Source organism: Astyanax mexicanus, unplaced genomic scaffold (genome assembly GCF_023375975.1).
Source record: "Astyanax mexicanus isolate ESR-SI-001 unplaced genomic scaffold, AstMex3_surface scaffold_40, whole genome shotgun sequence".
Taxonomy (NCBI): domain Eukaryota; kingdom Metazoa; phylum Chordata; class Actinopteri; order Characiformes; family Acestrorhamphidae; genus Astyanax; species Astyanax mexicanus.
Genome location: NW_026040050.1, coordinates 474368 through 749751, shown reverse-complemented (window position 1 = coordinate 749751; position 275384 = coordinate 474368). Strand labels below are relative to the sequence as shown.

General features: G+C 39.3%; 5 protein-coding genes across 16 annotated transcripts in view; 4 read left to right on the top strand and 1 right to left on the bottom strand.

Annotated features, from left to right (window-relative positions):
- Positions 1-12479: 12479 nt before the first annotated feature.
- LOC103045417 (trans-1,2-dihydrobenzene-1,2-diol dehydrogenase) lies at positions 12480-21885 on the top strand. Its single transcript, XM_007239647.4, has 7 exons — positions 12480-12621; positions 12703-12814; positions 15091-15254; positions 18155-18407; positions 18876-19000; positions 19633-19783; positions 21519-21885. Exons 1-7 carry the CDS (start codon positions 12532-12534, stop codon positions 21626-21628), a joined length of 1005 nt encoding a protein of 334 aa, XP_007239709.3. The 5' UTR covers positions 12480-12531; the 3' UTR covers positions 21629-21885.
- Positions 21886-22634: 749 nt separating this feature from the next.
- On the top strand, positions 22635-29621 carry dhdh.2 (dihydrodiol dehydrogenase, tandem duplicate 2). The gene is made up of 7 exons (XM_022679914.2): positions 22635-23720; positions 25310-25421; positions 25672-25835; positions 26381-26633; positions 27881-28005; positions 28199-28349; positions 29463-29621. The coding sequence occupies exons 1-7, from the start codon at positions 23631-23633 to the stop codon at positions 29570-29572; spliced, it is 1005 nt and encodes a 334-aa protein (XP_022535635.2). The 5' UTR covers positions 22635-23630; the 3' UTR covers positions 29573-29621.
- Positions 29622-32033: 2412 nt separating this feature from the next.
- On the bottom strand, positions 32034-63822 carry pkma (pyruvate kinase M1/2a). 4 transcript variants are annotated; one of them, XM_007239644.4, is made up of 11 exons: positions 63767-63822; positions 46684-46868; positions 44951-45042; positions 42725-42856; positions 42020-42206; positions 41649-41919; positions 41313-41463; positions 40234-40386; positions 36708-36874; positions 34013-34194; positions 32034-33274 (listed from the first exon to the last, which is right to left on the bottom strand). In XM_007239644.4, the coding sequence occupies exons 1-11, from the start codon at positions 63805-63807 to the stop codon at positions 33168-33170; spliced, it is 1668 nt and encodes a 555-aa protein (XP_007239706.2). In that variant the 5' UTR covers positions 63808-63822; the 3' UTR covers positions 32034-33167. The 4 variants fall into 4 exon arrangements, with proteins under 4 accessions (XP_007239706.2, XP_007239707.1, XP_007239705.3 ...); XM_007239645.4 differs by lacking the exon at positions 63767-63822 and adding an exon at positions 55099-55176; XM_007239643.4 differs by lacking the exons at positions 36708-36874; positions 63767-63822 and adding exons at positions 37574-37740; positions 52056-52336.
- A 17174-nt stretch (positions 63823-80996) lies between these two features.
- Positions 80997-138403, top strand: LOC103045710 (protein mono-ADP-ribosyltransferase PARP6). 8 transcript variants are annotated; one of them, XM_049473601.1, is made up of 24 exons: positions 80998-81312; positions 81515-81580; positions 91546-91682; positions 92015-92171; positions 93672-93766; positions 94160-94220; positions 94327-94417; positions 96005-96071; positions 96264-96413; positions 98432-98582; positions 108479-108610; positions 109667-109762; positions 111796-111888; positions 114179-114304; positions 114500-114565; positions 125652-125719; positions 125828-125876; positions 126028-126140; positions 127673-127745; positions 130283-130352; positions 131537-131616; positions 134819-134882; positions 135341-135425; positions 136453-138403. In XM_049473601.1, exons 4-24 carry the CDS (start codon positions 92073-92075, stop codon positions 136553-136555), a joined length of 1932 nt encoding a protein of 643 aa, XP_049329558.1. In that variant the 5' UTR covers positions 80998-81312; positions 81515-81580; positions 91546-91682; positions 92015-92072; the 3' UTR covers positions 136556-138403. The 8 variants fall into 8 exon arrangements, with proteins under 8 accessions (XP_049329559.1, XP_049329562.1, XP_049329558.1 ...); XM_049473602.1 differs by lacking the exon at positions 81515-81580 and having other exon boundaries at positions 80997-81312; positions 114503-114565; XM_049473603.1 differs by lacking the exon at positions 81515-81580 and having other exon boundaries at positions 92094-92171.
- Positions 138404-208400: 69997 nt separating this feature from the next.
- celf6 (CUGBP Elav-like family member 6) overlaps positions 208401-275384 on the top strand; it is a 260186-nt gene continuing 193202 nt past the window's right edge. The window contains exons 1-2 of one of the 2 annotated variants that reach the window (XM_049473607.1): positions 208401-208700; positions 224418-224500. In XM_049473607.1, coding sequence (XP_049329564.1) covers positions 208448-208700; positions 224418-224500 — 336 coding nt within the window. In that variant the 5' untranslated portion in view covers positions 208401-208447. The remainder of the gene's footprint in view (positions 208701-224417; positions 224501-275384) is intronic. The other variant, XM_049473606.1, reaches the window with a different exon arrangement.

Here is a 275384-nt window from a genome sequence, read left to right as displayed (position 1 = left end):
AAAAACAGCGTCTCACCTTCCTCACGTGCCTCAGAGAGCTCCAGACCAGCTCTGATAGCACACACACTCCAGCTTCAGTACGGGCCTGTGCCCTCTTCAGACACAAACAAATGATTGACAAGATAATCAACAACCCAGTTCTGGAAGTATTCAATGGTTATTAAGTTTTTTATTTGTCTGTTTTTATACAAAAAATAATATGCATCAGTGCGTTCTACAATCACTTTTTCTTCTTTGGAACTAATAATGCAGTTACTGCGCCTTTATGACTGATACAAATGATTAATTGACTAACTATATTATAAATCATTAATGAAACTTTTAGTAAGTAATCTTAGATAAGGCTGCAGATTCAGGGGGTCCAAGGGAATTGTGGGTAAACTGAGATGCTGGTGCTGTTGTTCGCCCTCTGCACGCAGTCACTCAGGTTTGTGGACAGTGGAGTGGGTGGAGGCCAGTGTTTCAAGTCTATGTTACCTTCTGCCCCTCTTTTGCTTCAGTTAGTTAGTCTTTAGTTAGGCTCCCTTTATGTGGCAATTGACCTGAATATATTAGGCCATGTGGATTTATAGTGATTTTTTAATCATTAATGTATGAGTAGACTGGTGAGAGGACAATAGGTCCTGGTTTCTCCGTGTTTCTTCCTCTTCCAGCTCTGAGGGATTTTTTCTGAGAAATTCTGTGTTCTGTGTTTAATGTTTTGTCTGATTCTCTGTTTTGCGACCATATTTCTGAAAAGGTAAGGAATCGGCATACGCTGGCCGGTTTGGGGTTTGCAGCTTAAATAAAGCAAGCATGCTTGTCTGCCCCGAACAAGTGTGTGTAGGGTTGTAGTCAAATAATATTATTATCTGTCAATAATATTAGCTACTGCTTTACACCAATGGTTTTTTAAATATATTTAAGTAAAGGGTCCGTCAGTAACATTCAGTAGCCTGAGCTAGCTTAGATTTAGCAGCGTCATCATTTTCTCAGACTTGAGCTTATGGTTTGTGTGGTGAAGAAGTGCTTTTCGCATGGTGCTGATTGGCTACTGCCCAGAGAAAACTTGATTCTCATTCGCTGCCAGCCTGTACAAAACAGTGAGAAGCAGAGGGAAAATTGCTTAAATGAATCATGAAATAATGGAAAAGTTGATAAATTAATAGATGTTAGATAAGTATTAGTAAAGCTGATGATCAAGATCAATGGTATCCCGTCATGGTTAGTTTCTATATAAAAACTATGTAGGAAACAAATGATAAAATTACCAAGAATATGTCAAAAACTGTGATGATATTGATCAGAAAGTGCTGTTTTCTAAGAACTTACAGAGCATTCATGGGGTTAACATTTTTTTTAAATTTTCAGTCAAACCAGAAAAAGCTCATATAGCTGACTGTGACTGTCCCAGTGACATTTCACAAAGTTAGATTTTGAATAAAAAACAAGCAAATAAACTAATTTCCTGTTTAATTAATCATATATTAATAACCAAGCTGTCTACTTGTGAGTATACTTAGCTAAAAGGTCGGGCATACTATTTTGAAGCCACTCTTCTAAAACTAAAACATTTTGTCCCAAAAATAAATGTCATATGGTGTGACGCCATACTCCTTTTTTAAACGGGCTTTTGTTTGGACACATTTGGGTTAGAACTTTCTCAGGAGGAAGAACAACACCTCAGAAGGACAATGAAAGTTGCCGCTCTTTATTCTTTCAGAAAAATCAAGTATATCTAGCACATAATTTATTATAATTTATTATATATATATATATATATAATAAATTACCATAAACGATAAAATAAATTATATATATATAATGAATTACCATAAACGATAAAATAAACTCTGTTAAATGACTTTTTTAGCAGTCTTACATAAGAATCTCATTACCAGCTCAGTGGTTCTCATTATCGTTATGGCCCTCACAATGCATGGTAATGAGAATATTGAGTAACGGTCAGTGGCGGACTTAACAATTTGGGGGCTCAAGGCGAATTTAGCTAGGGGGCCCATCGACATTAATATGCAAGAAATAGGATTGTGCCGATGGATGATATCATAGTCCATCCTCATTTATGACCCAACATTGTGATGGATGGTAACCATCGCGATGCCACGCCCACTGTTTTGTTTTTCCAGAAACATGCACTGACCTTCTTTAGGTCTCCTTCACCTAAAACTTAGCAGGGATTGTAGGAAAAAGATCAAATCAGGTATATAACTTAAATGAATTAGAGTCAGGGATGAAAAAATACCCTACTGCTACAAATATGCCTAATTGGCATAGTATTCTATTATTTATTATTATTATTCTATTATTATTCTATTATTATTCTATTATTATTTATATCTAGGTTACAGCTTGTCTTCGTTTTTCTACATGTCTGTATTAATTTTAAACATTTCATGTCATTCATGCTGGTTTGTGCCAGGAAACTTGCTCATTGTCAGCCAGTGTTGGGCACGGTACTTTGAAAATAAATTATGTAAATTCTATTATTATTAGAAAAATAACAAACGAAAATAAACCCAAAATGTTGACAAAAATATAATCTAACAAATTTCAAAACATAGAAACGAAAAACTTTAAAATGGTATTAATATAATATAATATAACAACTGGATCAAACAGTTTAGCGTCAGTCAAAAGGAAAGCGTGCGCGGCATTGTGATAAAAAAAAAAAAAACTTTTCAATAAATAAGGTCCTATCAAGTGAATTAAAATATATCGTATTAAAAGGTATTAAATTCACATGTTTATTGAAATTTAATCAAGAGAAATCAGGCAAAATGCGCCGCGCTGCTGCTGCGCTTTCTCTCTCCCCCTCCCTCCCTCCCTCCCTCCCGCAGCACGGAGCTAAATTCAGCGCGAGGCTAAAAATAATATAACAACTAAAATTAAGATGGGTGAGGACCTGTAAAGTAATAAAATATTGTCAAATATAAAGGATGGGTAGAGGTTTTGGTGAGCTGTTTCAATTATTTGAAACTGAAACTAACTAAAACTGATATTATTCTGTGCACTATTATATAGCTTTTGATTGTGTTTTAAATGAGTTTTTATTTTATATTAATTACTTATTATTCATTTTTAAAAATTTTAGTATTTTATTGATAAATAAAGCTTATCAGTTTTGGAAGAGGATCTGTTTTTAGTTTAGCCTCTTCCTTCTTTTTTTCTTTTTGTAGCAAGTGGCGCTTCATGGCTTCGCTCACAACCCACTTGTACACTTAATTTCACCTTAATTCCTCGTGTAGCGGTTCACGGCATGGCCACATGGCGTGGATGGAATATTCCATTTTAACGGGAAAGAGAGGGGGTGTGGACTGAACTGTATTTCTTTGTAATTTATTGTGTTGTCTTTGTTTCCATTTTAAACATACAAGAATCACCATTTCTGTGAATTACTGCCCAAAGGGCCCCAATTACAGCTGTAGGCCTATGGGAAGTTTGCAGCTAGTCAGGGGGCCCCTACAGTGGGCTGCAGTGGGAGGGGCCCAAGGCAGTTGCCTAGCAATGCCTCTATGCAAAGACCGCCTCTGGTAACGGTAATGAGATGCTCTTGGCTAATTTCACAAATAACTTAAAATGCTAACATACTAACAACCTACAACTTTGCCAGATGTCAAAGCCTTATATTGTGATAATATTAATGAAATAATTTATTTTTATATTTTTAAAAGTAATGAGTATTAAACCATAACGGTAATGATAATAGCCAGTGTAACTGAGGACAGTTTTATCAATATTAACACAGATTTCTCAAAGGGAGAGAAGAGTGACCAACTGACTCCATTTTGAAGCTTGTCTCTGAAGTGATGCATCATGGGATAGCTGATCAATTTAAAGGTACCATGGACTTTTTATAGGGGGGGTGAAATCATGAAACGGTAATGAGAAAAAATTTGTTCGGACAGTTATTTTGTTTAAAATCAAGTAAATTTATATTATGCATAAATATAGATATTTTAAATGACTTATTACCCTATTTTATTTATTTTATATGCTTAGTAATTTTTATATGGTTTAACTTAAAATTAGAAAGAAGGGATACGGACACATAACGGTAATGAGAATTTCCATATATTTTTTATTTAATTTATATAAAAATCATTTTATATGATGATGAAAACAATTGATCCATACAGTACTCCCTATTTGCTTTACACACAATATCAGAGTTTTTATGAATTAAGTATTGATTAAAAAAAAATTGTCCTGGACATGTTCCCTGCAGCTTCATGAGAATCAACCTTAAACACTTTGTAACAAAAAAGGGGGAGCAGACGTGGAAAGCAGAGCAGACGGGAGGCGGACTTATAAGCGGGTAAGACAGACTTTAATAAATAACAGATAAACAAATAAACAAATAAGGGAATAACGAATATATATATATATATATACATACATAAACAAACAGGGAAAACCAACAAAGAGCTAAGCTAAACAGAAAGTGACTAAACAGGGCTAGGGAATATATACAAGGGATAAATACGTAAGTATATACAGGTAATAAACAAGGAAACAGACAGGAACTAAACGTGACAGGAAATAAACGTGAAAACAACAAACTAGAAATAAACAAGAGCGTATAAATGCAAATAACCAAGAAATGAGGGATAACTATAACGTGGCGAGACAGACAACACGGGAAGGTATTTTACAGTAAATACAGTCCCTATATTGATGCTCCCTTTTTTCTGAGTACCATAAAATTAATATAAAAAAAAGATCACAACAAAGAATACTGAATCTCTCTCTGTCTCGCTCTGTTTCTTTCTTTCTCTCCCTCTTTCTCTCTCTCTCTCTCTCTCTCTGTCTGTGAGTGACTAGCCACCTTCACACTCACGGTCACAACAGCATTATAGAAAGCCCAGTGACAGGTCATGTAGTGCCACAAACGCTTCTGCTCATCTCTCTGTGACAAAGGAACACAGATAGTGACGGTGCATGCAGTTTTAATAAAGTAGCCCTGGAACAGAGACAGAGAGAGAGACAGAGAGAGGACTGCCAGAAAGCAATAGAGTCCCCCCGGCCTGTTCCCGGCCTTCCTTCACCCACCTTTACCTGTACACCACAGCAAGCCTGAGCCAGGACTAATGGAGAAATATATACACTTTTAATCAATATATGTTTATTTTTAGAACTGACTGTTTTTATGCTAAATGCTTAAAGAGACATAGTACCATAGTCATTGGACACATTGGTATGTGAGTTTAATTTAAGCCTTATCTCTGGGTGCAGCTTAAATGATGTCACTGTGCCAACTGTGCTCATGGCAAGAAGAGTGTAAGTGAGATCTGACAGTGGGTGCAGATGGATAGGACTGTCCTTTTCCAAAATTGTGTTTGGAAAACATTTTACAGTCCTCGATCCACAATGTAACGTTTGTAATAAGAATATGATATAGAAGTCATTAATACTCAGTGTGCAGCACAGTGTCTGGGTACTGAATGCAAATGGCGGCATCTGACTAGAATGATCTGTGTAATCTTAGAAGGATCACGTCCACACGTAATGAAGGGGTTCCCACAAGCAGACCGTTAAGGGGAACTTGGCTTGTAACAATCAGCTGCTGTGAGAAAATTGTGAGTATATTCAATTTTTGAAACTACCTGACCTGCTGTCAGATGGGCTTGGCAAGACAGAGACATGTGCAGATGTGGTGCTAAAGGGAGTTTTTTAACACTATTTACAGTTATATCCTCAAACAATCTAGACCAGAAAAAAAGGGGCAAAAACAGATATAGTGCAAGGAATAACACACTGTACATACGAAAAACAATACGCGAAGGGGAACAAATGGAGCTACATGCAGCATGTGATCAGTGATGTCACCACATCCTTACTCCAAATTGTTTTGCATTGCTATTGCTCTGTAAACTCATTAAAGGCAGTCTGAGAGACATCTGGGAGAAGGGGGCAGGTCTAAAAAAAAAAAAAGGGTATGCATGTTTTAAACTGTAGCAGTTTCTCCATATCTATGTTACCTTCTGGCTCTCTGCCTTTAGTTAGGCTGTTTTATTCAGTTCTGCCAGAGTCATTAGCCACACTCTGATAATGTTTTATATTCTCAGTTTTGCATAAATCCAGTAAAACTAATTCCATCTCTCTGCTTTCCTCCGAGTTACTGACTGCCCACCTGTCTGACCCGATATTGATGTTGGACCCTCAGGCTCTCGCGTCTCCTGTCCGGCCAGACTGATGGAAGTTTCTGAAGTCAGCTCTTCTCCACCACCCACCACAGATCAGCTGCTCCATCCATCTTACTCTCCACTGCTGATTACACCCAAGCCATTAGTGGCGCTATTATAGTCCTGAATATATAAAACCTATGTGGATGTATAAAAGACTTTTTAAATTTTTATTTAAAAGCTGTTTGACCAGTGGTAGGATGGCCCCCCTTACATGTGAGTCTTGGTCCTCCCAAGGTTTCTTCCTCCTCCTGCAGCTCTGAGGGAGTTTTTCCTTGCCTCCGCGCTCACTGGGGGTTCTGTATTCTGTATTTTCTATGTTTAATGTTTTGCCTGATTCTTTGTCCTGTAATCATGTTTCTGTAAAGCTGCTTTTTGCCAACACCAGTTGTAAAAAGTGCTATACAAATAAATTTGATTTGATTTGATAAAGTAAGTTTCACTACAATTCAGCTGTTTAAAATTGGGCTGTTTTGTCGTTGTAATATATATATATAGTCAAGGGTGGGCTACGCATCATCCTGCAGTCAGCCAGGAGAGGTGCTTCAGTTTTTTAGAGACGTGGTGCTGTCCATGTTATCCACATTCATTGGTTGTTTGTAATGAGATTCTATGAGTTCATAAGGCACTTCTTAATTGGTTTCCATTGTTAGCCACAGCTGTGCAGTAAAACATACATTTTCTTAACTTTTATGGCTAGACGACCATTTGAACAAGGCATCCAACCTCTAATTGCTCCCTGTGCGCTGATGTGTAAATATTACTCACATGTATTGTATTACTGTTGCCCTCTAAAGCATTTATTGTATTAATGAGTTTACTCTGAACTCTGAACTGTAGCTATAGCTTGCAGTTTCACATTTACATGTTTGTGTTAATATGTTCTCCCTATGAGCCAAAATCAGAAATATTTACAGTGGTAAGATACGGCTTCATGAACATCTAATAAAAATATATGTTTATTGCCAAAATGTTTATTCCTTAGCAACCACGATTTCACACATGTCCTGTGGCTCTGAAGGACGGTGCTGGTTTGATGGGCCAGAGAGATGTAGCACAGGCTGCTCTGCCTCATTGTGCTCAGGACACTGATCTTCACTGCACTTGCTACACAATACCTCATCACGTTCAGCACAGTCAGCCTCCTACTGAACCTTTATCAGTACACTCAGCCTCATTATGATCAGAACAGTGAGCATTCTACTGAACTTTTATCAGTACACTCAGCCTCATCACGTTCAGCACAGTCAGCCTCCTATTTAAACTCTCTCAGTACACTCAGCCTCATCACATTCAGAACAATCAACCTCCTACTGAACCTTTATTAGTACACTCAGCCTTCTACTGAACCTCTCTTAGTACACTCAGCCTCATCACATTCAACACAGTCAGTCTTCTACTGATCCTCTCTCAGTACACTCAGCCTCATTATGATGAGAACAGTCAGCATCCTACTGAACCTCTCTCAGTACACTCAGCCTCATTACATTCAGTACACTCCGCCTCCTACTGAACCTCTCTCAGTACACTCAGCCTCATCACATTCAGCACAGTCAGCCTCCTACTAAACCTCTCTCAGTACACTCAGCCTCATTACAGTCAGCACAGTCAGCCTCCTTCTGAACCTATATTAGTACACTCAGCCTCATTACATTCAGCAGTCGACCTCTTACTGAACCTCTCTCAGTACATTCAGCCTTATTACAATCAGCACAGTCAGTCTCTCTCAGTACACTCAAGGCCTCAGCATACTTCCAGTGAAATGAATTTTGTGAGCATTGCACGAAGTCAAGCGAGCTTTCGAGCTGGCATACTTTCTGCGGCTTCGCTTTGCCTGTCTCGCATGCTCCACAACTGCAGGTGGTGCTGTTACGTTAGTAACGCTTAGTTTCATGACTACCGGAAAACCATCGCGCTCTGTCTAAACAAGCTTCTGTATGGCAACGTGTGAAATACTCGAGGTGTATAAACATACCCTAGAAGATTTCTTCAAAATCGTCCATGTTTGTTTTCTTGGCACGCCTCTTTTTTAACGACCAATCACAGCCTTTGTCGCGTTGTGTCTTCGGCCGTGGAGTTCGCCCAGCTTCCATGTGCACGGCACAGCGAACGAAGCCCCTGTGCGACGTCCGCGCCTGTTCGTTTTCTCCGCAATTACGTCACATTGTTCGCTAGAGCCACGCGAACGTCGTCTCCGCATGAAGTATGCCGAGGCCTTTAGTCTCATTACATTCAGCACAGTCAACCTCCTACTGAACCTCTCTCCGTACAATCAGCCTCATTACAATCAGCACAGTCAACCTCCTAATAACCCTCTCAGAGGATTATATAGTTCAATGCTATAGACTTATCTAGTAGTTTAGAATAGTATTATCTCATAAACATGGACAACATGTTGGTACACATTAAGACTGTTTCTGCAAAGTCTAGGATGTTCTTCACTGAAATCAGTTTAATTAAAAGATTTTAATCTCAAATAAGTAATATCAGTTATTCAATTAATTATTAATCTCATTAATGTGAAAAAAACAAGGTTTTGTTCTGACAATCTCATGTTGGTCCCTTTTGTTCCAACAAATGGTCTCTGAATAATCAAGGAATAGACTGCACGAGATCTCTGAATATGTTGCATGGTGATACTCACCAGGACATTAGCAGCAGCAGACCCTAAGAGTTATGAGGAGGGGACTCCATAAATTGGTTCACTGACTTTCCTTCCTTTGAGCACTTTGAGGTAATCATCAGGGAGAGACTGGGCATAAAGAGTGCCAGGATAATTCCCGGTGAGCTGCTCTTTGCAGAACAGAACCTGATTAATGGAGTTGTGCATTGGTCCACATAACCCACAGCCCACAGTGTGTGACACACCGGCACACACTGACATGCCGCCTCACACATTAGTTAGGTAAAGAACACAAAATGGAGAAAGCATCTAAAAGGCAGTACTGAGAAGGTGCTCAATAACAACAACACAGAAAAAAACATGAAACTGATATGTTTGGCGCTAAAAAAGAGGAACCACGTGCAAATAAAAAAAAGTAATCCAGCATTCAGAAAACATTTGCTTTGTTACTAAGCTTACTTAGTTCGCAAGGTCGTGCCATTAGTTGAGACTGTTGAATGTGTTTGTCAAATAACGTGCATTTCCTACTTAATGTTTTGCTTTTACATGGAGATTCTGACATTTTATGTCCAACTGCTTTTTGTAACAAAAGGAAATGCAGTTTATTATTCAGGAATTTGTTCAGTCTCTTCACAGGTGCACAGAAACAATTTCAGAAACAACTTCTTTACTTCACTGACCACAACTTCTGACCTTCTGACCTACAGGTGAGTCCAGCCCATCTGTGAGGGAGGGGAGGGGTTTGGGGTGGGCTGAAAGAAAAAGGATATTTCTGCTCACTTACCAGTTACACCAGTAAAACCACTCATATACACCCAGAGGCTTCCCATCAACATCTCATCATCAATCCCCCACCTGTGTCATCACCCCCACTCGCTTTCACACACACACACACACACACACAAATGTTGCGTTTGGAGAAGCGGGCATTCCCATGGAAACCAGGTGGTGCTGCTGGCCTGAGCCCCCAGCTCATTTGCATGCAAATTGCCCAGCTGCTACCTTGTCACTATGACAACGACACACAGATCCCAGAATGCATCAGGGGTAGAGACAGAGGGGAGGAAGAGGAGGGCCATCAGACTGAGAATATCAGTACACAATTACACACCCTGACACACAATAACACACACACTAGGATACAAACTGTCACTCACCAACACATACAGTACTTACACGCATTAAGACCCACACTAACACACCCTAACACACACTGACACACACTAACACACCCTAACACACACTGACACACAATAACACACCCTAACACACACTGACACACTAGTACTCCTGTGGTCCTGTGGTTCTCCAGTAAGAAAGGGATTATGGGGGCTACAGGTGGGCGTTCAGGACACATGCAGGTGTTTGGGTTCAACAGTTCATTATGTCTGTAGAGGGAAAACATGGAAGAAAGAACAGAAAAGTAAAGGATTTCCATCCTGTCTGTTGTTAGTATAAGATAATAATGGCAGGCAGTGGGGAATCTATCTCCTGAATAGCTGACCTATTTCTCTTCCCGACAGAACATCCCATTTCTATTGGTTTATAACAGACTAGTGTCTGAAATGAGCCCAGTCTTTTTTACTGAAAACCAACTACAGTGCAGCTCTTTCTACAGCTCTACTGTGACTGCACACTGTCACCTAGTGGCCCACGTCTGCAAAATACCACTGCATGCTCAGGAGGGGTTTATTGCACTTATAACTATATCAATTATGGGAAAATAGTAAAAAAAAAAATGATAAGACTAAAAAACAACATACAACAACTAATTGATTAAAAACGGACTATAATTAATTAATAAAAGATGTACAGAGCTATAGCTTGTCCTTGCCTATATAACAAATGAATTATCTTCATTTTGGATCAAATAAATTATTGATTGTATTTATATAAAGATAACACAATAATCTTATATCTCCAAAATAGCAACTATACAAGAAGATGAAACTCATCACTAACAGCTGAACATGTTGGTTATATCTCTTCTATTCTCTTCTCTATCTATTATTCTCCTCAGTCATATGCCAAAATACATCAGTCTTGTCATTATTATAAATAATAATAAACATCAGAAGTGCTCTTATGGTTGGATCAGCTCCCAGGTAACAAGTTTTTTATATGCTGGGAAAAAAATCTCAGTATATAGAGTCACTTAAAAATGTAAACTTTTAATTTCTTCAGACAGACCAACTGAAGGTCTCTATTTGACTTTTTTTCTTTTAATCTTTTTATATATTTTTTATGGATTGTTTTTGTTTATGTTGAATGATTTATGTTTTGAATAGTACTGTTATAATTGTTTATATTTTGTAATATGTAATAGTTTTTTTTTGTCTTTTGTCTTCTGTTACCTTCTTATTTTATATTTTTCTTTATTTTAATCTCATGTTAATTAACTCTTAATTTTAATAATTGTATATAATTTAAACTTAATTTTACTTTCATTGTTAGCTGCCTATTCCCCTCTGTTATTATCTAAGATGACTGAATAGTGTTTTTTATTTTTATTTCTTTAAATCTGTTATTGTAGTTGCTCGGCTGCATGTAATTCAGAATAAAGTCAGAATAAAGGTTGACTGAAATCCTGTTATGATCAAATATTAAATCTTAAACTCAGGTCCTCTCTTGTTTTGGTTTCTAACTCTCAGAGCAGCAGGTTGTCCTGTAGAACTGCAGAGATTAATCATACATGATTTGATCCCTCTGTTTTCTGCCTAGTCATTATGAAAAAGCAGGTTATTCACTACGTCCTGCACACAATGCTCCCAATGTTCATGCTTCCTCTGCAGATCTGTACTACAGCCTGTTAACCCATGTGTGTGAAAGATGACCTGATCTCCTTCGAATCAAAGTTCACAAGCAAACCAGGAGGACAGGAAGAAAAGGGAAGGAAAGGGACAAGTTTCAAGGATCTTCCTTATACTTATGAGTATTTAAAGTTATGGATCAGTCTGATTCCGGTTAGAGAAGCAAGAGAGAGAGAGAGAGAGAGAGAGAGAGAGAGAGAGAGAGAGAGAGAGAGAGAGAGAGAGAGAGAGAGAGACACTAAACAATTTATTGTGCAGGAGAAAGTTGCTGTTGACACTTGTTCAATGTGTGTGTGTGTATATAACTAACAGCTGAATTACAGAACATAACTCACATACATGTGTTGCAGAGTTAAATAACCTAATCACACATTAGAAACATTATCTGGGTCTCTCTAATCTAAGAAATGCAATTAACAATAAATTCTACACACACAAATATCCAGGAGTCATTAATTACTTACTTTTAGATAAGTTACTCAAACCAACTCAAACACAGCAAGTCTAACTCCCTGGAAAATATGGTGGTCAGTCTCTAATTGCTGCTGCACTCTGTTGTGCTTGAACAAACATAATCCAGTACTACAACTTCACAGCGCCCCCAGCTGCTGTGGTGCAGTGTGACGGTCAAACATTGGCCAAAAAAAAAGGCTTTCTCACTCTGACAATGTAAATGTTGATATTGTACAATTTGTAGCCTCCCTGTAGCTATCTGAACATGCTTTAGCCTATTCTCCAGCAAAGCTAGTTTTGTGGGACCTGGATTGTTTGGTAAAAAAAACAGATTTGGTGAACATTTGCAGGATGTGAGAGGACTTTGCACAGCTCTCTGTGTATAAATGAGAAACTCAGTGAGAAACACAGACTAGTTTCTGATTCTAATCTTAAAGAAGGCCGGTCAGACTGCTGCTCTGCTATGGCCACACGATGGGGCATCTGTGGCGCAGGAAAGATCAGCCATGACTTCAGCGTGGCTCTGAAAACCCTGCCAGCCAGAGAGCATCAGGTAACTCTGTGTACCCAGTGGCTACAGACACTAATACCTAGCACAGCTGATTACTGGACTGAATATGTCTGTTTGTTCTAGATAACAGCGGTGGCTGCAAGGAACCTGGAGAGAGCACAAACATTCGCTAAGACTCATGGCATCCCCAAGGCTTACGGGAGCTACCAGGAGCTTGCTGATGACCCAAATATCGGTGAATAGACTTCAATGGGCAGTAGGGGCTTAATAATGTGCATGTTTTTGATATATGTTACAGGCTCATTGATCGTACAGATCAATAAACCTACATAGGTTTTGCTAAAATATAGAATTTACATTTTAAAAGGAAAAATGCTGCAACTAAACCTTCTTTAAAATAGTGAACCTATGGTTCACTTTCAGTCTGATATGAGTCATTCTGACCTTGAAAAAAGCTAGCAAGTTATTAGTACTTGTGCACACTATAGGGGAAATGATGTGGTTCTCCTGCAATTAATATAGTACCATGGATGGGATTTCTCCTCTAGATGTGATATCAAAGTTTGAATTAAATTTATTCATTTACAACGTTATATATATGAGATTTCTGATGATGGGAGTCACGTATCTTGTTGCACAGACTATTCCAGCAATATAATGACATTCATGGTCATTACCACACACTGCACTGTCCACTTCTATGGTGTATTTCTGGTGCACATGTGACACTGATGATGGAGGAATGTTAAATACCTGCACAACTACAGAAATGGAACGTCCCACCATCCATCTGCATCCATTAATAATTCATAATTGTCTTGCCATGAACATACTCTCCAGTGTTCAGCCACTCAGGTGCTGCACAAGATGCTGCAATGACCTTTGTGCAGAGTATTTAACAATGCAACCGACACAGGGTTCCCGTGGGTCTCTAAAAAGTCTTAAAATGTATTAAATTAAAATCTTGATAATAATGTCCTAAATTGTCTTGAATTTAATGTAAATTTGCTGTAGGTATTACATTTTTAGATGGTGTGTTAAATGGCAGTGGGAAAGCACATACAAACATTAGCGGTGAGTTACTGGGAAAATAACTAAGGTTAGCATAGAGCTAGCTAAGATTAGCAGTGAGCTAGCTAACATACTAACATGTTCTGCATCACAATGGAACAAAATTGATAAAGAAAATTGATTACAGACAGGAAACGTTAAGTTTTATTTTCAATTCAATAAATTATTTTCTACTTAGTAAATTAGAACTACATTTTTGGGCCTAAAGTTATATTTTTAGAGGTCTTAGAAAGGTCTTAAAGAATTAAATTTTACTTTTAAAATGGAGTAAGAACTCTGCAACAGCACCACTATTGTTAATAGTAACTAATTACTAATTAACTAGTAACTAATTAGTTGCCTGGACGTTTCACTAAAAATCAAATACACCATGTAATCGAGACAGTCTGCTTCAGCTAAGGCTTCTGTCAGTAAAGGTCCATCAGAGTTTAAAAACTGATTTCTGGTATAAAATAAAAAACAATTTGGGGACAATTAACTATTGAAATTAAATTCGGAAAATGGTTTGTTTTGTCATTAAAACAAGTAGCGATGGGCAGAGCTACACATTATACTGCAACCAGCCAGCAGAGGCAGTAGACCTGTGCTAACTTCACTTTTTAGATACATTTCAGTGTCCATGTTTCTACAGCAGAGCCAATTCAGACTTTCTAGGTTCAGACTGGCTCTGTGGTCCAGCTAATATGGAAATTAAAATGTAGTTAAATGATACAGGAGGTGTGTAATCACCATGACATCCTCTACAGACTAATCCTTACAGAGTTACTGCTTTAACCTGCCAGAGTTCAAGATTCAGACAAATTTACACAAACATGAACACATTTAACCACGCAGGAGAAGAATTTAAGGTGGAATAACTATAATATGAGAAACTAGGTTGTAGCACTTGAATTTAACTTCTTCATTATTTAAGGTGGAACTGAAGAATTGAATAATTCTGCGTACAAGGCCAATTACTAAAACCACTTATTAGGACTACCCGTATTACTAGTGATGCCCCAACTCCAGGAGGGTGAAGACTAACACATGCCACCTCCGATGTGAAGTCAGACTCCGCCTCTTTTTGAACTGTTGCTGATGCAGCATTGCCGAGTAGCATCACAGCGCTAATGCTCGGAGGAAAGCTAAGCGACTCGGTTCTGATACATCAGCTCACAGACGCCCTGGGCTGATCCACATCACCCTAGGATTGATTTGGGGAGAGAGCACCATCTACCCACTCAGAGAAAGCAAGACCAGTTGTGCTGATAGCAAGCTGCATAAACAGTTCTTCTGCTTTATATATAGTTTAATATCTTCATCTTCTCTTTGATCTGAGACATCAGTGTGCGGGGCAGTTTAGTAAGCAAATAGATGGTCAGGCTCTGTTCTACAGTCATTGGTCTGTACAGTAAGGAATGCGTGTGTGTGTGTGTGTGTGTGTGTGTATTACTGCTACAGACATCATATACCTGGGTGTTCTCCACACTGAGCACCTGAAGCTGGGTCTGCTGTTCCTGAATGCTGGGAGGAACGTGCTCTGTGAGAAGCCGTTTGCCATGAACCTCAGGGAGGTCAACCAGCTCATCACAGCATCCAGGAGGAGCAATGTCTTTCTCATGGAGGTACAGGTTTCACTCATCTGTAAGATTAAATCCTGTGACCTCATTCATTTAACCGAAAGTCCTGCAGTAATGAGGCCTCATTAATAGAATTAAAACGAATGTCGGATGGAGTCGTAGATGAAATAATTATGAATTTATTCTGAGTAAATGGAACTTAAACAAACAATAAATTATATGTCATCTGGTTTAAATTTTATGAATCCTTAAGTAAAAAAAATATCCATACAGTCCATAAACACAAACTACACCAACAACAAAAGTCTGTTTTAAATTCAGTGATTTTGTAACTACACCAAAGTTTTAGAATATTAGTCCATGATGTACTGTTAGATTAAAAACCCAAGTGTAGATGGGCTCCAAGTGGTCCAGCGGTCTTAAGCCACTATGATCAGGAGATCGCTGGTTCGAATCCCAGTCATGCAGCTTTCCCTCAGCTGCCGGAGCCCTGAGGGAGCACAATTGGCCTTGCTATCCCTGGGTGGGTCTTTCCCCTCATCACTTCTAGGGTGATGTCAATCAGCAAGGCATCTGTGAGCTGATGTATCAGAACTGAGTCGCTGTGCTTTCCTCCGAGTGCGCCACATCAGCATTAGTTTATAAAGAGGTGGTTTCTGACTTGTATCAGAGGAGTCATGTGCTAGTCTTCCCCCTCCTGGTATTATGACATCACTAGTGATAGAGGGGGATATACAGCTGAGCAGGGGTGCAACTACATACTTTTTGGGGTGTATGCAAACGTAGTATCTGCGCCCCTGGGGGGGAGAGATACGTTTTTAAAGTCATCAGCTGGGGGTGGGGAGAAAATCGCCAGCGTCCTGTAATTACTTTCCCACCGCGCTCCACAAACCAGCAAGCTGATTGGCTGTTTGTCCGGAGGGGAAATTTATTTGGGGCTTTGATTTGGCGCCCCCTCTAGTAGCAGCTGAATGGGTGGTACAATCGGCCTAGCTACATTGGGAGAAAATGGGAGACAATTAGGAAAAAATGTACATAATAATAAAAAATGTAATAATAAAAAAAGGCAGAACTGTTCTAAATACATAATTCACTTTCTCTCTGTGTTTTACCATTCATTTATGAATTATAAACTGCAAAAAAGTTAAGATATGTACAAGAGCTTCTATAGTATAAAATGAAGACTTAGAGCTTCTTATAAAGATCTCTGCTTAACCACAACAGGTTCTAACAACAAACAACATAAACACACACATAGAGATTACAATAAATATAACATTAATGGACTTGAAGATGCACTAAGTCATGACGCACATCCATGACTTTTAGGAGGTTAAAGACAAATGATTATCACAGAGAGTACACCATTACCACAGAATTGAACAAAACAGCAGACATTAACCGGATGGACAGACATTGGCCTTAATTGGTGGTGACTGATTGGCCTGTTTTTCCTCTAAACTAATGGATTACTATAATTACTGTCCACAAACACTAAAACCTGAAGAGAGCAACGTCCACGTTACCTTTCTTCACTGATTGATTTATTGGTAGGGATATTTAGATGCATTAACATTTCATTGTTTAATAAGTTATATCAGTGTCTGTTATAATGGATAACAGTGTTTCATACAATATGATAAACCACATTAAAGATCTTTTTGAAATTATTAATAATGGGTTGTATTATATATAACATTCTTCTGCTTTAAACTTGTTTATAAATCGACTGCAATACACAGTGTTACAAATTATTTTGCAAGTGATATTTTTCTCAGATTTTCATAAATGGTGAATGCAAATGACAGTCAGTATAATTTTGAAGTCATGACCCGTATAAATCCAATTTTATTGAACAAACCTCCCAATGATACTCAAAATGCACTGTTACACATTATTAAGAGGCCACAGGCAACATGGGAAAGACAAAAGATCTCTCTGCTGGTGAAAATTGTAAAATAGTGCAGGTATAAAAACATTAGAAATTTCAGGAAAACTTAAGCGTAATCATCGTACTGTGAAGAGATCTGTGGCTGATTTAGAGCACAGATGGGTTTGTGAGGATAAAAGCTGTTGGTGTCTCTGGAGATCCTTCAAAAGCTTGCTGTGGTGCATAAAGCTACAATTAGGCCTCCCCTAACCAGAGCTCACAAGCAGAAACGGCGGCAGTGGATCCAGACATACATTAAGAGACTCATTTATAAACAGTCCTGTTTACTGATGAGTGCTGTGTTTTAACCCTGGATGGTCCAGATGGATGGAGTAGTGGATGGATGGTGGATGGCCACCACATCTCAACAAAGCTGTGACATCAGCAAGGAGGGGATGGAGTCTGGCAGGCCCATCAGCAGTTCTTTACAACTTATAAAATGTTTTGAAACTCTGTTGTGCACAATTTAGAACAGTGCATTTTGAGTAATTTATTTATTTTTTATAACTGTTATCATTGGGAGTATTATACAATAAAATTGGATGACTTGGAAATTAACTGACCGTCATTTGCATTGACCGTTTAGGAAAATCTGAGAATAATATCACGTGTATAGGGTTGGTTCACCTGTAGCAGTAAGAGTTAAACAATAGTGTGAGCTTAGCAGACCTGGGTACTAAACCCCAACACAATATCCCAGCATTCGAACCTCTAAGCCACTATTACATCACATTAATGTTGCTGTATATTATACTGTTTGTTTTACAGAGCCCCAGTGTAAACAAGGGACTGGTGAATTTCTTATTTGTATAAATGGACAAAATATGGGCAACATTTATATTATAATGTGCTATACAGTTAAACAAACCATTAATTTATATAAACTTTCGTTATTTATATAATTACCCTCCTAAAGCAAATACACAACATTAACAAAAACAACCCCTTAACGTGTCCTAACTGATGGAATATGTTTTGGGTAAGAGGTAAATCTGTCTGTGTGTGTTTTTATCAGGCTGTGTGGTCGAGGTGTTTCCCGGTGTACAGTGAGGTAGGCAGGCTGCTGGGTGAGGATGCTGTTGGAGAGGTGAAGCTGGTGAAAGCTTATTTCGGATCCCCGCAGCTGCACGTCCCCCGCTCGGTGGAGAAGGAGCTGGGAGGAGGAGCTCTGCTGGACATTGGAATGTACTGTCTTCAGTTGGTGCTGATGGTGTTTAAGGGGGAGAGACCGAGGTCTGTCCACGCCACAGGAGTGCTGCTGGACTCGGGTAGGGTGTGAGAAACGTCTAGAATAGTTCAATCACAGCATTATTTTAAAATAAAATAACAGGTAGTCAAAGCTAATTTTAGATCCCAATCACAGAGGAATTAAGGAATGGACAGTAATAATTAATCAGGTGCTTAAATGGTTGTCCCAATTCTTAGGGTAAGGATTTCACCCTTAACTCTGTTCCAAGGGAAGGGGTTACACTAAAAGAAGGGGTAGGGGTAAGTGGTAGGGCCAAGGGGTGAAATGGGATTGGGCCTAATTCTCCTGTTATTATATAAGCTAGTGTTTTACAAGCAAAAAAAGAATGTTTTAAATAATATGTTAAATTGTTTTAAACCTAGTGTCAATATAACAAAATTACTAAGTACTGGTCATGACTGTTTTCTGACTTCGAATGCTTGATAATATATCAGCAATTTGGGACTACAGTACTAATTATTATAATTTAATTAATGAACTTATTCAGGTGTGGACGAGTCAATGGTGGTGGTTCTGAAATTTTCAGGGAACCGGTTGGCCTGGTGTGCTTTCTCTATTGCTGTGGCTCTTTCCAATGATGCCATCATCACTGGCACCAAGGGCTCCATCAGGGTAGGTTTCCTTTAATCCCATAACTGTCAGTCTTATGGTTCAGTTATTAATCTAATATCAAATTATTTAAGCAATAATACACTCAAGGTTCGTGCTATAACATGTAATATTGGCACTGCTGCGCTGTAGATCAGTATTACACGTTATAGCACAAACATTTAGTGTATTATTGTGATTATACCACAGTTCCATGATCACTGTTTATTGAAAGATTGAGTTAAAAAAGGGTGTTTGGTTATAAAAAACTCTGCGAGTTAAAATAGCTATATTGCTGCTCTGCTTGTAGCCTCACTTTTTGGTTTGTAAGCGCTGCAGCGTTGCTAGGTTACCTGTATGTGGTGGTGTAATACATAGAGAGCTTCGGTTACAGTGCATTACCGGCTGATAATGGCACTCATAGAACACCTCTTAGCCAATCATATTGCAGGGTCGGAACTAATTGTGCTGTAATATATAGTAAGTACAATTATGTACGGAACTAATAAGTTAGTTAAATATGAATTCAAGTTTGGATTTCCATAAAAGCTGAACTTAATTCCATTGATGAATGTATTGTACATACACTCCTCAATTCTATGCCTGCATATATATATATATATATATATATGTGTGTGTGTGTGTGTGGGTGCTAGGTTGCTTTGCCCATGCATTGTCCAACCACTCTGGAGGTGAACGGAAGGCAGACTGAGTTTCCTCTTCCGGAACCTTCTCTGCCTCTCCACTTCACCAACAGCACAGGGCTGCGATACGAGGCTGAGGAGGTCAGACACTGCTTACTCAAAGGTAACTTACTGCTTATTTAATTAATGCATAATTCAATAGTATATATTTTTCTGAATATCACAACTTTTACACTTTAATCCTTATAATACAGAAAGCTTATCAAACTGCTTTCTTATTTCCTCAATACATGGGACTTCATAGACACATATCTCATGATCTAATATATTAGGCATCAAAATGTTATTTTGTGATCTCATTACATTATCTTATGACTGTAATATATTATCATCTGGCCCTAATAAATTACTAAATAGACTCAATACAAAATTTTATGATATAATGTATTATCTTTCAGTGGATTTAGTTGTAGATTTTTGGAAGATTGAAAATGTACAATGATACCATATGTCACTTTAGACACTGGATACTTTATCCATTAATATCCACTTCTCAGACACTGCCTACAGCACTTATTCACTAATACATATTATACATGAGCCTCACTGAATGTTTACAGTGCACACACACTTTACCTGCTACACTGTTTGCACTGAACTGTAACAAAATATACATAATATTTGTCTGTTTTTTGTTCTTATCATACTCTTATATTAGTATATTAAGTTATTTACTTACACTGCCTGGTCAGGAAAAAGTCTCCAGCTGGATGTAAGTAAGTAAATGATGTGGGGTTGATGCTGCAGTTGGTCTGCAAGTTTAGGACTACCTGAATATTCTGAATATAGACCACGTTATTCCATCCCTGGTTTTTTTATTCCTTGATGACACAAGCATATTCCAAGATGATAATGCCAGGATTTATCGGGGTGAAATTGTGAAAGAGTGATTCAGGGAGCATGAGATCATCATGTCCAGATCTTAACCTCATTGAGAATCTTTGGGATGTGCTGGATGGAGAAGAGAGGCTTTGTGCAGTGGTCAGACTCTACCATCATTCATGCAAGATCTGCAAGATCTTGGTGAAAAATTAATTCAGCAACACTGAATTGAAATAAATCTTGGGACATTGCAGAAACTTATTAAAGCAGTGCCACAGTGGATGTGTGCTTGCAGTCTAAGCTAAAGACGGTCCAACCAAGTATTATAGTGTGTGACCTTTTTTTTTTGGTGGCGATTTCTTTTTTTGGCCAGTCAGTGTATGTATACAATTACCTATTTATCTATATTATATTACTAATTGTACTGATCTAAAGTCATAATTAGCTAGACCGTATTCTAGTGATTTACAAAATATAGAAAAATAGCTAAAAAAATTGCCACAAGCTGCATTATTTTTAATATATTAAAATGACATCCATAGACCAATCTGTTGTCAACAGAGTGCACATTACCGTACACTCACCTCGGTAAAGGAATCGGGGGCTGATCCCTCAGATCAACATTTCAGCTTTTATTTCCAGGTATTTACATCAGGAGATTTTACATTCAGACGATTCAGTGCCTGTGGCTGTGCTGTATTGTAATTATGACTGTCAGGTGTGTTTTGTTGGTTGATTAATTGATTATTTAAACAGTAAGCAGCGCTGAACCTCTGTACTCAGTTTTAGATTTGGGTTTTGTCTGTACAGACTGTGCATTTAGAGTTAGAGGAGTGACCAACATGAACACACAGAGCAAATGAGACATGAGACATGATACTAGTTCCTGTCCCATGACTTTAGGCATGTATTAGAATGGCATCAGTGGGTTATGGTTTTTTTTATTACACATCCAATATCACTTGACCTTTTAATGGAAATGAGCTGCATCATATGAACCCGTCCGATCTCTGCAGGGCTGAAGGAGAGCAGCAGGATGAGTCTGGCAGATTCTCAGCTGCTCACTGAGATCATGGATGAAGCTCGGAAACAAGTGGGAGTAGTTTTTGATCAGGACAGCCGGTGAATGTCCTGTGTTCTTTTTCACCACTTCAATTCACACAGAGTTATCACTAAGAGCATCACTAGCTAACAGACCCTGTCTACCATTAACTGAAGAGCTGAAGTCCACACATGATTGTAGTTCCACTGTGAAGAGTGATTATTTGTGTGTTTTCTGGAAACAGAAACCTGCTGCACTGCCAGATTATTATATTATAATCATTCATTTTGTCTTTACCTGACTGTTGAATTAATTCTTGTTAAAGAGATTTCTAAATTAAATTAATTGTCTGTTTTGCTTGTTTCACACAGAAACTGCCTAACCCTCTTCATATCCTCAGGGTCTGACAGCAGATCAACTGTAATAAACTGTTTTTACCGATGAGCCAAAAATCTTTTGTTTATAAAAATGATTCAGTGCAATTAAATATTCTGCCACTAATCTGGTAACAATAGCAGACCAAGTCATAATTCATTCGAGGAAATAAAAAAAATAAAAAACAGAAATATTCAGTATAATTATTATAACTGAATAATATACTGTCTGCAGATCCTTTAATATTGAGTATGGAAACTGCAGTCTGTAACTGCTTTCCAAACACCGGTTAAACTGTAATCCAGCACAGAGTGTTAATGGGAAGCTGAGTGACATCATGATGAACAACTGCCAAAATAACAAGCAAAACGTCTGCACAGTCCTGCGCATGTCATCTGATGGTTAATTATGAAATCTCAATCATTATTACTATTTATTTATCACTGCGTTCAGAACCGTCACAGACAGCGTGACCCCTGTGATTATGATTTAAAATAACATTCAAGTCATCTTTGTAAAACTTTCTATAAATGGCATGTGTATTAGACTGTTTAAACATACTCATAACACGTTCTAATGCATTCCTAAAGCATAATAAACATGGTTATAAGGGTTTCTAAAAAATTAGAACATATTACACGTTTATTATGCATTATGAATTGTGATCATAATTCACACTTAGCTGTGTACATAAGACCTCAACAAAGCATACTTTTAACCACTCGTTAATTATCCTTATATTAATTATTATTCTAGTTTATATATAAGAATAACTATAATGTATCTTTGAACACTCTAAGTAAAATGTTCCTGCTGGGAATAAATTATTAATAACTGATATATGTGTAAGCACAGCTGATGATGATTCACCATTACAATTCATAATGCATAATAACAACAGCTATAATGTGTTACACATTTTATTAACATTTATAGCCATCCTTATAATGCCTTATGAATGCTTGTGAATTGATGAGACTCTACCATCATCAATGAAAGATCTTGGTGAAAAAATAATGCACCCCTGGATTGAAATAAGTCTTGTGACATTGCAGCTTATTGCAGTCTCTCCCAGTCTCCTGGAAGTTACGGGAGTCTACCGCATATCAATAGCGGATCCCTGATGCCCACATGTCAGATTAAATCTCCCGGAATCTAGAGCGAGTGGCCCAAGAGTGAACACAAACACAAACACAGGCAAAACAGACTTTTTTACCCCAAAATGTGTGTGAACGAGAGGGAGAGAGAGAGAAAGGCGTTCTCCTCGTGTGCATTTTTATAAAGCACATGCAGTACAGAGTGGGTTCTGATTGGCCTGTTTTCTGCAAAGAGTCTGTAAGTCAGTGGCTACTTTTTTTGGCCAGGCATTGTATTATTATCATATGCCTGGCTATATAGGAAACAAAAGTCATAATATGAGATTACTTATTATTTGTTATACAGTTATTTGTAAACTGGGAAAATAGTGATGTAAGGAGAGATGATGATATTATAATAAAGTCACTAAACTGATTACAGGTCTGGTCTGTGTGAGAAGGGTAAATCTTTATAAATAAACTCTGTATAAAACTTTGAATTGAATGTGTTTAAAACCTGCACAGGAGGCTGATGTGTGAATCTGAATATAAGTATAAGCTGTGGTGCCTGGCGCCCCCTGCCGGTCTCAGTCTGTACTCAGTTCAGAGCAGTGTGTGTTTATAAAGGCGGCATCATGGCGGTGAGGTGGGGGATCTGCAGCGCCGGGAAAATCAGCCACGACTTTACTGTAGCTCTGAAGACCCTCCCTGAGGAAGACCACCAGGTACTGATCGGGACTCATCCCCCCACACCCCCAACACAGTCCTACTCCCTCATTTACACCTGATCCACACACCTGTCGGCTTCAGTCTGCAGATCAAAGCGCTACAGCTCTCAGATAATAATCAGATAAACACACAGACAGTGAGCTGATCACAGAGCAGTTCAGCTGAGGGAGCTGAACACGTGTACAACTCTGCTGGATCTTCTCCCTAAAACTTCTGATACTGCAGTCTCTGCGCTCCCTGTGGATTAAAATAGTTCCAGTCAGCACTATTTCACCTCGACGTGGGTATCACAGGCATCATGGGTAATGTAGTTTTTTTTTGACGTCCGCTCATCGCTATCTACAGTGATGTGGTTCAGCATTAAAAACTACAATCTAAAACAGAAAACGCGTTCTTGCTGTTTTTGCTCTTCATAATTCTTATTTTTTCCCCTAAATTACTAGCATTGTTATTACAATATAATAGGACGTAATAAAAAGAAATATAAATAACAATTTAAATTACTTTTTTATGGGAACAATTTTAAATAATCATAATTATTAATATTGTTAAATAATTAAATATTATAATACAGAGCTCCACAGTGTAGTGTATGCAGACAGACGTGTCGCTCAGGTGATCTGTGTGGTTTTGAGTTGTATGAGCTACCTGTACCTGTAGTTCTGGGAGAATACCCAGCTGAGAATATGTTCCGAGTCGTTTGACCGGCTGAGGGCGCTCCCGGGTGAGCCCATATGAATGGGTTCATGTGGATCAGAGGATCATGAGCAGAATCAGAGTTTCTAGATGTTTAACTCACCCACCAGTCAGCTCACAGCTGCAGTAATACTAATACTAGCGAATCTATTAAAAAAACGTTTAATGTAGATAATTGTAAATATACAAGTAGGTGTAGGTTTTTATTATTTTTGAGTTCGTAGCCGTTTAGCTGCATTCACCTCTATTCATTGAGGTCTCACTCGCGGGCTCCCCCTAGCGGCGCTGCAATAATTCTCTTATGTAACAGTGAGGGGAAACAGGGAGTGGGCAGTCTCTCCATTAAACCAGCGCTGGTGTAGTAACTGTGGGTGGCTGTTATTTCCCGCCCGTTGCATCATGGGTAGTGTAGTTTGTGTGACGTCTGCTCAGTACTAACTGCGCTGAAATGGTTCAGTTTTGAAACTACAACGTTAAAATGCGTGCTTGCTGTTTCTGTGATATTTTAAACGTATTATTACTTATTTTAACATCCACTGAAGAAACAATATTACATATATCATATTGTATTATATTAAATTAACATATATTATTAACATCTGATGTTCTTATTATATTTTTATTTTATAATCTATATAGCTTTTTATTTACGTACATTGTGTTGTATTTATTATTATATTTATTTTCTATACCTTGGGCTGCTGCAATATTGAATAAATAATATCTATCTATCTTGAGTGCTATTGTTGGAATTTCCAGTTCTAACATTTCATAATCATTACAACCTTAACAACTATGTAGAATGTGTAAGATTTAAAACCTGCAGGAACATTCTGTAGGTCTCCAGGAGAAGGACTGGAGACCGGTGGTTTAATGTGTTGAACTGTAGGTGGTGGCTGTGGCGGCACGAAATCTCCAGCGTGCTCAAGAATTCGCACAGAAACACAACATCCCCACGGTGTATGGCAGCTATGAGGAACTGGCCAGAGATCCCAACATCGGTACAGTTATTTTTCCCTTTTAGAGCATGCTTTACTCTGTCACTCCTTCTACTACAACTGCCTGTATGTCCAGACACTTGTAGACACCACTTCTTATGAGCTGCTTCACTGACATAAATATTTCATTTCTAGGGCTGATTAATTAATCACAAAAAAAATAACAATAATTAATCGCCTTTCTTGGTGTCCTCTGACCTGGTGCTTTTTTGTTCATTTAGTCAATCAGTAAAACCCTCATTCTCATTTTTAGATGTGGTTTACGTGGGAACCATCCATCCACAACATCTTCTGGTGGGTGTCCTCTTTATGAACTCCAAGAAGAACATTCTGTGCGAAAAACCTCTAGCAATGAACGAAAGAGAAGTGCAGGAACTGGTGGCCACAGCAAAGAAGAACAATGTTTTTTTGATGGAGGTTAGTAGAGATATTTGATATGTAATACATTATAATCACAGTTAAGCAACTTTTATCATACTATATTTTACACATTTATACAGTGCACAGATCTGCTGATCAAATATTCCAGCTTGGAAAGGCGGGGTCAGAGAACAGGATCGAAAAGACCTGGCTATAGAACCCACAACCCTGTGCTTCAGTTCCAATGCACAGTTCAGATACTGAGGGTAAATGGATTGTAAGACAGTTATATCTAAAGCTGTAATCTGTAAAATGGTCTGAAAACAGTTCTAATAATGTTTTAAGCTTTTTTTGTTTGTATTTGATTATTTTAAATAGTGACCCAGATAAAATAAGCCTGTAAAAAACAGTGTTTTATAAGGACTTATGTGGATTTCGTTCTTAAGCTCTGCAGATGTTTTCCCGTATTGCTCAATATTCTAATTAACATGCTTTATTTTACTTCCTTTGTCTTTATTATTAGTATTATTATTGCAGATTTTACATGTTTAGTGATATCAGCAGTGCTTCAGATGGTGTTCTGTCTCTCCTGTTCTCTTCAGGCCGTGTGGACGAGGTTCTTCCCCGCCTCGCTGGAGATCTCCAGGCTGCTGTCTCAGGACGCCATAGGGGAGGTGAAGGTGGTGAAAGCGGATTTTGGCGTGCCCCTGCTGAACACCCCTCGCTCTGTGGAGAAGGAGCTGGGTGGGGGTGCGCTGCTGGATATCGGTATCTACTGTCTCCAGTTTGTCCTCATGGTGTACGACGGGGAGAAGCCTGAGAGCATCCAGGCCACTGGAGTCTGTCTTAACACAGGTACCTGCTGCAGAAGATCCAGCAGACGTGTGAATGACTGCACTTTAACTTCTGGCTTCTAAATAAACTGAATGTGATTTGCTACATTAATATACAATAAATCGAGAATATACATTTGCGTCTTTTAGTAAATTTACCAATTTAATTGAGCTATTATGGTACATTTGGTACAGACAGCAACACAGAAACACTAGTGATCTATAGTAGTGATGTGAAGAGCTTTCAGAAAATTGCATATGTAGTAAATGGTGAATTGAAGAGCATATCGTCTGTGTGCAGATGGTGTTGATAGAACACACACTGTGTTTATTAGATCATGATTTTTGTATACAATTCAGTACCTTATTGCTCCTGAATATGGCTAAAGTTTGGATCTTATGGAGCTGTTTAGGCAATTAAAGTCATAGAACAGCCCTGACCAGTGTGACCAGTGTGATACCTAAGGCAAGATTTTGGTTAGTGCCCTTTGAAATCTGTTTTAGGGCAGATTTATCTCAAGGTTTTCTTGTGGATAGTGGCTTAACTTCATCAGCAGTTGTTATTGAATCAAGAGGAATTTGTAATTTATGTACATACATTTACACCCCTAATCAGAAAACATTGGGACGGTACAGAAAATGCAAATAAAGTAAAAATGCAGTGTTTTTACTTGACTTTGACTTTTATTTCTGAGCTATAATTTTGTTTAGAAATTGTAATTATACTCTAAGTTTAATTACAGTGGGATTTGTTCATTAGGAAATGGTACTCTAATCATAAAAAAAATCTTCTCCATCGTTCCTGGATCTAATCGACCACTTGCCCTTGACTCCCCAGTAAATTATGACCTTCCCATTCCCTACATTAGCATATCTTGGACTGTAATCATTATTTATAGCTTATAAATTGTAGATTAAAAGTGCTATTAGTAAAATTACCTTTTGTACACCCATATAAATGAACATAACTTATGAAAACAATGGGACTGGAAATTTTGATATTTTGTTTTAGTCATTGTGATTTGGTTTGCTTAGGATTTCTTAAGATTTTAATTAAATGATAACCGAATGAATTCTTGCCTTTTCTGCCTTAAAGTACAAAGTGAGAACATTAAATGAGAACTCTCGCTGGCTCTTTCTTGCTCACAGTTTTTTATGGAAGGAATCAGAAATCTGATGTGAAATGGACTCTAATGATAACAAGCCCTAACTGCTCATCGTGTAGCTTGATTTAGGACACAGTGTTGTGTGTGTGTGTGTGTGTTTCAGGAGTGGATGAAAGCATGGTGATTACGATGAAGTTCTCGCGGGGCAGACTGGCAGTGTGCTCATGCACAGTATCTGCAGAACTTCCAAATGATGCCATTATCAGTGGGACTAAAGGAACCATCAAGGTATCGAGACTTTTTCCACTGAGGATCTTAATCATTGTCCTTATAGTTTTTATAAAGACTCTGATGTTCCTGCTGTTTACAATATCATGTTTACAGTGTGAACAGTCATTTCAGTTGAAGTGATATGATCTCTGAAATGAGTATTTATGTTGAATTATAAACCCTATGTGAGATTCACTTTTCTGTTTAACAGATCCCGGCTCATATGTGGTGTCCCACGTCACTGATAGTGAACGGTAAAGAGACGCAGTATCCAGTGCCTGAGCCTTATCTACCGCTGAACTTCATCAACAGCACGGGTATGAGATACGAGGCTGAGGAGGTGCGGCAGTGTCTGCTTAAAGGTAAAAAACACTAGGGGTAGAGTCTTGTGACAGACACGGTTTTCACGACATGCAGACAAAATAATGTAATTATGGAAGTGCTGAGGCATGTTTCATATTATGCTCAGTGGACAGCATGCAGTCACGCTCTCCTCAGTCTACAGATGTTTACTGTGTGCATTTCTCATTATCCAACACATTCCACTGCTCCCTAAACCAGACTGAGATGACGTCTGGGTAAATTGTGACTGGCTTTGCTTATTTTAGTGTTTTACCATTTGACTCAACTCATCAGATAATTCATTCATTAGCTCTTTATGAGCTGCAAATTAACAACCTCTACCCCTCTGCAGCAATTAGTCAGCATAATCGACAACAATGACTATACTCACGCCTAGTTGGCCAATGGGGTTTCAGTGTGGGTGGGACTTGCAGCACGTAAGAGAGTGAGACAGAGAGAGAGAGAGCGGCAGAGACACATACAGTGTAATAGCAGCGCTGTGTCCATTAAACACAACTATTAATCACATTTAACTCCACTATACTCTACAGTCAGTCTAAACTAGTTCTGTACAGTTTAAACACTGATTTCTATATTACCCGCGGATAGTTAAATTACTGCAGAGAGCTGCTGAGGAGAGTTTAAACAGGATTTACATCACTAACATTAGTTAAACTAACGTTAGCTGGCCAAGGAGATACTGTACTCTGTCCACTCTATTAAAATTAGGATATACAGTTGCAAGAAAAGTATGTGAACCCTTTGGTATTACTTGGATTTCTGCATAAATTGGTCATTAAATGTGTTCTGATCATCTAAGTCAATAGACAAACACAGTCTGTAGCTTGGGTTTGATGTGCAGAAATGTGCAGTTCTGTGAGAATCCGCTTCACACAGAGCTGATCAGGTAGTTGATTGTTTCCTGTGGAATGTTGGTTACAGAAAATTAAAGAACTGTAAGTATAGCACCATCTAGTGTATTTTTTTTTTGTATTTTCCACATTTCAGACTTAGTTTAAAGCCCTGTGGACCAGAATATTATCTAAAACAGCTCCGACCAGACACTCCTTAACCAGGATAGAGTACCTGTAACACTGCTACTCTCTCTCTCTCTCTCTCTCTCTCTCTCTCAGGTCTGAAGGAAAGCTCCAGGATGTCCCACGCTGACTCAGCTCTGCTGGCGGAGATCATGGATGAAGCTAGAAGACAAGTTGGGGTGGTCTACAGCCAGGACCACCTGTGACCCTGTACATCACCTGTTTAGCTGTTTAACAATAAACAGAATTTGGTCATTTGCTCATTTATTCTCTTCTAATTTACAGCCGTGGCTGTAGCATTACTGCAGAACAGCAGCTCGAAGGTTCAGCAGTCTTAAAGAGGAAGCAGTTATTTCACAGGTTACACAGGGTTTCTGAGGCCTCGTATTGTTTTAGACACGTTACTATTACTGTTTGTTTAGTGTAGGATTATACTATACTATACTGTACTATTGTACTATACTACAGCCTGCTGTACTTTGATTTACTCAGCATTACCCTAAAAGATTTAAACACCACAGTTACAGCCAGTTTGAGTGCTGCACAGATTTAAGTAGCAACTGGTTACATTTGGTAAATAATATGTAATTAAACCTTTAAAATTTTATTGATTTGTTGGCTCCTTACATTTTTTAAACTGTGACATTGAAGACCAGGGCCCTTAAACCTGTATGGGCCCCTTCATATAGATACTGACATGATTATTAGAATTGAGAAAAATGTGTAAATTCTTTTTAACAGGCATCAGATCTGTGTGGGTAGTGTTAATGAAAGTTAACAGTTCCTTTAGCACTACCCACACAGATGTAGCACCTGTTTATCTCATTCTTATTAATATACTGCTTTTTTCGCACTTAAAATTCTTTAATTTTCCCAAAAATTGTATGAGAAATTTTATCAGTCAGGTTTTAAGGAGCAGTAAAGCCTCTCCACTGAAGTACAGTGTTTATACAGGAGTTTCAGTTTAGTTCTCCAGCACCGAGACTCGAGCACTGTTAGCATAAGCTGCTAATCACAGCACTAGCTCTTTTACCATCCAAGGCTATAGATATTGATCTATAGCCTGCTGCTAATGCCAACTAGCACTGCTGGAGCAGCGTTAGCTTTGGCTAGCTCCTTCGCCGCTCAGAGATCAGTATATCAGGCTGACTTGTGCATTTACAGTGTTAAAACAAGCTATGCAAGACAAACCACCAGCTCATATCACCCTGCCTTACTGGAACACTGAGGGTTAGCAGTAAGCTGCTAATCATGCTGCTGCTGCACCCAGCCTTATTGGAAATCAGGAAATCTAAGCTTACTATAAATAAATGGATTTACTCACCAAAATAAACCATTTCCAGGATAGAAATATGTGTGGCTTAATATTCAGCGCTGGTTTGACTTTTTTTGTATTTTTTTTAAATAACAGTTTTGTTTACTTAGCTTAGGTTTAGCTGAATTAGAAGGAAAACTAATTACTATGATTACTAGTGTCGCATAATGCACCTTATGTATTAAAATAGACGTTTATTGATAGTGTGCATAATCCGGTGCGCCTTATATTCCGAAAAATACAGTAATGCTTCTTATCCACAGTAAGTTTTTCTTTACAACCTTTTTTGAGTTTTTTAAAAAAGATGAATTGGCCAATTTATGATTGGCCAGAGTGTCAGATCTCAAAATATACTGCATAATTCATGCAGGCCAAAAACATAGCCAACAAAATATTATGCTAGAGGTCAGTGGGTAGAATCATTTACAGCCAGTTGCATTTTCCTGCTGAAAAATCCAGCTCAAGACCAGTCTTTGCTTGTAGTCAGAAACAGAAGGTAAGGGTTAAAGACTCTTGCTCCTGCGCAGTATGTGAATATTGTGTTTGATTTTGGTCCTGTTTAGTGATGCTGGTTGGCCAGCATGGTCAAGCTTTGATCAGCACAGGGTGGGATTTGGTTAGAAATTTGACGGTTTAGCTGATCTACAAGAAGGATCAGCCTAAACCACTTAAACTACCTAAATGTTTGGATTTAATTCAATAAGGTTCAATCTGTTACAAAAGCAACGACATCTGACTTTCCCTAAAAGTAGGGAAAACATATGAGGTTCTTTAATGGTTCTTTGGCAAAGGCATTTTTTAAAGGACCATGACAACTCTTAACCTTTTGCACAATCTTAAATACTGTGTTCATTTACCTGGCTATCAGGTGTTTTGTGCATTGGTGGAAAACGTCTGTAGAGCAGCAATAGGGAATTTCTTTTATTTTATAATAAATAAATAATAATAAAAAAAACCTGTGCAGCATTCTGGACATCCTGGATTAGTTATTATACTTAAGAACCCTGATAAAACTCGACTATTAATTGCCATATTTTTAAGGTTGGTAGAGCAGGGAAAACAGAATCCAGACACTGGGTTTCCCCACATACAGAAGAGAACTCAGTACAGAATCTCTTAAAGAATAAATATTTAACATTTAAACTATTTTTTATCTACTGGAGTCATTATTGAAAACTTTTACTTGAGTATGGATTTTAATTACTCTGCATTCTTTGTTCTTCAAAACAAAAAACAAACTAGACGTTCAAGTGAACATTTTATAGCATTTTTATAAAATTCACTTTAAAATTTACTGTTCAATCATATTTCTGAATGTTATTCACTGGAATGATGAGACACAGAAGCAGGTGTGATAAGTGCTCTTCTCTTTAATAGATCGATCCAGTCTTGGAAAGTACAACACCACAAGGCTGATACACTTTATCTCAACACCTCTTTAAACCCTAATCCCTAAGCGTCACAATCAGAGAAGTAGGTGGATATAAGGCTGCACACACACAACTTACATAGGAGCCGACAGACGAGCGAGAGAGTGAGCACGAGAGGACAGGAACAGGAAGGGGAGAGGGTAAAGGGAGGAAGTGTGGTGGACTGTGCCCGACCGCTGGCCAACTTTAATCTCTCTTTCTCTCCGTTTCTCTCAAACTAAACCAGCTCTTTCTTTTACCAACTGTGTCCGTCTTCTCTTTATTGCATCTCTTAATTAGCAGATTTGACCCAAGTGCTAAACAGAACCTAGATCTTAAATCACTCTGTTAAAACACAAAAGAATTAGCGGTATTCATAAAATGGGCATCCTACATTTCTCTTCAGTTAGGAAAAAATATTTATGTATATCTATATATATATTCTGGCATTGATTGCCCAAAACCCAAACGTTTCACAAACTCAAATGTCAAGTATAATACAGGATGTAACATTGTCTACAGTAGATGTAGGAGTGCAAACACTAGCACAGTGCAGAGAGCACACTTATACACACACACAGAGTAATAAAAGCACACAGAGACACAGCTATGGTCGCAAATGGGTCCCTCTGTATTCAGTCATGAAGCAAGAGCTGTAAGAGGAGCCACTCTGAAGAAGCCAGTTTGTTCTGTGGCCGTTGGAGTGTTCTAGAAGGAGAATCTGCAGACGCGGCTCTGTCGTACAGCTCTTTAACCCTGCGTACTAAAGCAGGCGTGCAGAAAGGCCGCCCAGACTTAAAGCTCTTGTGTAAGGAGTGACATGTATGGCCAATTCTGAACAAAACATTTTAGTGAAAGGTCTAAGACTGGAGAAGCAACCAAGTAAGAACTGACCATCTGTGAGAGAACTATCGTGTTGAAGGAAACTATTGCCAAAACTGGCCTCTAGCAGGAGAAACCTCCTCGCTGACGCTGGAGTGCCAGTCTGCTCGACCTGCCTGCATGGGGGAAGGGGAATGAAAGGTCACAGGGAAGGGAAGATGGATGGATTGGAGTGGAAGGTCAATCCTGATGAGTCTAGGGCACTGGGACCACACGCATGGTGTTGGTGAATCCGGAGCCTGGACGCCAGCCGGTCAGCACGATCACAACGTCACCAGTCTTGAAGAAGCCTCGAGCCTTGCCTAAAAAATAATACAAAAAAAAAGTTACGTTTAAAGAGGAGCACACTGCAGCTCAGAGATACACACACACCAACACACACACACCCACCCACCCACACACACACACCCACACCAACACACACACACCAACACACACACACCAACACACACACACACCCACACACCCACACCCACCCACACCCACACCCACCCACCAACACACACACACACCAACACACACACACCAACACACACACACCCACACACCCACACCCACACACCCACACCCACACCCACACCCACACCCACACACCCACACCCACACACACCCACACACACACACCCACACCCACACACCCACACACACACACCCACACACACACACCCACACACACACCCACCCACACACACACCCACCCACACACACACCCACCCACACTTACTGTTCAGAGTTTCCCCACTGAGAGCATTTCACAATTGAGGATCCAAAATAGCTGGATAACTCAACTTGCTGATTGACTGATTATATTTGGGGTCAATCAGCAAGCTCCTGACCTACTGCAGTGCTTCTCTTCACAGAACCCCCTCCCCCAGGACAATTCAGATTTTTTCCATAAACCCCATGCAGAGGGAGTAAAAATGTGGACCCACCCTGTTTTACAGCCTGAATTTTGGGCTTAATTCAGCCAGTTACCTTCTTTAGTAAACCTCTGATCAGTGCAGATCTGGTGGGGAAACTGCTGAGACTCTCAGTCTTACCGACATCCATGGCGAAGTTCACGCGGAGGTCCACATCCTCTGCCCAAACATCATGAGCGGGTTTGTTGTAGAACACAGGGAAGATGCCGCGGTACAGGTGGGCCTGGCGAGCAGTCTGCCCGTTACGGGTTACTGCAATAATGGGGGCACGGGGGCGGTACCTGGAGATCAAGTGTGCAGATCTAGGGAAAGAAACAAAAAAAGGAAAAAAAGTGAGAATGGAAAAGATTTTACCCTCTATTTTGTTAAATACTTGGGTTAAACATACAGTACCAGTCAAATGTCTGGACACACCCCTCCTCATTTAATGTTTACTTTATTTTTTTATTATTTTCTACATTGTAGATTAATATTAAATCCATTAAAACTATGAAGGAACACATATCCCATTATGATTCAAAGATTCTTCTAAGTAGCACATTTTGCTTTGATGTCAACTTTGCCGACTCCTGGCTGATTCTCTCAGTGGGTTTAATTAGGTAGAACCTGAAATGGTTCTCCAGCTGTATTAAAGCAGTTCTAGAGGTGTTGAGCTCTTATAAACTGCTTTCCCTTCACTCTGAGCTCCAACTCCTCCTAACCCACCTGGGCTGGGTTTATCTCAGGTGTTTGTGAGGGCTGAACACTTTTTTTTGTCTACCACCTGTGGTTCTTCACAGATTTAAATCTTTAATATTAATAATCTAAAATGTAGTAAATAATACACATAAAGAACAAATATTAATGAGAATGTGCCAAACTTTTAGGTAGTACTGTATCTGCAACACAGAATATTACAAAGAATATCACAACTATTTTACATAAGTCTCAAGGTTCTCAACAGTATGCAATAATAATAATAATAATAATAATAATAATAATAATAAATAAAAATGTTGCACCCAGAAGGATAAAAACATAAAACCTGGTGGGGAGTTATTCCTGATGGTCATGGAAGTTACTCTAACCACTTTGGTCTTGGTGATATGGTTTGTTGTCCAGAAGGTCTGGTGTCATTACGTAGGGTGTAATTTGGTACAATGCCAGATTAAGACCTTTGGTCTTCATTACAGGCATCTTAACAGCCAAACATAATGTTAATGAGGTCCTGCAGCCAGAGGTCCTACCTTTACTTAACCAACAGTCCAATGCACTATTACTGCAGGACAATGCATGTCCACACACTGCTGCAATCTCAAGAGCTCGCACTGAAGAGACAGATACTATACCCTGTCCAGCTGCATCTCCAGACCTATCCCTGACTTAAAATGTGTGGGACACACTGTCAACACTCCTATACCTCTACCGCACAATCTGCAGGAACTATGGGAGAATACTGATGCTGCATGGAATGGATTATCTTATATTACTCGATTAGGAACCTCTACAACATGTTAGATTACAATGCTTTCTTCATGCCTGACGCGTCACTTCCATCTGGGTGCAACTATTTCTTAAATGATACGTGTTTATATAAACTCTAAGCATTTATGCAGTCAACCCACACATTACCCACACAGTACAGCAATCAATATAAACACATTTACAAGAGTAAAAACAAGAGGCCAACCACTACCATGTACTGTCCTCTTAACTAGCCACACGAGTATTTACTCAAACATTCAGGGAGAGCAGAGGGAGGGAGACAGAATTAACACTGTGTACTGAGTTCTAACCCTTAGAAGTCTATTACAACAGAGTAACTTAATAAAGTAAATCAAAGTTAAAAAAATAAAATTACTATTACTTACTAGCTACTATACTGGATGTTAATCTACACAGATTTCTATCCTGAAAACACTTCCATTTATTTACAGTAAGCTTAGATTTTCAGATTTCCAAAAAGGCTGGATGAGGCTAGTGCTAGTAAATGCCACTTGACAGAGCTGGACTGAAGATGGTAAACCAGGGCATTTTTAGCTAGTGGTTCATTCCACGTATCAGGCCGATAATACCTCTGAACGATTAAAGAGCTAGTGCAGTTAGCAGCTAATGCCAATACTGCTCCAAAAGTGCTAGATGGGGTTAGCGGCAGACTACAGTGCGATAATATTCACCTCTGAACAGTGAAAGACTTAGCCCTTAGCATGATTAGCAGCTAATCCTCATATTGCTCCAGTCTCGATTCTCTGTACTGGAGAACTAAACTGAAACTCCTTTATTATGCTGCAGAGTGGCTTTACTGCTCCTTAATACCCGACTGCTGATTTTTCGAAAAATTAAAGGAATCTTAAGCGCTCCTCATTGTGAGAAAAATAAGTCTCACCCTCCATTGGGCCTGAAGTGAGCTTTTTGCAGCCTTAATTTTATTTAAAGGCTAAATAAAAAATAAAAAAATCCTCAAAATGCCATTAAAAATAACTTAATTGGACGGCTGAATCTCCCAGTGACCAGGCCCACACATAGACGGCAGACAACACGTCATTCTTACCATTTGATACAGGGTGAAAATATGCAAATATGTACATTTGTACATTACTTACAAAAAGCTAATGATTAAGTAAATCAGTGTGCTTCTATGTATTACTGCTCTATTCTACCTTTAAAGGCCCTATGAATTAAAAATAAAATTGTGCATTTCTAAATGGCTTCTAAGGGTTAGAACAGTGAATAAATCTCCCTAACGTCCGGACCTGACCCGATCCGTACTGGACGTTCACCTCACCTGTTTCTCCCTGCCCTGTCCCACCAGTATGGCTGGCCTGTCTGCTCTTACCTGCCCGACTTGGTGAGAACGATTATAGCACTGGCACAGCACTTGAAGGAGGACTCGACAGCGCCGATGGCCACAGCCTCCGAGGGGTCGTGGGTCATTTTATTGGCGCGCCTCAGCTCCTCAAACAGCTGCCGATGGAACATGGCTGCCTCTGCCTCTCTGGCAATCTAAGTGCATGTAAGGGGAGACAGGGCCACCCAGTGGAGAGGAGGTAGAATTGGGGAAGGGAGGGGTTATACTCAGTCACACCTTCAATGTCACACACACTGCGTGCGAGTGAGAGAGAGAAAGCTAAATATTCCACCAGTCCTTTAAAATGATTAATATTGACCAAACCATGTCCTGCATGCAGAGGAATCTGTTAGCACAGGATTAGCTCTGGTGCAGGTTATCAAAAGGGAGAAAACCTGGTATAAACTCACATCACCAGGATCTCAGGAAACTGTACGTATATAAAAGCTCCAAATCCATGCTGAACACACACCAATCACACATGCTGTACAACTAGGGACTGTGACAATTTCTCACAATAATAAAATAGTTAAAACAGTGTCATATCAAAAGCACACACCGACATACAAGTGTATGTACTATTTACTAATACTTTAAAGAGGTTGGGGAGATTATCAAGAGCAGTGAACCTGCATAGCTATTAAATATGAAGCATCACTGTTCAGGACAGTGTTTGTCTGTTCTTTACCATGGATAGATCATTTCCTTTAGCTTCGGACATGGTTTCATATTTACTCCATCTCTCTCTCTCTCTCTCGCTCGCTCGCTGCTCATCTGTCTGTCCCTGCTCTGTGCTCCCTGTCTGCTGATGTCACTCTTGACCCCTGACCTTTATATCCTAGAGCCCCGCCTACCTGCCGGAGCCAGTGAGCACTATGAATGCGGGGGCGAGGAGTTTAAAGGAGGCTTCCACAGCCCCGATGGCGATAGCCTCAGCAGGGTCGGTGGAGTGAGGGGTGCATCGACGCAGGTCCTCAAACACCTGCCGGTGAAACATGGCCGCTTCCGCCTCCCGAGCGATCTGATTCCACCACACAGATGCAGCACACAAGGCAGCAAACAAACAGAGCAGAGCAGACGGGAGGAACAACAGAGAAACAGAAATACAGCAGGTATGAGAAGAGTAAAAAGAGGCGGAGTGAGAGGAAAAAGGTTAGAAAGAGACAGAGAATGACAAAAGGTATAGAGAATGAAAAAATATGAAAAGGTATAGAGAAAAAGAAAAAAACAGATGGGTATAGAGTTTGTATAGAGAAGTAAGTACAGGAAATAGAGAAAGAATGGGAACAGTGTAAAGACAGAAAAAGTACAGAGAGGAGGAGATAAATAAAGAGGAGATTGATTAAGAGAATTGTGAGAGAAAAACATTGCAGAACAGAGAGGCCGGAGTCAGGAAAGGAAGGCAGGTGTTAGATCAGAGTAACAGAATTACAAGCAAAACAAAAACAATGCACATGTTAATCATCTAGGATTCACAATCAGCCATGCAAGATTTTCTATAAATATCTGAGCCAAACACCAGCAATTATAAGCAGACTTTAGAATAATGACTCCCCACCACAAACCAAACCTGAGCACATTTTACATTCAGAGGCTCGTGTGCCTGAGAGCTGTAACATGCACATCTCAGAGAAAGACAGGAAACAGTTAAAGCCCCAGTAAACTCTTTAGTACTACAGAAAACTACACCATGGTTTACAGTGAGAGCTTGTTATGCACTATTAGTAAATCAGAAATAGTATCAGGTTATAAGTGAGGTGAGTAACCTGCCTGTCCCTGAATGGGCTTTAAAAAAAAAAAGAAATCTCCTCAGCCTACCATTCTATTTGTGGGATAGATGAACAGCTTTTTGGTGTGTCTACACAGATAACTCCCAACTACTTTAAAAGGCGAAATCCAGTGTGAAATGTGTGTTTATACACACACTACCTTCAGGCAGTTCTCCGGGCACCGGTGTCTTTAAATGATTAGTCATGATAAGTCGAGTGGTGAGCATGAACGAATAGGTAAGATAGGGGAACAGAGTGCAAAATTAATTCTGTGAAAAGGCATGAACATTATAGACAGATTTTTTTCAGCAACAACTGGAATTTCCACAGAATACATTTTAAGATCTGTTTTTAAAAATCTCTGTGCACGTTTAAAGTTCTCAGTGCCTCTTTTTAAATATCAGGGCTCTCAATTCTACCAGTGAAGTGTGGAGCTACTTTTACTTTTCAATGATGTACAAATAGAGATTTCTTTGCACGGGTAAATCTATGCCCCTATCACTAGCATTATAAGCTTGTTGGGTGCATCAGATAAAAGCTCTGTATTTGGGGGTGCTGGGGGTAAATAGAGATAGCTTTTTTACTAAAGCTTGTACTCAATATCATGATTCACTACAACCCAAGTCCATTTCACACCGGAGTTCTCCTTTAACAAGAGTGAGCAGGAATAAGCTAGTGAGCAATATGAAGCCAGAGCGAGTGAGTGAGCGAGAGAGACAGAGAGAACGAGAGGAAAGCAGAAGACAAAAGCAAATGCAGAAGAGAGGATTCATGCTGCAGTCAGTCATCTGAGCTAACAATAAACTAGTGTTTAAGAGATAAGAGATTAAAGCTGATTGTTTTTGCCAGACGTCACAGGACGTTCAAGGTCACGGGAGCATTCGGCGTGCACAGTCCTGACACTTCCCCCTTTGGACTGCGTTGGTGGTTGAGCAGTCTGAGGGAGTGTGGTTGGGAGGAGGAGTAGGGAAACGGAGGAGAAAACGCTGAACAAGCTATTAAAGAAGGCTCTGGCAGGAAGAACGCATGTTATGGGCAGAATGTTATAAAGTAAAAAAGAGAAAAGTCTTTCTGCTGCTCTGTTTACCTGTGGCTAATTCTGCACTAAAGATATTTACCTATATTCAGGTATCAGATATGTATGCTACTTTGTATTTAGGTATTAGCACTGATAGATTTCTTGGTTTAAGAGTAATTTAAGATTTTTTAAGCACTTTTGTAGGCCACTCTGATTCCACGAATATAAGGGTAAAATATAGATTTAAACCTAGCATGCAGTTCTGAAGCTGGCCCTGCTGTGTTGAAAAATGAACAACAAATCACATGCACAACACAAACAAGCAACAAGCAAAGTAGAATATAAAAAGTAAACACTGAACTTATTCAGTGCTTTAAAGAAGGTACCCCTGCATTTTTAAAGCTAATCTCTATTGCTGGCTGCAGTCTCTCAAATAAGACAAAAAACTTATTTACTTTTAATTGATAATGTAAAATTCAATAATTTTTCTACTGGTCCATTTTAATGTTAAATACTTGAAAATTAAAATACTACATAATTAACTATTAACAAATCACATTAGGTACCAATGTAATAATAATGCTTCTTCCTAAGTCATTTTAATAGAAGGACTGGGCTCCTGTTAAAACAGTCACTACAGATGCAGCACAGACAGAGATTAGTCTGGAAAACACTGAAGTACTCCTTTAAATATTTTAGGACGTGTGCCTGTAGAGGGCGCTCTCACCATGTGTTGTGTGCGCACTGCCTCAAGAGGGTAATCCCCCTTGGCTGTTTCTCCGCTCAGCATGATGCAGTCGGCCCCATCCAGAACAGCATTGGCCACATCGCTGCCCTCTGCACGCGTGGGCCGGGGCTTCTTAATCATGCTCTCCAACATCTACAAACACATCACATCATACAAAGAGCGTCACAAACCAGCTCTACTGAACACTCTTTCACCTGTGTTATAGTTCACATCTTCAGAGAACAACACTTCAGCATAGATGGATCAGTATTAGCTGAAGAGATTATCATATTGCTCCAATGCAGAATTATAAACTGTTATTTACATGACATCAACACTGAGAACCCCCTGCACTAAACACTGGCGTTGACCTCACACCCAGCACACCTGATGTCCAGCTAAACAGCTGAAAAGCCCTTTTTAGGAAGGTGTGTGTAATACAGGCCCGTCACGATAACATTTTCAGGACGATATATTGTCTCAGAAATTATTGCGATAAATGTACTTGTGTCATTTTAAAGCGCACAGTCAATGATGAGCTCTGCGTGCACTACACTCATTTCCTAACCGATAGACGTCGCTGTCTGACAGATTCGTTAAGAGCCTGTGAGAGAGCAGCACAGCTCTGAAACTCGTTCTCATGTAAACAATCTCACGCAGAAACCCAATAGCTGTTATCAACGTCGGCAAAAATGATGGCGATTAAATAAAAATGATTGTACGATAAGTCGATATAGTAGTTATTGCGACAGGCCTAGTGTGATATAAAGGAACTTAAAGGCTCATTCTCCTTTGTCTGTACCTTCAGTCCGTACTCAGCTTTAATTTAATCCCTATTTGTACACATTCTTTGACTCTTGATTCTTTAACTGCCTTCCAATGTAAAAGAGACACAAGTATGTGGAAAGCGATGTTCACACAAAAATTAAAAGTAGAGAACTTTTTAGGACTTAAGAGTCCTCTCATTTTAACATACCGGTCAAAAGTTTGTACACACATTATCATACAAAGCTCATGTCTAAAAGCATACTGAAAGAAATGAGAGGGATGAATGTGGGCAACGGGTCTGTAGGTCTTACCTGTGTTGCACAGGTAATTGGCTTGCCAGCCCTATTGCAGCGTCCAATCATCATCTTCTGGGCAAGGAACACCTTTTCTGTAGGGATCTCTATACCCAGGTCGCCACGGGCAACCATGATGCCGTCACTAGCCTCCATAATCTCATCAAACCTGTAGGACAAAAAAAAACACAAACATGATAAAATACTTCTCTAAGCTGTTTGTTAGCAGTGTGCGTTTCCTGCAGTGAACTGTATATCAGAATTAATGCATTAATGGAGATTTGTAAGGCCATGACTACTAATACAAATATACACAATGCATGTGTGGTTCAGTGGTAGTGCTGTGTCTCCTACCTGCGGACTCCCTCGTGGTTCTCCAGCTTGCTAATGATTTTGATGTTCTTGCCCTTCTCTCCCAGCACCTGCCTGACTTCATTAACATCCTGTGCTTTGCGGATGAACGAAGCAAAGACCATGTCCACGCCCATCTCCACTCCAAACTGCAGGTCCTTGATGTCCTTCTCAGACACAGCAGGAAGATCCACCGCTGCTCCTGGCAGGTTTACGCCCTTCTTACTGCCCAGAGTTCCTCCATTCTCAATCTCACACAGGATATAGTCAGAACCTAGGAGGAGATAAAGACCTTAATATTCGCACTACTTCTGTCAGTTCCTCATTTGTAATGACCCTGTCTGAAAGAACAGTGAAAGCCCCCTTAAATGTACCAATCTCTTGGACTTGGAGAGAGATGAGGCCATCGTCGATGTAGACCTTGCTGCCAATTTCCACCACCTTGGTGATGTTCTTGTAGTCCAGCCACAGGACGTCCTCATCACAGTTCTCCATGTAGGCATCGTCCAGGGTCACCTTGATCGTATTGCCTTTCTTCAGCTCCACCTCAGCTGTTCCACTCTGACATGAAAAAAACAAACAGATATTAGTGCTCAAACTTTATTTTATGTAATATTTAAATGTTGCACCCTACACGGCCAAAAGTTTATAGACACTCATCCAGTATGTCTTTTTTTTAAAGTCAAGGGCATTAAAAGTAAAAGTCTCACAGTTCCACAGGCCAAAGCTGGGGTGCTTCTTAAGTCACCTTAGGCTTTTGAATTGCTGCTTCAAAGAATCCCATTCTATCAGGCAATGCTTTTCTAGAGAACATACAAGCTGTGTGTGCACTTAACCCTTTGAACTCTAGGCTGTTTTGGTGTGTTTTTTCTTTGTTTTTGTCAGTTCCCCCTACAGGTCTTATAACAGTAATTATATCAGACAGACACATGCCCTGATCTCTTTTACTCCAGAAGACATACGGCTGCTCAAAAATATAATCATTTAAAATGTAAAAGGAAGCAGAGTTATTATATTGTTTGCCTTGGATTGGCAGATTTTATCTAACCTGCTGTCACAGACAACTTTAATAGTCCTACCCCCTTGATGAGTCCGGTTCTGATCTCAGGGCCCTTGGTGTCCAGAGCGATGCCAATGGGGCGATAGTGGATGCTTCCTGGCTCAAAGCTCTCAGTCGCCTCACGGATGTTCTTTATGGTTTCGCCATGGTACTGTTACACACAAACACACAGACAGTTTGGTCAACACCAGTCAGAGATGTAAAGACAGACAAAAAGAAAGAGTAAGAGAGTTTAAATGAAAATGGAAGTTTTTTTGTTGTTGTGAAACAGAAAATAATTAAGTGGGCAAAATTCCACTAAAGAAAACTCAATAAAAAGACTGTGAGCCAACTGTCTACATTCCCTCTAAATATCCAGCCTGTTCTACATTACTTAAACTGCACAACTCCAGCTTTCCATTTTCACTATGCTCTGTTACTGTAAACTCTCTGTGCCAGTGCACTTCACCTGGAGGACAAAAGTCAGTGTGGTGCAGATCAGCCCTGTAAGGTCTGGGCTAAGTCATAAGCACATGGACATGGTTCAGAACGTCATACTCTATCAGGTCATTTACAGACAACACAGTGTCAGACTGATTATCATGATAACTCAGCCAAGGCTCTAATCTAGACAAGCACAACTAGGTCAAATATCTCCATATACAGTAATCACTGCTGGAGAAGTTAAAGGACTTGAGGACACAAGATAACATTCAATTATTATTAAAAGCATTACTTTAGCACATAGCAGTCTAAAAGCTAGCCGTCTACTAGATTTAATTTACATACAGATTAGTAACCAGTGAACCAGTTAGGAGAACAAACACTACTTGTGTGCATGGACAAATCTTCTGATCTCCATCACCATCCAGAGGTAGCCTAGTATTAGGTCCATTAATGACTTGGCAGGCATTTCTGACTGTTATTTTATTTAACCTTGAGAAATGGTCCACAAGGTGACCTTGCTGTTTAGATTTAGGAACAGAGACAGAAGACTCTGCTGCAATCAAGCCAAACCTTTCATTAACCAGACAGTTAATCCAGAAGCAGACTGATTTCTGGACTGAGGGAATGTTTGGCAGGACAGGAGAAGCAGGCTTGTATTTCAGGGAGTGGAAATGAAACATCAGCAGGTCCTGAATTAAGTTACAGATGATCCATACTCTTAGGATCACTCAGTAAAAGACAAATGAAAATGCATCCAAAGATTGAAAGATGGGATTTAGGATTTGTACTGGAGGGAAGACAGTTGGAAGAAAAAACAACAAAGATAATGCTGCCTTTCAAGTTATAATGGAGAAACTGTCACTGTACCTAAACATTCAGGCCTATCCATCCATCCATTAGATTGGCCTGAACAGCTAACATTACTATTATACTATATGTTAGCTAGCTCTCCACAAGCCTTACTTCTCTCCCTGATAAAGCAGGTTAGCCAACTCACTGCTAATCTTAGTATGTTAGCTAGCCCGCCGCTAATATTAGCTAACCCTTCGCTAATGGTAACTATCAGCTAACCTTCTCCCCCTGGTAACATTAGCTAGCTCGCAGTAAAAGTTTGTATGTGCTTTCCCACCAGCATTACACGCACTGTCTGAAAACGTAATACCTACAGCAAATTTAAGACAATAAGACTTTTTTAAGGACGGGAACCCTGATATAAGAATGATGTTACTGTGCTGGTTAGGTAGAGTAAATTCTGCTGGTTGACACGACGTCTATGATATTCAGTCAGACCAGCAGAGCTGTTTCATTCGCCTCCATCATGATATCATAGTGACTGGAACTGTGGTGCTGGGTCAGAGAGCACCACGCAAGCTGATCACTCTGCATTATTTTATTTTTTACTTGACAGGCTTACTAAAAACTATGAAGAACTACAAACAAATTGTGCTGGATAAATATTCTGACCTTCATCAACCCTTTTAAGCATCATCAAGCCAATATTTACTGTATGTGGAATTTTAAGACGCTCAGCACCTCGCTATTCAGTATTTTATACAGGTGTCTGAGGTATAAAGGCAAATACAGGGGTTACTGACCGGTTCAAAGAGATATGGCAGAATCCACTTCACACACAGACTGAACAGAGGTCACCCTGGTCTGCCCTTTACTGCTGAACTTTACAGATAAAGCCTTGGCCGGAAGATAAAGTATTTATAGTGCAGCACTCTGTAGATTAGCTGAGCCTAAAGGAAGCAGCACAGAAGCTGGTCTGCTCGTCACAGTAACTTAAAAATAGCGGGAAAAAGACAAAAGGCCAAACCTCATGAGAACCGTGGGAGAAGTTCAAACGAGCGATGTTCATTCCAGACTTGATCATCTCTTTCAGCATGTCAACAGAGCGGGAGGCCGGCCCTGTGTCAGGAAAAAACACACACAGAATCTGAGCTACAGACCAGCGGGATTCACAGGACTGAGCAGATGTTTCAGACAGATCATACTGGAACAGATGCAGCAAAGAAACACCTTAAAAACTAACAAGACTTTCATCATTGTGAACAGAAATCTTGTTAGTGATTCTGAAGAACAAAGTTTGATTCCAGATTTCTCCTGATGGTCACAGTGAACAAAAAAAAAAAAAAAAAAAAAAAAAAAAAGAAGACTTATTTGGGTGAGTAAAGTGCTTCAGTTTATTTACAGTAACCTTAGATTTCCAATATTGTCATCAGCGCGGTTAGCAGCAGTGCTACACTGAGGAATCCTGAGTGTTCTGGTAAGCCATGGTGCTATTAGCTAGCGGTTCATACCGGATAGCTTGTTTTATCACGGTTAGCGGCTAATGCTAATACTGCTCCAGTCTCTAGGCTGGAGAACCATTAATGAAACTCCTGTAAAATGCTGTACTTCAGTGGAGCGGATTTACTGTTCCTTAACACCCGACTGGTAGAATTCCATAAGGCACCATAAGGCACACTGTCGATTTTTTGGGAAAATTAAAGTGTGCGTTATAGTGCAAAAAAATACAGTAAAAATAGTTTAGAACATGTTTTTAAGCAATTGTACTGCACGTAAAAAGTACACAGCATGTTTTTAAATGCTGTTGTCTTTTTAACCTCAAGTGACATCTTGTTGCAGTCCGCTGAGTTTTTGTAGGAACTGTAATTGATGCACTGGTCGTTGTGCACACTGAACTTTATTCCTACATGATAGATGGTGTTAGTGCTCAAGACTCATCCTCATCTCGGACAGTGGTTAAAAGAATAGAACAACCTGTTATTAGTGAGGTTAGCAAAAATTATTAAAAGGCCTCGTCCATACACTGTACAATATTATTAACTTAATAATAATGACAGACCTAACCCATTACATTTGTATGAATGTAATTTGTATTCTAATATTCGTTTTGCTTAACTGACCAAATTAACACTTTTAGCAGTACTGTACATCCATATAAATCATTAACTTGATCACTAATAGCAGTAGTGATTGTGTTATTACTAGTACCAACATTAACACAATCACAGAATTACATAGAGGTTCTCTAAACATAAAGCTCCAGTCAAAAGTCTGAACACCTTCTCACCTTCTAAAAACATTCTCAATGTTTTTATTTCTTTCCTACATTGTAAATGTAAAGTCATCCAGACTATGAAGGAACACATGAAACAGGCAGTAACTTAAGTGTTAAACAATTCAAAATACTCTGTGAAGCATTTAGATGCTCTTATCTGGGGAGCTGTTAACTTGCAGTTTCTGAATTTGGTAACTTCAGATGAACTTATCCTGTACAACACAGGAAACTCTTGCTCTTCCTTTCCTGGGTTGGTCCTGATGAGTGCCAGTTTCATCTTAACGTTTTTAACAGGCTTTGCAAATGCACTTGAGGATAGTTTCAAAGTTTTAGAAATGTTTCAGATTGAAGTATTTATTTCTTTACTTAGCTAAGTAGTTCTTGCCATAATATGGATAGTATTAATCTACAATGTTGACATTTAAATAATGAAAAAACCCTGAATTTAAGGAGTTGTACTGTATCTAAAGCGGATTAGTACATACCGATGGTGCAGATGATGCCAGTGTTGCGGGCAGTTGTGGGTTCAGAGTCGATGTCCAGCAGGCACATGTGCTCCAGGAAGGTGTCAGCCATGGCAGCATTGAGCTGCTGGGTCTGGATGAAGGCAGAGCCCATGTCCTGAGGCTTGGAGTGAGGCATGGTCAAAGAAGAGCTGTCGGGTAGGGTCCTAAAGAGAGGAGAAGAGAAATCAGAGAGTATATAACAAGAAAACGTCGGGAGTCTGGCACATGCCCACACAACAAGCTCACAGCCACAGTCACAGCAGTGTAGTAGCACAGAATGGACGTCCACCACTTTAACTGCCTGGTAATAATTAACATCCAAGTCAGGTTTTTCTAATCATCATGGTCAAATGTGAGGAACCCGGATTGTACTGAAAGACCCTGGTTGTAACTTAAGTACCCCCCTCACCTGCTATGCTAACTGCAGGAGCACTTTGGGCTGAATCTTGCAATCTCCTTCTCTGTGCAATAAAAAAGATTGCAGTTTGAGGGGGAGGGAAAAGAGGAACTGCTTACACACGTCCTCACGCATCAGAGCTGACAGCCCATAATTATTTCCCCAAATCAACAAAAACTCAAAAGTTACAGGGTCCTTTTCCCAAACAATAATTAAATCTAGTCTTGGACTAAACCTTTTTTCAATTTAAAATCTCCAGTCAAAATGCTGTGTAGTCTCGGACTAGACTTCTCTGATGGAGAACAGACTTTTACACTGTTCCATTATTCCCACTATTATTATCCATTATTATAAACATGTGTCTACTTTTTCCTGTATACTTCTACCCCTAATATAACATCACTCATCAACAGAGCAAGATTATCTCATTCAGAAATCATCATAGGTTCATTAACTGCACGTACATGAAAATGTGCCAAATCCATTGAATGTTCTCAAATGTGGTCTATATCTGACCTCAGTCTGAGCAGATCCACAGGGACTGTTTTTGGCTGTGCTAAATATACTAAACATGCATTTTAAAACGCCAATATTTAATAAGGTTCTTCACACTCATCGCTTTTATAACAAGGGTTGTAAATGGTTATGGAACCAACAATGGTTCTTATGTCATTACTGAAATTGTTTTAAGACTGACAATAACTTCACTATCAAGTCATCATACAAAACTATGCACATGACTATCATTTTTGCTGACCTCGATACTGCCCATTATGCTTTTCTTAAGCAAGGAAAGCTCATTAACATTAATGAGCAGGTATGTTGGCTTTGTTTAAAAATTGTTAACCACTTTGAATATTAAAATATTCATAATTAAAAGCCCCTAACTTTTAAAAAATGTTTATCTTCTGAAAGTAGTTACTTGTAGGTATAATATCAATAAGACAACTAAAAGGTTTTGTCATTACATGTCTCCTACTCAACCCAAGCTAATATTAGCACCAGTCAGGTGTGATTGGGTCAGGGATCATACCTATTATATGGGCTTAGGCTTCAATTCCAGCTCCTGACTCCTTTATTCAGGACTGACTGATGAAGGAGGACATATAAGACAGAAACGCAGACAAAGCATTTCTGATCCTATCTTTATAGCATCAGATCCACCATAAACAGTATTCAGCACCTGAGCATGGAGCACACCTGTGAACCATTCTGCAGTGTTCAGTGACATCACACACACACACACACACACACACGCGCACGCACACACACACGCACTTCTGTAAACTCCTCACAGCATCGTATCAGGAGGCTCAGTGTTACACAAGGCAGGAATGAGCCATGGCAACGAGGCTCAGCACGGCAGGTGGAGAAGCTGGCAGGGCTGCAGTGCATGACCTGCTGCAGGTTTAACTTTCACCTGTTACATTATACAGACCACACAGACACTTTCACTAAATAAAAAATATACAGATCAGTTTTATATCAACAGTTTTATATCAACAGAGGTATAAATTAATTCTAATGCTAAGTAATTCTTATCATTACTTTCAATACCACACATGCTCTTACTGAGGTTCCCAAAGCCAGGTGGCTGCTAAACTATGTTGTTGCCATGGTATGCAAGCTGGTTTCAATGGGGTTTCTAAAAGGTCCTTATTGTGTTGCTAGGTGATAGAAATGGCCTCCCAGGTGGCTGCAAGAGTGTTGCTAGGCATAAGTGGTTGCTATGGTGAGCTTAGACTTACGGACTGATGTGTTTTTGGGGCAGCAGATATCAATCTATTAATCCATCAATCACTGATACCAATCGAGTGCTGAAAAGAGATTGCACATGTGGTTATACATGAACAGACTTGCTGTTTCACCCACATAATTACCTTTACTTCAGTGTTAGAAATGAGTTGTCAATTAGTGCCAATATTATTTTCTTTCACATTTCTGACTCACTTTAGACCAATTTATACTTCTGTCCAAACCAGAATGTAGCCTAGTGTTCTCTCTCTCACACACACACACACTTATTTGAGCTTGTGTGATCTGGACTCATCTTCTTAAAGGACAATCTAACAGCAAGACAGGAGATTAGTCCCAGCACGCACATACACGGCCTGTGCTCTCACACACACACACACACACCTTGCTGCATGTGAAGCAACATGCAAGTCAAAACCTGACCCAGAATCCTTTGCAGGTATGTAGATTAATGAACTCCGGTACCTTAAAGAGCTGCTCAATCAGATTCAGATAAAAGGCACAGGCTGCTGATTCTAATAGCGGTCCTCGACAGACCTCATTAACACGCTGAAGATAAATAATTAAACTGACTGATCGAGTAGCAATCACCGGCAAACTTCACTGGCTCCCCTAGCTCTGACTCTGAAGTAGGGATGTGCAATATATCATACACAATACATCATAGCACAGTAATAAATGTATATACATTGTGATAATGCAGCCCAATATTCACTGTGAATTTTTTCATATAGACAAAATAATAGTTCTCAAAAAAAGTTATCAGAAGTATTGTGATATTATTCCACGGCCACATGGTCCACTCCACTACTCTAAAGAGGTTCTGACTAATCTTAACCGGAAGGTTATGCTAATTATGGGCTTAAATGAGTTGCTAACACAGGGGAAAGCACCACAGCAGTAGAACTCACTGGCTTCACTCAGAGGTTCCACTGGAACCTGTGGTCACCAGCAGCAACCGCAGCTCATTACAGCATGGCTCAGATGGCGATGGGGTGAGAGGGCTGAGTCAGTGAGTCAGTGAGTCGCAGTACGTGAGGAATCTCACATCAGAGCGAACACACACAGCCTGACTCGTTTCTGACTCAGTGAGTGTGCATGCATTTGTGTACATTCATATGCAAAATGAGGAAATGCCTATTCATAAAGGAAACCCATAGTAATAAATACCTGCTTTACTAATCTCTCCCTCTCTCTCTTAGTATAAATGACAGAGATGGGAGCGACTACTTGATTGACACACTGCAGTCACCCCCACACACAATATCTGAATGGCTCCTTAAGCAACAACTCATTTTCCAGACCATGACGTAATTATTACCCACAGGCTAATTTACAATCTATAAAAACGACTAGCAAAACAGACAGAACTAATCTTACTGAGAAACTACAGTAAAAATTACACCATATTATCTCCCCACGTGACTCTAACCCCATCCAAATTGGGCTTAACTCTCCAACAAACAATGACTTTAAAACAACTTCTGAAACCTTCCTCATGCATCAGTGGATGGTGCAAGGAATATTAACCAATAATACTGCACACACTAGATCAGCAACATGGACATGTTGCTTTGCTCTTTTCATATTGAGCCTTAAATTTAGGTGAAAAATTTAGTAAACTTTTTTAAACTAAGAAATTCTTCAATCTCTAAATACCCCTAAAATTATAAAATATTAGAGGGTCATTTCATGACTACAATTTTTGGTGATATGCCACGACACTGACATTATACAACAAAAGAATTATAAAAGAAATACATTCAGTAGAAACAAAAACTCTGAATACCTGTCTATTTTGTGAATAAACCTGTGGTTTTGTATAAAATAAAACAGAAATGAGACAAATAAAGTTACGTAACAAAACATACTACAAAACTGTAGTGCAGCATATTCAGTGCAAACTGCAAACAAACAATTCAGAATAAATGTACATAAAAATAATGCGATATGATATAATTTTTTGCGATGCTATTGTGTACAATAAGACACGTCACACCCCTTCCCTTTGCTGAGTCACTGAGAGCGGACTGAAGCTCTTCTGTATCGGTGGCTAGGCCGTCTGGATCTGCTCCAGCTTCATTATGGAGTCACAGCAGTTTGGAGGAACGCAGCGTTTCAGAAACAGCCGGACTGCAGACTCACTGCAGCTCTATAACAATATCTGCTTAATTGATTCACCAGACAACAACGGCTGGACTGAACTCTCGACCCCGAAACACGCAGGCTGATTCCCGCATGTCCAGAGAGTGATACTGCTGGCTGGATATCAAGGCTAAGAATGATATGACTGGCACAAGAATGGCATATGACTTTTTATGAGTGCCCAGTTTCTCATATGACTCAGGTGCATTAATCTGTGAGCTTTATTTTAGAAAAATAAAACGATCAAAGATCCGAATAATCTTTATTGACACAACATGGGAGGACGATGACAACGAGCCAAACTTTGCAGTGATAAACTGTGTTCAAGGACCTTCAAGGTCGTGTCAGTACTTCTAAAACAAAGACATTCCTGAAAGGTTATTGAACATTATTAACACTAATCGGAATACTCTTCTGTACTTTTTTGTTATGATGGCAAAAAACAAAAGCATATTCTTAATTTAAAAAAAGTGTTTATAGATTAATTTCTAAGTATATAGTGTTAACTATGTTGTAAGCTGCTAATAGCACCTAACACATATTCCTTGTGATCCATAAATAGATTTATTAAGCAGAGCTTGGTTGTTTATATAAACTTTACATTAGACTATCTATATAGATTACCTAGCGGTAGAAGGATCAGTCAGCTCTGTATCAGTCAGCCTAAATATCTAGAATCATACAAAAGCATGTGATCCATATTTTAAGAGCTGCTAATGGTCTGTATCAAAAGCATCAGTCATGGAAGCAGTAGAGTAAAGACTTATCACTAACCAAATACCCCTCTCAAGAGCACCACTCAGCCAGTATCAGAACACAGCACAGATTTAAACCAGCAGAAACAGTTCAGCTTAAATCCATCATAATTGTGGACCTTGCCAATGTCACAGCATGTCCATTAATCCCTACACATATCAGCCCTCAGTTTGTCCTTCACCCAGCCCTACCCCAGTAACCTTGGGTGCTCTCCTGGGTGAAGTCCTTCCTATAACCTGAATGAATCATAATTCCTACCAGTAACAGTTACAAGAGTACAAACCCTCTACACACATACCTGTAAATCGTCCTGCCTCTCTGAAACCCATAAAGGAACCTGGTGACTAGCAGAGACCTCCACAGCAGCCCCAGCGTGAGAAACGCCCTTCCTCCACCCTCACCGCTGTGGCCGGGGAGTCCTGCTGAATCTAACCTGCCTCGTCCATTCCACAGGAAGGCCCGAGCGCTAAATCCTCTCCTCTTAAGAGAGGATAAACTACGCAAGCTGCACACACACCAACTGCTTTCGATGAGCAGGCCTTTCCTAATTCTCTGGACTAGCATGAGTCAGCCAAGAGGTTAACTGGTTTGGTGCTGACCACTGCAGCTAAGCGGGGAAGACCACCACGACTAGATCACATTACAGCTGCTAATATTAGAAACAGGCTTCTGATAATAGTTCAGGCTTGAGAAAAAAAAGACAGAGCCAGAGATACGGTTGGTGACTGTGATGCTATTTTACACTGGGCACCTACTGGACAACAAAGGTGTATATTTTTTGTTTTACCTCAGTAATCACAAATGAATCATTTTAATGAATGATGGACTGAATTTTCTTTGGTAAAAGATGCTCAAGCTGCTCAGTTGGCTCAGTGTATAAGTCCTTAATGTCAAAGGCTGGATGGAGCAAAGTCACATGACTACACATGCAGGAAGACATTTTTAAAGGGACAGCACCCCTAACCACACAGTGCGTAGAGTATTAACAGAAAAAATAATACTCATTTATATTTAAATAAAATAAAATAAAATACAAAATTTCTTCAACAGGATGTGGCATAGAAAAAGATATCAGTTTCTGTCACACGACATCCGGCATCCAAGCAGAAATACAAGGGTTTGCTTGCGGCATCACTGCAGCACTTAATACAGTAAAACATCAGAGGCCTTGGTCTCAAGGTCATAAGAGTGCTGCAATGAGAGAACCCATAATCAATATGATGTCATCAGATGAGCATCAGTACAAGAACGACTAAAAACAGGTTCTAAAGTAGAACAAACATTTCTAGATAGAGCCAAATGGTACAAAAAAACCTTTGAATGCACAGATGATTCCCCAGCGCAAACCCATCATTTTACTCTTTACTACCACCTCCCTTCTCAGTCATGAGGACGACTAACACCTACCCACCTGCACTCCCCAGCCTGGGTTAAACTGAGTCGCATTGACTGTTCTGAGTCACTGCAGAAGTACATGTGCCCCATTTTCAACCAAGACAGTGACTCACATATCCTGTTCCTTTATCAAGGGAGATTCTGCAACACCTCACTAAAAGAACAGGAATTTACCCTCAGTGATCACCACAAACCCACTGAACTGCTTCTGCAGTTCAGCCAGCGTCCTTACAAAAACACAGTTTACACGAATCTTCTCTTCACAAGATAAACGCACAGAGAAACCGGAAGCCTAATCCTAAATACCACACAGAATACTAATCAAATCTGGCTGACCGAGTGCCTGTTTGTACAGCTGTGTGTAGTAAGTAGTGTGTATGCGCAACACACACCAAATTCCACTTCCTCCCTCGTGCTGTGGTGAGTTAATTACATAACACACCTTCCTCACCCACACAGACAAAAAGGCAGCAGTGCTTAACTCTGATCTACTGTAAGGGCTGTAATTTAGTCCTGAGGGCCCAGATTCCAGCATTTAAATAATCAGCAATGAGGGCAGTAATAAAAATGAGTTCTTTGATTCGTCAAAGACAACAAATCCATGACTTACCAATGAAAAATCCCCCTCCTTATAAAGGGTAAATGTATTGAATTTCAATACCCAGCCCAAGCAATTGTGAAGAGTCAGTTTAGTGAAGTGAACATCATCATACACGCTGTATTTTACCACCATTTTCCACTGAAGCTAAAGAACAGTGCACTGCACTGAACCTGTGTGTGTGTGTGTGTGTGTGCGATGACTACTGAATTAAACTAGTTCTCAGTCTCTATAGTTAGATAGTTAGATAATACTAGTTTTAGTTGATGAAAACGTGTTTTAAATAATAGAATAGCAGAATCTGCCAATGCTGATGATGCTGTATTTTGTATGCGTGTCAAAATATGATAATATTTATTACTATTAAATAGCTTTAAATATTGTAATCTTTTTCTACCATATCGCTTAGCTGTAGGCGGCAGCTTTTGCACAGCTCATATCAATATCAGAATTTTATCGTATCAACCGAAACATTTTGTGATAGTGATTTTGCCCATATCGTCCAGCCCTACTGCACTAATATAACCCATGATAAGAGCAACAGGTTTCAGATATTCTGTAAATATGAGTGATTAAGATTAGTTATATTGATTAAACGGTTAATTACAGACTATATTAACTCTTTAGGAGATTGACCCGTTCTTTAACGGGGTGATGATGCTCCAGTTCAGCGCAGGTCAGGATGCGGTGCGGTGCGGTGCGGCGGATGCGCTTGAAGTCACGTCTCCCCTGCGCCGCATCACACCAGCACCCTCCCTCCCTCCCTCCTGCGCCGCATCACCCGCAGCGGAGAGCAGGGGAACTATGAGACGCATAACGAGACAGACAGGCTGGTGGAAAGCAGCCAAAAAGACAGGAATGTAAAGTTTAATGAGGCAGACACTCCTCAGAAACAGAGCTTTAAACTACAGCACAGTGCAGATACAGTGCGGGGACTATATTCCTCCGCGGAAGGGCCGCAGTACAGGGCCGGGCAGGGTAACGTTAGACAGTAAGCGGCAGCACCAGGCCAGGAAACAGCGAGCCTGATGCAGGCTGCTGCTCTCCGCTCTTCAACCGGTCAGGAATATGAACCCTGCGGAGTTTACAGCCTGTAAAACACCATTATTATCATATTTTTCATAAATAACCCCCTGACTCCTGACTTCACTCCCATCAAACCTGAAAGTCATAAAGCCAGGGGTCAAACCCGCCCTTCGCTCTACAGCCCTCAGTTTTAGCTAATCCCGGACCTAAACCCAGACCCGGCCCGTCTACACAGCGGCACACGCCGCGCTGCAACACCATAAACCCGGATAAACCGGGCTGTAAAAGCGGCTAACGCTGATCAGCGTGGTCTTTCTCTTACCTTCTCCAAACAACCGCGCCGAGCAGAGTGATGTGCTGCTGACGCGCATGCGCCTCAACCCCTTTCAACCAACCTGCCGGCACTACTTGCGGAAGGTGTTCATGCGCATACAAAAGGTAGATCCATATATTTACTGTAATATTTACTAATATATTTACTGTAATGTTCAAGATGTGTGTGATAGAACAAAACTTCCGATCAAACACGATGTTATCACAGTATAATGTATGCCTAAAAAATAAGCACAATAAGCACAGCTCTGTGGTGAAAAAAAAGAAGTGCTGCGGCCCTTCAGCTGACCAATCAGCAAGCGAGAACAAAGTGATGCTCCAAAGCCTTTAAATGACCGCCAGCATGTGTTAAAATATACAGCACCAGTCAAAAGTCTGGACACACCAAGTTTTTTCTTTCTTTTTAATATTTTTAACATTGTAAATTTATTATTGAAGACTTTATTATAGCTATACAGGAACGCATGGAGAAATATTTACTAAATAAAAGTGTTAAACAATCCAGAATATGTTTTATACTTTAGATTCTTTTATAAGTAGCACATTATCTTTGAGGACAGATCTGCAGACTCTTGGTTTTTTATCTGTGTCTTCATGAGGAAGAGTCACCTGTAATAGTTTTCTCAGCATCTTGAAGGAGTTCATATAGGTGCTGAGCAATAGTTGCTGCTTTCTTCTTCACGTTGGGTTTAGATCAGCAGATTGTGGAGGACACTTTTTTACTGTTTACTACATGTTTTTTTTATCACGTCTTTAATATTAATCTACAATGTAGAAAATAAATTAAATAAGGAAATTGTCCAAATGTTTGACTGGTACTGTATCTCTTTCACTGCATGGAGAACAGCTGCAATATTGTTTATTTATTAATATAGTTGTGTTTTCTTTACATACTGCTTTACGTCATGAGAATGCAGTCAGAAGCACCGTGCTGAGGAAAGAGCTAAAAAATAAAAGAATGATTAGGGTCAAATAATGATGTGACAAATATACAGTATAAAAAAAAAGAGAAAAGAATCAATTAGTGTAAAAAACTCATTCACCCCTGACCTTTTTAGGGGTTTTTCATTGTTTCAGTTACCCTAGAACTTACAGGAAGATCCTATAATATTAGGATACAATGCTAAATAACTATCAAGAACCAGTTTAGACCCTATAAATCAAGTACCAACTTACGAAGGGTGTTTCAACAGGCAGTGAAGAAGAATTTCAATGTGAGGCATATCTTTTCTAATATAAGCAGCTCTTTAGTTACTATAGAAGCCAATTTCCTGCACCTAAAGTTAACAAATCCAGAATGTTTAATTTATCAATAGTATGTAAGTTGTTATCTCATTATTTTGAAATACAGTAACTTACAAAGTAAGTATACCAACATATTGTTGTATAGGTGGGAGACAACAAATATAACAGGCCTGCTCCCAATTGTAACACTAACGAGTCACATGTCCCTGGGGAGGGACAATGTTTAATTGGACACAATTTGGCCATTTTCACTTAGGCGTGAACTCACTTTTGTTCCAGGCAGTTTAGACATTTTTTAAATGTGAGGGGTGAACTCACTTTGTGTGATACTGTTCTAACTCATTATTTTAAGATCAGGTAAATTAAATACTAAATACTACTAAATCAGCAAAAACAGCATCTTTAAATAACCACTCAGAATATTTAAAAAATGAGATAGTAGTTTCTATAATAGTGATAAGAAGTGGTTGTGAATAAAGCTCTGTTGAGTTGAGCTGATGATGATGCTGTAAGAGTGTGAGTAAATCCCCCTGAGCGCGCGAGACGCAGCAGCATGCACGTACGCTCTCACGCGCTAAAGCTCTCTATTGTAGGTTGATTATCATTCCAGCACCCAGTCTTCTCTTGAACTCTTCCACTCCAGCTCACAGTCAATACCTACACACGGCAAGCTCCTACTCAGGCATGCGAGGCATGTGTTACTCCACCATCTCTCCTCCACCATCCCTCCACTATTCCTCCTTCTCTGTCCCATTTTATCCCCCTGTTCTTCTAAACAGAGCAGATTCTCCAGCACTGTCCAAACACCCCGCACTCAGAACTTACCAATATATATTTACATATATACATACATATAAACAGAGCAGCTATAGATCCTCGAGCACTGTTTAAACACACAGTCTATGATCTATAAATCCCAAACAACCCCCCCCCCACACACACACACCACACACATACACACACTCAGCCCCTGCCAGTGAGTCTCCAGCTTATATAACTGCCCGTTTCCCTGATCTATGTGGGTCTGTGGTATTAAAACACTATATAAATATTCCTGTATTAGTTTAAAGTTTGTAATATTATCAGTATCTATCAGGATTATTGGTCCAGCTGTATCTGTGTAACAGAATACTGTCTGTTTTCTCTTTGTTTCCGCACTAAATATGGATGTTCTGTTTTTCTCCTTTCCACGACCTTCAAGTGATTTTTGATTATAGAGCTCCATCTAGTGAGAGACTGCAGCAGTGTGACTGTGTGCAAATCAGCCATTTTAGTTATTCTCTCATTCAGGATAACATAAACACTAAAAAAACCCCACGAAACTCAGACAAATAAACCGAGCCATCTGTTTAGTCCTGAAGGTGAAAGATGTGTGACAATAAGCTTTTATATATATAATGTTAAATATTACAGCAAATTAACAGTATCCATGCCTGGAAGAATGTCTCAATACACTTTAAACACCCCTGAAGTGAATCATTCCTTAATATAAGTAAAGGCTGACGTAGCTTTATAAAGGGAAATGAATGCGTTAGCAGCTCATATGTGCAGCATCTTAGTGATTTCCACCTGTAATTGTAATAGAGCCAGGTCATAAATGACGAGGATGGACAGCAGCAGGACCTACTGGCTAATTTACACCCTGAAGAAAAACCGCCACTGCGTGTGATTGTATAACTCGTACCCTATGTGATTGAAATACACGAAATAAAACCAACAAATGAGATATTTTAAAAAATGTGTGTGAATATACCTTTTAGTCACAACATTTAAGTGTACACTATTGCATACCTGTCAAGTTTTAGATTTAAAAATAAGGGATATTTTCCTCAGTCCGCTTAAAGCCGTCCCACCAGCCCAACGAAGGTTCAGTATACCTTACATTTTAAGACAGGTTTACAAAAAATCTAAAATAACCACATGTGAACCATTTACACACTACAATTAGATTATCAGGATCTGAAATGGTGTGGACATTCCTACATATGTCTTTAATACAGCCAAATTAAAAACCCTTTTCTAGATATTTAAAAAAAGGTAAGATTTCATGTATTTTTTGGCATAAATGCACTCTTTTATATAATATATTTTTTATTTATATAATAGATTTAAAATTGAACAAGGGGTGCACAAATTCTGCAAAATGACCTAAAAATAGGATCATGAGCTTTTACTAAAATTAGTCCTAAGGGGCCTACACAATTAATCATTTTTAATTAATACTTTCTTTTGATCACTCCACCCCTGATCAGTTCAGTTAATGTCGGTCCTCTCCACATTTCTGCTTAAACTGAGTCACAAGCTGTAATTTATTTATTTTAAAAGGTTTAATCTGTGTGTTTTATTTCGGAGACGAGTATTTTTAAGCAGCTATCAGAAAAATATCATCACAGTTTACATGATTAGCCAACCGTTACCTTTCTTTTAGAAAAATCGCTGTATATCCAGATCTGTTTTAACATCAGCTGCTCCGACTAGCTGCCTGAACTCACAGCGACGGGGGGCTTCCCCACGCTGACCCTCCTTTGCAAGCTGATTGGCTGTTTCTCCTGAAAGGCGGGACTTTCTCCTTGAACCGGCTCCACGATTGGTTAAGAGACACAGAGCGGTCAGTGCCCTGTCTCCTCAATAATATATATATTTTTATTGTAATATAATACGGGAAATTTACGGGAAAATACTAATACGGGAGGACGGCGGGAAAGAGGAGTAAAATACGGTAGGTTCCCGGCCAAAACGGGAGACTTGACAGGTATGCACTATTGTTAAAAATAACATAGATTATTTCATATAACTTATGAGATTTCACAGTGTTTTGAATGTGTATTTGTGGGTGTAGAATTTCATTTTAAAAATCTAAAACCTTTTTTGGCTTACTGGTTTTTATTTTTATTTTATAATAGTGAACATTTGGTAGAATCAATCAATCAATTCAGACTTTAAATATTTGCAATAATTATGGTATGTTAAGCTAAACAAATATGTACAATTATATTTTAAAGATGGAATTTCTATTTAAAGGGGGAGACTGTCCCAAGATTTTACCTGTAACACTGGCTCCCCCTCCTGCTCTCAGCAGGTACTGCATATGGGCAGACCCTGTGCTTTAGGTCCAGGCCTGTATACACTTGATGTCCATCACTAAGGCTAAGAGTTTTTATGTTGAAATATCACAAAAACTTCATTCCACAAATCAATAAACAGTGAACTCATATTTCCTACCTGCTGAGTAAAGTATGAAAGTGAAGGGATCTACAGTTTATTCAATACATTCATTCAGATCATCTAACATTCATGAGCTCACTGAAAAGCTCAACACCAGCTTTTACAAACCAAAACATACCATATGCTGGTCAACCAGCTCAACCAGTCAGACCAGGAGGATGCGGTCAGGCTGTTTATTTTCAGCAGGGATCGAAGTTTCCAGCTTACTGAATGCAGACATCCCAAGTTGCAAAAGTTGATTTCAGGGAGGTGACCCCCCGCCAAAAAAAAATAAAAAAAAATTGCACACACACCAAAGGATAACGAAAATTTACTTTATATTAATTCATTTTACTTTTTTTTTAAATTAAATTTAGAGTATTCAGAGGTGAAATGAGTTTTATCTTTTTTCTTTTTGGAAGGCCCTGCCTCTGATTTCCTTTTTTGGGGGGGTGGGGGGGGGGGGGATGAAGCCTTTATTTGACAAAAATTGACAGTTACAATATCACAAAAAACTGCACAACATCAAAAACATTTCATATCATATTACAATAATTATTAATATTGCCTCTGCCATGATCTGCTTTCTCTCACTCACTGAACAAATCCCAACACTGCCCGCCCACACTAAAAACTGATTGGCTGTCTCACAGACTCTTTGCAGAGAACAGGCCAATCAGAACCCTCTCTGTTTTCTCTCTCTCCTTCCCACACGTGGTTATAGAATTAAAGTCTGTGTGCGCGTTTGGGGCGCTCGTTCTGAATTACGGGAGATTATATGTGACTCGCGGGCATCCGGGAGCCGCTACCGAAATGCAGGAGACTCCCGGAGCTTCAGGGAGACTTGGTTTGTCTGTGAATGCAGGTCTAATAATCTGTAAACTTTTAAACATTTTAATGATTTATTATGTGCACAGCAGTTCAGATCTGTGTTTGTAGCCATCACTGTTAACTCAAGAGGGTATACATGCACTGAAGTGTTTATTAAAGTGTCCAACTGGCTGCCATAAATTACAATGATGTGCCGCTAGATCAAGAAAATGTTAATACCCTATGGGTGCTCTTCTGACTTTTAAACAGAAAAGGCTATCGTTATGAAGTGCCTTCTATGCCACCCCTACAACACAGTGTCGATCCCTTTCCAGTAGAGACAATGCGGTGAGATACGGTCCTGCATAGGGATCAGCTACAGGTGAGAAAACTTCATAAAGTGCAGGGTTGGGTGGCCGCAGGTCCGGAGTGGCTAATCGGGAGATTCGGGAGGATTCCCAATGGGCCGGCTCATGTAAATCTCGAGTTTGGGCCGGTTGGACGTAAATTTTGACACTTATTTGTCCCTTATCTAATCTTATTCTTGCATTCATTTCCATTCAACTACGTCTGCATTCTCTATTCATCTGATCTGACAGCACGGCCCCTACTTCGCAGTAGATTAGATGGGTTCAACCATCTGAGGGATTTCTCCTCTCCCAAATGTTTGAGTTGGTTGCGCCCACGAGTGTTTTTTCTGGAGCGATAAAATTAAATACAGCAACAGAATAGCACGAAGCGTCAGTCGGCTGTGATGGAGGGTAAAAAGAGGCCAAAAAAAATTAAAAAAAAAAAAAAAAGAAAGAAGACGGAAGAAGAAGCTGTCGGATGTTTAAAATTAACAAGCTTTTTTTTTCCAGAGGAGAGACTTCAGCTGCAGCCGGTAAACAGAGATATGGAAATAATCTTGAATTGTCAGCTATTGCGCAACGTTTGCAATTAGCGTAGTTTATTTTGTAGAGCCCAATACACATCATTAATATGAAATATGTCATAATGTATATCTGGCTGTGTTTATGAACAATTATAGACGCCCAAAATGCTATGAATGTCTTGTTTATTAGAATTATCATTCATAATTTCCATATTTGGGTTTTTTGTATGTATTATATTTGATCCAATGCTGACAAGTTATACATCATTCGAACCGCCTAAACCTCCGGATTATGGAAGGTTTTTATGGTTCCTGAATTAGAGTCGAAAGTGTGCAAACAAACACCGCTCCACAAACCAGCAGGTCCAACAAACCAGTCTCCAGTAATCCTCATTTATCTCCCAACAGTGCTTGAAGAAATTTGAGCCATAAAAAATTTATATCTCTTTGAATCAGCAGTAACATAGCCAATCAGGTAGTGAGTTCTGCAGGGGGAGAGGGGAGGTGGGGGCTTGTTACCCGACACTCAAATGAAGGGAGTTCTGTTAACGTACCAACATATACTTGAACTTATATAAAATAAAAAGGCATTTTAAGAGCTAGCTGCTGTTTCATTTATTCAAATTCCTCCTCCATGAAAAAAGTGGGCCGGATTTGGGCATGAAACTCCCGGTCTGAAAAAGGGGCCCACTCCGGCAGCAGTGTGTGAGGAGCTAATACAGCTTCATTCTTTGTATCTGTAAAGATTAAGTTAAGCCTTATAAACTTAATGTTACTTGTAGTGTTAATAACGTTAATAATTATGGTTAATGGTAACATTAAGTTTATTAGGCTTAATTTAATCTTTACAGCTACAAAGAAAGAAGCTGTATTACCTCCTCACACATCATCATACATGACTAATCATAGGTGAGACAGCATTACAGCATGCTTGGAGGAAAGTGCCGGATCCCCAGCTCTGATACATTTGCTAACAGACCCCTATTCCCACACAACATCACACCATAGCAGCATTCCAAAGTCTACAGGCTGCAGCTGAGACAGGCTGCTTTTCTTCATCTCTGTGTCACAAAAGTTTGTTCCAAAGTGTAGGACCTTCACACACAGCGAGAAATGCAGCTGACATTTGGAGCGATTTGAAGAACACAACTGATGTGTTATCCACAATTTACGCAGCTTAGGAGATATGTACAACCAGCCACAAGGCCAACTGTGCTCTCTCAGACTCCAGCTGCTGAGGGCCTGCATGATCTGAAATTTAAACAAGCCATCCCTGAGTCATGACAGAGCCTTTTTCCACAGGAGCGCTTGAAGCCTCATCATAAAATTATCACTGAATATAAAAAACAACTGCCAGATTTATATTATGTAAAAAACAACAAACCAAAAAAATATATTTTTTTGCAGTAGGGTGACAATCTATGCATGGCCAAGCTGTGACTGTTTCTATTCTGTTTTGTTTGTCTTTTGAGTCTAATGCCTATACTACTGATCATCTATCCTTTTAACTGTTTATAATTCTTCGCTACAATAAAAACTGAATGAATACGATTACTACTACTACTTTTAATAATAATAATAATAATAATAATAATAATAATAATGAATAAACTATTTTTTTTTATATGGGTATTAATGTTTTGCACCTAAACCAATTATATACTATTGCTTATTGTCAGACAGCAAATTACTTTATACAATAGTTTTACAAAAGTATTGGATGGACCTCCATCATTTCAGAAAATACAGTTCCGCTGCTCCACGGCTCATTGATAAGGCCTTGATACCCTTTTATATCCCAGACCTGGCATAAGATATGATGCCATTAGGTTCATGTACAGGGGCTAGACAAGCTGTGTGTGTGAATCTGCACATCTGTTTCAGCAAAGGTTGCAACCTGAATAAATATGTACACTTATAAAATCACTGTTATTTAACAATAGAGGGGACGGGCATATCTTTATTTGATCATCTCTCTGTAACGGTTTACAGCTGTTTGGAATAGCATACGAATATTCCAGTTGTTTTAGTGTGGGCCTACATACTGTCCATTTTGTAGGCTGTATCGCCCCCTACTGGCTACACTACAGCAATGCAAGGATACTTGTAATTAAACTGTGGGAACTACTGGAGGTCAGTCGAGTTGTTCTATTGAGAGTGAATCAGCAGTGTAGTTCAGTGCTCGACAGTCACTTTTGTATTTTACTGATTTTAGAGGAGACCGAAACTCACTTGTCTCAACATTTCAAGCTGTTTAGCTCTCATGCCACCGGCTTAGTTATAATCAGATAAAGAATTGCCACATGCAGCCACCTGCTGCTACAGTTAATATCACACCAACGTCCATGTACATATTTCTGCCTTTTGCTGAATTTTATTGCTAGACCACGGTGTTGTTTTGGGCCACAGGTCATTTTTGTCATAGACATCACCTAGCAGCAGCAGAGCGTCCTTTTTGTTAGTTTTCTTAGTTAGTCTGTGTGTTTTTATGTGTTATCAGTTTATGGTGTATGGTCTTACTCACCCGGCCTGTACGACACTGGCGCTACTGCTCCCACTACCCATGTTGGCCTTTCCTTAGCTGTGGTCAGCTCAAAGTGTGCTTCTCACCCACTACACGTCTTCTCTCTCTCTCTCTCTCTCTCTCTGTTTTACTCCCACCCCTAAAGGTGAGGGACATATATGCAATCCAATCAGCCCATACACTCAGAGCAAACCCCTGCCTGTCACTCTGCATTATAATCTAGCAGCCAATCCCAAAGCAAATCCTTCAGGTATAGAAACTCCACATTGGTTGAAGGATCAAACTGACCTGTGTGGGGAAGGTCCGTTTAAAAACTCTAGATACTCAGTTATCCTCCTTTTACCCTGTTCTTCAGAGGTCAGGACCCCACAGGAGAACGGCAAAAGCTACGTTTTTTTTAAAGTGAAACCATGCTCTCAATCCCACTAACCCCTGGTACCTCTGGTACATGGCACTTAACCCTCATTGTAAAATTATTGAGTGCAGCTTTAGTTTCACGTTCAAATGATGAAAAACAACACACTAAAACCTCAACCTATCCTTTATATTCAACAATATTTAAAGAATGTTGCAAATATTTACTCATCTTAAGTTTATTTAAATTAACTGAGTTTTATACAGTTTTATTTGTCGCCATGCTCCGCCTGAATGACAAGGTGCAGTGCAGAGGCATTATGCCTCAATATTGGTTAATTAAACTCATGTAGCATTTCAGTAAAGATGGTGCTTATAGTGCGTTGCATTGCATTGCCAGCAGAGTGAACAACCAACCTTAATGTTGATCATATTTAAGTGTGTGTGTGTGTGTGTGTTTAGTCCAAACGCTAGTTTTAGTCTGTTAGCTTGTTAGCTTGCTACCCTGTTATTATTTTGCTGTGGTTGTGGCTGTTGCAACTATTGTAAGTTCCAGCAATAAAATGATGACTGTGTTCCCTTATCCTGATAAATGCCTCTCAACATGGTCACAAAGCTCAGGGGAGCAAGTTTCCACCACAGATCTATGGGCCAGAGTGAGCTTAAATTTCTCTTTCACCCGTTCTTGGGTAATAATACCCAAACTTTAAAATGAAGTACTGGACATATATTGTAGCCTGCTCAGTCATAACATGAAAATAAAACGAGTGGACGTGCTAAAACAACAAAAATGAGCGAGAGAGGGAACTTAACGTGCTGCTGCAGCATTCAGGCGACTGCACACCCACACTATAATTCCCAGAATACAGTACGTTTTAACATGTCAAGCTGGATGCTTCAATATCTTTTTATTAAAGAAAATGACAAAATATTAACGCTGATTACTGGATTGGAAATAGCAATGTGTCAGATTAGAGAAATGCGTTACTGACATCACTGCTTCTGTGTGTGATCAAAACAGGGATTCGTCAGACCAGGTTATGTTTTTTCAACAGTCAGTCTTCAACTGGTGAGTTTTAAAGAGCTTGTGTGTGCACTGCAGCCTCAGCTTTCTGTTCTAGGCTGACAGATGTGGAACTCAGAGTGCATGGTCTTCTGCTGTTGTAGCCCATTCAACACAAAGTTGTGCATTCTGAGATGCTTTTCTGTTAACTGACTCTACAGAATGGTGACAGTATCTGAGGTACTGTACTTTTCTTTTAGTCTGGCCATTCTCTGTTAATCTCATTTATCACCAAGGCATACTTGTCCAAATAACTGCCACTCACTGGATACTGTTTTATAACTCCCAGGAGATCAACAGTAGTACAAATACTCATGTGGGATCAGCTAACACAGGCATGGTTTCTCTATTTTTATGGTTAAAGAATTAATACTCAAGCTATTGGACCATACCTGTATGTTTCAATAATGCACTGCTCAAACACACTTATATGTCTGTTTACAAAGTAAAAAGTAAAAAAGTTAACCATTTGTGCCTAGAACTGTCCAATTGTCCAATTATTACAGTTTAAGAAACTAAATGAATGTGTCATTCTCAATGCTGAAAATGGTTATAGAGTGTAAAATAGAATAAGTAAGCACCAGAATGTGGGTTCTTTCTCTGTGTTCTTGCATAATTAACTAGAGAAGCCCTTTTAGGCTCTGTATGAGGCAGCATATGCCGAGTGATGTCACATAACACTTATGAGTCATCTGAGGCTAGGGATGTGTTAGCCAGAGGCTAATCTCTCTCTCTCTCTCTCTCTCTCTCTCTCTCTCTCTCTCTCTCTCTCTCTCTCTCTCTCTCTCTCTCTCTCTCTCTCTCTCTCTCTCTCTCTCTCTCTCTCTCTCTCTCTCCCTGCTTCAGAGGTCACCTCCTACCTGTTCAGGCTGTAAGCAGGGTAAACTCTGATTAGGCAGATAACAGATAACAGAGCAGATCTCTGTGTGTCGTGTGTAAAAAAATCCTGTGTCATTTTCTGAATGAAACAGATCAAGCTGAAATAGCATCAGTCTTTCTGAAAAAGCCTTAGTATTATTAGTATTACTTATTCTTATCCCAGAGTACAGGCTGGAACCAGCGCAGGTCTGAGATGAATGAACACTTATTAATCAGTGCAGCTGCAGTTTTACTTCAAATGATGATAACATTAATATATGACAGTCTTCACTGAAATTCACATTTTACTAAACTTCATTTTTATATACAATTTTACACAAAATGGGGCACAACCCCTAGGCTGCCCTCGCACTGCGTCCTAAAGTGTGCAATACTAGACAGCTAGCTAACCCTTGATCTTCAAATTAGTCCACAAGGCTTTCTTTTCTTGTTTTTAATCGAAGATTCAGCAAGATACATGAAGTATTTGTTGATAAAGATGGGTAAAAAGACAAATAATGTCCACAACTCAAGGGATTAAGATGGATTCCAACACAGAAAACACTGTAGATTGAGAAAACATGGCCTTCACTGTCCCACAACACAGGAAGTGGGCTGAGCTTCAATTTGTGCACTTCCTGTTAAGAAAATAGCCACTAGAAAACAAGTTACTCTAGAAAATGAATAAAATAATGCATTCCTTAGGGGAAGGCAGAACAACCCCATTTCCCACTTTAGGGGCCATAAGATAAATATTAGACAAAATGAGTTATCAATAAATATATTTAACTTTCTCAAAATGTAACATTGTGATGTCAAACCAGTGGTACAATACAAAAAAACATACACATATATTTGGCATATTCCACCAAATCAATGGCATTTCTGTGCCCAGGAAATTACATGTATAAATATGCACAAAAAAATAAAAACAGATAATATACTGCTATGAACAAATGCCGTCTCTGCTGCTCCATGCTGGACATCTGTGCTGCATGTTCCATTAAAAACACTGTGTTTGCAAGAACAGCAGAATATTTTAAGTGTTCTGTGTTAAAGCAGCTTCACACTGCACAGATATACAGACTGTAATAACAAAATCTTCTCACTATATTTACTTTCTCACTCCCGCACCAGTTAGCTCTGACCAATCAGAGGAGACAATGTGCTCATGTGGTTTATTGGTGAGCATTTTTGTGTGTTTAGGTTTATGCCTCCTGTGAAGTGAATAAACTCACCATTTAACCCGGATCATAGACTACAGGTGTGAAAACGCCCTTTTATACTCAGTAAATAAAGTTTGAGTTCAGAAATCCTCACAACCAAGCTGAGATGTTTATATAATAAAGTAACAAAAAGTTTCCTCTATATTCGATCATGCATTTTTTATTCCAGCACCCCACGTTGGCTTTATCGCCCCTTAAACATAGAAGTATTTACTAGTATTTTAATTAACACCATTAATATAAATATAGTTGCATTTCACATTTCTTCCATTCATTATTTTATTTACATTTAAATATTCACTATAAAACTAGCATCTTAAGAAGAATAAGTGCATTTATCATATTCACACTTAATCACAAAATATTGTTGTGATTAATCGGATATGCATAAGCAGAAATGTTTTTAACATAACAGAAAAGCATTTAAAATTTACTACCGACTCAGTGTAATGAATATTTTAAGATGGAAGGGAAATATGTTTTAAGGTGGAAGGGAAAGTGGGAATAATTAACGAAAAGCTTCATACTCTGGTGGCTACAGTAACTCATATAATTAGTTTTACAGTAAACTCAAATATTCATGCAGTCAATTAATACATTGATGTCTAAACTTAAAGTTAAAATAAAACTGAAGTGCATCACCTGCACTGTACTTTACAATAACAAACATATATAATGAGCCCTGCTACTCCTCTTTCTTTTTTCCCTTTCTTCCTCTCCTCCACTCAACACAAATCATAAGATGAATACAAGCCTATATCCCTCTTAAAACGACGTCCATGTCACTGCTCAGCCTTGCTATACAGTAAACTGACAAGGAAAAGACCAAACAACAAACCATCTGTTTGTGCTGCTCTGAGGACATCTAAAACAACATCACCACACTGCAGCATGGTAAACATTTTTAATTCTAGCATACTTTGTCTGTACACTACATTTTGCATTACATTATGGTGTACTGTTACGATTCCAAACAGCACTACAAAATAGCTCACACACACAATACAGTATATTATTTCTGTAATACAGAGCGATTCCTTACACAGCTCCATACACACTGACCAACTACAGATACTGTAAAGAAACAGATCAGTTAGAGGTCAGAGCCAATCAGGATTCAGCTCGTTAATGACTCCAAGGGGCTTTCCAAGGGGAGACCTGCAGCAGACTAATTAACTGCTTAATTGCTTGCAAGCTGAGTGCTGTGCTATTTCAGCATACATCATTACTGTGTGTGCATGTAATTTTCTTTAGTTTATAATGTGTGCTGTATGCAACTATAGACTAGATAAATGATGAGTTTAATCGGGATTTGTATTTGCATTATATTCCCTGTTAGTGGTGAGATTTGGTACTGCATTTATAAGTTACTTGTGCAGTTGGTAACTGATATGTTGTGACTCCTTAACCAAGTCTACCAATATAGAGCACACTTAACACGACTGGGAATAATACACTACATCACCTGACCAGATGTGCCACTGTGCACGTTGCCTAGGAGTATCAGATGCCAACACGGAAGTGCACGAGCTTGCAGCAGTCCTTGCAGAAGCAAAAAAAAACAAACAAAAAACAACATAAAACCATTGTTGGGTAAAATGGTGGGTTGAGAGACATGGTCAACATGGTCTCTACACATTATAAAAACCCAAAATTGGGTTGAAAAATGTTTCTGACCAAAGTTGCAATTCTGAGGCTAAATATCGGTTCTCAGTCCATCATACACTACAGGACTTTCATTTAATAGTCTGCTCTGACTTCACCAGAGTCTGCAGACTGTAGCCAAATAGCACAGACTCACCACAACCAGAAGTCTGGTTTGAAATCTGGCTAAAAGACAGCTTAAGCTATCTCCATCAGTCAAACTCACTGCCAATGTTTACTCTCATTTTATTCCGTCTCTGATCATAGAGATTTTAAATGAATGCTGAGTCTTTTCAGGCTGTATAAAACCTAAATTTATACTTTTTTATACTGTTTCTGCTGAAATATGCTTGTTTGCTTCCATGGCGAACCATTCATCCCCACAGTTTGCTATACAGCTTTATTCCTGGCAACCCAGAGTGTGGAAATGGGAGATGGGCAGGTTCGGTTCAGAGGCTAATGCTGCCTTCTCGTATTTTCCAGTGGAAATCTCTGATTTTTAAATAAGCCCTGAGTTTCTCAGTTGGGGGCAGTTGATGCAGACGGTTCATATTATAAACTATTTACACTTCTGTTATTGCTACAATACTTAAAGCACTTGCCTTTGAACTCTCAATTATTATTATTATTTTATTTAAATGCCCGTCCCTAGTAGCTAAGCTAACCTGCGTCTGTCTTGTAGTCCTTCTAGGATCAAAGTCTTCTCCATTTGTGGAACTCACTGCCAATATTTATTCAGTCTTTGGTCACTGGCTGAATCAGCCAACTTGCTAGCTTCTATGACTTGTGGGCCTGCTGGTGTTGTGTTTTTAAACCTGGTAACCTCAGGAGTCAGTGGCTACACTGTGCAGATTTCTGTGATGTACTGCACAGTTCTAGTAACAAAATACTGCCTTTATCTGTGCTGACAGTGACAGTGCTTTAACCTTACATACCTGTCAAGTCTCCCGTTTTGGCCGGGAACCTACCGTATTTTACTCCTCTTTCCCGCCGTCCTCCCGCATTAGTATTTTCCCGTAAATTTCCCGTATTATATTACAATAAAAATATATATATTATTGAGGAGACAGGGCACTGACCGCTCTGTGTCTCTTAACCAATCGTGGAGCCGGTTCAAGGAGAAAGTCCCGCCTTTCAGGAGAAACAGCCAATCAGCTTGCAAAGGAGGGTCAGTGTGGGGAAGCCCCCCGTCGCTGTGAGTTCAGGCAGCTAGTCGGAGCAGCTGATGTTAAAACAGATCTGGATATACAGCGATTTTTCTAAAAGAAAGGTAACGGCAGGCTAATCATGTAAACTGTGATGAGATTTTTCTGATAGCTGCTTAAAAATACTCGTCTCCGAAATAAAACACACAGATTAAACCTTTTAAAATAAAAAAATTACAGCTTGTGACTCAGTTTAACTAGAAATGTGGAGAGGACCGAAATTAACTGAACTGATCAGGGGTGGAGTGATCAAAAGAAAGAAGTATTAATTAAAAATTATTAATTGTGTAGGCCCCTTAGGACTAATTTTAGTAAAAGCTCATGATACTATTTTTAGGTCACCTACAGTCATTTTGCAGAATTTGTGCACCCCTTGTTCAATTTTAAATCTATTATATAAATAAAAAATATATTATATAAAAGAGTGCATTTATGCCAAAAAATACATGAAATCTTTTTTTTTTGGCCCAACCACCACCCCCCCTCTTCGGAGGACAATTAATACTTTATTTTTATTTATTTATTTATTTATTTATTTATTTTTATTTTTTATTATTATTATTACTATTATATATATATATATATATATATATATATATATTTTGTGTGGATATAGTTGTGGGAGTTCAGGGTTGGAAGGATCGGAGTGTGAGGTACAGGAGGGGGGTACAAGAAGAAGAAAAAAAAAAAAAAAAAAAAAAAAAAACTAAACAAAAAACAAACAAACAAAAAATAATAATAATAAAATAAAATAAACATAAAATAAACAAACATACATATATACACATACTCACATATCTAACTATACATATGCTTATACATATACACACATACATAAATATACATACATATTAATACATACACACACACGCACAGTTACTTCTATTCTATTGTGTTTTGCAAAAATATGTCATGTGTTACGGATTATGTCATGAAATGCCTACCACAATGGAGGCAAGAAACCGCCACCATGCCCCTGCGATCCAGAGGCAGATAGGGAAGAACCCAGTGGACCCAGCCCATTAGGAGCCCAGAAGACCCGCGGCCACACATCCCGATGGTAACCATGTGCACACCCCAGATGAGGACGGGGGAGACTCCAGACGAAGCCCCCATGGCAAAGAGCAAGAGTCCAGAGAGCCAAAGGAAGCGAGCAGCCCACCCCCCCGGCAGGCCAGCACCCCCTGCACGAGCCGAGCATGCGGCCCCCGAGATCCCAAGCACCCGGGAACAGCCCGACACCCGGCAGGCCCCCCCCCCACGCCAAGGGGGCCCAAGCCACCCCCAGGCCACGGTCACCAAGGGGGCGGGCCAGAGACCACATTAGGGCATCCGGCCACGCACCCATGGACCCACGGACGCCCACCCCCCCAGGAACGGCAGTGACGATCGGCGGAGAGCAGCGTGGAACGGTAGGGAGGGCAAAAACCCGCCCTACGCAACCATGTCCCACAGGTTGTCCATGCTCAGTCAGCCCCAAACCCAGGACCAACTGTTCACGCACACATGCACATTCACACACCCGTCACACACACATCCGTCACACATACACCCGTCGCACACGTGCACATTCACTCACAGACCAGTCACACACACCAGTCACGCACACCAGTCACACACACAGAACATACATAAACACCTAATGCGGGCATGCGGGCACCAGTACCGAGCCAGCGGCAACCTAGGGAAGCAGCCAGCCTGGCCCCGAACAACCACCCGACCCACACCCCAGGCAGGGTGCACGAAACCAGGGTGTGAGAAGACCTGACCCCCCTCCTCCCCCCACCCAGCATGTTGCAGTGATATGAATGTGTATAATGAGAAGAATGAATGAAAGCTACAGTGCTATTAAAATTGGAGGGACAGCTGTAATATGAGAACTGAATAACAGCACCCAACCACACTGCCCCCCCAAAGGCCCTCAATGTCTAAAATGCGAAAATAAAATTGAGGAGCAGGGAGCACCTGCCCCCCAAAACCCTATGTGTAATATGATGTGTGTAAGCTGTATGATGAGTTTGTATGTGTAATGCGATGTTAGACTGAGTAGGAGTCGGGGAAGGGCCAGGAAAGGACCGAGGGGCAGAGGACTACATTACATTACATTACATTACATTTGGCAGACGCTTTTGTCCAAAGCGACTTACAATAGTCAAGTACAATGTAAAATAAGTTTAAAGGAAAAACATCTTTGGACAGGGATAAAAGGAGGACAAGGGGAGTAATAGGATAGAGGAGTGAAGGAGAGGAAGAAGGAAATGAGGTTAGAAGTAGTTAGTGTGTTAGAGGTGTTAAGAGAGTACGTGCTCTTTGAAGAGCTCTGTCTTCAGGAGTTTCTTAAAGATAGTGAGAGATTCTCCTGATCTGGTAGTGGAGGGTAGTTTGTTCCACCATTGGGGAACTCTGTATGAGAACAGTCTGGATTGCTTTGTGCGAATGTTTGGCAAAGCGAGGCGACGTTCACTGGAGGAGCGCAGCGGCCGGGAGGTAGCGTAAGCCTTCAGGAGCGAGTGCAGGTAGGAAGGAGCCTGTTCTGACATCACCTTGTAGGCGATTGTAAGAGTTTTGAATTTGATGCGAGCATCAACTGGTAGCCAATGGAGCTCAATGAGCAGCGGGGTGACATGTGCCTGTTTTGGCTGGTTGAAGACCAGACGTGCTGCTGCGTTCTGGATCATCTGGAGTGGTTTTACTACACAGGCCGGGAGGCCAGTTAGCAGGGCATTGCAGTAGTCGAGGCGGTCGGGGTGCGGAGTCCGGGGCCCTCCCCCCAGAGGAAGAGAGCCAACTACTGCTGGCTCACTAGGCACCCAGTTCCATACACCCAACCGCAGTACAGGGAAGGCAAGTCCAGGGTGTAGAGCGGCTATGGCCCCAGGACACCGCCGCTCTGCAAGACAGCGCCCCCATCCCCACACTGCAGTACAACATAAATACACATCCCACTCACATACAAAAGACAACAGATATTACACACACGCACACACACACGCACACACACACACACACACACACACAGACACATTTACACTAAACATCCCACTCTTTCTCATACACACACAGTGGTCCTGAGCCCAGGACCAACCGGTCTTAAGTGGGAGACTGCCGCTTCCCCACCTGAGCGCCCCTACCTCCCCACAGGGAGGGCACCCAGAATCCCGGAATGCCAACCAGACACCCCAACACGGACCAAACCACCACCCCCCACGACGGCGCGCCCAAGAGAGGCATAGACCCTCCCCAGCGCAGGGAGGGACCCAAACAGGCGACAGACGCCCACGGGCACCAGGGCCCCGGACTCCGCACCCCGACCGCCACAGGGGAACCCAGCCAACCGGACAGGGCCAGCACCCACCACCATGGGCCCCCCAGACCCACACCCCAAGACCACAAGAGCATACATCCAGGCCCCCCCCACCAACAACCAGGGCCCGCACACAGAAATCACCAAGCGGCAGCCACCGTCCCCAGTCCAAGAGCCATCAGACACCCGAATCCCCTGACCCCCCCCCCCCCCAGCCACCTGCCGGACGCACCAGGAGACACGACTACAGCCGCCCACCCCCATCATGTGATGGAGCTGATCAGTGGGAACCAGAGAGATTCAAATGTAGCCAATTGGTTTTTTGAGGTTGCAGACATTCTTTCCAGACTAATGTGGTCTAAAAGTAAATTTCTATAGTGATTTATGCATAAATCATTTTTTGATTTCCTCTTCATGAGGATAGTTTTCTTAGCGATGCATAAGACAGTGAGAACTATGTGCAATATATTTGTTTCCATGTTTAGTTCACTTACATCACCTAAAATGCATAGTTTGGGTGAAGCTGGGATATTGCAATTAAACCAGGTAGATAAGTCTTCACATATCATCTGCCAGAATCTCTGAACAGGCATGCAAAACCATATAGCATGTATATAATTCTCAATATGATTGCCCGAACAGTTAGTGCATATATTTGTTTCTCTAAGGCCCATTTGGAACATTCTATGCCCTGTATAATGTGTTCTATGGAGAATTTTGTATTGTATGAGTTGTAAATTTGGACTTTTCATCATTTTGAAATTGTTTAAACATATCTGTGTCCAAAAGTTCTTATCTGGGTTCATGGAGAGATCTCGATCCCATTTTGTAATTGGGAGGGATATTGAATCATTAATTTTGGATAATAACTTATATATTTTTGATAACAATTTAGGAGTATAGAGATTCATGAACTCTTTTATCAATACTGGGATTTCTAATGTTTGATTATTTAAATTAAATCTTGCTTGTATAATGGACTTCAATTGTAGATACTCCAGAAATTTGCTACTGCTAATTTCGTATTTTGAAATAAGATCTTCAAATGACATAAAGGTCCCCTCCTGTATAACATGTTCTAAATTCTTAATTCCTTTCTCTTGCCATTGTGAAAAATTAATAACTGTTTTTTTCTGACATATATCTGGGTTGTTCCAAATGGGTGTCCTTTTACATGGTATTAGTGAAGACTTAGCTATCTTTAAAAACTCCCACCAAGCTGTCAGAGTGGTGTTTATGTTTAGGCTTTTAAAGCAGCTATAGTGTTTAATACTGGAGCTAATGAAAGGTAAGTCAGAGATTTTCACTTTTCCACTGAGTGTTTGTTCTAGGTCCAGCCATGGGCTGCCTAAAGGGTTTGTTTTAATCCAACTTGTAACATATTGCAATCTATTGGCTAAAAAATAGTGATAGAAGTTTGGTAGTTCTAGACCACCATGGCATTTTAGCTTCTGTAAAGTCTTCAAACTTATTCTCGATGTTTTGTTCTTCCATAAAAAAATTGAAATGTTTGAGTCTAATGACTTAAACCAAGCAGCAGGAGGTTTATTAGGGATTAATGAAAACAAATAATTGATTTTAGGTAGAATCAGCATTTTTACAGTAGCAACTCTCCCAATAAGAGATATAGGTAGAGAATTCCATCGTGTGAGATCGTCCTCTATTGTTTTTAGTAGAGGAATATGATTCAATCGTATCAGGTCTGATAGCTTGGGGGAAAAATGTATACCTAAATATTTAATGTTGCCCGACTGTAGTGAAGTAGTGCTCTGAAATGTACAATTCAGAGGTAGAACTGTTGATTTACTCCAGTTAATGGAATAATCTGATACAGATGAGAACTTATCTATGAGTGTGATTGTCTTTAGCAGAGAAGTTTGTGAGTCCCTAAGGAAAAGTAATACATCATCAGCATAAAGGCTTATCTTATGGTCTGTATTTTCTGTTTGAATTCCTTTAATATCTATACTTTGTCGTATTTTAGCTGCTAGTGGTTCAATAAAAAATACAAAAAGTGAGGGAGAGAGCGGGCAGCCCTGTCTGGTGCCTCTCTGCAAACTAAAGCTTTGTGAAATAAGATCATTTGTCCTAACCCGTGCATTGGGAGAGCTATATAATGTTTCAATCCAGTTTATGAAGGATGGACCAAATCCAAATTTATTTAGAACTGCTAACAGAAATTTCCAATTTACCCGGTCGAATGCTTTCTCTGCATCTAAAGAGACAACTATGGTTTCTAATTTGTTAATGGAACAGTAATCTATTACATTTATTAGTCGACGTGTGTTATCGGCTGAGTGCCGGCCTTTGATAAAACCTGTTTGGTACGAATGTATAATGGATGGAGTGATTTTTTCTAACCTCCTTACAAGAACTTTGCAAATTATTTTAAGGTCTACATTTATAAGCGAAATTGGGCGATAGCTGGATGGGAGTGTTGGATCTTTGCCTGGTTTAAGAAGCAAGGTAATGTTGGCAGAGTTCATGTTTGGAGATATTATGCGGTCCTTCTTGATTTGAGTGACCATTCTAAAAAAATGGGTTCTAACACAGACCAGAATTCTTTATATAACCCTGCAGGAAAGCCATCTGGACCTGGAGCTTTATTATTTGGGAGATCCTGTATTGCTTTAAAGAATTCGGAAGATGAAAAAGGTGAATCAAGAGTCATAACCTGTTCCTCATCTAGTTTAGGTAGATTTATATTTTTCAAAAATTCTTCAATGTCAGCATCAGATGGATTCATCTGTGATGAGTATAATGCCTCATAAAAGTCTTTAAAATTGTTATTAATTTCTTGTGGGTCATGAGTAATGTTACCAACAGAGTCTTTAATTGAAGAAATAGCTGTTTTTTCTTTATTTAGTTTTAATTGGTTTGCCAGGAATTTTCCAGATTTATTTCCATGCTCGAAGTTTTCCAAACGCAGCCTCTGCAACATAAATTGTGTCTTTTTATCAATGATTTCATTTAGTTCCAATCTTAATTTCCGCAGGGTGTTAATTATATGTTCTTGTGGTGAAGCAGCATAGGCAGTTTCTAAAGATTTTATTTTCTGTTCCAATTCTGACACACGAGTTTTTTCTTTAATTTTCTTATGTGCGCAGTAAGATATTATTTTACCCCGCATTACTGCCTTCCCTGCTTCCCAAAGAACACATGGCGATATTCCAGGCAGGTCATTATGTTCTAAATATATAGCCCACTCTTTTTTGAAGTAATTAATGAAATCTTGTTCGTTAAGTAATGATGTATTAAATCTCCAGTTCCTAGCTGGTGGTATAACTCTTTTCCGTGTCAAAGACATAGACACCGGTGCGTGATCGCTAATAATGATAGGGTGAATTTGAGTGTCTGTGATTTCCTTCATCATAGAGCGGCTAACTAAAAAGTAATCTAAGCGAGAGTGAGATTTATGTACGTGTGAGAAAAAACTATACTCTCTCAGAGTGGGGTGATGTGAACGCCAAGCATCGCATAGACCAAAATCCTTCATGTACTGTTTAAGAATGTCTGCAGACTGCCAGTTCCTTTGACTCACTGCTGTACTGAGCCTGTCAATCTCTTCATTAAGTACCAAGTTGAAGTCTCTTCCTATCACCAGTGTGGTGTCAGAGTGATCAGAAAGTAAAGTGAAAAAGGTATGAAAGAAGGAGGGGTCATCAACATTTGGGGCATATATATTAGCAATGCAAAAATTAATATTTTGAATAGATAAATTAAGTATTATAAATCTGCCTTCTGGGTCTGATATAGTATTTCTGATGGTGAAGTTTAACTTTTTGTTAATCAATATAGCTACACCTCTTTGTTTGGAGTTATAACAGGCTGAGTATGTGTGAGGAAACTGTGGAAAGGAGAATGTTTGCGCAGATGTTTTAGATACATGTGTCTCCTGTAGAAACACAATGTCAGACTTTAAATCATTTAACCGATGGGCAATTTTTACCCTCTTTTCCCCCGAACCAGCTCCACGTACATTCCATGAGACAAACCTCAGCATGCTCATATTTGAGTTACCTGGGAAAGTCACGTGTGCTCACTAACGGTGTGTGTGCGTGTGTGTGTGCTCTCGCATGTAACCTGTATGACTGTGTGCTCGTGTGGTAAACATGTTGGGTGCAAAAAACAAACAAACAAAAACAAAAAATATATATACTGATTGACCCGGCATTAATAGTTATAAACAGACATATCTAATGAGCTTTTAGCGGAGAAGGAGTGAAAGAGTTAGAACAGACGTGTTTGTATACAGATCACCTGGTCAGTACAGCCATGGCGTGGTTTTCTGGTCGCGGTGAAGCTGTCCGTTCACGTAGAGTTTATCCACCGCGATGATATGGAGTCAAATTGGGGTCTTTAATGCTGACGAGAAAATAAAACTGTCACAAAAAAAATCTCCACGAATTGCAAAAAAAATCTAATTTTGCAAACAAAGAAGAGAACATAAGTTACCTTTTTCAATTGTAATATTTTTTTTAGAATTAATCTTTTGCAAAAACACTTTTTCTTTGCGTTTTGCACTTTGCGTTCCTTTTTTCTCTTTGCAATACTTTCCCTCCTTTGCGTTCCTCCGTTTTGTTTGCGAGTCTATTTTGACCCCTTTTTGACGTGGGGGCGTGGGGAGAGGAGAGGGGCGTGGCTATGGAGGAACGCATCATCAGCTGGAGCCTCTGCTCTGCCTAGACGCTAACCAGGCTGAACAACAGCTATTTAACAGTTATAATTCATAAGTTAATTCTAATCATTTATTTTACATATACCTAACTACTGAATTATATAATATTGTTGTTTTCAGTTAAATTAAGCAAAACGCTGAATTTTAGCTTCTTTTTTATCCAGCGTTCTTGCTGCAGTTACACGCGGCCGCCTGTAGATGGTGGATTTTAACAGTGAAAAACGCCATTAAAACACAACGCTGCAAAAACGATCTAAATAAAAAGGAAAAACACAGAACGTTTAATTTGTACCACGGCCGGGAAACTTACTATTTTCTTGATGGAACCATATACTCTGTAAACACTCAGAATAAAAAAGTAAAACACAGAAAGACCTCCAAGTTTATTTAAACTTCAATGTAATATAGATAAAATAAAACAATAAAACAGAACATAACAAAAAAGAATATTAATGTTCAATTTCCAGTGTGATTATACAAAATATCAAAAGTAATATTTGCTCTTTAGTGTGAGGTACTGTATCTTACATCTGACATTTAAATGTTTTCCTGTTTTCTATTATTATTTTAATAATTAATATATTTTTGCTTTTAGGATAACTTAATATGGGCACACTGCACATGTGTGTCTAACCTTATCTCACAGTCTCCTCTTTTTTATTTTTCTCTCATGTGTTTGTGTGTATCTGTATAAAAGTTCCTGGAACAGACTAATTTCCACAGGGAGATTAATACATTATTTTTTATGCTATGTTCGGTTTTATTATCTTATTTTATCTATATTATTTTGAAGTCCAAATTAAACCTTCTGTGTTTTCCTTTTTATTTAGATCGTTTTTGCAGCGTTGTGTTTTAATGGCGTTTTTCATTGTTAAAATCCACCATCTACAGGCGGCCGCGTGTATCTGCAGCAAGAACGCTGGATAAAAAAGAAGCTAAAATTCAGCGTTTTGCTTAATTTAACTAAAAACAACAATATTATATAATTCAGTAGTTAGGTATATGTAAAATAAATGATTAGAATTAACTTATGAATTATAACTGTTAAATAGCTGTTGTTCAGCCTGGTTAGCATCTAGGCTGAGCAGAGACTCCAGCTGATGACGCGTTCCTCCATAGCCACGCCCCTCTCCTCTCCCCACGCCCCCACGTCAAAAAGGGGTCAAAATAGACTCGCAAACAAAACGGAGGAACGCAAAGGAGGGAAAGTATTGCAAAGAGAAAAAAGGAACGCAAAGTGCAAAACGCAAAGAAAAAGTGTTTTTGCAAAAGATTAATTCTAAAAAAAATATTACAATTGAAAAAGGTAACTTATGTTCTCTTCTTTGTTTGCAAAATTAGATTTTTTTTGCAATTCGTGGACATTTTTTTCGTGACAGTTTTATGTTCTCGTCAGCATTAAAGACCCCAATTTGACTCCATACGATGACAGCCCGAGAACCTTCCTGGATGTATTTTTTTCGGATAGGGAACAGAACTTTGCGTCGCTCCAGGATTTCTTTGGGAAACTGGTCGTTAACGCTGAAGTCCGTTCCCCTCAGCTCTCGCCCGCGGCTCTTCACCAGTTCCTTCTGTTTGAAGTGTTCAAACTTAGCCACGATGGGTCTGGATCGGTGTCCTCCGGGTCGTTTAGTTCCTATGCGGTGAACGCGAGCGAAGGTGATGGTCTTCACGGTGTCCTCCGGAAGCTTCAAGTAAGTCTGTATGAACTCCTTCACTGTTGTCTCCGGGTTTTCCTCTTGCTTCTCTGGTAATCCAGAAAACACGAGGTTGTCTCTCATGCGGGCCTGGAGCTCGAGGACGGTCTCTTTTATTTTTTTTATTTTCCTCTGAGAGCTGGGTCATTCCCTTAGTGAGGGAGTTCACCGACTCTCTGAGGGCAGTGTTTTCCGCAGCGAGTGTTTCCACCTGCTGCTGGCTGAACTCCACAGACTCCCGCAATGCCTGAAACTCCTTATGGAGAATTTCCAGAATGGAAAGGCGAGCGTCGAAACTGGACAGCTAAGGACAGCTATCTATGGACTCCAGAATGTCCACCATATCGCTGGAATGAGAAGTAGCCCCAGGAGAATCTTCAGGGCGACTCCTCTTGGCGGACGGAGCTCCTTTTTTACCTGAGGGAGTCGGCGTTTTGTCTGGCTTCCCCATGACAACCCGGCCGAAACACTCGCAAATAAAAGTTTGCAGACTGTCCAGGTCCTCTTCGCCGTCCTCCAGTGCGCTTCAGGTAGTTATTATCTAACTAATATAAACTTTATAGCCTTTAAAGCTGTCTAAATCTAAGCTGGCTAATTAATCTATACAGCTAGTGTTTAGCAATCACTGCCTCGCTGCCTTGCTCAATACTGCCGAGATTCGCGTTAAGGTCTCGCGTTACCTCAGCATCTTAACTTTTTTTTAAATATCTAGAAAAGGGTTTTTAATTTGGCTGTATTAAAGAATGACATATGTAGGAATGTCCACAACATTTCAGATCCTGATAATCTAATTGTAGTGTGTAAATGGTTCACATGTGGTTATTTTAGATTTTTTGTAAACCTGTCTTAAAATGTAAGGGATACTGAACCTTCGTTGGGCTGGTGGGACGACTTTAAGCGGACTGAGGAAAATATCCCTTATTTTTAAATCTAAAACTTGACAGGTATGACCTTACACGCTTCTTTAACATCTAATGACACATTCTGATAATTTTATTATTTACTACTGAAAATATAATCCTTAATGGTGCTTTATTTCTCTTTTACTGTTCATAAAAAAAAAAAAATATATATATATATATATATATATCCAAATTCATATTATTGTGCCCCGGCCCATGAGGCAATCCGGTCAGCTGTGTGTCACGTGACCCCGCCTGCTGCTTCCTACAGCGCATGCGTGGCTCGCTCTGTGTTGTCAGGCAAAAAAATAAAGGCAGCGCTGCGAGCAGCCAGATCTGCAACAGATAAACACAAACACACACACACACACACACACACACTCATACTCATACACTCTCTCCCACACACACACAGCTGACCGAGAGAGAGAGCAGAAAAGGGGATCTGCGGGAAAAGACAGGATGAAATGGAGATGTAATAGCGGGTGTTCTTCAGGGTTTTTTTATTCTGTGTGTTTCTGTATGATCTGAATGTGATTCTGAAGGAGAGGAGAGGAGAGGAGAGGAGAGGAGGACCAGGGACTGCGGCTCCATCTCCCTCCATCTTTCACCAAGGTAAGAGAGAGAGCGAGGGATGGAGGAGGATGAGGAGAGGAGGAGGAGGAGGTGGGGAAGGGGTGAATGCTGCTATCTGTGTTTCTGTAGCTCCTGTTTTAAGAAGGGAAAGATCAAGTCTGGGTCTGTATCGGAATGTGATATGAATTTGGGGGCTTTATGTGTGTGTATGTATGTGTGTGTGTGTGTGTGTGTGTTTCAGTGAGTGTGTGTGCAGGGGCAGTAGGAGAAGGAGGAGGATGAGGGGAGGGAGGAGGTGATGGAGAAGGTGAGAGGATGGAGAGGATGTGTTGAGTTATGAAACCTGTGCTGTTTGTGAATCAGCACACAGTACAGTATATGCTAGAGCTGCTCGATATTGGAAAAAACTCACACTGCGATATTTTGTTGCTCCACAACATAACATATAACATAAAGAATTTAGTGATATTTTAAAGAATTTCGACCAGATTTCTTCAGAAGTTAATGATTTAAGGTATTAATAATTAAGATCACAATATTAATAATGCACTCTAGGGTTGAGCGATATTGTAAAAAAAATCGCCTTATTCTTCAAATACAGCCCTTAAAAAAACTAAGAGACTACTTCCGTTTCTTAATCAGTTTCTCTGATTTTGCTATTTATAGGTTTATATTTGAGTAAAATGAACATTGTTGTTTTATTCTATAAACTACAAACAACATTACAAATAAAAATATTGTCATTTAGAGCATTTATTTGCAGAAAATGAGAAATTGCTGAAATAACCAAAAATATGCAGAGCTTTCAGGCCTCAAATAATGCAGAAAAAAATAATAACCCTGGTTTTTAATCACAGTTTTCATTAATCTTGGCATCATGTTCTCCTCCACCAGTCTTACACACTGCTTTTGGATAACTTTATGCCTTTATTCCTGGTGCAAAAATTCAAGCAGTTCAGTTTGGTTTGATGGCTTGTGATCATCCATCTTCCTCTTGATTATATTCCAGAGGTTTTCAATTTGGTAAAATCAAAGAAACTCATCCTTTTTTAAGTGATCTCTTATTTTTTTTCAGAGCTGTACATGAGCAATTCTCGATTACGATGTTTAGTTCTTACATAACAAGTTTTTTTTTTATTTATAAACAAAAAGCACAATTTAAAGTAATTCACAAGCTGTTGTTTCCTTTGCATTTAATTTCAAAATGTTTAGTTTTTTTAAGAATAGTAAGCAGTCCCCTTCAACCTTTCAGTTAAATATAAGGAAAAGGGTAAAATATAAAAATCACTGCCACATAGGACCACATCTTTACAGATTTCTGAAAGAAGCAAAGATGTACAATTTCCATTATCCCAATTTAAAATTTGCATTAAAACAGTAATTTGATTTATTAAATTATTTTGATAAATCTCCCAGCCCTAATGCACTCCATGTATCAAAGATTAGTATGATCAAATACAATCTGCATTTGGTGGATATGTTTAGATTAAGATTCTAGATTAGGAACGTTTTGGCATTATATGATGATACAGTGATCTGAAAAGATGTGGACCCCTCTTTATTAATCACTGGTTGATCAGATCAGCAATTTCAGTTAAATATATCATATATCAGACGAACACAGTGATATTTGAGGAGTAAAATTTACAGAAAGTGCGCAATAATTAGGCAGGTGCATAAATGTGGGCTCCCCAACAGACAAATAACATCAATATTTAGTAGATCCTCGTTTTGCAGAAATAACAGCCCCTAAACTCTTCCTACAGCTTCCAATGAGAGTCTGGTTGAAGCTTCTGGTTGAAGGTATTTTGGATCATTCTTCTTTATAAATCATCTCCAGTTCAGTCAGGTTTGATTCAGGTTTCTGATCATGAACAGCAGCTTTAAATCACACCACAGATTTATAATAATATTCAGGTCTGGAGACTGAGATGATCTGAGATGATCATTCCAGAACATTGTACTTGTTCCTCTGCATGATTTAGTGATTTAGTAGATTTAGAGCAGAGTTTAGTGTTTAGTGTTTAGGGTCGTTGTCTTGTTGAAGTATTCAGCCCCGGCACAGCTTTAACTTCAACTTTCTCACTGATTCTTCAACATTGTTCTGAAGAATCTGCTGATATTGACTGGAATCCATGAGACCCTCAACTTTAACAAGATTCCAGTACCTGCACTGATCACACAGCCCCACAGCATGATGAACCACCACCATGCACATGCACCACATGCATAAATAACCGCCTCCAAATAACTAAATTTTAGGTTCATCAGTCCACAGAACCTTCTAAACCATTCTAAAATGAAGCTGACTCGTTCAAATGTGCTTTAGCTTTACCTCAAGCGACTCTGTCTGTGGCTCAGAAAAGGCTTCTTCAGAATTACTCTCCCATACAGCCTCTCCTTGTGTAAAGTGAGCTGAATAGTGAATAGTGAACGATGCACAGTGACTCCATCTGCAGTAAGATGATGATGTAGGTGTTTGGAGCTCTGGAGATCTGTGGGTTCACTATGACTGTTCTCTCCATCCTTCTCCTCTGATTATCTGAGATTTTTCTTCTCATGATTGTGTTCCAATAATTAGTGGTAAGGATATTCAAATCAATATGCATGTCAATCAATTTATCCACATACCTAATTTAGTTAAAAGAATTATTGCATACTTTCTGTAAATCCTATAAACTTAAATGCACTTCTCAAATGTCACGGTGTTCATCTGCTATATGATATACTTAACTGAAATTGCTGATCCAAACAACAAATGATTTAAAAATGAAAATCATCAGGGGTGCTGTAAATAGACCTTATATTTAGAGGTATCTATAAAATTAGCTTAATTTTTTCCCCCGAATCTCATATAGATCTTTTTTAATTGCACTTGTGCACATTGTGATGTCGCTACATTCACGTATGTAGTAAACTAAAAACAACAACAAAATGGACATACTGTTTTCATTGGACAGCGACAATATTTATTTGTGTTGTGCAGCTGTGCATGATGAGCCTAAGATCAACATGTCTAATAGCCAGTGTCGGCCATAGGGGTACAACAGCCCTCAGTGTTGGGATGTCAAACTGTGGACCAGTGTTCTCTGGATGTGGGACCTTGGCTATATGCTATATGAGTGTTCCAGTTTTGATCCACAGCTAATCATCCAGTATCTGTACCTAACGTCACTAATGCAAAGATGTTAGATCTTTGGTATGTTGGGAGCTGTAGTGTATCAGGAGTGTAGTGTACTTCACCATTGGTGTGTTCAGTCTAATCAGCTGTTTGCATTGTGTGATGGTGGAGTTCTAACTACAGGGTTGGAATTAAATGTGACAAAATTGGAGAGACAATTTAGTTAAAATTAAAAATTGTAACACAAAAGAAGAGTGCAAAATTCTGCAGATAAATGTGTGTGTGCTGTATAAACTTCAGCAGTCTACCCACACACTGCAGCAATACAAGCAATGCATCTACATTTGACAAACATTTACATTTTAAATAGGTTTAGAATCACTTATTATAACCTTACTGTTTTTGTAACTCTATGCAAGCTTGTAAACATGTTTGCCTGACTGACAGTAGTTGAATGAATGAGTTGATTAGTATTAAAAGCAGAATACGAAGTTCAAGGAAGATTTTACATTAGAACTAGAGGTCAAAACAAGTCCTGCTTTAATCTAACCATTATAGTATAGTGACAGTCTGTATTCTGTATGTGTAATTACACTGATCATGCTAAAAAGTACTTTTTAAAACATGTATTATGGTGCATTTTCTTTTCAGAATGAATACATCTGTGGATTTATGAATTTCTTTAGTTTAATGATGCATGAATGAACAGATGAAGGCTTTCCTGTTTGCTGTTCTGATATCTATATGCCTCTGTTTGCAGTTGCTCAGGTAACCAGCAAAAGCTGCTATAGCCAGAAAAAGGGACCTACAAGACACTAGACTACACTGCAACTAATAATTTATTTTGGTAGTCGACTAATCTTATGCTTATTTTTTCAATTAGTCGATTAGTCAACAATTATTTCTGCCATGTCATCCATCTCTAAAATCAATAGAAACTGCTGAACATGAGTTTAAAAGACATTTAAATGTCTGGGTTGTTTAAATGTGGAATGTACTAATATTTAGTGAGTAAATATGTAATTTGTTGAGTTTGGCCACTTTTGGAGACAAACTAATTTAAGTCTAAACTGTGTGAGTGACCTATTTAATGTGGTATTGTTACAAATTAGAAATTAGTCGACAATGGAATTTGTAGTCGACAAATGTAATTAAGAGACATTGTCGATTATATCGACTAATCGTTGCAGCTCTACTAGACACCTTTGTTTTTAGAATCAATATGTTTGGTTTTGCAGGAATGGTAGCAGAAGCTCAGTGATGCCATTTTTCATAACATTTTGCCGTCTTACCACTCAGGAACCCTACTATATTCATTAAAAAGGGCTGCTGCTTTAAATGAAATCCAGCAATAAAACTTGCCATTCCACTGACCTTGTTTTTAAGTACCACCCTAAATACACAAATCAATCAGTCATGATTAGAAATGAAGCACTGGTATAAGAGAGCTGAAAGTGTTTATTATTTTGGTTAGTGGTTATTATTAATTAGTCCCACTATCTAATGCTGTGATGGTAACAAAATTTGTACTGTATATTGTTGTAGATCGAACCATCTATAAAATAATTTTGTATTTATTACACTATAAGGTGCACTTAAAATTCTTTAATTTTCCCAAAAATCGTCAGTGCGCCTTATAATCTGGTGCTCCTTATGTATGAATTCTACCAGTCAGGTATTAAGGAGCAGTAAATCCACTCTGCTGAAATAAAGCATTATACAGGAGTTTCAGTTTAGCTTTTGAACAGCAGCTAACTGCAATAAGCGCTAGCTCTTTCGCCATTCAGAGGTGAGTATTATCAGTCTGTAGTCTGCTACTAACACCGGCTGCCACAGCTAGAGCATTATTAGCCATAGCTGCAAAGCGAGTTGTGCATTATTGTTCTGTAGCCTGCTACTAACCCCGGCTAGACCTGCTGGGGCAGCATTAGCATTAGCCGCTAACCGTGCTAAGCGCTATCTCTTTTGCTGTTCAGAGGTGAGTATCATCAGCCTGTAACCTGCGCGTTTACCGTGTTAAAACAAGCTAAAATCAGGAACTATGACTAGTACTTCTCTGTACGCCTGAAGGTGCGTCATGATATTTAATTTTATTCATAATCCTTTTAGAAGATTTGAAAATTTGAATATTCATTTAAGACATCACAGATTGAATAACACGCTATCAGAACAAATCTACACACTTCTATGCAGTCTCTCTCTCTCTCTCACACACACACACACACACTTTCTCCTGTTGTAGGTATGATTCATGGACGGTGATGGGAGCCAGCGATGTCTGTTGCTAGGATACATCTCTGCAGGGTGGAGAGTGTGTGATTAAGAGGACAGAAAGAGAGCGATTATAAAGTGGTGTGATTAGGCGGAGGAGAGACTAATGCTTTGGGGACTAAAATACTGATTGAAAATGGAAATACTGGGTCCAGTTGGCTTGGCTATCAGGTTTGACATGGAAAATAAGGTCAGCTTATTTGTTTCTACTCCACCATCATGAATATGTAGTTTCTCAGCAATCTTAGATTAAAGGTGTGCAATTAGTTCTTTTTAGAAGAAGAAACTTGAATAAGAACCACTCATTTTATTTATTCTTATTTATTTTAAGGATTTAAGGATTGGAAGGTAGGTTACAGATTAGCAGTGTGCCATATTGTATCATATCCTGATAATAGTGATATTTTGAAATGCAAATATATAATTTTCTTTTAACCAAATACCAGTACAAGTATGTGTATTTTTATACTTGCCGATACCGAATACCTACTTAGAATGAAGCAATTAGGAGCATTGTGTAATAGTGTGGTTCTAATGTAGTGCAATGCAACAGTTAAAATTAGTTAAAATTGTTTTGTATTTGCATTTAATTTTCCAAACAAGCATATTTTTAAGAAATTATGCTTAGATAAAATACACTGCTTCCATTTGTAAAGATGTTTGCCGTCAGTTAGTGTTAGCTAGCACAGAGCCGGCTGTGTGAGTAGCTACTGATTTACTGAGTAAAGCTCAGTGTCTTTCAGAGGCTCCACTAGATAGATAGATAGATAGATAGATAGATAGATAGATAGATAGATAGACAGATAGACAGATAGACAGATAGATAGACAGATAGATAGATAGATACTTTATTGATCCCCGGGGGGGATTAATCATTACTAAAGCCAGTCAGAGGGGTTAACTCACTCTTCCTGTTTGGATTCCAGTTGAAGCTGAAATGAAGCCGGCCTCTGGAGGCTGATAAGTTAATTTGCTGCAGCTGTGTGTTGTTGACCTGCATTTGAAGCTCACTGAATTCTGGAGCTGTGTTAAGTTTACAGCCTCTACTGCTGTCTGCCAGTAGAGTAGCAAAATGGACACTAGGGGGCACTCCAACTGCTCTCCAACTCACATTGCTGCACAGAGAGGTGTCTGAAGGCACTAAATAAATATCGGTCTTGTGTGCAGATCTTGGCCGATTTTCTAAAAAAGAAAATGTCAATAATTACCCTTATTAATCGAATTTTGACATTGCTGACTGGCCATAAGAGGCCATGTTCGTGGACAGAGTAGAAACACAACCGAAAAGATTTGGTTATCCAGCAGTAAAACTTCATTATTTTAAATGTTTGCTGTTTGGTGTGGTTAGTGGTGTTTGTTAGCTCTGCTTCTAAGAGTATGAGCTGAAGGAGAGCATTATTATTATCCGGTTAGTGGGGTTAAAATTCTTTATTATCTTTCCTCCATGAGTTTAAGCTACACATTCCATAATTATAAACAGCAGAAACTCCAGACTGGTTGAGCTGGAGGTTCTCTGGTTGCTGCTTCAGTACTGACTGGCTGCCAACGATGCTCAGTGTCTGCAGCTGGGCTCCAGCTCTAGAGTGACATCTAGCAGTTAAACAGTTAACAGAGGCCTCCTGTGGAAGTGAACCAAACAGTGCTGCTGTTAACCTGAACTTCCGAATATGAGCTGATCACCTCACAACTTATACAGGTGTGGGTGTACCGACTTGAGGTCTTGCTCTTGTTTTAGATTTTTTTTTATTTGTTCTTGCATTTTATTACCTATGAAATATTAAAAGAATGACCAGGTCTTATAAATGCCCGAAAAGACCATTGGAGCCAACACAGCATTTTTCTGTGTTGATTATTAAAGCATTTGTACTGGGTTCAAGACTCTGTCTGTGACAAAGAAATGTAGACCCCAGAGATCAGTTCATGAACTCTTGGTTTCTTATTGCATCCTATTTAAAATGAATTCAGTCTAAAGTAGCTGCTGCTGTGAACACTGATCATAAAGTAGCTAGATATCCTAACCCAGCATTCTAACAGGCTATTTAACATTATTTAGAGTAGGGGGTTTTAATAAAAAAATCAGTATATTCCAGTTGGAGAAAAATTTGTCAGTCCAAGGTCCGGACCGTCGCCATTTTAACTTGTGTTATGATTTAGTGCTATTAGCAGCTAAAAAGCACTAGTAAAGTCAAGCTGTTTTATTGTCAATACTGCAGGATGTACAGGACATACAGACAATTAAAATAACATTACTCTCCTTTGCAAAAATTACAGCAAGTACAGAAAATAAGATTATAAAAAAAAGAATGGAAGACACTAGGGGTGTGACGAGACACTAATATCACGAGACGAGACGAGACACAATATTGGGGGTCACAAGAACGAGACGAGACGAGATTTAAAAATAAAAAATTAAAGAAAACGTCAAAAATGAAAAATGTCTTGAAAAGACTTTTATTTGACCAAATCATATTAGCAAACTTAACAAGACTGGTTTCTCTCACACATTGATTCTATAAGAAATAGAAATAAGAATAATAAAAATAAAACTTTTCTAGGTCTTATATAGTGCAAACAATAAGTGCAAACCACAACCAGTCATATTAAGCCTATGGTTTGTGTTTTTTTTCTCCTAAATCTCTTGTAATTTAACTATTCATAACCATAAAACAGAGACAGGGCATGTTTTTAATACAGTACAGAGTCTTGTTGGTCACTCTGTTACCGTTTATTGTTTCCACTGTAGCCAAAATGCAGCCAGACATACAATTTAAAAGTAGCAGAAGCATCTTCTATACAAATGCCCGAATTTTCCTCTTCTGCTGAGAGCTGCTCTCCACCATACTCTATTGCTATCGCTACTGGGTTGCCAGATCCCTCTTAAAAAGTCTACATTTAACTGTTTTTTTTGCCCCGCGAGACAGGTTTAAGCCTGATGAGAAATATCGTTCATTTTAATCTCGCGGCACGAGATCTCGTCAGACCCCTAGAAGACACTATAGGTAAATAGACAATAGTGCAATAGTGATGGTGGGGGGTGATTATGAGGGAATAACAGTGCAAGTATAAACAACAAGTATAACAGTGTGCAAATATAGTAAAGTCCTTAAAACTTCACAGTTGTAGTGAGTATGTTTCTGAAACGTTTTGAAACCTTTTTAAGAAAGTTCCAGTTCTCTGTGTGTTCTAGTACAGAGTTTCAGTACTGTGTTGGTGGGGAAAGTGGGTTCAGGATGCTGAGTGAGTGTGTGCTGGGGGCAGGATTGGGAGAGAGTTCAGCATCCTCACAGCCTGATGGATGGAGCTGTCTCACAGTCAGCTGGCCCTAGCCACAGTCTCTCCACAGTCTCCTCCCTGATGGCAGCAAGCTGAAGAAGCTGTGGCGTTAGTTGGGGATGGAAGGAGTTGGACTGAGTTAGGGATGGGGTGAGTTGGGGATGGGGTGAGATGGGGATGGGTGAGTTGGGAATGGGGTGAGTTGGGGATGGGGTGAGTTGTGGATAGGGTGAGTTGGAGATGGGGTTAGTTGGGGATGAGAGGAGTTGGGGATGAGAGGAGTTGGGGATGGGAGGAGTTGGGGATGGGGTGAGTTGGGGATGGGAGGAGTTGGGGATGGGGTGAGTTGGGAATGGAAGGAGTTGGCTATGCGCTTAGTTGGGATGGGTGGAGTTGGGCATGGGAGGAGTTAGGATGGGGTGAGATGGGGATGGGGTAAGATGGAGATGGGGTTAGTTGGGGAATGGAAGGAGTTGGGGAGGGGGTTAGTTGGGATGGGTGGTGTTGGGGATGGGGTGAGTTGGGCATGGAGTGAGTTGGGGATGGAAGGAGTTCTGGATGAAAGGAGTTGTGAGTTGGAGATGGGGTTAGTTGGGGATGAGAGGAGTTGGGGATGAGAGGAGTTGGGGATGGGAGGAGTTGGGGATGGGGTGAGTTGGGGATGGGAGGAGTTGGGGATGGGGTGAGTTGGGAATGGAAGGAGTTGGCTATGCGCTTAGTTGGGATGGGTGGAGTTGGGGAATGGAAGGAGTTGGCTATGCGCTTAGTTGGGATGGGTGGAGTTGGGGAATGGAAGGAGTTGGGGAGGGGGTTAGTTGGGATGGGTGGTGTTGGGGATGGGGTGAGTTGGGCATGGAGTGAGTTGGGGATGGAAGGAGTTCTGGATGAAAGGAGTTGTGAGTTGGAGATGGGGTTAGTTGGGGATGAGAGGAGTTGGGGATGAGAGGAGTTGGGGATGGGAGGAGTTGGGGATGGGGTGAGTTGGGGATGGGAGGAGTTGGCTATGCGCTTAGTTGGGATGGGTGGAGTTGGGGAATGGAAGGAGTTGGGGAGGGGGTTAGTTGGGATGGGTGGTGTTGGGGATGGGGTGAGTTGGGCATGGAGTGAGTTGGGGATGGAAGGAGTTCTGGATGAAAGGAGTTGTGAGTTGGAGATGGGGTTAGTTGGGGATGAGAGGAGTTGGGGATGAGAGGAGTTGGGGATGGGAGGAGTTGGGGATGGGGTGAGTTGGGGATGGGAGGAGTTGGGGATGGGGTGAGTTGGGAATGGAAGGAGTTGGCTATGCGCTTAGTTGGGATGGGTGGAGTTGGGCATGGGAGGAGTTAGGATGGGGTGAGATGGGGATGGGGTAAGATGGAGATGGGGTTAGTTGGGGAATGGAAGGAGTTGGGGAGGGGGTTAGTTGGGGATGGGAGGAGTTGGGGATGGGGTGAGTTGAGCATGGGGTGCTTTGGGGATGGAAGGAGTTGGCCATTGGGTAAGTTGGGTGGTAATGCTGTTTTATAGAATAACTCAAATATGGTGATTTACTGTGTTAAAGCACAATTTTAATAAGTAGAACAATAATGATGGTAATTTTCTTTTTGTCTGTTTTGGTTGTTTTGCAGGTGTTTGGAAAGCAGCAGAATCTGAAGAGTTCTAGCTCCCCCTGAGCAGAGCGTTCTGTGGCTGTGGGTTGTGTTGTGAAATGGATGGGAACAGTCTAACCCTGTCAGATCTGCCTCTGTAAATGTCGGATCCAATGGTAAGACTGCAGCTTCTGTTCCACACTGAGGAGTGAAAAGCTCTGTGTTCTCCTGATATGAAGCGCTAGTCTCTGTGAGGTGACGGCTGCTTTGTTGATAAATATATAAACGAGCCGCCGGCCGCCTTTGAAAGTCCAGACGAAATCTCAGAGAAGTGTTTAAAGAATAAGAGTGCGGCGTCTGTGCTGTGTTGTCACAGAGAAATAACAGTAACTGACGGTTCTGGAGGGAACAAATAGGCGGCTCAGTTCTTTTCTGGTTGTTGGAGCAGAAAGCTCTCTCGATGCAAGTCGACCGACTAACAGCTCACATTTAACTTCGTACCCAACAGAGGAGCGTTCAGGTTAATGCTGGTGAAGTTATGAGCACGCCCGAGACTCGCCTTTAACATGGCTGGCTGTTTTCCTCAGGACATCAAAGGCCAGTGCTGGACGGATGAGGAATCAGACGGGGAGAATGAGCCGGAGCAGTTCATGTATGGAATTCAGGTAAAAGAAAATACAATGAAAAGTACAGGAAAAGTGATTTAGATTATATTTACTCTCGAATAAATTCTCACTACAATTTTAATTGTTTAGTCACAAGACTAAATAACATTACATTACAAAAACATTTCAATAACAACAATATTGTATTACATTTTGTGACTGTTCTAGCTTCTGTCTTATGACTTAGCTCTTCATCTTTCCTGATGCTTGATGCACAAGCTCACATTCAGATATAAACAGAAAGATTAGATTAGATTAGACACCTCTTATATGTTCTCATAGTGATTTAAATTCCTATGATAACATGCAGAATAATAACTCCAGATTTCTCTAAAAGAGTTTCTCCTTCTGGCCCAGAATATTTGTGTAAATCTAGTTTGGGTTTAAACCCATTCGCTTGGTTAACAGGATAAAGATTTCAGATGGTTTGAGAGAGGATTATAATATATGTTTATTATGTTTAGATGTCTGTTTTTGCATTGTGTTAAGGTGCATTATGAGCACAAAATATTTGGACATACACATTTTAATCATTAATTTCAGGTGTCTTATTTAACCGCATTCAGCAACAGATTAAATATAAAATCAAGACCCTGGTTTTCAGTCTGAGTTTGCAAACATTAGTGAAAAAATAGGTTGTTCTGTAGAGCTCACTAGATTCCAGCGTACTACTGTAATAGGATGCCACCATAGCAACTCAGCCACAAACAAACGTGCCATGCGCTCAGAACATGCACCCTCACTCGATATGCACACATGAACACGCAGCAGTGAGCAAACCCAAATTTTACATCAACAATAAACAGAGTACTAAATAAAATAACATTACTGTTCTCTTAAATGAGCTGCTTGCATGTTTCACATTGTGAACGAGCAGGTCATTTTTCTCTGTCGAGAAGCGCAGAAGTGATGCGCTATTAAAATAGCAATCCACCAGAGTCAGAAAACACCCGGCCCTTATAGGGAATGGCGAGCAGTGTTGGGCACGTTACTTTGAAAAAGTAATTAGTTATAGTTACTAGTTACTTCTCCAAAAAAGAAACTGAGTTACTAACTGAGTTACTCCACTATAAAAGTAATTAGTTACCAGTAAAAGTAACGATTGCGTTACTTTTGTGTTACTCATACGTTTATATTCATTCATAACTGTTGGTGCTTCCACCTACTGGCTGGCATAGGTTTCTATATCAGTAAATATCTTCAATGTCATATTTCTCACTTTTGTCTCCAAAATGGTAACAGAAAAAAATCTTCATAACTTTGAGTGAAAGGCAATGTAAAGAAAAAGCTCTATTAGTTGAATCGTATTTAAATTCTGAAACGATGTTCAGTACATTATTTAAAACAATAAAAATTGATTTGAACAACTGTATGAAAAGTATAGTTTAAAAAAGCATTGGTACTGCTGAGAGGTTCTGGTACCTCGGATGCAGAGCTGGTGTTGAATGCAGAAGTCTGGAGGTTGAGCTTTAAGGTCTGTGCGTTTTCCTCTTTCTTCAGGGAAGCTGTGCAGCTGATCTGTACCGGCACCCGCAGCTGGATGCAGATATTGAGGCTGTGAAAGACATTTACACAGAGAGTGCTGTGTCCATCAGGTACTGAACAGCTATTATTAGTATAGAAATGTTTAACATTAGCTTATCTTCACTGCTGCTGTCCACTAGTTTACAAAGACTAAGCAGGTTTACTTTAAGGAATACAGTATATAAGTAACAGAGCCCCATGGAGATTAATACAGAATCCTACTTACAGAACCCCCAGGTTGTGATGTCAGCACTTAAACCCCATTAAGGGTAATATTTAACCCTTTACTAGTAGTGGCGTAGCAAGACACACATACAGGTAGAAATAGGTGAAAAGTATGTGAATCTGCAAATTCCAAGAAAATATAACCTGTCAGATAATTATTTAGGTTTAAAACTGCTGTATAAAATATTATTAAATGATATTTTTAATGAATATTTCTCTTTTGTTCCTGTTTTGTACAGGGAGTATGGAACAATTGATGATGTGGATATTGACCTTCATATCAATATCAGTTTCTTGGATGTGCGTACTGTTTCTCTCTCGGATCTGACATATGTATATAAGCACTCCTGAGTGGTGTTTGGGGTTGGAAGTAATTTTAGTTTGGCTGTTTTATTTTTGTTTTTAGGAGGAAGTGGCCACAGCTTGGAAGGTCATTCGAACAGAACCAATCATCCTCCGACTTCGCTTCTCACTCTCACAGTACTTGGATGGGCCAGGTAAGTGTGTGTGGTGTGTGTGGTTTGTGTGTTGGTGTTTTATCAAAACAACCCTTTGTCTAGTTCTAATCTTCTAATGTGTTCTTTGTAAAAATAACATCAAGTTAAATATTAATACTTTATTGAACATTATTAAACAGATTTATTTTCTGAATGTTATATGCTAAAGTGGCAGTTAGGGCTGCTCGATATATTGTTTTAGCATCATCATTGCGATGTGCGCATGTGCAATAGTCACAAACAGGAAACACACTAAACATGAACACCTGGGGTAAGGGCGGAGCTATAAATGGGACACACGTGAATGGAAAACTACTGGGGAAGAAACACAGAGGAGCACGGGTCACGTGGGGATAACACACAGAGACATGAGAACAGACAGGAAACAGGACAAGGACGTGACGCACGTCATGTTGCAATGTTTTGATTCTTGACACACGTACAGCCTCTTAAAGAGGATTTGGCTCAGTTTTACTAAACACGACCGGCTGGTGGAGCAATGGCGACTTCAGAAGAGGAAACTCATAGTAAAACCAAAACACTCTCTCTATCTCTCTCTCTCTCTTTCTGACTGAACATAACCTGGAATCGGATTCATCCGCTCTGAAAGGAGTCTGCATCACACCCGCCCAGTTTAAAAAGATTCTTCCGCACGCTCTGTGCAATTACCCGTTTTCACCAGAGACATCTTATGGACAACACTTATGGACTAAACTTATGAACATCAGCTTTAATTATGTTAAATTCTGAATTCTATCAAAATTTGAGACTGTGTAAAATGTAAATAAATAGATATATACTGATATTTTATTCACGTTAGAACATAGACCACAAATCAGCTGTTTAAAGTGAGACATTTAGAAGGCTGGTAAAGTGGTACTAATATTTCAATCTGCATTAGAAGCAAATTGTAACTAACTCACATGACTGTTATTAAAAAGAAAGTGTTTCTTAGATGTAATGATGGTCAGAGGTTCACAAATAAAACTGTATAAAAACTATAAAAACTAAATATTATAAAGACTTTGGATATCTCATCATATACAGTACACAGTGTCATCAAAATATACAGAGAGGCTCTGGAGATATCCTTGTGTGTAAGGGCCGACGGTCAGTACTGGATGCTGGTGATCTTCTGGCCCTTAGGTGGCGCTGCATTAATAACAGGAAATTCTGGAAATCACTTCAGGAACACTTTCGACAGCCATATGTTAACATACTATTTTGCACATGCCAGTTCAGCATTTAAGTTTCACAGAAAGAATAAAGGGTTTTATGAAATTTTATTAGAAGCCTGTAAGAAGTTTATCATCATTATTTATTTTTATTTTATTGTGAAAGAGTAAAATCACTAACTGCACTGCATGTGTGTGTGTGTGTCTGTGTGTGTATACCACATAAACCACCTGGCAAAAACAGTGACACCCTACAGAACACAAAATAGCAGCAGCCTAGTAGCTCCCTAAAAGCAGGAATAACTTGACATGCTGCAGCTCCTTCAGGAAATGCACTTGTATTTTTAATTAAATAGACAACTTAATTGATTAATTATTAACTATATAATTATATGACTTTTATCTGTCACAGAACCCTCAGTGGACGTGTTTCAGCCCTCCAATAAGGATGGATTCAGTCTTGGGCTTCAGCTAAAAAAGTAAGTCTTTCAGGTTGTTAGCTGCTGTATTTTTAGTGCATGTTTGAAGTTTAAAGGCGGTATAAATAGCAGCTTTCTCCTTTTGTGTCTATTAAAATGTCAGAATCAGTATTCTTCTTTTTTAAAACTTAAAGACTAAACTGAAATAAGTGAAATGTTTTTCATCTGCTTTAATTGTTTCGTCTCCTCCAGGATCCTGAGCACGTTCACCTCCCAGCAGTGGAAACATCTGAGCAATGAGTTCCTTAAAGCCCAGCAGGAGAAGAGGCACAGCTGGTTCAAGGCTGGAGGGACCATTAAGAAGTTCCGTGCAGGACTCAGCATCTTCTCCCCCATTCCTAAGTATGACCGTCATTTATTCTCTCATTCTTACTTTAGCCTAATTTACACTGTAAAACAGTAGTTTTAATACACAGGCCTGCTGATGGACAGGGTTTTACTTGCACTGGCTGCAGTTACGATACTACATGATAACAGTAATATAATGATAAATTAATGATAAATAATGCAAATCTGAAAACACAAGAGATATAAAGAAGTACATAAAATGTGTTGCAGTGTGGAGAAACATACTGACTGAGGTTTTGTGAATAATGGTGGTAATAGGGACTGGAGATCACAACCTATGATATGACTTTAGCAGAGCTATTCTAATCGTAAATTTACAGCTTGTATCTTTCAGCTTAAAAATGGTCAGTGAGTCATGAAGAGGGAGTTACCCTCTTTAACAGGATTTTTGACAATTTTCTGCCCGACATTAAACAACTAAATCTTAATGATTTCTATTCAAGCATTACACAAAAAGCTTATGTTTGATAAGGAACATTACTAAAAATCATAACTGTAATTGTTTTTGAAAATATAAAAAAAAATTAAAAAGTAAATCTGCTAATGTCAAAATATAATGAATAAAATAAAAAAAATGTCTATTTCCTGAATTTCTTTTTTAAATGAAAATTTTCCTGAATACAAATCAAACAGTTCATGTCCTCCAAACCTTTAGTTTTGGTATGTTCATCTAGTTTTTACGTCTATTTTCAAACCTGCAGTATTTGGGTTGATTCCTGTTAATGATCTGAATTATTAAGTGAAGTAGAGAGAAAACAGGCAGCTTCTCCAAGTGTCCTGTAAGATATTTCAAATCCCTCAAACCTTCAGAGTGTAAATAAGAGCATTACTTTACTGCAGAAAAAAGGGTTTTGTATCATGTTAATGTTACAACATAGGCTAAACAACTGAAAGTGAGTATGATAAGTGATACCGAACTCCTTATTTTATTTTATTTCTGCTAGTAGATCCTAAAAAAATAATCTTAAATCTGCCCATTGTCTGCTTTCTGTTAGCTCTGTCTCTTACTCCCTGCATTTTACACAGTGGTTGTGCCGAGGGCCGAGTAACGAGCAAGGAACAGTTTGTGCTGGCTGCTACTGCTGTAAAATTTGGGTAGTAATTTGCAGTATCGTGCCATATTAATGCAACATGGGATTAGTATTGTGTTCTATGTCCCATGGAGACTACAGAACACTGCTCTGACCTGAAGGATGTGTTTCTGAGGGCTGTCCACATAAAAAACATTAATAACACCTTAAATAGCTGCAAACTCAAAAAGCATCACGTGTGTGCATGCTCACGTGACCTAACTAGGCTGAGAGCAGAGTAAAGTATAAACCCACATCGAACACACAAACCAAACAACTACTAGCCTTAAAAACTAATTTATATATTTAATTTCAAAAAAATTTCAAAAATCATCAGTGCGCCTTATAATCCATTGTGCCTTATGTATGAATTCTACCAGTCAGGTTGTAAGGAGCAGTAAAGCCTCTCCGCTGAAGAACAGCATTATAAAGGTGTTTCAGTAAAGTTTCTTCAGCACCGAGGCCGGAGCAGTATTAGCGTTAGCTGCTAACCACAGCACTAACTCTTTTACCGTTCAGAGTTGAGTATATCAGACATTAGTCTGCATGTTTACTGTGTTAAAACAAGCTACATGGGACGAACCGCTGTCTAATATTGCTCTGGAAACTAAAAATCTAAGTTTATTGTAAATAAACAGAAGCACTTTACTTACTCAATAAATATTTTTCAGGAGAGAAATTTGTTTAGATTAATATCCAGCACTTTACTTTAAAAAAAACATGGCAACACCCCTGTTTCTTACTGGTGTCTCTTAAAATGTGCTTTATAATCCGGTGCACCTTATAGTCCGAAAAATATGGTACTATTTGTTTAATATAGTACTCTTCAATTTCCAGTCTTGTGTGTGTGTGTGTGTGTTTGTGTGTGTTTGTGTGTATCTGTGTGCATGTCTGCATCTGTATGAAAATATACCCTGATTCTGAGCTCCACTGTGTCTCCAGGTCCCCCAGTTTTCCACTGATCCAGGACACTGTGCTAAAGGGCAAACTGAGTGTTCCTGAGCTGAGGGTCAGCAGGCTGATGAACCGCTCCATCTCCTGTACCATGAAGAACCCCAAGGGGGAGCTGTTTAGCTATCCCCCCAACAGCCAGGTCAGACCGCAGGCCTTTCACTGCTCTCACTCGTCCCCTTAAACACAGCTCTGTCCTGCCTGCTTCTCCAGTCCTGTTAGATCCTGTGACCTGCGGGGGGACCCTGCTCTCAGTTACTGATCAGTTCTTACTCAGTACTCCTGCAGAAACACCTGTGAGATGTGAGAAATGAAAGACTGCAGAATAGTGAAGCAAAAATATATAGCCATAACTGTAATTCAGTACTATATTATTGACATATTTACACATTAGTATAATTTTACATTTAAAAGTGACTGAGTTAACATATTCATGTCAGATCACAGTGTCCTGTTTATTTTATGCACAATATATCATTTGATCATCGGCATCGATATGTCAGTAAACGCAGCATTCACATTGCAGGGCATGCAGTGTAGGGCCCTATGGTTTTAAAATGTGGAGAACATGGACAAAATAAGAAAATTGAGGCCTTAAAAAAGGATTTCAGAAAAACAAAAAAATAGAAAAAAAAATCTGGATTGGAATGTAGAAATTTGAGAACAAAACCGAGACCTGGCAATTTTACTTTAGACAAATTAAACCGTGCATATTATGCCACAACTTGCTTAATCCAAAAGGAAATTTAGCAACATTATCCATTTTCATGACATACAGCTCTGGAAAAAAAAAATCAGAGACCACTCCAGTTTCAGAATCAGTTTTTTTCTTCTGATTTTGCTATTTCTAGATAAATCTTTGAGTAAAATGAACATTGTTGTTTTATTCTATAATCTAAAAACAAATGTTGTGATTTAGAGCGTTTATTTGCAGAAAATGAGAAATGTCTGAAATAACAAAAAAAGATGCAGAGCTTTCAGACCTCAAATAATGCAAAGAAAACAAGTTCATATTCATAGAGTTCAGAAATCAATATTTGGTGGAATAACTTTTTTTTTTTATCACAGTTTTCATGCATCTTGGCATCATGTTCTCCTCCACCAGTCTTACACACTGCTTTTGGATAACTTTATGCTGCTTTACTCCTGGTGCATGAATTCAAGCAGTTCAGTTTGGTTTAATGGCTGTGATGATCCATCTTCCTCTTGATTATATTCAATTTGGTAAAATCAAAGAAACTCATAATTTTAAGTGGTCTTTTTTCAGAGCTGTATCCTCCACAGAGTGCATTATTAATATCATGTTAAATCATTGAATGTCTGGAGAAATTTGGTAAAACAAAGTTTTACACCGCAGTATGTATTACAGAAAAACAAAAGATAAGGAAACATATCACTTTTTCCAATATCGTGCAGCCCTAGTTTATTTGCTTGTTTATACAGTATTTTTTCTAAAGGCTAATAACTTTTACTGAATAAAAGCTTGCTTCCCAGACATAAGTGAATAAGAATTTATCCCTGATATTCATGTCAGTTTATTATGATGTGATATCGCTGCTTTGGGTACGGTCACAGAGCCATTGTAATTTTACAGTAAAGGCTTAAGAAAAGTTAATCCAGACCAAGAAAATGATGGCAGAGAATTTCTAATTTTAAAAAGGGGCGGGGTTTCCATTAGTTAATTTATTTTGAACAGAGATTTGTGCAGATTACATAATTCTCAATATACTGTTATATATCCCCTCAGGAGGTAGTTAATACAGCCTGAACTGCAGTAAACATTAAAATATAAAGTGTGAACATACACTCTCACACACCATATCCAGAGTGAAATGCAGCTTTTTTTGTTTATTGTTGTAAAATAATGTATTGTAAAAAATTCAATACAATAAGAGGAGTGTTATAATTTGTGTAATATAGGATATATTTAAACAAAGCTTAAACCAAATTCTCACAAAATGTGGTAGGTAGGTATACCTGATAATCTGCATAGTCATAACTTAGCATCAACTTTCAAAAATCACAAGATGAAATAAATATGCATTCAGGAGCAATGTATTCCATTTGTTATTATCTGAAAATTACTATTGTAAGGACAAAATGAAACTTCTAAACGTATCAGTATGTCTGGATGATGCCGTTAAATATGAGGACATAAAGACAAGAATCTCCCCAAAAAATAAAACATCTGGTAAATGTAACTTTTTTTAGATACAGAAATGTACATAGCTAATATATGTGAATCTGTCATCAACACAGCCCTCTACAATCAGACATCTGAGAATTGTAGTGTCCTTTGATACTTTGATTTATTTAAAACAAAAAAGGACAGGAAGCTCATTAGATTTGTTTTTCTTAAACTAATTATCCTGGGATAATTATCACAAGATGATTAATTGAAAAAAAAATCAAATGTGTTTTTGTCCAGCCGCGTTTCCTGCTCTGGCCTTTAGATGGCACCAATACGCCATTCACTATTTTCTTAAAACTTGGTCCCAATAAAAGCAAAGCGCTCGCTATACAAACCAGTGTTTTAAAACAGGGCAGAGGAAGGACTGCATAAATTAAGATCCCAAACTGAAGGACATAAATGCTTATCTGTGAAGTTGTCCACAAAGCCGTGTCTGCTCTATGTATTTGAGTTCAGAATAAAGTAATATATACAGTAGCGGCGAATTTTCATTATATTTGATCTTCCAAAAGCCCTAAAACTCAGGTTATCCTCCCACCTCTCCAAAACACAAACACCTCTTCTGTCCAGTCATTTTACAAACTAGATTGATGTACTGAAAATCCTTACATCTTTTAAAAGTTAGTGTGCCTTATAATCCGGTGGGCCTTATGTATGATCTTTTTTCCAGTCAGGTATTAAGGAGCAGTAAAGCCACTCCTCTGAAGTACAGATTTATACAGGAGTTTCAGTTTAGTTCTCCAGCACCAAGCAGTATTAGCATTAGCTGCTAACTGCGCTAAGCGCTAACTCTTTAGTTCAGAGGCGAGTATTATTAGTCTGTAGCCTGCTCCTAACCCCGGCTAGCACTGGAGCAGCATTAGCATTATATAGTGAGTATACCACACTATAGCCTGCGCTATACATATATATATTGTGGCGTGGAAGAGGAAGGAAGACCCGTGAGACTCATGCTGAATACTCAACAGCTCCTTTATTGAACAGGCTTGCCACTCACTTACAGTCTTTAACAAGACTAGGAGAGCTAAAACCATTCTACCCCAAATAGGCTACCAACAGAACCAAGTGACTAAACTCACTACTCACTTACTTTATGGTGAGTGCCCTAACCAGCACCCATCTGCATGGCCCCTCCCCATACCCTAGGTTACGGGGGAGGTACCAACTACGTAGGCTAGAGCAACACAGCACACATAGCACAACAGAACACATAAGGCCACACACACAGAAGAACAGAAACATGCCTACAGGCAGCCACACACACAACCCAGAGCCGCCACATAGGCCCCCTCCCAAGGGTCAGCCGTCCCGGCGACCCCACCAACCCAACACAAACCCCGTGTACAACAAAACATTTTTTATTTTTTTTTTTTTTACAATCAGTCGCAAACAAAGTCATTAAGGCGGGCGGGCGGCCTCCGTGCCCGCGGCAGCCTGGAGGGGCCGGGCACGGCACCGCCTGCCAGCGGCTCCGAAGAGCCAGAGTGCAAGGCCGGCAGGTTCCGCACCACCGTCCACAGTGTCCGACAGTCTCTGCCTATAGGGGGCCAGCCTATCACGGTGCACAATCATAGTGCGTCTGCCCCACCGGATCTTATACACCACCTCTCCCAGCCTGGACAGCACCAAGCACGGACCCACCCAGGCCGACTGGAGCTTCGGGCATAGTCCCTTCTTCCGCTGAGGGTTATATAGCCAAACCCTCGCCCCCAACGCCAACGGGTCCCCAAAGCAGCGCGTGTCGTACGCACGCTTCTGCTTCTGCCCGGCAGCAGACTGGTTGGAGCGCGCTAGACGGTGCGCTAATTCCAGCGAAGACATAAGGTCCGAGATGAAAGTGGGCGTGTCCGAAGCGTACCCGCCCCCGTCAGGAGGTGCCCCAAAAGCCAGGGAGACCGGCGTCCTCAGTTCGCGCCCGAACATAAGCAGAGCCGGCGTGAATCCCGTCGTCTCCTGCACAGCGGAGCGACAGGCCAGCAGCACTACCGGCAGGTGCCTGTCCCAGTCACGCTGGTTCTTGTCCGACACCATGGCGAACTGCGCCGCCAGCATGCGGTTAAAACGTTCCACCAGTCCGTCACTCTGCGGATGAAGGGGCGTCGTCCTGGTCTTATGGATTCCCAGGATGCGGCAGACCTCCGCCATGACCTCCGACTCAAAATTTCTCCCCTGGTCGCTGTGCAGTTCTTCCGGAACCCCGAATCTGCAAAAGAACTCCCACACCAGGATATCCGCAGTAGTGACCGCCCCTTGGTCCGGCACCGCGTAGGCCTCTGGCCACTTCGTGAAATAGTCCATCGCCACCAGAACAAAGCGATTTCCAGAGTCTGTCACCGGAAAGGGGCCCAGCACGTCCACGGCCACCCGCTCCATCGGGCTGCCGCACTGGTAAGGGTGAAGTGGGGCGCGGGGCGCTCTCGAGGGGCCCTTCTTGGCAGCGCACACATCACAGCAGTGCAAGAAGAGTTCCACGTCGGTTCTACACCCAGGCCAATAGAAGCGTTGGACACCTGAGCCACCCCGACAGCGCCAGTAACATCCCCGGAGATTGCAGCGCAGCGCGCAGTCTCAGCAGATTTCTCCTCAGCACGAGCACAATGTTTGCAGTCGGCAGCCACACACGGCCGGCACGACAAAGCATCCGCGTTACTGTGGCCACGGCCCGGGCGGTGCACAACCTCAAAACGAAACTCCTGGAGTCTAGATAACCAGCGCGCGAGTTGGCCCTCGGGCTCGCGGAAACGCATGAGCCACTGTAGCGAGGCGTGGTCAGTGCGCAGCAGAAAGGGCACCCCATACACGTACCCTCGGAAATGTTTAAGGCTTTCGACCACCGCGAGTAGTTCCCGGCGCGTTACGCAATAGTTGCGCTCCGCCTTGTCCAGGCGGCGGCTATAGTACGCTATTACGCGCTCGGAGCCATCCTGAACCTGCGACAGGACTGCTCCGAGGCCGTGGTCGCTCGCATCAGTATCCACAATGAAACTCTCAGACACCTTCGGATACGCTATAATCGGAGCATTGCACAGGCGGCTTTTTAGCTCCTCGAATGCCCGCTCTGCCTCGTCAGACCAGCGGAATTTCACACTAGGCTTAGTCAGAGCATGAAGCGGCGCTGCCACGTCTGCGAACCCCCTAATAAACCGCCTGTAATACGAGGCGAGCCCCACGAAGCTGCGAACCATTTTTGCGTCTCGCGGTGTGGGCCAGTCACGGACCGCCTCCGTCTTTTTGGGATCGGTTTCCACGCCAGCACCGCTCACTACGTGGCCCAGGAAGCTCACGCGCTGCCTTAGCAGATTACACTTTGCCGGATTGAGCTTCAGGTTAGCCGCCTGAATCGCGCCGAGCACCATTTCAAGGTGAGACAGTGCGGAGTCGAAGTCGGTTCCGTGCGCCAAGACATCATCCAAATAAACGACGCAGCACGACCGCGGAACCCCGCATAAAACACGCTCCATAAGACGCTCAAAAGTAGCCGGCGAGTTACACAATCCGAACGGAAGCACCGTGAAATGCCACAGGGCTGAGCCGAGCGAGAAAGCGGTTTTCTCCCTATCACCCGCCGCAAGGGGCACCTGCCAATATCCGCTCCTCAGGTCTAACGAGCTGAACCAGGCTGAGCCAGACAGCTGGTCCAGTGTATCGTCGATCCTGGGGAGCAGGTAGGAGTCAAGCTTCGTGACAGCGTTAAGTCGCCGATAATCCACGCAAAAGCGCCAACTTCCATCCTTCTTTTTCGCAAGGACCACCGGGGCCGACCACGGGCTGCTCGAAGGCTCAATAATGCCCGTACTCGCCATCTCGCGGACTAACTGCTCTGCGCTTTGCTAACGCCAGACAGTGCGGCCTCAGCCTGATGGGCTGGGCGTCACCCGTGTTTATCGAATGAACCGCAGGGTTAGTTTTAGTACACTCGCGCTCAGACACAGCGAAACTCGTGCGAAAACGGCTGATCAGTTCGCGCAAACGGAGTTGTTGGGGACCAGATAAACCCACACAACTGCGCTCCAGCATCTCCTTTATCGGATCTACACTCAACCCCGCATCCAACCGACCCTCGACCGTATCTCGCACCGAATCACACACATTCCCTCCCACCAGTTCACTTACCCCTAACTCGTCACGTAGCTCTACAGGGAGTCCAGTCACCAGCACCGAGCCCCTTGCACAGTCAATGATAGCTCCGACGCGTGAGAGCAGGTCCTTGCCCAGAATGCACGGGTCGTTGATGCGTCCTACCCAGAACTGTTGTTGAAAGGGCCCCTTGCCGACATCAATCGTCAACTCCGTTAATCCTAGGAAACCTATAGGCTCCCCAGTGACTGAAGAGAGAGCGATGCGCTGGCTGTTGTCATTCACGAACTCGCCCGCTACCTCCGTCGCGAGCTCGGGCCGTATCAGTGAGACTGACGAGCCCGTGTCCACCAGCGCGTTCACCGTCACTCCATTCAATGTGCATCTCAGGAAGTAGCCGCTGAGTCCAGCAGTTCCGGAAGCAGATCCCGAGGGTAAGCATAGCGTTCCTGGGGCCACCGTAACCCTCACTGGGTGGTCCCGGCTCCGTTTCCCGGCCGGCTGCAGTGCGCTCGCTTGTGGCCACGCCCCCCGCAGCGCCAGCACTCCAGTTGGGCATCAGACCGGCTCCGACCCCTCCTCTGCGAATCACGGGCAACCGGCGACGCCCCCCACGGTCCAGGATGGCTTGAGAGGATGAGTTCGGACCGCTCCGCCACCTCCACCTCGGACTCCAGGGTCTGCGGGTCGGCCAGCCTCACATGTTTGCGCAGCTCGCTCGGCTCGAGGGCGCGCAGAAAGTGATCCAACGCGAGACTCCTCTGGGGTAAGCTTTGGCGGGTTAGCAGGGCCATCTCCGATGCCAGCACGCCCAGTGTCTCTCCCTGCTGTCGGCGTCTGTCCGCCACTAGCATTTTGGTGGCCGCCCGCGTCAGTTCAGGCAGCTCGCAGCGGCACTCGGCGGGGAGTTCGATCAGTACCCTCAGCGCGTCGCCCTGCAGCGCCAGGCAGAGGTTGGCTGCCGTCTTGGCGTCCGTCCAGCCCGCACCGCCCCCGCCACGATCTCCAGCTGAGCTTCGAAGACTGTCCAGTCAGTGCTGCCGTCATAGGGGGTAAGGCGGGGTTGAGCCGTCAAGCCCGCCATCCCGGAGGCTTGCGCCGCCATCATCGCGCCGTCCGTTTCGCGAGTCGGCGCCGCTGTCCTCGTGCCATCCGCTCCGTGAGCCAGCGCCGCCGTCCTCGCGCCATCCGCTCTGGGAGCCAGCGCCGCCGTCCTCGCGCCATCCGCTCTGGGAGCCAGCGCCGCCGTGCTCGCGTCGTCCTCTCCCCGGCCACGACCTCCGAACAGCCCGCTGGCGCCGTCAGGTCCGAGTCCAATCCGCTGGAGAGCCTTGCCTCTAGTCCGTTGGTCCGCTGTCTTCCTCCTCAGCCGTTCGATTTCCCCTGCCAGCATCTCAATATCTTCCAGCAGGGTCACTTCTGACACCAAATGTGGCGTGGAAGAGGAAGGAAGACCCGTGAGACTCATGCTGAATACTCAACAGCTCCTTTATTGAACAGGCTTGCCACTCACTTACAGTCTTTAACAAGACTAGGAGAGCTAAAACCATTCTACCCCAAATAGGCTACCAACAGAACCAAGTGACTAAACTCACTACTCACTTACTTTATGGTGAGTGCCCTAAACAGCACCCATCTGCATGGCCCCTCCCCATACCCTAGGTTACGGGGGAGGTACCAACTACGTAGGCTAGAGCAACACAGCACACATAGCACAACAGAACACATAAGGCCACACACACAGAAGAACAGAAACATGCCTACAGGCAGCCACACACACAACCCAGAGCCGCCACAATATATATATATATATAGAGATATGTGTTTTTATTTTTTCTAATTTATTTATTTATTATTATTATTATTATTATTATTATTATAATGTTGGGCTTTAGGGCTCTACTGTTGTTTTTACATGTGTAATATCTCATGAAAATCTTAAATGTCAGATAAATGTAGTAGAATTAAAGCCTGCTGTTGAAAGTAAAAAAAACTGTAAAACCTCTAAAAACTCTTTCTTACAGAAATATACTGCACCAAATGTTTATGAATGCACTGCCCGAGACACGGTTTTACCATAGTGTTGAGAATATTTTGATCTTAAAATTAAAAATCATATAAAATACATGCAGAGCTTTGTACAGTAGTTCCCAATGACAAGGTATTTTTTTAGGATCATCCAATTGTACGGTCCAGTCGTACTTTACTGCTTTAAAAACAGTAAAGTCTGCAGTGCTAAGCACTAAGCAAGTTTCATTGATTACAGCAGCTTACCTTTACTGTTAAAACAGTCAGCCTGTTGTTTTGGTGATTCAGCTAAAATGGACAGAAGTCTGTGAATTTTAAATCCTAGTTTCAGAAGTGTTTTTTTACATTTGTAAATAAGCAGAGGCGTGCAGTGAATATAGTGGGTACCCCTTCTGCAAACCATCCGCCCAACTCCCCGCCACCATCCCCACCAAGTGACACATAGATAAATATTACAATAACTACATATTCTCTGTCTTGACTGAATTATATGAACTGAACAAACATTAACAGCCCTCAAATACAGCTACAAAATACAAAAGTATACAACAGACCCAACAATAAATAAAAAAACAAAGATCACTCATTTGTATGTCTACAGTACACCAGGGCAGCCAAAACATTAGGTACACACAAAAACTCACCAGTCAGGCGGCCTATTATTGTGAATTAGTTCCACATTGAAGAAAAAGAAAAAGCTTTTTAATATGATGTGACACAATATCTGTCTGATTTGCAGCCGCAATTCCCTGATAGTTCGCTAACTATTGAACTAATTCAGCATGAGCTCCGTTTATGACTAAGCAACGCGTAACTCCTTCACCACAGCGCTGAGAAGGGGTTACACAGCCATGGCCCCGCCCCCCGGAGTGAATCATGAATCTGATTGGTTAGATTGTCCTACGACTTTGCTAACAGACTCATTACTACACCCTTCTCAAAATCAGGAGAAAGGTCAACCAGTCACGTGGGGGCAGAAGCCATTTTAAAAAGCTTTGATTGGTTAAAACCGCTGTCAGTCAGATAAGAGTCCTGTAGCAACTAAAAAACACAGACTAACGCTTTAAAATTAGTTGCTGTTTTTTTTATTTTAGTTAATTTATAAAATATATTCTTACACTTACAATAGCTGTGATATATATTTCCTGATTAAAAATTATGTAATTATTTACATGCATTTATTGTCACCCTTCTCTGAAGGGTTAGAAGGGCCTCACTGCACACCACTGTAAATAAGGTCATATCTGTAGTTAATGTCCAGGTAACGTTATGAGGCTGGATGCAGCAGAAACAGTGTTTTAGCTTGTTGTAGTCAGGTCGTAATTATCAGTGTTGTTATACAATGATATAATCATACTATCTATATATATATATATAAGTTCTCCTCCACCAGTCTTACACACTGCTTTTGGATAACATATCCAATACTTGTAGGTACAAGGCTGGAGTACCAAATAAACAGGTAACTTAATTTATAGTTCTGGATCCGTTCTTCTGTATTTCTGCACTGCAGAGCTGCAGGCTTCCAGACAGACCTCAGGTGAATAAATGAGAGCTCAGCTCACATCTGAAAATATGAACTTGAATAAGTTCAGGTAACGGTGACAGAGAGGACAGTTTAAATTCCCCCCTTCAGCTTCTCCCCAGCCTCTCTCCATCTCTCTCTCCCCCTCGTCTCCCTCTGCCTGTCGTGGCTGGCTGGCGCCCTTTCCCATAATGCTCTGTCTTCATTGACTCATCAGACTGTGGCAGTCCCGGCGGGCAGGGCCCCTGCGCAGATTACCACGCGGCAGCTGATTGAATTGTTTTTCTCATCCCAGGCGGGCGGACACTGCAAGAACATCCCCACTCTGGAGTACGGTTTCTTAGTGCAGGTACAGAAGGCTCTGGGTCGCTCCAGCTTCGCCTCCTTTCAGCTTTAATACAGTGGCGCTTTCCTTTCATAATGTTTTAATTGTTAATGGTTGTTATCGTCAGAAGACAGGACAGTCATCTTACAGTATGGAAAGATCATCTTCAGGCATGGCTTCTTTGTGTGCAGCAGTAGGGTTCATTTCAGTAAATGTGAAACAAAAAACATGCTAACATGATAATTTTGCATTCTGCTCACTAGTAAAGATGCATGCTTCATGCAGCAGCATTAATAATGTATCATAAACCTGCAAAAATCATTAGTGGTGTGGCATTGTAGTTTTTATCTCACATTTAAGTTACTCATCTGTGTGTTTGTGATGTGGTGTTTTTGCCAGATTTTAGATAACTAAGAAATTAACTTTAAAAATGTAATATATATGTTAATTAAATGTTAACTGTTGGTTTGTTGTGTGTTAAAGAGGTGAAAGGTTTTGTTTAGCACAATAACAACCCCACCCCCATACACTTTACACTGTTTTACACATTTATACCTCGGTGTTTCTCTTTAGGCTTAGGATACAAAGTGGTCAGAGGTCATTTTTAGTTACGTGTATTGTTTCTATTGCGCAATGCTATTGTTTCTCCAATTTTCAATCTGGCTGTTCTTTACAGTGTGAATGGAAATTCAATAAAATATTTTTTCCACTGATTTCTTAAAAATGAAGAAAAGTTTTTCCTTCTCTTGTAACGTTTTGGTTTGGAGAGGTTTTTTGCAGTAGTTAAAATGTGACAGGAAAGCAGCTTTAAATTTGTTTTTAACAATAACTAATTATTTAGTTTATCTAACAGCATTAAAAATACAGCTAACTGTAATGCCTTATACATGTAACTACTACCAAAAGCTTGATCTACTGTAAACAACAGTACACACTACACTACACTACACAAATGTGAGGAAAGTGGAAAGACAGGAAACAAGAAAAAATGTTTTCCGGTGTGTTGTTGTGTTCATGTTCAGTAGGTAGCTGTACATCATATTCCTTTCTTTTATCTTTCTCCTCTTTCTCTCCTCCCAGATAATGAAATATTCGGAGCAGCGCATCCCCACACTGAATGAGTACTGTGTGGTGTGTGATGAACAGCACGTCTTTCAGAATGGATCCATGTTAAAGGTGTTACAGAAAATACACACTGACACTTTCAGCAGCCAGAACAATCCCAGTGCACTTCCCCTATTGTAGCAACAGTTCCAAAAGTAATCAATCATCTTTTACTTAATCCCAGAAATACATTAAGACCCTGAATTTCATTTTAGAGCCATAATTACAAATGTATTATTTAAATGAAAAAAGTAGAAACAACTATAAAAATAAGATTTTTCTTTTTTTTACCTTAATGTAAATCTGACGGTTTACACTGTCTGAAAATTCACTGTGAATAGACCAAATGAAATTTGTGGAATGCAATAAGATCTAATTCTTATTTTTATTTTCTTGTTAAAAGCTAGATCTGTATTTACAGAGATGTAGAGTAAGGAAGAAGAACTACTTTACTACTGTACCTAAGTACTAACATCTGTCTACTGGAGTATTTTTACAGTATTGTACTTAAGTATCAGGTTTTGGTGAAGCTGCTCATCATTAAGTGAATAAAGAGATCAAGCTGATGTTATAAGAAGATCTCACTGCTCCTGTTCTGCCTCCACTTTCCACAGCTTTCTGTAATAACTATATACTGCATTTACTATATGACTACTATACTATATACTATATACTACATTTATTACTATACTATACTACTATACTATATAAACTACTTTTAATATAGTGGGTACCCCTTCTGCAACCATCATGGCAAAGCAGCGCGTAACACCTTCAACACAGTGCTGAGAAGGGGTTACACAGCCATGGCCCCGCCCCCGTAGTGAAAATCATGAATCTGATTGGTTAGACTTGCTTCGACTTTGCTAATAGACTCATTACTACACCCTTCTCAAAATCAGGAGAAGGGTCACGCAGTCACGTGGGGGCAGACGCCATTTTAAAAGGCTTTGATTGGTTAAAACTGCTGTCAGTCAGATAAGAGTCCTGTAGCAACTAAAAAACACAGACTAATGCTTTGAATTAGTTGCTGTTTTTTTATTTTAGTTAATTTATAAAATAAATTCCTACACTTACAATAGCTATGAAGGGTTAGAAGGGCCTCACTGCACACCACTGCTTTTACTCAGGTCTTAAGTACTTTATACATGTCTGAGTATTTATGTTTGTGTGTGTGTATTTATAAATACTCACACCTAGCATTAGACTCTGTCAGTAATGTGAGGAACTTAAAGTTTAGCTGAATGCCTTCATCAGTAGTGGTGTCCACAAACATTTGGACATAGTGTCCATAGTTTCACTCGGTTATACATTAAGGGAAAACCCTCATTTTCAGTGAAGCTGAGCATTTACCAAATTAAAGGGACTGAAAAATAATATTATAAACACATAATAAATAAAATGATAAAAACAAGCAAACAAGATAAAATGTAATTAAGAAGAAATAAAATAATTCAGAATACAAGGATATGCAGTCAGGCTAAAATGTAAAGCAATAAATCAAAGATAAATAATAAAATCTAAACACAATTAAAGAAATATAGTAATGTAAATGATGGAACTAAAGTAAAGTTTAAAAAGTATAATAAAAATAAAAGGATTAAATAAATGAACTTAAAGGTAAAAGGCCAAAAGTTAAACCAGTTATTAAACAAATAAAATTAATAAAAGGCTAAAAGGTAAAACATAAAATTATATACATAATAAGACAAAATATATAAAATAACTAAAACAGTTACAGGCTATCTGAAGAGTCAGAAGGGTTTAATGAATGTTGATGCCAATTTGGGTCATTTCTGCTGGTCTATTCATGATAAAATGGTAAATGGTTTACATTCAAGGGCGAATGCCAAGGTTATGATTTGACAGCACTGATATGATACTGCATTGTGTGATAAAGTATCTACCTGTGCATAACAGCATTACATAAGCACATAATGATGATATACAGCCTGCAAAACCTGCTGTTATGACATTTCACTTATTTACAGACTTTATTTTCTCTTGGTAAAGAATGTGCTATCAGTTTTTTCCAGTGTCATTATGTTGATGATGAGAATAATAAGCGTTTTATATTAGCAATAATATTTATTTATTTTTTCTAGCCTGCGGTCTGCACTAGAGAATTGTGTGTGTTCTCTTTCTACACCCTGGGCGTGATGTCCGGCGCAGCAGAGGAGGTGGCCACTGGTGCTGAGGTACACCCTCTCTCAAACACAGAGTTTCAGCTTGACAATGTGTAGGAGAGCATTGGGTAATCTTCTCTCCTTTTTTATTCACAAAACTAAAATATGTCAACCCTAATAAAATAAGCATTATTTTACATGTGTTTCAGGTGCTGTTTAAAGCAGATGCTTTCTTGAAACACCTGTTTTAAACAGCTGTAGACCGACTTCAACCCAGAAAAAGCTGTCCAGAAAGTTAAACCTTGTAGATCAATTATTAATTGCAAATGGAATGTAAAAGGCACAAACAGTGGCAAGAAAAAGTATGTGAACCCTTTGAAATGTCATATTTTGTGCGTAAATTAGTTATAAAATGTGATCTGATCTTCATCAGTGCCATAAAGTTATCCAAAAGCAGTGTGTAAGACTGGTGGAGGAGAACATGATGCCAAGACGCATGAAAATTGTGATTAAAAAACAGGGTTATTACACCAAATATTGATTTACAAACAGATTTCAAAGACTCCAATCTACAGTAAAGCAACAGAATCTAAAAATTGAGACACTTTGGGACTGTGTCTTCTCTGTCATGAAGTGGACACCCAGTTAAAATGACCCCAAGAGCACAACAGAGACTCCCCAATGAGATTAAGAAACTATACAATTGATTTTATGATTTCAAGGCAGAAATTGTGCAAAAAACTGCAAAGGTTCACATACTTTTTCTTGCCACTGTAATTAGAGAATTTTACAGGTCTGTAAACAGTCTGTAAAGATCTGTATAACTTATAGAGTGACTGATTTTAGATAATAAATCAAGTAAGAAGTGAGTAAATATACTGCAGAGAACTGCGGCTAAAAATGCTAACCATATAACACATGTAGTGATTGATAAACTCATGGGAGCTAATTACAGTGAAACATCGTTCTGCTATTTAACCAGCAGCAGATTAATGGTTAGTTGTAAGACCCAGTATATTAATATTTTATTTATTCGTTTTAATTTACCTTATCGTATTGACAATATGCTTTAAACATTTTTTTAAAGATATCAGCAGTGCTTAAATAACTCTGATCCAACTGTACAGAGTGTAAAAATCACTGCTTGTTAAAAAAACAATAAATACTATATATCGCAAAATTGTCCTGATATAATAATTTTTACCATATCACCCCTTACCATCCGTGTGTGATTACGTGTGACTGTACTCTTTATTCGTATATATTTGTATTATATTGAATCGACTGAAATGAAGAAATATATGATGATTTGATATGATATCTTCAAGCACTATCTTGAAATCATGCTTTATGTTCACGACCAGAAATAAAAGTCAGACCTAAAGAAAAAATGATGGTAACATTTTACACTAAAGTTACATAAATTAACAGTACTTAAGACTGTGGTAAACATTTTTAATTGATAGTAGTTAAGACATTATTAAACATTACTCAATGTTAATGCTTGAACATAATAATACATAACAATTAAAATGAATAGTAACGAGTATGTTAAAAATGTTGTAATGGTTTATAATGTTTTATAATAATGTCAGTTAATAATTAGACAAATTTTATCAATTACTGTTAATTAATGTACCCTTACAGCTCTAGAAAAAAAAGACACCACTTAAAAATTATGAGTTTCTTTGATTTTACCAAATTGAAAACCTCTGGAATATAATCAAGAGGAAGATGAATGATCACAAGCCATCAAACCACCAAACTGAACTGCTTGAATTTTGGCACCAAAAGCAGTGTGTAAGACTGGTGGAGGAGAACATGATGCCAAGATGCATGAAAATTGTGATTAAAAAACAGGGTTATTCCACCAAATATTGATTTCTGAACTCTTAAAACTTTATGAATATGAACTTGTTTTTTTTGCATTATTTGAGGTCTGAAAGCTCTGCATCTTTTTTGTTATTTCAGTCATTTCTCATTTTCTGTAAATAAATGCTCTAAATGAGAATATTTTTATTTGGAATTTGGGAGAAATGTTGTCTGTAGTTTATAGAATAAAACAACAATGTTTATTTTACTCAAATATAAACCTATAAATAGCTATTTTTATCCCAGAGCTGTTGGTTCCAGTGTTTTTGTGTTCACGGCCACTTAAATCATGACTAATGTGCCTTTATTCCAGTTTGATGGTGCAGTGCGCAAATTGAGCCGTTGCAATACGTAAATTCCATTATATTGTATAATTGTTGTTTCAAACACAAAATACGTTTTAAGGCCTGTTACAGTACGTGATTTGTAATTAGAATTCCTGGTATCGTCCTGTCGGCTGCTTTATTCTGTTTGTATTGCTGTGGTGCAGGTGGTGGATCTGCTGGTTGCTATGTGCAGAGCTGCTCTGGAGTCTCCTCGGAAAAGCATCATCTTTGAGCCCTATCCGTCTGTCGTTGACCCCAATGACCCCAAAACTCTTGCTTTCAACCCTAAGGTGACTGGTAAAGTTTTGTAGGAATTGCTGCTTCATTATGTGTAATGGAGTGATCTTCTCTGCATACTCCGTCGATAGTGTTTATATAGATTATAGGTGTTCACTTCATCCTGCATCACTCATGCTTCTCTTATTTTCTCTTCAACACTTTGCGGGTTTTACACTGTGTGTATCTCTATGGCTGGGTGGACACAGAAGAAGAATTATGAGAGGCTGCAGAAGGCTCTGGACAGTGTGATGTCTATACGTGAGATGACCCAGGTAAGACACACAGCTACAACTCCACTCAAGAGCTGGGTCTCTGCTCTGTTCTTATCTAATATGATTTTTTCTGACTGTTTTGGGTTAGTGAATGTTTTCAGTAAAGCACTACTCTCCAAGTCCAAGATCAAGGCTCACAAAAAAGGGGGGGCATCCTACCACTGGTCAGATATTTTTAATGAATTTTAAAAAGTCTTTACATAGTAATTATTTTGCATAAAATGATTCTTAAAGAGTCTGTCTGGTGTAAGGCCAATATTTGCTTCGAACCTACGCCATAGCCCAGGGGTATCCAGCGAGAATGCGCTACACAGTGGAGCGCGTTTAGACTTATGCGTACGTGCATAAGTGGCTGTGTGCGACACATAGTTACTTGTTCTGTCCTTAAGTAAGTATTTGGCGAAATAGTACTTTTGGCAAATCTGTGTTTGGTGTAACACGACTCTTAGTAAGTCCTTGGCTTAATAGTAATCTTAGTAAGTCTGTCTTTGACGTAACAATACTCTCAGTGAGTAGTTGGCATAACAGTACTCTTAATAAGTCTTTGGCATGACAGGACTCTTAGTGAGTTTGTCTTTGGTGTAACATTACTCTTAGTAAGTCTTTGGCTTAATAGTAATATTAGTGAGTTTGTCTTTGGTGTAACAGTACTCTTATTAAGTATTTGGCGTAACAGTACTTAGTAAGTATATGGCATAATATTATAAGACAGTACAATACAATACAAACTCAATAATATTACTATTAATCAAAGGACTGAGGACTAAGAGTAATGTTACGCCAAAAACAGACTTACTAATAGTACTATTAAGTCAATGACTTTCTAGGAGGACTGTTACACCAAAGACACACACTAATATTACTATTAATCCAAGGACTAAGTATTTGGCGTAACAGTACTCTTACTAAGTTTGTCTTTGGTGTAACACTACTCTTAGTAAGTCCTTGGCTTAGTAGTAATATTAGTGAGTCTGTCTTTGGCGTAACAGAACTCTTAGTAAGTCTGTCTTCTGTGTAACATTACACTTAGTAAGTCTTTGGCTTAATAGTAATATTAGTAAGTCTGTCTTTGGGGTAACACTACTCTTAGTAAGTATTTGGCGTAACAGTACTCTTTGTAAGTCTGTCTTTGGTGTAACATTATGCTTAGTAAGTCCTTGGCTTAATAGTACTATTAGTAAGTGTGTCTCTGGCGTAACAGTACTCTTAGTAAGTGTTTGAAGTAACAGTCACCTTAGAAAGTCTTTGATGTAAGAGTACTATTAGTGATTCTTTGGCGTAATATTGTCTTTGGCATAACATAATGCTTAGTAAGTACATCTTCTGTGTAACAGTAACTAATGTAAATAATAACTGTTCAGACAAGCTATGTGTGTGTAATTGTACAGTAGGTGGTGTAAATATGAGTGTGATGGATGTTATTGTGATGGATGTTATTGTGATGGATGTTATTGTGATGGATGTTATTGTGATGGATGGATGTTATTGTGATGGATGTTATTGTGATGGGTGTTATTGTGATGGGTGTTATTGTGATGGTGTTATTGTGATGGATGTTATTGTGATGGATGTTATTGTGATGGGTGTTATTGTGATGGGTGTTATTGTGATGGTGTTATTGGGGTGGAAATTATTGTGATGGGTGTTATTGTGATGAATGTTATTATAATGGGTGTTATTGTGATGGGTGTTATTGTGATGGGTGTTATTGTGATGGGTGTTATTATGATGGATGTTATTGTGATGGGTGTTATTGTGATGGGTGTTATTGTGATGGTGTTATTGTGATGGATGTTATTGTGATGGTGTTATTGTGATGGATGTTATTGTGATGGGTGTTATTGTGGGTGGGTGTTATTGTGATGGTGTTATTGTGATGGATGTTATTGTGATGGGTGTTATTGTGGGTGGGTGTTATTGTGATGGATGTTATTGTGATAGGTGTTATTGTGATGGATATTATTGTGATGGGTGTTGTTGTGGGTGGGTGTTATTGTGGGTGGGTGTTATTGTGATGGATGTTATTGTGGGTGGGTGTTATTGTGATGGGTGTTATTGTGATGGGTGTTATTGTGATGGTGTTATTGTGATTGATGTTATTGTGATGGGTGTTATTGTGGGTGGGTGTTATTGTGATGGATGTTATTGTGATGGGTGTTATTGTGATGGGTGTTATTGTGATGGATATTATTGTGATGGGTGTTGTTGTGGGTGGGTGTTATTGTGATGGGTGTTATTGTGATGGATGTTATTGTGATGGGTGTTATTGTGGGTGGGTGTTATTGTGATGGATGTTATTGTGATGGGTGTTATTGTGATTGATGTTATTGTGATGGGTGTTATTGTGGGTGGGTGTTATTGTGATGGATGTTATTGTGATGGATGTTATTGTGATGGGTGTTATTGTGGGTGGGTGTTATTGTGATGGATGTTATTGTGATAGGTGTTATTGTGATGGATATTATTGTGATGGGTGTTGTTGTGGGTGGGTGTTATTGTGATGGATGTTATTGTGGGTGGGTGTTATTGTGATGGATGTTATTGTGATGGGTGTTATTGTGATGGATGTTTTTGTGGGTGGGTGTTATTGTGATGGGTGTTATTGTGATGGGTGTTATTGTGGGTGGGTGTTATTGTGATGGATGTTTTGGTGGGTGGGTGTTATTGTGATGGGTGTTATTGTGATGGGTGTTATGGTGATGGGTGTTATGGTGATGGGTGTTATTGTGATGGGTGTTATTGTGATGGGTGTTTTTGTGGGTGGGTGTTATTGTGATGGATGTTTTTGTGGGTGGGTGTTATTGTGATGGATGTTTTTGTGGGTGGGTGTTATTGTGATGGATGTTTTTGTGGGTGGGTGTTATTGTGATGGGTGTTATTGTGATGGGTGTTATTGTGATGGGTGTTATTGTGATGGATGTTTTTGTGGGTGGGTGTTATTGTGATGGGTGTTATTGTGATGGGTGTTATTGTGGGTGGGTGTTATTGTGATGGATGTTTTGGTGGGTGGGTGTTATGGTGATGGGTGTTATGGTGATGGGTGTTATTGTGATGGGTGTTTTTGTGGGTGGGTGTTATTGTGATGGATGTTTTTGTGGGTGGGTGTTATTGTGATGGATGTTTTTGTGGGTGGGTGTTATTGTGATGGATGTTTTTGTGGGTGGGTGTTATTGTGATGGATGTTTTTGTGGGTGGGTGTTATTGTGATGGGTGTTATTGTGATGGGTGTTATTGTGATGGGTGTTATTGTGATGGATGTTTTTGTGGGTGGGTGTTATTGTGATGGGTGTTATTGTGATGGGTGTTATTGTGATGGGTGTTATTGTGGGTGGGTGTTATGGTGATGGGTGTTATGGTGATGGGTGTTATTGTGATGGGTGTTATTGTGATGGATGTTTTTGTGGGTGGGTGTTATTGTGATGGATGTTTTTGTGGGTGGGTGTTATTGTGATGGATGTTTTTGTGGGTGGGTGTTATTGTGATGGGTGTTATTGTGATGGGTGTTATTGTGATGGATGTTTTTGTGGGTGGGTGTTATTGTGATGGGTGTTATTGTGATGGGTGTTATTGTGGGTGGGTGTTATTGTGATGGATGTTTTGGTGGGTGGGTGTTATTGTGATGGGTGTTATTGTGATGGGTGTTATGGTGATGGGTGTTATGGTGATGGGTGTTATTGTGATGGGTGTTATTGTGATGGGTGTTTTTGTGGGTGGGTGTTATTGTGATGGATGTTTTTGTGGGTGGGTGTTATTGTGATGGATGTTTTTGTGGGTGGGTGTTATTGTGATGGATGTTTTTGTGGGTGGGTGTTTTTGTGGGTGGGTGTTATGGTGATGGGTGTTATGGTGATGGGTGTTATTGTGATGGGTGTTATTGTGATGGGTGTTATTGTGGGTGGGTGTTATTGTGATGGATGTTTTGGTGGGTGGGTGTTATTGTGATGGGTGTTATTGTGATGGGTGTTATTGTGGTGGATGTTTTTGTGGGTGGGTGTTATTGTGGGTGGGTGTTATTGTGATGGATGTTTTGGTGGGTGGGTGTTATTGTGATGGGTGTTATTGTGATGGGTGTTATGGTGATGGGTGTTATGGTGATGAATTTGAATTTGAATTTATTGAAAGGATAGCCCCTTGAGATGTGACATCTCATTTTCAAGGGGGTCCTATAAATACATACACAAAACAAACGAGCAAAAAAAAGAAAAAAAAAAAAGAAAAAGAAAAACAAAAAAAAACATTTACACACTAAACATACATTGCACATACATATACAGCTCACTTTCCACCAGAACTCAACTTATCAAATTATATCACTCGATACTTATAATATTCCAATACAGATAACTGAAAACAATTAAGAAACAGAGGTGTTTTAAGATGAAAAAAATATAACATTGCATATATAACAAATATAACATCAATCGGTACTTTTATTTTAATACCAATACAAACAACAGAAAAATATATATAAATAAATAAATTAAAAACATAAACACGTAGTTTTAAGATAAGAAAATAAACATTTCCTGAAGCAGTGAAGTGAAGTTAATTTTTTCAAAGAAAAAGGAAGATTATTCCAGTCAGAAGGAGCTTTGTAATTAAAAGACCTTCGCCCTACTTCTTTAGAGATTCTAGGAACAAAGAAAAAAGGATATTGCATATGCCGAAGAGAATAAGAAGATTTAAATAGAACAAAAAACTGTTTTAAGTAGGGTGGACAATCCAAATAAATACATTTAAAAATAAACTGTACCCAGTGATATTGTCTTCTAGATTTAGGTTGCAACCAATTAATTGATTCGAACATAAAACAGTGATGAGTTCTATATGGACATCTCAAAACAAACCTACACAAAGAGTTAAACACAACATTAAGAGGTCTTAAGTGAATTTCAGAGGTGTTCATATAAACTATATCAGCATAATCAATAATAGGTAAAATTAATTGAGAAACCAATCTTTTTCTAATATGAAACGTAAAACAATTAATTGCTCGATAAAGTGAACTCAAACAACCATATGTTTTTTTAATAATATAGTCAACATGGGGTTTAAAGGAAAATTCAGAGTCAACCCAAAGACCAAGGTATTTAAATGAATCAACTTTTTCAAGAGGTGATCCATCATCAAAATAAATATGTAGATCCCTTAAATTAGGAGAACCATGCTGCATACCAAACAACATGCAACAAGACTTCTTCTTATTCAATATAAGTTTATTATCATAGAGCCAATTTTGGACCAAATTAAACTCAGACTGTAATGAATTCTGAATTTGTAACAAATCCGAATTAGAAACATAAATAACAGTATCATCCGCATATAAGTGAACAGAACATTGTGAGCAAATCTGAGGCAAGTCATTAATAAAAATAGAAAAAAGCAGGGGTCCCAAAATGGAACCTTGAGGAACACCTTTATCAACTATTAAATAGTCAGATTGACTTCCCTGAAAAACCACACACTGACGTCTATTATGAAGATAAGCACTAAACCATAGTAAAGCATTTTGACTTAGACCAATAGAATAAAGCTTATCCAAAAGAAGATAATGATCAACCATATCAAAGGCTTTAGATAGATCGATAAAGATTGCACCTGTATATTGACTTTTATCAAAAGATGAGAACACATCGTTAGAAAATTTTATGAGAGCTGTAATAGTGGAATAATTAGATCTAAAACCAGACTGAGATAAAGATAAAATAGTAAACTTATTAATATACTCAGATAATTGATTAAAGATGAGTTTCTCAAAAATTTTAGCTATAACACAAATAATAGAAATTGGCCGATAATTATTTAAGTCAGATTGATCTCCGCTTTTAAAAAGAGGAGTAACTCTAGCGCATTTCCAGATTTGAGGAACTGAACATGATAACAGGGACAAGTTAAATAAGTCGGCAAGGGGATACATTATTATGTGAGCAACTATTTTAATGAACTTGGTTTCCAATCCATCAGGACCAGCACAACAACCTCCTTTCAGCTCAGATATCGCTTGAAATACATCAGTGGGCAAAATATTAGTAAACGAAAATGAACTATTTAGAGTATCAGATTTTAAAACATTTGCCAGACAATAAGATTTTGGATATTGGGGACCACAAATAGAAGAAAAGTACTGATTAAAAGCCTGAGCAATTTGTAAAGGATCAGAAATAGTTTTATCATTAAATCTTATCTCGTTTATGAAGCTTTTATCAGTTTTATTTAAAACCTGATTCAACTGTCTCCAAAACTGCTTAGGATGATTAAAATCCTGAGAAAGGCTCTCTTTATAATAGTTAGATTTGGCATTCCTTGTTTTTGTCTTACACAAATTCCTCAAACATCTATACGTTTCCCAATCAGCACAATCTTTAGACAAGCGATATTTGGCCCAGGCTTTATCCCTTTGTTTAAAAAGACTAATAAGATGTGAACTAATCCATGGTAGATGTCTACCTTTAACTCTGATTGTTTTCAAAGGAGCATGTTTATCAATCACGTTAACAACTTCAGAGTAAAAGAAATCCCATGCTTCATCTACAAAAGGAATTAACTGGAATCGATTCCAATTAACATTAATTATATCTTGAATAAAATTATCAACATTCATATTCTTATTCTGTCTCAATCTAATATACCTAGGAGGAGAGCGTGGAGTTTTAATTTTCCATACAGAGAATATGATCGAATGATCACTCAAACAATCTGACATAACACCAGATTTAATTATTCTTTCTGGGTTAGTCACCAGTATCCAGTCAATTAAAGAAGAAGACTGGTTGACCACCCTAGTGGGTTGATTAATTAACTGCGTCAGATTTACACTACCAAATAAATGTCTATCTTTAGAAGATGAACGGTCCAGCCAGTTTCTATTAAAGTCTCCCAAAATGATCATTTCACTGTGCCTCACAATAGAATTAATAGTTGACAAAATACACTTAGTAGAGTCAATTGGAGCATGAGGAGGTCTATAGATATTACCAATAATTAAGTGTTTCTTATCATGAAAATTAATATGAATAAACAAACATTCAAAGTGCGCTGGCTCTACTTTAGGAGCAACACGCACAGAAATCAATCTTGAAGAAACATAAGTAGCAACTCCACCTCCTCTAGATGCCCTATCAGCTCTATATAAAACAAAATGATCTATTTTTATATCATTATCAGAAATATTACTATGCAACCATGTTTCAGAAATAGTGACAATATCTGGTTTATAGAAGTTTATCCAGGCTCTAAGAAGATCAATTTTTGAAACAAGGCTCCTAATATTTAAATGAATAACCTTCAATCCTTTAACTAATTCAATTGTACCTACTTAAATTGCAAAAAATATAAAGTTGAGTTTGAAAGGAAGATGATGGAGGAAAGAAGAGCAGCACACAGACACACACACACAGACACACGCAAACAGACACACGCACACAAATACACACACACAGACACACATGCCTATGAAGTAAAATAATAATAATAAAAAAAAAAGAGTGAGCAACAGCAGGTTTAGTCTGCACATAAATAAAAAGAAGAAAGAGAAGGGCCTTTTCATTAATATTATAAATAAATAGATAGAAAAATCAACAAACATATGAATAATATATTAAACATTTAAATGCACTTAAACAAAGCCAGGTAACAATGCAATGTCCATTCATAGGTGACAGACTTTTGTCCAGACAAACAAAATCAAAAGACAAGCAATTTGCCTAATGATTTACTCGATTTACTAGATCAGAGGAGATGACGGTAAAGTTTTGACAAAAAGGTCAGCTTCTTCAGGGCAACGGAATAGTTTTGGCTTTCCATCCACTGTGACTCTCAGTGTACAGGGGTACAGCAAAGAGTATTTAATATCAGCAGCACGGAGGATCTTCTTGACAGCATCAAACTCTCGACGTTTCTTGACCAAACCAGCACTGAAATCAGGGTAAATATGAATGCGGGTGCCGCTGTAGGTTAGCACCTCTTTTGCCCTTGCCAGACGTAGGATCTTTACTTTGTCCTGGAAATGCAAGAACTTAACCAAGATGGGTCTAGGAGCAGATCGAGCATTGGAGCCAAAAATAGGAGTGCGGTGAGCCCTTTCAATAACCGGCATAGTGGAAAAGTTTTCACATCCCAGAAGCAATGGAATCATCTTGTTCATGAACACAATCATGATGGGTGTTATTGTGATGGGTGTTATTGTGGGTGGGTGTTATTGTGATGGATGTTTTTGTGGGTGGGTGTTATTGTGATGGATGTTTTTGTGGGTGGGTGTTATTGTGATGGATGTTTTTGTGGGTGGGTGTTATTGTGATGGGTGTTATTGTGATGGGTGTTATTGTGATGGGTGTTATTGTGATGGATGTTTTTGTGGGTGGGTGTTATTGTGATGGGTGTTATTGTGATGGATGTTATTGTGATGGATGTTATTGTGATGGGTGTTTTTGTGGGTGGGTGTTATTGTGATGGATGTTTTTGTGGGTGGGTGTTATTGTGATGGATGTTTTTGTGGGTGGGTGTTATTGTGATGGGTGTTATTGTGATGGGTGTTATTGTGATGGGTGTTATTGTGATGGATGTTTTTGTGGGTGGGTGTTATTGTGATGGGTGTTATTGTGATGGATGTTATTGTGATGGATGTTATTGTGATGGGTGTTATTGTGATGGGTGTTATTGTGATGGATGTTATTGTGATGGATGTTTTTGTGGGTGGGTGTTATTGTGATGGGTGTTATTGTGATGGGTGTTATTGTGATGGGTGTTATTGTGATGGGTGTTATTGTGATGGATGTTTTTGTGGGTGGGTGTTATTGTGGGTGGGTGTTATTGTGATGGGTGTTATTGTGATGGGTGTTATTGTGATGGATGTTTTTGTGGGTGGGTGTTATTGTGATGGGTGTTATTGTGATGGGTGTTATTGTGATGGATGTTTTTGTGGGTGGGTGTTATTGTGATGGGTGTTATTGTGATGGGTGTTATTGTGATGGATGTTTTTGTGGGTGGGTGTTATTGTGATGGATGTTTTTGTGATGGATGTTTTTGTGGGTGGGTGTTATTGTGATGGGTGTTATTGTGATGGGTGTTATGGTGATGGGTGTTATTGTGATGGATGTTATTGTGATGGGTGTTATGGTGATGGGTGTTATGGTGATGGGTGTTATGGTGATGGGTGTTATTGTGATGGGTGTTATTGTGATGGGTGTTATTGTGATGGGTGTTATTGTGAATGATGTTTTTGTGGGGTGGGTGTTATTGTGATGGGTGTTATTGTGAATGATGTTTTTGTGATGGGTGTTATTGTGATGGATGTTTTTGTGGGTGGGTGTTATTGTAATGGATGTTTTTGTGATGGGTGTTATTGTGATGGGTGTTATTGTGATGGATGTTTTTGTGGGTGGGTGTTATTGTGATGGATGTTTTTGTGATGGGTGTTATTGTGATGGGTGTTATTGTGATGGATGTTTTTGTGGGTGGGTGTTATTGTGATGGATGTTTTTGTGATGGATGTTTTTGTGGGTGGGTGTTATTGTGATGGGTGTTATTGTGATGGGTGTTATGGTGATGGGTGTTATTGTGATGGATGTTATGGTGATGGGTGTTATTGTGATGGGTGTTATTGTGATGGGTGCTATGGTGATGGATGTTATGGTGATGGGTGTTATTGTGATGGGTGTTATTGTGATGGATGTTTTTGTGGGTGGGTGTTATTGTGATGGATGTTTTTGTGATGGATGTTTTTGTGGGTGGGTGTTATTGTGATGGGTGTTATTGTGATGGGTGTTATGGTGATGGGTGTTATTGTGATGGATGTTATGGTGATGGGTGTTATTGTGATGGGTGTTATTGTGATGGGTGCTATGGTGATGGATGTTATGGTGATGGGTGTTATTGTGGGTGGGTGTTATTGTGATGGGTGTTATTGTGGGTGGGTGTTATTGTGATGGGTGCTATGGTGATGGATGTTATGGTGATGGGTGTTATTGTGATGGGTGTTATTGTGATGGGTGTTATTGTGGGTGGGTGTTATTGTGATGGATGTTTTTGTGATGGGTGTTATTGTGATGGGTGTTATTGTGATGGGTGTTATTGTGGGTGGGTGTTATTGTGATGGATGTTTTTGTGATGGTGTTATTGTGATGGGTGTTATTGTGATGGATGTTTTTGTGGGTGGGTGTTATTGTGATGGGTGTTATTGTGATGGGTGTTATTGTGAATGATGTTTTTGTGGGTGGGTGTTATTGTGATGGGTGTTATTGTGATGGATGTTTTTGTGGGTGGGTGTTATTGTGATGGGTGTTATTGTGATGGGTGTTATTGTGATGGGTGTTATTGTGGGTGGGTGTTATTGTGATGGATGTTTTTGTGATGGGTGTTATTGTGATGGGTGTTATTGTGATGGGTGTTATTGTGGGTGGGTGTTATTGTGATGGATGTTTTTGTGATGGTGTTATTGTGATGGGTGTTATTGTGATGGATGTTTTTGTGGGTGGGTGTTATTGTGATGGGTGTTATTGTGATGGGTGTTATTGTGAATGATGTTTTTGTGGGTGGGTGTTATTGTGATGGGTGTTATTGTGATGGATGTTTTTGTGGGTGGGTGTTATTGTGATGGGTGTTATTGTGATGGGTGTTATTGTGATGGGTGTTATTGTGGGTGGGTGTTATTGTGATGGATGTTTTTGTGATGGTGTTATTGTGATGGGTGTTATTGTGATGGGTGTTATTGTGATGGATGTTTTTGTGGGTGGGTGTTATTGTGATGGGTGTTATTGTGATGGGTGTTATTGTGAATGATGTTTTTGTGGGTGGGTGTTATTGTGATGGGTGTTATTGTGATGGATGTTTTTGTGGGTGGGTGTTATTGTGATGGGTGTTATTGTGATGGATGTTATTGTGGGTGGGTGTTATTGTGATGGGTGTTATTGTGATGGGTGTTATGGTGATGGGTGTTATTGTGATGGGTGTTATTGTGATGGGTGTTATGGTGATGGGTGTTATGGTGATGGGTGTTATTGTGATGGGTGTTATTGTGATGGATGTTATTGTGATGGATGTTTTTGTGATGTGGGTGTTGCTTGTTGTAACTGTATCTCTGTGTATACAGGGTTCATATCTGGAGATAAAGAAGCAGATGGATAAACTGGACCCTTTAGCTCACCCTCTGCTGCAGTGGTAAATAACAAACACTGTTAAATTTACTGCATATACATTTAGTGATGTAATTATACACACACTTCATGTACTTGCTTTCTTTTTTGTGTGTTTTCACACTGTTTGTAGGATAATATCCAGTAACAGATCTCATATCGTCAAACTGCCGCTGAGTAGGGTAGGTGATCAGTTTTCCGATATTGTGTTACTTTAAGATATTTTGTTTTATTAATATTAATTTGCAAATGTACACTGACTATTGTCAATGACTGATTCTTTTTCTATATGTTGTGTCGTAATCCTTCCTCCTGGGTGTCGTGTCTGAGCAGCAGCTGAAGTTCATGCACACATCCCATCAGTTCCTGCTCCTCAGCAGCCCCCCTGCTAAAGAAGCCCGTTTCCGCACAGCCAAGAAGCTCTACGGCAGCACCTTCGCATTCCAGTGAGCCTCTCTTACAGCAGTACACCACCATAATCTCCCACACTCCACTACAGACACTCAGTTTCTGATAGGCTTTTTGCTGGATGAGCAGCAACCAGTAGCCATGCACATGTATGTACCAGTCAAAGGTTTCATTCAATGTTGTGTTTTTATGTTTTGCCTCTTTGTGGATTAATATTTAAAATATCAAAACTATAATGTAGTTATATAATGTAGTTTATCTGTAAACACAAAAAGTGTTAAACAAACCAATTTTTATCTTTCAGTTTCTTTGAAGAAGCCACCTTTTGCTTTGTTGGCAGCTTTAAACTCTTAGCATTTTCTCAGTCAGGTAAATCAGGTAAAGTCACATTAAATGATTTTCAAAACAGTATTAAAAAAAGTTTCCAAGAGATGCTGAGAACTGGTCGCCTTCCTTTCCCTCACTCTACAGGAGGGGTGGGTGATATGGCCCTTAAATAATATCAAACAATTAATTTCAAGAATACACTAATGGCGATATTTCTTCATACAATATGATATGGCACACCCCTAATTGAGATGATCAGATTGTTACAGAGGTCAATGATCCAACATATCATGATAATAATAATGCACTCTAAATATCCAGGACTGAAGTAAAATAAATAATACCACACTGATATAATCTGATATCATCTGTCTCTAGTAGATATTACTTTTAGTGGGAAATGAGAATAGTGTGAATTTTCCTTTTCCTACAAACAGCAACAAAGCTGTATCCTGATGACTCATATGGCCCTGAAATAATATCATGATATTTCAGGGTATTTAGAAAGATTGCCAATATTATTGCGCACGATGTGGTACATCTCTACTCTGCAGTCGTAATATTTTTTTGTTTACAACAAAATTCCACATGTTCCTTCAAGGTTCGAATGTCTTTAGTATTAATCAATAAGAAAATAATATAAATAAAGAAATACTTCTGAATGAAGTGGTGAGTCCAATCGTGGGACTGTTACTGTTAGTTTTTTTAACTTTTGAACAGTTTACAAGGTGAAGGATCCACTGACTCTCTGCTTTCAGGTAAACCGTGAGTTATCACATCATATAAATCTGAATAGAGAGTGTGCTGACTGGCAGAACCTGAATTCTCTGAGTTTATTTATATCTGCATGACTTGATGTATCCTCATGAGGGCTTTGTAGTCTTTTTTATATTGTGCAAACTTCAGCATCTTCAGACTGAGCTTTACCTCATTATGACCCTGCTTTTCTATTTTAGAATCCGTCCTAAATCAGGAACGATGATGACTCCTTCAAAACTACCTAGAACTGCCAACAGAATGTTTTTTTTCAGGAGTAGAATATTTCCAAAATAATATTTATTGATGCAATAAATTAATTGACGATGAGTTTGACCTTCTCTGGCTGTAAGATTGTCTGGTTCTGTTGCTTTTTATACATCAGCACAGGCAGCCGTTGATAAGAATCAGCTTTTCTCTTTTACTTATATAAACGTTTTTTTCTCCCTCTCTTTCTGTCTATTCCTGTGTCTTTTTACCACTCTAGTGGTTCCCATATAGAGAACTGGCACTCTGTTCTGAGAAATGGACTAGTCAATGCCTCTTATACCAAACTGCAGGTATGTAAATTACATCAGTCAGCTGATCTAAGACGCATTTCCCCATTGGACAGCGCTTGTCCCGCACTGGGCTCAAGTTGGCTGTCCAGCTGATCCATTTTGGCAGTAACGAATGCCAGGCCCCTCGTGCTTTTGGGGTGCAGTGAGGTGAAACTTGCTGGTAACAAGATCATTTCCTGTGCTGACCTCCGCTGGTATCATACTCCTTCCTGTACGAGACTGCAGAGGGTATGGTGTCAGCTGGGGTCGGGAGTTGCCACTAGGTTTCACTGAGCGTTGAAGGGAATCACTCTTGAGTGTTTAGGTGGATCTGAGGACTTTGGGTAAAGTGATCTCTCTCTGTAGTCTCTGTGGATGTGGTAAGAGGTGACGGGGGCCAGCTGAACCGTATGTATTCTTCTGGATCGAAAAAAATATATAATTAAGATCAGTTTGAGTTGTTTTCATTTGTGCTTTTGGGCAGGAATAAAACTACCAATATTGTCTCTGAAAGCCATATAATGTGTGATACAAGATCCTTATATATTACACCTCTTTTTTCACATTATAAGTGTGTTCTTCTACACTTTGCTGTTGTCTGAACATCCTTTTATCTCAAGACCTCGTCTACTAGCATGAATCCCATGACTAACATTTTACCCTTATACTCATAAAACTACATATTTATGCCATCAGCATTAAATCATCAACCTTCTCTTCACTTTTTCTTTACTAGGTTTTAGTAAATTCACGTTTTGTAGTTCTTGTACAGTACTGTAAAAAAGTCAGTGACCACCCTTTATTTATTTAAGTTGTTATTTGATGTGTTAATGCTTGGTTTGTGCCTTTGGTTGTAGTGAAAAAGGCTTAGATGTGATCTTACAAGATTACAGATTCACTAAATGGACAAAAGTATAGATGTTTACATTGTTTCTTCCTAAATCAAGGGTATTAAGAAGAGTTTAGTCAGCTATTGTTGGAGTAACTGTCTCTACTACCAAGAAAAATCAGTTTTACCAAATTTTTGCATTGCATTCAAGTGACTGTAATGTTACTGAGCTCAGGATATTGGATGATGATCTCCACCTAACATCATCACCAGCTCCTCTACTCATCCCATTCAAAAAGTATTGGATGTGGCACCATCATTCAAGAAAACACAGATTCACTGCTCCATAGCTCAATACTGAGGGAAACATTTGACATGGTACCAATCAGTTCACATTTACCATCGCCAGTGAGCCCTATTCTATTGGAAGCAGCCCTGCTCTGTGCACATTTGTGTCAGCAATAGGTGCATCCTAATGCATTCATTAGAAGTGATGCCCACAGAATTTGGACATTTAGTAAATGTCTGATGAAATTAGACGTAAGGAAGGAGAAAGTGAAATGAAGGGGGGTTGGTTAGTCTAACTGAGAGGAGAAGAATCTGAAATAGAAGTCTATTGAATAATACACTGCCTGGCCAAAAAGGTGACAACTTGGATATAACTAAGAAAATAGGTAAGAGCCTTCCATTAGATAATGATTACTGCATGGGTGATTCTGTTTCAGCTGGCGACAAGTTATTTAACCCAACTAATGCAGTGAGTAGATTCTTATAACTACCAAGTGGAAAGACCCATCATGTGGTAGTAGGAAGGAGCTTAATCTCTTCCAGAAGGGTCACATTATTGGCATGCATTAGACAGAGAAAGAACAGTTTGGGAAATATCATCAGGAAGGAATGTGGTCTTAAAAAAATTAAATGATTTTATTTTGCGATTTCACTTTGGTGAAATAATTTGTTTGTCCCAAAGGATTGTGACTAAACAGCTGTGAGGTCCCAATGAGGTCAGAATGGGGCTCAGATTGTAAAAAAGTGTTTCATAGAGCATGATACCATCATTATCACACATGGATTGTTCACCACTGAGTCCAGATCTTAACCTCATTGGGAATCTTTGGGATGTGCTGGAGAAAAAATCTCTCCCATCATCAATGCTGCTGCAAGATCTTGGAGAAAATGTATGCAACACTGGATTGAAAAAAAATCTTGTGACATTGCAGATGTTTGTGGAAACAATGCCACAGTGAATGCATGCAGCATTCAAAGCTAAAGCCAGTCCAACCAAATATTAGAGCGTGTGAACTTTTTGGCCAAGCAGTGTATATATTTATTATCTGTTTAGATTGGAAAATGAATGTTGGTCTCTTATATTTATAGTAGTTTATGTAACATTTCAGTTTTCAGTAATTATCAGGTAAAAAACTTTAAATGACTGAATCATTTTAATAAAGCAGGATTATGATGGAGTCATTTCTAACCTAACCAAAATAAACAAAACACAGTACCCTTATCACAATGTTTCTTGATACCCATTTCATACGGTATATATGAGTGTGTGTGTGTGAGTGTGTGTGAGTGTGTGTGAGTGTGTGTGAGTGTGTGTGAGTGTGTGTGAGTGTGTGTGAGTGTGTGTGAGTGTGTGTGAGTGTGTGTGAGTGTGTGTGTGTGTGTGGTCTGACAGCATGTGTGGTGTTGCTGTCTCAGTGACTCTCGCTCTCTTTAACTCAAGCTGCATGGGGCAGCCTATGGAAAGGGCATCTATCTCAGCCCTATCTCCAGCATATCCTTCGGATACTCAGGTAGGATCTCCAGATGACGTCATGCCCCTCTGCGCATCTCCTGTGCCCACTTGTCTTCCATCATGTTGTGTCGTTCCTGTGCTGTCGCTGTGCTGCTCATGGATGTGTGATACTGGGTGTGAGCTGAAAGCAGCCGTGCTGAGCTTACCTTCACTGTTTCATCACATTCCTCCCCATTGTGTGGCTGGTCGAGGTGTGGGGGTTGCCAGTGGTTGCTGGTGGTTGCTGGTCATGGTGTGATGGTCTGTATGTTCTTTTGGATACTGTCATTTCTTTATCTTTTTATAATTTGTGATCTATAACATATTAAAAGTAACAGGGACAGCGATAAACACTGTTAAATGGTTAAAGGAGAACTCCTCTGTGAAATGAACTTTGGGTGTATTTATTAAAACGTGATATAAAATACTTTGCTTTGTTGAATAGGTTCTCCTGCAGGTTTTTGAGATCCAGTATTTTGTGCACTTTGCCCAAACAGGCATTTACACTGGGTGAAATGGGGCATATTTTGCCCCTGCAGATAAATCGCTTTTGTGACATTACTGTATTTACATCTCAAAATGAATCACATCAAGGATAACAAGTCTTTATTTAACCGGACTAAAACGTTTTTGTGTGAAAATGTTCTAAACCCAGCAACAGCGGCTACACCTATATACCCAACACATCATAAAGTGTCAGTACACACATCATTAACTACATATTATATCTAACTGACATTTTAGTGGAGCTGTTAATTTTGTAGCTGTTTTATGGATGAGTTATGCTAAAGTAATGTGGGTTTAATATAAGTTAATATTATGTAATGATATGTAATGTTACTGTGTGATGTTAGAAATTGTATAGTGTTAATGAGATGTTACGGAATGCTAACATCAGCTGGATTACAAGACAGAAAATATTTAGATAATATTTTACACAAAATGCCACAAATGATCTCAGGTGGTTGAAACTCTAAGTGTTAATTATTAAAAATGTTCTATATCCTCAGAATCTCACGCTGTGTATGAGTGATGAGTGATCCATTTATCATGTTGTGTACTCCATACTCCATCACTTGCTTTGTGATGCATGAGCTATAGTATTATATGTGAAGAACTATATAACATCATTGCTATTGTTTAGGGGCCTTGGCCTAAACTCAGTTCTGTTTTGTGTGTGTGTGTGTGTGTGTGTGTGTGTAGGGATGGGTAAAGGACAGCATCGGATGCCAACTAAAGATGAACTGGTGCAGCGCTACAACCGTATGAACACAATTCCACAGGTAAGATCCCCACAGTTCAGTTCTGCATCATTTTTAGCAGAAATCATCATTTTTATGCCCCTAGACCATGCTTGTTATTTGGAAGTACTATGTGTTTGCAAATCCATCAATGGGTGCAACTAAATATATATATTAAAAAGTGTGTCCACAAATATTTAAACATACTGTGTATTCAATATTTTGTACAAATATATATATATATATTTTTTGATAACCAATAAATAATTAAATGAATAACCATTGAAACTAGTATTGATTCATATAGTCAGAAATGAAATAAGTTGCGATAGTTTTAGTGAAAATCATGTTTTTTTTTCATGTATGTTCAGTAAGTTGTATATATATATATATATATATATATATATATATATATATGGTAGAAGTGTTCTGGCCTTAATTAAAACACATTTATTTCATGTTGTCATTTTTTATGTGCAAAAGGGAATGATGGGTGTATTTTAGTCCAAGTAAATTCTATTAATTAATAAGTTCTATTAATTAATCTACTGCACCTGTACAGACATAACTGTAGTGCAAAGAATAAAACTTAAAAAGAAACGCAAATAAAAGATAAAAAAGAAATTGTTTTTTTTATAATTTTTGTTAATCCAAAAAAAATTAAATGCCAGGAACAAACAGTAGGAGAAGAGTTCCTGCATCTTCCACAGCAGCTAAACTTCAGCTTAAAATGCATGGAGATGTAACTGCTTGGATTTCTTGTGTAACATTGTGCAAGAATTTGGCCCAAATATATCTGAGCTCCATCATCAAACACAGGCTGGGTTTTTCCTCTTTAAAAAAAACTCTGTAATACTCTGCTTCTGTCTGTGACTCCATGAACCTACAAACTGCTTCAACTGCCACCCAGGCAAAACAATCCATAGACATGGGACTGACTCTTGTTACATTGCTATGGATATGTGAGCATTTGCGAAATGTAATCAATGCAATATAAACTATATTATTTGTCAATCAATATATCAGATATATCAAATTTATAAAAATAGTGCTGAAAAATAAATACAACCTCAATTCCAATGAATTTGGGACTTAATAAAAATAAAAAATACAATAGTTTGTGAATCACTCTTAAAAGTTGGGACAGATGCGTGTTCACTGTGTTACTTTTCTTTTAACTACACTCAATACGCGTTTAGGAACTGAGGACACTAATAGTTTTGTTGGTGGAATTCTTTCCCATTCTTGCTTGATGTAGAACTTAATTTGCTCAACAGTCAGAGTCTCCGTTAGCTTCATAAAGTTTCACATATTTTTAATAGGAGACGGTTCAGGTCTGCAGGCAGGCCGGTCTAGAACCCACACTCTTTTACTACAAATCCACGCTGTTGTACACGTGCAGGATGTGGCACAGCATGGTCTTGCTGAATTAAGCAGGACGTTCCTGAAAAAGTTGTTGCTTGGATGGCAGCATATGTTGCTCCATAATCTGAATATACCTTTTAGCATTAATTCACAGATGTGGGCTATTAACACACTAACACACTTCCATACTGGTGCTTTTAAACTTAAAAAATAAATAAATAAAATTAAGTTAAACGAGCGCTGGATGTTAATCCACACAGATTTCTCTCCTGGAAAGTTTAAACTGTGAAGAGTAAAGCTTTTCCGTTTATTTACAGTAATTTTAGATTTTCAGTATTTTAGCATGGTTAGCAGCAGCGCTAGCCGCGATTAGCTGCACTTAGCACTAGTAAATGATGCCCAACAGAGCTACACTGAAGAACCCTGGGTGTTCTGGTAGGCCAGGGCACTATCAGCAAGCAGTTCATCTCATGTAGCTTGTTTTAACACAGCAAACACAGTCCGATATACTCGCCTCTGCACTAGGAACAGCTAATGCTAACGCTGCTCCAGCCTCATTAAGAATCTTCACTGAAACTCCTGTATAATTCTGTACTTCAGCAGAGTGACTTTACTGCTCCTTAAGGCCTGACTTTTAAAATTCATACATAAGGTTCACTGGATTATAAGGTGCATTTTAGGTGCCTAAGTAAAAGAGTGCTGGATATTTATCTACACAGATTTCTCTCCTGCAATCTGTTTATTTGGGTGAGTAAAGTGCTTGCGTTTATTTACAGTAATTAGGGTTCTTATATTTTCAACAGCAAAGTTAGCAGCAGCGCTAGCCGCGATTAGCAGCGCTTATCGCTAATAAATTAGGGTGACCAAACGTCCGTATTTCCCGGGACATGTTTTTTTTTTTCAAAAAGTGAGGAAATGTCCTGGTTTTTCAATTACCTTGGACCATTAAATGTACAGGCACTAGGGCACTGCGCACGGCGCTGCGTGTGACATGATCCCTGAGTCGCGTCAGTGAGAGCAGCCCTCTTCTTAAAGGGGGGTATGCAGCCTAGAGGGGGCGCCAAATCAAAGCTCTACATAAATTTCCTCTCCGGAGAAGCAGCTTGCTGTTTTGCGGAGCGCACAAAAAACGTGGAATAACAGTTCAGTCTAACTGCTGCTCTTATAATAACATTTAAGAACATGGCAAAAAAATTATTTATGTAATTCACGTAAAAATAAAGTTATTGTAAAAAAGTGACGGTCTATTTAAAACGCAACAGAAGTTGTTCATTTGTATCATTTCCAACATATTTAGGGTGTTTTTCACTCCCACAACCTTAATTCTTTACAGCTTCAAAAACATGTATTATGCAAATTAGGTGTTGACGTCATTTAGCCAGGTGTCCTGGTTTACCCAAATAAAAATATGGTCACCCTAAATAAATGCCACCCGACAGCACTACACTACGGGTCCCTGAGTGTTCTGGACATGTAGCTGGTTTTAACACATTAAACACACAGACTACAGTCTGATATACTCACCTCTGAGAACAGCAAAAGATCTAGCGCTGTGGTTAGCATTTAATGCTAATACTGCTGCAGTCTCAGTGCTTGAGAACTAAACTGAAACTCTTTTATAATGCTGTACTTCAGTGATTTGACTTTACTGCTCTTTAATAACCTGCCTGTCTTAATTTTTACATAAGGCACACCAGATTATAAAGTGCACTGATGATTTTAGGATTTTTTTTGACAACTTCATTGGAATTGGGGTTGTATGTGTTGTATTACAAAATATACATAGAATTAACAAAAAAAATATTTTACCATCTTATATAAAAGTGATTTAGTAATAACTTCAGTTTAATACGTTAAAGCCTGTTTTCTCTTTTTACAGAGCCGCCCCATACAGTCCCGCTTTCTGCAGAGTCGGAATCTGAACTGTATTGCACTGTGTGAAGGTGAGCTGCTGAATTGGTGCCCATTATAGAACTCCAGGAGCAGTTCAGGCCTGAGAAACTGCATGTGACATTTATAGGACAGTTCAGGATAGGTCCGGATTTAAAAGGGCTTGTATTGCACCAGTTGTGCTTATGTGACAGAACCTGAGGTCTGGTTTATGTGAGTTTCATCAGGATTACACTGACCTGAAACAAAGCTGACAGGCTGGAGTGTTTTGGGCTCTTGATATATGTTACTGTAGATTAGCGCAGGTGGTGAGATATTCCCTCTGGGCTGAGGATTCTCTCCGGCCTGCAGAGATTCTGCAAGTGTGAGAAACAAATATACTTATTTAGTGCTGGAATAATGTTTCTAAAGACATAACAGCACGATTCAGATCAGGGTATGAAGTTTAATGTACAGTGGGATGTTTGAGGTAGAGGTTTATCTGTTTTCATGCCTGCATTCTTTTGGACAGTGATCACATCAAAGGACCTCCAAAAACATGGAAACATCTGGGTGTGTCCTGTATCTGACCACGTGTGCACACGCTTCTTCTTTGTGTGAGTATCTGTTCCTCAAGGGTTAATGGTCTTTTTTGGGAAAATTTTAAGTCTGTCTTACATAGTGTAAAAAATACTGTAATCAAGATTGAACGTCTTTCCATATAGAAACTGCCAGAGAGAACATTTACTTTACTGCCAGAAACCTGTGAAGAACTCTTTTATATGGCAGTGATTTTAATATTTAATAAGGTTTTGTGTACACTGTGTTTTATATAAAATCTGCATGTAAGGTTGAAGGGGCTGCTTAATCATGTAATAACAAATAAAAATACAAATAAAACTCTTTAAAACATTAAAACATAACAATTTTTTTATTAAATGTAAAGAAAATAATAGCTTGCACGTCACTTTTTTATTGTGATCTCTGAAGTTAAGTAAGAACTAAAAATCTAAATTTTAATAGAGGATTTTAAGTATTTAAAGGATATTGAGATTAATGTTTTTTACCACATCGCCCAGCCCTAATGGAACTGACTGTAGTTTAATAAGATTTAGTTTAACCCCCTTAACACCAGAATTCTTACCCATTTATTTCTTAATGAGAAGAAAATCAATGAAAATTCCTGGGTTCCAGAAGAGGAAAAATTTAAGTCTGGACCCATTAGAGTTTGTATCAGTTAAATGATAGATCGTATGTTGCATTGCCATTATTAGCCAAGCAGTGTGGTATGGGGTAATGGTACAACTGCAGTAAAGAAAAACATGAAAAGTATCTCCAAATGCAAAATGTATGGTCTGTAAGGCATTTAAGGTGTCACAGTGTGAGCTCTGAAAAAGGAGGAGGATATTTATCCTTTGATTGTTAATGATTTGAGCCTCAGTTAGCTCCACACATTTCATTTACATTTAGCTTCAGTTCCATTTAGCCCAACAGCAGCTGCTCTGAGCTCTCTGATACTCTGTGGATGTGCTAAAATAAAAGCTAGCTAATAAAACAAATAAGCAGAAGTAGTGATAAATATTTATTACGAAGCACACATTGGTTAATTTAATGTCTATAACCCCCCTTTACTTTCTCTCTCAGATATGAGGATGGTCAGGTGGGAGATGCTAACATCAACACCCAGGAACCCAAGGTGCAGAAGGAGATCATGCGTGTGATTGGCACCCAGATTTACTCCAGCTGAGAGGGGTCTGTTGGGGGAGGAGGGGCGTCTCCAGGGGCTTTAGAAGAGCATCCCAGCCCTCGTTGAAGAAACGGCCAAAACCTCTCAGCTTCAGCACCACTTAAACACGAGGGAATAGCTGAAAGAGCTGAGTGTCCGTCCCTCCTCTTCTTTATTGCAGCATTTCTCCCGTTTTTCTGTTTTTTTCTTCTCTGCTGTCGTGTACGCCGAGGTTCGGATGGATGCCCCCTCTTCCCCCGCCTCCTGCTGTGAGCTCTGCGGCCTGTTTGAGGCAGCTGGGCCTGCAGGAGCCTCGTCATCGCCGTCATCCTCCTCCTCGTCCTCCTCCTCCTCCTCGTCCTCCTCCTCCTCCTCCTCCTCGTCCTCTTCAGCAGGAAGTAAGATAAAGAAGTAATGGCAGAGCCAGCGTCACACCAAACTCTTTCAAGTAGTGCGACTACAAAGAGAAGTCGAGAGTGATACGCTCCGTTAAACTGAGCCCACGGACTCCAATCAACTGCTAATGAGAGAGCGGAACCTCGAGTGACTCCGCCCACAGCTCCAGACTCCTCCCAATCAGTGTCATCCGTCCCCCCTGAAGGACTATTCTCAGAGTAGGTGAAATGCTTCACTGGATACTCAGACCCGTCAGTTATACTGTTCTGAACTTGCCTACAAGTGTGAGGTGCACTCTCTCTCTCTCTCTCTCTCTCTCGTTCTTTTTCTTCTTGATATCTTCATCCCAGTATTGCTTGCTCTTTCTTGCTACCGCTTCTTGGACTCCTCCGGTTCCTTCAAGCCATCTGTGAATGTTTCAAACATCCAGGAGAAAAACAAGCAAACAAAAATAAGTAATCTAAAAACATTTATTGAGTTTGTTCCTCTCTGGATAGTAAGTCATGCACACCCCATGTACTCTTTTTGTTTTGTTTGTAGGAACATTATCCTGTTGATCTGTTTTCTTTCCTATTCTTTGAGTAATGACATGTATTAATATCCAAGATGCAGTTATCTCTCTGGTTGCTTTTGTTCAGCGTCTCCTCCCGGTGAAATCAATTTCCTTTCCTTTTGTCTCCGGTGTGCAATATGACAGAAAAACACACACACACACACACACACACACACACACATATATACACATACGCTCACTACAAAGATGTTTACTGCAATTTATCAGCGTGAGCATTGGATTCCTGGGCTAAAAAAAAAGAGCGAACAAAAAGGCATTATATTGTTCATGTTCATAGTTATTTCTCCTAATCACTGGATTTTTTAAACTCGTGCTGTTCTGGGTGGGGAAGGCTCAGCGGGTAATGCTGTAAGAAGGAGCACAGCGCTCTGCAGCTTGGTTTGGCATTCCTTAATATCCGTGTTTAAAACCATGCAGCCTACCTCTCCTCAGTTCATGACTAGACAGTCTGTTCTCCTCCAGCTGTTCTGTAAAGAGACTAGAGTAGCACCCACAGCATTGTGTTGCACTCCTTCAACCAGTGGAGTTCATATCAGACGTTAAACCTGAATAAAGGCTGATCTGCTGCAAACGCACCTTTACTCCGACCTGCCCGAGCAGCCCAGTGACCCACGCCACGCACCTGTGCGTCACAGCGGAACGGAAGATGGACACTGGTGGAGAAGTGAGCAGAGTGAGTGTATAGAGTGTGAGATCTGCCGGAGACAGGTGAAGAGATTGTTCAGGATGAATGTCGACCCTGTCTGTAGTTGTCTCTCTCTCGTGGTCTGTTGTCTTGGTTGTGCTTTTACCAGGCTGCCCCGCACAGTTCCTGCTCTTCTTCTGTCAGTGCTCTGTGTAAACTGATGTTCTGAAAGCAGCACAGAAGATCCAATAAAGAGAGATTTTGCACAATTTTAGATCAGTGATTTTCTGCCGATCTGAAATACTGAGCTGCACTTTCTCCAGTTCTTCTGAAGGGGGCTCTCCATCCACAGCAATACAGACAGCACTGTCCTCTCCTCTCATTCTTAGCCTTTTATTTTCAACTTCCTTTAATTTCTCATCCTTTTTTTGTATGTTTTGTTCTTCTCTTACTTTTTATTCTTTTGTCTGTTTCCGTTTTCCTTGTTTTATTTATTTTCTTAATCTTTTTTCTTTTTGTTGTTTTTAGATTTTCTCTTTTATATTTTTGAATTGTATTTTTTTCCTTGTCCTTTTTTTCATTTTTCTCATCTCTTTGCTTCTTTTTTTTGCTTTTTTGCTTTTGCTTTTTTGTCTTTCGTATGCTTTTCTTCTTTTTTATTTATTGTTATCTCTACTATGTATTTTTCCATTTCTATTTCTTCTTTCTCTTTGCTTTGCTCAATTCATTGCCCATCTTTTCTCCTTGCTTCTCTTCCTGTCTTCTTGTTTTCCTTCATTCTCATCTCATACAGTATGTTTTCCAGGAACCTGCTAGATTTAAACCTGTAAAACATACCACTTAGTTTCTCTGATTTTGCTATTTATAGGCATATTTCTGAGTAAAATTAACAACATTTCTCCCAAATTCCAAATAGAAATATTGGCATTTAGAGCAGAAAATTTTACAAAAAATGAGAATTGGCTAAAACCCTCAAATAATCTCAAAATCTGAAACCTCAAATAATGCAAAGAAAAAAGTTTATATTCATAAAGAGTTTAGAAATCAGTATTTGGTGGAATAACCCTGTTTTTAATCACAGTTATTTCATGCATCTTGGCATCATGTTCTCCTCCACCAGTCTTACACACTGCTTTTGGATAACTTTATGCTGCTTTACTCCTGGTGCAAAAATTCAAGCAGTTCAGTTTGGTGGTTTGATGGTTTGTGATCATCCATCTTCCTCTTGATTATATTCCAGAGGTTTTTAATTTGATAAAATCAAAGAAACTCATTATTTTTAAATGGTCTCTTATTTTTTCCAGAGCTGTATATATTGTCTCACAGTGAATGGTGAAGGCCTGTTGTCTGGTTCTAGAGTACAGGTGATCATCACACTCTCTCTGGAGGACCCTCAGCACTGCCTGATGCTCATAGACTCATCATTATCGTTCTCTCCTATATTAACGAGAATTAGATTCAGAAACAGAGTCAGCTCATAGGGTCTGATCTATTTCAGCATTTTCTCATTTAAAAACGCACATGCTGTGTATCAGCACTGTCTGAAATAAACCATCTGATCATCCTTACACTGGAGTGGATTTAAATTTAATATTAATTTTAAAAATAATATTAAATTTAATATTATTCTAGTTAGTTTAAAATAATTCTGTTTTACGTGATGGTGATGGTGGCAAATCTCACAGATTTCATCGGTCGTGGTGAAAAAGCTCAAGCGTACTGTTATACATATTTGACCACAACAGAGAAACACTGTAGCTCAGTTATATTGGTAGGCTGAACTCCAGGACTGCACATGAGTTTGGACATACCTTGTGATTCAGTGTTTTTATGACTGCAATTAAAAATACAAGAGGACCATTGAGTTTTTTATTTTCTCTGTCACATGACATCATGTTCAGTAGCTCCTTCATTTCCACTCGTTGTTGTGTTTACATGGATCTCTGTGGAAACGTGCTCCTAAAGTGTAATTACAGTAAGTGACAGTGGACAAATAGCTGTTTTATTAAACGTGAGGGGATGAAACTCAGAGGTGTGAGTCCGGACACGACTAAAATTACCAGAGGACCCCATGGCGTTCAGTGATATACAATAGATAATTCAGCCTGTAATTTTCTCATATATGGTCATTCTGGATGGGAATATAATCACAGAGGACCCCCCCATAAAAGAGAAAATGTCCCCAGAACCCCCAAAATTCATGTGAATTTTCCTTAAGTACAATTTCTTTAACATGGCATCACACTGTATTGTGACTAGTGCACATGCTTACATTACAGTGGCGATGCTGAAGCAATATATATATATATATATATATATATATATATATATATATATATATATATATATATATATATATATATATATATATATAAACTAAATATTGCAGTGCCAGATTTGTTCCAGTATTGTACAGCTCTAAACTAAACTGTAAAATATTTTTTTCTGCTTATTTGATTCACTCTGGAAAATTAGGTTAAACAAATTATGATATTGAGTATCTAAAATGATAAAACATGCTGCTTTAATTGGGACTAGTAAAGATCTCTCTGTGTGCTGAGTTTAGATTGGGATCTGATATTAGTGATCATTCCCACGGTGCAGAAAGATAACACTGTAGATTTACTCCATTTGGTGGAGCTCTTGTGCTGTGAAATGTCTGTTATTAACAATGTCTCTCTCTCTCTCTCTCTCTCTCTCTCTCTCTCTCTCTCTCTCTCTCTTTTTCACTAATTCACACACTGTGTGTGTTTGGTTTGTTAGATAAAAATGGGCTGACATGAGGGCGCAGGGTCAGAGCTGGTGCCCTGTACCCCCCCCCCCCCCTCTCTCCCCCTCTCCCTCTTTCTCTCTATCTCTATCTCTCTCTCTGTACCTGTGTAATCAGGGCTGGTGCTTTGATTCAGCCACAAAAGGAGCAATTATGTGGGGTTGTTTAATCACGCGAGCAACCAGTGCTGAGATGCCTCTTATCCCGCATGGAGCCGGACAGCTCTGACAGAGAAGGTCAACTTTATAACAGACAACCCCGGGGTCTCTCTCTCTCTCTCTCTCTCTCTCTCTCTCTCTCTCTCTCTCTCTCTCTTTCTTTCTTTCTCTTTCTGTCTGACTATTCTTATCTCTTTCCTTCTGTATCTTTATTTCATTTAGTCTGACTATCTCTTTTTGTCCTTCTCTCATTTACCCAGAATTCTGTTTAAACTAAACTCTAGTTGTAGTTGGTGTGGCACAGTGGATAACACCACTCCTGCCAGTGAGCTACCACATCATGTGGGAGATTAGGGATCAGTTCCTGATCTGGATGACTATAGCCTTATCCATATGGGATTAGTTTCTCAGGGGGTTCTGGGCTAATGTTCTCTTTTATGTTGGATCCTCTGTGATTTTATTCCTGTCCAGAACGATCATGTACGTGTTTTTCTCAGAATTCCTCTGGGTGAGAGCATCAGCTAAATGCTGTAAATGTAAATATAAATGTAAATGAAAACTCTAAATACAGTCATTTCTATTACTTCAACATTTACACAAAAAAAACAGAAGGAAAATCTTTATATGAATGAAGTGAAATAATTATCAGTTAATCCAGATATCCAGTCAGATTCCTGATATTTCACTCTGGCTGTTGTTTTTTTTTATGATGCACACAGTTACAGGGGTTGGACAATGAAACTGAAATACCTGTTTTTTTTTTTAGAGCACAATCATTTATTGTGGTGACGGACAGTTCTGGTGGAAACAGGAGAGTTGAGGTGCACATTAAATTCTGCGTGATTTGATCAGCCGTGGTTTTATGGTTTTTGGATACAATCCGGGTTAGCACCCGAACATCCCTTTCAGACAGCTTCCTCTTACAGCGTCCACAGTTAATCCTGTTGGATGTGGTTGGTCCTTATTGGTGGTGTGCTGACATTACCCTGGATTCCGTGGCTCTTGATGCATCACAAAGACTTGCTGTCTTGGTCACAGATGCTCCAGCAAGACGTGCACCAACAATTTGTCCTCTTTTGAAATCTGGTATGTCTCCCATAATGTTGTGTGCATTGCAATATTTTGAGCAGAACTGTGCTCTTACCCTGATAATTGAACCTTCACACTCTGCTCTTACTGGTGCAATGTGCAATTAATGAAGATTCAACACCAGGCTGCTCCAATTTAGCCATGAAACCTCCCACACTAAAATGACAGGTGTTTCAGTTTCATTGTACAACCCCTGTATATGGTGATAATAAAATCACAATGCATTGTGTTCATCACAATAATAATAGTAAGAAATCGCCATGCTGTCCTCTCTTATTAAAACAGATGGGAAGTAACACAGTGACTGGTATTAAAAACACACATGCTTTTAGGTTTCTGTATGCCCTCTATATTTTCACATACAAAATAAACAGACATCTGCATGATTTAATAAAACTAATACAGCAATAATTCAGCTTTTAAACTGTTTAAAACCTGATTAAATACAGATTAGTGCAAACAAACTCTCCTCGGATTGGCTGTTCTGTACTGTGCCTTGTTTAAAAGCAACTCACAGTTAAAACACCTCTAATAATGTAGAACACTAACTAATAGCGGGTGGGGCTAGACTGCTGAAGGCTGGATAGGCTGGTGTTGGCTTTCACTAATGAGTGAAATGAGACAGGGTGGTATGAGGCAGGGAGTGACCAGATCAAAAACATCTGTGGGCCTGTTTACACCTGGCAATAACAACAGTTTTGTATCTGGATAATATCTGGACTTTCTTTTTGACCACGTTTTGTAATCTGTAGAACAATAAATGTTATCTGATTATACAAAATTCCAAAGCTATCTCACCCTGAAAACAAGTAAAAGATTTTTGCAATTTGAGACAATGTCCAAAAAACAACAAAAAATGCAACTTTTACTTTCCTTTTTAGTCGTGCCGGGTCTAAAAAAAAAGGGCTATCTACGCTGATGGAAGAATGTTCACATTTTATTTTATAGTTCTGTGTTTAGTATTAAAAACAAGTAAAATATTTCTGCAATCAGTTTAGCTCTAGATTGCCTATTGTTTTACTAACAACACCAAAGATAAAGCTAAAGATAGACAGAGAGACTAACAGACAGACAGAGAGACAGATGGATAGAAGTATCTCTGGAATGCAGGTTTTTAGCATCCTCTAGTAGATAGCTAGTAGACAGTTACTTCAACAAAAGCAGGATATACCCTTTTAAGACTCATGATTTCAGAAGAAACAATGAACGAGCAGGTGTCCCAATACTTTTGTCCATAAAGTGTACATAAGAAATTGACAGGTAAATGGATAGACGGATGAATAGATTAATGGATGGATGGATGGTTAGAAGCATAGTAGGAGGATGTATTCATGGTTCTTTCTTGCTGCAGGTCTTGGTAGTGCTATCAGAGGACTGGATGAAACAGAATGAATAGAAAAGCTATAAAATCACTGAAAAATGAGCTTTAATGTCCTTGAAATTTTCCTTGAAGGTTATTGTGAAATATGTAAGAGCCTCCCGAACTCCTCGTCCTCTCGCGCTGCGTCTCGCTCGTCTCTCTCTGTGGGGATGATTGAATGTGTCTTTAATTCTCCACCTCGGGCTCTGAGAGGAGGCGCCGAGTTCAGCGACACACACACACAAAGTGAGCAGCATCCGGTGACCATGGAAAGAGTGTAGAGAGCATAACACACACACACACACACACAGAGGTAACAGCTGGGTGGGTAATGTCTTGTGACATGGCAACACTCTGTGTCCTTCTGTCTGGGTATTGTCTAGGAGATTAGCAACATCTATTGTTCATCCACTACATCTTAATTACACACACACACACACACACACACACACACACACACACTTCTTTTGTTATTTACTGAATAATACGTAAACCAGCATTACCTCTTGACTCCATTTCAGTAAATACCAATAACTGCAGAAAATTCAAACATTGTGGCTCCTATTTCTATAGAAATTAATCTAAAACAGTCTCAGACTGCCTTCATTGAGTTTACAGTACAGAAGTAAAGTTAATTATTTGTTTTACATTTTTTATTAAAAGTTAAAAGTGCAGCCTATTTAAGGTCCAATACATCTGGGTGCGACTTAAGTACAGCCAAGATTGTCAATCATTTAATTTGTAAATGGAACCATTACAATACAGCAGGATAATGTTAAAAAAAATGGCAGGAAAGTAAAAAAAAGGAAAGACCAGTATTAGCAGGGAAAACTGCTAAAAGAGGTGAAAAGAGAAGAAAAACTAAATGGAAATTATTTCACTGATAAATACTAATTATGCTTGTTTTGTTTCATCTGGCAACAACTTTCTGTGGAAAACTCTAGAGGTGCTTCTTTCTCTCCGCCTGATAGTGTGCAGAGGTCTGATACACCTTCTCTTGTTTTCTTTCTTCTTTTCTCTCCAGGTTGAAGGTTTGCTCGTGAGGTGACACAGGGTTTCCATGTTTGTGTTTTTTATATATATATATATATATATATATATATATATATATATATATATATATATATATATATTTATATATATATATATTTTTTTTTTTTGAGGACTGGTGGTTCACAATGGTCTGCAGCTGCCACAAAAGCTTTGCCACTGTGGTGTGCACTGTATTGCGAAGGCATATTGATCTAGGTGGTGAATCACTGGCAACCCAAGGACAGATCTGCACACATACCAGATGGTAAAAAGAGTGTGGTATGTTGGGCAAATTCTGACGATGTTGGTTGAATGACCCTTGTGGGCTTAAATTTTCAAACAGTGCCACACACTCGATTGGATTGAGGTCTGGACTTTAATTTTACAGTTGTTGAATGTCAAGATGATTATAAAGTTTTAGGGGTGCTGAGCATCAAATTATCCTAGAAACTATGAAAAAAAAAACTGTGGTCTGTCAGTGAAATTCTCAATTCCTTGTGAAGTTCTTAAGAGAAATTGTCATATCAGAAGAAACATACTTTACATTCAAATCAGATACACAAAGTATTATCATCACATAACTGCATTCTCCATTATGTGGTTTAATAAAATAGCTATCCTGCTAAAGGCATGAAGCTACTAAAAACTCAGCACTGGTCTGGGTTTTTTAGGAAGCCAATTTACCCTACTGGGGGTAATATCAACATACAAACCTGGCTTTTTTCTGTGGAAAACCAATGAAATATCCATGCCTGACTTCCTGGCCACACACACACATAGAGTTTAGAATTTTTGTGAAAAAACTATTTTCGTCTCATTTGAAAAGAAAACATTCTAGGATGTCAATATTGGCATCTTTCTAGCCACTCTTATGTTTATATGCCAGTTGTGTGCAAAGCTCTTGATATCATTTGCTGCGACACTCAGTCTCAGTAACTGAACTCTGAGGCTCCTTCAGAGTGATTGTTGGTCTGTTTGCAGCTGATAGTTCGGATAGTAAACATTGAGAAGATGATCATGTCTAATCTGTGCCTAAATGGTATTATTTGGTTTTCCCAGTAAAAAGTGGAACATAAAAAACTGACTCCTGAACATTTATTTTGCCTGTCTTAACTTTAGCTCCAATTTCTTTAGTAAATGCTCATTGGTGGATTTTTTTTCATTTTCAGAGTTTTCTTTAGATCCACAGTCAGAATAATGGTACTTGATCTAAAGGGAACTGTTATCAGCAAATCATGAACTTTTTTAACAATTAAATAACAGGTAGAGGACAACTGTCCCCGGTGTCCTTCTAGGACTAATTTGTGTTCATTTAATTTGGATTTGTGCCTATGTTTTGAAAGATTATGGGTAAGGGCAGAACGGAGTATTTATAAACAACAGTTAAAGCGAAATTCTACATTGTTTACAGCTGTTTACTCTGCGGCCTCTTTTGTCTGTTTTCTCCACTCCAGCCATGTTTGTTGTTGTCAGATCTGAGCTTTAAAAGATGTATTGCTCAGTACCACCGTAAAGGATTTGTAGAAGTGGGCAGTAGGAGGTACAGAATTTGAAATAGATGTATTTATTTTAATATTTAAAATTTCTTACACTGTAAATGAGCAATTAGGATGTACACTTTATGGACAAAGACATTGAGATACCTGATCATTTATTGTTTGCTTTAAAACAAATTGTTTCAGGGGTGTTAAAAACACTTCAATAGATCAAGGGAGGCTTGCTGTGAGGATTTGATTGTGTAAGTGAGGTGAAGATGTTGTGAAATCACCACCCCACCACATGAAATACCATCATAAAATATTGGACTCCACAGCTGGGGGTTTTACACCTCTCTAGTCCAGTCCTGCCTCCAGTTGAGTCCTGTTCTGTTGGTAGTATTTCTCAGCAGTGAGTAAACAAGCTGTGTGTGCATTTGCACATCTGTGTCAGCAGTGGGTGCAATGTAAAATAGCTGAATGCATTTATTAGAACTGGAGTTCACAAACATTTCGACATAAAGTGTATCTTTCATCTTTCATCTGACTGTGCTTTGATCTTCCTGAGCACTGGGGTTGAATTCCTGTGCAAACTCAAGTTCAAGTGATTCTGTTCTTCCTCTCCACTCCATTCTTTTCATTACTCCTCGTTCATTTCTGTTTTTCATAGTTCTTTTTCTTCTGATTCTTCTTTTCAATCATTTTCTCCACATTAATTAGATTTCTCTCTCTTTCAGTCTCCTCTGTTGGCTGAGAGCGAGTTGCTGAAATGATCTGCCTCTCTCAGGAAGTGCAGGGAGGGAGGAGAGGGCTGATGATGTGTTTTGTCTTCTCTCTCTTTCTTTTCTTTTAATTCATTTTGCATTAAATCTCCCGTCTTCAGAGACAATCCTAATTCCTTATTATTTCCACTTCACAGCACCGGTGACATCCGCACATCAGCAAGCTTCACACCCGCCAGACACATCCACCGCTCTCTTCACTCATCCCTCCATTCATCCTCTCCTCCTCCTCCTCCTCCTCCTCCTCCTCCTCCTCCTCATCTTTACTTTCTCTTCTCACTGCTTCACTCTTTCCCCCTCCTCAGTTGGCGTTGCCTGATCGATTCTAAAGTATTGATATGTAAAAACTGTAATATAGCATAGAAGAAACTGATTTTAGGAATTATTTCAACCTTTACACTAAAATAACAACAAACAAAAAAAAATAAATAAAAGGAGTTTAAAACATGTTGTTATGGGGTTTTGTGCATTAGAGTTTGTGCCTCTACTTTAGAGATAATGCTCTTTTAGAGTTTTCTGGAAACTTTGGAAAATTTGCTGGTATTTAATGATCCAAATGTATCTTGATACCTTAACCAAATCATTAGAGTTGCTTAGATGTTACTTTAAAATGTGCACAAATACTTTTATTTGATTTATCTTCGTCTTAATTATGCCGATGTCACTGCACAATAGAGTGATGCACCACCCTCCACACTCCACTGTTTAATAATGCTGCAGGTGAGAGTTGTCCTTTTATCAATACTATGAGTATTTATCTTTCAGACCTTAACTTCATCTTCCTGGCTTGACTTGAGTCAAAAACCTCCTTGATCAGAATTTCAGGGAAGGGAAGAGAGATTTTTTAGGGTGTATAGTCCTCCTCCCAAACTTCAGTTATTTTATAATTCTATTAAAATCTTGGAAAGAATGGGTTAACAGTCTTGCCCAAACTCTCACAGAAGATCAGAATATTATGTAAGACCAATTGGTACTGTTGATGAATTCTACATCTCCATAAAAGTTAAGAGCAGAGGGAAGCATGAAGTGCTGTAAGATTTTGACTTTAGACTTGATAATAAAACACAGTGGATCAACACCAGCAGATGACATGACTCTCTAAACCATCACTGATCATCAGTAAATTTTACATTTCATTTGTAAGTCAGTGCAGTTTTGTTTTCCCACAAAATCTTACAGCACTTCATGCTGAACCTCTGCTGACAATGTTTATGGAGATGTGGATTTGCACTGCCAAAATTCCAATTGGTCTTACATAGTATTCTAATTTTCTGAGACATTGATTTTTGGGTTTTCTAAGCTAATTAAGCTCATTAAGCCAATGAGTTTCACTTGTATTCAATCACTGAAATAAATCCACTTTTTGATGATAATGTTATGTCTACAGATACAGTATAGTAGTATATCTGCAGTGTGTGCTGCGTATACCTTGGCTCTCGCTGTGTCTCTCAGAGCTGAGGTGATGGCTGTCGCTTTTTCTTCCACCTGTTTAGGGAGTGAATGTAGAAGCCATTGGGGGTTGATGAAGGAAAAGTGCAGCACTGCGCTGTTCACTGTGTTCACAAAGTGAGTGTGTATCCACACTAACACATGCTCCACTCCATCTGTCAGCCAACCAGGCAGCTGTCAATCCACTTCTACTGGGAGAACGTTCAAGGACAACGACACGCTGAAGACTCACCCTGCCAAAACCACCACGTCAACCCCCCACACACAGCCCCGGCCCTAACTGCTGCTGCACTCATTCTGAGAGAGAGAGATGGAGAAATAGAGAGATAAAGAGAGAGTTAGTATTTATTGCCTGTGCAATAGTGATATTTGTGTTGTACCTTCTCACACCCAGGTTTTCTTATAAAAACCTCTGGCACAATGATAATAGAGAACGAACAAAAGCAACTGATGAACACAATCGACCACCCAAAGCAACACAGACTGACCCCGGTCAGACCCCGGTCAGGCTCTGTTGGTTAACCTCAGCCTTCATTAAATCGTACCCTGGTGGCTCATATTTCTTGTCTCTGACTGTAGATCAATTTATATATACTGTATTTATATATGGCTGCATGCCAAAACTCTTGCTCTTGGACCAGTCTGAGCCGTGTTTCTGATGGAGGTGGACTACTTCCAGTTCTGTTTACCAGCATCGTCTGGCTAGAACTTTCTGTGTGAACATACCAGAGTTGAACACAAAATTCAGAACTGAATTGAAAATTGAACTGTTGAATTTGAATTGAGAATGCAAACATGAAGCAGAATTGCTATTCAAATTCAAATTGCAGGAAGTAGAATTGGAATTTCATGAAATTCAAAGAAATTCATGGAACTTCTGGCCCGTGAGGTTGTTTAAACTATAATGGACGATAATAAAATAACTAAAAAAATAAAATGCTTCTCTGGTGAGCTTTTGTTTACATTCCTCCCCTGTCTCTCTGTCTCACTCGGCGTGACTATAGTTTCCGTCTGTTTTCGTTTGTCTTTCTGTTCTTGGGCTCCCTATCTCCTTATCTCCAGTTATTATTGTATGAACCACAAGTGTTGTTAAGGATTAACAAAATTTTGGGATATGGAGTGTGCCCTCCCCCTCCGCCAGCGCGCCCCCCACCGTGTCTCGCGTATCGGCCTCTAATTCCCAAGATACTCGTGGGAGGCGCCTTTATTTTCTCGGCTCCCGGGCCATATGTAATAACTTCAACTCAAAAGGTTGCTTTTTGTCTTCATGCCGTTTTTTGCACGTTTGCTCTTATTGCGCTCAGGCTCACGCTCGTCCTTCCTGCCCCATCCGTCCACCCAAGTTCGGACAGAGCTGACTATTATCTGTCCACCCCAGTTAACATGCCCGAGCTGGCTAAGAGTCTCTCTTCTCACCCTGATTCTACCTTCGTCTGCTACCTCCTGGATGGTCTGGTGTTCGGATTTTCTCCTGGGCTCGTTGTTTTGCCGGATACGTCCTTTTCAGCTTCGAACCTCCTGTCTGCCCAATCGGAACCCGATGTGGTTACCTCTCTCCTGGCCAAGGAGGTCGCGGACGGCTTTATGGTCGGTCCCTTTTCTTCGCCCTCTTTTTCAAACTTCCGCGTCAATCCCATCGGCGTTGCTACGCGTAAATATTCCGGGAAGAAACGCCTGATTATAGACCTGTCTGCGCCCCATGGCGCTCCTGTGCCTTCTATTAACAGTCTCATCATTTCCCTCATCAAGATCATTGGCCGCGGCGCCTGGATGGAAAAGCCGATGTCGTTTCAGCTTTCAAGGTTTTACCCCTACACCCTGACTTTTGGCACCTGTTTTGTGTTCGTTGGAGGGGGTGTTTCTACTTCGCCACCAGGCTCGTTTTCGGCTACAAAAGCAGCCCCAAAATTTTTGACTGCCTCACCGAGGCTCTTTCCTGGATTTTACTCAATGAGTGCGGCGTTCCTTATGTAGTGCACCTACTAGACGATTTTCTGGTCCTGGACACCCCTTCCTCTCCTCCTGCTCGCTGCATCACCTCCCTGGAATCAGTTTTTTCGCCGTCTGGGTATTCTGCTGTCCGCTGAAAAAACGGTGGGTCCGACTACATCTTTGTTTTTTTTGGGGATTATGCTGGACTCCTCCTCCTTCCAGGCTTCTCTTCCTCACGAGAAACAGACACGCATTTCTCAACTCCTTTCCGAATTTCTGGATCAGCCTCGTCGAACCAAGCAGCAGCTCCTGTCAATTCTCGGACATCTAAATTTCGCTATGCGCATTATTCCACAGGGTCGCGCTTTCATCTCTCGTCTCCTCCATCTCGCATCATCTGTGGCTTCCAATTTCCAGTACGTTACTCTCGACGAGACTTGCTTATCAGAATTGCGTTTCTGGCTTTTACTCCTAAATCACTGGAACGGTATTTCTTTTTTCTTTAACGAAGCAGAATCCGAACCTGAGAATGTCCGCCTCTTTACGGACGCCGCGCCTTCTACAGGCTTTGGCGGTTACTATGATGGCAGATGGTTTGCTTCTCCTTGGCCTGCCGAATTTACTCTTTATCCTCCGGATCAGAGCGATTCGTCCGCTCTCCGTGAGCTCTACCCCATAGTAGTCGCTGCCCTGTTATGGTGCCACGAATGTACGCGACGCGTCATATTTACGCACTCTGATAACTTGGCTGTAGTTCACGCAGTTAATAAAGGACGCTCTAATTCCCTGCCTCTAATGCCTTTTCTCCGGCGTCTTACCTGGCACTCAATTACTCATCAGTTCATTCTTAAAGCTGTTTTCATTCCCGGTACATCTAACCCCATCGCTGACTCTCTTTCTCGTTTTCATTTCCAGAAATTCAGGACCTTGGCTCCTCACTCAGACTCGCATCCAACTCCAGTTCCACCCTATTCGGAAACCATCTTCCCTCTTCACACGCCTTCCACCAGCTCACTCAGCAATCTCAGGATCTCATCATAAATGCTGTTTCTCCCAACACTCTCTCGACTTACTGGACAGGTTGGTTATGTTTGCGCTGGTTCCATAACCTTCTTTCCATTCCCTTTCCAAACTTCGACTTATACACTACTGCCAATTTCCTCACCTTCTCCAGCTCCCGTCTTTCCATCCGTTCATCCACCCTCAAAGTCTATCTGGCAGCTATTAACTTCTTTCATAAACTCATCTTCTGCTCACCACATCCTTTTTCTGGTCATCACCAAATCTCACTACTCCTGAAAGGCATTAAGAGAAATGAACCTTCTCTCATACGCCAACGTCTACCTCTCACTTCTCACATACTCGCTTGCTGTCTTTCAACCCTACGGTCTGGACAATATTCCCCTTTCATTTCCGCTACTTTAGAAGCTATGTTTTTATTAGCCTTCTTTGGATTTCTTCGAGGATCAGAATTTACTGCTCCTTTAAACACCTTCCATCCCTCTCTTCACCCCTGCCTGTCCGATGTCACTGTCTTGGATACAAACACCCTTGTTTTTAGCATAAAACAAAGCAAAACTAACCAATTCGGCGCTCATACTCCAGTATTCATATTCAAACTTCACTCACCTCTTAGCCCCTACGAACCTCTTCTGCACTACCTCCAACTCCGTTACTCCCAAGGCGCTCGCCCCCTCGATCCTCTGTTTATCTGTGAATCTGGCTCTCCTGCCATACAGACACTGGTTCCATGTACATCTCAAGAACATCCTCTCCCTCAGCGGTTTTAATCCTACTCATTTCTCGGCACGCTCATTTAGGATCGGAGCAGCCACTACAGCTTCTCTCCAGGGTTTACCAGACCACACTGTTAAGATCCTCGCTCGCTGGTCCTCTCAAATTTATCACAGCTATATCCGTACTCACGCTCAAGACCTTTCCTCTGCGCACGAACTTCTAGCTGCTATTTAATCCTTATTTCTCTTTTTTTTTGCAGCCTTGTCATGGTCCACATCAATTTTGAGGGGACCAGGCTCGAGACCATCTCAAGCAGTACCGAACTGCACCCAAGCATTAACTGAACTGTACCCAAGCATTAAGCAAGTTCCCAAGCAGTTCACATTCAGCACCCCCCCACCCCCGCATCGCTTGGCGCGGTTCATTATAGCAAAGTGTTGTTAAGGATTAACAAAATTTTGCAATATGGAGCACGCCTCAATTTCAAGCTCCACCCCTTCGCCCTATATATACCTCCAAGTCACAACTCACCTCTGTGATGAACAAACTCACGCCCACCACCACCCCGTCACCTCCTCATTTTCATTTTTCACCTCAGCCCTGGGGGGGACCAGGCTCGAGACCATCTCAAGCAGTACTGAACTGCACCCAGACATTAACTGAACTGTACCCAAGCATTAACTGAGTTCACATTCCCCCCCTCCCCTCACGCATCGCTCGGCGCGGTTCATTATAGCAAAATAAACAATAAAAACAGACTTTATAAAAGCTGATCATTAAAATTGTAATAAAATGAAAGGATAACACCTAATTTCCCAGATTAACTTGCTTTGATCAAGCCTGCAGAACGGTTGTCCAAACATTTAAGCAATTTTTTTTGGAGTCCACTCTAGTGAAAGAAGCTTGAAGTAAGAGGGCTGTACTTTTTGTATTTTGTTGTTTTTCTGATATGCAGAAAGACAACACACATAAAATGATATCTGTGCTCTTTCATTAGGAAACAAAGTGTGTGTATGATACTATATGTAATGTATATATTATCACTTTCTCACTGATATGTGATAAGAATCAATTTCTATGGATTGCAATAAATTCAATTCCACTTCCTGTATTTCCAATTTAAATTCAATTTAACATCCTGTAGGCTAAGTTTAATTCAAATTAATTTTCAGACAAGTCAATGCAGGAGACCCCCACACTGAAAAAAATGATGAGTAAAATTTACTTTAAAAAAAAGTTTCGCAACTTTCTGCATTTGATTTTTTTTAAGTAAATAAGTGAACTGAACTTCAGTCAATCCTTTCTTTTAGTAAACTTTACTTAATTTCTGCACACAATATTACCTAATTACAATTACTTTATTTATATTACTCAAATGATACATAATATATTATAATTCCTGAAATGTAAATATTTTTAGTAAAACACACATATTACACTGTCTCAACACACTGATGGCATGAAAAACATTCTTTATACTAGTGTACTATAAAGTAGACAGTGAGACTTGGTCTAAAAGAAAGGATTGACTGAAGTTCAGTTCACTTATTTACTCTGTGTATCATTTAAGTCTTGAAACCGAGTTGAAGTTACTTAAATTTACATGAAATTAAATTTACTTTAAAAAAGCAAACTTTTTTAAAGTAAATTATTTGCATCATTTTTTTCAGTGCATGCAACATGGGTTAAGTCATGGGATATGAGAGTACACTGCTCAAAAAAATAAAAGAACACTTAAATTAACATCAGATCCCAATAAAGAAAAGATTTGAAGCTCATTCAAGATTCTTAATTCATAACATTTAGTGAAAAAAAAAAAAGCATGAACTCCCACATGCTAATTCTCACTTGCATCAACGTCTGAGCAGATGCTCCTGCTGAAACGGTGGATGGTGTCCTGGGAGATGTCCTCCCACACCTGGATCAGTCTTGGTGGCTTTGGATGCACTGATATGGTCTGGGGACACGAGGGAAGTCGTTAATGCCTTCATTGTCCAGGAGCCGCGTTCTCTGCAGGCACTTTGAGGATTTCATCTCTGTATCTGAACCAGCTTTCAGGGTGCCGCCGGTGATCATGAGGAGGTTTGTGCGGCCTTCCAGAGACCAGCCTTCCCATTCCACCACTGACACACCCACCAGACCGGTCCTGCTGGATGAAGCTGGACAGCAATGTTCACCACGGCATCTCCAGACTCATCTTCACATGTGCTCAGTGTGATCCTGCTCTGATCTGTGTAGAGAACAGGGTGCCAACGATCTACCAATTCTGGTGTTCTCTGGTGAATGCCAACACAGCTGCACAGCTGCTGCGCTGTGATTACAGGACATCCTATAGGACACCAGGACCTCCATGAAGACTAGTTACTTCACATGCAACACTACATGACCTGTACTACAGCCTGTGACATGTCGTACGTAACTGGTGTTATATTATGTTGGAAATAAAGGCTGTAATTCATTCGTTTTTCTGAGAAAAGTAACAAAAAAATGATGACAGAAATCTTACTTGTTGTTAAAAAAAATGTGGAATAAATGCATAACATGATTTTTAGAGATATAAAATACACTAAATGTATGATATGGATACACAGTAATCTGAACTTTACATTGACATGCTATTGATGATGGTGACCAGCAGGGCCGCTGCTAAGGTTTTGGAGGCCCTAAGCATAACTGGTCAGGGAGGCCCCCCCCCCAAAAAAAAAAAAAAAAAAAACACACACACACACAAACACAAAAGGTTTACGCAAAATTTTACTATTTATTAAAATTACACATGTAACTGTGAATATTTACAACGTTATAAGTAAGGCCAATAACAGTGAAGAACAGCACAAGAGTACTATTTATAATGTATAAATAATAAATGAAACGATGCATGTCTATTTTAAGCAGTGGACACGTCATTTACACAAGCCAGCCTTAAAGGTTATGAAATTATCGTTTATATTCGTGGTGTATTTATATCAGCCTGTCAAAATCTATAGAGCTGTCTGATCCTGCTGTCATACAGACCATTTGGATAGTGCACTGACGGCATTAGTCAATAGGTAGGCTACTCTGTTTATTAATTTTTTATTAAAGTCACTAAAAATCTTCAAACTACACTACTACTATTTGCAAACGTGCCACGTGCCTTGCAATACCCAGATTAGTTTCTAGTTAAGCGTTTAAAGCTACCAAATCAGCAAAGCCAACGTAACTAGCTCAGGCAACACCACTGAACATGAAGTAATCAAAACTATTTAAACCTTTATCATCGAAGTTACTCACCAGAAAGGGATGCATGGGCCTCATCTTTCTGCTTCTTTTTCTTCTTCTCAGCTCCAGACTCAAACCGTCGCTTCATAGTTGAATTACCATTTAGTAGCAACTTCGCACGGTGAACTTGTCTCCTGCCAAACTCAAGTAGCGTTGCTACTTTAGATAGGACTAAGGTTGCCAGATAAGTTACGATTTTTCATCCTATTTGTTTATTTTATTTTAAGTTTTTAACTTACACAAATATTGCACTGGACAAGTTTTTGTATAGAATGGCCACATACACTTTAAAAATGGTTAAACATGCGCAAGATTTAGCGCCTCCATGCATTTTTTGATTATTTATTTGACTGGAAAATGTCACATCTGGCAACAACCAACAGAGCAAACCGAGCCGTGCCATTTCAGGCAGTAGGGGTGGGGGCATTATATTATGCACAAAAATAATAACGTGCAGCTTTTAAGTAGTAGAGTAGGTGCCCCATGCAATGTTTAAAGACAAAAAAGATGAGCGTATCATAAATAATTCACATTGGGTTTAAAATTTAATAATGTCATAATTTCAACACATTTCATTCTCAGTCAATTTGACTCCCTGCAACTGCAAAATGGTTGAGGCCTAACGCTGGCTGCGTTGTCTGCGTATGCAGAGCGGCGGCCCTGGTGACCAGCTGGATACAGACAGACAGACAGACAGACAGACAGAGAGAGAAACAAGGAGATACATTTTTTTGTGTTGTTACAATACACTGATATGCCAAAAGTCATGGGACAAGTGTTATCTTGTGAGTAAGGCTGAATATTGGACAGTGTGCTTGTGGCTTTACTTATTTTTTTACAAGGTTTCTAAGCTGAAGATGGTCACATTTTTTCAGTCCTGTTACCAAAGCTCATGTGACATTTAAAAAGCATGTTTTAAAAGCAAGTCCACCAATTCCTTTTTCTCTCAAGAAAGTCTTTATTTTATGAAACAGTTGACTGCATGTTCAAATAACTGATATTTATGACAAATAAATCAGTCCTGTTACTGGAACTCACTCCTGTTACTGGAACTCACTCCAGTTACTTTTTGTGCTATGAGTAACAGGACTGAAAGTAACAGAACTGAGTTTTTAGCATAGAGTTAGCCAAACATAAAAAATAGCTAAATGGTGGCTATGCTTATAGCATGAGGACACTGAGCACATTCTGTTGATTTCCCCCAAATGTATATTTAAACAACATTAATTCTTATATGTAAGAATTATTTTAGGTAACAGGACTGAGTGTTGAGGTTGACCTTCTCGATCACAGTTACAATAAGATCAAGTATACAGAAAAACCTATTGAGGAAACTTCATTACGGTCTTCCCATGATCTTCAGAAGAACCAGCTGACGTCACTTCCTGTTGTAGATGTGACTTGTTGTAGAATGTTCCAGATGTTTCAGATGCGGTAATGTGTTACAGTAACAGAACTGAGTGAAACCCAGGAACACAACTAAAATGTGTATTTTAACTTAAATATTATGGTATTATTTAAAAATATATATTTTTAATGCATAGATGGGATTTGGAGTCAAACAACAACACAAACAAGAAATATATCTCTGAAGGATTTTAATAATTATATTTCATGGTAAAGTTTATAGTTAGAGAGTGGGGGACAGGTAACAAATGCTATTTTTCAGTGTTGTAAGTAGTTTTTTATTAATGTTTTTAATTACGTATCTTACTTTTGCAATTAGATCAATGTACAAGACACTATGCTTAATACTAAACTGTATTTTAAAGTTATTTTGTGTGCACATTTATACATTTCATTATCCGTATTTCATATTTGCCATATAGCTTGTATCATCAGACATGACAAAAGTCATGGAACACAATACAAACTCCTGTCTTATGGCATGTGGCATTGTTAATGTCAGACAGAACCAATGGAAGAATTTAAAGACTATAAGAGAATGATTTAAATGAAATAAGAAAAGTAGCACTTCAGACACCTCCCTCTGTAAAGATAGAACAGTACATGCAGATAAATGAATGAAATTCAAATAGCAAATTTAAACTATCATACATTCTTCATGGTCAAAAAGAGGAGCATTAAAAAATAAATAAATAAATAAATAATCATTGAGTACTGTGGAACACAAACTGACAAACTAAACAATCAGTGAATAATAATTATTTAATGACAGAAAAAACAGGATTTAATTATTTTAGAAATCCTGTTTTCTATTTCAGACAAAGGAGCTACCAAGTCTATAGTGATTTTTTTCAGAGCTGAACGAGTGTGTGTGTGTGTGTGTGCGTCTCAGTTGAGGCTGCCTCCCAGTGCCCACCTCCTACAGTGCTCGCAATTTCAATTACCCTCCTGTAATCTGACGGCTCCTTCAAGACCTGCTTTCCAGCGGCTGAGTGTGTGTGTGGGTGTGTGTGTCTGTGTTTGGTAATTTGCAATTTGCATGTGTTTCTTCAGGTAGCTCCCATTTGCTCCTTTGTTTGTCCTTGTTTCTTTGAGCGTGGTGTTCCGGGACGCTGTGCTGTTTGTTGGTTTATCTCTGCTGATCTCAGGTGTGTTCAGTGTCTCAGTGTCATCACTGCCCGCAACATTCATACAATACAGATCAGCAAGCAATTACTCACATTTCATCTCCTCAGAGCTCACAACAGCACGCCTGATACTGCTCTACAACATTACTGACGCACAACAGCTCGTGACTATTTTATTATATCTTTTCATGAGACAAAACACTTTGATAGAGTGTAAAGTAGTCAGTTGTAACACCTGCACCTTTAAGATCAGCCTCACCGGAGTACTAATAAGCTGACTCCGCCCCTCCCACACACCTGTGGGACATCAGCTTATTACTGAGACTATTTATACTGGGATGTTACTAAGTCTAGTTGCGAGATATTGCCACTCTAGTGTCTTATCGAGCGTTTACGTCTGTGTTTATGATATCTGTTTTTTTGATCCTTGCCTGTATTTTGGATTACGATTTTTGCCTTGCGTTTTGGATTAATAAAGCCTGCCTGCGTTTGCATCCAAATCTCCTTGGTTGGTTCTTACAGAATATCTCGCCACCCATGGATGCAGCAGGAACCCCTGACCTGACCGAGGTCGTGGCTGAACAAGCACGAGTAGTGGGACTCGTGCAACAGCAAGTAAATCAGCTGAGTTCAGCGTTTAACACTCTAACTGAGCGTTTGGAGGCTTTGTTTAGTAACCAGCCTGCTAACCCTGCTCAGCAGGTGGTTACCCCGCCAACTCAAACTCCATCTACGCCGATTTCTCAACCACCTTCTATGACCCCCCTCAAAGTTGCTTTGCCTGAGAAATACAACGGAGATCCAGAGGTATGTGAAGGTTTTCTACTCCAGTGTAGTATTTACTTTGCCCAACAACCGCCACCTGGGCCAAACGATCACGCTAAAGTGATGTTTGTAACTTCTCTACTCACTGGTAAAGCTCTAAAGTGGGCTACAGCACTCTGGTCTCAGAATCCCACAGTTAGCGCAAGTTATGAACACTTTACCAGCACTTTTCGGACTGTTTTTGGTAACCCAAAGGGGGGCAGAGAGATCGGGGAGCAGCTGCTGGAACTCAGACAGGACAGTGATTCAGTAGCTAACTACGCGCTTACCTTCCGCACGCTGGCTGCTCAAAGTGGGTGGAATGAGGCTTCCCTCATTACTGCGTTTAGGAGGGGGTTGTCGGAGGATATCCAAACAGAACTGGCTTGCCGCGACGATTCATTATCCTTGGATGACCTTATCAAGATGGCTTCCCGACTTGATGTTTTGCTGCAGAGCCGGCGTCACGCGTCACGCAGTCAGCGCGCTTACGTCATGCCACAGATAGTTTCAGGAGAGGAGGTGGAGTCCATGCAGCTCGGCCATGCACGGCTCAGTCAAGTGGAGCGCCAGCGCCGCCTAGAGGGAGGCTTGTGCTTATACTGTGGAAAGAAGGGTCATATGAGGAGTGGATGTCCCAATCGTCCGCTTTCAAGGCCAGGCTACGTCACCCAGTGCACGAGTTCCGATTCGTGCGCTGACGCGGTGAGTATGCCTGACCCTCTTATCTCTGAAAAAATGTTAACTGTACCTGTAACAGTGCATTACCTTAATGAAGTTTTTTCCTTTTCAGCCCTCGTGGACTCCGGAGCGGCGGGGAACTTCATTGAACAAGCGGTGGTCGAAAAATTGAAGATCCCCACTAAAGAATTGGAAACTCCACGAAAGATTCATGCCATCAACAACCAACCCATCGGAGAAGGCACTGTAACACACACCACTCAACCCTTAACTGTTAATATTGGGTCTGTTCACAGTGAACAGTTATCTTTTCATATCCTCCGTGTGTCTTCTCATCCCATTGTATTGGGTTTACCCTGGCTCATCAAACATAACCCCAAGATCTCCTGGGAGGATAGAGACATTGTCCAATGGTCTGATCGATGTTTAAAAGACTGTATCACATTGACCCTGGCATCTACTTCCATAGAAAGCCCCTCTGAACCTAGTCTCACTGAGATCCCTGAAGTCTATTCAGATCTACTAGAGGTATTTAGTAAGAAGAAAGCCTCTGAACTACCTCCTCACCGACCTTGGGATTGTGCAATCGATTTAGAAGAAGGTAAAATTCCTCCCAGAGCACGTATCTACCCACTGTCAGTTAAAGAGACACAGACAATGGAAGAATACATCCAGGAAGCCCTGAGCCAGGGTTTCATTAGACCATCTACCTCTCCTGCCTCAGCTGGAATGTTCTTTGTTGAAAAGAAGGATGGAGGTTTGAGGCCATGTGTAGACTATCGTGGTCTTAATGAGATCACCAAAAAATTCAGGTACCCTCTGCCTTTGGTACCTTCAGCTCTAGAACAACTCAGAGGTGCCAAGTATTTCACCAAGCTGGATCTGCGCAGCGCATACAATTTGATAAGAATAAAGGAAGGTGACGAGTGGAAAACTGCTTTTTCTACTAACTCTGGTCACTATGAATACTTGGTGATGAGTTATGGGTTGGTCAATGCTCCATCAGTCTTTCAGTCATTCATCAACGAAGTTCTCAGAGACATGCTGGGTAAATATGTGGTGGCATTTTTAGACGATATCCTGATTTATTCTGTCTCTCTTCCTGAACATATCCTGCAGGTCAAACAGGTTCTGCGAAGACTCCTGCAGAACAAGCTGTATGTAAAAGCCGAGAAGTGCCAGTTCCACCAGACCCACATCTCATTTCTGGGTTACCTAATCAGTCCGGAGGGTGTCCACATGGATGAGAAGAAAGTGTCTGCTGTAAATGGATGGAGAAGACCAGAGAGCAGAAAGGATTTACAACGCTTTTTGGGCTTTGCCAACTTCTACAGAAGGTTCATCCGGAACTTTAGCTCTGTGGCAGCTCCACTCACTTCTTTACTTAAGGGAGGTCGTAAGAAGTTGGTGTGGAATGAGGATGCTGAGACAGCATTTGTCAAATTGAAAGCATTATTCACATCAGCACCTATGCTAAAACACCCAGATCCAGACCTTCCATTTATAGTGGAGGTTGATGCTTCGGATTCCGGAGTAGGAGCCGTTCTATCACAACGTCAAGGTAATCCAGCGAAACTTTTTCCTTGTGCTTTTTTTTCAAAGAAATTGTCTCCCACAGAATGTAACTATGATGTGGGCAACCGGGAGCTGCTTGCTATTAAATTGGCCCTGGAAGAGTGGCGTCACTGGCTGGAGAGAGCACGTCACCCATTCACCGTTCTTACAGATCATCGTAACTTGGAATATTTACGCACAGCCAAAAGACTGAACTCCAGACAAGCAAGGTGGGCTCTTTTTTTTTCACGTTTTTTCTTCACTATCACTTACCGTCCTGGCTCCAAAAATGGGAAGGCAGATGCTTTATCTAGACTATTTGAGAAAGAGAAGACTCAGCCTGAGCCACAAATTATTCTCAACCCATCCTGCATTCTTGCACCCATCCAGTGGGAGGTGGAGGAGGACATTAGACAGGCTTCCGCTGCAGAAACCACTCCTGAAAATTGTCCTGTTAATCGTGTTTTTGTTCCCCAGTCCTGCAGGGATCGGCTGATAAGATGGGCCCACACCTCGCTGGCCACAGGACATCCAGGTACCACACGCACACATCATCTTTTGGCTGAACGCTACTGGTGGCCACGGATGGAGTCTGACATACACACTTACGTCCAGTCTTGTTCCTTGTGTGCCAGAACCAAATCACCCAGATCACTGCCAGCAGGCAAACTTCAACCTCTGCCTATTCCACAAAGACCATGGTCTCACCTCTCCATAGACTTCCTCACTGATTTACCACCATCACAGACGTTCACTACCATACTGGTTATTGTTGACAGATTCTCCAAAGCCTGTAAACTGGTGCCCTTTCCCGCTATACCCACAGCATTTCAGACAGCTGAAGCTCTGTTTACTCATGTTTTCAGAAATTTTGGTATACCTGAAGATATTGTTTCTGACAGGGGCCCCCAGTTCACATCATTGGTATGGAAAGCATTTATGGACAAGTTGGGGATCACAGTCAGCCTCACATCGGGCCATCATCCTGAAGCCAATGGTCAGGTGGAAAGACTTAATCAGGAGATTGGCCGTCTGTTACGTCACTACTGCCATGATCAACAAGGGGAATGGTCGCACTTCCTTCCTTGGGCGGAATATGCCCAAAATTCATTGCGAAGCTCCTCTACTGGTATAACTCCTTTTCAATGTTTCCTAGGATATCAGCCACCACTGTTTCCATGGAACACCGTGAGGACAGAAGCCCCTGCGGTAGACGAGTGGTTTGCACGGAGTGAGAGGGCTTGGGAGCAGACACATGCACGGCTTGGCTTGGCCGTCAGGAGACAGAAAATACAAGCTGACCGACATAGAGGTGAAACCCCTTTGTTTAGCCCTGGTGACAGAGTCTGGCTCTCCACTAGGGATCTTAAATTACGCCTACCCTGTAAGAAACTTAATCCTCGGTTTGTTGGCCCATTCAAGATATTAAGAAGGATTAACGAAGTTACTTATAAATTACTTCTGCCCCGTCATTACCGTGTCTCACCTAGTTTTCATGTGTCTCTTCTCAGGCCGGTGATTCCTGGTCCACTGGATGATGCCTCCCCTCACTCATCACCACCTCCTGTTCTGGACGTTGATGGCAGCCCAGCTTACAGAGTTAACACCATCATGGACTCTCGTTGCAGGCGGGGGCACATCCAATATCTAGTGGACTGGGAGGGGTACGGTCCCGAGGAACGGTGCTGGGTGCCTGCATCTGACATCCTTGACCCCTCTCTTATAACGGACTTTCATCATCGTAGGCCGGACCGTCCTGCACCTAGACCTCGGGGCCGACCCCCCGGCCGTACCCTTAGCGCTCCAGGAGTAGCGCGTAGGGGAGGGGGTTCTGTAACACCTGCACCTTTAAGATCAGCCTCACCGGAGTACTAATAAGCTGACTCCGCCCCTCCCACACACCTGTGGGACATCAGCTTATTACTGAGACTATTTATACTGGGATGTTACTAAGTCTAGTGTCTTATCGAGCGTTTACGTCTGTGTTTATGATATCTGGTTTTTTGATCCTTGCCTGTTTTTTGACTACGATTTTGCCTAGTGATTTATTCCTGGTTTTGAACTACTGCCTGTATTTTGGATTACGATTTTTGCCTTGCGTTTTGGATTAATAAAGCATGCCTGCGTTTGCATCCAAATCTCCTTGGTTGGTTCTTACATCAGTGTACAACTACAGTATAACAGTGTAAATGAGCTATTCCCTCAAAATAACTCAACACACAGATACCAATGTCTATGTGAGAAAAAAAAAAATAATTGTTGCTCTTCACAAAGACGGAGCCTAGGCATGATACAGCAGTTTTCCAGGTCAGGTTCCACTCAGAACAGGCCTCACCAGGGTCGACCAAAGAAGTTATTTCCACGTGTTCAGTGTAATATCCAGAGATGGGCTATAAAAAGATAGATGTATAAGTGCTGCCAGCATTGCTGCAGAGCTTGAAGAAGAGGGAGGTCAGCCTGCAGAGCTCTGACCATACTCCACATACTGGAAGTAGAAAATGTTAAAATATTAACATATTTTAAATGTAATTACATATTTAATGCAGTCTATAATATTTAATGTCATGAAATTAATTAAACAATGTAGCTTTGAAACATCAGTTTAGTGTAGAAACGTTTTTTTCAGGTTTACAGTGTGTACAGAATAGTCTATTTCTTCTACTGTAGCAGTACCATCCTCTCTCTCTCTCAACTACACACACTCTCACTTTCTCTCTCTCTCAACTACACACACTCTCACTTTCTCTCTCTCTCAACTACACACACTCTCACTTTCTCTCTCTCTCAACTACACACACTCTCACTTTCTCTCTCTCTCAACTACACACACTCTCACTTTCTCTCTCTCTCAACTACACACACTCTCACTTTCTCTCTCTCTCAACTACACACACTCTCACTTTCTCTCTCTCTCAACTACACACACTCTCACTTTCTCTCTCTCTCAACTACACACTCTCACTTTCTCTCTCTCTCAACTACACACACTCTCACTTTCTCTCTTTCTCTCTCTCTCAACTACACACACTCTCACTTTCTCTCTTTCTCTCTCTCTCAACTACACACACTCTCACTTTCTCTCTTTCTCTCTCTCTCAACTACACACACTCTCACTTTCTCTCTTTCTCTCTCTCTCAACTACACACACTCTCACTTTCTCTCTTTCTCTCTCTCTCAACTACACACACTCTCACTTTCTCTCTTTCTCTCTCTCTCAACTACACACACTCTCACTTTCTCTCTTTCTCTCTCTCTCAACTACACACACTCTCACTTTCTCTCTTTCTCTCTCTCTCTCACACACACACACACACACACACACTCTCTCACTTACCTTCTCTCTCAAACACACTTTCATTCTCTCTCCTCTCTCTTTCTCTCTCACACACACACTCTCTCACTTACCTTCTCTCTCAAACACACTTTCATTCTCTCTCTCTCTCTCTCTCTTACACACACACACACCCTTTCTGACTGAGACAGAGTGACATTCACACAGTGTTCTCCTGCCTGTAGGCCTGACATTTCTGCCTAACTTTGATGAAAGCCTTTGAACAGAGATACAGTGTGTGTGGGTGTGTGTGTGTGTTGTTGTATATATAGAGGCTTATTTCTAGTGTATAAATGTTTCTCTCTCCCTCGCCATACAGAGCCTTTACAGTTTTTCCACATTGTTTAAACACAAAATGTGAAGCTCATGTGTCACATTGTGACTCTAAACTGCTAAACTCTAAACACAATTCCACATGTTCTCACTCTAATATCATTCTAAATCACAGCTTTACAAATCACTAAACACAAACTGCATCATTTAGAACACCTTGCTCACCTGAGAATCACTGACCTTCAAATACAAAACCCTTATTACCAAGTATTCTCACACAAGCTGCAGCTAAGTAAACTTAATTAGAAGAACTTTTCAATCATTTATCAGAATATAAAAGAGGCCTCAAGTGACTGATACAGCTCTCCTATGTAGTCATCTGGGATAATGTAAGTTTCCACTGGGCAGCTCTGGTCAATGATCGGTTCTCTAAATCCACAGTTTGTTGTGCTGCACCTTCCACCATATTCCCCATTTCTCAATCCAATAGAGTGATTCTTTTCTGCATGGAGGTGGAAAGTGTATGAACGCAGACCCCACGAGCGTGTGGAGATACTTCATGTAATGGGGGAGTCATGTGATGACATCCATGCAGATGATTGCTATGGATGGATTCACCATGCGAGGTGTTTCCCCCCCCCCCGCTGTTTGGCGAGGGAGAATATTGCAGCTGATGTAGATGAGGTCTTCTTGCCTGACCGAGATCAGGGGTCTGATGAACAGTGATCTGTTTCTTTGCATTTTGCAATAAATACATTTTTGTGTCCTCTTTGTATGTGAATTTTCCTTAGCATGTTTCTCATTGTGAAAATAGGTGAAAATGCAAAGAAACAGATCACTGTTCATCAGACCCCTGATCTCGGTCAGGCAAGACCTCATCTACATCAGCTGCAATATTCTCCCTCGCCAAACAGTGTGGGAAAATGCCTTGCATGGTGAATCCATCCATAGCAATCATCTGCATGGATGTCATCACATGCCTCCCCCATTACATGAAGTAGCACCACACGCTCGTGGGGTCTGCGTTCATACACTTTCCACCTCCATGCAGAAAAGAATCACTCTATTGGATTGAGAAATGGGGAATATGGTGGAAGGTGCAGCACAACAAACTGTGGATTTAGAGAACCGATCATTGACCAGAGCTGCCCAGTGGAAACTTACATTATCCCAGATGACTACATAGGAGAGCTGTATCAGTCACTTGAGGCCTCTTTTATATTCTGATAAATGATTGAAAAGTTCTTCTAATTAAGTTTACTTAGCTGCAGCTTGTGTGAGAATACTTGGTAATAAGGGTTTTGTATTTGAAGGTCAGTGATTCTCAGGTGAGCAAGGTGTTCTAAATGATGCAGTTTGTGTTTAGTGATTTGTAAAGCTGTGATTTAGAAGGATATTTGAGTGAGAACATGTGGAATTGTGTTTAGAGTTTAGCAGTTTAGAGTCACAATGTGACACATGAGCTTCATGTTTTTGGATTTGTGTGCATAGTTCCACATTTTGTGTGTAAACAATGTGGAAAAACTGTAAAGCACACTTGTCTTACCCCAGGAGGACAGGACAGTGAAGCACTGTGTTTATATAATTATATAATAATAATAATATGTATTATGGGTGAAACATTACAGAAAATTCATGGTTCGGTTTACACCTCTGTATAAACGGCTAGTCAGGTACGCTTTCCGTATGGTTGGTGGAAAAAAGGGGCATTCTACTGTATATAACCTCACCTTTATAAACTTAATAATAACAATGAATCTTGTTAAGTTTTTTGGGATGAAATGTTTTAATGGGGCTTTAACTCCTTTATTAAATGCTTGAAACCAGGGTTCTCTTCTACTGTCATCATGAGAGGATCCATCTTTTAGATCTAGTTGGAACAAACAAACAATGAGCCTGATTGTGGCTCTTTATTAGAAATAAAAACAACAGAATTACTTTAACCAGTGGCGCAAAAAGGGGCACTGCAGTAGAGGGGGCGCCAAATCAAAGCCCCAAATAAAGTTACTCTCCGGAGAAACAGCCAATGAGCTTGCTGGTTTGCGGAGTGCGGTGGGAAAGTAATGACAGTACTGGAGTACTCTCTCTAAATGTATAATCAATGGGTCGATAAACATATCAACAGCTGTATATTGTATTGTAGCAGCAGCAGCTGCACTGCAAGAGTACCAACCTTGACCTTGTACATGTAGGTAAATAGTTGCAAGCTGTTAAACTGAAGGTAAGTATGTAGCCTGTTTAAATTACACTATTTGCTGGTTTTGTACAAAGAAACCAGGAAAATGCAGTATATCTGTATTGTTCTTCGTTTAATTTAATGAATCAGTGTGCTTAGTGTGCAGACCATGTAACCAATCTAATCTCATATATAGCAATTTTTAATAGTTTTAATAAATACAAACTTCACAAAATTCTATTATTTCATTAGAATTCAACATTGAAATTACATTTGGTAACTTGACTAGGATTTGAGACTGGCCCATATTGAGTTGGGACCTGAGTGTCACAACCAGAGACTAGACTAGTGCCTTGTTCCTACCTCTGCTGAGCAAGAAGAAAGAAGAAAATCATAAATAATATAAAAATCAAAAATCTGACACTTAACATCAGGTTTTGAATATTTGAATGACACACGCACATGAAACAGTCTCCCACAAAATCTCACTCCTGAATTAGCACATGCACAAAAAACGCTATAACATATAAAATGGTAGTTTTTGTTTGACAGGTTGTGGAGACACTCGTTTCAAAGCTCTAACGAATGTAGCTCCTCTATATCAGGAGTCTGTGGCATATGTCACAGGTTTTCTCTCTTTTTTAACAAAGGCTGCTATGGGTTCAAATGGTTCCACTCAAGGATTAGATCACAGATTATCTCACACTAGAGGAGATGCTCTTCCAAGCTCTCCCCGTACCAAATTATTATCTGCACAAACGCTTCAGATTCTCCTCCCAACCTGGAAATCAAGGGGCAAAACTGGACTTTAAAATATATAATATGCCCCTGGCTTTATTGGGTCAAGTTCTCCTTTCATCAAGGACATGAAAGTCTGCAGCATCAGGAAGGATCTCTCACACTCTTCACACAGACTGTTTATCTCTCCCATCTGGATGCAGGATCGTTCAGGCCAAGTCCTCCAGATTCATGAACAGCTTCTTCCCCCAGGCTGTCAGTCTGCTAAACAGATCTGCCTGATGTTCTGTTACTGTTAAACGTAACTACCTCATTCCTTTTTCACCTTCACCATTTTACATCCGTCTGCTGTGCTGGGTAACCTTCAAATAATTTATCGACAATTTTGACAATGGGCCAAGCTGCTAAAGAACGTTTCTTACTATTAGTGTATTAAATAAATGTGTGTACAGCAGTATCACACACTCCCTTATCTGCAGTACTCTGTGTAAATGAAAGTGCAGCGTAAGTTCTACTATAGACTCCAATGCTACGTTACCTAATTACCTATTCAATCAGCTGTTCCATTTTGCCTCACTCATTCAGTACCTTGCTGCCTTTCAGACGCTGATGGTCGTTCTTCCCCACTTCCTTCCCCACCACCTCCAGGTTGGTCCCGTTTGGTTGCCCGGGGGTTGGCTCTGCCCCTGTCTTGAATGTATGACAGGATCTGCAGAGCCCAGATGTATCAAGTCCTGGGGCCTCATGTACTAAAGGTGCGTACGCACAAAAACATTGCGTACGCCATATTTCACGCTCACGGTCTGATGTACTAAATTTGACTTGAACGTGTGAAAGTGCGTTCCCCCACGGAAGTTTTGTTTTGGGCGTACGCCTTTTTTTTGTGCGTATGTATTGTGTTTTTGTCATTTGGCGACACTTAGAGGCGATGCATTGAAATTACAACTATTAAGATATCCTTTATGCACACATTGAAGTAAGCATTATTGGGTAAAATAAAGTAAATTAATCAGACAGTTTCATTGTCTTACAGAAATAATCGTTTAACGTGTTTCCACTTAGCCTAGATCAGGTTTGCGCTGGAGTTGTTGGAGATGCAGCGTTGGCATTACTGGAAAATACTGCTAATGGCCGAATTCATTGAGCGCGCATTTTCCGTGACCATTATGTTTTTTTGGCCCATGATGATGACTGGCTTATAAGCAGTTTTAGATTTCCAAGAGCATAAGAAAACAAGCTGAGTGCGTGACGTGTGTCTTTTTGGTAGGCAACTCATTTAAAGCATTTAAATGAAAGCATTTATCTTAGAATAATAAAACTTAAAACATGGGTAATTATACGCTATGCGTATATAATAATATTATTATTATTATTATTATTATTATTATTATTATTATTATTATTATTATTAATAATAATAATAATAATAATAATAATAATAATAATAATATTATTATTAATAATAATAATAATAATAATAATATAACATTATACTCTGCGTAATTGAGGGAGGAGTCGTGGCAAGTGTGCTGCTTTCGTGCATTTGCGCTTGATTTCAAGTTGATTGTGATGTACTAAGAGAAAGTACGTGGAATTCTACCTACGCACGGTTTGATAAATCCGGATTTTTTTGTGCGTACGGAACTTTTCAGATCTGAGCGTACGGAACATTTTAGTAGGAAGTCCACGCAAGTCTTAGTACATGAGGCCCCTGGGCCGATGACAGGGTCTACGCCAAAGACTCTGCTAGAAGAGACTGTTTCTATATAACTTCTTTAACATATACATGTAATTTGTTTTGCTAAAAAATGTTAAAACATTAAATAGTTCAACTAACAAATTTGCTTCCGGAACTTCTGTGCAGTGCTTTTTGATTGTATAGTGTATAGTACAGTGTTTTTGTTTTTTAAGTAGTTTTGAAATCAGTACTTTTACTCTTTTACTTAAAGAGTGAAAAGCTTGAATTGCTACTTTAACTTCCACATATAGTACACTGCTCAAAAAATAAAGGGAACACTAAAATAACACATCCTTGATCTCAATGAATAAAATCTTTATTTATTATAGTGGAATGCATTGAAAACAAAATAACATAAAATGATCAATGTAAATCAAAATTATTATCCTATGGATAATAATCATACACAAAATCAAAGTGGAAAATCAAATGACAGGCTGATCCAACATCAGTGGAAATCCTTAAAACAAGTTAAAATGAGGCTCAGTTGTGTTAGGAGGAACCCAGGACCCACTGCACCAGCATATGGTCTCACAATGGCTCTGAGAATCTCATCCCAGTATCTAATGGCAGTCAGGGAACCTCTGGAGAGCACATGGAGGTCTGTGCTGCCCTCCAAAGAAATGCCTCCCCACACCATTACTGACCCACTACCAAACCGGTCATGCTGGAGGATGTTGCAGCAGCAGAACATTCTCCACAGCGTCTCCAGACTCACGTCACGACTGTGGGGTTGTCTTGCTAATTGCCTCTCATTTCTACGTGCTGTCTGTTCCATTTGCACAACAGCAGGTGAAACTGATTCACAATCAGTGTTGCTTCCTAACTGGATGGGTTGATTTCACAGAAGTGTGGTTGACTTGGAGTTACATAGTGTTGTTTAAGTGTTTCCTTTAATTTTTTGAGCAGTGTATTTTAAACACTAGTATCAATACTAATAATATTCATTACTATCTACAGAATAATGAATGTTAATACTTTTCATACTTTTGCCTGGGACAGTTTTTGCCACTGGATTATAATTTCAGTACTTACAACTCCCAGGATCCCCTCAGCCCTCACCGCCAGATCAACAGCTGCCTCTCTCAGCTCTGCTGCTGTTAAGTGGGTGGATTGAGTGCAGATTGAGCATCTTCTGCCTTCTCTCTCTCTCTCTCTCTCTCTCTCTCTCTCTCTCCTCACACACTCTGTCTGTTTCAGTCCTGTTCTGTGGTTCTGAATCGCAGGAAAGAGCCGTGGTTTGCAGAAATGTGGAGTAAAGTGTGTAACGTTTGATGGTGAAGGTGATGATTTGTTTGCCTGTGTTTTGGCACTGGTTTGGCACGACAGGTCTTTGTAACTTACTCTTTGCTCTCGTCAGAAACGTCAGCCGAGTCTCTTGTAAAGTTTTAGAGCGAGAGTTTGTTCATAATGAACCTTACACTACTAGTACTGCTCTCACTCTCTCTCTCTCACACACCACTGCACTGTGCTCCTTCACTTCCTGCCCTCCTCCGACCTTCCATATGTGCAGGTTTACCTGGAATTGAAAATAGTTATTTTCATCTCCTGTTATTGAGTTCAGGAAAGAAATAATGGCTGGGTTTGAGAGGACCTTTAAAGAGTGAAATTCATGAAATTGTCTGGAATGAAAGACCCTAAAAAAAGGCACAAGTTGACCTCTCCTCTACAAACAGGTGGCAGAGTAAAGCGCTGTGAATAATACCAGTTTAATAATGTCTACCTTTTTACCTTCTTTATAATTTACCCTCCATTCTTGCCTTTCTTCCTCTTTTGTCCCTTTAGCCACTCACTTGTAACCTTCATGTTCTTCATGTTTTTATCTCTCTCTCTCTTTGTCTCTTTCTCTCTCCCTCTCTCTCTCTCTCTGTGCTCTGGATCAATCCCCAGCAGAGCTGCGCTGCTCCTGCTAATTGAAAGCCGATTGGAGGCCTGAGGCAGGGCTGAAAAACAGCAGCTCAGGGCCTTAAAAGAGCCGCCGACACGACTTGCTAAAACACCAGCCTGGAAGCGTTGGAGAGTCGGGGTGACAGAGGGACCCACGGGACATAGACTGAGACCAAAGCAGAGACCAAAACATGGAAACAAGAAACACCAGCCACTATAGAGACACTAACAATTCAGCATCTTTTTGTTAATTCATTATTTTTAACCACAGACCAAATTTATTTTAAAAAGATTTTGGTCAGTTTGGAAGTCCTGCTCATTTCACACTCAGTTTTTCATTTCTTGATTCTTGGTTTTCTGTTTTTAAGACATTTGATTGTCTGTGTGTAGCAGAACACACACGTTATAATGATTTAAATAACGTTCTCAGTGATAAAAAGCAATATATTGTGAAAAGTGTTACTTAAATACTGGGCTTCACCACGGGTGTGGGTGTAAAAATCACAGTTTCACCCTACTCATAGACTGCACATGAAAAACAACACTATTATTATCATGTTAGAGCATCACTAGTGATGCCCCATTACCAGGAGGGTTAAAACTAGCACATGCTTCCTCTGATACATGTGAAGTCAGACTCCACCTCTTTTCAAACTGCTGCCGATGCAGTATTGCCGAGTAGCGTCACAGCGCTAACGCTCAGAGGAAAGCTCAGTGACTCGGTTCTGATACATCAGCTCACAGACGCCCTGTGCTGCAGACATCACCCTAGGAGTGATGTGGGGAGAGAGCGCCATCTACTGTACTCACCCAGACAGAGCAAGACCAATTGTGCTTTCTCAGGGCTAGCTGCATGACCAGGATTAAAACCAGCGATCTTAGTGGCAGTGCTTTAGACAACTAACAGCAATAACAAAACTGTGGTATATCTGTGTCTATCACTCAGGTCTCATTATTCCTTCTTTCCTTCTCCTACCTTCTTCCTACATACGTCTTTTGTTCATGGCAGTTAGACTTCACTTACGCTTATGTCTTGTATGAGTTTGAATAATAAATTGAAAATCGTAAAGAAATTACATGGTAAATGTCAGAAAGCTACTCAATTGTTACTGAATATTCATACATGCAATACACTGCAATACACTGGTTGGCTAACAGCGCTGCAAAACCAGGAAGCAGCAATTAGAAATGTTTTAAAATGAAGACATTTTTACACTAATAACAGTCTTTGCAATATCATATGTTACTTTACAACATGTGTAATAATGCCCTGCTAAGTGCAGTTCAGCCACTGACCTAGTCTTAGAGTCTCTGTAAAACACCAAATCCACCAGAGATCCTATATAAACCTATAGTTACACACACAAAGGTGGATAGTCCAGGTCCAGAAAGTAAAAACCCTGGGGTGAATGTTCCATAGATCATTTGTTCCTTAGCTATGAATTACTGGGTAAAGCATATAACACTGGTGTGTTGTTCGCACAAATAATTCAGAAACAAACTTCTATGCTGTTCCTAGCACTGCTAGCTCCTATCGCGAGCTGAGGTGGGCGAGGCCATGAACTCATTAGTTGATGTAGACACGGCTTTTCCTTATCGACTCATTTTTCAGAATATTTTCTTTTACTATCTACTGCAGACAATGGAGGCTAATGAAAGATTTCATGTGCAGCATCCATTTACAACTCAGAGAGACCTATAATATTTCACAAACAACAAGAAAAAGTGGATTTTAATTGAAGGACAGCTTCCACTTAATAAAGCGTCTGTGTTATACGTTTTATAATTTTGTTTAGCATTCTGCTTCTCCTGGTTACTCTGTTATAGTTTTCCATTCTTAGACTACTTTCTGTTAGATAATGATTGAGTGCAAAAGAGACTGGGACAGAAGGGCCAAGAAAAAACTCTCTCTCTCTCTCTCTCTCTCTCTCTCTCTCTCTCTCTCTCTCTCTCTCTCACACACACACACACCCACACACACAGAGAAAGAGAGAGGTTAATTGGATTGTAATTAGGCCAGAGGTGATTAATTGATAGCATCTGTAAATTTGGATGTTTCCATTGTAAATGTGACAAATGAGCACATAGGCAATAGAGGACAGATGGACTTTGGGTGAATCTTTTTTTACCCTGATCTGAGACCAGTTTGGCGTATCCTTCTGTAATTAAGACTGGGAGGCTATTTTACTCTGATCTTATATGAGTTCAACTTCTCTTCCAGTAACTGAGAGTGAGATTTACCAGAGCTTTGCCACTCTTCTATCAGAGCAAAGGCCACTGAACTGTTTCGAGCAGGATGTAATGCTCCAGTCTGCTCTGCCATGTTGTTCTCCCCTGTATCATCATATCACCTGATGCTCCCTGATCTAATTTCATGCCTGGCGTGTCTGAGTTTGATATATGTAGAGAAAGGAAGGTGTTTTGTTTGTCATTGTTCGCCATTCTACAGCTTCAAAGGCAACCTTTCTTTTTCTGCTGCAGCTCTTGTGTTGTTTTGTCTGGTTCTTCCTCTTTTATTGTTTTCGTGATTTATATAGTTCATTGATTTCTTATTTCTATATCTATATAAGCTGTTTTTCTAACTGTTCTTCTAAAGAGATTGTGCTTCCTTTGCTGCAGGAACAGCTTCCACTTATTTGAGAAGGTTTTAAAGCAGATGTTAAAAGATTACCGTGAGGATCTGATTGGATTTTGCCATGAGAACATCACAAATTCCGAACTAACTCATCCCGACAGGATAGAGCTCCATCACTCCCGTGCTGGGTCTCCGTAATGCTTCTGGAGCATTGGATTAGTGACCTTAGTGAGCGCTGGGCTCATGTGCAGCTGCTCCAGATGTTCCCATTCTGTTACCTTTCTATAGATAACATACAAGCAAGTTACGCTTTAAAGTGTCTGGATACTAAAACAAACCTGGAACACATCTGGCATTAACTAGCAGCCCATTTATCACTCGAAATGATGGCCCGTAAATGGGGAACATGTAGTTTTGGGATCCCAAACTTATTTTTATCCCTGTGATTTATATCCGCTAAATATAAATATAACATTTTGTAAAAATTAAACAGCACCATTTACCATAATCATTGAAATGGATGTAGTTAAACTAGACAATTATAATAACAATAGTAATTTCTGTATTCTCAGTTATCAAAGGGCTGATAGACTGTATACAAGCATGGGTCAGATTTGTCTATTCTGTTTATTCTGCAAGTTTCTCTCCCAGGTTATTATCCCTCCAGTGTTTTCTCCACCCCTAACATAACATTTTATAGTTTAGTTTCATAGGTGATAGTTTTTAGGGAATTTGTGGATGAAGTGATTACCAGCTGTGTGCAGCTCGCTGAACTCTAACATAACTAACATTCTACAATCCAGTTAATATGAAGTAAAGAGAGACTCCACCTACATAGCTGATGATGACATGATGAAGTACCTCAGCCCTCAGCTCAGCTCAAATTGAAAAAACATTTTAGGAGGGGCACTGGGTGATGTATGGGTTTAGGGGTGGAGACGTAAAGATACCGTGTGGAGCAGCAGGTTTCGAAATGTTAGGGTTATGTTCTGAGCCAGAAATGTAATTTATTACAAATAATTTCTTCATTCTCTGATATTGGTTTATAATAAGATTCCTCTTCAAACATTACAGCTCAGTGTTTTTAGAACACAGGTTTAACACATTGGGCCCTATTTTGGCAATCTTTACCATGTGAGTGTGCTTTTGGTATCATGAGGGCACAAAATATGAAATATGAAAATATGAGTGTCACTTGTCCGTTTAAGAAGCAGGTGCACTCTGACTTTGGTGCATCATAATAGCGCTGCACTTAGTGCCTCTCAGCAGAGGAAACTGACCTGCACGTCCACACTGTAAAGGTCGGACATGCTAACATACCCTTTTTAAATAATTTTTAATCATTATGAAAATACTGATTATACCTTTTGGAAAAACTATTCTACACCTGCTATATGACTGTTGGGTTTTCAAAGATTCCATTTGTTTTGTGCAGTTATTTTCATTTTATATATAAGAAAAATATTATAAGCATCCCTCAATAAGGAAATAAGACATTATTATTATCATTATTATTATTATTATTATTATTATTATTATTATTATTATTATTATTATTATCATTATTATTATTATTTATATTAATTTTTTTATAATGGGTGGACTGAAGTGTAAAGCGCATTTTGGCAGCTCCGCTGTGTTCTGTAATGTAGGAGTAAAATCAAATTAAACATTAAATATAACAGAAATATATTCTGAACAAGCTAAGCTAATGTAAACAATTACAGACATGTACAGACTCACCGTGGGACACCAGCATTCTCATAAATCTGTGGTCTCTAAGCCATCATTCCTAATGGTACATGGGCCACTAGTAAATGCCAGATGTAGTCCAGGTCCAGGTCATATTAATAATGCTATAAGGAAGGAAACACCAGGAGACTTCTGCATCTCTTTGATCATCATCAGTTTTGAAAGCATGAACATAACTACATTACATATGTTATTGTAGTGATCATCACTTCCTGTTGATATCACAGAAACAAAAAGTAGCTGAATCAGTTATTTAGAAACTGACTGTTAATCTCCAGCAGTCAGTCGAGGTCCACAGGGGTCGCAGGTTGTTTTTGGGAGGTCTTCTATAAAACCTGCAGACATACTGCAGATTTACCAGTTTGTAGTCTTATACTACAGGACCAAAGGAAAAGCAGCCAAGAAAAGCAGAATTTCATGTGCTATCTAAAAGTCTTTTAATTCTTTATAGAGTGAGGTGTGATAAATTCCTGCTTTTTCTTTGTATCTGTGTGTGTTAAGCTGCGCGCTGTAAGGTCTTTGGCTCTGATTAATGTGTGACATGGGGGCAGTGCGTCTCTGCCAGGATAAGGAGACTTCATTTCTACCAGGCCTTCATGCTTCTTGATTTTCATGTTTTTTCTCCCTTTTGTCAAGATTTTTTCACACACACACATACAGATACACAAACAGCAACTTTCAAGCTCCACATCATAGGGGTAACAACAGCATTCTCTTATCTTTGCTGCTTTTGGGAGAAAACAAAAACCATGGTGCATCACAAATGCTGAGAAAACACAGATTTTTTATTTTAATCTCTGCTGTGTGGGAAACACAAGATATAGGCCACATACTAAAACAACGCGCAGCGGAAAATCCCCGCATGCCTACACGCTGTTCTTAGCGTGCGCCTCTTTACTCGTCAGAACAAATTGCTGGTTAATTGGCGAGGGGGGGGAGAAGTTGTCTGCCTGTGTCGCTGGAGCACGTGAGCAGCGCTGCAGAGGAGGACCACATGAGGCTGGAATTAAGCTAATCAAATAAGCCTGTAGCTAGGCCCTATCAGACAGCTCCAGACTAGAGGAACAGTGTACCCAGATCTCCCAATTTACATTTCATCTCCCCCAGGGAAACTCACTCTCCCTTTCTCTCCCAGTACAGCTTAGAGCAACGCGGAGAGCCAACAAGACTGAGAGAGAGAGAGAGAGACAATGAGAGAGACTGAGAGAGAGAGAGAGAGACAGAGAGAGAGAGACAGAGAGAGAGACTGAGAGAGAGAGAGACAGAGAGAGAGACTGAGAGAGAGAGAGACAGAGAGAGAGACTGAGAGAGAGAGAGAGAGTTTTTGTAAAATACACACTTACTGTCAGAACTACCTGATACAACAACAATGAGAATAATGTGATTATTAAAAACCTATTTTTATTTTTTTATTTTTATTATTATTATTTTATGTATTAGATGTACTCTCTTAAAGCCCTATCCAGACGGGATTAGTTTCTCAGGGGGACGTCTGTGAAAAATATTTTACACTTCTACTCAGTCATGAAACTAAAAAACAGATGGAGCAGTGAGTTTTTAGGCTGTTTTTCTCGGTCACATGACAGTGAGTTCAGTAGCTCCTCCATTTCCACTCGCTGATGTGTTTGGGTAGATTTCCCGTAAGTGGCAGTGGACAAATAGCTATTTTATTAAACGTGAGACGATGAAACTCAGAAATGTGGATCCGGACGGGACTAAAATTACCACACGACCACAGAGTTCAGAGATAATTCACAGTAGATAATTCATCCTGTAATTTTCTTCTCAGAGGACGTCTGAGAAAAACACATATATGGTCGTTCCAGAGGGGAATAAAATTACTGAGGATAAAACCCCCCATAAAAGAGAAAATGACCCTAGGACCCCCTGAGAAACTAATCCCATCCGGATAGGGCTTTAGACTTTCTTCACTCTCCATGCTGCTTCAAGATACATATGAAGCAAGTCAAAAATTGGACAATAAAAATGTTATAAAATAAAGACGTTTTTACACTAATAACAGTCTCTGCAATGTCGTATGTTACTTTAAAACATGTGTAATAATGCCCTGCTAAGTGCAGTTCAGCCCCTGACCTAGTCTTAGAGTCTCTGTAAACACCAAATCCACCGGAGATCCTATTTGAACCTATAGTTATTCACACACAGAGGTGGGTAGTCCAGGTCCAGAAATAAAACTCTGTTGGCTGAGCCAGAGCAGAGCTGCCCAGGCCCATGATTACACAAGATAACCAGCTAGCTTTAGCTAAGTAACTAATGTAAACGGAAATTATTCATTGATGTCATGATTAAAAAATATAATTCCACTTTTCACAGAGTTATGGCTTGAATTCCAGGTACCTCATATAAAAAAACACTGGGTAATAGCACAACCTAAACATAAATGTCCTAAACATACACACCTTCCTATCTTAATTTTACTCCACTGGTGTTTTGTTTAAACACATCCATGACTGTGTTGTGGCAAGAAACTGTAAGGAATAAAGTCATGGACTAGTCAGCAAACAAATGAGGATGTCTCATCTCATTTGCATGGAAAAAATATACACACAAACAATAATGGAGCAAACATATGTTTGAGTGAGATTACATAAATATGGAAATGAATATAATTACTCTCATAGTATCATTGTGGCCCATGCTTCTAAAAACAGGATATTGTTAACCCTTTCACTCCTCTGACCGTGTGCTTCACTCCTGTTGGGTCGTTGTTGTGAGATAGCTGTGAATCTGTGTCTGTAAACTTTTTAACAGCATGTCTCAGATAATAAACCAGAATAGTTAATAATGGACTTCATCTCCAGACCAGAGGTGCTCCAGGGGAAGGAGTGGTGAACAGATGAAAAGCAGGCTAGCGTAGCCCGTTCCCCCCATCCTCAACACATCCCTCTCTCATTCAAGAGCCCTCGAAAGAGAAGCTCCAGCACCACTACATCTCCCAGCTCTGATTAACCACCTGTGCCTCCCAACACTCCAGCCAGCTAATAGAAAACACAGCCCAGAGCAGGAAGACCCTGTCAGAGACAAGAGACGCAAAATTAAACAACCTTCCAAAATCAACACCTGTAGAGTGTCAGAGTGCTTTATTCAGAAAAAGAGTAGTAGATATATGCAAATTACTTATGTTTTAATTGAATAACTGTGGCTAACAGTATGGGGAACTGCTTATTTATAGGTTTTAATAACTATATTAAACAGTATCCTGTACAATACAATACGCTGGTGAAAGAAATATATACTTAATAGTACTTAAAACAAGTATGCTGTAAATATACTAACAGATTTATGTAGTTACTTAAAATATATTAAAAGTACATTAATATTACACTTTCATTAAACTTTAAAAGTAAACTTTGATCATCCTTTTAAAAATAACAGTATAGTGTATTTTAAAAAGACTACTATTAGTTTAATGCAATTTAATATACTTCTAAAATACTTATTTCCAGATATACTTTTGTACATATTTAGCAAAGTGTGTTACAAACAACAGTAGTTCTTCTAAATTAAAATGTATCCTGTAACTTTTTAGAAAGTAACGTTAATTACTTCATTTATAAAAATAAAAGTACATTTGTAACACACTAAAAATTGCAATACAGTATATTAAATTAAAAAAGATATGTGTACTCTAATGTAAATATATTCAACATTAATTCTTAGTACATTCCTAATATAACTGGTCTATAATAGTGATACAGTTGTACAGTTGTATTTCAGAGCTGTTCGAGGAAAGTTCTTAAAAGGTGTGATGTAAGGGGCTCTGAGTGGCCCAGCAGGCTAAGAGCTGTCACTCTGATCGGGAGATCGCTGGTTTGAATCCCAGTCATGCAGCTTGCCATCAGCGACCGGAGCCCCACAGGTATTGGAGGAGGCATGTGCTGGTCTTCACCCTCCTGGTGTATTGGGGCATCACTAGTGATAGGGGGAGTCTTAATGAGTGGGTTGTGTAATGGCCGTGTAAATCGGGGAGAAAAAGAGATAAAAATTAGAGATAAATTATTTAAAAAAATGTGTGATGTAATAACGGTTTACATGATAATGGTATTATAATGTTTCTCTCATAACATTCCGTATTGTTACAATAATACTAAAATAACCAAACATATACAGTACCAGTCAAAAGTTTGGATACATCTCTTCTCATTAAAGCTCTACAGGAGCACATGCAGAATTATTCTCTAATCAAAAAGTGTTAAAGAATCCAGCATATGTTTTATACTTTAGATTCTTCTAAGTATCACATGTATCTTTGAGGACAGATCTGCAGACTCTTGGTGAGATTTTAATCTCAGTGTCTTCATGAGGGAGAGTCACCTGGAATAGTTTTCTTAGCGTCTTGAAGGAAGGAGTTCCTGGAGGTGCTGAACAATAGTTGCTGCTCTGTGAAGCTCCAGCTCAACCCAATTAAATCACCTCAACTCACCATCTCAGTTCATCAGCTTTAGATCAGGGGATTAATGTGGAGGAAAAACACCTTTTTATACTGTTTACTACATACAGTAATTCCACATGTGTCCCTTAACTGTTTTTATGTCTTTAATATTAATCTACAATGTAGACAATAAATTAAATAAAGAAATACAATTTACAGCGTTTGAACATTAGTGAGGACCACCAAAGCAAGGTTGAAACAGTGAGGTTAAAATCAGGCATTAGATATACATGAATGTTTCCCATAACAATATGAGACAAGTTTACATATGCATGATTAGATTAAAGATTAAAGTTCAGCTCGGGTTTCATCCTCATGAACAGTAACAGAGAGAAACACAGAGTGATGGATTAGCTGTAGTATCTGAAACTGCCTGTATATGGTCTTATTAAAGTGTGTGTGTGTGTGTGTTATTACAGCATAATTTAATTTCCACATGAATCACTCATACACACACTGTTAGCTCCTCTACGCCTCCTACACAACAATGCCTAGATCCATACACACAAATATAAACACCCACACACACACGAACATCAGGTAAACATGTATGAGGTGTTTTACAAAACGAGATATAAAATATTGTTCCTGTTTTTCTGTTTCTCTCATCCATCAGGTCAGTTTTCTCCCCTCATCCGTCCACAGTGTTTGTGTTTATTGTTGTTGTTGTTGTTTAGCAGACAGCTCTTATTTCCATTACGAGTCCTCAATTAATACACAGAAATGTAATTATTATGACAAGGTGTCTAATGTGGGCTGCGTGGCTGCAGAATGAATAGTGATGGAAGTACTTCAGCATCTCTTTCTCTCTGTCTATATCTTTCTTATTCACTCACTCATACTGTCTGTCTGTGATCTATACTGCTATACAAGCTCTGCACTCACTACCGTACATTATATCCAAGTTTCATTACTGTAGTGTTGTCCAGTGAAAAGATACAATAAAACATTCAGAAATCGGAGAGGTGTACTTACTATTATTTAATATTTATTTTACCAACAAAACTGGATCGTCTCTCTCTCTCTCTCTCTTTCTCTCTCTCTCTCTCTCTCTCTCTCTCTCTCTCTCTTTCTCTCTCTCTCTCTCTCTCTTTCTTTCTCTCTTTCTCACACTTTTTCTCACCTTTTCACAGAAGATCTACCCTGACACTAGTCATGTTGTCAGAACTGAATGAGTGCTGGGGGATGGAGGAATGGTGGGACAGGATGACACACACACACACACACACACACACACACATTGATACGGATGCAGACAGAGGGACGTTTGGGGTCTAATGGGATTACATGACACACTTCATATTGTACACAAGCCCCTGGGCCTTCATCTGACCTCCAGCTGACCTCACACACCAAAAACACAGGGTCACTTTATCCCTCCAGCCTTCACATCTCTCTCTCACTCTGTTGCTCTTTCTATCTTTTTTTTCCCCTGGTGGCTGCATTCTTCCTCTTTCTCACTCTTCTCTCTCACTTTCTTTCACAACAGGACCGGGCTCGGTAAAGTGTGGCTCGATTGAGTAGTGTAATCACTCCGAACCGTGCCCTGGTCTCGATTCAAGAATTCAAGGATTCAAGGATTCAAAGAGTTTATTGTCATGTGCACAGTAAGAAACAAGTTTCCTCGTACAATGAAATTCTTTCTTTGCTCCTCGCCAAGTATGCCGCAAAAATATACAATAGGAAAGAAATAAACTAACTAAATATAAATATTAAACTGGTGTTAAATTTACATCCAGGATGGAAATATATACATGAAAGCAGTAATGGGTTATGGATATTATTTACAAGGTACATGTTATCTACAGCAGTGGAATATGAAAAAAGTGCAAAACGTTCAGTAGTGCAATTATACATTTTTTTGCAGTAAAGTGAGCATGTGCCTCTGAGAAATGTCCTTGACAGGTGAGTAAGGTGCATGGTTATTTCTGAGGTAGGTTCAAGAGTCTGGTAGCAGTGGGGAAGAATGAGTTCTTTAGCCTGGTGGTTTTGCATTTCACACTTCTGTACCTCCGGCCGGAAGACAGAAGAGTGAACAGTCCATGCTGGGGGTGGGTAGAGTCTTTGAGGATGGAGGCAGCTCTCCTGAGGACTCTCTGGTGGTAGATGCTCTGCAGAGAGGGCAGTGGAGTTCTGATGATCTTCTCCGCAGTCTTTACCACTCTCTGCAGGCGTGTACGGTCCGCGCAGTAGTGTTGCCGTACCACACGTTGATACAGTTGGTGAAGAGGCTCTCAATAACACAGCTGTAGAAGTTGCAGAGTATCTTGGGAGACACTCCGAACTTCCTCAGCCTCCTCAGGAAGTACAGCCGCTGTTGAGCCTTTTTGACCAGCTGTGTGGTGTTCAATGTCCAAGTGAAGTCCTCACTGATGTGGATGCCCAGGTATTTAAAACTGTTCACCCTCTCCACTTCAAGCTCCCGGATGAACAGTGGCTGATGAGGTCTCCTCTCCCTCCTCATGTCGACTATCAGCTCCTTCGTCTTGTCTGTGTTGAGGGCGAGGTTGTTGTCCTCACACCATGACACCAGTCTTGTCACCTCCCTCCTGTAAGCCGCTTCATCTCCGCCACTGATACGTCCTATCACTGCGGTGTCATCTGCAAACTTCAGGATGATGTTGTCCTTATGGGAAGCGACACAGTCGTGGGTGAACAGGGTGTAGAGGATAGGGCTGAGGACACATCCCTGTGGGGTGCCTGTGTAGGTGGTGATACTGGCTGAAGTCCTGTCTCCAATCCTGACAGACTGAGGCCTGCCAGTCAGGAAATCCAACAGTCCGAGTACAGACAGTTTGTTTGTGAGTTCATGGGGAATGACCGTGTTAAAGGCAGAACTGTAGTCCACAAAGAGCATCCTGATGTAGGAGTCTTTGTTCTCCAGTTGGGAGAGGGAGTAGTGGAGGGCAGCAGTGATAGCGTCCGAGGTGGATCTGTTGGGATGGTAGGCATACTGCAGGGGGTCCAGGGTGCCCGGTATGTACATGGTACACTTGCGTTGTGACCCATGATCTGGCCTGAGAACAGAACAAGACAACGTCAGTGATTCGTTGTTCCTGTCAACAAACATGGAGGTGTTGTGCCAAATTCAGCACCCCCGCGAGGAAAAGCATCCCTCTTGGGAGCATGTGCTGTGTCACTATGTATGTAACTGTGACTGAGATAAACGTGACTTTAGGCACATATTTCTAAGTAAGTCAAAGTGGATTACCTCTACTTTAATCACAGAGACATGCGTACGCGCTATATAGAGATGGTGCTTTTCATGGCAGGGGTGTATTATACACTCAAATTAGTGATAAAAATAGTGATAAAAATGTTTCAATGTTACAAACATTACAATAAATGTTCCTAGAATGTCAACTTGTCGTGTTCTTAGAACATTTGTATTTAACGCTTTCAAACATTCTGATAATGTTGCTGCAATGTATATATTGTGGCGTGAGGAGGCGGGGGAGTTGTGGGTCCGCCCCACGCTGGAGCGCAAAGCCATGCCTGTCTCAGCTGGTCCGCATGAGGACTGATTGAGCCGCCAGCTGGGACAGGCATATAAACTCAGCCTCAGCCCTCATTTGGGGAGGACTTTCACTGGGGAGCTGAGGGCTGAGGCTGCACGGACTCGTATTCAAAACTTTAAAAGAATCTCTACAGACTCTAGAGCCCCATTGGGCTGAGTTATGGTTTAAGTTTGTTTTTGGGTGTGGTGCAGGGCATTTTCTGAGCCAAATAAAAGGTATGATTTGAGGTCATTTAATCTCTGTGTCTGTGTATCTCTGTGTGCTTCCTTCTTCCGGGTCACAGTGGTCACGCCCCTAACCCCAGGGGCCTACCACAATATATATACAGCCCCCCTATATCAATACTTAGTAGAGCCACCATTCGCTGTAATTATAGCTGTAAGTTCTTTGGGGTTTGTCTCTATCAGCTTTGTGAGTGTCTCTGAACTGATGTTTTTACGTCTTGACACAGAAGCTCAACACGATTCAAGACTGGGTCATTCTAACACAGTAATATTTTTTTAACTAAATCATTCCACTGTAGCTCTGGCTGTAGGTTCAGGGTCATATATTTAAGTTTATATTTAAAATATTTAAAATTAAGAGACCTTTTCAGTTTCTGAATCAGTTTATCTGATTTTGCTATTTATAGGTTTATGTTTGAGTAAAATGAACATTGTTGTTTTATCCTATAAACTACAGACAACATTTCTCCCAAATTCCAAATAAAAATATATTTTCATTTAGAACAAAAAAGATGCAGTGCTTTCAGAGCTCAAATAATGCAAAGAAAACAAGTTCATATTTATAAAGTTTTAAGAGTTCAGAAATCAGTATTTGGTGGAATAACTGTTTTTAATCACAGTTTTCATGCATCTTAGCATCATGTTCTCCTTCACCAGTTTTACACACTGCTTTTGGATAACTTTATGGCTTTACTCCTGGTGCAGAAATGCAAGCAGTTCAGCTTGGTTTAGTGTGATCATCCATCTTCCTCTTGATTATATATATTAAGTTGAAACGTTACACACTTAAATACATAAACATGAGCTGTTAAACATGTTTTAGTGAAAGGTAACACATCACTTGTTTATGTGTTTTTTCCTGAACAACACACATTGGTTGGGAGACACACACATACACAGACACACATAAACTTCCTTGCCTACTTTGGCAGTAATTTATGTGCAGCACTGCTGCTTGTCAGACAAGCAGACGTTGTAAATGTTGTGTGTGTGATGTGTGTGTGTGTGCATGCAAATGATAGTTGGGAATCATGCTGTGAATAAATAGGAATGAGTTATTGGTGGATTTCAACATCTTAATTTAAAAAAAACAACAACAACAGGATTTCAGACGTATTTCAGCAGATTTCAGTGGGCGGAGTTTTCTGAAGGCATGCTCAGTACCAGAGAGCCGGGTGCTGGACGTGCATGCTGATGATTACTCATTATGCTTAAGCCTGGCCTAAATACACATCTCAGCACACAGACGCGAGACGCGGAGTCTCCCCTGAGCTTCCTCTTCGCTCTGAGTCTGGATGCTGAATAGTTGGTTGGTTTGACTAATTCGTCCTGCCTACAATTAGTATTCCTCTCGGACCGAGCGCGGTGGCCATTACACACTGCAGTGATTCAACGTCTTTATTCCAGTGTTAAGTACCCTTCACGCTCGCGCACTAATTAATAACGTTATCAACCCGCTGCATTAAAACGCCTATCAAATCAGCTTCCACAGGACAGATCCATCAAAACCTGAACAAGAGGTTAAACTGAGAGAGAAAAATAACTCGTCCTTCTTTCTGCCCTCCACTATTACTTCTCTCCTCTTTCTCCATTTTCTCTTCTCCTCTTACTTGCTCTTTTTTCTCATATATTCTCTCCTTTTATCTTTTCTGATCTCCTCTCATCTCAATTTATCTGATATTTTCTCTTCTCATCTCATTTTTTTCTTCTCTTTGTTTCTTTTCTCTTCTTTTTATCTCTTCTCTACCCTTTTCTTCACTATTTTTACTCATGTGTCTTCTAAAGAAACTAAAGAAATTTGAAAATCATTTATACTTAATAATGTCCTTCTGTCTTTTTCCCTCTCTCACACTTCTCAAACAAGAGAGTTGAGGTGCACATTGAATTCTGCGTGATTTGATCAGCCGTGGTTTTATGTTTTTTGGATACAATCCGGGTTAGCACCCGAACATCCCTTTCAGACAGCTTCCTCTTACAGCGTCCACAGTTAATCCTGTTGGATGTGGTTGGTTCTTCTTGGTGGTATGCTGACATTACCCTGCATACCGTGGCTCTTGATGCATCACAAAGACTTGCTGTCTTGGTCACAGATGCTCCAGCAAGACGTGCACCAACAATTTGTCCTCTTTTGAACTCTGGTATGTCTCCCATAATGTTGTGTGCATTGCAATATTTAGAGTAAAACTGTGCTCTTACCCTGCTAATTGAACCTTCACACTCTGCTCTTACTGGTGCAATGTGCAATTAATGAAGATTGGGCACCAGGCTGCTCCAATTTAGCCATGAAATCTCCCACACTAAAATGACAGGTGTTCCAGTTTCATTGTCCAACATCTGTATATTTAAAATGTAAAAAATCTAAAAAGACAGAAAACACATTGAATGAGGTGTGTCCAAATTTCTGACTGTATAAATACAGTGTATTACGGAGGTAGTTACACACAACATCTCAGAAACATCAGGCTGGTCATGTGATGTGTTCAGGTATGCAGTGGTCAGTATCTACCAAAAGATAATAAAAACTAGGAATATTAAGGGTTAATCACTACTGCATATTTACCTTGTTTTACTCCCAGAGAAACACCAGAGTCTGCTGTACTGACTTCAGACCTCAGGCTACTGTAGAGTGAGTTCTGCTTCAGAGCTTGATTGTAAACTAAAGCTGATGTAGAAATGCAAAACAGACTCCCACAGAAAACAGGATGCCTGTGCTTTATGCTTTGCACTGTGTGTGCAATGGATTAATACACGTGTGTGTGTGTGTGTGTGTGTGTGTGTGTGTGTGTGTGTGTGTGTGTTTAAGTTGTAAGGCCTCTGTGTATAGGGAGTGTGTGAGTCATTGCCATCATCTTCAAACAGTGTGCCACTCTCGCGCCGCACAGCCAAAAGAAAGAAAGTGAAACATAGACTGGGCTGCCATGTGGAGTCTGCCCTTAGCAAGTTCATTTACATTTTACAGCAACAGGAATGAGTAAAAAAAATGTACTGTATTCTCATCAGCTGTCTATGGAGAGGAATCAGTGCCAAATCACAAAGCAAACACAACCTTGGACAAATGTATATGAAATCCACAAAATGCATTGCTTTTCCTCTCTAACATGCAGAATATGTACCAAAAAGAAATGCAAAACCACTGTTACATTATATTTTACTGTACCTGGTCTCTTTATTAAAATACAATACACAATAATTTACATTTTCAAAAACAAACGCTGACATTTTGCACCTAAAAAGCAATTAGATTAACTGCATTGTATTCCACTATGTGGTGCTGCAATTGTTTAAAAGCAAATCACAATGCACAGGATAGCACTTCATCTAGGAGCAGCGCGGAATCCACTACTGAAATTTGGGAGGGGCTGAGAAACCAGTCAGAGTAAAACTCAATAAGGGAAAGCATTAAAAAAACAACCAAACACACCCACACCAACCCCCCCAGAGATCGGTTCTCAAAAGCAGCATCTACACTGCACCCAACGTACTGAAGCCCTGGAGTGAGCACACCCCGATCCAGAATAAAGTCTAATGTGAAAACACCCTAAAAGCTTGAGAACTGAGTCTGTGATAAAATCTATTTACAAATTTCTTGATTTTGTATTTGTATTTATTTTACAGTACAGGTAATGCTATATTAATATAATCCACTCCCAGCTGCAGAAGAATAGAAGCACCTTCTTTTGGACCCCTCTGTCTGAACAGATCTGTCTCTTCTATTCATTTACAGGAGCAAAGCCACCAGGAATGACTCAATATCCCAACACCACAATGAAAGATGCCTCAGCACTTGTCAAGTGAGGGAGTGGTCTAAAGAGAAGGGCATGCAGTGATGCAACGACTGCACAATCACCAGATGTAAACCTGCTGAGAACTTGTGAGACTGCTCTGAGAAACATGCTGAAGAAATATCCAATCAGTGTGAATGATCTGTGGACGGCAGTAAAGAAGCCGTTTCTCTTTCTCAATCCCCCAAGAAGCCGTTCTGCCCTGTGTGAACCCCCTGCTCTAGATAGAACGCCGTGCTGAAATAAACCTGCACTCAGGCATTATTACCTTCACATTCAGGGCAGCGGCTGCTTCACATCATGTAAAACCCCTTCTGCCAAACTTCCCCATGGCCTCATCCTCTTGGAAGCAGACAACAGCCACACTGCACATCTTCCCCAGTCATGAGCCATCTCTCGGGGTGTTTACTGACCCTGTGTGTTTTGTGCTCTCATGCCTTTGACTGTTCATCAGATCCCCCACTCTGGAGCCTCAACAGCTTTAAACAGAAAGAAAAAGTCCATGTTGAAGCCTCTCCATATTTACTTGACTCACAACCAAGAGTTCATGAACTTTTTAGCTCTGTGACTCACTTTAAAACATCAGCAACCATAGTAGATGCTGCACTTCTCATCGACAACTCCAAGCACTGTGCATTTTCATATTGTTAAGGCCAATATTATTTCCACCGCTGCCACAGACACACGGTTTGCTGTGCTTTTAATTTATACCCGTTGGTTGACAATAGCCAAGGTGAGGTTCAAGAAGCACAGCTAGCACTTTTTTATTTGCTGGCATTTTTAAATCTGCATTAGCTAATCAAGTTTAGCTAAGAGGTTAGTTACTTCTTCAACCTTTTTTTTATCCAAAAATACCAAGCATTCATGGAAATTTTTCCATCTGCCTGTCATCTCCTGATGTGCAGTCCCATGCCACATCTTTGGCATAGATCTGTGGCAGTAGGGTAGATATGTCCCAGCTTGGACCAGATTATGTGCCTCATATGGATGAAGGTGTAGCTTTTGTAGTTGTCTCTTCTGATGGTGTTGTTCTCCTGACTGTGTAGTGAGCTTATCAAAGCCTATAAACACATGGTGCGCATCGGCCGCATTGATAACACACTCTCTCATCGGCTTGTTAAGATGGGGACTCTACTGTAAAGTGTTCACCCCGAACTTGAACTTTGCCAATTCGTGGAGTTGCTTGTGAAGGTTCAGAGCCATTTCCACCAGACAACCAGTTGAGTCAACTGGAGTGGGATGGGTTATTCTTACTGTGTCTTGGTTCCTCCTAAGGTTTCTTCCTGTTAGTATGATTGCCACTGTTGCCACTATCACTGTGATGTTACTCATGGAAGGCTTGGATCTGTATCTCTGTAAAGCTGATTTGTAACATTTGATGTAAAAAGTTCTGTAAAAATAAAAGTTTATTGAATTAAATCTTTCACTGTTGCAGGTTTGCCTACCCGAGGACATTTGAGTGTTCATTAGACACCTTTCTTTATACCAGTTCAGCTTTTTGGTCCACTGGTGAAGGAGAGCTGCCAAGGTTTCTGAATCCTGCCAAATACACATGCCAGCTGCTGCATCCTTTTGCCCCTGTTGAAACAGAAGAGATACCTCTCACAGGAGATGAAGGCACCTGCAAAGAAGTCTTCATGCCATGCTTTGGGCTGTTCCACTTCTTTCTACCTGCGGCTGCACAGCACCACCTTCATCAGGCTCTAAATCCAGACATGGAGGCTGCTGATGGCTCTACAAAAACCAATGGGTCCTCTCAATGCTGACAACAGACTACCAGCTTGAGTTTAGATGACAGCCTCCACTCTCCCCAATAGTCTCTGAAGGCCAACACTTTTACAAAGTCTGGCTCAATCCACCACAATGCATGTGAAGGAAAATTCTTCTGGCAAAGGCCCTATAAGGGAAGTGGAGAACTGCACACCACTTCTGGGACACTGTTCAGTTTTTACTTTCTCATGCCCAAAAAGGGCAAAGTTTTCTGTACAAAGGGGCTTCAAACATTAGTCCTTATACCACAGTTAGTTCCGACCCTGCAATGTGATTGGCTGAGAGGCATTTTATGAGTGACATTATTAGGCGATAACACACTGTAACTGAAGCTCTCCTTGTATAACTCCGCCACATACAGGTAACCTAGCAACCTAGCAACGATTACCAGACAAATACAAACCAAATGCTATTATTCTGATGTTATTAAACACCACTAGGGGGCGCTGGATCCCATAGACACAGTGAATAAATGTCATGTCTCCAATAGGCAGCGCAGACAAAGACGCACTCCCACAAATAAATAAATAAGCCCAACGATTTGAAAATCAGCCACCAAAAGCTAAGCTTAAGTGTATATATTTATCAGTTAATATAGAGTATTTTAAGCTAAATGTAAGGTGGGTTAGTTAAATTCTCGCAGGTCGCGTCAAAGTAAACAAAACTTTTAATTCTTAAGAAAAACATTTTATTTTAGTTAAATGAGATATGGGCTTTAATCTACGCAGATTTCTCTCCTAAAACAGTTTATTTGGGTGATTAAAGCGCTTGTGTTTATTTACAGTTAGCTTAGATTTTCACAATTTTGACTGAAATGGTAGAATAATGCAGAGTTTCCAGTGCAGCTACAAACAGAGCAGTAATGAAACTGGTATAATAATAATGGTATAATCGCAATAATACACTCAGGGTTCGTGCTATAACGTGACTTAGTAAAACTTATTGCCATCCTTTTGTGAATCAGTACCATGAGCCTAGATGCCTCTATCCTGTCGGCTGCTAGTCAGCAGCAGTGGGCGTGTCAGCCTTCCTGACATGGCGGGTATTCATCATCCACTACAGATCGCCCTCTGGCAGTCAGGAGACTTGAAATAGAAAGCTGGTTACACATGTAGTAACTGAGGTTCTGTGATGCCAGATTAGTCACTCATCACTCAGGCCTTCCCTAAGAAGGGTCTCAGGAGGATGAGTGACGTGTCCTTCCTCCTTTTAATAGACATGGTGGAGAAACGCTTGAGTTTGTTGGTATTTAAGTCTTGGTCCACACTGCACACCGGATGAGATCAGCTGCCATACCGTCCTCTCAATCATCCTGCATCTTAGTTTTAGCTAAAAAAACTTATTTCTCCATTTTTTTACATAATTTTATTTTTGAATCTTGCAGTTTTATATGGTGTCAAAATTCTCGATGAACAATCCAATGAAAATTAGACAATAAATTATGCAAGAAAACTAATCTCAAACTAAGTTGAGTGAGCTCTATAGAGCTCAATAAACAATAGCCTTTACAAAAAGTGAAGTACTCTTGAGAGGGATATCTGCTCAGTGGTCTTTATTATACTTTTCTCACAAAGCCTGTTAGTTTTACACATTCTACAAAATCTTGATTCAGGTACAGTAAACCAAATGCACACAGAGCAGACTTTAATGGATTTAATGGATTTCTGCAGTGCAGCTGTTACTGAGGTCCATACTGTCATTTGCCATCTAATGAGAAAGTGCAGGTTCCTGTTACCCTGTGCACAAATGCAGCAAACTGATTTTTTTTTTAATATGATCTGACCAGCTCAGGATTGGTACTTTTGGGCAACAAACCTGCCTATATGATACACAGCTTTAGATTTATGATGCATGATCTGCCATCAACATGTAATGTGAACATTTCTATCTCTAAAATATCTTCTGTTTTTGATTATTTGATCAGTCATCATGCACCAGCGGACAGAGACACGTAGCCAGTATTTAACAAACAATATCATGTTTCACTTCCCACTGCCACCACTGAGCCACACCCTCAGCTGGCCTTAAGACCCTCACTAGAGGACGTTTCACTAGAAGATGCCACAGGTCGCAGTATGAGGGTAGAATAAGCAGTGAGTTTAAGACTCTGCAGATCTCTGCACATCTCTACCGGGTCATTATTTGTCTGCAGACGCTCATCATCAGCAGCAGTGGCGATGTCACTGTGACGCCTGAGGGGCAGCGCATAATTCATATCTGTGCCTGAGCCACACACTCACGCTCCCTACACAACATTAATTAGGATCTGAGTGAGCTCTTTCATTTCACATCTCACTGACTAATGACTCTGAGATCAGCCCCTCGTTAATTCCCTAGTTTACCTGTCATTTCATTTGTATAATTATTCTTTAATTATTTCCCTCACACGAGGCGTCACTATCGACACCATCTCCAGGATGACATCATGTAGCTCTCGCACAGCGGGAGAGAAATGCAGAGCAGGACGTGTTGGTCTGTTCCGGCTGGGGTCAGTTCTTAATGATACTCAGAGGCACTTGCTGTAAAAAGCCTCGGTTTGGAAACAGCGACACTGTTTTTGTCACTTTCCACAAATGCAATTAAATAGCTGGTAAACAGTCCGAGTGCTCTGACAGCACAGTGTCACAACACAACTTTTCCTCCATAGAAGGTCCACTGCCCCGCGCTACGCAAAGCAAGAAATAATTAACAGTTTGGTGAAGTCTGTGCCCTTTCTCCGTGGGGTTGGATATTTATACAGTGATGCTACTCCAGCAAATGAACACAAAGAGAAGAGCTAGCGTGCTCCCAGAGACCCAGGGGTTGGCAGCCAGAGAGGATTGTGGGATTCATTTGTTGCCAGATACGGCATGACTCATGGTGGTCCCAGTGACCTCCTGTTCATTTGTCTTTCATTTATTCATTCCCTCGCTTTTACTGGATGAATAGCTTTTATGAGCTGCGCTTCAGAGAAAGGCCGCCGTGTCACTCGCTAGAGCGGCCAGCGATCAGACTAAACTGAGGCCAGTTCAGGCCAATAAAATACTCCAACATCACTGAGCTACAGGCAGGGACGCCTTAATTCTGCCTGTTTTTACTGCATTGGAAGATTCAAGTTTCTCCCATGTATTAATGATACTGAATAGTTTTACTCAGTTAAATCTCCAAAAGAATTCACACAACTTTGAACTTTTGCCATTTTCATTTTAACATTTAAAGTACTTGTTACAAATCTCAAAGCAATGGTAATTATTTAGAAAAGGTTTATGAAGCTTGTGAAGGATAAAACAGTCATGAAACAAGTTCACAACCCTCCACAAAGACTTTTACACAGTCATGAGACAGACTCACAAAACTCAGACTCGCAAACTCACTTTGCTTCTGGCTTAGGAAATATTTAAACATTATTAAACAATCAAATTTATTGTTCAATGAAGGGGCTTCCAAAATGTAATTTTGAGTATTGTGAAGATGTTGTGAGTTGTATAGAGGTTATATGATGATTCTACTCAGTTTGACTGAATGTAAATATAAGTGGTATTGTGAAATTAGGTTTACATGTTTCAGGTTTGTTGGAGTGGAGTTCTCTTCAGCTCCTGTCCTTCTGTGAGGTTTACAGGAGACGAAATGTGAAAGCAAATGAATTCAGATAGACTTTATCATTCTCATAAGGGGGAAGGTCAGCAGTGACCTTGTTCTTTAGATAATGTTTGTGTTTCTGTTTCTGTGTGTGTGTGTGTGTGTGTGTGTGTGAGTGTGTGTGTCTAAAACCTTTGGATCACCATACTCTATAAAATATACTGGAGTACTGTCAGTCCTCTTTGAGGTAGCTTCATGAATATCAATGCCATCTGCTTCTGGCAGTCCCTCTCCCACTGTCACTCATCCTCACCCCCTGACAGCTGCTGGAGAAGGTTAAAGCCTCTTTCATTTACCATAAATAAAAATTACTGCCACTTCAGAACTAAAAGACCTGAAACACATTTTCTCCATGATCTCAAATATCAGGACGAATGAAAAAGGCAGACTCTTTCTTTTCAACATAGTCAATAATCTGTAAAATAATCAATAAATTATCTTACCATATAAAAAAAGTTTTAAAAAATCCTATTAATTTTTCTGTTGGTCTGTTCATCATTAAAAATTAATATATTTATGTTAATATATTAATTAATAAATTTTAATGCAATGCACAATATGTGACAAACAAACAAATAATAACATTACAGATGTGAGTAAAAAAATGTTCATAATTTGGCAAGAAGTCTTTAAATGATTTTCACATCTGACCTGTTTGTTATACATTTGGTTATCTATGGAACAAAAAGTTATTCTTTTATAGCATTGTTTAAAGAATTATTTTAACCCCTTTATTTTTAAGACTTTATCCCATTGGGTACACTTACCAAAAAAAATTACATTATTCCATTTCCAAAGTCTGAATATTCTTAATAATTAATTTACAAAATGGAAAACATGGGATATAAGTAGAGCTGAGGAAATAAGGAATACCTGGAGCAAATGACAAGACACATGTGGAAACAGGGCAGACAAGGCGGGGTTAATGTGGAGACAAGGGCGGAGACAAAAAAGAAACAAAACAGAGCCATTTCATTAACACAACATTCCTCCCAAATTCCAAATTACATTTTTGTCATTTAGAAGTTTAAGGAGTTCAGAAATCAATATTTGGTGGAATAACCCTGGTTGTTAAGCACAGTTTTCATGCATCTTGGCAACATGTTCTCCTCCACCAGTCTTACACACTGCTTATGGATAACTTTATACAGCTTTACTCCTGGTGCACTCCTGGTAACACTGCAGAACATCACAGCAACACTGCCCCAATGTAGAAATCACAACAACAATCACAACACTACAGAACATCACAGTAACACTGCCCCAATGTAGAAATCACAACAACAATCACAACACTGCAGAACATCACAGTAACACTGCCCCAATGTAGAAATCACAACAACAATCACAACACTGCAGAACATCACAGTAACACTGCCCCAATGTAGAAATCACAACAACAATCACAACACTGCAGAACATTACAGTAACACTGCCCCAATGTAGAAATCACAACAACAATCACAACACTGCAGAACATTACAGTACCACTGCCCCTACGGTAGAAATCACAACAACAATCACAACACTGCAGAACATCACAGTAACACTGCCCCAATGTAGAAATCACAACAACAATCACAACACTGCAGAACATTACAGTAACACTGCCACTAATGTAGAAATCACAGCAACAATCACAACACTGCAGAACATCACAGTAACACTGCCCCAATGTAGAAATCACAACAACAATCACAACACTGCAGAACATCACAGTAACACTGCCCCAATGTAGAAATCACAACAACAATCACAACACTGCAGAACATCACAGTAACACTGCCCCAATGTAGAAATCACAACAACAATCACAACACTGCAGAACATCACAGTAACACTGCCCCAATGTAGAAATCACAGCAACAATCACAACACTGTAGAACGTTACAGTAACACTGGCCCTAATGTAGAAATCACAACAACAATCACAACACTGCAGAACATTACAGTAACACTGCCCCTACTGTGGAAATCACAGCAACAATCACAACACTACAGAAAATTACAGTAACACTGCCCTTACTGTAGGAATCACAGCAACAATCACAACACTACAGAACATTACAGTAACACTGCCCTTACTGTAGAAATCACAGCAACAATCACAGCACTACAGAACATTACAGTAACACTGCCCCTAATGTAGAAATCACAACAACAATCACAACACTACAGAACATTACAGTAACGCTGCCCCAATGTAGAAATCACAACAACAATCACAACACTACAGAACATCACAGTAACACTGCCCCTAATGTAGAAATCACAACAACAATCACAACACTACAGAACATTACAGTAACACTGCCCCTAATGTAGAAATCACAACAACAATCACAACACTACAGAACATTACAGTAACACTTCCCCTAATGTAGAAATCACAACAACAATCACAACACTACAGAACATTACAGTAACACTGCCCCTAATGTAGAAATCACAACAACAATCACAACACTACAGAACATTACAGTAACACTGCCCCTACTGTGGAAATCACAGCAACAATCACAACACTACAGAAAATTACAGTAACACTGCCCTTACTGTAGGAATCACAGCAACAATCACAACACTACAGAACATTACAGTAACACTTCCCCTAATGTAGAAATCACAACAACAATCACAACACTACAGAACATTACAGTAACACTGCCCCTAATGTAGAAATCACAGCAACAATCACAACACTGCAGAACATCACAGCAACACTGCCCCTAATGTAGAAATCACAACAACAATCACAACACTGCAGAACATTACAGTACCACTGCCCCTACTGTAGAAATCACAACAACAATCACAACACTGCAGAACATTACAGTAACACTGCCACTAGTGTAGAAATCACAGTAACAATCACAACACTACAAAACATTATAGTAACACTGCCCCTAATGTAGAAATCACAGCAACAATCACAACACTGCAGAACATCACAGCAACACTGCCACTTCTGTAGTAATCACAGCCAATGAAGCATTGACTATCTGACAGATTCTTCACTATCTGATGGAGTCTTCACTATCTGATAGCGTCTTCACTACCTGATGGAGTCTTCACTATCTAATGGAGTCTTCACTATCTGATCTGATAGAATCTTCACTATCTGATGGAGTCTTTACTATATGATAGAGTCTTCACTATCTGATGGAGTCTTTACTATATGATAGAGTCTTCACTATCTGATGGAGTCTTTACTATATGATAGAGTCTTCACTATCTGATGGAGTCTTTACTATGGCTGTATTCGGAATGGCATACTACATACTACTCGCGTACTAAATCTGCCTAAAGCCAGTATGCAGTACGCAGTGTGTGACCAAACTGAGGATCTGTAGTGCCCTACAGGTACCCGGATGGTGTACTACTCCGCTCCGATTTCGCAGTGTGCATGGGGAGCTATCTTCGCGGTGTACTGCATCCCAACATGCATTGCGACTGGCTTCTCCAGCTCGCTTCAGAAAAAAACAAGATGGAGGCGAGTGCGAGAGATTTTTAAATTTTATAAATAAATATATTTTTAAATTAAGGGAATTATTTTGGAAAGTATTGGCTCACCGCTGTCGAGCCCCCTCCGCTGCCGCGGCCGTGCTCTGTCCGCCGCCGGGACCCTCCGCTGCCGCGCGTTCTCCGCGGGTGGGGACCCTCCGCTGCCGTGGCCGCGCGTTCTCCGCGGGTGGGGACCCTCCGCTGCCGCGGCCGCGCGTTCTCCGCGGCGGGGACCCACCGCTGCCGCGACCGAGCGTTCTCCGCGGCGGGGACCCACCGCTGCCGCGACCGAGCGCTTTCCGCGGCCGGGACAGCGGAGGGTCTCGACAGCGGTGAGCCATTACTTTCCTTGATGCAGTAAATTATTCCCTGAGTTTTAATAAATTATTCTGTTACTTTAATAAAAAAATTCCCTCAGTTTTAATAAATCGTTCTCTTTATTTAATAAATAATTAGCTTTGTTTAATAAATCGTTCTGTTGATTTAATAAATAATTCCCTGTGTTTAAATACATATTTTTATTTTAAATAAGGGAATTATTTGAATACAAATTAGTAAAATTGTTTGATTTGTGTTGAGATTGTGTAAATATGAATGAGAGTTTGTTTAAATGTTTTCTTCTTGTTGGTACTTACATAGATGAAAATAGTAATCTACTAAAATAAATAGAAAAACATATTTAAATATAACTGGAACATACTTGGGTTGTGGGGGCTGCTGCTAATTGGTTGTTAGAATTGGGTTAGCTGCTAAACTCTAAAATAAGAGCAGCAATTGCTGTTCTGGACAGTATGCAGATCTCATTAGTTTTAATAATGAAAAGGTAGGACATTTTTCATGTTCTTTCTGTTTACAACTCACTCTAAGGAATTCGGAGCACTACAGAGCACTGATTGGTGTGTCAGGGACCGTGTAGGGTACTACAATCAAAAGTGTTGCATAACTGAATACTACATACTGGGCAGTGTGTAGTATGCAGTACATACTAGTGCAGTATGCAGTACGCAGTATAGTAGTATGCCATTCCGAATACAGCCTATATGATAGAGTCTTCACTATCTGATGGAGTCTTTACTATGTTATGGAGTCTTCACTATCTGGTGGAGTCTTCACTATCTGATCTGATGCTATCTTCATTATCTGATGGAGTCTTCACTTTCTGATCTGATGGAGTATTCACTATCTGATGGAGTCTTCACTATCTGATGGAGTCTTCAGTATCTGATAGATTCTTCACTATCTGGTCTGATAAAGTCCTCACTATCTGATCTGATGCTATCTTCATTATCTGATGGAGTCTTCACTATCTGATGGAGTCTTCACTATCTGATAGAGTCTTCACTATCTGATCTGATGCTATCTTCACTATCTGATGGAGTCTTCACTATCTGATCTGATGGAGTCTTCACTATCTGATCTGATGACGTCTTCACTATCTGATGGAGTCTTCACTATCTGATGGAGTCTTCACTATCTGATGTAGTCTTCACTATCTGATGGAGTCTTCACTATCTGATGTAGTCTTCACTATCTGATGGAGTCTTCACTATATGATCGGATGGACACTTCACTCTCTGATCTGATGGAGTCTTCACTATCTGATTTAGTCTTCACTATCTGATATAGTCTTCACTCTCTGATATAGTCTTCACTCTCTGATCTGATTAAGTCTTCACTATCTGATCTGATAGACTAATCACTATCTGATCTGATGGAGTATTCACTATCTGATCTGATGTAGTCTTCACTATCTGATCTGATGGAGTCTTCACCATCTCATGTACTCTTCACTATCTGATGGAGTCTTCACTATCTGATCTGATGGAGTATTCACTATCTGATCTGATGGAGTATTCACTATCTGATCTGATGGAGTATTCACTATCTGATCTGATGGAGTCTTCACTATTTGATCTGATGAAGTCTTCAGTATCTGATCTGATGGAGTCTTAACTATCTGATCTGATGGAGTCCTCACTATCTGATCTGATTGAGTCTTCACTATCTGATCTGATGGAGTCTTCACTATCTGATCTGATGGAGTCTTCACTATCCTATCTGATGCTATCTTCACTATCTGATGGAGTTTTTAATAACTGATGGAGTCTTCACTATCTGATGGAGTCTTCTATATCTGATGGAGTCTTCACTATCTGATGGAGTCTTCACTATCTGATGGAGTCTTCACTATCTGATGGAGTCTTCTATATCTGATGCTATCTTCACTATCTGATGGAGTGAAGTCTTCACTGTCTGATGGAGTCTTCACTATCTGATCTGATGCCATCTTCACAATCTGATGAAGTCTTCACTATCTGATCTGATGCTATTTTCACTATCTGATGAAGTCTTCACTATCTGATGGAGTCTTCACTATCTGATGGAGTCTTCACTATCTGATGGAGTCTTCTATATCTGATGCTATCTTCACTATCTGATGGAGTGAAGTCTTCACTGTCTGATGGAGTCTTCACTATCTGATCTGATGCCATCTTCACGATCTGATGAAGTCTTCACTATCTGATCTGATGCTATTTTCACTATCTGATGAAGTCTTCACTATCTGATGGAGTCTTCACTATCTGATAGAGTCTTCACTATCTGATGGAGTCTTCACTATCTGATCTGATGCCATCTTCACGATCTGATGAAGTCTTCACTATCTGATGGAGTCTTCACTATCTGATAGAGTCTTCACTATCTGATAGAGTCTTCACTATCTGATGGAGTCTTCACTATCTGATAGAGTCTTCACTATCTGATGGAGTCTTCACTATCTGATAGAGTCTTCACTATCTGATGGAGTCTTCACGATCTGATGAAGTCTTCACTATCTGATCTGATGCTATTTTCACTATCTGATGAAGTCTTCACTATCTGATGGAGTCTTCACTATCTGATAGAGTCTTCACTATCTGATGGAGTCTTCACTATCTGATGCAGTCTTCACTATCTGATCTGATGCTATTTTCACTATCTGATGAAGTCTTCACTATCTGATGGAGTCTTCACTATCTGATAGAGTCTTCACTATCTGATGGAGTCTTCACTATCTGATGGAGTCTTTACTATCTGATCTGATGGAGTCTTCACTATCTGATCTGATGACGTCTTCAGTATCTGATGGAGTCTTCACTATCTGATCGGATGGACACTTCACTCTCTGATCTGATGGAGTCTTCACTATCTGATATAGTCTTCACTATCTGATATTGTCTTCACTATCTGATCTGATAGAGTCTTCACTATCTGATCTGATAGAGTCTTCACTATCTGATCTGATGGAGTCTTCGATATCTGATCTGATGTAGTCTTCACTATCTGATCTGACAGAGTCTTCACCATCTGATGTAGTCTTCACTATCTGATGGAGTCTTCACTATCTGATCTGATGGAGTATTCACTATCTGATCTGATGGAGTATTCACTATCTGATCTGATGGAGTCTTCACTATCTGATCTGATGAAGTCTTCACTATCTGATCTGATGGAGTCTTCACTATCTGATGGAGTCTTCACTATCTGATCTGATGGAGTCTTCACTATCTGATCTGATGGAGTATTCACTATCTGATCTGATGGAATATTCACTATCTGATCTGATTGAGTCTTCACTATCTGATCTGATGGAGTATTCACTATCTGATCTGATGGAGTCTTAACTATCTGATCTGATGGAGTCTTCACTATCTGTTCTGATTGAGTCTTCACCATCTGATGTAGTCTTCACTATCTGATGGAGTCTTCACTATCTGATCTGATGGAGTATTCACTATCTGATCTGATGGAGTATTCACTATCTGATCTGATGGAGTCTTCACTATCTGATCTGATGGAGTCTTCACTATCTGATCTGATGGAGTCTTCACTATCTGATGGAGTCTTCACTATCTGATCTGATGGAGTATTCACTATCTGATCTGATGGAGTATTCACTATCTGATCTGATGGAGTCTTCACTATCTGATCTGATGGAGTCTTCAGTATCTGATCTGATAGAGTCTTCACTATCTGATCTGATTGAGTCTTCACTATCTGATCTGATGCTATCTTCATTATCTGATGGAGTCTTCACTATCTGATGGAGTCTTCACTATCTGATAGAGTCTTCACTATCTGATCTGATGCTATCTTCACTATCTGATGGAGTCTTTACTATCTGATCTGATGGAGTCTTCACTATCTGATCTGATGACGTCTTCACTATCTGATGGAGTCTTCACTATCTGATGTAGTCTTCACTATCTGATGGAGTCTTCACTATCTGATGTAGTCTTCACTATCTGATGGAGTCTTCACTATATGATCGGATGGACACTTCACTCTCTGATCTGATGGAGTCTTCACTATCTGATTTAGTCTTCACTATCTGATATAGTCTTCACTCTCTGATATAGTCTTCACTCTCTGATCTGATTAAGTCTTCACTATCTGATCTGATAGACTAATCACTATCTGATCTGATGGAGTATTCACTATCTGATCTGATGTAGTCTTCACTATCTGATCTGATGGAGTCTTCACCATCTCATGTACTCTTCACTATCTGATGGAGTCTTCACTATCTGATCTGATGGAGTATTCACTATCTGATCTGATGGAGTATTCACTATCTGATCTGATGGAGTATTCACTATCTGATCTGATGGAGTCTTCACTATTTGATCTGATGAAGTCTTCAGTATCTGATCTGATGGAGTCTTAACTATCTGATCTGATGGAGTCCTCACTATCTGATCTGATTGAGTCTTCACTATCTGATCTGATGGAGTCTTCACTATCTGATCTGATGGAGTCTTCACTATCCTATCTGATGCTATCTTCACTATCTGATGGAGTTTTTAATAACTGATGGAGTCTTCACTATCTGATGGAGTCTTCTATATCTGATGCTATCTTCACTATCTGATGGAGTGAAGTCTTCACTGTCTGATGGAGTCTTCACTATCTGATCTGATGCCATCTTCACAATCTGATGAAGTCTTCACTATCTGATCTGATGCTATTTTCACTATCTGATGAAGTCTTCACTATCTGATGGAGTCTTCACTATCTGATGGAGTCTTCACTATCTGATGGAGTCTTCTATATCTGATGCTATCTTCACTATCTGATGGAGTGAAGTCTTCACTGTCTGATGGAGTCTTCACTATCTGATCTGATGCCATCTTCACGATCTGATGAAGTCTTCACTATCTGATCTGATGCTATTTTCACTATCTGATGAAGTCTTCACTATCTGATGGAGTCTTCACTATCTGATAGAGTCTTCACTATCTGATGGAGTCTTCACTATCTGATCTGATGCCATCTTCACGATCTGATGAAGTCTTCACTATCTGATGGAGTCTTCACTATCTGATAGAGTCTTCACTATCTGATAGAGTCTTCACTATCTGATGGAGTCTTCACTATCTGATAGAGTCTTCACTATCTGATGGAGTCTTCACTATCTGATAGAGTCTTCACTATCTGATGGAGTCTTCACGATCTGATGAAGTCTTCACTATCTGATCTGATGCTATTTTCACTATCTGATGAAGTCTTCACTATCTGATGGAGTCTTCACTATCTGATAGAGTCTTCACTATCTGATGGAGTCTTCACTATCTGATGCAGTCTTCACTATCTGATCTGATGCTATTTTCACTATCTGATGAAGTCTTCACTATCTGATGGAGTCTTCACTATCTGATAGAGTCTTCACTATCTGATGGAGTCTTCACTATCTGATGGAGTCTTTACTATCTGATCTGATGGAGTCTTCACTATCTGATCTGATGACGTCTTCAGTATCTGATGGAGTCTTCACTATCTGATCGGATGGACACTTCACTCTCTGATCTGATGGAGTCTTCACTATCTGATATAGTCTTCACTATCTGATATTGTCTTCACTATCTGATCTGATAGAGTCTTCACTATCTGATCTGATAGAGTCTTCACTATCTGATCTGATGGAGTCTTCGATATCTGATCTGATGTAGTCTTCACTATCTGATCTGACAGAGTCTTCACCATCTGATGTAGTCTTCACTATCTGATGGAGTCTTCACTATCTGATCTGATGGAGTATTCACTATCTGATCTGATGGAGTATTCACTATCTGATCTGATGGAGTCTTCACTATCTGATCTGATGAAGTCTTCACTATCTGATCTGATGGAGTCTTCACTATCTGATGGAGTCTTCACTATCTGATCTGATGGAGTCTTCACTATCTGATCTGATGGAGTATTCACTATCTGATCTGATGGAATATTCACTATCTGATCTGATTGAGTCTTCACTATCTGATCTGATGGAGTATTCACTATCTGATCTGATGGAGTCTTAACTATCTGATCTGATGGAGTCTTCACTATCTGTTCTGATTGAGTCTTCACCATCTGATGTAGTCTTCACTATCTGATGGAGTCTTCACTATCTGATCTGATGGAGTATTCACTATCTGATCTGATGGAGTCTTCACTATCTGATGGAGTATTCACTATCTGATCTGATGGAGTCTTCACTATCTGATCTGATGGAGTCTTCACTATCTGATGGAGTCTTCACTATCTGATCTGATGGAGTATTCACTATCTGATCTGATGGAGTATTCACTATCTGATCTGATGGAGTCTTCACTATCTGATCTGATGGAGTCTTCACTATCTGATCTGATAGAGTCTTCACTATCTGATCTGATTGAGTCTTCACTATCTGATCTGATGGAGTATTCACTATCTGATCTGATGGAGTCTTAACTATCTGATCTGATGGAGTCTTCACTATCTGATCTGATGGAGTCTTCACTATCTGATGGAGTCTTCACTACCCGATCTGATAGTGTTCACTATCTGAAAGAGTCTTAATTTTCTGACAGAGTCTTTTTTATTTGACCAAGTCTTCACTATCTGATGGAGTCTTCACTATCTGATGGAGTCTTCACTATCTGATCTGATGCTATTTTCACTATCTGATAGAGTCTTCACTATCTGATAGAGTCTTCATTGTCTGATGGAGTCTTCACTATCTGATGGAGTCTTTACTATCTGATCTGATGGAGTCTTCACTATCTGATATAGTCTTCACTATCTGATATTGTCTTCACTATCTGATCTGATGCTATTTTCACTATCTGATAGAGTCTTCACTATCTGATAGAGTCTTCATTGTCTGATGGAGTCTTCACTATCTGATGGAGTCTTTACTATCTGATCTGATGGAGTATTCACTCTCTGATCTGATGGAGCATTCACTATCTGATCTGATGGAGTATTCACTATCTGATCTGATGGAGTCTTCACTATCTGATCTGATGGAGTCTTCAGTATCTGATCTGATAGAGTCTTCACTATCTGATCTGATTGAGTCTTCACTATCTGATCTGATGACGTCTTCACTATCTGATGGAGTCTTCACTATCTGATGGAGTCTTCACTATCTGATGTAGTCTTCACTATCTGATGGAGTCTTCACTATCTGATCGGATGGACACTTCACTCTCTGATCTGATTAAGTCTTCACTATCTAATATTGTGTTCACTATCTGATCTGATAGACTATTCACTATCTGATCTGATAGAGTCTTCACTATCTGACCTGATGGAGTCTTCACTGTCTTATCTAATGGAGTCTTCACCATCTGATGTAGTCTTCACTATCTGATGGAGTCTTCACTATCTGATCTGATGGAGTATTCACTACCTGATCTGATGGAGTATTCACTATCTGATCTGATGGAGTCTTCACTATCTGATCTGATGGAGTCTTCACTATCTGATGGAGTCTTCACTACCCGATCTGATAGTGTTCACTATCTGAAAGAGTCTTAATTTTCTGACAGAGTCTTTTTTATTTGATCAAGTCTTCACTATCTGATGGAGTCTTCACTATCTGATGGAGTCTTCACTATCTGATCTGATGCTATTTTCACTATCTGATAGAGTCTTCACTATCTGATAGAGTCTTCATTGTCTGATGGAGTCTTCACTATCTGATGGAGTCTTCACTATCTGATCTGATGGAGTCTTCACTATCTGATGTAGTCTTCACTATCTGATCGGATGGACACTTCACTCTCTGATATATTCTTCACTACCCGATCTGATAGTCTTCACTATCTGAAAGAGTTTTAATTTTCTGACAGAGTCTTTTTTATTTGACCAAGTCATCACTATCTAATATGATTGAGTTTTCACTATCTGATAGAGTCTTCAATAACTGATGAAACATTTACTATCCGATAGAGTCTTCAATATAAGATCTAATATAGTCTTCACTATTTAAAGGAGTCTTCATTATCTGACTGAATATTTACTATCTGATAGAGTCTTCACTATCTGACAAAGTGTTCACTATCTGATCTGATAAAGTCTTCACTCTCTGATCTGATAAAGTCTTCACTATCAGATCAGATAGTGAAGTGTTTACTATCTGATAGAGTCGTCACTGTCTGACCTAAAAGGGTTTTCAGTTTCTAATAGAGTCTTCACTATCGAATAGTCCTCACTATCTGATCGATTCTGTACTATCTGACAGAGTCTTCACTATCTGATGGAGTCTTTACTATGTGATGGAGTATTCTCTCTCTGATCTGATGGAGTCTTCACTCTCTGATCTGATGGAGTCTTCACTCTCTGATCTGATGGAGTCTTTACTATGTGATGGAGTATTCACTCTCTGATCTGATGGAGTCTTCACTCTCTGATCTGATGGAGTCTTTACTATGTGATGGAGTCTTCACTCTCTGATCTGATAGAGTCTTCACTATCTGATCTGATGGAGTCTTCACTCTCTGATCTGATGGAGTCTTCACTATGTGATGGAGTCTTCACTCTCTGATCTGATAGAGTCTTCACTATCTGATCTGATGGAGTCTTCACTCTCTGATCTGATGGAGTCTTCACTATCTGACCTGATAAAGTCCTCACTATCTGATCTGATGCTATCTTCATTATCTGATGGAGTCTTCACTATCTGATGGAGTCTTCACTATCTGATAAAGTCCTCACTATCTGATCCTATGCTATCTTCACTATCTGATGGAGTCTTCACTATCTGATCTGATGGAGTATTCACTATCTGGTCTGATGGAGTCTTCACTATCTGATCTGATGGAGTCTTCAATATCTGATCTGATGGAGTCTTCACTATCTGATCTGATGGAGTCTTCACTATCTGATGGAGTCTTCACTATCTGATCTGATGGAGTATTCACTATCTGATCTGATGGAGTATTCACTATCTGATCTGATGGAGTCTTCACTGTCTGATCTGATGGAGTCTTCACTATCTGATCTGATTGAGTCTTCACTATCTGATCTGATGGAGTATTCACTATCTGATCTGATGGAGTATTCACTATCTGATCTGATGGAGTATTCACTATCTGATCTGATGGAGTATTCACTATCTGATCTGATGGAGTATTCACTATCTGATCTGATGAAGTCTTCACTATCTGACCTGATAAAGTCCTCACTATCTGATCTGATGCTATCTTCATTATCTGATGGAGTCTTCACTATCTGATGGAGTCTTCACTATCTGATAGAGTCTTCACTATCTGATGGAGTCTTCACTATCTGATAGAGTCTTCACTATCTGATAGAGTCTTCACTATCTGATAAAGTCCTCACTATCTGATCCTATGCTATCTTCACTATCTGATGGAGTCTTCACTATCTGATGGAGTCTTCACTATCTGATAAAGTCCTCACTATCTGATCCGATGCTATCTTCACTATCTGATCTGATAAAGTCCTCACTATCTGATCTGATGCTATCTTCGCTATCTGATGGAGTCTTCACTATCTGATAGCGACTTCACAATCTAATAGCGTCTTCACAATCTGATGAAGTCTTCACTATCTGATGGAGTCTTCACTATCTGATGAAGCATTCACTATCTGATGGAATCTTCATTATCTGAGAGAGTCTTCACTATCTAATCGGATGGAGTCTTCACTCTCTGATCGGATGGAGTCTTCACTATCTGATCGGATGGAGTCTTCACTATCTGATCTGATGGAGTATTCACTCTCTGATCTGATGGAGTCTTCACTATCTGATCTGATGGAGTCTTCACTATCTGATCTGATGGAGTCTTCACTATCTGATCTGATGGAGTCTTCACTATCTGATTGGATGGAGTCTTCACTATCTGATCTGATGGAGTCTTCACTATCTGATCGGATGGAGTCTTCACTATCTGATCGGATGGAGTCTTCACTATCTGATCTGATGGAGTATTCACTCTCTGATCTGATGGAGTCCTCACTATCTGATCTGATGGAGTCTTCACTATCTGATCGGATGGAGTCTTCACTCTCTGATATAGTCTTCACTATCTGTTCTGATTAAGTCTTCATGATCTCATATAGTCTTCACTTTCTGATCTGATTAAGTCTTCACTATCTGATGTAGTCTTCACTATCTGATGGAGTCTTCACTATCTGATATTGTCTTCACTCTCTGATCTGATGGAGTGTTCACTATCTGATATAGTCTTCACTATCTGATGAAGCGTTCACTATCTGATCTGATGGAGTCTTCACTATCTGATGGAGTCTTCACTATCTGATGGAGTCTTTACTATCTGATGGAGTCTTCACTATCTGATGGAGTCTTTACTATCTGATGAAGTCTTCACTATCTGATGGAGTCTTCACTATCTGATGGAGTCTTTACTATGTGATAGAGTATTCACTATCTGATCTGATTGATTCTTCACTATCTGATCGGATGGAGTCTTCACTATCTGATCGGATGGAGTCTTAACTCTCTGATATAGTCTTCACTCTCTGATCTGATTAAGTCTTCACTATCTGATGGAGTCTTCACTATCTAATGGAGTCTTTACTATGTAATAGAGTCTTCACTATGTGATGGAGTCTTTACTATGTGATGGAGTCTTTACTATGTGATGGAGTCTTTACTATGTAATAGAGCCTTCACTATCTGATGGAGTCTTTATTATGTAATAGAGTCTTCACTATCTGATGGAGTCTTTACTATGTGATGGAGTATTCACTTTCTGATCTGATAGAGTCTTTACTGTCTGCTTCTTTTGGCAAGGATTTGTTGTGTGTAACCCATTTTTGTGTGTTACATATAGTAAAACAATTGATATTTTTCAATTGTACATTTCATCCTCATTTGACCAGGGGTTCCAGCAGATACTCTGTAAATCCTGACCATGTGGGAGCTTTTTTCAGAACCTTGGCCAGCAACAAGTAGGTTTGACTAATTCTTAAAAAAACTAAATTATTGGAATCTCATAAGCTAGAATAAGTTATAGTGTACACAAACCAGACTGGATATGACTATACAGATATTATTAGGAGATTCAAACACCTGCGTTAAACTGAAAATATACACTACCTGGCATAAAAAAGTCTCCACCTGGATCTAAGTAATTAAATGATGTGCGGTTGATGCTGCAGTTGGTCTGCAGGTTTAGGTTCAGCAACAGTATGTGCTGAAAGAATGAGGTCAGCAGACTACCTAAATATACTGAATATATACCAGGTTATTCCATCAATTGATTTTTTCATATTCCAAGATGACAATGCCAGGGTTCATGGGGCTGTAATTGTGAAAAGGATCAGAGTTCAGGGAGCATGAAATCATCATAGGTAAGCACTGTGTTTTGATTTTGTATATTTTATAGGTTAGGTAGACATTTTTGTTAGGAGGGTTATGTTTATTATTTTTGGCCTGGGTCACTAGTGTAAAACTATATTATATACTTCATTGTAATGACCTGACCTAGACTGGGTTGTAACAACCAGGCAGTGTACACAGATATAAGAAAGAAAGAAAGAAAGAAAGAATTGTGAATGTGTATCTTGTCTTTTTTTCCCTCTCATGTCCCACAAGCTCCCTTTACACAAATGTTTGGATTTTCACTCCGCCCCCTCCGGGCCCCGCGGTCATCCTGCTCTGTGATTGGCTGAGCTGTGCTCTTTATGCAAATTGAATGGGGTTGGGAGTAAAGACCCTGCGAGCTGACGTCACACGTGAGAGTGGCAACTGACACGAGGGGAAAGAAAAGCAGACTGGAAACGAGCTGGAAAAAAAAAACAGAATATAAAACAGCATATATAACCCAATAAACACACAAATATACCATACAGAGAGAGAGAGAGAGAGAGAGAGAGAGAGAGAGAGAGAGAGAGAGAGAGAAGAGAGAGCAGTTTGGAGGGAGAGAGAGAGAGAGAGCAGTCTGTGTGTGTGAGAGAGAGTGTGTGAGAGAGTGAGAGTGTGAGGGGAGGGGGACAGAGAGAGAGAGAGAGAGAGAGAGAGAGAGAGAGAGAGAGAGAGAGAGAGAGAGAGAGAGAGAGAGAGAGAGAGAGAGAGAGAGAGAGAAAGATGGCTACAGTCGCGGCGAACGGAGTGCAGCAGCAGGAGAATGGCTTCAGCACCACGAACAGCTCCAGCAGAATGAACGGACTCAGCATCGGGCAGAGCACCATCCCCATGAAGGACCACGACGCCATCAAGCTCTTCATCGGACAGATACCGAGAAACCTGGAGGAGAAGGACCTCAAACCTCTCTTCGAGGAATTTGGGAAGATATACGAACTCACCGTGCTCAAAGACAGATTCACAGGAATGCATAAAGGTCGGTGTGTGAGCTCTGAATCAGACACACACACACACACACACACACACACAGAAGATAGATCCTGGAGGGCTGATAAGTGATTGGTGATGGGTGACACACAGAGGATGTAACTGCCAGTCCAGCATGTACTGGACTGCTCTACTGATCCTCATGTATGTGTGAGTGTGTGTGAGTGTGTGTAAGTGCGTGTGTGTGTGTGTGTGTGTGTTTAAGAGTGAGAGTGTGTGTGTATATGTCCATGCTTGCTCCATCCCACCTCCACGTGAATTACAGCTTCTACAACCTGAGTGCTGCTCCTGCATCCTGTGTTTCCTCACTTTAAGAAAACACTAAATTACGATGTAAAATAATCTCATCTACAATAATCTCTGTTTATTTCCTTTACTTACCTGCATAAATCCCTTATCACATTTTTTATTTAAAGGTGAACTCTGGTGTAAAATGGACTGTTGTTGTAGTAAAACATGATAAAAAGTTCTTACCTTTGATGAATAGCACACCTCCGCTCTCCCACAGCGTTCAGAGATCCAGAAATTTTAACAGTTTGTTCAAACACCCTTTAATAAAAAAATCACTTTTTCCACCGCTATCAAAGCTAGCTCAAAGTAGCTCCACACCCTCTTGATAAAATCCGGAGAGTCCTGATATTTAAAACGAGGGATTAATAGCTTAAAAAGTGCACTTCTATGCTATGCAGAGTCTATGTATATTACCACTTTGAGCTGGATAACGGTGGAAAAAAACAATTTATCAGGACATATTATGCCCTGTGTCTCCCAGTCTGAAGGGTGTTCGGACAAACTGTTCAAATTTCTGCATATCAGAACGCTGTGGGAGAGCGGAGGTGTGCTATTCATCAAAGATAAGAACTTTTTACCATGTTTTACTACAACTAAAGTACAAAAAATCTACACCAGAATTCTCCTTTAAGTGTTTAAGTTTATTTAGTTGGGTTGTTTTGATGATGTACAGCTGAGTTGTCAGATTTACATAAAAAAAGTTGCATGTCGGGTCGATTTAAGATTGGCTTTCTTCCTCTCCTTCCACTGACAGTACTTTTGGGCGGTGCAACCTTAATAGATAAATCTCACACATTTCCCACATGTTCCCTGTTGTCATTAGTGTGTAGTCATTTCCTCACAAACTGCTGTTCTGTCTCTGTATTGTGGGCTGTAAGAGCAAGTTGTCACAGAAACAAACTGATTTTCTGTCTGGGTATGTCATTAATATATGCTTGATTAACTCATTAATTTAATATGTTTAAAAATATATAACATATTTTATATAATTTAAATATAATCACAATTTTTTGAATCAGTACAGATGCTTCATTTACAAAATGCTTCACTTTTCCGACACTTGAGTTTCTAATATAAAGCATTTTAAAATGATACATATTAATTACATTAATGCATTAATGCTGGGAAAGAAGTGAATTTAAAACAAAAAGAACGAACAATTACCCCCAAGTTGAAAGCTGTGGTACATCAGAGGAAGATGGGCGGTGAGCTTAATTAACACACAGACAGTATCTGCTAATGAATAATGAAGATATTGTAATATAAACACTAATTAGGCCAATTGGTAAATCAGTTCAGTGTTTGCTGTGAGGCATCACTGTGCTGCAGGCCTGCATAGATCATTTAAATAGTTCATATTTTTATATACTTATTCTGTATTGTTTTTCAGAAACCAAAGGTTTGTCTGCTACAGTAAAGTGTGTAATATTTCTTATTTTTAATAAAATATATCTAGAGTTTTTTTTTATATAGCACTTTCTATTTCTGTTAGTTGCTACATTCAGAATAATAAAGCCTGTGGTCAGATCCCTGCGCTCCCAGTGAAGACTCCACCCTCCACAGCGGCTACAGACAGTACTGTACCCACTTTAGGAAACCAAAACGCAATCTTTATTATAAAGGAGAATCTCCAGCAGCTAACGGCACAATCTTTACTGGACCCCTTAAACAGAAAATGACTTAACTGTACATCCATGAGTCACAGAATGAAGGTCCTGACATCATTTCACAGAATTAAAATTTACAAACACCTTCAGACAGCTGTTTATCTCGCTTTTGGACACAATATGGCTTTTATATCAATTTTCAATCAAAATATCAATTTTTCCATTCTCAAATTAAATATTATTATTATTTATACATATTTAAAACCATATTTTTAAACCAGTCACACCGCAAAAATATACTTTGTGTTTTTAATATTTTAATATTGCAATCTACAGTTTAAAGATAATCTTACCCAAACAAGGGCAGTGGGTGGATTTAAATCAACATATTTTAATCACATTTAAAACAAACAGCGAATAACAGCCAGTTTTCATTTGTATGTCATTATTACGTATTACCTTCTGCACTGAAACTCATACAATCGTAGCTATGCCACTGTTTCCAGAGTCTGAATGAATGAGTTATTGTTCCACCACTCCAACAATGACTGATACATTTACATAAACACTAGAAGAGCTGAACTAATCATGTTAATAGATTAAGCTACAAGTGCAAACATTTACCACCCGTGTTCTGTTTACCGGCTACAGTTCATTTAGCATAAACTCGGACCCTTCTACCATAATTCAAGTTTCAGTCTACACTATAAGTGATTTATTCACCGTGTATTTGATTAAATCATGAAATTAATAAAATGATGCTTATGTGAGATGCATATTACAGACAGAAACAGTGACAACATAATCAAAGCCCCAAACAGAGAGCCTGGCTGAGTATGTTTACAGTAACATGGTCATTTTTCCAACCTGATGAATTAAAATATATAGCAATCATAGTGGACATAGTACAAAAACGCATATCTTAATTTTCTTAAAATAATTGTTGATATACAATACAATAAAAATAACAAAAAATAATAGACAACAAAATATTTAAATATATTAAATAAATATTTAAATTTAAATGTAATTGTGGTGTTTTTATGGCATAATGCTTTCCACATATTGACGCTGTCCAGTAAAAAACAAGTATATTCATTTATGTCAATTTTTAGTTTATTTCATAATTCTAACACACAAAAACTGTCTCAAATCGTATCAAAGTTTCTCGATGAATGGATCAATAGAAATTCTCCAGAATTACCTGAAATAAACTCTTTTTATATTCTTATTTGAAAATAAATCATACCTTCATAATTGAAGACCAAAGTAATGTACAGACATATCAAACTGCAAAACGTACATGATTCTGATATTAACTTTATTCTAATATTTAGCTTGGAAAAGAAGTGTGGGTATAACATTATTCACTGTGGGGAAGCACTTGGGAAGAACTTCATTGACAAGCAACACATTGTGACAAATCACTACAGCAACTGTTTTTAATTCAAATTTTTATATTTATTTTTATGTTTTGCTGAGAAAAACACCGTTACAGTGTTTGTTTCTGAAGTGTTTTTAAGTGTTTAGTCTCTACAAGTAAAAACGCACACGTGACCAGTATAACAGCACCAGCGTCCTGTTCTCACAGAGTGCCTCACAGTGGCCTGGAGACTCCCTGCACTTCACCAGCTGTCATAAAAGTCCAGCTCTCCGTCAGTCACCTCCAGTCCAGTCCATAATGATCCACAGCTCGCCCCCGCCCATGACTCAGTGATCGATTAAAATAACACCCCGGCTTTGTTTGGGCCTGTCCTCGATCGGCTATGAATGTCAACACACAGGAGTCCTCTGTTTCAAGGAGAATGACATTGCAAAAGCAAAACTTTTACAGTTTGTATCCATTCTAGAACTTTAGGACTGTGCCTTTTGACCTTGATCCTGCCTGGGGAGCGAGAATCACTGTTAAACAACTCATAAAAGCTGTGCTGTGCTGTGCATACATACATGATCAAATAGTGTGATATTTCTACAGAGTGTGAAAGTGTTTCGCTATACAAGCTGCGGTGCAGTCTGAAGGCAGCTGGCTATATGATCATTGCCTTTAAATCTCTCATTCAGCCTCATTTTAACCTATAGGGAAGCTTAAGAGGAAGCACAGGGGTCAGCATACCTAAACACGTTTTACAAATAAAAAGGTATTAACCACTTATCTCAGGATAAATCTCAAAACAGCGGAAGTTATTTCTCTTTCCATTACACTTCTGCAGCAATGTACTCACCCAATTATTACAGATACATTTAAATATTCATGAATTACTTTAATTTATACACCTTCCCTCACTTCATACTCAGAGTATGCTCCGTTTTATTTATTTATTAAATTTATTTCTAATTAGATGCTTTGTAGAAATGCATGAGTAATGGAACCATAATATAATAAATAGTTTGTATTATCAAAACACAATTTCACACAATAGTACATACACACACACACACAGTCAGCTAATCTATTTTTACATTTTAGTTGCATAAAAAAATCTGAACATGCATCATAAATCTCTTTTTTATTTGCAAATAAAAGTGTGAAATTTACCCAAACCCACTGGTTCAGATGTAATACTATAATAAGCATAATGACAATAAAAAACAAAACAAGTAAATCAATAATCAATAATAAAATAAATGTTAAGAGAGAAAACATTAATAAATTCAAAGAAAAAATGAAGGAAACAAAATAAAAGGAGCTGACGCTGCCTCTAGCCGGTCTGAGCAGAGTTCATCTCTCCCGTTAGAAGAGCCTCTCCCCCGGCTCGGTAATCGTGGGCACTTCATGGAGAACACCATCATAATTTCACAAATTACTACGTGATAAATCTCTGAGCAACACATCGATCTACACTTATTCCAGCTTTTCTTTGTATTGAGTTCATCGGACAGTGTTTATATTGTATATATGAACAAAAATAACCAGTTTACTCTTTGATTGAAATCTTCAAAGCATTTTATAAAGTAGGCCTAAGGCAGGGTTGGCAAACATGCACTGTGTGGATCATTACCAGCTCCAAAACCAGCCCACTAAATAACCACAGCATTCCTGCTCTCAACAATGACTTCAATGAATAGAGTGTGCTCTTACATTTTTGCTCTGACATGCCAAAAGTCATGGGATAGCAATATGTACAGTAACAGACAAAAGTTTGGACATATCTTCTCATTCAATGTGGGTTTATTTATGATTTTTTCATAATTTATTATTTATTTTATATAATAATATAATTTATTATTGAAAAGACCACTTTTCAGTTTCTGAATCAGTTTCTCTGATTTTGCTATTTATAGGTTTATGTTTAAGTAAAATGAACATTGTTGTTTTATTCTATAAACTACAGACAACATTTCTCCCTAATTCCAAATAAAAATATTGTAATTTAGAGCATTTATTTATAGAAAATGAGAAATGGCTGAAATAACAAAAAAGATGCAGAGCTTTCAGACGTCAAATAATGCAAAGAAAACAAGTTCATATAAATAAAGTTTTAAGAGTTCAGAAATCAATATTTCTTGGAATAATCCTGGTTTTAATCACAGTTTTCATGCATCTTGGCATCATGTTCTCCTCCACCAGTCTTACACACTGCTTTTGGATAACTTTATGCTGCTTTACTCCTGGTGTAAAAATTCAAGCAGTTCAGTTTGGTGGTTTGATGGTTTGTGATCATCCATCTTCCTCTTGATTATATTCCAGAGGTTTTTTTTTATTTGGTAAAATCAAAGAAAAACTTGTAATTTTTACGTGGTCTCTTATTATTTTCCAGAGCTGTATATTAAATATATACAGAAACACATGTGGAAATATTGAACAATCCAGAATATGTTTTATACTTTAGATTCTTCTAAGTATCACATGTGTCTTTGAGGACAGATCTGCACACTCTCTGTATCTTCATGAGGGAGAGTCAGCTGTAATAGTTCTCTTAGTTTCTCAGCGTCTTGAAGGAAGGAGTTTCTGGAGGTGCTGAACAATAGTTGCTGCTTTTTCTTCACGCTGTGAAGCTCCAGCTCCTCCCAATTAAATCACCTCAAATCACCATCTCAGTTCATCAGCTTTAGATCAGGGGATTAATTTGGTGGAAAAACACATTTTTTACTGTTTACTACGTAATTCAATATGTTACCCTTAACTGTTTTTATGTCTTTAATATTAATCTACAATGTAGAAAATAAATTAAATAAAGAAATAAAGACATTGAATGAGAAGGTGTGTCCAAACTTTTGACTGGTACTTTATATTGATCAAATGTTACCTCAGCAGGCTGCTTGGGAACCTCCATGCTTGTTTGAGTTTTGAGGTGTTACGTGGGGAACCTGTGAAATAGAGAATGATGCATGACTTTTAAATATGATATTGAATTCTGAATTAGCTATCTATCTTTTTTTTTTAAGAAGTAAGCTTTGGGTTTCAGTTAAAAATGTCCAGCCTACTTGTACTAAAAATAATCAGTGAGCCTTATAATCTGGTGCACTTTATGTATGAATTCTACCAGTCAGGGTGTAAGGGGTAGTAAAATCACTCCACTAAAATGCAGATTAATAGTTTAGTGCTTTAGTTTATTTCTTTAGCACGAGACTCGATACTGGAGCAGTATTAACATTAGCCGCTAACCATGCTAAACGCTAGCTCTTTTACCATTCAGAGGCGAGCATATCGGACTGTAGCCTGCTGCTGACCTCAGCTAGCACTGCTGGAGTAGCAATAGCATTACCTGCTAACCGCGCTAAGCAATAAGTAGCTCTTTCGGCATTCAGATGTGAGTATATTGGACTGTAGTCTGCGTGTTTACAGTGTTAAAATAAGCTACGTGGGAAGAAACTTTGGCTAATATCACCCTAGCTTACCGGAACACTCAGGATTCCTCAGTGTAGCGCTGTCTGACTAGAAATCTAATCTTACTGTAGATAAATGGAAGCGCTTTACTAACCCAAATAAACATTTTTAGCAGATCATCCAGCATCCAGTGCTCAAATGACTTTATAAATAATGCGCCTTATAATTCGGTGCACCTTCTGTATGAAAATAAACCAGAAAATGGAAGTTTATTGATGGTGCACTTTATAATCTGGTGCTTCTTACAGTGCAAAAAATATGGTACTTGCTTATGTGCTTTGTGTGTAACTGGAAGCTCCCACCTGCAACAGTGCCAAGGACCCACCATACATATCCAATAAGGCATCCTATCACTGCTACTGTTAAAGTCAAAGAAATATATAGAACTCTTTTTGATATGGTTTAAGTCTAGAAGGCATACATTCTTCCTGTGGGCCACATTCATTTCTGAAGACGTGCACAACAGTCACAGGATGAATAAAGCAGCGTTAATGTGTACACTAACACGTAGTTAACAGCAAGTATATATTCCAGCTTAATTCCCCCATTTTAAAGATGTAGTGATCGTTTCACTGATTTTGCTGCTTGAATGAGCTCTATACTAAAATACCCAGCTGTCACACAACCAACCTTTAATGTTAAAATGTGGTTAAAGTAATGTCTGCTGTTGTTTCATTGGTGAAAAAATGTTAAATCAACATTTAATGATAAATGTTTGTGCAAACATTGACATTTTAACATTGAATTAACATAATGTCCTCAACCTTCTGCCTTTTGAATTAACATTTTAGATTTCATGATCATATCATTTCTAAACATGGTTAGATGGAGGAATGAACAAGTGATTTTACTTCTATTTGCTTTTAAATTGAACACCAATTATTCACCATATCTGGGGGAATGTTCATGTTCCATTAGTGTTGCTGTTTAAGTGTTTTTAAGATCAGATGTTCAGTAATCAGGGGTGGGTTTCCCGAAAGCTTCGTAACGCTAAGAACTTCGTTAACTCGTACTAAAGATTGATCGTTAATTAAAGAGTGTTTCCCAAACCCGTGCGTAACTAAAGTACTGCGTAAACTCACTCGCAGATTAACGAGTGCCCTGACCCAGTCGTTATTCTTAAAGAGCTTCTTTAGGGGATCTCTACTTGCAGTTCAGCACCTTAAACATCAGGGACCGCCACTTTTGAGGAAGAAAAATAATCATTTCTGTGGTTGAAGCAATTATATTATATTACTATTAATTATAATCAATTATATTATTATATCATTATTAATATTATTATATTATATTTTATTATATTACTATTAATTTTAAACAATTATATTATTATATAATTATTAATAGTATTATATATATTATATATATATATAATAATATATATTATATTATATAATTATATTATATTATTCCCCGTGTCTGCGGGTGCTCCGGTTTCCTCCCACAGTCCAAACACGGCACGTTCAGGCTAATTGGATGTCGGATAAAAATTGCCCCTTAGGTGTGAGTGTGTGAGTGGATGTCTGTGTCTGTCTGCCCTGCGACGGATTGGCGACCTGTCCAGGGTGTATCTTGCCTTCAGCCCGATGCCGGCTGGTATAGAGTCCAGCCACCCCCCGCGACCCTTAACGGATAAAGCGGTTGACGAGTGAGTAAATGAGTGAATGAGTTATATTATATTATATTATAATGCCAACTTTGTGGCTTGTCGTCTAACTGGGCATATTGGAATTGACCAATCAAACTCACTTATTAATTATTAAAATCCAGATGGTGAGTTGATGATGAGTTCTTGTCATTAATGCTGCAAGAAATGCAATCAGTCAATTCCTGCAGAATTCCTGTAGAATATACAGTCTAAGCAAAGCTGCAAAGTCACCAAGTGTGTACTTTGTTAACCGCAGAATTTTCTAGTTTTAGCTACTTGTAGTAATACAAGCTTTTCATTTGTAGATTTCTTTCTACATCTCAGAGATTCAGAGAAAATTCATCATGGCATACAGTTTTTTCCTCTTCCATACAGTTTTTGGCATCCTGAATGTGAGCAATAGTTCATTGCCATATCAACTTTGATTCACTTTTCAAATTCAACTTTGATTCAACGCTGAAATAGTGATTCTACTGAACTCACTGTTCATAAGGTTTATGAATGTAAACAATCTTTAAATGTGCACAAATTTTGCTTAGAGCGTTTTTAGAACTTTATATACTGTGCGGAGATAATAATAATAATAATAATAATAATAATAATAATAATAATAATAATAATAAATACTTAAGTAGTTTTTACACATAAGTAAAGAAGTAAAATAAAGTGTTTTTAGTTTTTTATAAAAAGTTATTGTAACTTGTGATCACTGTGATATAGCTATATTTTCCTCTAGTCCACAATTATAATAAAGTTAATATTAAAATAGTTTAACCTCCTGTATTCTATGGGAATTCAGGGAAACAAAACATTATTAATAAACATGTTTGTTCAGCATGTTTACACTGTAAATGCACAAAATATGCAGGTATGCAGATGTCAATACATTTTTAATGACCACAGATTCACATTTGGCAACACCAGTAAACTGTACACAGTTCATTTATCAGGGACTGGCGTGGTGTGTAGTACAGTCACATGACAGGCAGAGATTAGAGATGAACTAGCTGCTGATGTTATTAGTGAGAGTCTGGGTGAAGCGGCTGTGCTGTGGTGTGTATTTTATTCATCATAGATAAATAGTTAGAAACTCAGAGTGTTTTTTTACAACAGAAGACCCTGAAGCTGTAACTCTGACTGAGAGACGTACACAGCACCGGGCTTCTCCTGCACAGGAGGAGAAAATGATGAAGACGGAGGCAGAGCTGCATTTGGTTTTAGATGTGAGCTGCAAAAGGTTGGGAACTCCTGAAGTAGAACATATTTAGGAGACACAGCGAGAGAGAGAGAGCATGTGTGTGTGTGTGTGAGAGAGAGAGAGAGTGTGTGTGTGTGTGTGTGAGAGAGAGAGAGAGTGTGTGTCTGTGCGTGTGTGAGAGAGAGTACATGTGAGAGAGAGTAAAAGAGTGTGTGTGTGTGTGTGAACAAGAAAAAGAGAGTGTGTGTGTGTGTGTGTGTGAGAGAGTGTGTGTGTGAGAGAGTTAGAGCGTGTTTGTGTGAGTATGTGTGTAAAAAAGAAAGAGTGCATGTGTGTGAGAGAGAGTGTGTGTGAGAGAGAGAGAGAGAGTGTGTATGTGTGTGAAAAAAGAGAGTGTGTGTGAGTTTATGTGTCTGTGAGAGAGTGTATGTGTGTGTGTGTAAGAAAGAGATAGAGTGTGTGTCTGTGTGTGTGTGTGTGTGTGTGAGAGTGGCTGTGTGTGTGTGTGAGAGTGTCTGTGTGTGTGTGTGAGAGAGAGAGAGAGTGTGTGTGTGTGTGTGTGAGAGAGAGAGAGAGTGTGTGTCTGTGCGTGTGTGAGAGAGAGTACATGTGAGAGAGAGTAAAAGAGTGTGTGTGTGTGTGTGAACAAGAAAAAGAGAGTGTGTGTGTGTGTGTGTGTGAGAGAGTGTGTGTGTGAGAGAGTTAGAGCGTGTTTGTGTGAGTATGTGTGTAAAAAAGAAAGAGTGCATGTGTGTGAGAGAGAGTGTGTGTGAGAGAGAGAGAGAGAGTGTGTATGTGTGTGAAAAAAGAGAGTGTGTGTGAGTTTATGTGTCTGTGAGAGAGTGTATGTGTGTGTGTGTAAGAAAGAGATAGAGTGTGTGTCTGTGTGTGTGTGTGTGTGTGTGTGTGAGAGTGGCTGTGTGTGTGTGTGAGAGTGTCTGTGTGTGTGTGTGTGTGTTGGAGGGTCAGGGGCATACTCTGTTATGGTTATACTACGTTTATACATGTATTTTAGTATCTATAATTAAAACAAACTGTATCTAAAATTTAGGCAAATGAGCAAAACCATATTAACCACATTAACTCTGAGACAAGTTTTCCTCTTCAGTCTGACGCACACGTGGAGGAACGCTGGGGAGTGTTGGCTCAGCTTTCTCCCAAATTGGCTGCTTTAGAAAACAATTATCTTTCATGTTTTTAAATGTTGGTTATTAAAGTTAAAAACTTAAAAACTTACATTTATTTAAAAAATATGTTCAAATAATCATATTGTAATGTTTATTATTGCTATTACAGTAGCAATACGTTTCAACAACAACAACAATAATAATAATAATAATAATAATAATAATAATAATAACTAAGAAACTGCATTTTCAGAAGACTACACAGTTCTACACGGTTATGGTTGCTGTGTGTGATTTCTTGTTAAGGGCTTTTTTCTAAAGTGTTCATATGTGGTATTGCAGGAAGTGTCTCAGTGCTGTGTGGTTGCCGTGGTGTTGTGAGGGGGTTGCTATGGTATCACAGGTGGTGTGTAGAATGTTGCTAGGTAACAGAACGCAGAACACAGTGGACTGTATTACAGTTACTTCAGTACTGTTTGTGTAAAATGAAATGGAATGGAATATTACTGTACTGCAGGGACGTCCAAAGTTCAGCCCCGGGGCCAAATGCCGCCCACTGACAGATAATAATCTGCCCCTCGGCATCAGTTTAAAGATGCATTATTAGTGACCCTCGATTCCGTTTCGGCATTTCCTTCACTTTCCAGTGGGACCAGTACATTGCACCACTCTGTTATAGAAGATAAAATAAACTTTACAGAACAGTAAAACAGACTTTACAGAACCGTATTTCAAAAAGAGAAGGAAGTCTAATATTCCAAAGCATCTATCACAAACTAAACCAAATATACTGTAAACAGTGCTATGTAAAACTATATATAACTTAAGTATATAATATAGCAGAAAAACACAGTGATATTGAAGTTTGAAATGAAATTTACAGAATTTACAGAAAGTCTGCAATAATTATTTAAACTAAATTAGGCAGGTGCATACATTTAAATAAATATCTTTAATTATTAAAAACAAAACAAAAAAAAAAAACAAGAGTGACAACCAATCAAGAAAATTACTCATACCTTTGTATGGCCACATGTCAGAGGTTATATTCAGGAGATTCTACACTACTCAAATATATCTTAAAGAGTCAATATGATTATGTTGCTCTGTAAAAATAAAATATACAAGCCCAGATTAAAATGATTAAACATGAGATGCAAATATTAACAGAATTTAGATATTTAAGCATACTACACTCGAGGTTCGTGCTATAACTAGTAATATTGGCACTATTGTAATATTGGTACAATAATACTATTGTGATTATACCTCAGTTCCATTATTTTGAGTTTAAGAGGATGAGAAAATATGATCTGTTTGGATATAAAAACTCTGTGAGTTAGTTTCATTGCTGCTCTGTTTGTAGCTGTGCTGTTTGGTTTGTAAGCGCTGCATTGTCGCTAGGTTACCTGTATGTGGTGGAGTAATACATATGGAGAGCTTTGGTTACAGTGCAATTACCGGCTGATAACGGCACTCACAGAACACCTCTCAGCCAATCACATTACAGGGTCAGAAATAACTGGGGTATAATTTACCATATTTTTATCAGAAGTTTACTTAGTGAAGTCCAAAAATAGTAAAAAAAATATACATTTTTTAACTAATAAAATCTTTTATCATAAAGCCTAAAATGGTGATTCTAACAGTTTTCCCAGCTGAGCCCTCAGATATTGACCACCAGAATTCAGCTATTGTTTTAATGCTAGCTAACAGCAATAGTCAGCAGCAGATTTGGAGTGTGTTAGCCTCGATGCTAACTGTGTTCTGAGATGAATAAATGTCTGATATCAGAATGATGTTACTGTGCGATTGATATGATATGTGTTTTGTCTCCATGTTGCTCTGGTCTTTTGCTTCAGTTTTAACTGAACTGATTTTAAGATTTAAATTTTTGTTGTTGAGTTTCATCGGTTTGGTGATGAATAGCAAAATAAAAAAATGATACATGATAATTATTAATTACCTCAGGCTCATTTTAACTGGGCACAGACAGAGAACAGTCAGACAGACAGGCTGTTCTGTAGTGACCCTTAGTATGGTCACTCTTTGGGCTCCAGTATTCGTGAGTGTGTGTGTGTGTGTGTGAGAGCATGGAGCAGTCGGCCCGCTGGCCGGATAAGCGGCACGTCCGCGGGGGGGATCTTTCGGCTGACCGTGGTTATCTGTCAAATTTTAGCAGCCGCTTCCAGAGCTCACAAAGGTCCTCCACGGTGGGAGTAAGCCAGGGCTGTGCAATGTTTAATTTTATCATTCATTACCCGTGCCCCAGTAGCCCCATATAAATGATGTAATTGGTTTTAAATAGCTTTACAAATTGACTCTATCACACACAAAAGTACTGAAATGTCAAAGGAAGGACTGTAACTCTGGAGTGATGATTCCTCTGCTTTAATGAGCCAGGTTAGACAGTGTTCTGAATAGAGAAAAGGCCTGCTGAATTGTTATTTCTTCCAGTCCGTTACTTACATTCGTCTCTTTCTGATTTCTGTCCCTTGTTCTGATGAAGAATGACACTTCTTGGCACAGGCAACGCTGTTGCATAATGTAGCTGAATTTATTTGTCTGACAAATGAAGCTCTTATACTCTCTGTAATGCAAGTGATTTTCTGTGTAGCACAACAAATTATGAACATTCACAGTTATTTTTCATCCTGGCTCTTCGGCTGCAGCTTCATCAGCACAGCAGGCTGGGTCTATACTGTACGTGAAGCTCTGATTCTTTCTCAGTTTATTATTTGTAAGCAGTTTTATAATATAAGATATTTCTGGATACTGAGCTTACATGTTATTTTCCATCAGACTGAATTAACAGATTACCCAGACTAATCATTTATTATCCAGTAACCCTAATGCAGTGTATAACAGGGGTTCTCAAGCCTAGGACGCACATTTTCTCATGGTTATAACCCTTAGAACACTAACGTTAAAATTAATGTTGGGTATACACTGTATGACACGTTTTGGAACCCTCTTTTAATTTTTAAAACATACATCACATAAAATAAAAAAGGTAGCATGGACGACCCTATAAAAAAAAAATCTTTACACATAATGTCCTAACAAAAACAATAATGCTGCTGTTGGGAACTTGGTCTTTGGTCCACGCATTCCTGGAACATGTGATCGACTGATTTAAACACATAAACACACTAACATCAGGTAAATTACACCCATATAATATCTTACTCATTAACATCTATGAGCCCTTAAGCTCCCCAAAGTCCCAGGCAACTCAGACAGCAGCAACACAATGAAAATCACATGAAAACATTGTGTGTTCTAGGGCTAAGTTGTGACCCACTTATAAAGAAAACAAACCAAACAAATTTCGTTTTTCAAAAATAGCCTTAAAAAACAATTAAACATACATATGTATGCAAAATGAATTTAAGAGCAATTTGTTTGAGAAGGAACATGACAACTACTTTTAATAAATATAAAATAAAAGACAAATACAAAATCAGATGAGCATTAATTCTTTTTATGTTTTTAAATGTATTTATTTTTTACAAGCTGTCTGCGACTCACCCAGAATGTGTCCGTATTTGTTGTTATGTTTTTGTGAACCACATCAAAAAACAGATCACATCTGATTCTGAAACTGACAATCTATTAGCTGTCATTACCATTGCCTCACTGAGACATCATACAGGCCGAGGTAGTTATCTAGCAATGTGTAATGTGTTTCTTGTTCAGTTTTACTCTGAATCAAATACATATCGTCGCTGTCCAATGAAAAACACATCTCCATTTTTGTCGATTTTTAGTTTTCTACATAATCTGAACAGACAAACTGTCCTTTACACTTTGCCAAAATTTATTGATGAACGGACCAATAGAAACTCTTCAAAATGACCTGAAATAAACTCTTTTTACATTGACTTCTATTGAAAGTTTACAAGTTTTTTTCTCTCTCCTGTAAAGTTGCTGTTTTGGAGATAAGTGTTTTTCATTGGACAGCGACGATATTAATAGTGTCATTTAAGAACAAACTGCTTAAACAGCTGATTTATTCCATATTATTACTACTACTATTATCATTATCCTCACTGTTCTGTATTAGTCTAAATTATAATGTCATATAAGTTCAAATGCTCCAGTTAGGAAATGTTATCTGGCTGGTTGGTGCATCACAGTAAAGCAACACTTATCCACCTACCATATTTTTGCACTATAAGGTGCACTTAAAATTCTTACATTTTCCTGAAAATCAACAGTGTGCCTTATAATCCGGTGCTCCTTATGTATGAATTTTACCAGTCAGGTATTAAGGAGCGGTAATGCCACTCCACTGAAGTAAGGCTTTATATAGGAATTTCAGTTCTCCAGCAACATTAGCATTAGCCGTTAAGTGCCCTAAGTGCTAGCTCATTCTCCGTTCAGAGGTGAGTATTATCAGCCAGTAGCATTCTGCTAACCCTGGCTAGCACTGCTGGAGCAGCATTAGCATCAGCCGCTAAACAATGGTCCAGCCTTACTGGAAATCTCAGTATACTGTAAATAAACAGAAGAGCTTTACTCACCCAAATAAACAGTTTTCAGGAGAGAAATCTGTTTAGATTAACATCCTGCACTCATTTGACCCAGTGGAGAGACCTGTTGAATTAGAAGGAAAACATGGTGACAACCCTGTTCCTTACTAGTGTCACATAATGCACCATATAATTAAGTGCACTTTATACTGGTCTATTTGAAAATGGACCAGAAAATATGTTAATTGATAGTGTGCCTTATAGTATGGTGCACCTTACTGTGAGAAAAATGTAGATATTCTACCAGTTGAAAGGTGCCTCTGTAACGCCACTGTCACTTCACTTCTCTGTGGTTTTAATATTCTGGCTGATCCTGACTGATTCCTCCTGTTATAAGTGTTGGTATTTAACTGAGAGGACGGTAAAGGAAGCTGGAATCAGGTGTAAAGCTGCAGTGTTTAATCTGAATACTAAAACCTGCGTGTCCTCCACTGACTCTCGGCTCGGTTGTTTGTTTGTTTGTGTATTTCAGGATGTGCCTTTCTAACTTACTGTGCCAGGGAGTCTGCACTGAAGGCTCAGAGTGCTCTTCATGAACAGAAGACTCTGCCTGGGGTAGGTTCTCCTTCTTTCACCTTTCTGCCTTATTTATTCGGCTTAACTCTTCTCTCCCTCTTTAGTTCTCTCAGTGTTTCTGTCTGATTCTTCTCTCTCTCTCTCTCTCTCTCTCTCTCTCTCTCTCTCACACACACACACACACACACACACACACTCTCTCTCTCTCTCATACTCTTATGCACTTTTTGGCTCCTAACTAAACTGATAATCTGTCCAGTGATCTCCACTGCAGGCCTGTGTGGTTGGAGATGTATGGACGTGTGGTGTGGATGTTCAGTCACTGTGTGGTGTTATCTTGTTATTCTCTTTACTGATGCTCTATTAGGACTCTCAGGCTTGGGCACTGGCAGTTTTGCTGCATCAATATAAACATTTACACCATTTCAGAACATACTGGGTGGAATTCTACAATTTCTTTTTTGTATTATTGAATGTATTATTAAAGTTATACATTTCACTGAATTGAACAATGTAGAGGGGAGTAGAGTGAGGTAATGCAGAGTAAAGTGAAGTAGGGCAGGGTAAGGAAGAGTGAGGAAGAGTGGTTTAGGGGTGGAGTGGGGTAAAGTGGGGTGAGGTAAAGTTAGTTAGAGGGATGTAGAGTGAGATAAAATAGGGTACAATAAGGTAGAGTGGGGTAGGGTAAAGTGAGTTAGAGGGATGTAAAGTGAGGGAGAGAGAGGTAGAGTGGGGTAGAGTAAAGTGAGTTAGAGGGATGTAAAGTGAGGGAGAGAGAGGCAGAATGGGGTAGAGTAAGGCTGCGTATGGTAGGGTAGAGTGAGGAACAGTGGGTTGGGGTGGAGTGAGGTAAAGTGGAGTACAGTAGGGTGAGCTAGAGGGATGTAGAGTGAGGTAGAGAGGTAGAATGGGGTAGAGTAAGGTATAATGGGGTAGGGTAGAGCGAGGAAGAGTGGGTTGGGGTGGAGTGAGGTAAAGTGAGTCAGAGGGTGAAGAGTGAAGTAGAGAAGAGTTAGGTAGAGAGGGGTAGAGTGTGGTTAAAGTAAAGTAATGTGGGGTAGAGTAGAGTGAGGTAGAGGGGGTAGGATAGCAGGGTAGAATAGGGTAGAGTGAGGTAAAGAGAGGTAGAATGTGGTAGAGTAAGGTATAGTAGGGTAGAGCGAGGTACAGTGGGTTGGGGTGGAGTGAGGTAGAGTGAGTTAGAGAGTGAAGAGAGAGGTAGAGTGTTGTTAAAGTGACGTAATGTGGGGTAGGGTAGAGGGGTTAGGATAGCAGGGTAGAATAGGGTAGAGTGAGGTAGAGAGAGGTAGATTGATTTCTGCTTTGTTTTTAAATAATCTGTTCTATCTTGAATGATGCAGCAGATCAGACTCGTCTGATTGGCTGATCCGTTTCCGTATCTCAAAATACAAAATGAACCCTAGCTGACTTGCTTATTTGTGATTGGGCACAATGTGCAGTGTGAAATCTTAGCATTTTGTTTTCAGCTTTTGTGCTCTTTGTTAAACAGTGTTGAACTGTGTTGAACTGTGTTGGTCAGTGGTGAGTAGATCAGTTTGACACGTAAAATGTTCTGGTACAAGCGTTGTTATGAAAAGATTTGGCAACACTTGACCAGTATCAGATAATACTAATAGTTTCTGTAGCGTTATTATGGACTGGCCTCATGCTTGTGTGTTTAAGAATGGAATCGCTGGTGTGGAACAGTATGAGGGTAAAGAAAGGGTCTGCGGTGGGTTGCTGTGTTGTCATTGTGCTCTGTAATTGTGCTTTTACTGAGCTAAAGCAGCTTGTCATCTCCAGCGACTGTCTGCTGTGTCTCTGGCTGGATTCTGACACAGCAGCCTTTCTTCTGTTGCCGTGGCAATAGAGAGGCATGACTGGGATGACAGTGAATGTCTTCTATGTGTAGAGACACACACAAGCGCACACGCCTACACACGCGCGCTTCCTGTCCGATGAAGCTTTCAGCAGCCTGCGTATCACAGACCGATGAAACGGATCATCGGGATTGGCTGAGAGCCAGAGGGAGAATAAACTACCCAGACTGACCCCGGCAGCGACGGAGCTGCAGGCCAGACTCGGCTCCACCCTGCTCCGGCCGAGGACACTCAGCTCTCTGGCTCTAGAGAAACAACGTCTGATAGACGTCCAGCACTGAGGTGACAACAGATACAGAGCAGCACAGAGAATCACAACGTATCTCTGTGCTAATCTGCTGTTTCCTGTTCAGAACACACTGTAACACCAAAGAGAGCTGATGGTGATGGCCCACACAGCATTGTGCAAACAGGAGAACAGAGTGCATTACAAAACACCAATCGACATCATTCACAGAATATAACTGCTCTGTTGTCAATCAATCAATCAATCAATCAATCAATCAATCAATTGACCTTTATCTCCACCCGGTAAACATTGAATGTAACCCTCGTTTACAATGCAGCCGAGCATTTACAAAACTAAAGAGACTAAAAAATAAGTTTAAATTATAAAAGAGATCAATAATTAGATATAAATATAAAAAATTTAACAAAATTAAGGAAATAAAGGACTGAAATAACACCACAATTATCCCAAATTAGTAAGTAAATATTGGAAGCAAAATAAATATTAATAATAAATTAAGAAAGTATATAAAATAAAAGCATAAAATATAAAATATAAAAGACCAAAAGTAAAACCAGTAATAAAACAAATAAAAGGATAAAATAAATAAAAAAAATGGCTGAAAGGTAAAACTTAAAGTTAGATAAATAAAAAGACAAAATAATTACAACACACACAGCTGTGTTTAGTAGCTGCTTGGTCAGTCTTGAACGGTTCGGCTCTTAGAACCGGCTGCTGATTACTATCTGGTCACATACATACACATACACGGTATAGTGTGCACACAAACAGGAGATATTTACAAAATAAATGTACAACATTTCACATATTTTTGTCAAATGTTGTACATTTATTTTGTAAATCTCCTCTACCTCCTGTTTGTGTGCTCACTATACTGTGTATGTACGGGACTACTGTGTATGTATTAACTTAACATGAAAGATGGATTTCTGTAGCAATCCATGTTCTATGTTGAGTTAATGCATAAAACCTTATTATACCACAGTTAGTCCTGACCCTGCAATGTGATTGGCTGAGAGAAGTTTAATGAGTGCCATTTTCAGCCTGTAATGCACTTTAACCGAAGCTCTCCACACAGCTCTCCGCCACATACAGGTAAACTCGCAATGATGCGTGTTTACCAGGAAAATAGGATACGCTTACAGCGCTTACAAACCAAATACAAACCAAAAGCTTAGATTTCCACAATTTTGACTGAAATGGCCGATAATAGAGTCTATCACGCTAACCTAGCAACAATGCAGAGCTTATAAGCAGCACAGCTACAAACAGAGGAGCTTTGGAACTGTTTTAACATGCAGAGTTTTTATAACCAAACAGATCCTATTGTTTTCTGTCTTCTTTATCTGCACCCCCCCCTCCAAAAAAAGGACCAATCATTAGCAACCACTTTTCTGTTTCCTTTCTTCATTTTTTTCTTCACATTTTCTTTCTTTTTTCTTTCCTTTTCTCCTTCTTTTCTTCTTTTTTTCTGTTAATTTCTTTTCATTTATTTCTTTTCTGAAGCTCCTCAGAACTCAGGCTTATTAACAGGCTTGTTAAGTTGAGCTGCACAGATATGAAAGCCAATTAATGCTTTCTCAGACAGACAGACAGAAGACCTCTCTGCATCCCTCTCTCTCTCTCTTTCTCTCTTGTTTTCTATCCCCCACACCCCACTCCAGTCCTCGTCTCCTGCTCTCTGACTGCAGTTGTAGATTGTTTTGGTTGGTCTTTTGAGGAGACTTTCAGGCCCTTTCAATAATGAATCATAGAAAGAGCTGCGTTTAATTTCTGCGCAGATACAGAGAAAGCGCTGCATATTTTAGAGTTAGAAAGTCTGATGCTCCTGTTTCTAAACATGACTTTTTGTTATTGGTATGATGCTGCTGTTTTTTTTTATTTAAAAATAATAATTAAATAAAACATCCAGACATTGCCTATAATCCTGGACAGATTTTCTGTTGTTTACTGAAAGTTAAGTTATTTTTACTCTGAAAAAGATGTATAATTATGCAGATTGCATGTTAAATAAGCAATAACAATTATATATTCTGTAGTAACTCATAAAATGATCAGGATTAATCATTAGCTATTAAGGAAACGTGGTAATTATTAACACTGGCTGCTCTTGTCAGCAGAGCTTCAGTCAGTATTTTCTTATTTGATCTGAGTGATTTTGTACGTTACGGTAATCTGTTTGGGTTGTAGCCTCTGAACCGACCCTGCCCACCAACTTGCCAATACCCCAGGCCCATTTCCACACTGCAGGTAGCCAGGTATAGAACACAACAACATAAAAACAATGCAGTGTTGCAATGGAAATGGTCATTTTTCTTCTAAACAGGTAATCACTGAGCTTCAGTAAGGTTTGCTAAGCACAGCATTGTAGAGACAGGCCTTTTAAACCATTTCAACATTGAGTGCAGTGTTGGTCGATGTACAGCTGGATTTTTTAAGGCAGCTAGTATTTAAGAAAGCAAGCTTAAGTGATCTGAAGTAAGCTGATTAACATGTTACGTTGTGCTACAACATGATAATGCTAACTTGTATCAGTCACAACGGAAAAGCACAGCTCTTCAGTTTTCTACCTTGGCGGAAACTAGTGTTACAGAGATATACGACAGAAACCAAAAATCCCTCTCTATATATTAAGCAGTAAGTGTATTTTTTTAGAGCAGTGGGTTTGTTTGGGATAATAGGTTTAGCTTTGGCTAATGTAAAGCCCGCAGTGCTTCAAGCTAACAGAGTTATATAACATCCACATGAGTTTGATGTGCAAACAATAGAGGTGGGCGATATGGCCCTGAAATAATATCACGATATTTCATGGTATTTTTGCGATAACGATACTCAAAAATACAAAAAAAAAAATCAAGAATACACTCACTACTGCAACAAAATGACAATAAAATTGTATTACTGCATACGATATGATATTGCACACCCCTAACTGAGATATTAAAAAATAAAAGTTTTAAAAGTTTTATCAGAGTTGTAACAGAATGTCATGATACTAATAATGCACTCCAAATATCTCCATATATCCAGGATTAAAGTAAAACCTACTTTATATAGTTGATATATAATGGAAAACGAGAACAGTGTGAATTTTCTCTTTTGCTAAAAACAGCAAAAAAGTAGAACCCTGATGTGATAATTAGGGGTGGGGGATTCAGCACCATATTTCAGGGTAAAATATCATTTATGATATTCACAAATATTGGCGATATTATCGTGTACACCCTAGCAAACCATAAAACATTGCAAACAGCACTCACTCGTTTCACACACTCGTTCACTTTTAGTACTGATCGTTCATTTAAACACACACACACACAGACACACACTTTGTATATGTGCACTTTTCCCCTCACGCATGAGAGCACGGTGGACTCATATTAATTGACACATTCAGTAGGTGATCTTCATCCAGATTCTGAGCAGGTTCATCCTTCTTCTGCCTCGCTTCAGTGCACCGGTAACCGGGGCAACCAGGGATTCTGTCTGCAGAAGCTCCAGCCCAGGGTGAGCTCAGACCGCGAGTGTGTGTTAGTGTGAGTGTGTGTGTGTGTGTGTGTGTGTGTGTGTGTGTGTCAGTGGCCAGTGTTGAGTCAGACTGCTCTTTTAAAAATGAGTTGTGCTCCTGTGAGCTCCATTTGTCCTGCATTGCATTCTGGGTAAAAGGTCACGGCCCACAAAGAGCATGTGTGTGTTATTATAGAGAAAGACAGGGACGAAATGAAACCATCGATTATCATTATTTTCTTCATTTTCTTCCTTGCCCTTCGTGCTTTCTGTTCTGCTCACTCACACACACACCTGTCCACACAAACACACACACACACACACACACACACACACACACACACACACACACACACACACACACACACCTCTACGCATCTTTGTATAATATGAAGCTTAAGAAATATTATTATTATTATTAGAATATTTTTCTAGGGTTGCACCGAATATTTAGAAACATGACTTTTGATGATAAGACTGAATAATGTAAACCGAACAATAACTCATTTATTTTGAGTTATATTGCACCGTTTCCTGTAGTGTTAGGTTTTTGTTTATTAGAGCGCTGTTATATACAGTAACCTGCACGTGTGTCAGGGAGAGACTGTAAAGAGCAGGTTCAGATACATTTCTCTGCTCTATGTTCATTAATTTATTTAAATAAAACGTGATATGTTTCACTCATTACGCTCGGTATTAGTTAGTTTCTCTGTGTAAATTTCAGTTGCATGTGGCTTAGGTTTCACTACTGAAAAAAATGTATGTATGTATTACAATAGCTCTGCTACAATAGCTTTACAATTAAAATTGTGCTGGCAAGGTACCTTTGTTTATATTTATTACTAATATTGCACTGCTGAAGTAAAATTATGATTAGAATAGCACTGCTGACGTACATCATTTTAAAATTAAACTTTGAATATATATTTAAAAAATAAATTTCAGTGCATTTCCTAAATTTTTCCTCTGATATCAATGAATCACAACAGACAGAACAATACAAAAGCTGATTAAGCTCAATGACCTAGATAAAAAAAAAAAAAAAACTACTATATATATTTTTAAACAAGCTTATTTGATTTGACCTACTGCTGCAAACAGAGTGCTATTTTCACAGTGCTAATATATATATACTTTTTAGTCTTTGGTATATCAGATGTGTCTGAGTCATCTGAATGCAAACCTCCACATACCGCCGTTTCTATCTTTCTTTTTTTTCCCTTTTTAATGTATTTTCTACTAATTGTTAATTAAAGTCATTTAGAAATGATTAGAAACCTGTTTAAGGACCGGAGCAGAAATGTTCCTTTTCACTGGAGGACTGATTGTGGCAGCAGTGTGTGTGTGTGTGTGTGTGTCGGTGGCTTAAGTTCAGTGTGAGGCTCTCAGGCCCAGCGTTTGCTCAGATGTAGAGAAAGAGAGAGAAAACACAGCCGTGTTCAGCAGAGCTCAGAGAAATCCAGCAACCAGACTCATCAAACAGAACAGTTAATCACACATAAATCAACACACACACACACACACACACACACACTGTTTCTCTTCTTCTCACACAGTTTCTTTCACTCTTACGCTCTTATTTTTACTTTAGCACGTTTTTTGGTTAGTAGAATGTTTTCTATACATTACAGTTTTGTTTATTATGTTTGGAATGTCCGATCTGTCAAATTTTCTGGATGTTCTTGGATTGTTTTTATTTAATGTATTTTATGTACATTAATGTACATAGTAAAATCGCTTGTGTTTGTGTTTAAATTTTTAATTTTGGGAATTTTTCTTTTCTCAATTAACTTGTTTTTAATCATCACACATCCTTATTTTATTTTTAAATTTCTTACTTTTTTAATAAAAGCCCTTTTTTATCACTACTCCTCTAATGAACACATGGGTCAAAAATGACCCGCATTCATTCTACAATTTCTAACGATTCCATACTGTTATGGAGTAATTGCTTGGAATGTTTTGTGATAAACGTTCTAATAATGTTATGATGCAAACCAGTATTACGTTACAGCCTTTTAGAATGTTCCAGGAACATTATATCTGTAACATTATAGCTAACCCTCCTGAAACCTTTTTTGTTGTTACGTGCTATTATAACATTCTGTGTTATCTGGGGTAAATTTCCATAGCACAGCTATTAGTTGTTTTAATTGAACACTTTCGAGAATTGTTCAACCTGTGGAGTAAAAACGTGTTATTCTATATAGTGATGAATTAACTCTTTGATGCACAGCATGGTCGAAAGTCACCCAGCTGAGTTTTAATTTTCTATATCTTTGCAATACATTTATTTAATCATTCAGTATTCAAGCTATACCTCAGTTAATTTGTTTTTTTTTATCGTAATGCATCCTTATTTTATTTATTCCTTTTTTTCTTTCTAAATAAAATCCCTTTTCTTAATCACTACTCCTCTAATGCACACATGGGTCAAAAATGACCCGCATTCATTCTACAACTTTTAACAGTTTCATAAATTGCTTGGAATGTTACGATAAATATTCTAATAATGTTATGATGCAAACCATTATTACATCACAGGTTTTCAGAACGTTCCAGAAACATTATATCTGTAATGTTACAGGGCTAACCCTCCTGAAACCTTTTTAAAATGTTGTTATGCATTATTATAACGTTCAATCAATCAATCAATCAATCAATCAATCAATCAATCAATCAATCAATCAAGTAATCAACCTTTATTTTCACTCGGTAAATACATTGAGGGTAGCCCTCATCTTCCATAGCGTTAAAGGGACTTACATTTAAATTATAAAAACAAGCAAACAATGTAAGATTTAATTAAGATAAAAAAAAATAATAAGAAGAAATAAGAAATTAAAAATAAAATACTTAAAAATAAAAGGATATGCAAACAGGCTAAAATGTAGAGCAATAAAAGAAAGACATAAATACATAGAATAATACAATATAAACACTGTTAAATAATAATAATAAAAAATATACAAATAAATAAATAAATTAAAAAACAATAAAATAAAAAATAAAGGACTAAAATAAGCACAGTTATAAAAATGTAAATGATGGAATTAAAATAATAATAATAATAATAATAATAATAATAATAATAATAATAATAATAATAATAATAATAATAATAATAAAGTAATAATAATAAATAAATAAAAGGAACAAAAAAATAAAAATGTAAAAAATCAAAAGTAAAGGCAGTAACAAAACAAATAAATTAAAATAAATTAATTAAATAAAAGGGCTAAATGGTAAAACATAACGTTCTGTATTAGCTGCGACGCCCCATTCCCAGGCAGCATCAGCGGTGGAGAGTTAAGTTAGTTAGACTTTCTGCATGTAAATGAGTCTGTCTTAGGGGTCATACTGAGGACAAATGTAATTAACGCACGCACGCACGCACACGCACACACACACACACACACACACACACACACACACACACACACACACACACACACACACACACACACTAAAACAGTGTAACACCAGCCTCCTCACCAGAATCTTCATCAGCATGTTGAAAGGATTAACTGCACTCATCTTATCAGACCACACATTTAGGAGAGTGACCTTGCCTCTGTTTACATCCTGATTAAAGGAGAGAGAGAGAGAGAGAGAGAGAGAGAGAGAGAATAAGGATGATTCAGTGATGATAACACAGCACACGTCCCCCAAAAGAAAAGAGAAAATTTAGTAAACTCTTCACTGCAGTTTGTAATGACTTTTTAACATCACTGATTTTACATATAATAAAACTATAATCTGGGAGAGGCCATGTGTTCTAGCCCAGCAACAAGCAGTTATTAGACATAAATATATCAAATAAACCAATACTGACTTAATCTCACACCAGAGGGAGCGATAAACACTGTTTTCTATACATTTTAGAGTATAAAAGGGTAAAAAGACCTTTTGTTTATTTTTACTATACACTAAAACATTACATTAATGTAATTATGTAACAACATGTTTTGACTCCCTGGGAGTTATCCTAACAACCCTAACCCTAAAACTCAACTTCACACAGTCCCACAGGGTCCAACACCTCTTGACTTCACTCCCAGCATGCTCTGCAGCCTCCATTATTCTTTGTTTGGGGCTTTTAAGTGGTTATGTCGTTTGTGGTGGTTGTCTAAGTGCGTTTATATTTCATATGTGTTTATGTAGACACATAAGATGTAGTTGTGTTTGTTTGTCAGTCCTGACACTGTCAGTCTGCTCATTCAGGACAATTGTTCCACTAAAGACTCCATTTCCCAGCATTCTCAGTCCATGGACTACAATGACTCAACTGAAAACATGATGTGGTACTGCAGTGTTCAGCCTCGCCCACATTCTGATTGTTCATTTCCCACACCTGTGTTCACCTGTATATATAGCCCTCTGTTTCTTTTGCTCCTTGCAGAGTAGTGTCTAGATTACTAGCTCTGTTACAACGCTTTTTCTTACTTTCTTGCCTTATTGTTATCGACCCTTTTCTGCTCCTAGTTTACTCTCTTGTTCAGCCCTTTTGTTCTGTTGTTGATCTTTAGTTACCGACCTTGCTTTTCTCTATGATTACTCTCTTGACCCCTGATTGTCTCACCCTGCTTCTGGCTCACTGTGTTCTGGTATGTTGTTTTGTATTGCTGACCTGTTGTTCACTAGTTGTACATTGTACACCATGAGCTTTGGGATCGGTGTTAATAATTAACCTGTGTTTTTTAATCAGCAATTGTCTCAGCTTGTCCTGCTGACATTGTTCCTCTGGTGAAGTATTAATCACACTCTTGGTGTTGGGTTGAAAGTTAGATAAGGGTCTCCAGCAGAGAGTTGGTGTATTATAAGAGAAACACTGCTTATTTGGCACTTTTTCACTTTTTTATAACCTATTTTTTTCAAATGTGCCACCTGCACCTGCTTTTTTCATTTAATTTAAATAATTTTCCATAGCACAGCTAATTAGTTGTTTTATTAAACACTTTGGGGAATTGTTCAACCTGTGGAGTAAAAATGTGTTATTCCATGCGGTGATGAATTAAAGTATTTGTTATAGTGTAGTGAGCTGGTCCATATGTTATCTGGGACAGTGTTAAATTGAGGTGGAACACCAACATTTAACATTTCATTCACCAAAAGCAGTGATTTGGTGCTGTTAGATGGTGTAGGATAGCTTTGTTGTTTTTATTATAAGCTTTGTGTTGCTGGGATCACATTCTGATCAGTGTTATTGGTTATTAATAATGAAGAAAGGTAGATGACATGACAAACCATTAATAATAAAAACATATATATTTTTTATTACATCGTTATTTCAGGAAATAAATGAAATAGAATAGGGTTTAGTTTAAAATATAACTGCAATATTACTGCAGTCTGTAATACATGTTTTAATTGTTATGATGTGAAAGTTGGGGACTTTGGGACGGCAGTGTGTGTAAACAGTGTGATGCCCCTCAGACTCTGGGCTCAGCTCACGGCTGCTGTGATCCAGAGAGCTGAAGTGTGTTTGCTCAGTGTGATGTCTGAATGCTCGAGTAGTTTGGAGAAATGTTGCCCTGTACCCAATGCTAAAAGATGTTTCTATTTAAAGTGTGTGTGTGTGTGTGTGTGTGTGTGTGTGTGTAGTCAGACAAAACGAGGCTAGAGAACTGTTAAAGCAGAGCAAATGCATGTTGGATGTATAGGGTGAGGGGATATGACAGCATGCTTTCAGAAATAGCTCCACGACTAACACTCTACCACACACACACACACACACACACACACTCATGAAGTCACACTTCATTTCCTCACACTTGAGAGAAAGAAGGAGAGAAATGGAGAGAAAGAGACGGAGGAGGGAGTGTGAAAGAAAAGAGGCTGAGAGAGAAAGTGTGTGTGCGTGAATATTAATTAATTCAAGGTTTTTTATTTATTATTAGTGATATCTGTAATTATTACAGGCATGGATGTTCCATTAATGCAGGATTACCAGTTCAGTTAGATTGACTTCTTTCTCTGACTCTTGGTTATGAGAGCAGCTTGGTTAAGATTTACCAGCCAAATATAAGCTACAGTAACAGTATTTTACTGCATTCTAATAAATTTCGCTTTTCTGTGCATATCAGTGCTTAGGCCCTGTCTTAAACCCTGCGCAAGGCGTGTTATTATGCTCTTTGCTATCTTACATCCAGCCAGCAGTCTATTTTCATGCCTTCTGATTGCTGGAAATAAGGTGTATCATTGACTGAATTAAACCCTGACAACTGTCAAACGTTCATTGCTATCTTGGCAACACAGACTCGTCAGGCGTACAGCCCCGCTCGATACACACACACAAATGAACATGCAGCACAAACCCAACTTTTACATCAACAATAAACAGACTTTAAACCTTTACAATGTAAACATAAAAAGGTCAGGGTTCTCTGTTGCATAGCACAGAAGCACTGCACCGTAAAAATAGCAATACATCAAATTCTGAGTGCACCTGGCTCTTAAAGGGAATGGCAAGAAATACATTGATTGGCTTATTTCTCATTACACCCAAAACACATCCATGATTAAATAGGAGAATAAGTACATACCTTTTGCACGTTCAGAATCACACACAGCATACTTTTCCTGTCGTTACGATAGCAATAACAAATTGACACGCCCTTAATCAAGGTTGACAGCTCACCTATAGATTGCTTAATATAGGGCGCAAAGACACTGAACAACTGCATAATACATTCTAAACAAGCAAGGACTCCTGTTTTATTGGATGGAGTGTAGAGGATTTCGAATAAAAATGACAGTGATTGGATGGAGATTATTTTTTAATCTTTTAATTTATTTAGGAATCTGCTGCAACGTTTGCATTTTGTCTGCAGGTCAGACGTCTGATAGAAATGTTATGTATCATGAAAATGTCTGCAAATTCGTGATACGATTTTTTTATCATATTACAGAGCCAAACATTAAGTGACCTTGGTTAAATTTACACTATTTACACTTACCTTTGATTTAGGTTCCTTTTTAATGTCTTTTTTGAGCATGCATATACAGCAGTAACGTTCCATCAAATTCAAGTTAACAGTCTCCAGGTTCTCCAGTTATTCAGAAGCTAAGCGTGTGTGTGTGAGGAGTGTTTAATTATAAACAGTAGCATGCCGTTATTTGTGCTGCTAATACTGTGGTTTTAATGATATAGAGCTGTAATAAAGCATTAGGCTCCTCTGTTATTGCAGCTGGGGAGGATGATTTTAGTGCGTTTCCTCCTCGGACACACCTGGTTTCACTGGTGAAGAGCTCAATAAGCAGCTGACGAGATGAATGAGGTGTGCTGAATTGGGAAGATCACTTACAGCGCTGAGGTACAAACTCATTTCCAGAGAGTCTCCCAGGGACCAGGCCTTAATGCCAATGCAAGCACTTAATTGACATTTTAACTGTGCATATGACATTATTCCCTTCCCAAGGACGTGCAGTGGTGTCTGAAACGGTATACTCTGCTATTCTCTCAGCCCATTTCTGGATTATTATTATTATTATTATTATTATTATTATTATTATTATTATTATTATGGAGTTTTATTGTGGAACATCCAGACAAGTGTGTATGTTTATGAAGCATTTTATTCAGATTCTACTTTTCTTTTTATCTACATATTTATCACAGTCCTGGATGCAGTTGCACACATTGACACATTGGAGGACTTGCACTGTGGTGTTTACCGTATTTTTCACACTCAGTGAGATGAGGGGGCTCTGCCACTATGATCAGGAAATCTCCGGTTCGAATAGTTATGTAATTTGCCATCAGCTACCAAAATCCTGAGAGAGCACAATTCTCCTTGCTCTCTCTGGGTGGGTACAGTAGATGGCGCTCTCTCTTCTCATCACTCCAGAGAGTGATGTGGATCAGCACAAGTCTGCGTCTGTGAGCTGATGTATCAGAACCAAGTCGCTGCGCTTTCCTCCAAGTGTTAGCGCTGTAATGCTACTTGGCAATGCTGCATCAGCAGCAGTTTGAAGGAGGCGTGTGTTAATCTTCACCCTCCTGGTGTGTTGGGGCATCACTAGTGATAGGTGATAGGTGAGAGTCCTAATGAGTGGTTTGGGTAATTGGTCGTGTAAATTGGGGAGAAAATGTGAAAAAAGAAAAGTCAGATGAGTGCTGGATGTTAATCTACACAGATTTTTAATGGAAGTAATGGAAGATTGTGAGATGTATGCAACAGGCAAAACTAACCACAGAATGTGTGCATGTTTGTTAGCTTGTTAAGGTGCTTTTGGCTTTGTGCAACCAAGTGGACTCCAGGCTTTACCCTTTATCCCTATTTAAATAGTCATGTTATATAGTTATAATAAGAAAACATTAGGGTTGTTTAAATCTGATGTCCGTAACTGTTTTGGAATTTAGGGCCCTCTCTGGTAAGAATGGGTAATTGCACTGAGCATTTTAAAACTGGGCAGGTGTGATGCTGTCTCTTTTAAGAGTGTATGAATCTGATTCCAGGTTATGTTTAGTCAGAGAGAGACAGTCAGAAACTTCACTCCTTCGTTTCTTAGGTTTTACTATGGGTGAATGAGCTACTGAGCTATGAGTTTCCTCTTCTGAAGTCTCCATTGCTCCACCAGCCGCTTGAGTTCAGTAAAACTGAGCCGGATCCTCTTTCAGAGGCTGTACGTGTGACGTAAGTACGTAAAGACGTGTTTCAGTTGTTTCAGCACACTGGTACCATTAAACTTAATATTTCATCCCTTCTCTACTCAGAAGTGCTTCTGCTTTAAGTTTAGAAGCTAAAAAATATGGACTGCCTCTTTAATGATGGAAACATGGGTACAGTAGTTTAGTCTGGGCTGTGGTTGTATTATCAAGTGTACATCTTTTTTTTTCTCTTACTGTTTCTTTACATGACATGTTTTCCACCAACAGACAAACAACTGTTACTGTTACAATCTGTTGACCATTGCTTGACTCACAGGTTGACAAAACTATCTAACAGTCCCACATTAACAGTACTGCTGCTGCTGGATTATAAAACACACGAGACAGTGGAGTGCTGCTGAAACTTCTAGTGCTGTCTGATCCTCTCTCACCCTTCTACACAAATTCACAGCCTCGGTATAAATCCCCCTTAACCCAGCGCAGGCAGCTGTCCTTAAAACGCCATTATCTCCAATTAACTCAGACACCTGCCCAAGCTCAACAGCATACACACACAAACACACACACACACGCTGCGCCTCTGTCTGAAATATCACACCTGGCCGGCTGGGATTACAGCGTGCTCCTACACCTGCCCCCGAGCCCCTCACACTGCACAGAGCGCACACAACATGGCGGATTAGAGACGGAGATTAGCACAGGATAGTATGAGTGTGTGTGAGTGTGTGGAAGTACGTATGGAAGTGTGTGTGGTGGGGAAATGGTAAATTAAGTCAGTGTGTAAGGTACTTGGTGAGGATGCAGCTGCAGCACTTCTGATTGATGAGCTACACACTGCAAAAAACGAAATCTTAGCAATTGAAATTTTCTAAATTTAAGGCAATAAATCTTATTTTCTTCTCTGATAAAAAAAAAAAACTTTTTGTCTTACTAAGCATTGTTTAAGTGTTAGATTATTTTGGGGATAATTATCTTAATTATTCTTACTTAAAATTTGTATCTTATTTTAAGTAATTTGAACTCAAAATAAGCACAATCAAGCAGCAATCAAGTTATTCTGATCCTTGTGTCCAAAAACAGTGACTTTTTTGCTTGATTTAGGTGTTACTTCACTCATTTTGAGACTTTGCCATTGCTTAATATACATATATTTGTCTTAATTTGCATATATTTTGTCTAGTTTTTGCCAATGGATTTTTTGCAGTGCAGCAGCACATTCAGATCATCCATGCTCTCTGCCTGAGTTGGTTAAGCTCCACCCACTCTGTGATTAGCAAGTATTATATTATAGCACCGAGTCAAAATGACCCCAAGAGAGACTCAACATTGATGAAAAGAAACATACAAAAAATGACAGACAAAGATTTTAAGGCATTAATTTTGAATCGTTTGGATTAAAAATGGGCAGATGCTGATAGCTGATGGATTCTTCCATCTCTAGTTTTGAAAGTGTGTTTATAAAAACACTTTAAGTTAGTGCCCTTCCATATTTTTCGCACTATAAGATGCACTGGATTATAAGGCGCAGTTGAGGTGACACTATTAAGGAACAGGGGTGTCTTGTTTTCCTTCTACAAGACAGGAAAACAGGTTTAAAGGTCAGGTTTAAAGACAGGTTTAAAGGTCTTGCCTTTAAACCTAAGTAAAAAAAAATATATATATATTTTAAAGTGAATAGGATATTAATCTACACAGATTTCTCTACTAAAAACTTTTTATTTGGGTGAGTAAAATGCTTTAGTTTATTTAAAGTAAGCCTAGATTTGCGGCTAATGCTGCCCAATAGCACTACACTGAGGAACCCTGAGTGTTGCAGTAAGGCAGGGCGATATTACCTAGCGTTTTGTCCCACGTAGCTTGTTTTAACCCGGTAAACACTCAGACTGCAGTCCAGTATACTCACCTCTGTATGACAAAAGGGCTAGCACTTAGCATGGTTAGCAGCTAATGCTAATACTTCTCCAGCAGTACTAGCCGGGGTTAGCAGCAGGCTACAGTCTGATATACTCTCCTCTAAACAGTGAAAGTGCTAGTGCTTAGCGAGGTTAGTGGCTAAAGCTAATGCTGCTCCAGTAATGCTACCTGGGGTTAGCAACAGGCTACAGTCTAATATACTCTTCTCTGAATGGCAAAAGAGCTAGCACTCATTTAACACGGTTAGTGGCTAATGCTAATACTGCTCCAGTTCCGGTGCTGGAGAACTGAACTGAAACTCCTGTATAAATCTGTACTTCAGTGGAGAGACTTTACTGCTCCTTAATACCTGACTGAATAAATGGATTAAATGATTAGATGATGATCTTTGGTAAAGTTAAAGTATTTTAAGTGCAGAAAAATACAGTACTTAAACTTTTTATACAAGCTTATTTCAACAAGATTTCTTAAAATAGTGTTAATGTAAAATAAGCGGTTTAGGCTTTGTTGTAAAGCTCAGTTGTTGTAATAAGCCTCCTGTATAAATGCTGATGCAGCCTGATGTTAGTTGAACGGCTGAATGATGGAAGGGTTAAGTAGCGTCATGCAGTCGTATCAGTGTTGCTCAACAGTAGCTGTATGTTTTACATTATCACTGTAATGTTGTGACAGGCTTTTCTAATGTAAATGGGAGCAGGGTGAGTATACTGGACCCGAGCTCACAATGCTGTCAGGACGTCCACAGTTCCTGCTGCTGCTGCTGCTGCTGCTGAGTGAAAATGAGACTGAGAGAAGGAGAGAGAGAGGGGTCTGCTGCTGTAGGTTGTAGTTGCTGATGTGGTTGATTGACAGTGATGGCAGATAAGGAGCTGCTGTGAGAGGACAAGCAGAGCTGCTTTGAAAGATAAGAAACAGATTAACACAGAGAAAGAGAGAGAGAGAAAGAAAGAGAATAAGAGAGACTATACATAAGAATATGTAGACTACAGGAACTTTTGTAGAAACATGTAATATATATATATATATATACGTTAGACTGAAATCATTTTATTTTGCCCCTTAAAACGGCATTATAATCTAAAGGATTACTACTTAAAAATAAAAATAATCTGATTCCGGGTCTTTAAAGCCACAAATAATATATACTAGTGCATCTCACAAAATTTGGATATCATTAAAAATGTTACTTTATTTCAGTAATTCAGTTTCTGTGTTAAAGCAGCTTCACACTGCACAGATATACACATTGGAACACAGAATCTTCTCTCTATATTTACTTTCTTGCTCCTGTGCCAGACAGCTCTGACCAATCAGAGGAGATGAAGTGTTCCAAACAGAGGGAGAAATGCTCCAATTAAACAAACTCATCAACTGATCCGAACTATAGAAACCAACTACAGGTGTGAAAACACCCTAAAATACCAAACTATACCAAACTGTAGCATTTCTATCATTAGTGAGACTTTCAGTTTTAAACTGTATTCAAAATTTCATATTGAAATCAGATACACTCTGTAAAAGCAAAAGTGCTTTGAAATAGTGCAACTGAAGAAACACATGATAGATAGACAGTGGAATTTAATGTAGCACAGCACTAGATATTAATAAATAAAAAAGAAGAAACACACACACACACACACACATATATATATATATATATATATATATATATATATATATATATATCATACATACACACACAGGCACAAATACTATGCAGAAAAAAATCTATGTATATAGATTAATAATCCCAATAGCAAAATAGTGTAATGGACAGAAGTAGAGCCATCTAATTCAATAAATGCATTACCTGAGACTTAGCATTGCTTTAACACCGCTCAATATTCTGCTGCTTCATTAATCACGTCCTTATGTTTTAAATACATTAATAAAATTAAATCATACTGGTTAATCAATACAGTCTCCTATCTGGAGAAAAACAGCAGACAGCTCTGTACTTTTTCCTTTACCTTTCTTCATTTTAAAGTCTGAGAAAATGTTAAAGAGCAGAAATGATAAAGTTATTTATATATTAGATTATATTTATATAATATAATATATAAATACGGACCGTGCATTTTTTGGGATCAATACAAATCAAGGCCATGTCCTGGAAAACCATTAACCTTTACAAGCAAACTTGGTAATGCATCATCATGTGAGGCTTTTGTAATGTTCTCTGCATGGTCTCTCAAGATGAATTGTGTTTTTTTTTTTATCAGTTACTTAAAACAAATGCTCAGAGCACCAGCTGTGAGAGCCTGTCTGCACCACAGAGGTCACACATTTTCATGAGTGACTCCTTTTGCTTTACAGGTGCTCTTATATCGCTGTATTTCAGATAGTAATTACATGTGTTATCAAACATTTGCTAAAGTTTTGTGTGGTTAGTGGAGTTCTGATACTTTAGAGAGGGGTATCCAGTTTATGGGGTCAAAAGTTTTTACTCTGCTTCCCTCCATGTGGCATGCTAGTTTTACACATTCTACACACTGTCTGACTGACAAATACAGCACATTTTGTGTCTGAAATACAAGAATTGCTGACTTGATGCCTTGCTGCCCACATTATCTCACTTAGATAGCAGTGTAGTGATAAAGGTATCTGTATTCAAATTAAAAGAAAGAAACAAAACTGAATTTTAATTCAGACATGACTGAGTGCCTGCCTGTCTCTGAATCCTCCAATAGCAGACAGCGTTTCTTACATTTGAGACACAGTGAGTTTAGTATAACACTGGCTTTAATCAGTTTCTGCAGTTGTGTATGATCTCCATAGCTTCTGAACAAAGAACTGCAGCATCCAGTGACCAAAGAGTCTTTCCTAGAGAAATGCAAATGAAATGTTTATAAAAAAAAGTGTGCTTCATATTTACAGATGTTGTGACTTGTCTTTTGCACAATCGTGGACACAAGTGGAAGAGGATGATAAGAATTTGTGAAATTCATGTTAACATTTTTAAGATTGTTTGCAGCAAATATGATTTATAATGCAACAGTGCGGGTATATAAACCAATCAATCAATTAACCTTTATTTTATAGTACGTTAACAGTGAAAAATATATAAAAATAGATAAAAATTTTAAACTTGAGGTTTGATTGATAAAACATTAAGAGCAAAAAAAGATACAAGTTTAATAAAATAAAAAAACTGTACAAATTAAGCTAAAATGAACATTTACATGGTATACAAAAAAATACAGAGGATTTTTTTACATATTGTTTAAATCTGGCAGTTGAATCTTTTTTTTCCTTGCTCTTTTTGCAAGATCACTTTAATGAAAATGATGAAATTGATTTGCATCTTACAGTAAGTTTCTATTCTTCTGTCTGTATTTAAAGGATTTTTCTCTACAGTGCAGCACATTTAATCTGAGAAAGTAGGGCAGGAAGCTCTGCTTTGCATTTCATGTGAATAATGTCAATATTGTTCCTCTGGATTTGGTCTACGAGGAGGCGGAATATTGATGCAGATGCAGATTCTGAACTTTTCACCCGCAGCTTTTCTGGAGAGCATCCAGGGGAGGCATGCCGCGGGTCAGACCAGTCTGCAGAGGAGATTTATCTGTTTACTCAGAGACGCTGTTTTGTCATTAGAATTGCTGCCAAATGCAGGTTTGTTTATATCAGGTACTCGTAATGTCTGCAAAGAGAATAGAACCAGCAGACTCCCGACAGACTGGAAACACAGCGGCTCCAGATATCAAACCCTATCAAACCCAGTCCAAACTCCTCCTGCCTGCTGATCTCCGCTCTCAGAGGATCCGCTTCAAAACACCAGCACGACGAGCGGAGGAGCGGAGGAGCGTTTTAATGGGGTTTTCAGGAGATAAATGTGTGACACTTATGTTTTGGGATCTTTTGTGTGAATCTCATGAAGGGTAATAAAGGCAGATGGGATTTTAGTTCCAGTGTGAGATCTCATTCTGTCTCTTTCTGTTTGTATCCTGTCAAACAACATTGAAGGAATTCTCTGATCTTTACTGAGTTACTAGTCTGGGGCTTTTATATCAGATTATTTAATTTAATAACGTTCAAGTCTCGCACACTTCAAATAATACATGTTCATTTTACATGTTATGCTTTCCTGCCTTAATAATGTAAATCATGATTTGAACTACCTAAAAAAACTTGCTAGTTCTGTCATGGTCTGAAATATATCTAATTAGTACACAACTGGTAGGTCAAACCTTGATGACTTTTCCTGTTTTTAGTTAAAAATAAACTAAAACTAATTATTACAGTATTTCTTTACACTATAAAGCACATTTAAAATCCTTTAATTTTCTCAAAAATCATCAGTGCACCTTATAATCTAGTGCTACTTATGTATGAATTTTACCAGTCAGGTTTTAAGGAGCAGTACAGCCTTTAGTTCTCCAGCAGTATTAGCATTAGGTGCTAACCATGCTAAGCGCTAGCTCTTTCGTCATTCAGAGGTGAGTATTGTCGGACTGTGCTTAAAAAACGCTATGTAGTGTTAGCGGTTAGCTGCTAATGTCTTAATAGAAATCTGTAAATCTAAGCACATACTGTAAATAAACAGAAACGTTTTACTCAAATAAACTGATTTCAGGAGAGAACTCTTTGTAAATTTAAATCCAGCTCTCGTTTTAATAAAAACAAAAAAAAATCTTTTTTAAGAATTACAGTTTTGTTTACCTAGTTTAGCTTATCTTATATTACAGGTGCTGAATTTGAAGGAAAATATGGCGACACCTCTGTTCCTTACTAGTGATGCACAATGTGCCTTATAAACCAGTGCGCCTTATGTATGACAATAGACCAGAAAATAGACGTTTATTCATAGTGTGCCTAATAATCCAATGCGCCTTATAGTGCAAAAATATGGTACATTTTAAAATAAAATTAAGGATGTTCTACCTGGCAAATGGCAGTAAAGTAGAAACATTTTTAAATGTACATTTATTTGTATGTAATAAATAATTGCTGTTCTTTTTATCTTGTCATTAAAAGTCTAAAACTATAGTTGTGTGTTTATGGAAGTAATAGAAGTAATCTGGCTTCAGACTCAAATACTCCACATCCTGTTCCTGTTTTGCACAATTTTTGGGCTCCCAGGATGCAGCAAATATTTGTCAACAAAATGATTTGGCTGAAAATGGTAAAATGTAAAAAGAATCATTTAAACAAATGAACTTAAAATGTGTTTAAGTTGGTCTAGTTTAAGTTCAGTGAGATGCATATTTTAAGTTCTGCTGACAACACTAGAATTTTAGTCCAATTTAAGAAAATAAGTTGAGTCAATTAATTATTATCTGTGAACCAAATACATCTAAGTTTGTCTAACTACATATTTTGCATTGTGTCAGATGAAAAAAAAAACTTTGTGTTGTTAGTTGGCCTCATTTAGTTTCTTTAAATTGTATATTATATCTTCTGCTGATTCTCCTTTAAGATCAACTAAAACAATTAATAGCGTCAATCACAAATCAAACTCACATAATGAGCTCAACACTATATTTTTTAGTTAATTTGAGTTAAAAACTGAGAATTCATGACTATTACATGTATGTCTTATTGTCAGACATATAAGCTTGCTCTTATAGCCTTTAACACTGAGATCAGACAGATATTAACTATTATATAATACATGCAGTATATAAATCCCAAGAGAGGTCAGCAGCAGTCTGTGGGGAATGACTACACACTGATGGGGAGTGAGAGGTGGGAAGACACGCCAATTTGCAAATAGTATGACCAACATCAGGTGAAAACCTCTGTAGTATTGCTCAGTATACCCTGTTTAACTAAAGAGTCAAACTGAGCATGTGCAGTGGAGCAGAGTAGTTGTCTTGGCCTTAACTACAGTTTGTAATTATTCAGTAAGCCCAACTTTTAATACGAAACTTAATAATGTTGAAGCAATTAGTTTGCTATAGTTTATGCTGCAATTCAATATTTCTTGTTAAGCTGATTTAAAAAAAAAATCACATTAAGGAGAACAATTTTAGTTTTTTGTACAGTATACTAAAAAAGATTCATTTTCTTAAATAGTAATTTTATAGAACAAATATTATCACTTATTATAAACAAATAAAAAAGTGGATGAATATAAAGAAATTAAATAATTCATATTTTACATCTCGATGTTAGAGCATCAGGAAAGCAAAAGCAAACGAGGTTTGTTTCTGGATTCGTACAGAAGAAACAATCAAAAAACTCTCTTTTGCTATTACAATTATAGATAGATAGTTACCACAAAAGACGCACATACAAATAAAAAATACAAATATTGCATACATCACAGTGTTTATTTAAATTACTTTAGAATTGCATGAACATGGAAATTACAGTATGGTGGAGATAATAATAAACAATGTCTAAAATGTAAGAAATGTTGAAATCATTGTATTTTTAATCCCTAAATTGCCTTTTCTTCGCTGGTCTGTTCACACACAGTTGTGTCAAGACATGAATGAGAGCTTCCCCTGAATCTCGAGAGTCACCTGATACAAATCATGATTCAGATCCAGTACTTTTTTTATATTTTCCTTTAAATACAACGGAGCATAAAATAAGCTTCTTTTTGCACTGTGCAATAGATGTGTTTATGTGTTTATAGATACGATAAAGCATTTGATGATTTACCACTGAGATCAGTCTGATACTGATGTCCACTAAACCATGTCTTCTGTTAACTGAGTAATGTGTATGAATCAGTGACCATACCTTGGTCTACCACTACCATAGCTTACTTTAGGAGGACATATGAATAGAGTATATAAATAGAGTGTATAAAGGGAGTGTGTGTGGAGGGGTGTTTGTAGCTAATTCAACCTTATATTTTATTAGAGGATATAAAAGGTGAGGTGTGTGTGTATGTGCTCTTAACAAGGATGTATGGCTCCCTCCGTCCCCAATAGCAGCCTTTTTTCTCTGTTCCACCCCACTCTCCTTTCTCCATCCCTCGTTCAGAGAGACCCGTGTATCTGGCAGAGATGTGAGATGTGCCATTACGCCAGTATTACCGCATTCTCACAGGCTGACGAATCACGGCCGTGTGGTGAATGGTGAGCGGGCGGCCGGGCGGGTTGTGCTGTTCTGTGCTTCGCCGTCAGCCGTAATGGAGCTAAAGCCGTTATCAGAGGGCATAAGCCGCTCCCGCAGCTCCCCAGACCCCCCGGCTCCGGCGCCGGCCCCCGGCCCTCTTCCTCTTGCCCACGCCGGCCTTGCTTACCCAAGCATGGCTAATACCTTATTATCATCTCATTTCTGTGTGTAACTGATTAATTAGAAGATACTTTTAAGGCTTTTAAGCGCCACCTCTGGCCTCTTTGAGCTTTTAAAGCAGCCGGAGCTCAGGCTGGAAGTAAGGTGCCGGGGCTGAGCGGAGCAGAGGCTGAAAGGTTGGAGAGAAGCTTACCTCCAGCAATCTGAGCACTAATGCTTATGTTCTTTCTGAGAAATATATAAATATATATGTGATTAAACAGAAAAAAACTAATGCCCAGACTTGGCATGCATTCATAATGTTGCACTCCCTCAGGATGTGCAGGAACACTGGTGCACCGCAGAGCCTGAGTGAGCCTCAGGTTTTTTGAGTTTTGTTATGTAGCAATAACATTTAAAAACATCTAAACAGGAATAAATATGGCTTCCAAACTTGCATTCCACAAACCTCGTTGAAGCTCGGCTTCTAGAGTATTTGTTTTTCCTTCCCGACTCCCTGAATGGATCAATGAAAACAGCTGCAGTAAGACTCGAGATGACAAAGTGTGCAACATTACCATCACACACAGCGCAGCCGAGAACAGCACTGCATGCAGCCGTTTCTGACAATAAGACTGAGATTGTAACTGCATGAGAAAAGAGCTCTTCTGACCCCGAGGCCTGGAGAAAAAAAAACTCTCAGTTCTGCCAATAATCACTCAAACTCAGACTACCTAAATTCAACAATAATCCTCCAGTAAAGTACAGATACAGTATTTTAGTACTTAAGTACAGGAGTTCATCAGCACCATCCACCAGCGCTGGACTAATATCGTAAATTACGTTCAGTAAAGAAGAACCTCTTCATTAGAAGGTCTGTTCTTTTTACTCTACCTCTCACCCCAACCTCACCATCTCTCCTGCATGAATCTATTCATCCTCCATCAACACCGCGAGGCCTGGAACAAAAAGACTCTCATGTTCCTCTTAAAACTCCAATGAAAAGTCTTTATTCCCTCTCCATCTCCCTATCTCCACCTGACACTCAGCCCTGCACATCTGCACAACACTGCCCTTCAGGAGAGAGAGAGAGAGAGAGAGAGAGAGAGAGAACTAGAGAAAGAGAGAGATGAAAAGAGTGGGGTTGGGGTTCTGCAGTGCCCTCAAGGTCTCGTTGCAATTAAAAGGCACCAGAAGTATTAAAAAGACATTAGAGGAGTTGGCAGGGTGTCTGAGCCAAACTCCACTAAGACCCTGGATCACACACACACACACACATTCACTCACACACACACACACACCAACACACACACACATTCACTCACACACACACACACATTCACTCACACACACACACACATTCACTCACACACACACACACACACACACACACACACACATTCACACACACACACACACACACACACACACATTCACACACACACACACACACATTCACTCACACACACACACACACACATTCACTCACACACACACACACACACACATTCACTCACACACACACACACACACACACATTCACTCACACACACACACACATTCACTCTCACACACACACACATTCACACACACACACACACACACATTCACTCACACACACACACATTCACTCTCACACACACACACATTCACTCACACACACACACACATTCATTCACACACACACACACACACACACACATTCACTCACACACACACACACACACATTCACACACACACACATTCACTCACACACACACACATTCACTCTCACACACACACACATTCACTCACACACACACACACATTCACTCACACACACACACACATTCATTCACACACACACACACATTCACTCACACACACACACACACACACATTCACTCACACACACACACACACACACACACACATTCGCTCACCACACACTCTCCATTTATTAAATCAGTCAAGTACTCCAACCTTCACCTCTCTCTCTCTCTCTCTCTCTCTCTCTCTCTCTCTCTCTCTCTCTCAGTACGGAGAAAAGTCCATTGTCACCATCTCAGCATTAGTCTCACTCAGCAGAGAAATAAACCTCTGCATTCTGATTCTTTATATCATGTTAAATTGTCATGAACAATTGACCAATAGAAATTCTGCAAAATTACAAGCTTTTTTTTTTTTTTTACAATAAATTCCATTCCTGCCTTATTCTGTAGTCTTACTTGTTATGCCCATATTTGGTATTCTGTGTCTAACCTTTAATTTTAATAGATTAAATGAACAGGGCTTTAAAAGAATGACCTCTTTCAATTTCTATTGTAAAGAAATATGTAAATGTAAATATTACTAGATGTAAGCACTGAATTGAGGCCATTAGACTGCAAGACAAGACAAAACAAAACAAGAAAAAGATGAAGGTTACCCATCTGTGAAACATGGTGGTGGAAGTATCACGGTTTGGTCCTGTTTTGTTGCACAATACATAATCATTCACACCAGCATAAGAACATTATCCCATCTGTGAAACATGGTGGTGGAAGTATCACAAATAAATGACCTAAAAAACTAAATTAAACTATTTGTTACAGGAAATGTATATTGTAGCCTTGAGCGGGTGACTCAGTTGTCTTCACTAATTACATGTAATGTGATTGATAACCTCATCATATCAGGATACCAGTGTGATCGTGAGTGTGGATGAGATGCTGCCGGCTATAAACAGTGTCTCTGGTTTCATTTAGAAATCTAAATAAACACCATGATCCCAGCTGAGGGCCTGTGGCCAACGTCAGTTCAATATCACCACTCAACCTCACTGTACTGCCAGATACACACGAGCGGATGATCGGAGGAAGAAAGTGAAACAAATAGAAAGAAGTAAAAATAAACAGAGAGAAACAGAACAGCAAGAAATCATGAGCTGTGTCCCAGGTGTTTACACACTAATATTATATGTCTGTATGAGCTCTATACTAACTGTAGTAGTGCAGGTTTAAGCAGCATAGGACACAAAATATATAATGAAACTGAAAATAACTCTAAATGTACTGTAAATTCCCAGCACAAATATTTTTTCCTTATTGAAAATTTTGATCTCATTTTTACATACTAAGAGCCTATTTTACATGTGTTTTCCGTCTTCCCCCTATGCTGTTTAAATAGTAATGGTTCTTGTAAATATATCTATGCTGATGGGCGTGGCGGTCTGGAAGTGAGGTGTGTTCAGGAACATTTCTGGTGTATTTCTATCTTGGCAATGGAAGATACAGGTGCACCACTGACTGATTACAACTTGACAGTCCAAATCAAGCTGCGAGGTGCCTGCTTGATGGCTAATGATTGCCCTTTGTAATTATTTTGAGATGCTAAGTCATTATTTTGAGATACTGTGCCATTATTTTGAGATGCTAAGTCATTATTCTGAGATACTAAGTTGTTATTTTGAGATACTCAGTCATTATTTTGAGATACTAATTTGTTATTTTAAATTAGTAAGTCGTAATAATGAGATACTAAGTCATTTTTTCAGATAATAAATCGTTATTTTGGGATACTAAGTTGTAATTTTGAATTACTAAATCGTAATTTTGAGATACTACATCATTATTTTGAGATTCTAAGTTGTAATTCTGAGATACCAAGTCACTATTTTGAGTTACTAAGATGTTATTTTAAGATAATAAGTTCTTGTGTTAAGATAATAAATCTTTATATTGAGATACTAAGTCATTATTTTGAGATAATAAGTCCATTATTCTGAGATACTAAGTCCTTACTTTGAGATACTAAGTCAATATTTTGAGATACTAAGTTGTTATTTTGATGCAATAAGTCATTATTCTGAGATACTAAGTTGTTATTGTGAGATAATAAATTTACTTAAGGTGTAGATGCCAAGGGGAAATGGAGGAAAAGATAGAAATAGAGAAGAAAAGAGATATAGAAAAAGGAGTAGCAAAGTCTGAAAATTAAAAAGAGAAAAAAGGAATTTAGTAAAAGAGAGAAACTGATAATGAAGAGAGAAAAGAGGTGGAGAAAAGAAGACAGTGTGAGAGAGAATAAGACATAAGGAGAGACAGAGATGGAGAGAGAGAGATAAAGATGGGGAGAGAGAGACAGGGAGAGGGAGAGAAAGAGAATAAGAGAGAGATAGAGAGAGAGATGGGGAGAGAGAGAGATGGGGAGAGAGAGAGAGACGGGGAGAGGGAGAGAAAGAGAATAAGAGAGAGAGAGATGGGGAGAGAGAGAGATGGGGAGAGAGAGAGGAAGAGAATAAGAGAGAGAGAGAGAGAGATGAGGAGAGGGAGAGAGAGAGAGAGAGAGAGAGAAAAAGAGAATGAAAGGGGGGAGGCAGAGAGAGAGAGAAAGAGAATGAAGGGGGGAGAGAGATAAGAGAGAGAGAGAGAGATGGGGAGAGGGAGAGAGAGAAAGAGAATGAAGGGGGAGAGAGAGAGAGAGATGGGGAGAGGGAGAGAGAGAGAGAGAGAGAGAGAAAGAGAATGAAGGGGGAGAGAGAGAGAGAGAGAGAGAGAGAGAGAGAGAGAGATGGGGAGAGGGAGAGAGAGAGAGAGATGGAGTAATTGCGGGCTGTAATTCTGTCTCTCTTAGCTAGCGAGGTTTTTACACAGCGTCTGGGAGAAGATATTTAATTTTTTCTGTCCATTACATTCTCCCTTCTCACCCCTCTGCCTTCGCTTCTGTCTGAAGCAGTAATATATGAGGACACTTCTCCACAGGTCTGAATGGAAAGAGCGAGAGAGACAGAGGGAGAGAGATAGAGAGAGAAATAGAGAGATGGAGCTGTGGAGGAAAGAATTAGGTGCTGGAGGCGAAGGGAAATACCTGAGAGAGATGGTTGATGGAACAGCAGAAAAAATCTGACAGGAAATGATTGATACGTTTAAAGGTCCACACATGTCTTCTTGTGCTTGTTTTCATATATTTTATCATACATAAAAAATCCAGTCATATACATGGATATATGATTTATCTTTACTGTTAAGCAACAACTTAATAATCTTTATACAGGACTGTATCAAGGCATTCAGGACCCCAAGCAAAAATGCCTGAAAAAGCTACACTGACTGTTCTAGTTCATTACTAGCATTGACTGGCAGGCAGGTAACTAACATAAACATCACCCATATATAATGTTTCTACCCTTCCTGCTGCTAATTTACATTATTTGTACACGTATGCTTTATTAATGCAGAGTATCACTTTCTTTTCTTTCTATTTTACGGGCTGCAGGAATGATGAACCTGACTGGCTGGTTATTGTCAGTAGCTAGTGGGAGGAGCCTGCTTGAGGGGGATTCTGATAACAGTGAAGTTGTACTTTCCTGCATTGATCATCCCAGAATTTAAAGGAGCGCTCACAAATTTGTCTTTGCATTTGATTCATTACCAGCACGGGGTCCTTGGCAGTTGATTGGTTTGCTTGCCTCGTTGAAAAGGGCCTGTTTTTATTGAAAGGAACAACAAATGTCTTAATGTTTAATGGATGTAACAATGTAAATATATTTTATTCTAAGCCATTTTGAAGCATTTTATTGGTTTATTCATCAGGAAGCAGGTACTTAAACAGAACAACTGAACTGGATTTTGTGTGCTTTTTCAGTGCACAAATTTGCAGTATCCACACAACCTCAAATGCACAATATCTGCCATCTTACCAATGATGACATTTTCATCATAAATGACACAGATGTTTTAGGAGCTTCTTTCTAAACATTTTTCTTTTAAAATCTTTACCTGTCTGTTGTTTCTACACCTCGTTGGAGTTTCTCACCAACTGGATGTACACAATCAGCGGAGAACAGCTAGCAAATGATTACAATTCTAGTGTTGATGCTTTCTGCTCAAAAAGCCAAGAAAAAGAAGGGGATATGGATTGCACCCTTTAAACACCCAGTACTGCCCCTCAGCACAGCTCTCATTGGTTGACAGTCTTTCAGTCATGAGGTAGAGTCACAATTCCCACCAGAGAATCCACACGCTACAGGACACTGATATGTAATGGTCCATATTTACTATTCACTATTAGGGTGGGCTGCTGCACCAATAGGACCAGACCATACAGATCCTATTTACACCAAATGACTGAAAAGTTGGGCCTCAGGGGAACCATTATCTTTGTTAGTAATAGGAACCATGTATCATTTAAATTCAATGCTAAAGAAAAGTTTCCCCAATCCAGAATATGCATAAAATTAACAAAATATTTTTTTTATTTTTATTTTTTATTTAAATCAGCCTTTAGTTATAAATGTGCTTTAATACTCAGATTACAGACAGTCTGTTTCTGGTGAACATTCAGCAGCGTTTTCAGAACCTGAGAGGAGTGTGTACAGACTGAATAGTATCAAATGAAACTGTCTCAGCTCGTCAGCACCGCCAGCATCAGACAGGCCTGTAGTTCAGGCATAAACACTTTCAGGCAGAGAAAAAACTTTTTTTGTGTGAATTTCATGCCTTCCCTAGTGAAAAAAGTAGATTAAAGTATACTAAGCATTATTATTATGCTATAGTGCACTAAAGTGTTCTTATAGCCTCATTATCAATCAGTATTTATATTTAAAAAGTGATAAAATAGAACAACTTGTTTTGTACTTATTATACTTTAATTACAGTATAAAAATAGTGCAAAAGTCTTATTTAAATTATGCTAAGTGTTTTTAACTGTACTAAAATGGAACTATTTTAAATATACTTAAGTCACATTTAAACATTTAAACTGTATGCATCCCCATATTTTATAAAATATGCTTACCATAAAATTATAATAAATGTAATTATTAAATTATTACAACTGTATCACTATTATTATACACCAGGTATATTAGAAATGTACTAAGAATTGATGTTAAATACGTACAAACATGCTTCTTGTTTCCTGTCTTTTGTAAGAAGCACACTTCTAGTATATACTTTGTTGGGTATAAAATATATTTTAATATACTGTACTACAACTTTTAGCATGTTACAGATTTAATTTAATTTTATTGATAAATGTAGTAATTCAATTTACTTTCTAAAAAGTTACAGTATTTTAGAAGCATATTGAATTACATTAATCTAAAGTGTATTCATATTGTATTTTTAATTAAATACACTATATTGTACTTTTTAAAAAGTATGATCAAAGTTTACTTTCAAACATTTAATGAAAGAGTAATATGAATGTACTTTTAATATATTAAAGGTAAGTACATAAATCTGTTTGTATATTAACAGCATACTCAATTAGATTTCTCAATATGTTTAAAAAACAATTTAGTATGAATTTTTTCTCACCAGTGTTCACATAGCAGTGTTAGCTCTGTGCTAATCCTGAGAGTCGTTCTCAAACTTAACACATCTCTTAAAGGAGAAGTCTGGTGTGAAATGGACTTGGGTTGGAGTAAAACATGAAAATTAGTATGAACTTTTTTGGAATAGCCCACCTCCATTCCCCCCCAGCATTCCCAAATACAGCACTTTTAGCCAATTCTCCCAACATGCTTATAATGCTAGCGATAGGGGCACAGCGTTACCCGTGCAAAGAAATCACTATTCTTACACCATTAACAAACTCAATGTAGCTCCTCACTTCACTGGTAGATTTCTGAGGGCCCATATCACTAGCATTGTAAGATATTCAACTGGGCTATTCAACAAAAGTTCATCCTCATTATCATGTTTCACTACACAACTACACAAGTCCATTTCACACCGGATTTCTCTTTTAATAAAGAATATTCAAACTCCCACCTTTAACCAAACTTTGTCTTTAAAAATCACTCATTTTCTACAGTATCTGATGTTAAAGGTTTAATGTTTGAAGCTTTTTAGCTTGTAAATATCTATTACCTGATATTCCTCAGCCTCAGTTCCTCTACATCTGCAGTGGAATTATGGGATAGGTTATTAGAAAACAGTGCACCTTAGTAGCATACAGTTAAATGTGTTTGATTGCAGTGTGTGATCCAGGAACTGTGAATCCGATTCTGTGAATTTGGACGCATAACTTATTCTCTCTCACTGCTTTCACTCACAGTTAGATAGAAGAAGTGGAGATTTTGGACAGAGTACATTTAGTAATCATTTAGTTGTGTGATTACCACATTTATATTACAATTATATTTACATTTATCAGCCATTTAGCTGATGCGCTGATCTACAGAGACGTACAATGTTATTTCTGTTACAGAGGTGGGCCAATATAGTGTTAGGAGTCTAGCCCAAGGACTCTTATTGGTGTAGCATTCATTCACCCAGGCGGGGAATTGAACTGCAGTCTACCGCACAATGTGGTGGTCAGCTCACTGGCAGGTAGTGGTGTTATCCACTGCACCACAGCAACCAGATTGCAGTAAAAACATGCAATGTTGTCATTGTTGGACAAAATCTTATTTTACAGGAGAAACTTTCTTAACTTACAGTGGGAGTAAAAAGATTTTGTTCCAAGTCATTTTGGAGCATTTCTGTTGGTCCTTTTCTTGGTTTTGACCCAATTAAAAAATAAATTTGGTAGATTCACATTATGACACAATTAGTGATGTCAGATTAAAGTTATTTCTCCAAGTCACTGTGTGTTACTTTTACTCATTTTCCTTAGTAAAAGATATTGTAGCATCTGGCTGGATGAGTTGAAAGGATGGACGAGAAAGACGTTTACAGTCTTCGCTTTATTGCTGGAACTTACAATGGTTGCTGTTGGCTGCAACTGGAAATACAGACACTATTCTGAGTTTGTATAAACTAAAGCTGATCAATATCAAGGTTACCTTGCTTTAAAAAAACATAACATCTCTTATTCTCATAACATGCCATCACTGGTTCCAATGTGAAAACAGGGAAGAAATGAAGAGTTTGTGTGTCTTGATGTCTCACTTCTCACTTTTATTTAGAGGTCGACTTTTTCACATATGTTCCTCCTGAAATGTTAAGGAGAATTTAATTAGACAAAAGATTTAAGATACTTGTGTCAAAATAGAGAACCTGCTTTAGAAAAATGTGAGATCTGGTCAAGTTTATGATCCTTCAATAGAAATAATTGAACATATTAAAACAGGAAATTGAATTTTACTGAATCATATGCCTGATTATAGAAGCAAAAATCAAACAGTAGCAAATCTTTTAGAGTGCAGTATGTAATGTAGTGCAGTGTCTTGTGTTTGGATGAGAAATAGTTGAGTTCATATTGAGACTTGTCTTCAGTAAATAATAAACCTGAGCACAATGTGAGACTTCATTGAGATATACTATACTATACTAAACCTCTAGAGGAGGCAAATATGAGATTATTGATCTCTTTATCTCAGGAGACACATATTTATAATAAAAGTCTCAGTAGTATTTCCGTCTCTTCTCATTGTTGTATGGGAGAGACTACAGAGATACTGTATTGAGGATATCTAAGGATTTCTCTTAATATCTCCTCACCTCTCCTTCCCACCCCTAGTTCCGCTTCTCCCCCCTTCCTGCCTATTCCCCCCCCCCCCCCCCTCCTCATCCTCACCCCCCACCCCCGGTGACAGTAATTTGACGGGCAGGGAGTTGACACACTGGAGATTTTTGCTGCGGTAAGTGATTGTCAGGCCTGCAGTGGTGGGCCGCCTCCAAGTGGGGGGTTGGGGGGCCCGAGGTGTGATCCGTGAGCCGTGATTGGTTGGAAGATTGATAGGCGGACAGACAGGCCTTTGAGGGCTGGCAGGCTGGTTGTCACAGGGCTGATGTGTGTCCCCTAGAGGGTCCCTGAACGCTCGGAGAGACAGAAGTGGACCCCACCGCCATGGAAAGAGGTGGCAGGTGTGTGATTACCACTGCCAAAGTCCAGAACCACACACACACACACACACACCTTATCACTAAAGCAGGACCCCTCACACACTTTGGGTGTGTCTCACATTAATCCTGCGAACCCTTCAAACCCTGATGTGTGTGACAGCGGTGACATTTCACTGCTTTGCATTTTGCCTCTGCTGTCAATGTATGATTCAGGCTAAAAGTGGAATGAAGTTTCGTCTTTAAAACTTTGCTCGGCTGTCGCTGTAAATTTGTTTGATTCAAGGGTGTGAAAGAAAGAGAGAAAGAGAGAGAGAGAGATGAATGAGTTCATGCTTAAGTACACACTTTAACCCTTGTGTGGTGTTCATATTTTTGTTACTCGTTTACTTTGTTGCTTGTATTTAATTCAGCAAAATTAAGCAATTTTACATTAAAATGCTTTACACATGCTCGCTTCACCTAAATTGCAAGTAATATAAACAGCTTACATGGTTAATATTTTCCCTTTACCTTTCTTATGTTACATTTCTTTCAAAAAGTGCTACTCTTTTTTTTATTAGTTTTTTAATAAAATGTAAAAGAAAATGAATTAAACTCAAGATATGAGTAGAAATTTTGTTTAGTTTTAAATTTACAAATGAAGCAATGTTTATTAGCCCTTGGCCAAACATACTGTATGTAATATAAATGTGTAGGGGGGGGGGGTACAGTGTGTGTTTATCGAAAATGTGTTTTGATATATGTTTCTCACGAAAAATGAGCCAATGCCAATGAGTTTGAGTTAGAAAAAAATATATTTTTAGTATCATTTGATGAAAAATAAAAACGGGTTCCACAGACCCGAACACCACACAAAGGTTAAATACTGATGCAGATGTGAGCTGTAAATAATCTGATTAAACCAGACATACAGTTGTAAGAAAAAGTATGTGAACGCTTTGGGATCATTCTTGGATTTCTGCATAAATTGGTCGTTAAATGTGTTCTGATCTTTATCTAAGTCACAACAATAGACAAACACAGTGTTTGTCCACACATAGCGTTGTGTGTTCCTTCCAAACAACTCAATTTTGGTTTTATCTGTCCACAGTATATTTAGTCAGTACTGCTGTGAAACATCCAGGTGCTCTTTTGCTTAAAACTTCAGACGTGCAGCAATGTTTTTTTTGGACAGCAGTGGCTTGTGCCAGTCTTTAACTGACACTCTCTAGGATTCTTCCTCACCTCATTGATCATTCTGCGCTGTGCTCTTGCAGTCATCTTTACAGGACTTTACCACGCCTAGGGAGAGTAGCAGCAGTGCTGAACTTTCTCCATTTAATGATGATTTATGCAGAAATACAAGTAATCCCAAAGGGTTCACATACTTTTTCTTGCAACTGTATAGTAAAAAGTCATGGGATAGTAGTATGTAAATGAATCATAAATTGTTCCCACAAAATTAAGGGTTGGCATGGGAATGCCCACACATGTGTATGCTTTGAGGTCTTATCTTGTGAGTATATTTAATTGTAAATTTTTTATCATTTTATTTCTAGTATTTTCTTATTTTTGCCCCAGTTTACACAGTCAATTACTCAACCCATTCATTAGGACTTCCACTATCCCTAGAGATGCCCCAACACACCAGGAGGGTGAAGACTAGCACATGCTTCCTCTGATACATGTGAATCAGACTCCACCTTTTTTCAAGCTGCTGCTGATGCAGCATTACTGAGCAGCATCACAGCGCTAACGCTCGGAGGAAAGCTCAGCGACTCGGTTCTGATACATCAGCTCACAGATGCAGCCTTGTGCTGATCAACCTCAACCTTAGGAGTGATGAGGGGAAAGAGTGCCATCTACTGTACTGTACCCACCCAGAGAGAGCAAGTCCTATTGTGCTCTCTCAGGGCTCTGGCAGCTGATGGCAAGCATTCCATAGAACATGGCCAATAACATGGTATATGATACTAGTTCCTGTCTTATGATTTTTGGCATGTAAGAGAGAGAGAAAGAGAGAGAGAGAGAGAGAGAGAGAGAGTTTCTCTACCTGTGGATTATTCTCTGCTGTACTGCACCTCAATTTACACCTGATTTCTCTGCTCTAAACGCTGCTGCTGATGCTGCTTGATGCTGTCCTAATCATCACACACACACACATACACACAGACACACACACACGGATGGTTAAACACTTTACAGAGCAGCGCTGGAGGTGCGTGCATCTCCCTCAGTGTCTCTTTATCACACCAAACACAGAGAATCCAGCTTTACCTGTAAACCAGTCAGCAGCTTCACACAGAGACTAACTACTCAAGAACAGACACTCTCACGACTAACTGAATCTCACAGTGTGTTTTACATTCTACATGTGCTGATCATCTTTCTCATAACAATCAAATTAACACATATATAAAATTCTGCTGATTTGCTGTTCCTTTGTGATGTATAAAAATATAATAATAAACAATTGTGTTGGACCCTTACTCGATTATGGAACCTAGAATACCATCATGTAGCTGAACACAGGGTGAACATTGGGTTCAGTAAAAGGATGTGATCGCTCTCATGAATCGACCTAATTGTTTGATCTATCAATTTGTTTTTATGTCAGGACCGATATCTGATTCTAATATTGAATTAATGCATCCTCATTTACATTTCGCTTACATTTATTTGTGCTTGCCAAGACAAAAAAAACTGGTAAAAGTGCATAAAATCATTCAGAATTTAAGAACTAAACTTTGCAATTAAACACATTTAATTAAATCAACACAAACAACTGTCCAACCAGTTTCACCTTTTATTATTCAACCTTTTAATTATCTCTTGAATAGAAAATTACAGAATAACACCTGAAGTGTTGCTACAATTTAAATTCAGCAAAAATAAATTAATGTACTGAATGTATATTTAATCACATACCTGATTAAGAAATATAAATAGATTACAGTATGTAGTAAGCAGCATCCAACTAAAAAAAAGCTGTTTGAATGAGAAACATTTGAGCTCATATTGAGACTCCTGTCTTCAGTAAAATATTGTGTCATTATTGTTGTGGCAAATCTGAGCACAGTGTGAGACTTAATTGAGATCTATACTATATAATAAACCTCAAGAGGAGACACACATGAGATTACTGAGCTCTTTATCTCAGGAGACATATTCGAGCAGCAGGAGATTTATGCTAAAGACTCCTTTGTCTCATTTGACTAAAGACTACTGAGACTACTTTCTTCTGGGCAGGGATACCAGATCAGACAGAAAAACTTCCCACATAAATGAATGTCAGAGCTGATTAACAGGTGGCTCAACAAGGCCGAAAGATCAGAGAAAAGACCGTTCAAATAAACTAGGATTCATGATTATGGACAAAGTCTTCTCAGAAATGGGTTTAAACACCATTAATGTGCACTACTGTTGAGGGAAAGTGTGACAGTGGAAGTTTTTTGGCTTGTGTTTTTAAGAGATGGGTTGAGTAAAAGTTCATGAGTGCAAATATCATTAGTCTCTAGTTCTTCCCACTTTCTCAGCCAGAAAAGCTGTTGCTTTCCAGTATCTGCTCCAGCAGACAGACTGGGGTATTACTGCCCCCTCCAAATCTCATGCTTATATAATAATTTAATCCAATAATCTGCTTCTTCTCTCAAACCCTCCTCTCTGGTCTCAGTGGTTGTTCTAACGAGGTGCTTCAGTAATGGGCCCTTAATGAGGACTCTCTCTTAACGAGCTTTCCAGCTTCTTAACGAGCACTCAGGCCTCCCCGAGTCCGACAGCATCTGTGCTCACGGTAACAGGAAGATAACCACCTCATCCAGCCAAACCATTCCAGCACTCAACACACACACACACACACCCGCTTATACCACCCAACACACACACACACACACACACACGGATCAAAACTTCTCTGTCTATCCTATAGAGACATGTTATCTTTCTATAGACTTCTCTCTCTCTTTGCTTCACACCATATGTTCACTGAATCTAAAACGAGTGGAAGAGAGGAAGCCCAGCGTGCCCAAACTGCCTGTAAACTTTAGATTTCAGATTTGGAGCCAGACTCGTCCTTCAGAGAACAATGCAGCCGGGCATTAGGAGGCTGATGGCTTGATATGATGATGGCAGATGGAGATAGTGCACTTTTATTGTTCCCGCGTGTGTGACGGCCTCTCTGATGGAACATGCCGCTAGGACCGGGCCTTAAAAAGAGCTCCAGCGTTTCAGACTTAGACACGCTGCCACAGAGTGGTCCTAATTAGGGCTCCGAATGTGGTCTGCCGGGTTCCAGTCAGAAGCAATACCAATTCGCCGAAGGCAATCCGGCGCCGCAGTGCCACTAAAGCAGATTTTTTTGGCACTTTACTGAGTGAAGTGAGTTCTGTTTCAACTGAGCCCTGTCTTGTCTGACTGATCTGAGGAGTGTATCAGCTTCAGTGTGATACAGACGGTTACCTGCAGAAACGTATCTGCTTTAATTTAGGCTTATCAAGATGTGGAATCAAAAGAAGCTGAGGAAATGCAGATGGAAGGCTCTGGTATAACAGAGCAAAACTGCAAAACTGAGTTTTTGTAAGCTGGGTGGCCCTCTTTTAAAAAACCTAATCTTCCTTATCAGCCTCCAATCCTCTTCTCCCCTGTATTTTTCAACATTGCAGTAAATATCAGACAAGAAATATTCCTTCTCCAGTATTGTGTAGCCCTTAACTTCTCCATTGTAACAATGGTTACCTACATAAACTTTATCAGAAAGAGCACATACACACACAGAGCATGAACAAGATATAAAAACAAGCATTGTTCTAATGTTTTGCAGAAAATAAAGCTGACATTAAAGTAATAGTTGATAATTAGAAGAAAGCTTAGAACAGAGGGACTGCATGGCTCAGACAGAGACCTGCATCTGTTTGTTGCGTTTGTTTTTTAGAGGCAGAGCTGCAGCCTGTGATGTGGATTTCATTTCAATATAATTGAATCCTCTGTGTTTCCCTGTGTGGGGCAGAATTTGGTTAGGCCAGAACCTCCCTCTCTTTTTCTCTCTCTCTCTCTCCCTCCCTTTCTCTCTCTCCCTCTCTCTAACACTCTCTCTCCCTCTCATTCTCTCTCTCTCTCTTCCTCTCTTCCCGTTTCCGTCTCTCTGGTTACCATGGCTCAGATTTGGTTACTCGAGTCGGCGCGGAGCCTGGGCCGGTCTCCATGGAAACTGTTCCTAATTACTGTGTTTATTGGAAATTAAAGATATAACATATGATGAAACAGAGAAAGCATTACCCTGATCTGCTGTCATTAACTTTACTACCTGTCTGCCCTCCCCTCAGAGAGAGAGAGAGAGAGAGAGAGAGAGAGAGACAGAGAGAGAGAGACAGAGAGGGATAAAGAGAGAGAGAGAGAGAGGGATGGTGGCATTAGCATAAATATGAATTTTAGAGAGATGGAAGGCATTTGAATGTAGAGAGGAGAGGGAAATAATGAAAAAGACGTGTTTTCATTTCCCCTCTATATTTTCAGCATCAGGATAAATAAAGAGGATGGAAGGTGAGGCAGGAGGGGGGGCAGGTGGGGGGGCGAGTGGGAGATAGAGTGTGTGTGGGCTGTTGGGGGGCTGCGCTGAATGAGGATGGAAGCGGGTGGATCCTGACAGTGTTCAGTGTATATACGTGTGTGTGTGTGTGTGTGTGTGTGTGTGAGTGTATGCGTGTGTGTGTGTGTGTGTGTGTGTTTGTGAATGGTCAGAGACAGGTGGAAGTTGAGAGGTGCAGGGGTCTGTGGGTCTTTGTTAGGTGGAGGGGGTTGTCATGTTGCTGTCAGCCAACAAACACACACATACACACACACACACACCCCAGGATCCAAACCTAACTATTCACTGGCAACCCACATTTTATCTGCCTCTATCCTGCGCACACACACACACACACACGTATGTTCACTCAGTTGAATTTTCCATGCTGTGGAACTATAAGCTCAGCCGCAGGTCAGCACAGGGAACTTCCTCCATGTGCTTTTACTGTGCTCTGCAGGAATCAGGACAGTTTGTTCTTCATTTACAAACTAAACTCACAGACTAACCCTCCCTGAATAATCACAGCTTAGTCTTATAGAGAATACAAAACACAACTAAAACTATAATAGTCATGTTTCTAACTGTATTAATTTATAACTGAATACCTCAGGGACGATAGCCCTGGTCTACTACACACGACTACACACTGATGGTGAGTTAGGGGTAAAGGGGACACACCTATTATGCAGTTAAATAATGCAGGGAATAAATAAGAAAAGTACTGTGCTGTAATATATGGTACAGTATAATACTGTTAAAACATATGACAGTAAATGCACTGTAAAATAAAAGTAAAATACATGGGTCAGTCGTCCCCAATTCACCCCCACCTTATCCCAACTCATCCAACATTCATCCCAAACTCATCTCCAAATCATTCCTACCTCAGCCCCAACTCACCCAAACTCATCCCCACCTTATCACCAACTCATTCCTAACTCAACCACAATTCATCCCAAACTCATCCTCAACTCATTCGCACCTCAGCCCCAACTCATCTCTAACTCACCCAAACTCATCCCCACCTTATCACCAACTCATCCCCAACTCATCCCAAACTCATAAACACCTCATCCACAATTCATCTCTGCCTTAATACCAACTCATCCTCAGCTCCCCAACTTATTCCTACCTCATCCCCAACTCACCCAAACTCATCCTAAAATCATCCCCACCCTATTTCCAACTCATCTCCACCTCATCCCCACCTTAATCCCAACTCATCCCCAGCTCCCCAATTTATTCCAACCTCATCCACAACTCAACCCCAACTCATCCCTACCTCATACCAAACTCATCCTTTACCCTATCCACACCTCATCCACAACTCTTTCTAAGTCATTCCCACCTGATCCCAAAATCATCCCTACCTTATCCCCATCTCATCACAAACTAATCCCCACTTCATCCCTGTCTTCATTCATGTCTATGGGCTCCAGAGAGGCCTAATTTATTGGAACAGTATAAAAGGATAATAATGCAGAAACAGCCAATGATTTAAAACAGAAAAAGAACAGAACAGAAAGATGAAAGTTCTTCAGAGATCTTTCTTTAGGACTTTTTTGTTTCTGGAGAATATGGTCTCTCAGCGGCGTGTTCAGAGTGGACATGGTGACTCGGGGGAGAAACTCAGCTGTGTGCGCGTGTGTTTGTGTGTGTGTGTGTGTTTGTGCACTATAGAACTCCCTTTAGCCCTTTGAGAATCACTCCCACATTACTCTTCTTCCTCTTCAGGCGTCTTTCTCTCCTTTAGGAGTTCTCACGGCACAGTTTAAAGAGAACAGATCAGAGAGAGTGTGTGTGTGTTGGTGTGTGTGCGTGTGCGCGCGAGTGTGTGAGTGTACTCTTCAGTATGGTGCTGCGTTTTTGTGTCAGTGACGATGACGGTATCAGGTCTGTTGAGCTTTATTCGGCGAGACTTCGCTTCAGTCTGGGCGCACGGTGGGGAAATTGGAAGTGAAGACTTTGCTGAAATATTAAGGAGAGCGCCATTCATCTTCTCTTTCATCCTCAGCTGGAGTTAAACGCAGTCAAATCACAATCTGCATCAGTGGCAAAACAAGTATAGTAAATAAAAAGTAAATACTCATAAAGACTTACACAACAAAGGAAGACTGAAAGCAGGTCTTCAGATTTTGCCATTTTTAGCATTAGATCTTGTTAGAGGATTTATTGTTAAAAATAATTTATTCACCTATTCAAATCAATAAATTCTGCTGTTCCAATCACTTCCGTGTCCAAAGGTGTATAATAAAAGCAGCAGCTAGACATGCTTCTACAAACATTAGTGAAAGAATGGGTCACTCTCAGGAGCTCAGTGAACTCCAGCACTGTGGTACAGTGATAGTACAGTACTTACTACTAAATATTCACAGCCAACTGTCAGTAATAACACAGTAGAAGCGACTTAGTCAATGACAGTCAATCATTACAGACCTTTCAACTTTAGCTTCAGATTACCTCTAGAACAGTAGAGCGTAGAGAGTTTCCATTCCTGAGCAGTTTCATCCAAGCCTCCAAACACAACGCAAAGCATTGCATGCCCCATCAGTATCATCAGTAGAGCAATGGAGATGTGTTCTCTGGAGTGGCAGATCATGTTTCACCGTCTGGGAATCCAATGGACGAGTCTGGTTTTGGCAGTTGCCAGGAGAACGGTACCTGTCGGACTGCATTGTTCTGAGTGTAAAGTTTGGTGGAGGGGGGATGATTATAGTGTATCTTTTTTAAAGAGTTTTTTTAAGAGCTGAGCCACTTAGTTCCAGTGAAAGGAACTCCCACTTTGCTCCCAACTTTGTGGAAGAACTTAACTGGCCTGCACAGAGTCCTGAGCTCAACTTAAAGAGCACTTTTGGGATGAATTGCAGCAGCGACTGTGAGACTGCGAGTATCGTCTTTCTAATCTCTATGTAAATCTTTTGATGCAACCCTTAATCATCTAATTTCCTTGCTTTGTATCTGATCAGTGATGTGTACATGGATATATCAGAACCAGGCTTATTAGAACTGGGTACATGTTGATGAGTGTTTTTATAAGAAAGAATAAAATTGGGTTCCTTCACATCATGCTGGGGAAGCATTTTTGTGATAAGATTGAGTACATTGGATAATGACCAGTATTTTCTTTTTTTTAGCTGATGTGTCAAACATGTAGATGATATTTGACAATGTTTTTGTTATTTGGTATATGTTCTACATGGCAAATACAGTACTGTACTTCACTTGTTCCAGTGCTTTTGTATAACTTAGTTATTTAGGATCTTGGGGGGGGGGGGGGGGGGGGGCAGATTTCTGCACAGTATTCTGAGTGAAATGTTGAGTATGACAGTGAGTTTTAAACTCAAGTAAAACTCATCATGAAAATGAGTCAACCCTTTCATAAGAAAACACAAGAAAAGGTAGCCTGGGGGCACGACTACACACTGATGGTGAGTGAATGGTAGAGGGAGACACGTACTATCCAAATCAAAGTTAAGAAAGGATAGAGCTATGACTCACAGTAAGTACATTTAACTCATTTCAAATTTCTACTTCAATAAACTAACATAAAAACCTGAGTTGAAAGGTTGACAACTTAAGTAATTTGATTTGATTAGTTAAGATGAATAATAATAAAAAAAGATATAACTTTCTGGTTATTTTTTTTTTTTACAGAGCAACTTTAAAATAATAAATAAGTAATTAAATAAAGCATCAATGCATAATATGATCCTAGAAAATGCATTAATTAACAATTAGTCTGTTTTATATCAGGAGCTACACATCATGACAGTCTTAGTTTTACTGAAACAATACTTAATTCTTGAGACAACTCTGGTTTAACTTTTTCACTTCATTTGTACATTACAGCTGTGAATAATTAATCTGCTAGATATCTATATAGATATTGTATTTGTAAGAAAATGTCAGTACTAAAAAGCTGTATTATGCTGCGCTGATTACAGTGGGCAGTAATGTAATCAGCACTTCTGATTGGGCAGTAATGAACATACTCTGATTTTTGTCAGAATACACGGAACTGTGTATGTTTAGGTGTGTAAATGGTGATGTACAGAGTATATCTGTGTAAACACGACATGAAGGCAAGGATGAAATTCAAGGTGAGAGGGATGCTTAACCGTTAATGAGAATTTCATCACCTGTTACTGGGATTAAAGGATCTGCTGAAGTGAATCGCTTACACCCTGCAATCAGCTAACATTTCACATTAATAAAAAATACTTTATTGAAATTTAACCACATCAACAGTTTAATTAACTCTCATTATTCTTTCACAACACCCTCCTGTTAACTGTAATCCTCCAGTAATAACGCAGAGAGGACTCAGACTGTGGCACATGCTGCTTTCATTTCGTTTATGAAGTTTTATACTTTATACTGTAAATTCTGTTGTTAACTCCACAAGCAGAGTGTACTGAAGTCTGCAGCTCACACTGAATATCTGTTAGGATGTTTTTTTTTGTTAAGCCTTTAATGATTAAAACTTTACTTGAGTGATCCATTATAGATGCTCATCTAACATTCATCTAACATTGACTATCTACAAAATGCAACTGAACTACAAGCCCAATATTAATTATAATTATAATATAATATAATTATAATAATGATTCTCAATAGAATCACAAAATCTAAAGAAACAGTGAGAAGCTCCACCCAAACAATCAAAGCTATGAATCAGTCAGATGGCAGGTGTGAGTCTGTTATAAGATAAGAGTTATACCATTTAAACACGCTCTTCTCCTGAGTTTTGGAGCACATGGTCACAATGTTAATTTATGTTAAATACAGTTGTTTGCTATCATTTAATCAAACAGATATTTCAATTAAAGTGTAAATTTAAGGCGGATTATTATTGTATGTCATTGTGGAGACATTTTGTAGCTGCAAATGCCCGTATTGGTGTTTGTAGTGTATTTCATTTAATAGTTTTAATGAACACAAAGCCATGAGTGCTATTTCTGCCCTCTTGTGGAGAATCAAATTGCAAATTTTGCTATTGTTGGTAAAAATGTAATTGATGACTCTTTCCTTGCTGAAAATTAAATAAAACAAACATACAAATAAATAAAAAATGTGAAAATGGAGGTAAACATAATAGACAAAATAGTTTTGAATTAACATTAATATTTGATTTTGCAAAGACCAAATTTTATGGTTATGTTGAAAGTAGACATTTGTCCCATTTTACAGGTTTTTAGATAATAATAATAATTGCAGTTTTCCTTTTTATGTCCTTTCTACACTGTAGGGTAATTTACCACAGCATGACTTAGATAAAACTCGGATGTGAGAAATCTCAGAACATGAAATGATGACCAATGAGTCAGAGCTTAGAATTTAAAATATATTAAAGTTTACTTGAAAAATAGTTTCAGCATTACAGATATATAAAAGGAACAAAAAATAATAGATATATATTAGAAAAGAGTAAAAGTACATCAACGAATACAATCTCGATAGATCAACACATTCGCAACCCAGAGAGAGAGAGAAAGAGAGAGAAAGAGAAAGAGAGAGAGAGAGAAAGAAAGAGAGAGAGAAAGAAAGAGAAAGAAACTAAAGCCAGTCGAGGGACAGAGAGAACTCCTCAACTTCATCCAAGCAGTTATACATTTTGCAAATGACATGTGATTGGACAGAACTTATCATATGATTACGTCAGCAGAGTCCAGTTAACAGTTTGTTGTCCAGTTCCAATGACGTGATCCGCTCCAGCCTGTCTGAGCAACAAGTTCTTATCATGATGTTGTTCAGCTCTGTGTCCTTCATGAACACAGCAGACAGTCCTTAAGTGTCCTAAAGTCTGTGAGAAGAGGAAACAGAGGAAAAGAGTGGATGCAAAGATCTTCTGGCCTGTGTAAGACTTTACGCCGTGTAGAACAGGCATACGCTGGCTATCTGAGGAGAGGTTCCCAGCACTTCACTCAGAGAGCTTGTTGTCTCCTAGTTCATATGCACTGGTCCCAGAACAGCAGAAAAGCAGTGAAGCTTCTCTGCCACTCAGGGTCACGTTCTCCTCACAGCTCTCACTGTTGATGAAAACACTCTGACCTTCCTGATTCCTGAAAAAGTAAAAACAACCTCCAAAGCCTTGTCATAGTGACAGTTAAAAAGAGAGCAGAGATCATAAGGTTATTAAGTGAATTATAACGTGAACAGTAAAAATAATAACTGTATATATAAATGTATAAAACATTTAAGAATAAGAGTGTGAAGGTGTGGTTATCTCCAATCAAACCCTTCAACACCTTTATGCAACATGATTATAAAGACTTAGGAGAGCATCACTTCACACGTGTGTGTGTGTGTGTGTGTGTGTGTGTGTGTGTTTGTGTGTGTGTGTGTGTGGCCTTTAGACAGTCAGAGATGGCACTCATGATGAAAATAAACACATCTGTCTTCTCCTGCGATATTAAAGCCCCTCTGATTTCATCATCTCTGCTCAGACAGTGATCAGGCAGAGAGAAGCAGAAAAGTGGAGGAAACAAAGACAACAGCAGCAACCAGAAATAATACGCACAAAATCCAATTTGAAAAAAGCAATAATTAGATTTACCAACATCAGAGATGAGATTTGATCTTTAGATTAGGAGTCTAATGAAGTCCTGCAATATTGGCCCACATGTAAATGATTAACAAAGTTCTTGGCCATAAATCTTGTGACGGACTTATATTGCAGAAATGGAGAGGGGTGGGGGGTGAGATGGGGGGGGGGGTTGTTGATGGGGTAAATGTGTAATAAAGCTCAGCACTGGCTCTGTTTGGTGTGTGTTACAGTAGTGGACACAGTAAAAACAGCCTGACTGAGAAGAAGCTGAAGTGCAGAGATCAGCTGATTCAGTGTATTCAGAGAACAGATTTTACACAGTTTAACACAGTGAAATACAGTTTACAGTCTTTTCACAGCTGGTTTTGTTCACTGGGCTCGTGATTGAGTTTAGGCTTTGACGTGGGTCCGGTCCCACTGGGAGGAAGTTGGAGCTTTAATAAAATAATGAAATGATGTGTTTTGTGTTTATGGGGGGAGGGGAAGGGGCTCAGAAAGCAGCGTTTGAATGGTGAGAGTTAAATTGCTTCCTACTGTCGAAACTCTGCTGCCTCTCTGGCCGTTACTCAAACACAGGGAGAGAGATCACTATAAATAAACAGGAGAGTCGAGTATTTTGGACTGTAGCCTGCTGCTAACCCCAGCTTGCACTGCTGGAGCAGTATTAGCATTAGCCGCTAACCACACTAAGTGCTAGCTCTTTTGCTGTTCAGAATTTAGTATTATCAGACTGTAGTCTGCACGTTTACTGTGTTAAAACAAACGACATGGGATGTACCGCTAGCCCTGGCTTACAGGAACACTCAGGGTTACTCAGTGTAGCCGCTAGCTGCTAATTCTAATGCTGCAACTCCCAAGCTTAGTGTTTGACTATAACCCTACTCATGTTATAATGATCAGGGGCGACTTTAGGATCAGTGGTTTAGGCTTTCTGACCAACGAACCCAGACCCGCATTAGCCGCTAACCATGCTAAGTGTTAGCTTGTTCACCGTTCAGAGAGGAGTATACCGTGCTCTAGCTTGCATGTTTACCAAAACAAACCACTAGCTGATAGCGCCCTGGCTAACCGTACCACTCAGGGTTCCTCAGCGAGACAGTTAGAAATGTTTTAAAATAAAGACATCTTCACATTATGTCATAAGTTGCTTTACAACATGTGTAATTCCCTGATAAGTGATTTCAGCCACTGACCTAGTCTTAGCGTCTCTGTAATCTACGCAAAATCCACCGGAGATCCTATGTAAACCTATAGAGGTGAGTAGTCCAGGTCCAGAAATATTTACTAGTGGAAACAGAACTGTTCTAAACATACACCTACCTATCTCAGTTATACTTGGCTGGTGGTGTTTTTTCCTCCATAGACAAATTCTAACTGTTCCTTAGCTCTGAATTACTGGGTAAAGCGTAGAACACTGATGTGTTATTTGCACAAATAACACAGGAACGAGTTGTTTAGGAACCTGCTGTTTCTAAAGCTGTTAGTTAGTTCCTGTTCCTGTGGGTGGCCACGAGCCGAGGTAGGCGGGGTCATGAATTTTAATTCACGGGTTGATGTAGACACGGTTCTTTTCCTGATCGACTTGTTTTTCTGAATATTATCTATCTTTTATCTGCTGCAGACAGTAGAGGTTGAGGAAGAGTTTCATCATGTTCAGCATAATAAACAACTCAGAGAACCCACTGTATTTCACAAAGACAAGAAAAACACTTGTCCCCATGTCCTTTTATAAATGATTTTCTGCTGTGTAAAATAAAAGTAAAAACAGAATCTCAGCAGCAGTTTGGTGGGGCTGGTGAGAAGCTGTGGTCTGTGGGGGTATCAGGCAGTATGGGTTAGTGTGGCGGAGTCTCCTGCAGAGTGCAGCGTGTTAGTGGCCACAGGGGGCGACTTCCTGTCTGTCAGTGGTGAAGTTTAAAGGGCTCTTGGGGGGGAGGGTCACTTTTAATGAGCAGCTTTATGTCTTCCCCCCGGGGTGGGTTTTCACCACTCACTACAGTGCTGTGAGATATCTTAGATATCTATTCACTACTCAAAAACATAAAGTAACACAAGATCATCCCAGTATAACACACACAGGGGCGAATTTAAAAGTTCTGGGGCCCTAAGCAATGTTTTCTTTTTTCCAGGGGCCCTGATCATACGGATCCTTTTGTATAGCAAAATGCAATATTCAGGGTCCATAGACCTTTTACAGGGTAAAAGTACTTCAAGTACTTTTTAAGCACTTTTAAGACCCATTTTCAAGTTTTTCCAGCACCTTTCAGCTGTGGTAAATTAATGATAACGGTAATATCTCAAAACTGGCATTCTGCGATAGTCAATATATCATAAAACTATTCTCCACACTTCACAGCGACTATGCAACTGAGAAAAAAAATACTTCTAGTAAATAGCAGGAATTATGGATTTATTGGTGTCAGTTTCACACAATTTAAATACCAATGTTTTTCACCACATGTTTACCTTATTCATTGAATTATGTCAAATTGAGAGCATTTATACATACATATACTCAACATTATTGATTTGCTTTTTGTCACACAGCAAGAGACACTACAACCAGAATTGTGTTTGGTAATAGCAGAAGGAGATTAAATTAAAGCAAAATAAGTTTTATGATTCAAAATGTATCGCCTATCTGTAAAGTTTGCTTGCTATCCAACTTGTTTGGGTCAGTAATGCAACTATGACCCAAATGACTGTGACTATGACTGAAAATGTCCCTGGAGATCAGCTCGTTCCACAGCGCTTCTGTGCTGGACTTCCTTTCCTTAATTTCCTCCCTTTTTTGTTCACCGCTGGGATAACACTGTTTCATGGTTGTGCCAAAGCTACCTTAGTCTACCTCGCCTATCTTAACTTGCATGTACGGTGTCTCTTTGGTGTCAAACAAAAAGAAATAAAGAAAGTTTTTTTTCCTGGTGGCCCCAAGCAATTGCGTGGTTACATGGTGGTAGAATCTGCCCCTGAACACACAGTCACGTAAACGTCTGCCCAATTAGGACATATAAGTGATTGTAAATTAAGTTGATCATGCTTTTGCAGGTGATGCCACAGACCCAAGAGTCCAGTGCAGGACCAGTATCTCCTCCTCTGTGTGAGGAATAACTGCACTGTAAAAGTGAAAAAGTTAATAAACTTACAGCACTGGATCTCTGAGTTTTGAGGCCAACTTAATGTTTTAAAGAAGATCACCAACAGTTGTGCCAACTAGAAATCTTTAGTTCAGATCATTTATTTTCCATATATTAAATCTCACCAATTTAAAGAGCCACTAAACCCTAAATCATATTTTTTTCCATTAATAGCTGAAATGTGTTCCTTTGAAGTAATAAAACACACCAGTCCTGCTAAAAGTTTTTTATCAATCTTTCCTAACCATTAAATATGCAGACACATCACAATATGTAAATCAGTCAATCAATAATACCCCCCTTCTACGGAAGTCCAGCCATCTGCGTCTCTCTGCTATCAGAGGCACTCAGCTCTCCCTCCCACCCTGCCTCTAACCCATACATCACCCAGTGCCTCTCCCAAACTACCCCTCCCCTTTTTTAGCCTGTTCAAAATTTCAGCTGAGGGTGGAGTCAGCAAAAATCAGAGGGTTTAGAACCCCTTTAAAAATTAGAAATGTTTTTAGAACCCTAACATTGTTTAAACAGCTTAATTACTCAGGAACGCCTCAACACACCAATGTGATTTATTCATTGGGACAAACAGGGAATCCTATTGTTTCTAAAAACAGCACTGACCTCACGCTGAACTGAAGTATTTTTGAGAAATCTATTGTGAAATACACCTAAAGCATAGACTTACTTTCATATTTCCATATTTTAATGAATATTCTTTCATTATGATGCCATTTATTGTCTATTTTAGGGTTAATTTGTACAGATGTTCACTATCATGTATTTTCCTGTAATAAATCTTGTGTTTGTGGAACTGTTGGAAGGTTTCGGGATTTGTGATTCTACTCGTAATTTACTTGGTTACTTTCTGTTTCTGAAGGTTTTATAACTGAGTGTAGAGTTATGAATCATCTGATTTACCCTGCGGTGTGAATAAATGCTTAGGAAACTGCAGCTCTGATTTAAAATGCAGAAGGAGAAAAGCAATTTTAAGGGAAAATGAGGAAAATGAAGATCATCAAAACCGCCTGAATTCACTTCACTTTCAGTAATCCATCAATTATCTGTAATAAAGTTATTAAAGCACGGGACACTCTAATATTTCAAAAAAGAGACAGAAGGGAAGAGCTTGGTGCTCATCATGTTCCTGTGATGCTCAGCTAATCCAGCCAAAATAAATTTACTGAGAGGACCTGAGAGACTCAATCATCAAGTTATAGCCCGGATAGCAGGAGATCAGGAGTTAAACATTAGACATGAATTTCTGCATCACGCAGAACATGAACAGAATCACAGAACTGAGGATTTAAATCGGATTTTAGATGAAAAGACAAGTAAAAAAATTAGACAAGAAATCTTAGAGGAACAAGAAATTGGGAAAGAAAATGGAAATGAGGAGAAAAGTGAATTTACGGGAAAATAAACCAAATTTTATTGGTCCCTTCTGAAGTAACATGACTGAAATTCATGTATTTAAAGAAGTGTGTTGAGGTGTTAATGTAATAACTCAGCTGACTTAGAGAAAACGTCTAAAACCTTGATGAAAATGAAGCAGTAACATTTTTACTTGCAAAATGCTGCTTTATTAAAGACACTCTTATAAATGGCTAATTTTGTTTTAAAAAAATACTTTTTTTGAGATAAAAAATAAAGCCAAATACTTTACCTGTAAAAACTTGAGTGCTTTACAAGTGCTTAAGTTAATGTGTAACAATAAAATATTAATTATATTATATTATATGATTATCATAGATTTTAAAATTGTATACAATAAAAATGGGTCTTTTATAGTTGTTTGTGTACCATTTGAACTTTGTTGAATAATAGACATACATACATAGACATATAGTAGCAGTCAAAAGTTTGGACAGTTTGGATATTTAAGATATTAAAGCTATACAGGAATTCAGAAATGCAGAATTACTTAGTAAATACAAATAAAACCAGGATATGTTTTATACTTTAGATTAACTTTGAGGACCGATCTGCAGACTCTTTGTATTTTAATCTTAATTGTTTTTATGTCTTTAATAATAATCTACAATGTAGGAAATAAATAAATTAAAGAAATAAAGAAATAAAGAAAAGCATTTAATCAGAAGGTGTGTCCAATATTTAGTATTGGTACTGTATTTAAAAAAAAAAAGTATATTAAAAATGTGAGAAAATGTATTTTGATTTCTGACTCATTCATTAGAATTATAATCAGCTCTTTTAAAACACTGGATGATCTTGGTCACTGTCCTGCAGCTCAGTTTCAGGGTGTTAGCAATCTTCATGTAGTGCAACAATTCGTCTTTTAAGATCTTCAGAGAGTTCTTTGCCATGAGGTGCCATGTTGGAGCTTTTAGTGACCAGTGTGAGAGAGTGTAAGAGCTGCACTACAAAACTGAACACACCTGCTTCCTATGCACACCTGAGATCTAGTAACACTAACGAGTCACATGACATTTTGGAGGAAAAATGACAAGCAGTGCTCAGTTTGTACAATTAGAAGTGCAGTCTCTTAGAGGTGTACTCACTTTTGTTGCGGGTGGTTTAGACACTAATGGCTGTATATTGAGTTATTTTGAGTTCTTGAGAATACATTTACACTATTATAT

Excerpts from the sequence above, each read along its gene's own strand:
- LOC103045417 (XM_007239647.4), top strand. The coding sequence starts at position 12,532 with ATGGCCACACGATGGGGCATCTGTGGCGCAGGAAAGATCAGCCATGAC. Across the intron at positions 12,815-15,090 it reads TGCTGATGACCCAAATATCG|ACATCATATACCTGGGTGTT; the intron begins GTGAATAGACTT and ends TTACTGCTACAG. Across the intron at positions 19,784-21,518 it reads CAGACACTGCTTACTCAAAG|GGCTGAAGGAGAGCAGCAGG; the intron begins GTAACTTACTGC and ends CGATCTCTGCAG.
- dhdh.2 (XM_022679914.2), top strand. The coding sequence starts at position 23,631 with ATGGCGGTGAGGTGGGGGATCTGCAGCGCCGGGAAAATCAGCCACGAC. Across the intron at positions 25,422-25,671 it reads GGCCAGAGATCCCAACATCG|ATGTGGTTTACGTGGGAACC; the intron begins GTACAGTTATTT and ends TCTCATTTTTAG. Across the intron at positions 28,006-28,198 it reads GGACTAAAGGAACCATCAAG|ATCCCGGCTCATATGTGGTG; the intron begins GTATCGAGACTT and ends TCTGTTTAACAG.
- pkma (XM_007239643.4), bottom strand. The coding sequence starts at position 52,321 with ATGCTAGTCCAGAGAATTAGGAAAGGCCTGCTCATCGAAAGCAGTTGG. Across the intron at positions 45,043-46,683 it reads TGGCATCATCTGCACCATCG|GGCCGGCCTCCCGCTCTGTT; the intron begins GTATGTACTAAT and ends TTCCTGACACAG. Across the intron at positions 37,741-40,233 it reads CAGTGCGCACACAACACATG|ATCGCTCGGGAGGCGGAAGC; the intron begins GTGAGAGCGCCC and ends TGGTGGAATCAG.
- LOC103045710 (XM_049473600.1), top strand. The coding sequence starts at position 92,073 with ATGGCTGGCTGTTTTCCTCAGGACATCAAAGGCCAGTGCTGGACGGAT. Across the intron at positions 114,566-125,651 it reads CTATACGTGAGATGACCCAG|GGTTCATATCTGGAGATAAA; the intron begins GTAAGACACACA and ends CTGTGTATACAG. Across the intron at positions 125,877-126,027 it reads TCAAACTGCCGCTGAGTAGG|CAGCTGAAGTTCATGCACAC; the intron begins GTAGGTGATCAG and ends GTGTCTGAGCAG.